General features: G+C 40.9%; 6 protein-coding genes across 24 annotated transcripts; 2 read left to right on the top strand and 4 right to left on the bottom strand.

Annotated features, from left to right (window-relative positions):
- Positions 1 to 428: 428 nt before the first annotated feature.
- On the bottom strand, positions 429 to 10,805 carry GDPD2 (glycerophosphodiester phosphodiesterase domain containing 2). Of its 3 annotated transcripts, none has more exons than XM_043569801.1 (16): positions 10,543 to 10,805; positions 8,823 to 8,936; positions 8,443 to 8,546; positions 8,063 to 8,156; positions 7,825 to 7,884; positions 7,491 to 7,589; positions 7,220 to 7,313; positions 6,928 to 7,073; positions 6,720 to 6,802; positions 6,472 to 6,622; positions 4,260 to 4,481; positions 3,898 to 4,046; positions 1,694 to 1,841; positions 1,468 to 1,550; positions 1,200 to 1,228; positions 429 to 1,109 (listed from the first exon to the last, which is right to left on the bottom strand). In XM_043569801.1, the coding sequence occupies exons 2-16, from the start codon at positions 8,925 to 8,927 to the stop codon at positions 1,057 to 1,059; spliced, it is 1,620 nt and encodes a 539-aa protein (XP_043425736.1). In that variant the 5' UTR covers positions 8,928 to 8,936; positions 10,543 to 10,805; the 3' UTR covers positions 429 to 1,056. The 3 variants fall into 3 exon arrangements, with proteins under 3 accessions (XP_043425736.1, XP_043425735.1, XP_043425738.1); XM_043569800.1 differs by lacking the exon at positions 10,543 to 10,805 and adding an exon at positions 9,146 to 9,223; XM_043569803.1 differs by lacking the exons at positions 8,443 to 8,546; positions 8,823 to 8,936; positions 10,543 to 10,805 and adding an exon at positions 8,574 to 8,592.
- Positions 10,806 to 12,447: 1,642 nt separating this feature from the next.
- Positions 12,448 to 141,527, bottom strand: KIF4A (kinesin family member 4A). Of its 2 annotated transcripts, XM_043571000.1 has the most exons (31): positions 141,497 to 141,527; positions 141,033 to 141,173; positions 140,801 to 140,915; positions 136,721 to 136,911; positions 135,283 to 135,375; positions 131,716 to 131,882; positions 131,382 to 131,476; positions 90,130 to 90,246; positions 89,344 to 89,519; positions 82,667 to 82,728; positions 74,106 to 74,238; positions 72,341 to 72,399; positions 72,129 to 72,234; positions 67,619 to 67,666; positions 66,082 to 66,267; positions 57,972 to 58,075; positions 56,654 to 56,798; positions 55,799 to 55,909; positions 51,304 to 51,387; positions 50,626 to 50,739; positions 30,651 to 30,806; positions 30,430 to 30,530; positions 25,961 to 26,090; positions 24,615 to 24,785; positions 24,125 to 24,232; positions 23,029 to 23,106; positions 22,575 to 22,673; positions 21,856 to 22,038; positions 15,137 to 15,253; positions 13,512 to 13,634; positions 12,448 to 13,239 (listed from the first exon to the last, which is right to left on the bottom strand). In XM_043571000.1, exons 2-31 carry the CDS (start codon positions 141,150 to 141,152, stop codon positions 13,039 to 13,041), a joined length of 3,693 nt encoding a protein of 1,230 aa, XP_043426935.1. In that variant the 5' UTR covers positions 141,153 to 141,173; positions 141,497 to 141,527; the 3' UTR covers positions 12,448 to 13,038. The 2 variants fall into 2 exon arrangements, with proteins under 2 accessions (XP_043426935.1, XP_043426936.1); XM_043571001.1 differs by lacking the exon at positions 141,497 to 141,527 and having other exon boundaries at positions 141,033 to 141,401.
- Positions 141,528 to 141,621: 94 nt separating this feature from the next.
- PDZD11 (PDZ domain containing 11) lies at positions 141,622 to 162,906 on the top strand. Of its 9 annotated transcripts, none has more exons than XM_043571011.1 (8): positions 141,622 to 141,772; positions 142,492 to 142,591; positions 143,041 to 143,124; positions 143,397 to 143,453; positions 143,750 to 143,848; positions 144,363 to 144,423; positions 161,645 to 161,749; positions 162,704 to 162,906. In XM_043571011.1, the coding sequence occupies exons 2-8, from the start codon at positions 142,505 to 142,507 to the stop codon at positions 162,808 to 162,810; spliced, it is 600 nt and encodes a 199-aa protein (XP_043426946.1). In that variant the 5' UTR covers positions 141,622 to 141,772; positions 142,492 to 142,504; the 3' UTR covers positions 162,811 to 162,906. The 9 variants fall into 9 exon arrangements, with proteins under 9 accessions (XP_043426946.1, XP_043426947.1, XP_043426950.1 ...); XM_043571012.1 differs by having other exon boundaries at positions 141,622 to 141,784; XM_043571015.1 differs by lacking the exon at positions 144,363 to 144,423.
- Positions 150,126 to 163,591, bottom strand: ARR3 (arrestin 3). Of its 8 annotated transcripts, none has more exons than XM_043571004.1 (17): positions 163,400 to 163,591; positions 162,415 to 162,452; positions 162,100 to 162,130; positions 161,701 to 161,761; positions 161,457 to 161,501; positions 155,563 to 155,762; positions 155,381 to 155,440; positions 155,133 to 155,200; positions 154,353 to 154,488; positions 154,073 to 154,157; positions 153,739 to 153,811; positions 153,204 to 153,341; positions 151,562 to 151,657; positions 151,286 to 151,309; positions 151,062 to 151,114; positions 150,776 to 150,785; positions 150,126 to 150,294 (listed from the first exon to the last, which is right to left on the bottom strand). In XM_043571004.1, the coding sequence occupies exons 2-17, from the start codon at positions 162,429 to 162,431 to the stop codon at positions 150,198 to 150,200; spliced, it is 1,194 nt and encodes a 397-aa protein (XP_043426939.1). In that variant the 5' UTR covers positions 162,432 to 162,452; positions 163,400 to 163,591; the 3' UTR covers positions 150,126 to 150,197. The 8 variants fall into 8 exon arrangements, with proteins under 8 accessions (XP_043426939.1, XP_043426937.1, XP_043426943.1 ...); XM_043571002.1 differs by lacking the exon at positions 163,400 to 163,591 and adding an exon at positions 162,685 to 162,702; XM_043571008.1 differs by lacking the exon at positions 163,400 to 163,591 and adding an exon at positions 162,685 to 162,702 and having other exon boundaries at positions 151,594 to 151,657.
- Positions 163,592 to 173,269: 9,678 nt separating this feature from the next.
- On the top strand, positions 173,270 to 178,190 carry P2RY4 (pyrimidinergic receptor P2Y4). The gene has a single exon (XM_043570393.1). The coding sequence runs from the start codon at positions 174,673 to 174,675 to the stop codon at positions 176,020 to 176,022; it is 1,350 nt and encodes a 449-aa protein (XP_043426328.1). The 5' UTR covers positions 173,270 to 174,672; the 3' UTR covers positions 176,023 to 178,190.
- Positions 178,191 to 204,019: 25,829 nt separating this feature from the next.
- AWAT1 (acyl-CoA wax alcohol acyltransferase 1) lies at positions 204,020 to 210,314 on the bottom strand. Its single transcript, XM_043570285.1, has 7 exons — positions 210,119 to 210,314; positions 209,061 to 209,168; positions 208,721 to 208,791; positions 207,629 to 207,833; positions 206,773 to 206,944; positions 205,019 to 205,218; positions 204,020 to 204,799 (listed from the first exon to the last, which is right to left on the bottom strand). Exons 1-7 carry the CDS (start codon positions 210,192 to 210,194, stop codon positions 204,645 to 204,647), a joined length of 987 nt encoding a protein of 328 aa, XP_043426220.1. The 5' UTR covers positions 210,195 to 210,314; the 3' UTR covers positions 204,020 to 204,644.
- Between the last annotated feature and the right edge of the window lie 17,084 nt (positions 210,315 to 227,398).

Genomic DNA, 227,398 nt, shown 5'->3' with positions numbered 1-227,398 from the left:
AGCAAACACATTGGGGAACCTGCTCCTCGAGGGGAAGGAGGGCCTGGGAACCAGACCCTGCATGCAACAGCCCACGGAGGCGAGAACTTGTGGAAATCGGACTATACCCTCAGGGTCTCGAGTCAAGGACACAGGTCCCCAACCGGCACGGAAAACAGGTGACATTCTTACGTCATGGTGATGACTGACGCGGCCCTCTTCTTGCGGCAGGTGACCACAAGGTGGAGCTACAACGCAACTCTGCGCAGCGTGCCTTGGCCACCCAGAACATCCCCTGTGACGGCTGCTCTCCCGCTTCCCCTCTTGCAGCAACCCCTCCAGCCCAAGAATCTCTCCGTGATGACCCCTCAATGTCATTCATGTCACAACCGAGGATGGAATGTGCATCCCCCACCAAGCCCCGGCGCGGAAAAGATTAGACTATGACAAAACAGGAGTTAAATTCATTGAATAAGCAGATTGACACCATACAGGAACCAACCTGTCTTGAAGAAAAGGCTGTGCACAGCAAAAAGCCAGTTATAGTCACAGAATTAAATGGCTAGATGGGCTCTTCGGCCCTCAGCGTCTAGGCAGGAAAGCAGCTAAATTGCAGGGGTCAGGGGAGACAGTGAATGGAGTGGGGATTGGTGACTCCATCATCTTAGTTCTCCAGCAAAGGCCATTTTGTCATCTCCTTCAGTCATAGGTCCAAGCTATCCCATCCCTGACACACTTTGTGTCTTCTACTCGAGAACACGCACACACAGGTCTGAAACATTATCTTGGCAACCTCCTTTCCACTTCCTCTGTTAACATTTGCAGAGAAACTTCCTATGAGTCACTGTCTTCCTAACCTAACCTCAGGTCAAAACCCTAAGAGGAGCAGATTCCATGGAAGCTTGCAGCATGCCCACCATCTGTGCAGAGGGCCCTCATGGTTCAAAACCTCCTGTTGACAAAGTTTACCCCACCCCAACCCCACCAACTTTCCATCTCAGCTGCTCTCTCTTCCTTGCTGTTAGCCAATCCAGAGAGGCCTCAGACTCTGGTAGGTGGGGGTCCGGAGCTGGGCATTCACTCCATTATGAAATTGTTGATCCTGGTCAGCAGCACTGCTGTTTCTAAGCCTAGAGCAGGTGGTGGGGAAGACATATAGGGAGTGACCAAAGAGAAGGCTATAGGAGGAGAAAAATGAGGTGAAGGGAGAAAGTTCTTACCAGTTTTCTCTCTTTCCTTCTTACATCTCCTATAGAGAGAAAAAGCTTCCCATTGTGAGTTCAGCCAGCTGCAGGCATGGCCTTTTGATCTCAGGTTCCCCCAAACTGCCTTTCCCAGGTTCAGGCCAATTTGGTGTAAGGAAGGGTCCAAGAATCTCAAAGGAACCAAATCCCAAGCTCCGGGCAGCATGTAGGAGTCTGAATTGGCCCTATCACCGGGACCCTGGGGGGCATGAAGACCCAGAAAGCTGAGGCATGAAGCACTCACCCTTGCAGGAGGAAGGTCCACAGAAGCAGCAGGGTGGAGACACAATTGGTAATGATCCACATCATTAGGTAGGTTTGAGGGGGCTGTGGGAATAGGAAAAGGCTCCTGTCGGTGGCCAGAGTCCCAAAGGTAGTATATGGAGGGAAATGTGTAAGGAATAGAGGAACAGGGTTAAGGAGAGCCAGGGATGGGAGAAAGGGAGGGGTGACAGCCCCAGAGCCCTTACGATAAGCCAGACGGGGTAACGCATTTGCTGTAGCAGCTGGCAGTCGTTGGTGGTGACCGAGTCCACCCCTGCACACCAGAGCAGGGAAAAGAGCCAGGGCTTGTTCACCACAAATAGGTTCACCGACACATTATCCTGGTGTAGTGCCCTGGGGGGGTGGGTGGGAAAGAAATAGGAACATCTAGTATCATGGGGCATGAGGCACAGGAAGCAGCCTTTGTCCGTGCTTGAAGCCGCAGTGTCACTGCCAAGGAACTCTCAGTCCTACTTTTACATAGCATCCCCTGAGCAAAAGTAATTTTCTTTGCATAGCTCAACTTTGTCTCCTGGCGGATTCCACCTACGGATCTGAGCTTTGCCATCTGGGGCTACACGAATGTCTTTCTTCTTTGTCCCATGACAGACCTTCAGAGGTCTGAGAACAGTGACCATGTCCCTGAGTCATCTCCTCTCTAGGCCCGACAGCCCCAGTTCCTTCATCCAGGGCTGGGACCTGGGTTATCATTCCCTTCACCATACAAACCTCTCCTAATCTGATCTTACTTCAGTTGATCAATGTTCCTTTCTTTTTTTAAAAAAAAATTTTTAATGTGTATTTATTTTTGAGAGAGACAGAGACAGAATGCGAGTGGGTTAGGGACAGAGAGAGAGGGAGACACAGAATCCGAAGCAGGCTCCAGGCTCCAAGCTGTCAGCACAGAGCCCGATGCAGGGCTTGAACTCACGAGCTGTGAGATCATGACCTGAGCTGAAGTCAGATGCTCAACTGACTGAGCCACCCAGGTGCCTGTCCCTTTTTTAATTTTTAAAAATTAATTTATTTATTTTGCGCGCGAGAGAGAAAGAGCATGAGTGGAGGAGGGGCACAGAGAGACAGCCAGAGAATTCCAAGCAGGCTCTGTGCCGTCAGCTAGAACTCACAAACCGTGAGATCACGACCTGAGCCAAGATCAAGAGTCAGATGCTCAACCGACTGAGCCACCCAGGCGCCTCTATCAGTGTTCCTTTCATAGTATGGGGGCTTGCATCTGAACATGATATCCCAGGTGGGCTTGGCCCAGATTTGAGTACAGCAAAACTTCCTCCTGCCTTCTGGGCACTGTGGCTGTTTGAAGGCAGCCTGGGGTCAGGTTAGTTTTGGCAATGCCACATGCCATTGATGACTCATTATGAACACTATTCAATCAAAGCTCTGGTTTTTCACACATGTTCATGCTGATGCCAGTCTCCTCTCTTGTCGTTGTGCAATTGAACTTCTTTTGGAGTGCAAATGTAGGTAGGTGTTTACATCTATCCCTGTTGTGCTTTATCCCGGTATATTTGGTCCATCATCTTAGAGTGCTTAGACCTTTCGGGGCCTCGATTTCATTACCACTGTATTCATTACTAATTCATGTCTTTTGAAAACCTGCTCAGCGGTTGAGGTTGACCAGGACAAGTCTAAAGTGAGGGCCAAACCCCATGTCGTGTCTCCCTCCATGGTGACAACTTGGGGAAAGGTCCTTGAAATACTTATGCTAACTGGGCTACCATACAGTGCACTTTTTTTTTTTTTCTATCTGACCACAAGGACATGAGAAGAGACCTTGGCAACTGCATGCTTTACAGTCCATCATGTTTATGGGCTGGGTCAGCCTCTGGGGCCTGGCTCACTTCTGGGACTCTCTTGCTTCTCTCCTCTCGATCCATCCTCCCTTGCACTTACTTCTTTGGTGGAGAATGAAAGCTAAAACTGTTCTTGTGGCCCACAAGGTCCTACACAATTGGGCTCCTGCCTATCTCCCCAGCCTCACCTTTCCCTTGCTTATGGGGCTGCTGTTTCTGCTCTTCTCACAGCTCCTCTCCTCATTAGCTCCTTGTGACCTGTCAGGTCTCAACCCAGGCATCACCCCTTTAGCTATTTTTCCGGATGTGGCCCCTCTCTGGCCCTCACTCCCAACCCTAATTGCTCTACTATATCTCCGCATTTTATTATCTTCATATCACTTATCCAGTATGCATATAATTCGTTCAGTTTATTATCTCTTTCACTAGTATGCTCAAAGCCTGCAACAATAGTGCCTTTCACATAGCAAGTGTTAAATATATTGATAAATATTTGTTGTATGTGTGAATGAATGAATGGCCTTTGCCCTCCCTGAGGTGGCTCTTCCCTACCATTAAGCTTCACGGGGTCCCCTTGGCTCCTTTCCTCTGGCACTCACTTGATATCCAACAGTGGCAGGTCTTGATAGGGGAGGTTGAGAAACTGGGGCCTCTCAGTTCTGTTGCTTCCCTGCTGTCCATATATCTGGCGCATTCTAGGTGCCCGTTGTTGGACCTTAGCCCGATCTTCATCCGGTAGCCAAAGGACCTGTGGTTCAGGGAAGATGGGCATGAAGCTGGGGAAGGCTTGGGGATTCCAGGGGCAGGGCCAGGGGCAGAGAGGTTTGATAACAGAATGGGGTATATGAGTTGAGGTGGGGCCCTGGGGTAGGGGGCAGCCTCAAAATTATCACCGTGGCCTAGGGAAGGCAGGGGTGGGGAGATGGGCAAGAGGGGGCACTTGGGGTCCTGGACATATCACCATGGCTTGGGGCACCCTTGCACTCAGCACAGTCTCCAGTGTCTGGTTCACAAATGTGTCATGGTATGTGTGATTTCGTGGGGGGCGGCGCAAGTCAAACATGATAGAAAGGTTAAGGACTGCAGCTTCCTTCAGCAGCTCTTCCAATGTTGGGACTGTCTGGTTCTCAGCCTCCTTCCGATCAGGGTCAGACAGCCGTTTGGCCCCCCAGAAGGGTTGCCTCTATGAGAACAGGAAAATTATTTCAAGACCAGAAGAAGCCTTTAGGCCATTCCCCCATCCTCACGATCTTCACTCGTTTCCCCCACTTGGCGCCAGGCTTGTGTGCACCCCTGAGCCACAGTCTTTCTTTCTCTAAACTGTGACCCTTTCCAGACCCTCTAACACCTTACTCTGTGACCCTAACCTCCTACCCCCCTGGTTTCCTAACTTCCTCACATTTTCTCTTTGGTCTCACAGAGACCTCTGGGACCTTGGCCCTTTGGTTTCTGCCCAATCCATCAGCCCCTGTCTGCCACATCTACATCCCCTACCCATGGTCCATCTATAGCTCGCATTACTTTTCCATACCACCTTCAACTCCTTTCCTGTCCTGCCCGCCCCACAAATCCTAAACCCTGATTCAATTGTGTAGCAGTCTGCCTCCTCCACCCCTAGAATTGGGGGGCAGAGCACATCATGTGGACTATATAGTCTTTTACCTTCATTGCCACTTAATCATCCTTTTTTTTTTTTTTTTTTTAAAGTAAGCTCTATACCCAAGGCAGGGCTTGAAAGCACAACCTTGAGATCAAGAGTCACATGCTCTATGGACTGAGCCAGCCAGGTGCCCCACTTAATCATCCTTTCACTTGTTCTTGTTTTGCTCCTTCTTCCATTCCTAGTGGCTCTTCCAAACCTCTGCCACTCTCCTCCCTTCCCCTCGTAATCAACAAATGACCTTACCTCCTAACCGCTGACACGGAAAAAGCAAGCTATCTGATACTTATTATAAAGTATTTACTATGTGTCAGGCAGCGTTAGAAGTACTTTATGTGCGTTAATTTATTTAATCCTCCCCAAATCCTACAAAGTAGGTACTATTATTATGCCTATTTTACAGACGAGGAAAGTAAAGCAAGAGAGACTAAGGAATGTTGCCCAGGCTCACATAGCTAGTAGGCAGTGAAGCCAGGACTCAAACCCAGACAACCCTTGGTCTTAATCACTCTGGCATGTCATTGTATATAGAGTTAAATGAAAAGACAATCAAGTTGCAAAAGAATATATGAAGTGATCCTATTTGTGCAAAATGACATGTATGTGTGTATACACATATGGAATATGTACCCAACTGTTAGCAATGATTATCTCAGAGGAGTTTGATTATGGGAGACTTTCAATTTTTACATTATTTCTCTAATGTTTAATTTTTTTATGCGGAACAAGTATTACTTTTATTTTTAAGCAGGCTGTGTACTGGGTGGGGAACCCAATGTGAGACTTGAACTCACGACCCTGAGATCAAGACCTGAGCTGAGATCAAGAGTTGAATGCTTAACTGACTGAGCCACCCAGGCCCCCCGACATGTATTATTTTTAAAGGTAGGAACACAGGAACTGAGAAAATAAAGTATCCTTACGAAATTTTCCGTCACCTACAGAACCAACCGAAGCCTGCACTTCTGGGCCTGACATTCTTTTTTTGGGGGAGGGGGGCGGTTCTGGCATTCAAAGCCCTCTGAAACCAAGCCTCTGCTCCCCTTGCCAGTCTCAGCTCCCACTGCTCCCACAAATTTTATCTCCCAGTTGCACTGAGCCACTTTTTGTTTCCTGAGAACACTTCTTCATACTTCTGGGCTTTACATATGCTCTTCCATCTGACTAGAATTGCTGATCCCTGCTTTGCCCATCTTAAACAGCATTCTCATTTCATGTGCTGCTCAGGCATTCTCTCTTGTGAAACCACTCCTGATCCTCTTCCACACCCACCCTGCCAAATAGTGCCTTTGCTCTCTCTCCTCTCTGTTTACTAAGGATATTGTTATCGCTCTAGGTTTCCTATTCTGATAGCCTGTTGGCTAAGCTCTCTTCTTTCAGCGGAGGGAGTGACTTGAGGGCAGAGCCTCTACACCTATTGCTCAGCACAGGGATCAGAAAATACTTATCAATGAATGAACCCTCCCCTCAGCACCCCCGCAGGTGGTTGCCTCTTTTGTGAGGCTGTCTTCACCTCTAGGAACCAGGTCCCGGCATTGAGCTTCTTCAGTTCAGCACAGGAGAAGTCGCTGCTGTGGGAGGAGGTTCGGGCTGGGAACACTGAGGCCACATCTGTGGTCCTGCTCAGGTGCTCATCATGCATGAGGAAGGGGATCCCGTCAGAGCTGAGGGCACAAGAGGTGTCAGAGGGCTGAGCTCTAGGGCTGATCATCATTTCTCAAGCTCCCTAAGTGTGTCTCTCTGTCCCCTAGTGTCTCTCACCTGACCATCACATCAGTCTCGAACACAGCAGCTCCACATTCGGCTGTTTTCCTCAGTGACATCAGGGTGTTCTCGGGGGCCAGCTGGGAAAGGGAATTGGTAGGGGGGTAGCAGAGAAGGGTGCGAGCCTGGGAACCCATAGTCCTGATTGCTGCAGCCTAGAGGAGCAGACCCTTCCCACCCTACCAGCATTCTACTCAACACTCACCATGGGGGCCCCTCGGTGTCCCACCAGACCAGGCTTGGGGGGTAAGTCTCTGGGTTCCATGATACAGGGTGAGGAGATGCACAGTGGGGCCAGGTAGATGGCCAGGGCAACTCCAAAAAATAGGAGCAGTAGCAGAACCTTGGGACCTGTAGGGAATGAGGGGCAGGCTATGGAGAAAGGGCAATGGGTGAGCTCTGGGGACAGAAAGCAGAGTGTGGGTGCAGTAAAATGGGCAGCAGGAGGCAGAAGCATCGATGGCCAGGGAGGGTATGTTGGGGAGTGGAATTGGCACCTCTTCGATGGATACGGTAGAAGGTATCAGCAACAGGCCAGGCCAGGAGGGTGATGCCAGCAACTGCTCCAATATGAAGGAACGGGGCTGTGGCCTGTGGACAAGAGTTGGTGAAGAGGGTTCTTCTCTCCAGTGCCCCACTCCTTCTCCTAGGACCTGACTTTTGGAGTTCAGAGCTACTTGCAGTCGTGGGGGACCAGGGAGCAAGATACGTCCAGAGGTTGGCCACAGGCCAAGCCTCCCACATAGGCACTGGAGATCAGCCACTCACCTGCAGTGACAGACGTAAGCTACGCCACTCCTGCTGCCATTGGACGTCCAGTCCCACGAGGCCAGCGGCCACAAGAAGCATGATGAGGAGCAGCAGCATCTGGGGGACCAGAGATGAATGGGGTCTTCTTTGTGAGCCTGGGGGTCCCTGGGCTGCCCCCTCTCTCTTTCCCCTGGCTCATCCACGTTCCTTCTTTCACTCAACAAAAATTTACTGGGCTTCAGGTCCTGAGCTTGAGTCCATGGGTAGAATATTGAGGTGCTCAGCAAAATAGCTGGCCAAGCCCTGGGCCCAGTGGTCCCCGTTTCCCGCTCACTCCCACCCGCGCTCTTACCTTGTGGACACTGTGCAGATGCAGAGGCTGGCCGCAGAGCCGCAGGAGCAGGGCCAGGAGCTGGAAGCAGAGGGTGGTGGGAGGTATGAGGTGCCAAGAGGGGTCACGGAGGTGGGCTTCCTGGGTTCCCAGGCTGACACCGTCCCCCTCACCTCCCCTCCCCTCAGTGGCCAGGGGTTGAAGCTGAGCAGGAAGGGAGGACTGAGGTAGGGGTTAGATGGGCTGCTCCCTGACCCACCAATAGCAGGGATGCATATGTGACAAGTAGAGAGATGACCAGCAGAAATGCCAGGGACCAGTCCATCCAGTGTCCCCAGTGTTGGAACAGGAATCTGTGGGAGGGGAGAGAGAGGTGTCTGAGTGGGGGAAGGGGTGTTAATAGTGGCCTGAGGGGAGTTGGGGTGGGTGGGTTCAGAAGGAGGACTAGAAGGGAGTGAGAGGGAAGCCTTTCATGGGGCCAGGGGCTCCAAGGACTGGGGAGACTTCGTGGAGCAATTTTCTAAGGAGGTTGGGTAGCAGGACAGCTGGGCAGGGCCGGGAATGACTGAGCACCCAGGGGTCCCAAGGTGGGGCATAGATTAACATGTATGCAGAGGAAGGGGGGGATCTGTGACACACTCATTGAAGTTGTGCAGGTCATTGAGAAGGATGAGCCCGATGTACAGCCAGCCCAGGGAGAGGAGAAAGGTGAGGAAGAGCAGGCCAAACCAGATACAGTCGCACTGCAAAGGGGCAGGAGAGAAGCTCACAGCCGATCCCCACTTCCAGCTCAGAGTCCCCAATGGATGACAGCTCCATGGGGCTTCCCGCCAGGAGTAGGGCTGCTCTGCTCTGCTCCGCAGGCAGAGAGAAGTTTTCTTCCTGGGGAAAGAAAGTCCCTTCCCACCCCCCACCCCCGCTGCCACCCCCCACCAGCTGCCTCTGAGCACACTTGGCTTCCTTATCCCCTCCAGGCGGCCTCTGCCTCGGACTTCCAGTCCCCCCCATCCCTACTCCACCTTGCTGGTTTGCATCCTCTCTTTGGGGCATTTCCTCCAGTGGCAGCTATACAGGCAGTGGAGGCAGCGGGCCCAGACGGAGCAGCAGCCGGGGGACTCGGCCATGGCGAGGGCCTGGGGGAAGGGATACTGGGCCATCAGGGACCCTAGCAGAAGGCAGATCCCAGCCTCCCTCCCAGTGTATCTGAGGAGCGCGGGGGAGGAGCAGAAGCCTGGACCGCTGCTCGGCAACGGAGTTCATAGGGCTGAAGTCCCAGATTAGATGAGGAGGTGAGCAGAGGGGGATAATCTCTGGGGTCTTTCTTTCCCTTTAATCTGGATACCTGGAAAGTCGATGGGACAACCAGGAGATCGGGCCTCTTTGCAGGCAGGGTGCATACCCAAGCTCTCCAACTCCTCCCCATTTAACAGCATGCATCCAGCTTTGGGGATAGAGTGCTTGCCCAGGGTGGGGACTCAGGAGAAACTGCCCCAGGGTGGGGCAAATTCAATTTAGCAAGTTGAGGCAGATCTGGCCAAGCTTTAGGCAGCCCCAAGGTAGGGAGCCTTCCACCCCAGGAACCAAGAGTAACCTGAAGCAGAGGTTCTAGTTCTGACCTGGGGCTAAGGGAGGCCGGCTAGTTGGCCAGTTGCTATGGATACAGAGATTGCACACACCACAAAACCCCGACTATAAGATTCTCAGTCTCCACCTCCCAGGGGCCAGGGGACACTGCCAATAACAGGAAGACTTGAGGGAAATAGGTTGCCTGGGTCACTCCCAGCCTTCTGAAGGAACCACTCTCCTGCCCGCACACACCTGGAAAATCTAAGCCCTCTGGCCCCAGTCTTGTCCCTTCCAGTCCAGTCATTCTGCCCCCCCCCACCCCCCAGCCAGGAACCAGTCTCCACCTTCCCCCTTTTAGGGGCCCCACCCTCTGAAATCGCTTGGGTGAAGGTACAACAAATACTGGTCAAAGGTGTGTGTGTGTGGGGGTGTGGTTGTGTTGGGGCTGGGGATCATTGGACCTTGTGCTTTTGGGTCAGGCTGAGACCTGGCTGGCTTACTGATCCCTAAACTAGGTTGGGTGTGTGATTGTCATTCTACGTGAGAGGGTGTGCGATTTGTGTCAGCTTTGTATGTCTGTGTGCACTAGTGGCTGTAGGTAGTGGGTTTCAGTGTGTAAAGGAGTCCCTGGATATACCCAAAGTGTGTGTGTTCTGAGGGACATGACCCCTTGTCATCTAGGCTCCCCTAAGGCTGTGGAGTCTTAGAGGGTACACAGTGGTGGGCTCCCTGAAAGGAGGAAGGGTGTGGCTGCTCCTGAAACTGCCCTCCTTATCTCATGCTTGCCCTGGGAAAGGAGAATTAGGGGATAGGGAGTGGAGGGGTAGGGATCGTAGCTGGGGGAAGGAAAACTCTCCCCTCTCTGAGACCCCTCCCAGGAAAAAGCCATCTTAAAGGGAGATCCCTGCTTCTTCCCATCCCGGGACTGGCTTCCAGTAGCCTGCCCCGGGCTCTATCCACACTCCCTGCCTCCCTTAAGGTTCTGCCCCTGTACCCCAGACACTGCCTTCCAGAGTCCCACCTCCCTCCAGGATCTGAGCAGTCTGAAAACCCCAATCAGGGGAGCTGAGCAGGGGCGCTGCTCAATCCCTGAGCCCAGTTCCTGCCAGTGGGAGCCGGTCTCCACCCCACCACCCCCGGCTTATAACCCCCAGCCTTCCCAAGTCCTCACACCTTTTCTCAGCGGCAGCTCCACTCTGCTCTCTGCTCTGCACTGCACTGCTTCCCAGCTCCTCTCCGACTTGTCTGCCTCCTCCCTTTTCCAGTCCTTGGTTCAGCCCCACTGGTCAAACAGGTGGCAGTGTTGCCACCTACAGGAGTATGCGCGGGTTCTCTCCGAAAGCCCTCAGCTGCTCTATGGCCAGTGCCCAGCCGGGGTGGGTCGATGGGAGGGAGGAAGGAGGAGGGGGAGCAGAGCTGCTTCTTTACTCGCTGCCGGTCCGGGGGCTTGGGGTGAGGAATTCTTTTGTGCAGCCTTCCCCATCCCTCTGTCCCTCCTCCTGTTCCCCTCTCAGTCACTGCCGGGGCTTTGTCTGGGCTCGGGGAGGCGAGGGCTGAGGGCACCGGCGGGGGTGGGGTTGGGGGGTGACCACACAACTGCAACTTGGCAGTGAGAAGAGGGGGCCCAGTCAACCCCCTGGGAAGGTGTGTGTGTGTGTGTGTGTGTGTGTGTGTGTAACTCTAGCATTTCCCTCAAGCTCCCTGGGAGAATAGCCTTGATTCATCAGCTTCCCTTTCCTCCGGGGATCCTATTTCTATTTCTGTAAGGTACATCTAGAAGATACAGGGTTTCAAGCTACTTCCTGAACTCTGGGCAGCAGGTTGCCCTGTTTCTGGACCAGGGGTCTCTATGGGCCTTGTGACTCCCGAGAGACACTAGCAGCCCTCCCCTTCCCCCTATCACCCCAGACAGGAGCTGATGATTCAGGATGTAGAGACTTGTGTCATTTCTGTTGTCTTGTCCCCAAGGTATCTAGAGTCTCTTTCCAGGAATCATTTGCAGAGTGTAGTGTGAGGGTCACAAGCTTTTGGAAGATGAATTTTGAAAGATGCTGTTACTATACATACCATCAGCAGGAGAAGGCTGGCTAGCGTGCAATAGTCAGCTTAGTGCTAATGCATGCACAGGACTCGGGTGAGAGGAGGGCTGGGGGACTGGCTTGACTGACCTTCCCTGTTTACCTTTTGGCTAATGCAGTGGCTCAAAGCTTGGGGCACTTGCAGTGTTGGTGGGAAAAAAGTCTTCATTGGGGATAAACTTGCTTACCCTTCCCCCGACACGTACTGGATTTGGAACAGTGAGAAGGAAGACTAGCTCTCTTATGCCAAGAGCTGCCCCCCCTCCGTCTTCCCATTGTATCCAGGGGCGCTAGCTGGCAATGGCAGAGGCTCCTTTGCTCCCCGGTCATTAAAATGCAAAGAGAAGCTGGGCTGCTGGCTGGCAGGACGCCAGAGAGGGCTGCGTGGTCACCTAGTCCTCCTGCAGGCTTCATTTTAGACAGGTTATCCTTCAGTTTCCTTTGCTTGGGGTCTGGTAAATTCTAGAGGAGCCCTGGCTTTCATGTGCCCAGTTCTAGGGGGTGCTTTGGGAGCTTTTAGTTGGGTGGGGGGAGGGGACTGGGATTCGTAAAGCATGGATAGTTAGCCCAGGGCTTGCAAGCTCCTCAAAAGGCTACAAGGGCAGTCAGCAGCCTGTTTGGCATTCCACAGCTGGCCTCGTTTTCGTTTTCGCTAGAAGCAGAGATGGAGAACCCTGATGCATAGTAAGGAGAAAGCAACACCCCCTTTTCCCTTTTCAAAGGAGACAACAAGCAGCCAGTACTGTGGTGTCCTGGGAATGGGCAGCAGTGTGGTCCCACACCAGTGCTATGCCAAGAAATCAGGCTCTAGGGCATTAGGAACAGCTACCACGGTCACCCTAGATTCCCACAAGAAGCTTTGGTGTAAGCTAAATGTGGGTTCAGGTTAGCTGTCACAAGGCAATGAGGCTTGGGTACTTGTACCGATTCTCCTTGATAGCATTCCCGGGGGCTGAGGAGCACAGGTATCTCTCCTTGTAGCACAGAGAATCTTTCCAAATAGTGGCTAGACTAAGATTTATTTATGTACTTAATATTAACATTTTAAAAGATTTCATTTACTTCAGCAACATGGAAGACAACTGAGTGCACTGTTAAAACACCTAAAATCCAGAGATGGTCAGGGCAGGAAATCTCCCAAATAGCGCCTCCATGCCTGATGTGGGATGAAGGATCGGTGCCAAACCTCCAACCTTGGCCAGGCTCTGCCATTAAGCTGAGACAACCCAGAGGTAAGATGGCTTTGGCCTCATCCCCATCAGTGGGGAGGCCTTACCTGCTCACAAATAAGAAACGGCTAGATTGGTACTGAGGATTTGATTCCCAGTGAGTCATCAAGAATGTTAGTTGGTTCTCTCTTCAGCAGGTGGCTTAGCACCTTTCTGGAGAAGAGAGAGCAGTAGTCTGGGGCCAGGGGGCTCGAGAGTGAGGGCCAACATCCAACAAAGACTTCCTCCCTTTTGGTAACAGGCTGTCCCTTTTTTTTCAACAGCAAGAGCCTTGAAATCCAGAGGAGTCATTAAAAAAACTCCTGGCTGCAACCTGAAAGTATCTCCCAAGCCAGACTGGGGAAGAGATGGCAAGTCCAACTTCAGTGGGCTTCTTCTTCAATAGGGGAGCAGCCAGAGAAGAAGCTGGTATTGCTGGCCAGAGCTCGTTTCTTTTTCTTCCCTGGAGCTTTATTTTCTTGGGATTCTGCTACATGTTTCGATTCTGGGAGGCCAAGGGAAGAGGCAGCTGGAGTCGTCTTCTTTAACAGCACCTGCTCCACATCACACATCTCTTTGAGGAGCTAGAAAGGACAGAGACAGGTATGACTAGATCCTGGGTAGGGGCAGAGGCTCAGCTCAGCCTCGCCACTACAAATGCTCAGCACACTGTAGTATGAGGTGTCCCCCAAGATCGGTCTGTCGAAAAGAAAAAGAAAGACTGGCCTATGCACAAGTCCCACTTCCCAGCAAGCTGATCGTACCTCTGCCCCCTTTTCTCCCACTGCACCCTGTCTTAGCTAATGCAGAGAGGAATGCTAATGGAGTTGACAATGCCTGCCTTTAGCCCACCTACCTTGCTGTTGGGAGTGGCACAGACAGGGTTAAAGAAGCTCAATCCTGAGGTAACCTCTGTGGGGTCCTCCAGTTTGAAAGAGCCTTCGGAATCCTGGGTGGGCTCAACAGTGCCCAAACTATCCTGAGAATCAGACAGGCCTATTAGAAATGTGGCTACCAGGGTTACAAAATCAGTCTGCTCCCCTTTAACCAGTGAGGTACCAGCTCTGAGTGCCTCATCTGCCAGTCTAAGCAAGTCTCAGGGAGACCCCTGCTTGGGGTTTCTTGCTAGCAGCCTCTGAAGGCAAAGGACTGGGTAGGATATCACAAAGCAAGGTTGAAAACAAGGCCAAGCCTTAGTCATTTCTTTGATTAATCTTCCACCCTCTATAATATGCAGTACCCTTGTTAGCATGTCTATAGGGTGTTGCCTGTATTGGGTCTTCCTTTCAGAGAAGCAACTAAGGCCAAGAGTGAAAAGTTACTTAGGTAACAAGGAGACTCTGTGGTAGAGCTCAGATTAGAATTATAGCCTGTTGTCATGGAAACAGAATTGGATTGAGAGTCAGGAAGCCTGAGGTCTAATTTTAGCTGTCATGACCAGCTGTGCAATATCAGGTGAGTCACTTAAGCTTATCTCTCTCTGGGTCTTAGTTTCCCTCTCTGTATAATGGGAGCATTGGACTAGATCAGTGGTTTTACAACCAAAATTCTTAAGAGGAAGCCCAATACACAAACAAGTAAAGAGCAAGTTGCTTTGATTGACATGAGGTCAAACCGAACCAGGCCATGGTCCTCGGTTCAAGAAGTACTTCCATGGAGCCACTAGGGTAGACTCCAGAACCCAAATTGAAAAAGCCATGGGAACAGAGATCCCTGCTACTTCTACAATTCTTAGCCTGAACCCCAGCTTGTCACGTTAGTCCTTTAATGACTATCTTCCTTAGAAGTCATTTTAATAGAAGAGCCGGCAGAACCGTTCACATGCAGATGTTCAAGAAATGTATGATGAACGAACGATCATTATATCAAGCTTGCTAGAGTTGTTGTACATCACATAGAGAGCTGTAGGAACAGGCTTTTGCCATGAGCCAGGTAGGTGTAAGGCAATCTTTGTTTCCCTGAGTTTGCTATTCCTGGGAATATAAGGAGGACAGGTACAATTAACTTGGCCCACAACAGTGACTATTTGAAAGACCAAGTTCCTGTGGGTCTTTCCTAGAGCCATGGAATAACTGGTTCCCATGGAGAGGGTCTAAGCAACTAATTTCTCAAGATGTCAGAAGGATTAATTTCCTTCCTGGAAGCTGCCACGTGGCCCTTATAGTTTCAGCTAAGCCTCTGGGCTAGTTTGGTCCTGCATGTCTATGTGCCTGTAGTTGCCTGCTTTCCTATTCCCTGTTTCTGCCTCAGAAACAGCACCACAACTTTACAGCCAAGGCTTGGGGTGGGGAGCTGCATATCTGGAAATCTCCTGGGACAGGCTGTGGTTTCTGAAAGGGGTATGTGAACAGGCTGGCAGCGAGGAAGAAGGACCGAGAAGTGAAATGTCTCTGGTTGCAGAGGGCCAGAGAAGGGGCAGGAGACTCCAGGTTTCACGATGGTGGGAACTGGCGGGATGTCTGAAGGGACGGCTGATCCTACCTTGTCTTGCTGACGGTTCCTACACTTTGTGGGGTCACAGCTGCAGTCCGTGCCGCAGTCCGACTTTTGTCTCCTGCACCCACACTGCTTGTTCCCACACCAGCCCTTGCAGGAACACTGCAAAAATGGGTGTGTAGAAAGAAAGACACATTACCAAAAGAGTTAGAAGACTAATTTAACATGCCTTCCCTTCCTTTGCAAGCCTTTTCAGAAAAAAAAAAAATGGCAAGTACCATTGACTTTACCATGCTTCTATCTCCTCAGTCCCCTCTTCTTTAGTGAAACAATGATCATCAGAACCACGAGAGGTTGTCTAAGAACAAGTCATGGTAGACAGATCCATTTTCTTGTTTTGATACCAGAGGGATACCATGATAACACAGGCTAACTGGCAAAGACGCTCATGACAATTTTATGGTCAAAGCGAAGAACTGCAAGTTGGATGGTAGGAGTGTTAGGTATATTTAAGGACTGAGTATAGTTGCTCGATATCTTTCGATCTACCCAGCTGTACTTGCATCCAACTCACAGTTCTACAGCTTGTTCAGTGTCAGCCTGGGCTATGTCTGCAGCCGTTGAATCAGTCAACGTTTTAATAAATCACCGATGATATGAAATAAAGTCATTTACATTTTATATGGCACTTTACAGTTTTCAGAGTACTTTCATATATATAAATACAGAAACTCATTTGAATCTCATAGCCTGTTGACAAGGTAGGCATGTTTATCGGCTGTAATGACAACACAAAACTGGAAGGGTGATTAATAAGTAAGATATCAGAATCACAATTCAAAAATATTTTGACAGGCTGGAATTATGGGCTGCAAGTAGAAAGAAAAGTTATAACAAGGATAAACATAAGTCTGGCATCTAGGTTCTCTCCACATCAGCCATATAAATATAGATCTGGCTTAAAAGCAGTTGTTGCAAAAAGGGCCTAAGGATGTGAGGTGTCAGGAAGCTCCATAAGTTAACAGTGTGAAATGCCTGTCAAAAAGCAAATGAGTCAGGGGTGCCTGGGTGGTTCAGTTGGTTGACTCTTGATTTCGGCTCAGGCCATGATCCCAGGGTCCTGGTATCGAGCGCCTGCATTGGGCTTTGTGCTGACTGTGGAGACAGCTTGATATTCTTTCTCTCTCTCTCAAATAAAAAAAAAAGCAAATCAGTCACGTAGAAATTTGGAGTTTGGAAATCATGGGGAACAATTGCTTCACTAGACTCAGTATCAGTCAGATCCCATTTGAAATGATGCATCATCTTATATTGGGCATGATCATTTTTTTCAGGTATATCAAAGCACAGACAATAAAAAAATTCACTCATGTTCTTATTCTTCCCTTAATAACTAAAATACAGATATAACTGAAGCCTCCTACCTACCCTTTCTTGATCCCATTCACCTCCCACTCTCCCAGGGGCAAAGTCTCTTGAATTAGGTGTTTATCACTCCCCCACAGGTCTTTGTACCACTATGAGTTTCCATAAAAAAACAAGGAATTATCTTACGTCTTTTAAACTTCATATAAGTGGAATATTACTATATGTTGACATGCATTGCTCCGGTTCCACTCATTTTATTTCTTTTTTTTAATGTTTATTTATTTTTGAGAGACAAAGCATGAGTAAGGGAGAGGCAGAGAGAGAGGGAGACACAGAATCTGAAGTAGGGTTCAGGCTCTGAGCTGTCAGCACAGAGCCCTACGTGGGGCTTGAACTCATGAGCCGTGAGATCACGACCTAAGCCGAAGTTGGACGCTCAACTGACTGAGCTACCAGGCGTCCCCAGTTCCATTCATTTTCATTCTACAAACACACCATGATGTAGTCACACTCTTCATCGTGCCATGAGCACACTTACCAACCAGGCTGCAATAGTAATAGCTGGCATTAATGTATGCCAAGCACTGTTATAAGTGCTTTCTGTGTATTAAACCCATTTAATCAGTAAGTATGTTTCCTTGTGGACATATTCAGGAGTTCCGTGTGGGTATGTGTTTAATAAAGAGGACATTAAGCAAAAAAAGAGGCAGGTGACTAGCATTATAGGAAGCTATGTTATAAGAGAAATGGTGGAAGGAAGGAAGGAAGGATAGTTTGGCTTGGAAGAGACATAGGTGGCAGAGCTCACAGAATGACAGACTGGAGTCAGAAGAGACCTCAGCAACCATCTAGAGCCTGATTTGAAGCCCTTCTCTCATGTCCCTGGTCTAATTATCTGAAGCTCTATTTATCCTGAGATGAGGATAGTTTCTATGTAACTTCTGACCAGAGGATCCAATTCTGCCATGTGGAATGATAAGGGATCAGTTTAACTCCACTTTCACAGCATTCTTGTTCTTATCCTGAATATAATTTCCACTCTCCAGTCCCCCTCTGTTCAGATCCTCTCAAAGCTAAATGGACCTAGTTTCCTCAATGATTCACCACATGACATTGTTTCCAAGAATCCTCACCACCGTGGCTATATGCCAATTTGTCCAAGTTCATCCTTAATTGTGACATCCAGACATGAGCATAACTTTCTTTTTTTTTAAATTTTCTAATGTTTATTTTATTTTTGGGAGACAGAGCATGAGTGGGGGAGGGGCAGAAAGAGAGGGAGACACAGAATCTGAAGCAGGCTCCAGGCTGTCAGCACAGAGCCTGATGCAGGACTCGAATTAATGAACTGTGAGATCATGACCTGAGCTGAAGTCTGACGCCTAAGTGACTGAGCCACCCCAGTGCCCTGAGCATAACTTTCTAAATGTGGTGTGGCCGTTGTGAGGTAGATTGACACAAACAACTCCCTTAATACGGATCCAACAGTCTTGTTAATGAGGTCTAAAAAAAAAAATCACAGTAGCTTTCTTTCTTTTGTCAGATCTTTGTGAATCCAAACTGAGTTTACAGTTAAATTCAAGTCCTTATGTCTCTTTCATATGACAACCATCACCACTGTTCTGTAGTTGTGAAGGTAAAATAAACCATTATAATATCTTTTTTTCCTGATGATCTTACTATATATCTCTTTATAAAATGTGAAAATCAAAAGCGTGATTTTTGATATTTAATAGCTGTATATAGTATTTTGTCATGTGAAAATGTCGACTTACTTAACCAGCCCCCTAATGGTAGACATTAAGATTGTTTTCAAAGAAAGTATTTCCTATTACAAAATCATGTTACCACATATATCCTGCTACATAAACACAATCTAAATCTTCCCACCATTGACAAGGCCCTCCATGATCTGGCCCCTAACTACTCTGGCCTGACCTTGTATTATGCTCTCCCACTTCTCAATACTCTCCAGCTACCCTGGCCTTTTCAGCTGTTCCTTGGTAAACCAAACTCATTCCTGTCTGAGGCTTTTTCCTGCATTTGCTGTTCCCTTTTTTTTTTAAAATTTTTTTTCAACGTTTATTTATTTTTGGGACAGAGAGAGACAGAGCATGAATGGGGGAGGGGCAGAGAGAGAGGGAGACACAGAATCGGAAACAGGCTCCAGGCTCCGAGCCATCAGCCCAGAGCCTGACGCGGGGCTCGAACTCACAGACCGCGAGATCGTGACCTGGCTGAAGTCGGACGCTTAGCCAACTGAGCCACCCAGGTGCCCCGCTTATGGTGCTTTACTAATAATACCTGCATGATATTTGATTCTTCACAAGGTGTTTTTGCATATATTCCTTCTTTTAACTTCTCAGATACCATAAAACACCATATAAAGGTAGTATTACTAAAACTCATTAATTAATTAATTAATTAAAAAAACCATATTTAGGTGTGCCTGGGTGGCGCAGTCGGTTAAGCGTCCGACTTCAGCCAGGTCACGATCTCGCGGTCCGGGAGTTCGAGCCCCGCGTCAGGCTCTGGGCTGATGGCTCAGAGCCTGGAGCCAGTTTCCGATTCTGTGTCTCCCTCTTTCTCTGCCCCTCCCCCGTTCATGCTCTGTCTCTCTCTGTCCCAAAAATAAATAAATGTTGAAAAAAAAATTAAAAAACAAAACCAAAAACAAAAACAAACAAAAAAAACCCCAAAAAACCATATTTATACAACTTTGTTACTTTGACTCAGGATATTAGTGCTGGAAGGGACCTTATACATCATCTACTGTAGTCTAATCCCTTCATTGCATAGATAAGGAATCTGAAGCCTAGGGAGATTAAGTGACCTGTTTTAGGTCATTCAATTAGCCAGTGGCAAACTAAAGACTAGAACCCATGTCTACCTGGCTTTGAACCTATTATTTTTACTATAGCACATGGCCTATCCCTCAGCATCTCCTTAGTACATATAGGAAACATGGCTGAGTGAGGAAGCCTACTTTTTCAGCATTAGCTCTAGACGAGTCCTTAGTTTGGTACCTGCTGCAGTCTCCTTTGAAGCAATCTAGTGCTATAACACCAGGCCATTTCAGCTGGGTAGGAACAATAAATATGACGGCCTTCATGCAAAGCATCAAGGTCTGTAACTAATGTGTCTACACATCTGATCAGAGAGCAGTCATAGCATCCACGTACTTTGAGGTTGCCAAAAGGGAGAAACTAGATTGTATGCCAACTCCTTCCCCTTAATGCCCAGTTATATTTTCTCAAGTTACAAAATCAGGAGAAAAGCCTAGAAAAGAATAGTCTCTCACTGTTTTAGACATAGAATTTATCACTGATAGCAAACACTGACTTGCAATTTTTACCAGACTTCTATATTTCCCTTTTACGCTTGGAGCCACAGTGCCATAATACATAAACTTGTCTACAGCACAAATATACACACATTTGCTTCACATCTGGAAATGCCTTCCCAGGGGTTTTAGGTCCTCTACCATTTGTTTCTGTGTATACTTCTCAACTCTGCTTCCTCTTACTTAGCTGACCCTTGTGTCTACATTCAGCTCATTCAGCCACTTCAGTCATAGTAGAGTCCAAAAACTGTTGAATAAGTGAGTGAAAAGTCAGACATATTCTGCCCCATTTTCTGTAAGTGTCCCAACCCCCTGTCCCTCTATAACTGAGTCTTTCCAATATGCTATTCATTGTGTCAGAAATGGGCTCTCAATTTGGTTCCAAGACTGTGTTTCCCTGTCTTTTTTTAAATTTTTTAATGTTTTTATTTATTTTTGAGACAGAGAGAGACAGAGCATGAGTAGGGGAGAGGCAGAGAAAGAGAGGGAGACACAGAATCTGTAGCAGGCTCCAGGCTCTGAGCTGTCAGCACAGAGCCTGACGCGGGGCTTGAACTCATGGAGTGTGAGATCATGACCTGAGCTGAAGTCAGACGTTCAACTGACTGAGCCACCCAGGCGCCCCTCCCTTTCTGTCTTATACTGCAACAATAGTCATCTCTTTCATGGTATCTTCCTAAGTGGTATCTACTTAATTTGGCTTTATAGTCACTCTTAGGGGGTGCCTGGGTGACTTAGTCGGTTAAGCATAGGACTCTTGATATTGGCTCAGGTCATGGTCTCACGGTTCGTGTCAGCTGTCCTGCTAAAAGCACGGAGCCTGCTTGGGATTGGGTTTCCCTCTCTCTCCCTTTCTCTCTTCCCCTCCCCTGCTCACACATGTGCTCTCTCTCAAAATAAATACATAAACTTTATTTTAAAAAATCCCTCAGTCCATCTCCCTGAGATGAATAGGCTCAGGTTCTATGGTATGCTTCTATTTCTTTGCCTTGTTTTCCCATTAGATTATGAGCTCTCTGAGGCTAAGGATGAGCTCTTAGTCCCACTAAGAGCACATGACATGTTGCATTCTTGATGACTCTTCCCAAATGACTTAATAGATAGTCTATTCCTCATGACTTGCTTCTCTCTGGTGTTGTGGCTTTCTAAGGCTCAGTTCCCTTTGTGGGACTCAATCAGCTGATGAAATCAAGTAACCTTCCAGGAAGCTGGCTAGAGTTAATTTGCGAACTGTTCTCTTTAAGTGGAATGTGGCTACAGGGCACATCTGGGGTAGTGGTGAACTACAGTGCCTGGGAAGTTAATATTTCACAACATGAAACATGTAGGTTTGATAATTATGTAGGACTATCATTGTGGAAGTAAATAAGCATGCCTCAAAGTCAAATTGTTTCTAACTGACCTTAACTTGGTGTGTTTGAGCTTAATTATTAGCCCTTTCTGTAATTCCTATTGGCCCTCAGCCTAGGGAACACAATCACTCTAGTAGACAAGGAAGATGAAGTTCCTACTTAGCTTCTGGTCTGCAACTGTTACTGGTATGACCATGATATGGTAGAAACTGACTGGATTTGGAGTCGGAATATTTGGTTTCAAATCCTGTCATTTGGTTTTATGACCTTAGGCAAGGTCATTTCACTCCTGTGGGTCTCAAATCTATCTGTAAGATGCAAATAATAAATACCTCACTGGATTTTATTTGTGATGATAAAAAGGGAGAACATATATGAGAATGGCTTCTAAACTGTAATAAAAATATGAAGGATTATTATGATCCCTCAATCAGCCTCAATGAAATGGTATGGAACACTACTACCCATTCAGACTTAGTGAGAACCTGAAAATATGAAAACAGCCATCTTGTGCACTCAGGCAACCTTCTCTGCCAGCCCCAGGTTCCATATAGAGCTGGCCTGACAAGGACTCCTCACGGAGCCAAATGCCTTCGAACGGGATTCAGGGGCTCAGGGGCAGGGTATGGGGCCAGCACCTTCCCACTGGCAGTAGAGACTAATGACTAGGACCCCTGACAGAGATGAGAGCTGCCTCCTACCCCTTGGATGTTCTTCTTGGACACCTTAACTAGTTTTGTTGGCTTCCATTCCTCATCATCTCCATCATCATCGTCACCAGCACTGTCCTCAGGCTCATTCACGGAATGCTCTGAATAATATTTTAGATCCTCGATATCCATGCTTTGCTCCAGGAATTTTTCTTTAAAACGAGAAGGTTTGGGCTAAGAAAAAAGGTTTGGAATAATTATTTAATAAAATTTAAAAAGTACATGTAGATCATATCTTCCCAGTAGCCACTGCCAGCTATATTCTCAGAGCTGAGCTTTCAGACTCCCTCAAATATATGCCCTTGGCTTTACCAATCAGAAGAAATTCTGCTTTAGCCTTTGGCCTTGCAGAGTCTTTGAAGGGATAGAAACTGAAGGGATAGAGGCTGAGCAGTCTGAGGGAAGAAAGAGACTCATGATATGATGAGATAAGTATCTCTGGATGGACAGCTGAACACCGCTCTTTTCTCCTGTTTCTCCTCAGTTGTGTTACATAATGCCTGTAAATGGCCCAAAGTCAGCCTTCTGGGGAGGGAGAATGCCTATTTTCCTCGAGATTGTACTGTAGTTTTGTTTGGGACTCCAAGGAAAATTGAGATGCTGGAATTTGGGCTTTTTAACTCTCAACCTCTTCTAAAAGATGAACTTAATTAGCACACTCACCCCCAACCGTGGCCATGTGCAGGTATTACCGGCACTGAGCAGTTTACCTTAGGTGGGATATATTCAAAAGAAGAGTCTGGAGATAGAAGGGTATCTTTAGGAAGATGAGGTTTCTGCCTGCTGGCTACTTGGAGGAGGGTCAGTTTCTGTTCGGGAAGAAAACACATAGTGTATGCTGCAGGGCAGCCACTAGGAATGTTAATGGCTAAAACATAAAGACTCCTAAGATAGCTTAATTTAAACCATAGTAAAGTGAGGCAAGTTAATAGTAAAGTAGGTTGAAGGACTCACTTTAGAAGATCGGCATTAGATTCAGAAAAGAGCAGATTAAAAAATGTGTGTTTATACCATTTTGAAATGCACATGACTGTATTACATGGAAACTTGACACAGACCTCAAAAATAGAGCCAACTCATCATACTCGGGGCTGCTCCCAAGAGCTGACCTCAATTACAATAGGTCTCCCAGGGCTTATTAAAGTGGGTGGGAAGCTGTGTTACCTGCTTGATGATTTCATTCTCTCGGAGAAGCTGCTGATTTTGCTCACACACTTCTCGCATCTTCTCAAGTTCTTCATCCTATTTCCAGATAGTGCAGTGATAGGTGGGGTTATTTTGGGCACTACATGTGGGTTACCAAACAACTCACATAGATGAAAACATACTGCTGCCAAGTCGCTGGCAGCAGATGGTTTTTGCACAGCAGGCATTGGCACCCAGAAAAATGCCTGATTCCCACCAGTTCCTAGGTGTCCTGAATGCCACTTCTATTCCAACACTCCCAAGTCGTCCTGACCACACTCACAGGAACCATGTGCTCTGCCCTAAATGCTTTCCTTATTCTTTTCTGTTTTCTAGCCTTGCATCCCTTATTCATTCACATCAGGATGCTGATTAAGAGACCAAAATGGACAGTTAGCTTTGTTTCTTTCAAGTCGACAGATGCTTTTGTTCACCGTTCTAAACACAGGCTAGGCATTTTATTTGCTACTCTCATAAGCCTACTTAAACTTCCTGGCACTTAAGACAACTAGATTCATGATTCGTGCATACGACCTTAACTAGTTTGGTTATGTCTTCGATGGGAGGTGCCAAGGAAACTCTCGAGACTGGTGGTTCAGGGAAAAAAAAGAAAGATTCTAAGTTGGATAAAATAGTGCTCCAACATGCTACTAAAGGGTGTGGTGTTCCCAGCCTCTGGAAGAGATTCAGACCTCAGGCACTTTACAAACATGTCAGGTCTCAGCTCAAAACAAGCTCAGGAAGAGACAGCTGAATGCCCCTAGGATTCTGTGGGATGATTGAACTTTCTCAACTCTTTTAGGGCTCAGGGCTGAGGCAAAGAACCAGGAGGCCTCAAAGTCTGGTATGGAGTATGTACCGTCATTTCTGTACCGCGAAGGAGGTTATTCTATGTGTGGTTACATTCTAAATACCTCTAAATTGATCAAATAGGGCCAAAAGGCCGCAGAGGTTACTAGGATAAATCTCTTTTCAGTGGTTACTCTCTGCTGAAAGTACAATGGTGTAAATCAGACAGGATTCTCAGCCAGGCTTGTGGATCCCACCTCTGGAGACCTTTGCCTCGTTATCATACCTGACACTTCAGTGTGCTCAGCAGCTGTTGTTCCTTTTCACTGACCGACTCCTCTAGCTGCTTCTCTGCCATTTGGCTTTGCTGCAGTTGGCTGAGCAGGTATAGCACCTAGGGACAAAGGAGTAAGAAAGAGGAAAAAGGAATTCCGGCTTAGTTCAAGCAGGGACCCAGATGACTCCTCTGATTTAGAAGTACGGGTTGCATTTTGTTCTCATGGCCTGAAGTAGTAAGCACGGCCACAATGTTACTCTCAGTCTTAACGCTGGAGGCTAAGAGCCACTGTATGTGTACACTTCGACAAGTAATTTCTCTCAAGTTCCTCGCTTGAAAAACTTGGAAAAGACTACAGGGTCTTTTGAAGGGAACTTCATATCCCCCCTACTATCTTTTTATTAAAAAAATTTTTCTCCCCACTATCTTTTTAAAACTAATAACAAAAAGCAATGACCCTTTGTTTCTCAGTATAGCTTCTTGGCTTGCCAGAGTTTACCTTCTCTTGGTGCTGTTGCTCCACTCTGACCAGCTCTGCCTGTAACTCTGTCTCTATTTCAGCAAAATGATTTCGTTCCTCAAACAGCATCTTCTGCATGTCAGCACAGCTGGCCTTGTTCTGTTTCAGGCTGCTTTCAAGCTTGCTGACCTGTATTTTGGAGGAGACCAGCTGGAAGGGATAAAAGAAGATCAGTTTATTTGGAGAATGGCCACCTTTCCCCATTCATTAGGCAGGAAAATGTCAGCTTTCCTGAAATGGACTGAGAAGAGTTCCTCCATGTCCAAGTCCATTCTTCTTTTTCTATGCCATATGGAATCTCCCACCGAATAGTAACAACGCTACCCAGGCCAAGAGCCCATATTTCTGTTGAGATAGATCTCTTAGAGTTAGAAGCCACTTCTGAGGTCATTTAATCTCTTGCTCTGTCTCCAGGCGAGAATAAACTGAACACAAACAGTATCTGACAACTGCAAGTTCTGATATTTAAGATTTTCTTCCTTCGTCTTAAAGAGAAACCCATAGGACACACCCTTATTGCCAATTATGGCCCATCTCAGAATGTCTGTGTTCACATGTTGGAACTAGTAGACACATTAGCTGGGACTGTTGATCTGGCTCTTCAGGCTAGAGTGACATCCTTTGCTGGCCTAGTTTTATAGTCTCTGCTGGCCCACACTGTGAATGTCATAAATACCACTGTTCATAAGACTAAACAGGATTGCCTTGGTAGGGCAAATATGGTAACCCAATAAAAAAATGTATAAAGGATAACATTGCTCAAACTTCCAGAGTTGGAGTTTGTATGCTTGTCTCAAAGTGAAAATGCCTCAGTCACCAGAGTTGATCAACTTCAGTCCCTCTTGTGGCAATGTAAGATGACACATTATTTTAGGGTCAGTGAGGATGGATTTTCCTTAAGATGGATTCATCTTTACATGTGAAAAGATGATTAGGTTTCCTCTTTTCTAGATTGTATCTTAAACTTTTTGAATATACATGTCATAGGTGTTTCAAAAAGCAGTAAGTATAAGAGCTTATGTTTAATGAGTGGCCTACTATGGCATCCTGATATTTTCCCAATAATAATAGCAGATGTTTAATGAGTACTTTCTACGCGTCAGGCATGACAGGTATCAGTTTGTAAGTCCTATATTTTTCTAAGTGAATGGCTTGTACTTGTCCACACCAGCCTTTACCCATAAAACGGTTTCTCTAATGCTAGTGTCATTGCAGTTTCCAGCATGAAAAGTGGCAATAGCACTATGACAGTATTCCAAGATAACATCTTATTTCAACCTACCAAGACAGACCCCTAATTCTTGGTAGGGAAGAGTGATGCTTACCTCTCCAATTAAATATTTCAGGGCACACTTGGCTTCCAGAATGGTAGTGATACTCTCCCAGCGGTGTTTTGGCCTGTCTTCACTTTCTGCATCCAGCAACTTCTGCTGTAGGTCAGCAATCTGAGCACTCCTTCAGGGAAAGAAACAGTGAGACTCATTGCTAGTATCCCTAACACCAAGGAGAGGGGAAGAGCTCTATGGAGAAACTTCAAATAGTTTTATGGATGGAGGTACCAGTTAAATACCTTTTTTTTCTTATTTTTTAAAATGTTTGTTTATTTTTGAGAGAGAGAGCGAGAGAGAGAGAGCGAGCACAAGTGGGGCAGAGGCAAAGAGAGACAGGGACATAGAATCTGAAGCAGGCTCCAGGCTCTGAGCTGTCAGCACAGAGCCCAATGCGAGGCACGAACCTGAGCTAAAGTCGAGATCATGCATGACCTGAGCTAAAGTCGGACGTTTAGCTGACTGAGCCACTGAGGCGCCCCTCAGTTAAATATCTTTTAAATAATGATTGAGTCATCTGGTTAGGATTTTATACAGTATCTCCATTCTTGATGCAAAGGGAATCCAAGAGACTATCTTGGTTTTATTTCATTAAATACAGGTCGAAATAAATGGGTCATATAGTGGGATTTGGAAATATTTGTATCAGTAGGGCTTTTGTTGTAGTGCACTGACTGTAATGTGACTTTGTCTTGAGGCCGTTTAAGTTCAGACTGTGATATAGTGGCTCAACCATGCAAGAGTAAGAGTCATGTTGGAGACCTCAAGGAAAAACAAAATCTCAAAAGAACAAGCAGGTAAATGTTCTTTGCTGGGACCGAATACCAAATTGATACATATGGCTAATGTTGTGAGAGGTTACCTTGAAGTGCCTGGCACAGGACTGAGAAGTTTCTAAGAAGACTGGATACCATTGACCCTGATTATAACTTACAGATACTTTCAGATCAGGTATGGCCTGAGACCAAGGTTTACACAATAATGCAGTTTCGTTAATAGCTTCCTTCTCAAATTTGCTATGTGTCTGGTGAGAGGTAGTATACCAGCATATGTGTGACGTGCTGCTCTGTAAGGTACTATAAAAGATGGGTACCAAAATAATCTAAGGCGGCAGTTCTCAAATCTTGGAGTTTCAGGACCCCTCTACACTCTTTTTTTTTAAGTATTTATTTTTGAGAGAGAGAGAGAGAGACAGAGAGAGAGAGAGAGAGAGAGACAGAGCACGAGCAGGAGAGGGGCACAGAGAGATGGGGACAGAGTCCAAAGCGGGCTCCAGGCTCTGAGCTGTCAGTACACAGCCCGATGTGGAGCTCGAACCCATGAGCTGTGAGATCATGACCTGAGTTGAAGTCAAATGCCCAACTGACTTAACCACCCAGGTGCCCCAGGACCCCTCTACACTCTTAAGAATGACTGAGGACCTCTGAGAAACTCTGTTTATATACATTATACCTATAGGTATTTACAGTATTGAAAGTAAAAATGAGAAAAAATTAAGTATTTATTAATTCACTTAAGATAACAAAAAGCCATTGTAATATATTTTATGAAAAATATATTTTCTAAAACAAAAAATAATTTGGTGAGAAGAGTGGGATTGTTTTACATTTTTACAAATCTCTGTAATATCTGGCTTCATAGAAGACAGCTGGATTCTCACATCTCCCTCTGCAACCAGTCTTTTGTGATGTGTTCTGGTTGAAATTAACATCTTTATTAATTGTCTTTAATCTGGCCTCTCATAGATATGTAGTTGGACAAAGGAGGAGCATTTTAATAGCCTATTCAGGTAATTGTGGATAGATACTCTTCTTTGTGATTATACTAAAACCCTGCAAGTGGTAGTTCCCTAAAGTTGAAATGTGGAATTGGAAACCATTACTAGTAAACTTTTCTTACTCCCTTATGTTAAAATCCATCGGTCTATCTTGCAATCTCAATGGTTCTTTTACCCTTACAGGCTTCTGTAACATCATCTGGAGAATGTTGAGTGATGCAAAGTCTCCAAATGCGAACACATTTCATGATGTAATATAAAAAAATAAAAAATTGTTAACATCACTACTGGTCTCATCAGAAAAATTATGAAAAACTGTCAAGCTCAATAGTGGCAGACAAAAATTTTCCGAAGTTCTAAGTTTTGCTTGAAAGCTCAAATTCTAACTTTGGTGATAAACACTGCCAGTTGTTTTCCTTGAAGCGACGGGCTCACTCTGTTCACTTTTCAGCAAAGTGTCTGCCAAGTACTGAAGTCTGAATAACCATAGTTTGTCAGTCATTCTTTCAAAGACAACTAATGTTCCATGGAAAAACAATCGTACAAGTGCTTTTCCTCCAGACAACTCTCAGACTTTAGCACAGAGCACAAGTAGTCTGTGTTCTTCCCGTTCTGTCATGCAGAATACTAAATAGATTTGAACTCAAGGGTTGAGATTTAATGAAATTAACAATTTTTACTGCTTTAACAAAGCCATTCTTTTTTTTTTTACTACTTAAAAAAAATGTGGGGCTTGAACTCATGACCCCAGGATCAAGAGTATCATATTCTACCGATTGAGCCAGCCAGGTGCCCCTATCAAAGCCAGTCTTAAGTAAAACTGACTTAAAAATAAAAGCTGAGAGTGTGTGGTGGTGACCGCTAGTACAGATTGGTGCCACTGCTCTAATTCAAGCTAAGGTCTGAGCACTTTTGTCCACTGTTGCTTTGCACGGTCATGGCAAATGTCAATATGGTAAAAATGGCAAATGTCATAATATTATTATGAAAATAGTTCTGATTGCTCAGAGACCCCTAGGGGTTTGTGGGCCACGCTTTGAGAACTCTGGTGTAATATATAGTCCTTTCCTTCAACAAGCTTATGATCAATTTATATCAACAAGACTAATAAATGTAAAAAATTAACAAATATAAAGATGACACATCTGTTGTACCATATGATTGTGTACTGTAAGTTCTGAAGGAGTTTAGAGAAGAGGAGGATTAATGGGAGATGAAGAGTCAGGGAAGGCTTCTTGGAAGAGGTGAGCTAGAACACTTCAGAACTGTCAGTTGGTCATATGGCCTTTCCTGTCTCCTCTGATAATTCTTGTCCCTTAGGTCTTTTAAAATTTAGTTTATGTCTCATCAACTTTAGGAAAATCCCCTTGGATAAACTCACCTCTGTTTCATTACTCTCTACTTGGTACCTGTTTAACATTTAATCATTTAATTATGCACAGTGGTGTGCAGGTAAATGTTTAACAACCAACACTTAAAAAACCAGACCTAATTTGTAGCTTTTGCTAGTTTCTGTAGCATAAATGTGTGGCAAGCTATCAATGGTTTACAACAGTCCTGAAATTTTAACAAATGATTCCAACACACCACTATATCATTATACTATTTCTACTTCAGAGCAAGGAATGCCACCTACTTTCTATATATCCCAACTGCATACATCCAGTGCAACACAAAGCAGACACTCAAATGTTGAGTGATTTATAGATGTATCCAAAGATAAACAGCTAGTGTGTGTTGCTAAAAACAAATTAAATGATCTTTAAGGTCTTCTGGGCAATACAATTCTATTATCGTAAGACATTCTAAAATCTCTGTCAAAGTTTGATTCCTTCTAGATATCATAGATACTTAAAAGATAGTAATAGTAACTAGAGCAGCATAAGTTATGGTATTAGAGCCAGAAAAGGAGAAAAAGAGAACGTTCACTGAGCACTTCTAATATGCCAAGTACTGTGTTATGTACTTTATTTACTAATGTAATTTAATGCTTATGATAACTTTCCTTATATATCTACTTTGCTGATGATATCTAAACTTCTCTTCCTTTTGTACTGTAGCTCTTTTAGTATCAGTTCTTGACTTCCTCTAAAATTTTGTTTTTAGCCAGTTCTGCATTTCAGAGATACTAAGATGTGGTGCATCATAAAGAGCATGTGTTTTGGAATTAGACCAGGTTTCGAATCCCGACTCTGTATAACCTTTAGCACATTTCTTAAGATTTCTGAACTTCTGTTTAGATCTTTATTTAAATTTTATTTGAGAGACAGAGAGAGCGCAAGAGAGCACGCAGGTGGGGGCCATGGGAAAGAGAGAGAATCCCAGGCTCCATGCTCAGCAAGGAGCCCAATGCAGGGCTTGATCCCACAACCCTGGGATCATGACCTGAGCCAAAATCCAGAGTTGGACGTTAACTGACTGAGCCACCCAGGTGCCCCTGTTTAATCGTTAAAGTCAAATGAATAATACCACATAAAATGTAATAATACCTCATAGGGAGGGAATGAGAAAATGTACCCAACATGTCTAGTGAAGTGTGTGGTTCAAAAGAATTGCTATGTTCTCTCATTTCTCTACCATCAGAAAGCCTTTGAAAAACAAGCTTTTGAATCACTGGATTGATAGGTTCTCTTTTGATTCCAGGCATTAATTTTTATAAATTACAATGCCTTAAAGACAGTCCCATTACCTGAGTTCCATTTCAGTCTCTAGGCTTTCAATTTTCTTTGTAATGGAATCCTCGGACTCAGAAACTTGACCACGCAGTTCAGCAAGCGAGAATGTACGCCTCTGTAAAGAACAGTGGGAATGAGGGTGAAGTGCTAAAAGGAAAGTAACCCTCCAAAGCTGTGAGGGTTTCTGGGGAGTGCAGTCTGATTATTGATCATGTATTTCCATAAGGGCACTTACCCGGAGTTTTGGAGGTGGATTCTCCCCAGATTCCTTTTTTTCTTTGAGTTGAGCCACATCCTGAGCCAGGATCTTCCTATCTTCAAGAAGGTCATTTAGATGGCGTTTGGCTTCCTCAGTACTGACCATAACCTCAACTTCATTTCCAAGCCAATTCTAGAAGAGAAATTAGTGATGTTGGGTTAGGAATGAGGAATCACTGGCCCATGGGCTAGATTCAGCTCCAGGCTTAAATTTCACTCAGAACAGAGCCCACATAAGTAGAAGTGAGATTTCCATTCATGCCCACACTCACCAAAAATTGTAATAGCTCTCCAAGAGCCTTAAACAGAAATCTCCCAGAAGGTCACAAGAAAGAGGCTTTCTGCAGAAAATCTTTCTCTAGATATCCTAGTATTTTTATACATCGTCTTTGCCTTCTCCATTTTCTCCTTAACTTTTGTCCTTAACTAGTCCTGATAAGGAATTGAAGTATATTTTGATCATCTGATAAAGAATTGAAGTATATTTTGATCATCTGTTGATTTTAATAAAGATACCCATTCTTGTTTTAAAAATTTTTTAGTTGACACATAATTTTACATTCGTTTCCTATGTACAACATAGTGATTCAGTATCTTTATATGTTATGCTATGCTCACCACAAGTATAGCTACCATCTGTCACCATACAACACTATTACAATATCACTGACTATATTGATGCTGTTCCTTTTATTCCCATGACTTCATCCCATAACTGGAAGCCTGTACCTCCCACTCCCCTTCACCCATTCTGCCCATCCCTCCATCCCTCTTCCCTCTGGCAACCTTCAGTTTGTTTTCTGTTTTTATAGATCTGCTTTTTGTTTGTTTATTTATTTTGTTTTTTTAGATTCCATATGAGTGAAATCATATGGTAATTGTCATTCTTGATCTGCCTTATTTCACTTAGCATAATACCCTAGAGGTATTAGGTTCATCCATGTTGTTGCAAATGGCAAGATCTCACCTTTTTTATGGCTGTGTAATATTCCATTGTGTGTGTGTGTGTGTGTGTGTGTGTGTGTGTGTATGACATCTTCCTTACCCATTCATCTATCAATGGACACTTGGGTTGCTTCCACATCTTGGCTATTGTAAATAACACTGCCATAAACATGGGGTGCAAATATCTTCAAATCAGTGTTTTCATTTTCTTTGGGTAAATACCCAGTAGCAGAATTACTGGATCATATGGTATTTCTATTTTTTAATTTCAGGAACCTCCATACTGTTTTCCACAGTGGCTATACCAATCTACATTCCCACCAACAATGCATGAGGGTTCCTTTTTCTCCACATCCTTGCAAACACGTGTTATTTTTTGTCTTTCTGGTTTTAGCCATTCTGACAGGTGTAAGGTGATATCTCGTTGTGGCTTTCATTTCTCTGATGATTAGTGTGATGTTGAGCATCTTTTAGTGTACCTGTTGGCCATCTGTATGCCTTCTTTGGAAAAATGTCTATTCTGGTCTTCTGTCCATTATGTGATCAGATTGTTTGGATTTTTGGTGTTGACTTGTAGAAGTTCTTTATATATTTTTGATATTAATCCCTTATCAGATATATCATTTGCAAATATCTTCTCCCATTCAGTAGGTTGCTCTTTTGTTTTGTTGTGAATTCGTTTATCAGTTCTAGCAGTTTTTTGGTGGAGTCTTTAGGGTTCCTATAATATAGTATCATGTCATGTGCAAATTGTGACAGTTTTACTTCTTCCTAACTGATTTGGATTCCTTTTATTTCTTTTTGTTGTCTGACTGCTGTGGCTAGGACCTCCAGTACTATTTTGAATAGAAGTGTTGACAGTGAACATCCTTGTCTTGTTCCTGACCTTGGGGAACAGCTCTCGGTTTTTCCCCATTTAGGATGACATTAGCTGTGGGTTTTTCATATATGGCTTTTATCATGTTGAGATATGTACCCTCTAAACCTACTTTGTTGAAGGGTTTTTATAATGAATGGATATTGTACTTGGACAAATGTTTTTCCTACATCTATTGAAATCATCATATGGTTCTTACTCTTTCTCTTATTGATGTGATATATCATGTTGATCGATTTGTTAATATTGAACTACCCTTGCATCCGAGGAATAAATCTCACTTGATCTTGGTGAATGATTCTTAATATATTGTTGGATTCTAGTTGCTGGTATTTTGTTGAGGATCTCTGCATCTATGTTCATCAGAGATACTGGTCTTTAGTTACTCTTTTCTTTGTGATGTCTTTGTCTGGTTTTGTTATCAGGGTAATGTTGGCCTTATAGGATGAATTTGGAAGTTTACCTTTTTCTATTTTTGCAATGGTTTGAGAATAGGTATTAACTCTTCTTTAAATGTTTGGTAGAATTTGCCTCTGAAGCAATCTGGCCCTAGAATTTTGTTTGTTGGGAGTTTTGTTTTTTGTTTTAATATAATTTATTGTCAAGTTGGCTAACATACAGTGTATACAGTGTGCTCTTGGTTTTGGGGGTAGAGTCCTGTCATTTACTGTTTACATACAACACCCAGAGCTCATCTCAACAAGCGCCTGCCTCAATGCCCATCACCCATTTTCCCCTCTCCTCTGCCACCCTCCCCCCGCCCCCAGGAGTTTTTGATTGCCAATCCAATTTTTAAAAATTTCTTTAAATATTTTTATTTTATTTTTGAGAGAGAGACACACACAGTGAGAGCAGGGGAGGGGCAGAGAGAGATACAGACAGAATCTGAAGTAGGCTCCAGGCTCTGAGATGTCAGCGCAGGGTCTGATATGGAGCTTGAACTCACAGACTGCAAGGTCATGACCTAAACCAAAGTCAGATGCCCAACTGACTAAGCCACCAGGCACCCCCCGATCCAATTTCTTTGCTTGTAAGTGGTCTGTTCACACTTTCTATTTCTTCCTGGCACAGTTTTGGCAGTTCATATACTTCTAGGAATTTATCCATTTTTTTTCTAGGTTGTCCAATTTGTTGCCATGTAGTTTTCATAATATGCTCTTAGAATGGTTTGTATTTCTGTGTTGTTGTTTATTTCTCCTCACTCATTTGTGATTTCTATTTTAGTCCTTTCTCTCTTTTTCTTGATAAGTCAGTTGAGAGGTTTATCAATTTCATTGATTTTTTTTTTTTTTGCAAAGAACCAGCTTCTGGTTTCATTGATCTATTCTATTGTTGTTGTTGTTGTTTTACTTTCTATATATAATTCATTTTTGCTCCAATCTTTATTATTCCTTCCTTCTGGTGGTTTTAGGTTTTGTTTGTTGTTCTTTTAGCTCCTTTAGGTATAAGGTTAGGTTGTTTACCTTGGATTTTTCTTGCTTGTTGAGGTAGGCTTATATTGCTATAAGCTTCCCTTTTGGAATCACTTTTGCTGTATTCCAAAGGTTTTGGACATTGTGTTTTCATTTCTATTTGTTTCAATGTACTTTTAAATTTCTTCTTTGATTTCCTGGTTGATGTATTTATTGTTTAGTAGCATGTTATTTAACCTCCATGTAGTTGTGGTCTTTCCAGATATTTTCATGTGGTTGACTTCCAGTTTCATAGCATCGTTGGTCAGAAAAGGTTCATGGTATGACTTCCATCTTCTTGAATTTGCTGAGTTGAGGCTTGTTTTGTGGCCTCATATGTAATCTATTCTGGAAAACGTTTCTCTGTGCACTTGAAAAGACTGTATTCTGCTGTTTTAGGATGGAATATTCTGAATATATCTGTTAAATTCACATGTTCCAGTGTGTCATTCAGAGTCATTTTTCCTTGTTTATTTTCTACTTAGATATCTGTCCATTGGTGTTAAGTGGGGTATTAAAGTCCTATACTATTTTTGTGTTATTATTATTTTGTGTTATTATACTATTATTGATTTGTTCCTTCACGTTTACTAACTGTTTTATGCATTTGGGTGCTCCTGTTCTGGGTGCATATTTACACTTGTTATATAGTCTTGTTGGATTGTGCCCTTTATTATTGTATAGTGTCCTTCTTTGTCTCTTGTAACATTCTTTGTTTTTTTAAATTTTTTTTAATGTTTTTTTACCTTTTGAGAGAGAGAGCGAGCGAGCACAAGAAGGGGAGGGGGAGAGAGGGAGGGAGACACAGAATCCGTAGCAGGCTCTAGGCTCTGAGCTGTCAGCATAGAACCTGACGCGGGGCTCGAACCCATGAACCATGAGATCATGACCTAAGCCGAAGTTGGACGCTTAACCAACTGAGCCACCCAGGTGCCCCCAACATTCTTTGTTTTAAAGTCTATTTTGTTTTATATTAAGTATTGTTCTTCTGGCTTTTTGCCAGATAGATGTTTCTCCATCCCCTCACTTTCAATCTGTAGGTGTCTTTAGGTCTAAAATAGGTCTCTTTTAAGCAGCATATAGATGGGTCTTTTTAAAAATTATCCATTCAGCCACCCTGTGTCTTTTGATTGGAGCATTTAGTCCATTTACATTGAAAGTTATTATTGATAGATATGAATGCATTACCATTTTATTACTTGTTTTATAGTTGTTATTGAACATTTTCTCTGATCTTTTTTTTGTTCTTCTTGCATGGTTTGCTGGGGTTTTTTTGTGATACATTTGGATTTCTTTCTCTTTATTCCTTGCATATTTATTAGTGGTTTTTGATTTGTGGTTACCATGAGGTTTGTATATAACATCTACTTATAGAATTTTATATTAAGTTGATGGTCCTTTAAGTTTGAACTCATTTTTTACTCCTCTCCCTCCTACATTTTGGGTATATGATGTCATATTCTACATATTTTTGTGAGTTTCTTGACTGATTTTTTACAGAAATATTCACTTTTACTGTGTTTGTGTTTCCTACCTTGATACTGTCATTTTTTATCTTTCCATTTCACACAAAGGGTCCCCTTTAATATTTCTTTCTGGTCTGGTTTAATGGTTATGAACACCTTTAGTTTTTGTTCTTCTGTAAAACTCTTTATCTTTCCTATTCTGAATGATAACTTTGCTACATACAGTATTCTTGGCTGCAAATTTCCCCCATTCATCATTTTGAATATATCATGCACTCTTTCAGGCCTGGAAAATTTTTGCTGAAAAATGGGCTGCTAGCCTTATGGGGTTTTCCTTGCATGTTACTGTCTTCTTTGGTCTTGCTGGTTTAAACATTTTTTCTTTATCACTGTATTTGGCAATTTCATTACAATATGTCTTTGTATGGATATCCTTTTGTTGATTTTGTTGGAGGTTTTCTATACCTCCTAGATCTGGATATCTGTTTCCTTCCCCAGATTAGGGAAGTTTTCAGCTATTTCTTTAAAAAAATTTTTTTAATGTTTATTCATTTTTTTTGAAAGACAGACAGCATGAATGGGGGAAGGGCAGAGAGAGATGGAGACACAGAATCTGAAGCAGGTTCCAGGCTCTGAGTTGTCAGCACAGAGCCTGATGCGGGGCTTGAACTCATCAACAGTGAGATCATGACCTAAGCTGATGTTGGACACTTACCTACTGAGCCACCCAGGCAACTCTCAGCTATTTTTTAAATAAATTTTCTGTCCCCTCTTCTTTGTCTTCTTCTGGGACTCCTATAATATGAAGATTATTGTTTGATGGAGTCATTGAGTTCCCTACTTCTATTCTTGTTTTACATAATTCTTTTTTCCTTTTTTTGTTCAGCTTGATTACTTTTCATTTCTCTGTCTTCTAGGTCATTAATTCATTTTTCTGCTTCTTCTAGCCTGCTGTTCATTGCATCAGGTGTGTTTCTAATCTTGTTTGTTGCACACTTCATCTCTGATTGGTTCATTTTTATCTCTGTGTTAAGGGTCTCTCTGATATCTTCCACTCTTTTCCAAAGTCCAGTGAGTATGTCCATGATCATTGCTTTAAATACTCCATCAAGCAAGTTACTTATGTCTGTTTTGCTTAGATCTCCAGCCATGGCCTTGTCCTATTCTGTCATTTGGGACAAATTTATCTGTCTTCTCGTTTTGTCTAAGTCTCTGTGCCTATTTCTCTGTGTTAGAAAAGTCAGCTATATCTCCTGTTCTTGAAGGTAATGGTGTTATGAAGATGTTTTGTTGTCTGTTCCTTGTAGTGTCCCCTTTCTACAGGGCCTGGTGCTTTTGGGAGTGTCTCCAATGTGTACTCTGTGTGCACTGCATCTGTGTCCTGGCTGCTTTATCCTTCTGACAGTTGTCTGCAGAGGCTTTCTTTGTTGGGGGCAGTGTTTGGTCTCTGGCCTGAATCTGGCAATTGTTTACTAGGTATGCTCTGGTCTGCTTGTAAAATGGGACCTATTGCCACTGACACTGAAACTGAGGTTCTGCAAAACTCCCAGGTTGGCAGACACAGTGTGAGCTGGGGTTTGGGACAGTCTTCTGGGGGAGGGGGCTTGCCACACTTGGACTGAGGTGAGCGAGACTGAGAAGGGGGGTTTCACCACAACATGGGTGAGCAGAGCTTCGTGTAAGCAAGTTAGGTAGTAAGTGTTAGTGCTGTGTTCCTGTAGGTGCCTTTGTGTTTATGCTGAGAGATAGCAGAGGGAAATAGTGTCTGCCAGTTTCTTTATTCCCAGAGAGGTCTTTCCATGAACGCTGCCTTTCTGGGCAAATGAGCAAATATCGAAATGAGCAAATACCCACTCCACTGTGTGCTCAGGTGCTCTTCAGATCACCATTTCAATGCTGAATGTCCAGGCATTGTTAGCCTTCCTTCTCTCCAAGAGCAGTACAATGCCTTTCAGGGTCTATCTGAGCTAAGCCCATTGACCTTTAAGACCCCAGGCTTTAAGCTCCACTGGTTGTAAGAACTCACAAAATTTGGCCCCTCTCGCTTTACAAACCAATTGCTATGGGGATTCATTTCCCCCATGTTGAGCTGCTCTGTGTGCTAGTCTGTCTCTCACCCTTCTCTACACTGCAGCTACCTCCCCACTGCAGTGGCCATGATCTTTTTTTCTCCCAAGTCCCATCTTTGCATTTCCTACCTTCTTTGATGTGGCCTCTTCTCTACCTTTAGTTGTGGAGTTTGTTCTGCCAGTCTTAAGGTTGATTTCTGGTCTATTTAGGATGATTTGATAGTTATCTAGTTGTGTTCATGGGATGAGGAGTGTCTAAGATGCTCCTACACTGCCACCATCTTCCCCTTCTCTCCCCTAACTCCACAGCTTTTAACACTTTGATCGTGTGATAGGATCAAGCACAGTCTTCCCTCCTTTTTGTCAGTGTGAACCATGATTTGAGATGTTGTATCATAAACTGGTGAATGAACCACTGAGTTGCCAGAGGGAAGGGGGTTGGAAGGACAGGCAAAATGGGTGAAGAGCAGTGGGAGATACAGGCTTCCAGTTATGGAATGAATAAGTCATGAGAATAAAAGGCACTAGTGCTGGAATTGGTATTAAGGAAATGCTTGCTGACTGAAGGAATCATAACTATACAGATCCCTATATCTTATCTAAGAAAATTTTCAACATTCCTATATTCACGCATCTTTAATGAACTTAAACATAATCAAAGGCCTAGTGACTGAAGAGTGTATCAGAGAGAGACCGTAGAATGTATGTAATAAGGTTATATAATGATTATGAGAATATAATTCTAGATCCAGATTACATTGTAGCTCCTTCTATTCTTTTTTTTCTAAATATAATTTATTGTCAAGTTAGCTAACACACAGTGTATACAGTGTGCTCTTGGTTTCAGGAGTAGATTCCCCCAAGTAGCTCCTTCAATTCTTAGTGATTGGACCTGGAAGCAAGTCCTTTAGTCTCTCTGTGACTCACTTTTCTCATCTGTAAAATGAAGATCATAATCATCCCTATACCTCATAGGGTTGTTTTGAGAATTACATGATTAATATATAAAAAATATTTGACACTTCTTACTACATAATAAGTACTCCATAAATGTTAGCTTTTCTTACCTAAATCAAATAGAGTAATCCAGCATATCTATGGACAAGGCAGTTTGGGAGAAGTCTAGTGATCTCTTTAACTTCAAAATTACTGAAAACAGCTATTTCCTGAGTGCCTGCTATGAGCTAGGTACTGTGACAGAGTTGGGTAAAATTTAGTATCTGCTGCCTTCAGGAATCTTTCCTTCTTGTTTTGAAAGATTTTCCTGGTGAAAGTCCTTGATATTCTAAGATTTTGGTCACACATGCTAATATGTTAGCATCTGTCATAAGAGTTTCTTGTAAAAGTTTCAGTAGTTCAGCATGTGATTACTCAACAAAGAGTTTTTTCTTCTGCACACAGCTATAGCTACTGGTATATTCCTCAAAGATGTCTGCAGGCTTTCCTAAGGTCTCAATTTCAAGTTCGTTTACCTCAGGCAACCACTGATTTGTTTCTATTCCTAAAATTGTGTCATTTCGAGAATATTCATTAAATGGAATCCTATAGTATGTGAACTTTTGAGATTGGCTTTTTTCACTCAGCATGATGCCCTTATGATCCACCCAAGTGTATCAATAGTTTATTCCTTTTTTTTTTTTTTTTTTGCTGAGTAGTGTTCCACTGTATGGATATACTAATTTGTTTATACATTCTCCAGTTGAGAGACATTTGGATTGTAGTTTTTGGTGAATACAAATATAGCTGCTTTAAACACTGTCATATAGGTTTTCATGTGAATGCAAGCTTTCATTTCTAGAGGGTAAATGCCCAGGGATGGGATTGTTGGCTCATATATATACATGTCTAATTTTATAAGAAAGTGACTAGCCATTTTCCGGAGTGGCTATACCATTTTATATTCCCACTAACAATGTATGATAATTCTATTTTCCCAGTATCCTTGCCAGCACTTGGTATTGTCACTATATTTTATTGTAGCCATGCTAATAGGTGTGTAGTGTATCTTATCTGGGCCTTAATTTGCTTTTCCTTAATGGCTAATGATGTTGAAAATATATCTTTTATTATTTTAGAAAGAAAGAGGGAGAGAAAGAGAGAGCGTGAGCAGGGGAGAAGGTCAGAGGGAGACAGAGAGAAAGAAAGAGAGAGAGAGAGAGAGAGAGAGAGAGAGAGAGAGAGAGAGAGCATCTTAAGCAGGCTCCATCCTCAGCATGGAGTCTGACACGGGGCTCAATCCCAGGACCCTGGGATCATGACTTGAGCTGAAATCAAGAGTTGGATGCTCAACCAACTGAGCCACCTAGGTGCCCCTGTTGAATATCTTTTCATGTGCTTATTTGCCATCTGCATATTTTCTTTCATCAAGTATCTGCTCAGGTGTTTTGCCCATTATCTAATTGAGTTATTTGTTTTCTTATTTTTGGGTTTAATAAATCCTTTATGAATTCTGGATATGATTCCTTTGTCAGATATGTAATTTGCAAATATTTTTTCTAGTCTAAGGTGTATTTACTTATTTATTTATTTAAAGTTTATTTATTTATTATGAGAGAGAGAGAGCCCACATGAGTGGCAGAGGGACAGAGGGAAACAGAGAGAGACAGAGAGAAAGAGAGAGAGAGAGAGGGAGAGAGAGAGAGAATCCCAAGTAGGCTCCACACTGCCAATGTGGAGCTCAACGCGGGTCACAAACTATGAGATTATGACCTGAGCTGAAGTCAAGAGTTGGAAGTTTAACTGACTGAGCCACTCAGGCATGTCGCTTATTTTTTTGAACATTGTCTCCCTAGGGTCTTTACCAGAGCAGAAGTTCTTAGTTTTGGTGAAGCCTAATATATTCACTTTTTCTTTATGTATTATGCTTATGATGTCACTGAAATTTTTATCTTATGTTTTCTTGTAGAAGTGTCACAGTTTTAGGTTTTACATGTATGTATGTATGTATGTATGTATGTATGTATGTAGGCTTCATGCCCAGCACAGAGCCCAATGCAGGGCTTGAACTCACGACCCTGAAATCAACACCTGAGCTGAGATTAAGAGTTGGGACACTTAACCAACTGAGCCACTCAGGCACCCTTAGGTTTTACATTTAGATCTATGGTCTACTTTGAGTTCATTTTTGTATAAGGTGCAAGGTTTAGGTTAAAGTGGTTTGTTTGTTTTTGTCTATGGTATCTAATTGCTCCACAACATTTGTTGAAAAATCTCTGCTACTTATTAATTGTGACACCTTGGGAAATCATCTAACCTCTCATGGCCTCACTTTTCTTTCCTCAAAAATGGAGATGATAATAGGACCTAACCTCTAAGGATGAAGTGAGGATTCCAGACTCTATGTATAAACACCTAGCACACAGTAGATAGTAGTAGCCATTATTATTACTTACAGAGTTTCAAATTTTGGTATCTTACATTATGATTTACAAAATTTGATAACATATAATACACTGTCTCTTTTTTTTTTTTTTAATTTTTTTTTCAACGTTTATTTATTTTTGGGACAGAGAGAGACAGAGCATGAACGGGGGAGGGGCAGAGAGAGAGGGAGACACAGAATTGGAAACAGGCTCCAGGCTCTGAGCCATCAGCCCAGAGCCCGACGCGGGGCTCGAACTCATGGACTGCGAGATCGTGACCTGGCTGAAGTCGGACGCTTAACCGACTGCGCCACCCAGACGCCCCTACACTGTCTCTTTTTAATCCCTTCCATGGATGTTGGAGAACATGGATCAGTGCTAAGGTAGATTCTGGCAGATGGGTTCTACTGAGATGATGGCTGAAAGTACTTGTAGTGAGGAAATGACAGCAATTCCCAGTTGGGAGGGGCGCTGAGGCCAAGGCCAGTTCAGTACAAGTCAAAAGTGTGTAGCCAAAAACAGGAAATAAGAAATGAAGTTAGATATTATGGAAATCAGAAAGAATTCAAGAATTTTCTTCTGAATAGGTAAGGGCAAATGGGGTTCTGGACTTTGAGTGTGTATAAAGCAGAATACTGAGATACACTGTTACTGAGTTGTGGCCTCACAGCCTTGTTTAAAGGTCTTGGCCTTGGCTTTTCACTTCAGGATGCTCTTTACTAGCTGTGTGGGGAGTCTTTTGCCTTCTCTTCTCTAAGCGAATTTAGTCCAAGACCGTGTTTTTCTGTGATCTCTCTTACTTTGGTGCCAACAGTGGGGTGATGTGCCAGGTACCCTCTGGGAAGTCTTTCTAAAACATTCTGCTTAGCAGATCTGAAAAGGCTGAAGAACCTTCTCAGGAAGCTGATTGTGCCTGTGGTAGGTCTTGGTCTGGAAGCTGTTTCGAAAGCTCGATACCACTGCCACTTTGTTGATTCCCACTATGCTCTCTGGCACTGCATACCTTGTTGGCTCCCCAGGAACTCTCCTTAGTGTCCCTGAGAAAGAGCTGGAAGCTTCAATGTTTTTGTTTGTTTGTTTGTTTGCTTTTTACTTCCTCTTTGATCTGTGTTCTGAGATCCTACATGAATTAATCTTTTGTGATAGGCATGTGTAAGATACCTTGAAAGAAGTATACTGTTATTAGAAAAGTTATCATCACAATCAGTCAGACCAGAGATTCCTACCAGTCTGGTCAAGTGTGAAGGTTTATGGGCTAGGGGTGGTGTCATTGGAAACTGATAGTGTAATTGAAATTGCTTCTGAGTTGCAAGATCTAGCAAAACAAATATGTTTTATAGCACAGTACTGAGTATCAACTTATTGTGGTGGTTTATGTGTAAGCCTCCAAGATAATAATGGCACCTGGCTTCAGTCAGTCCTTTGCAAGTTTAGAAATCCTTGTGTTGTTTCCTATTTAAATTGATTCTTACAACAAGGATGAGAGAGGCAGTGCAGGGATTATTATTCATATTTTACAGATATGGAAGCTGTCAGGGACTTGGAGCTGCAGGGGGCTGGGATATCATCCATAGTGATCAAAAGCAGAGGCTCTGAGGCAGATTGCCTACTTCTTTTTTGAATTTCTGTATTCTGGTAAAATATATATAACATCAAATTTGTTATTTTGAACACTTGTAAGTATACAATACAGTGGCATTACATTAAAAATGTTGTATAACCATCACCACTGTTTCTAAATTATTTTCATCACCCCAAACAAAAACTCTGTAGCCATTAAACAACTCCCCATTAGACCTCCCCTCAGCCCCTGGTAACCTCTAATCTACTGTCTGTATGAATTTGCCTATTCTAGATACTTCATATAAGTAGAACAATATAATATTTGTCCTTTTTTGGCTGGGTTATTTCACTTAGCATAATGTTTTCAAGGTTCATTCATTTTGTAGCACGTATCAATCACTATGTCATTTCTTCCTATTGCCAAATACAGAATGTTCGTGGTGTATGTGTGTCTATGTGATATATATATATATATATATACACCACATATTGTTTATTCATTCATCTGTTGAGAGGCATTTAGGTTGCTTCTACACATTGACTACTATGAATAGTGCTATTATGAACATTTGTGAACAAGTTTTTGTTTGAATACTTGTTTTCATTCTTTTGGTATATACCTAGAGGTAGATTTGCTGGGTCATGGGGTAATTCCATGTTTAGCTTTTTTTAATGTTTATTTTATTTTTTGAGGGGGGGCAGAGAAAGAGAGAATGAGCACAAGTGAGGGAGGGGCACAGAGAGAGAGGGAGACACAGAATCCGAAGCAGGCTCCAGGCTGTCAGCATAGAACCTCAACTGTGAGAGCTCATAAACTGTGAGATCATGACCTAAGGTGACGTCACACACTTAACTGAATGAGCCACCCAGGCTCCCCTTATATTTAGCTTTCTGAGGAACTTGCAAACTTTTCTACATCAATGGTACCACTTTACATTCCCACAAGCAATATACAAGGGTTCCAACTTCTCCATATCTTCAACACTTGCTACTTATTTTTTTTGTTGTTGTTAAAAACCACATCCTAGTAGGTGTGAAGGGGATATATTATTATAGATTTTATTTTCATTTCTCTAATCACTAAGAATGAGCATCTTTTCATATGTTTATTGGCCATTTCTATATCTTCTTTGGAGAAACGTCTATTCAAGTCTTTTACCCATTTTTAAGTTGAGTTGTTTATCTTTTGTAAAAATGTTTATTTTTGAAAGAGAAAGACAGCATGTGTGTGGAAGCAGTGGAAAGGGCAGAGAGAGAGGGAGAGAGAGAAAACCAAGCAGGCTCCATGCCATCAGTCCAGAGCCTGATGTGGGGCTCGAACCCACAAACCATTAGATCATGACGTGAGCCAAAATCAAGAGTCAGACATTTAACCAAATGAGCCACCCAGTTGCCTCGTTGTTTATCTTTCTGTTGCTGAGCTGTAGGAGTTCTCTATGTTCTGGTTATTAACACTTATCAGATATATGACTTCCAAATATTTTCTCCCATTCTTTTTTTTTAAAGTTTATTTATTTATTTATCTTTCACTTTCTTGATAATGTCCTTTGATGCACAAAAGTTTTTTTGAAAAAAAATTTTTTTAAGTTTATTTATTTTGAGAGACAGAGACAGAGTAGAGGCAGAGACAGAGAAGGAAAGAGAGAATCCCAGGCAGGCTCCATGCTGTCAGTGCGGAGCTTGATGCGGGGCTTGAACTCCCAAACTGTGAGATCATGACCTGAGCCCAAACCAAGAGACAGACGGTTAACTGACTGAGCCACCCAGGTGCCCCCAAAATTTTAAATTTTGATGAAATCAAATTTATCTATTTTTCTTTGTTGCTCATGATTTTGCTATATTTAAGAATTCAATGTCAAGTCCAAGGTCATGTTGCTCATGATTTTGTTATATCTAAGAATTCAATGTCAAGTCCAAGGTCATAAAGATTTACTCCCATGTTTTCCTCTAAGAGTTTTATGCTTTTATCTCTTATTTTAGATTTTATTCACATAGAGTAAATTTTGGATGAGATGTGATGTAAAGGTCCAAATGCATTATTTTGCCTGTGGAAGTACACTTGTCCCAGCCCCATTTGTTGAACAGATTGTTCTTTCTCCATTGAATGGATTTGGCATCTTTGTTAGTTTCTGACTTAAAGTCTATTTTGTGTGTGTGTGTGTGTGTGTGTGTGTGTGTGTGTATGTTTATTCTGTGTGTTAATAGTATATCTACTTCATCTCTCTTTTGGTTACTGTTTGCAAGTAGTCTCTTTTTTATGGCTGAATAATATTCCACTGTATTTATACATATACATATACATATACATATACACATACACATACATAGCAATTTACACATTCAATGCAATCCCTATCAAAATAACACCAACACTGGGGCGCCTGGGTGGCTCAGTCGCTTAAGAGTTCAACTCTTGGATTTGGCTCAGGTCATGATCTCATGGTTTGTGGGTTTGAGCCTGGTGTTGGTCTCTGCACTGACAGTGTGGAGCCTGCTTGGGATTCTTTCTCTCTCCCTTTCTCTTTGCCTCTCCCCTACTTGTGCTCTCTCTCTCTTTCAAAATAAATAAACTTAAAAAAATTAAAAAAGAATAACACCAGCATTCTTCACAGAGCCAGAACAAACAATCCTAAAATTTGTATGAAACCAGAAAAGACCCCAAGTAGCTAAAGTAGTGCTAAAAAAGAAAATCAAAGCTGGAGGCATCACAATTCCAGACTTTAAGTTGTATTACAAAGCTGTAATCATCAAGACAGTATGGTACTGGCACAAAAAACAGACACATAGATCAATGGAACATAACAGAGAACCCAGAAATGGACCCACAAATGTATGGTCAACTAATCCTTGACAAAGCTGGAAAGAACATCCAGTGGAAAAAAGAGTCTCCTCAGCAAATGGTGCTGGGAAAACTGGACAGTGATATGCGGAAGAATGAAACTGGATCACTTTCTTACACCATGCACAAAAAGAAATTCAAAATGGATGAAAGACCTAAATGTGAGACAGGAAACCATCAAAATCCTACAGGAGAACACAGACAGCCACCTCTTTGATCTTGGTCATAGCAACTTCTTATTAGACATGTCTCTGGAGGCAAGGGAAATAAAAGCAAAAATGAACTATTGGGACCTCATTAAGATAAAAAGCTTCTGCACAGTGAAGAAAACAATCAATAAAACTAAAAGAAAACTGATGGAATGGGAGAAGATATTTGCAAATGACATATCGGATAAAGGATTAGTATCAAAAATCTATAAGGAACTTATCAAACTCAACACCCAAAATACAAAGAATCCAGTGAAGAAATGGGCAGAAGACATGAATAGACACTATTCTAAAGAAGACATCCAGATGGGAACACATGAAAAGATGCTTATCATTACTCATCATCAGGGAAATATAAATCAAATCCATAATGAGATACTACCTCACAGTAGTCAGAATGGCTAAAATTCACAACTCAGGAAACAACAGATGTTGGTGAGGATGCTGAGAAAGGGGAATGCTTTTTCACTGTTGGTTGGAATGCAAACTGGTGCAGCCACTCTCGAAAATAGTATGGACAGGGGCGCCTGGGTGGCGCAGTTGGCTAAGCGTCCGACTTCAGCCAGGTCACGATCTCGCGGTCTGTGAGTTCGAGCCCCGCGTCAGGCTCTGGGCTGATGGCTCGGAGCCTGGAGCCTGGTTCCGATTCTGTGTCTCCCTCTCTCTCTGCCCCTCCCCCGTTCATGCTCTGTCTCTCTCTGTCCCAAAAATAAATTAAAAACGTTGAAAAAAAAATTAAAAAAAAAAAAAAAGAAAATAGTATGGAGGTTACTCAAAAAATTAAAAATAGAACTACCATTTAGGTATTTATATAAAGGATACAAAAATGCTGATTCAAAGGGGTACATGCACCCCAATGTTTATAGCAGCACTATCAATAATAGCCAAATTATGGAAAGAGCCGAATATCCATCAACTGATGAATGAATAAAGGAGATATGGTGTATATATATACAATGGAATGCTACTTGGTGATCAAAAGGAATGAAATCTTGCCATTTGCAACAACGTGGATGGAACTAGAGGGTATTATGCTAAGCAAAATAAGTCAGGCAAAAAAAGACAAATATATGATTTTGCTCATATGTGGAATAAAAGAAACACAACAGATGAACATAGGGCAAGGGAAGGAAAAATAAGATAAAAACAGAGAGGGAGGAAAACTATAAGAGACTCTTAAATACAGAGAACAAACTGAGGGTTACTGGAGGGGAGGTGGGTGGTAGGATGGGCTAAATGGTGATGCGCATTAAGGAGGGCACTTGTTGAGATAAGCACTGGGTGTTATATGTAAGTGATGAATCACTGGGTTCTACTCCTGAAACCAATACTATACTGCATGTTAACTAACTTGAATTAAAATAAATTAAAAAAAATAACTTGACAAAATTTATATGCTCTGATAATAAAAACTTACAACAAACTAAGAATACATAAGAACTTCCTCAATCTGATAAAGGGTATCTATGAAAAACTTAAGGTAATGTCATGCTTAATGGTGAAAGACTGAATCCTTTCCCCAAGATCAGGAAAAATAGAATGGTTTCTATTATCAACACTCCTATTCAACATCATCCTGAAGGTCCAAGCTGATGTAATAGGGGAAGTAAGAGAAATAAAAGACATACCGATTAGAAAGGAAGAAATAAAACTGTATTTACAGATGGCATGACTGCCCATGTAGAAAATCCCAAAGAACCTACAAAATAGCTACTAAACTAATAAAGTCAGAAGACAGAAGTTAATATACAAAAATTAATTGTATACCAGCAATGAACAACTGGATAAACAACTTGGAAGTTTCTTATAAAGTTAAACACACACTTAACATATGACCTATAGCAATCCTAGGTATTTACCCAAGTGAAATGTTTATCTATGTTTACACAGAAACCTGTATGTAAATGTTTTTATAGCAGCTTTATTCATAATCACCAAAAACTGGAAAAAATTCTGCAAGATATCCTTTAATAGGTGAACAGATAAACTGTGGGTCACCCATACAATGGAATACAAGTTGGCCAAAAAAAGAAAAAAAAAGGCAGAAACTACTGATATAAGCAATAACATAAATGAGTCTGAAACACGTTATGCTAAGTGAAAGAAGCCATACTGTATGTTTCTATTTATATGACACTGATGCAAAAGGAAAACAATAATAACAGAATACACATCAGTGTTTGCCAAGTGCTAGGGATGTGGGAGGAGCTGACTACAAAGGGGGTGAGGAATTTGGGAGGATAATAGAATTATTCTATACCTTGACTGTGATGGTGGTTATACAACTGTATGTGTCATCAAAACTCTTGGAACTGTACACTAAAAAAGGTAAATCTTACTGTATGTCAGATATGCCTTAATAAAGTTGAAAAAAAATCAATGTCACTTGCCATACTAACAGAATAAAAACAAACAATAAGATCATCTCAATAGGATTCGGAAAAAAATTTTGAATGTATGTTCATGATATAAACTTTCAGGAAACTTGGGATAGACAGGAACTTCTTCAACCTGATAAAGGACATATACAAAAACCTACAGCTAATATCACACTTACTGGTGAATCTTTCCCTAAGATTGTGAACAAAGCAAGGATATCCCTTTTCACCTACTCTATTCAGTATTTTACTGGGGGTTCTAATAAGTACAATATGACAAGGTCAAGTTAAAAAAAAGAGGCGTACAGAGCAGATAAGTAAATAAAACTGTTCCCATTTGCAGATGACATGATTGTCTATGTAGACTCTATAAGCTATAAAGAATCTAAAAAGCTATAAGAACCAACAAATATATGCAAACAATTGTAAATTAAAATTAAAAAACACTTCCAATATCATAAAAATATGAAATACTAAGGAATATACTTGACAAAAGATGTACAACACTCGTATACTGAAAATTAAAACACAACGGAGAGAAATTAAAGTTTTAAATAAATGGAGAGATGCACTGAGTCATAAAACACTTAATATTGGTAAGATGTAAATTCTCCTCAAATTTACGTATAGATTCTGTGCAGTCCTAATCAAACTCCCAGCAGAATTTTTTGTAGAAAATGACAAGCTTATTCTAAAATTTATATGAAAATGCACAGAACCTACTTTTCCCAAAACAATTTTGAAAAAGAATAACAACTTTGGAGAGCTTATACTACCTGATGTCAGAACTTATTATAAAGCTAGTATAATCAAAACATGTTGGTACTGGCATAAAGATAGACATGTACATCAATGGAGTAGAATCTAGAAAATGACTTATGGACAATTGATTTTCACAAAGGTGCCAAGTCAGAATGAATCAATCATAGACTTAAATGTAAAGCTTAAAACTAAATTCTAGAAGATAACTTAGAGGGAAATCTTAGTGACCTTGGTTTGGCAAAGATTTCTCTCTTTTTTAATTGTTTTTAATATTTATTTATTTTTGAGAGAGAGAGCACAAGCAGAGGAGAGGGAGAGAGAGAGAGAGAGAGGGAGACACAGGATCTGAGGCAGGTTCCAGGCTCTGAGCTGTCAGCACAGAGCCCAATGTGGGGCTTGAACTCACGAACCATGAGATTATGACCTGAGCCAAAGTCAGACGCTTAACTGACTGAGCCACCCAGGTGCCCCTGGTTTGGCAAAGATTTCTTAAACAGGACATGAAACCCATTAAACATAAAAGAAAAAAATGTCAATAAATTGGATGGCATCAAAATTATAAAGGCTTGCTCTTCAAAAGACATTGTTAAAAAAGGGAAAGGCAAAAAAAGGGAAAGGCAAGTCACAGACCAGGAGGAAATTTTTAAAAAACATAAAAGTCCTTTGTTGGATGTATCTAGTATATATAAAGAATTTTAACTGAAAAGTGAGAAAAAAGACAACCCAGTGAAAAAATGGGGATGATCTGAACATATATTTCAGAAAACATACATATGGCAAATAAGCACATAAAAAGATGCTCAACATCATTAGTCATAAGGGAAATGAAAACTAAACCCACAATGAGGTACCACTACCCCTTCACTAGACCACCTAAGGTTTAAAAGACTGACCATACTCAATATTGGTGAGAATGTACAGCAACAAGAACACTCATAAATTGCTAGTAGGAAGTTATACCACTTTGGAAAACAATTTGGCAGTTGCTTAAAAGTTAAAATGTACACCTACCATAGGAGACAACCAGCCAGTCCACTCCTAGGTTATCTCCCCAAAAGAAATAAAACATATATCCACACAAAGACTTGTACACAAATGTTCAGTACACTATTTGTAATAGTGAAAAACTGGAAACAACACAAAATGTCCATCAACAGGTGAATGGATAAACATATTGTGGTATAGCCATACAACAGGAGGCCATTCAGCAATAAAAAGGAAAGAGGTATTGATACACACAGCCACATGGATGAACCTTGAAATACTTACACTGAGTGAAACCCAGAAAAAGAAAATATACTGTATGATTCAATTTTTGTAAAATTCTAGAAAATAAAAAACGAGTCTATAGTGACAGCAGATTAATGGTTGCTTGGAGATAGGGAGGTAGAGGGGTGAACTAGGGAGAGGAGAAAGGGTTTACAAAGGGGAACAAAATTAAGTTTTTGTCATGATGGACATTGACATTATCTTGATTGTGGTGAGGATTTCATGAGTGTATATCTGTGTCAAAGCTTACTAAATTGTACATTTTAAATATATACAATTTATTGTGGGCCAATCATACCTCAATGAAAATGTAAAAAAATTAACTGACCTTCAATAGAGGCAGTGATGGAAAGGGTTCTCTACTCTTAATTTTTTTTACCTTTTATTTTTGAGAGACAGAGAGAGAGCACGAGCAGGGGAGGGACATAGAGAGAAAGGAGACACAGAATCCGAAGCAGGCTCCAGGCTCTGAGCTGTCAGCACATAGCCTGACACAGGGCTCGAGCTCACAAACTGTGAGATCATGACTTGAGCTGAAGTCCGATACTTAACTGACTGAGCTACCCAGGTGCCCTAGGGTTCTCTACTCTTGGTCTTTCACATTTGTTCAAAGATATTCAAAGGTATCATTAGGAAATCAGGCTTTCAGGTAGAAGAACTTCATATTTTGAAGTGTTTAATTCTAAACAAAAAGGAAGCTATTTTCCATTTTTTCCTATCCCCAATGTAGACAAGAGAAATGACAGTTCAAGCTGTCCATACCTTCACTCGAGCTGCAGTGCCTTCCATTCCACGGCTCTGAGTCTCTTTCCGCTTATCTGCAACCTCCCGTTGTTTTTGGAGAGCATCCTTGAGACGCTTGTTGGCAGCAGCTGCCTAAATAAAAACAGCTCATAGTAATGTTGAATTGAGGGTTAAAAAAAACCATTTTAATTTCCAGCATATTAGTAAAGAAAAATGAAAAAAATCTTTTAAAAATATTTATTTATTTTGAGAGTGAGCAAGCACAACCGGGGGAGGGGGGGAGGCAGAGAGAGAAGGAGAGACAGAATCCCAAGCAGACAGCGCAGAGCCCAATGCAGGGCTTGAACTAACAAACTGTGAGATCATGACCTGAGTTGTAATGTGTGACCCAAGGTACACATTTCAAAGTACCACAGACTGAAAGTGTCTGGAAATGTCACAAATTACTCTGTATTTCGTTTGGAAAGAAGCAAGCCCAATTGGGGGAAAAATCCTTATCCGAATGGTACCATTTTCTTCAGATTTTTATCTGTGCACAGTTTGTGACATAAAACAGGGATTAAGACTTAGGAATTGCTGGTCAAGATTGATATCCCTGGTTTCTCAGGACACTGGCTCATTTAAGGGATATTACTATGTCAGCATTTAAGCCTGAAGGTGACAGTACACCTGACCTAGCAGATTGGGTTTTCTTACCTCCTCAGTTTTACGTCTGAGCACATTAGACTGTTTCTGGAAGTTTCTTTCAAGTTTGAGCAGTTCATATTGCCTCTTACGGTCCTGAGAAGAAAAAGTCAGACTTTTAATTGCTATTCAGCTAGCTGACATAAAACCTTATAATGTAACTAAAGAGTCTTTCAGTATAACAGTCAGTATGGAAAACAGGATTTAATTTTCCTCAAAAAATTAAAAATAGAACTACCATAAGATCCAGCACAATCTCACTACTGGGTGAGATTTCAAAGGAAATGAAATCAGTATCTTGAAGATATATTTGTATGCTCATATTCATTGCAGCATTATTCATAGTAACCAAGATATGGAAATAACCTAAGTGTTGACAGATGAATGGATAAAGAAAATGTGGTATATGTATACAATGGAATATTATTCAGTCACAAACAAAAAGGAAATCTCACTATTTGCAACAACATGGATGAACCTAAAGGTCATTATGTAATTGAAATAAACCAGACATGAGAAAGATGAATACTGTATGATCTCACTTATATGTGGAATCTAAAAAAAGTCAGACTCATAGAACTAGAGAGTAATGGTGGTTACCAGGAACTGGGGGTGGGGAAAACATGGAAAGGTTGGTCAAAGAGTACAAACTTTTGGTTATAAAATGAGTAAGTTCTGGGGATCTATATATAATAGCGACTATAGTTAATAATACTATATTGTATAATTGAAATCTGCTAAGGAATAGATCTTAAGTGTTCTCTTTACACTGAAAAAAATAGGTAACTATGTGAGGTGATGGATGTGTTGCCAATGGGAAATGTGACATCTTCAAATTTATTCTTCTGAGATTGTTACGACTATGCTGGGTCACCTCCATTTCAATATGAATTTTAGGATCAGCATGTGAATATTTGCAAATAAGTCAGTTGGAATTTTGATTGAGATTATACTGAATCTGAGATCAATCTGGGGAGCATTCCATCTTAAGTATATTAAATCTTCCCATTCATTGGCACAAAAACAGACACATAGACCAATGGAATAGAATAGAAACCCCAGAACTAGACCCACAAACGTATGGCCAACTCATCTTTGACAAAGCAGGAAAGAACATCCAATGGAAAAAAGACAGCCTCTTTAACAAATGGTGCTGGGAGAACTGGACAGCAACATGCAGAAGGTTGAAACTAGACCACTTTCTGACACCATTCACAAAAATAAACTCAAAATGGATAAAGGACCTAAATGTGAGACAGGAAACCGTCAAAACCTTAGAGGAGAAAGCAGGAAAAGACCTCTCTGACCTCAGCCGTAGCAATCTCTTACTCGACACATCCCCAAAGGCAAGGCAATTAAAAGCAAAAGTGAATTACTGGGACCTTATGAAGATAAAAAGCTTCTGCACAGCAAAGGAAACAACCAACAAAACTAAAAGGCAACCAACGGAATGGGAAAAGATATTTGCAAATGACATATCGGACAAAGGGCTAGTATCCAAAATCTATAAAGAGCTCACCAAACTCCACACCCGAAAAACAAATAACCCAGTGAAGAAATGGGCAGAAAACATGAATAGACACTTCTCTAAAGAAGACATCCGGATGGCCAACAGGCACATGAAAAGATGTTCAGCGTCGCTCCTTATCAGGGAAATACAAATCAAAACCACACTCAGGTATCACCTCACGCCAGTCAGAGTGGCCAAAATGAACAAATCAGGAGACTATAGATGCTGGAGAGGATGTGGAGAAACGGGAACCCTCTTGCACTGTTGGTGGGAATGCAAACTGGTGCAGCCGCTCTGGAAAGCAGTGTGGAGGTTCCTCAGAAAATTAAAAATAGACCTACCCTATGACCCAGCAATAGCACTGCTAGGAATTTATCCAAGGGATACAGGAGTACTGATGCATAGGGCCACTTGTACCCCAGTGTTCATAGCAGCACTCTCAACAATAGCCAAATTATGGAAAGAGCCTAAATGTCCATCAACTGATGAATGGATAAAGAAATTGTGGTTTATATACACAATGGAATATTATGTGGCAATGAGAAAAAATGAAATATGGCCTTTTGTAGCAACGTGGATGGAACTGGAGAGTGTGATGCTAAGTGAAATAAGCCATACAGAGAAAGACAGATACCATATGGTTTCACTCTTATGTGGATCCTGAGAAACTGAACAGGAACCCATGGGGGAGGGGAAGGAAAAAAAAAAAAGAGGTTAGAATGGGAGAGAGCCAAAGCATAAGAGACTGTTAAAAACTGAGAACAAACTGAGGGTTGATGGGGGGTGGGAGGGAGGAGAGGGTGGGTGATGGGTATTGAGGAGGGCACCTTTTGGCATGAGCACTGGGTGTTGTATGGAAACCAATTTGTCAATAAATTTCATAAAAAAAAAAAACCTTCCCATTCATGAACATGGGTTATATTTCCATTTATTTTGATATTTAATTAATTCAAAGATGTTTTATAGTTTTTAGTGTATAAGTTTTATACTTGTTAAGTTTATTCCTAAGCATTTTATTCTTATTGATGTTACTATAAATGGAATTATTTTCTTCATTTTCAAATTGGTTTCTAGTGTAAAGAAATACAACCGGCTTTTGTACATTGACGAAATGTACAAATGCATCGAACCTTGCTGAACTCATGTATTAGTTTTACCAGTTTTTGTAGTAGATCTTCTAGCATTTTATACATACAATATGTCATCTGCTAACAGGGAGATTTTTGCTTCTTCCTTTCCAATCTGGATGCCTTTTATATATTTTTCTTGCTTAAGTGCCCTGGCCAGAACCTCCAGGACAATATGGAATAAAAGCAATGAGAGTGGATATTCTTGTCTTGTTCCTGATCTTAGGGGGAAAGTATCCTGTCTTTCCCCATTAAGTATGATGTTAACTGTGGGATTTTCGTAAATGCCCTTCATCAGGTTGAGAAGTTTCCTTTTACTCCTAGTTTCTTGAGTGTTTTTTATTATGAAAGGGTGATGGATTTTGTCAAATATGTTTTCTATGTCTATTGAGATAATCATGTGGTTCTTATTCTTTTTAAAAATTTTTTTTTCAACGTTTATTTATTTTTGGGACAGAGAGAGACAGAGCATGAACGGGGGAAGGGCAGAGAGAGAGGGAGACACAGAATCGGAAACAGGCTCCAGGCCCTGAGCCATCAGCCCAGAGTCTGACGCGGGGCTCGAACTCACGGACCGCGAGATCGTGACCTGGCTGAAGTCGGACGCTTAACCGACTGCGCCACCCAGGCGCCCCTATTCTTTATTTTACTGATATGGTGTAATACATTAATTGATTTTCAGATCTTAAGGAAGGCTTGCATTTTTTCAGATGAACCTTACTTGGTCATGGTGTATCATTCTTTTTATATGTTGCTGGATTCAGTTTGATTTTGGAGATTTTCTCATCTATATTCTACAGTTTTCTTGGGATGTCTTGTTTTGGTGTCAAGGAAATACTCATAGAATGAGGTGGGAAATGTTTCCTTTGCTTCTGTTTTTCGGAATAGTTTCCAAAAATTTGGTATTATTTCCTCTTTAATTTTTTTAATTACAAATTTTTTAATGTTTATTTCTTTTTGAGAGAGAGAGTGAGTGAGCAGGGGAGGGACATAGAGAGAGAGAGACACAGAATCTGAAGCAGGCTCCAGGCTCTGAGCTATCAGTACAGAGCCTAATGCTGAACATTTCTGTTCATCTGCTAGCTTTGGGTTTAGTTTGCTTTTTTTCCCCACTGTCTTAAAGTGGAAGGCTTTTTTTCCCCCAGTGTCTTAAAGTGGAAGTCTAGGTTACTGATTTGAGATATTTCTTTATTTTTTAAAAATGTTTACTTATTTTTTTTTTTTTTTTTTTAAATTTTTTTTTTTCAACGTTTATTTATTTTTGGGACAGAGAGAGACAGAGCATGAACGGGGGAGGGGCAGAGAGAGAGGGAGACACAGAGTCGGAAACAGGCTCCAGGCTCTGAGCCATCAGCCCAGAGCCCGACGCGGGGCTGGAACTCACAGACCGCGAGATCGTGACCTGGCTGAAGTCGGACGCTTAACCGACTGCGCCACCCAGGCGCCCCAAATGTTTACTTATTTTGAGAGTGATAGTGCAAGCAGGGGAGGGGCAGAGGGAGAAGGGGAGAGAGAATCCCAAGCAGGCTCTGCACTGTCAGCACAGGGGCTTGATCTCACAAACCATGAGATCATGACCTGAGCCGAAATTAAGAGACAGACGCTTAACGGACTGAGCCTCCCAGATGCCCCTCACCTTCCCCTTTAGATAAGACATTCTTCTAGGTGAGAGCTCATATAATACTCATCTATTTTCCATGGTATCTAGCAGATAGTACCTTGCATGTAGTAGATGTTTAAGAAATAGCTGCTAAATTCATGAATGTGTCACATTTTTGGAAATAACTAGTTGTTTGAAGAGAGGCTTTAATGCTAGTCAGCCCCGAGAAGGCTTTGTTAGGTAGGCCTTTGAGAAGCTGTAGTTACTTACTCGTTCTTTTAACTGGATTACTTCTTTGTCTTTTTGTTGTTTCCATTGTCTAAACTTCTCAGCATCCTCTTTCATCTGACGCATCAACTGTACCCGCTGGTTTTTCATCACCTGTAAAAACAAAAACCAATACAATTATTAATCATCTGCACTTATTCTAGGCTGATGTGCAGATGGATAGACTAACTATTAAGAAGAGAGAAAACCCAGAGCTAAGCTGAGAAGGCTGCCAACAGATTTTCTGATTAGGCTTGCAATACCCCTTGCTATGCTTGGGTTTCCAAGTATAGACTACACAGATGAACATGTTGAAGAAATTTTTTAAAAATGTACCGACAGCTAAATTCAGCCCTAAATTCATTGTACATAAATGAAATTTCAGGGAAATATCTACTAATCCCCAAGGACAAATCCACCTAGCAATCACTGTATTCTAAAGGTTTCCGTATAAGTGGCCTGTTCACTCCACTTTGCAGATGTCAGAAGTTGAACATTCAATATCTGAAAATATTCTCCAGGTGTCTGTCAGTTTGCAACTAGTTTATGAAATCCTTCTACATAATCATGGAAGGTGGTTAGGATATCACCACAAAAAACTAAGGTATCTTTCTCCTTTGGTTTCAGGGAATCTAACATTAAACTCTGAATGTTAAAGCAGGGTGTCATTGTTCAGACTCTAGATGACTACCAGCACAATGTCCTGTAAAAGGGGCATTTGTGGAGATTCACACACTTGCAGATGATGGCCCTGCCTGCTACTTTCTCACCTGACAATGCCTCCGTAGTATAATTCTAAATGGAACACCTATGTTTGTAAGTTTTAATGAAACAAACCCAAGGATGAGCATTTATTACCCGTATCTCCTGGTTCAGTTTGGAAACGGTATGCTCTGTGGATTCTTTCAGCTTCAGAAGTTTGGACTGTTCATTGAGTTTCTTCTTCAGATCAGCTATTTGACCCTCTAGCTCCTGGAGACGTTTACGGCGGCGCTCACTCAACCTAAAAACAGACACTATAGGAATGAAGACTAGCAGCAGCAAAGCCTGACTTCAAAAGACATAGACTCCCAGGTTCACAATCCTGATATATATAAAATAGGTGACCAGTTGCATAGTCATCTTCAAATAATGAATACGCCCCAAACAACCAAAACTGTCTCAATAATGGGAGCTCAATACCAAGAGTAAAACAATAAATTTTTTGAGGATATAACAATGAAATTGCCTCAATACTTCATTCCCTACTACTAGGTTAAAAGGATGGTTCTTTGAAGATATTTCACTTTAGTTTAGCTGTAAAGGAATAATTTTGGTGATTATTACACTAGTCTGAGATAGAAAGTAAACATTCAGCATAATATTTAAGAAGATGAACTTGAGGGGAGCCTGGGTGGCTCAGTCTGTTAAATGTCCGACTTTGGCTCATGCTCTCATGGCTCGTGAGTTTGAGCCCCACATAGGGCTCTCTGCTGACAGAGTGGAGCCTGCTTCGGATTCTGTGTCTCCGTCTCTCTCTGCCCCTCCCCTGCTCGCACTCTGTCTCTCCCAATCTCTCTCAAAAATAAACATTAAAATTTTTTTTAAAGAACATGAACTTTGGACTCAAAGGAGATATAATAGAGTCACAGACTAAAACATAAGGTAGAATAGCCAATAAGGCAGAGGTCTGAGGAAAAGCAGAATATTCTGGTTATCTGCCTTAGTTTTATTCTTAACTGAGGGATGGCTAGATTGGTTTTTCATTTACTAGCCTGGACATTAATTCTATTCACAAGCTAATTTACAGTCTGTACAGGGACAAAGAAACTGTAGCTGTGTGGTAGGTCTGATAATCTTTCAAAATCCAGCTCAAATGCTAACTTCTTATAAGGTCTTCCTTGATCATGCCAGTCTAAACTGATATCCCCTACCTCTGAACTCTTAAAGCAATTACTGCCTAAGAAATTCATTTAGCTACTAATCTACTAATCATATGCTGTTACGGCATTCTTTCACTATCATCATGAGGTATTGTTGAAAATCTCAATTACTTTTCTTTTGTTTAGATCTTCTTTCCACAATTAGGTATAAATCCTGTGGGGGCAGGAAATGGCTCTTTTACTTCTCTATTTCATTTATAACTTCCTCACACACAGTAGGGACTTGAAATAATATTTATTGGATTTATTCTTACTTGGCTTGGTTGACATCCTTCTTTGTTGTCTGAAGTTCAAGAACCAATTCTTCTTTTTCCTTCTGCAGATTGATGACTTCCAACTCTAGATTTTTTATGTTATCCTAGAAATGTTATGGGTCAGAGAGAAAAAAAGCATTGAAAGGCACGAAAGAAAATTTACTTTAAAAAAAAAAAAGAAGGGCCACCTGGGTGGTTCAGTTGGTTAAGTGTCCAACTTCGGCTCAGGTCATGATCTCATGGTTTGTGAGTTTGAGCCCCACGTGGGGCTCTCTGCTGTCAGTGCAGAGCCAGATTTGGATCCTCTGTCTCCCTCTCTCTCTGCCCCTCCCCCACTTTCTCTCTCAAAAATAAGCAATTAAAAAAATAATAAATGAAAAAAGAAAACATTCCACATCTTAAGGAACTATGTGTTCAATTTTACCACTTCAATTACAAACTAAAAACATCAGTCTGTACTTGATTTAAGGAGATGAAAGTTACACCTAGTGGAAAAAGTATAAACTTGGAATCCAAAAGTTTGAACATTGAGTCCAGCACTTAATATCTAAATGTCTTAACAAAAGTCATTTCCTCTCTTTTTAGCCTTAGTTTCAACGCATAGGAGAGTTCATATAGCAGGCCTGAGATTGCTGTTCTTAAAAAGTATTGCTTGCAAGATTGGCCCTTGGCTCAGGTGTGTGAACTTGGTAGGGTTCTTACCCTTTTGATAAGAATGGCTCATTATGCCAAGAAACAGACTCTTTTTTCAAAGTTTATTTAATTATTTTGAGAGAGGGAGAGAGAATATCCCAAGCAGGCTCCGTACTGTCAGTGTGGAGCCCAACACAGGGCTTGAACCAACAAACTGTGAGATCATGACCTGAGCCGAAATCAAGAGTCCAACTCTTAACCGATTGAGCCACCCAGGTACCCCAACAGACTCTTAACTATAGAGCACAAACTGATGGTTACCAGAGGGGAGGTGGCTGGGGTGAAATGGGTGATGGGGATTAAGGAGTGCCCTTGTGATGAGCACTGGGTGATGTACGGAATTGTTGAATCACTATATTGTACACCTGAAACTAATATGACACTGTATGTTAACTAACTGGAATTAAAATAAAAACTTAAAAAAAACACCTGGACTCCTAGACTCCAGGGAGGTTCCCTGATAGACAACATTTCACACATGTCACAAACCATTGCTGGAGGAATTAAATAATAACTTACTCCACTAGGAGAAGACTCTTGGAAGCTTACATCTGGTTCCCTTCAGACTTTTCCCCATGTGCTTTTTCCTTTTGATGATTTTGTTTTGTATCCTTCTACTGTAATAACTCTTAGCTGTATGACTATATGCCAAGTCCTCTGAATCATCCTGGTGAATCATCAAACCTTGGGGTGGTCTTGGGGACCCTCGAGAGTTTCCCTATCTATGTGAACAATTAACAACACGACTTACCTCACAGGGTTGTTGGGAAGATGAAATAAGATAAAGAAGGGAAGACATTCTATAAATAGTAAAGAGCTACACAAACATTCTTATATTCAGAACTTTCAAACATATATATTCAATACCTTTTGCAGTTCTGCATACATTTAGGAAATGAATTCTAGAAACTGAAGTTTAGTAGTTTCCAAGATTGGGAAAACCCAATAGATTCCTTCCTGTTCTCATAACCAAAAAATTAAAGGACACCGGCTGAATGAGCAGTTGGTAGCCAAGAAGATTATGTGGTGGTCTTAGACCGGTATTGAAACGACACAAAGAGGCAGGTTAGGTGGGGCTGTATCAGAGAAGCTTTCTAAACAGGCAAGAGCTGTTTTCCACAAAATATAATGAACCACGCTAATACCCAACGAAAATCAGTCTCATTGCTTTATAGCTACCCTGCATATTTAAACTGGCAATAATGTGTGTATGTGTGTGTACACTTAGAGAAGTAACACATGAAAACATTCTGGTTAAAATATAATCCAGATAGTACATATAAAGGGTGAGTCCCCTCTACTGCCCTACTCTTCCAAAATGCCAGTCCCCTATCCAGAAGTAACCACTGCTAACAGACTGGTCCAGATTTCCAGACATTCTTCCTAGACATTTGCATATTATATATGTGGAAATTTACATATTCTAGACATTTAAACATATATGTAAATGCCTTAAAATGCATAACTGATAAATATATAAATATATTGTGGCAAATGTCTAGAGTATTTATTTAAATAGATACAAAAATAATATGTGCATATTTGTATGTGTGTCTATTGGAATGTGTTAAAGGTAAGCAGAATTATACTAAAAGTGTGTATTATTCTGTAACTTTTTTTTTAGTCTTTGAAATTTATTTATATCATTGCATAGAGATCTACCTCATTGTTTTGCCATAATGGAATATTCTTGTGCATGCCTTCTGTACATGCATGCAAGGTTTTTCTAGGGTAGGAACAAGTGGAATTACAGAGTCATGGGGGTACACACTTTTAATTTAATTTTTAAAAATTTATTTATTTAGAGAGAGAGAACCAGCGGGGGAGGGGGAGAAAGAGAGGGGAAAATAGGATCCAAAGTGGGTTCCACACTGACAGCAGAGAGCCTGATATGGCGGCTCAAACTCACGAACTGCAAGATCATGACCACAGCTGAAGTCGGATGCTTAACCGACTGAGCCATCTAGGCACCCCCACACTTGTAATTTTAATAGATACTGCTAAGTTGTCCTCTAAAGTGGCAATTCCAATTTCTACTCTTGCTAGCTAGGTAGGAGAGTACTTATTTCCCTGCACTCTTGTCAACATTTGATATTACTACACTTCAAAATTTTTACCAGTTGGATGGGTGAGAAATAGTATCTTTTCATTATATATGCCACATTTAGTCAAAACTGTCTCACTGACTCCACAAAGGGAGTTAATTGAGTCTTGGGTTACTATAACTCATGGCAATCTTCATTAATCAGATGTATACCTCCTCAAATTTTTCTATAGCAATTCTTCAGTGATAGAAAAACTATTTAGAACAAAAAACTACCTTTATTTCTTAGAAAGAGACAGTGATTTACAGGTGATGGAAAGGTACTGTTTACCATAAGAATTTGTTTCCTCTTAACTTTAAGGTTTGGGAGCTCAAGCATATTGGGTTCCAAGGGAAAAAGGGACAAGATATGTTACTACAGCTCTAGCTCATTCCTAGCACCTCCTCATAGAGTTAGAAGTACACTGGGGGATCATATGTCCCCATGTTTCCAGGAGTAAAAGAGTAAAAGAGTAAAAGAGAGGAATAATTTCTCAACCTGACCATTAATCCTTTGTTTACCCTGGAAAAGTCAAAATACATTCAACTTTAAAAAGGTGAGGCACCTGGGTAGCTCAGTGGATTAAGTGTCTGACGCTTGGTTTCAGCTCAGGTCATGATCCCACGGTTCGTGAGATTGAGCCTGGCATCGGGCTCTGGGCTGAACAGCATGGAGCCTGCTTGGAATTCTCTCTCCCTCTCTCGCTGCTCCTTCCCTACTCTCTTTCTCTCAAAATAAATAAATAAACTTAAAAAAAAAAGTAGGAAAGCAACCTAAAAAAGGTTGCATTTTAAGTCCTGCTAACCTGGAAGCTTGAGCTGCATATTTAATTTGCTCCCCCTTGAAATCCCACTAAAATGACCCCCCAAAAGGGTATAAGTTAACAAGGATGAAGGAGCAGTCAAGAAATATAAACAAATATTTAGAAGAGGAAAATAGTTGAGTAGTGGTAACTGATTTAGCAGAGTGGAAAAAGCTAAAATATGACTCCTATAGGACAAATGCCAAGAAGAAACAAGCCAATTTGTACCATAGAACCACAGAGAGGAGCACAGGTTTCCTCTCTGGAGAGGCCAAATCTGAGAGGCTGGATTCACAGACAGCACATACAGCAGAAGGCAGGGATAAGGTATCATACTGCTGAGAGAATTAAATAAAAGTCTGTACATGACTGGACGGACTCCTTCAACTCCCTTATTTTCTCTAGGTTGCCAGAAATAAGGCATACCACTACTCTGTCTACACCACTGCAGAGAGAATGACAAATTTCTTTATTGGAAACTGACCACCCAAGATAAACCCATGCATACACAACTTCCTACCAGCTTTTAGTGTCCCACTGTTAAATATGAATGGGTAGCCAAAGATCACTGGAAATTTGAGGAAAGCTTCTTATATGAAAGAAAAGACCAAACACACTAAAGACAGGAATTTGGAGGACCCAGAGGCAAGGCAGGAAGAAAAAGAAAACCTCAAAAAAATGTAATTTCTATTAGAGATGAGCATTGCATCCAAGAAAAAAAATAGAAGGATATAAAAAATTAGAGGATTAAAAACATCTTAGAAATTATTGGCAAATAGGTGCAGAGGGAAATCACCCATAGAGTGGAATAAAGAGATAAAAAATAGAAAATAGGAGGGAAGAGATAAGAAAAGCAGAGACTATATCTAGGAGATCTAATATCTGACTATGAGGAGTGCAAGAAAAGAGAAATGGGAAAAACAGAAAGGGGGCATTATTAAAGAAATAATATAAGAAACCTTCCCATTAAAGAGAATACAAATTTCTAGTTTGAAAGGACCCACCAAGTACAATAAACAAGAAAAGTCCCATACAAAGGCACATCATTGTGAAATTCATTCACACTTGGCAACAAAGAAAAGGTTCTTAAAGTTTCTAGAGCAGGAGTGGTGGTGGCAGTGGAATACAGATCAAATAAAAAGAATCAGGCATTATAATGAACTTCTCAACAGCAATACTGAAAACAGAAGACAGTGAAGAAAAGCCTGCACATTTCTGAAGAAAAATGATTTCCATTGTAGAATCTAAACCCAACCAACTAACTAACAACAACAGCAACAACAACAACAACAACAACAAAAAGCTATTTTCAGGTATGCAATGGTTTAAAACATTTCTCTTTCATGAACACTGTCTCAGAAAGTTATTGGGGTTGTATTTAACCAACACAAAGGGGTATCCCAAGAATGAGGAAGATACAGAATCTGTTTCAACACAGAGATGAGAAGTGAAGCAGATTCCCAGGATGACAGTCCCAGGTTGCCAGCTGGGCAGCAGGCCTACAGAAAGAAAATCAGGACAGAAGATTCCAGGAGGGTTGTCTTCAAGAAAGAAATGGATTGATAAATTATCTGGTATGTTTGACCATATTAGAAGGAGTTTTATAAGTCTGTAAAGAAGTTTGGAGATAAATTATTGACAGGTACATAGAAGACTAAGTAAATGAAAAAATGAGATTATTAACTCTGGGAAATAGAAAAAGCCAAACAAGAAAGGAAGTGGAATCATATGCTATGTGGATCAGCTGTAAAACATATTTACATAATCATAAAAATTTAAACACTAAATATTCCTTTAATCAAAACTTATGGATTACCATTATGAGAGATAAGAGGTGAGGCGGTGTACATGGGTGGTTTTATAAGAGAGCTTTTTCCTATCTTCCATAGTGGGAAATCAATTGATAACATCTAAAACTTTTTTCACAACTGTACTGAACTTATTATTTTTTATAGATAAAGATTAACATTTTAATCATATTAAGTGGACAGTTCAGTGACATTGTGCAACCATCACCACTCTCCATCTCTAGAACTGCCTCATCCTTTTGAGAGGTACTGCCTACCCATTTAATCAGAATTTCTTGAGACGATTTAATCAGAATTTCTGGAAGCACAGGAAGCTATCCACAAAAGATGTTACATTACAAAATTATTGTGGTTTTAATCAAACCCTGAGTTATTCTAAAATGTAATAGTAACCAGCTATTATTTTCTTTTGTACTCTTGATCCCCTTCACCTATTTCACCCATCTGCCCACCCACTTCCCCTCTGGTAACCACGAGTTTGTTCATTATATTTGAGAGTCTGTGTTTTTGTTTGTCTCTTTTTTGCTTTGATTCCTAAATTGTACATATGAGTGAAATCATATGGTATTTGTCTTTCTCTGACTGACTTATTTCACTTAGCATTACACTTTTTAGATCCATCCATGTTGTTGCAAATGGCAAGATTTCATTCTTTTTTATGGCTGAATAATATTCCATTTGTATATATACCACATCTTCTTTATCCATTCATCTATCAATGGACACTTGGGCTGCTTCCATAATTTGGCTATTGTAAATAATGCCGCAATAAACATAGGGGTGCATATATCTTTTTGAATTAGTGTTTTTGTCTTCTTTGGGTAAGTACCCAGTAGTGGAATTACTGGATTATATGGTAATTCTATTTTTAATCTTTTGAGGAATCTTCACACTGTTTTCCACAGTGGTTGTGCCAGTTTGCATTCCCACCAATAGTGCATTCCTTTTTCTCCATGCCCTTGCCAACACTTGTTTCTTGTGTTTTTAATTTTAGCCATTCTGACAGGTGTTGAGGTGATATTTCATTATGGCTTTGATCTGCAACGTCTAAAATTTTTAAATTAACGTGTTATACTGCCAACTCTTACCTACAAAAAAATGAATGTAAGTGTCAGATGAAACAGCTTAAAGAATGTAAAGTATAAACCTAGGGAACTGGGCAGAAGGTAGTAGGGCAGGAATTGATTCATTTTTCTGATTATTGTACTGTTTGGCTTTTTAAAATGATACATATGCATTTGCCATAAATATTTATTTTTTTTGCATTTGACATAAATAAAAATTAAGTTTTAAAAAAGTTAAACATGACTGTAATAATAAAAAAAGGAAATAAAACCTCTAATGGCAACTCAGTTATTATTTTGGAATACCCTGGGGGAATTCTCTATCCTAAGGAAAAAAAGTGATGAAAATTATTTAGGAGAAACACTTTTCTTGTTTTTACTCTGAAAACTTAGGGGAGCTGGGGGTAGAAGCTGCATGATTTCTATAGGGATTTCTTGATATGAAAATAATGACCCGAGGATGGTAGGATGTAGCTTGATGGGGAAACAATCCACCCTTCCCTCTACCAGCCCTGCTAACATCACTTTGTGGATGGGAAACACTGGGCTACAATGGAAAATAAGGTCTGGTTAACCTTGTGGAATAACCTGAAAGCCAAAGACTTGTCTTTCAGTAAAGATCTGATTATTAATTAGCAAGGGCCAGTTAGAACTACCACTAAGTGCCTGGGTGGCTCAGTCGGTTGAGTGTCCAACTTCAGCTCAGGTCATGATCTCGAGGTTTGTGAGTTCAAGTCCCACATCAGTCCCTCTGTTGTCAGTGTGGAGCCTGCTTTGGAACCTCTGTCTCCCTCTCTCTGCCCCTCCTCCTCTGTACATGTGCATCTGTGCTCTCTCCCTCTCTAAATAAACATTAAGAAAAAATTTAAAAACATAGAACTACCACTAAGAAAAACAGTTTAGTCATTTGCCAAGTCAAGTGATATCCATTATTCCCTCTCTTTAAAAAAAAATTTTTTTTATAGAGAGAAAGAAAGCACAAAAGCAGGGGAGGGGCAGAGAGAGAGAGAGAGAGAGAGAGAGAGAGAGAATCCCAAGTAGGCTCTGTGCTGTCAGTGCAGAGCCCAATGTGGGGCTCGAACTCACAAACTGTGAGATCATGACCTGAGCTGAAATCAAGAGTCAGACACTTAACCGACTGAGCCACCCAGGTACCCCATAAGCCTCTTCCTAATTCACACTATAGCCAAGACCATCTACTAAGAGATGTACCTTTCTCAGAATCTCAGTATTGGTATTAGAACAAAATTTCTCCACAAGTAGAGACCACATTTATTATAACATCATTAAACTATTTATTAAATACCTGTTGCATAAGGTAAGGTGTTAGATTAAATGAAACAAAATTGCAGGTTCCCTATCCTGAATGTATCCTTTTTTTGAAACCAACAATACAATTCCAGTTGTACTATGAACATTATGTTGTCTCAACGTCATCAAAAACAGTATGCCTGGGGCACCTGGGTGGCTTAGTCATTTAAGGTCATGATCTGGTGGTCCATGAATTTGAGCCCCATGTCAGGCTCTGTGCTGACAGCTCAGAGCCTGGAGCCTCCTTCGGATTCTGTCTCCCTCTCTCTCTGCCCTCCACCCGCCCCTGCTCCACTCACACACACAAGTGGCAGACACAAACAAATGCTGCTCTGGTAAATATTTTACCTGGTACTGGAACTGAATGGGCTGCAGTTGGTTGTCATTCTGAGCCATCTTTCTGGCTAGGGCCTCTTTCAGTGCAAGAGCTTTATTCAACTCAACCAGCTCCTTAGACATCTGAGCTTGACGTAGAGCATGCTGAGTAGTGAAAGCATCAGAAGACCTGCTGGTTTCTGGACTGGTTTCCACTTGCTGGAAAAGATCAAAATGATGACTTATAAGAGAAACAAGCAATTAGAGATCCTTAGGCCCTACTTCATCAGGTTGGTCTCATAGCCACTTCTCCATTACTGGTACCCCTGTTATTTTAAAAATATGGCTTCTCGGGGCGCCTGGGTGGCACAGTCGGTTGAGCGTCCGACTTCAGCCAGGTCACGATCTCGTGGTCCGGGAGTTCGAGCCCCGAGTCAGGCTCTGGGCTGATGGCTCAGAGCCTGGAGCCTGCTTCCGATTCTGTGTCTCCCTCTCTCTCTGCCCCTCCCCCGTTCATGCTCTGCCTCTCTCTGTCCCAAAAATAAATAAAAACGTTGAAAAAAAAATTTAAAAAAAATATGGCTTCTCATACATTTGCTTTAAACATCTGAAATGAGTCGAGCCTAGCCTCTTTCCCTGTTGTCACAGCACCTTGTTTCTTACATCTTTTAACTGACTCTTAGAATAAACTGAGTTTCTTGCTCTTTCCTTTATTGATCTAGCTAACATTTCTTACTTTCATCTCATTCTAAGGGATCTTTACAAGAGAAAGAGTTCTGGAAATGGCACTTTAGGAATGGTGGAAATGGAGAAGAGGCTTCATTATCCCTTTATAATCCCGAAAGATTTGGGAACATAATGGTTGCCTTCATAACTGAAAAGGGGGTGTTCACCCATCACTTAAAATAAAAGTAGTTTTAATCCAGAATGAAGGGCACATGCCAGAGGTCACCTGATTTATCTGCCATCTTTCTTTCAGAATACAAAAAATACCGATACATGTTTGTTTTAAGGGCAAAAAGATGTCTCAAGGAAGCCACTGTCTAGCCTTTCATTTTGACTTGGCTCTCTAACCTTTAGCCAACATCTAATACATTTTATCTATTCTTGCAACTTGAACACTCAAAATATTTCCCTTGGTTCTTTTAGCCCCTAACCATCCCATCCACAAGCAAAGTATGATGAGGAAAAAAAGTCTCTTCCATTTCTTCTCTACTACTTTTTTGACTCTGCCATAATTACCTAATTTGTTTTTTTTCCCTCCCTTAACTTGCTAGACAGCTGTTGCAGAATACTAGCATCTAATAAGAAGTCAGCAAACCAGACTGCAAATAAGGAAAATGACATCCTTGAGAAGCCCTGCCATTCATTAGCAGTCATACTATTAGAGATGGAGTCTATCCAACTTCGGGATTTTACACAACTGGCATTTATACTCAAGATGTCTGGATTTCCAAGGTACTCTATGGAGGATGGTAGCAATCAGGGATTCTCTTCCTCAGCTGAGTGATAAATTAACAGGAAATGGCACAGTTAAAGCTCCTAGTTCTACACAAAGCCAATTACTTACAGCTTCTGGTTCTACTGCAGTATCAATGGTTGCAGCAACAGTTTCATCCTGCAATGACAAATGATATTTCAGTTTAGGAAAAGACCCTGAAGTGAAGCTTACTAGTGGATTTTATATTGGTTACTTAATTTTTTTTTTCAAGTATACATAGAGACCATTTAAGGTGCTGGACCCATTTTGTGGCACATAGCTACACCCAAAACCACACATTTCCATTTTCCACCTCTTAAGAGTCTATCCTCATTATAAGGTTGATGGTGTAGTCTATCTAAAAAGAAAAATAGGGTCATGTGGCAATTGACATATTTATTGCTCCTCTCCTGCTCTGCCAGAGATTATTGAGCCAATGAAGCATTAGTCATTCTAACAGGCCAAAGTTTAACCCATTTTATAGACTCTATCCTTTATGTTTTTACCACTAAGTCTACTTCTATAATGTACAGGTCTAGCCAGTTCACATGGACATGCCACCTAAAAAACAGACATATGAAATAAAGGCAACGCAGTAGAAAAGTGAATAGAAGCAAGGGTTATTTTGTATTTTTTTTTTTTTTTACAGTCCGTCAAGGTAGCAAGAGCCTACTCTAGAAGGAAATAAATTCCATACAGGCTGATAACCCAGAAAAATGTGCTCATGAATTCAGACAAATCTCCCTCATATATCTAAGAATGAATCAATCTTATGCAGCTACTGCAGGTAGTGGTTACATGAAGGGAAAGGGCAAGCGCTGATTCCCTTCCAGAGAAGGGCAATTCCTTTTTTGGGCACTGGAATGACAACCATCTAAAAGGGAAACCTAAAACCACTTATTAGGACTAATTTGTTTATAGGCTATCATATGAGCAAGCTCTCTTCTCCCCACTGGAATTTAGGCTTTATTTGGTATTGCAACATATGGATTACCACTTCTGTTTAAGTGATTCCATGAGCCTGGGAAGAAAGGATTTCCAGGAAGTCACATGATTAAAGAGGTCAAAGGTGAAAGAGCTACTAGCTCAACAGCAAGAAAATAATTTAGGGTTAGTACATGGAGTCTCTGCATCAGCCCAGTGAAACCTTACATAGTTGTTGAAACTTGAATCTCATACCTTCAAGGCGAGGAGTGAAGAGGCCCTTAGTAAGTGCTATTTGTAAAGCACTTTCCCTGCCCAGAAATTCCCAATCAGTGAGACTCAAAGAAAATTCAAAGGAAGCTCCAGTGTTCTCACATCCTTTTTCATCATGACTTAGAATACTGGTGATTCTACAAGGACCAGGCATATGAAATCCTTCTTGAAAAACAGAGCACTTCGATATATTATAGGTTGATGGTTACCCTTTCTTCCCTCCCATGTTTTAAATTTCAGTAAACGGACTACTTACAGACCTATCCTAGATGAGTAAAGCCTGTAACGCTGGCTTTTGGAGACATTTTCTACTACCTTCCAGGGGGTCAGGATTGAAGTAAATGGGTTAATCTTTGAAGAAGACGTATTACTGTGGTTTACCTTTTGGCCTAATACAATTTTATAATGCCAAAGGTTAAGCTTTGGTGACATGTTCTACATGAACTTGGTAGGATTCTGCCTTCATAATCCTGAATATAAATATATAATGATGGGATTTATTTCAACCTAAAAGCCTCTTTAGCTCTCATTCTCAGGCTACGATGGAGAACCTCTTGTAAGGTAAAAATACGTGATTTGCTGAAGGTGGCAGTCAGGGGGACAAGGCTAGGGTACGTTGAGCTACATTAACCAGCAATGCCCTTCAATAGGAAGTTTGGGCTTGTAGGCTATAGGCAATCCCATTACCAGGCATGCAAAATGGTTTTTATGGAACTGGTCTTAGAGGAGGGGATAAAAACAACAAAATTTGATTTTGTGGGAACTGAAAGGACTGCATGAATTTCCTCACAGGTGACTGCAGCAAGGTTTGTTTGAATTGTATTTTTAAGGAAGAAATGGTACACTTTAGTGCTTAAAACCCCAGGAGGAATATTTAGGAACAATGGCTGCCTTCATAACTGAAAAAGGGGTGTTCACCTGTCACTTAAAATAAAAATAGTTTTAATCCAGAATGAAGGGCACAAGCACTTACATCTGAAACATTTTGCTTTCACTGTAGTGAGTCTTAATAAAAACCACAGGATACATTGTTGTGTATTTCCAAAAAATACATAGCTGGGAGGGTCTCGAAACAATAGACATGGAAACCTCTGATTCAAGAGTCCAGCAGGAGCCCTTGGGCAAAAGGGTTTACTCTGCCTAACTGTGACAGTGGAGAGCCAGGGACTTTATCAGCTCATGGCAATCTTTAGTACCTTCTGGCTGCATGTGCCAAGTGACTTTCAGTGGCAGACACAGAGATTCTATAGAGTTTCTCTGAGTCAGCCACCACTAGCAATTTCCTCTACAGGCACAGCAGTCACCAGTCATATCACCAGATCCTCACCGCGGATATGCCTTCTCTAACGTTATTAACTTGTTTCCATGGGTTTCCTTCATCTTTCCCATGTGACCCAAAGCCCCAGAAATGAGATGGTGTGAAATCCTCTAAGATTGCTGTGGTGGCCATGAACAACGGTGTCCTGGATCACTCTTTTGTAATCATATAAGCTTCGGTTCCAGTATGGTTCTGCAGCCTAGATTATCTTAATTCTGAGGCAGCTCACACAAGGTTTTCATACATCAGATGTTTCAGCTACATTTAAGTGGAATTATAGATGGTGAAATTTAACCTTGTGATAGCCATTCTCTGGCATGCACTCTATAATTCAGCCACAGTGAGGTCCTTATCACATTCTGAACTTTCAACCATTTTTGCTTTGACATGTACCTTTTTCTCTGTATAGACTATTTTCCCCATTGTCTGTGTGGCAAACTTCTATTCCTTTTTTAGGGCCCATTGTCTTCTGTACTGACTTCCTGAATTTTCTGGGCAGTTAATCACCCCTTCTTTTGTGTTGTCAGTGACTTTTGCTCATATTGGTAATGTAAGAGGATTAAAACAGAAAGAGAGGGTTCCTAATTTTCCTTGCCTCCTTCCCCCTTCTTTGCCATCTCTCCCACTTATGAACCTTAACCAGCGAACAAACTACAAGGGTTGCAAGAACGACTCTTGAAAACAACTGGAGAGCTAGTAGGATGGATTGCACCAATGTTCTTAATTTAAGCCACAGGCATGAAAACTGGAACAGCCTCAAACCAAAAGTTTCACAGCAATTAACAACAAAACTCCTACATGAGCCAAACCACAAGGACACACAGCCCTCCCTTCTCACCTTATAAAACTCCAATTCTGCTTCCACTCAAGGAGTTACCTGGAGTTCAGGTGCTTTTAACGTCCTTTTTGAGTCACTTAAATTATTTTCTTTTGATATTAATACAGTACTTAGCAAGGTTATACAGCTACTGAGTGGCAGAATTGGCTTCAAACTAGGGTGTGTCTGGCTCTGGGGTCCAGGTTCTCAACTGCTGTGGCCTGTTTGTTGGATAAATGAACTGTTCTGTTGGACTGCTCGTGGCAGTTTTGTATAGCACTACTTGTTCTAAAACACTGCTCTCAAGTCTTTTGGGAATTTACTCACTTAACTTGTTGGAACTCATCCTAACCCTTCCTCCCACAATACTGTAGGATATTTTTAAATGGACTCTTTAAGAGTAAAACATAGGTGTAGATGATTTTGTGATACCCTTTTGAAAACTCTAGAAAACACTGGGCAAGACCTGAGATTTTACCACTGTTGTGGTGAAGTTAAAGCCTCTGCCCAAGAGCTAGAAATTACCACCAGTCATTTACAGACATGTCACAGCTTCAGAATGATGAATAAGAGGGTATAGATGGAACAAAACCTACTATAACCCCTTAATCAACCACAGCCCCTTAACATGACTTCAGTTAAAAAAAGAAACGTATATATGCCTAAGGGCTAAGATAGAGAAGGAACACCAAAAATAAAAGAGGTTTTTAGGGTGGTGGGATTGTAAGAATTTTTCTTCCGGGAAAAACAACAAATACCTGCAGCCCAAGCCCACCCACAACTACTGTAACAGTTCTAAAAATAAATAAAAATGGGGACTTACAGAACGATCATTCAAATGAATTTATTACTGGTTATAAAAAAGAACTATGGTATTCCCTGGTTGCTCTAAGCTATCTGTTAGAACCCAGCTTACTTAAGATCAAGGTAAGAGGTACAAGGCCTCTTATTAAGTTAGCCTGCACTGAAAGGACAGCAAATCAATGCCTGCTGCCTGTTTTACCAGGCAATTTTGCACTGCTGTGCTGCTGCTTCCAGTATTGGATTACAGTACTGAAATACTGATGTGCCATTGCATATGTAACCTAGGAGTGTTTTGACTTAACAAATTCAATATTCAGATCATACGCAATGATCCATGACCTCTGTCCTCAAACAGCTCACAATCTAGTTGTTTTGGCCAAAGGCACAAGTTAGATATGTTTATATGCATCAAGAGAAACAAATGAAAGCAATACGTCTATCTACACTGCCCCTACTTGGCTTACCGATAGCTGGGTAATCACTTGCTGCAGGTTACGAATTGTCTCTACATTTTCTTTTAATTCCCGGTCTTCCAAAGCTTCCACTAGCTCTTGAAGATCCACTTTGCAGCTGAAAGTTCAAACAAAGGAACCCAAAGGTTAATCATACTGCAAAGACCAGAACGTCGGTGATTATATACTAAGGTGGTATAGGAAACATTTGGTATGAAACTTACGCTGCATGCTGCCTCAGTTCCTCTAGCTTGGCATTCATTTTTTCATTCGCTTGTTCTGTCTGCAACAGAGACCCAGGAGATCATCAGTGGCAACACCTAACAGCCTCACCTAACTATGCCCTCTCTCCTACTCCAATGGATCAAAACCTAGGTAGAAAGGTTGGCTCCTTTGCTATAATAAGAGGATTTAGTGGGCTTTGGTAATTTAGTGAGAAATGTATTTTTTTTAACAGAGTCATGGAAATTAGCCCTTCAGTCAACATGAGCTACTAAAAACAGCATCTAAGCAGCTGGGTCTTATGCTTGCCATGAAGCTCAGACTATGGTGTGGAGTGTGAAGCCTTAATTCCATACAGAACTTTGCAATTGGGGGAAAAAGCAATACTTCCTGGCATGCTATTCCCTGTTTGCAAAAAACCCACTTAACTTTAAAATGCCTCCTACACTATACTGTTTCCTAGCCCCAGCATAAGGGCATTTAAAACATAAAAGGGTCTCACACTGAATATGAGCTGAGCTTTTTTTCCCAAGTTACACTATCTGATATGGTAGGCTAGTTTTAGTAGGAGAAAGCAAGAAAAAGGGTGAGGCACAAGAACGGTAGCAGAGAAGAAATGGCCGAGGGAGCTACAATTTGGGAAAGGTGATTGATATTTTCCATTTTATTTTAATCACAGTATCTGTAACGTGCTAGATGCTGTGACAGATTTGGGAAGGGCAGGTTATACAGGACAAAAATGTGCTTGTTATGACATTCCAACGGCACATCAAATAAGAAGCTTTCTTGAAGCCATTACGACAGCCTTATAAAGTTCAAATGGGTATGTGGCTAGAGTAACAGGTACTGTCTGTTATGTCAGCCACATTCACATATGTGTGAGACACAGCCTCTAGAGTTACTCCCAAGGCACAGAATACAGCACTGGTGACAGAAAACTGTATATAAAAATCCTCTAGCTCCCATTTTCACCCTTTCCCTAGTAATAGACAATGGATATAGGGTTTGGCCCCCTTTAAAGAATCTTTAAGCAGCTTACACTTCCTTGACTAGAGAGCACACTGATGCATGAAGGTGCATAAATTACAGATGTTCAAGTACATTTTGGTGGAAACTCATTTTCGCTTTTGACAATCATTGTGCTATTAAAGATTGAGTTGTACTTAGACTAGCAGAAAAACATTAGCTACAGAGGCAGCATGCACTGATCCAGGTTACTATCAGACAGGTAGTTGCATACAGAATTGGTGTAATCAGTTACATAGTGATCCACTATTTAGAAATGAATCATATGTAAAAGAATTAACATTAATTTCCCAGCTGTTCTATCTCACCACGGCAGCTGTTAGGACAGAGTATGAAATGTGATGACATTAGAGGAAGGGAGATAGAGAAGAACTAAAATCTTACTGAGGGGACAGTTACTTGGTATTACGGATAAAGATTAAGTAGGACTTAAGGTGACAGGAGGTCCTGGTTCTTTCCTCTCTGGCATTTTAGAACAAATGTACTTTCAAATACGATTCATGTGGATTCTTTGTGATGGATATACAGGTGCTCACCATACAATTCTTTTAACTTTTCTGTATGTTTGATCATAAGCCCATGCATGTAGAGGGCTTAAGAGGGGCTCCATGGGGGACATAGTAAAATTAATCCATTTATTTCCAGATAACTTGTCTCTCATAATGAGAAGCATGTTAAACATTTCAGAAACTAAAGCTAGTAAATGTCCAGATTGCTAGTAGCTTAGTCTTGGGTCCTCACCAAAATGATCCTCTCCAACATCTGGGCTGTCTGACCAGCTGCCTCGCTTAGACCACGACTTAATTTTTCATTTTCCTCTGCCAGGGACTGATTCTTCTCCATCAGGGACTGTAGATTTTCTGATGGTTCCACACTAAAACAAAGAAAGTAACATATTAGAAAAATACCTGTTGATAACACCTATATCAAAGGTAGATAAAAATATACCCCACAGGCCTTTTAGGTGTGGGGGACTGGTTTAAAATTAACCCCCAAAAATCTGGGAAAAAAGTGTGTCCATTCCAATCTACCCTTCCAGTCAGGCAGTATATTGAATGAATAAGAAACATATGCCTGAAATATGTTGAATTAATGATTTGTGGGACGGTAATAATTCAGAACCAGACATGGTTGCAACAGAAATGACTAACTAACCTTTACCCTTGGCTCTTGGTTTAAGATATGTTTGTGCTATGTAGTTAAGAAGTAAAGGCTAACTGCAGCTAAGATAGGTGTTCTCTTTCTTCTTCCCACCCTCATTCCCTCATTAAAGGTTAGGGAAGCAGGGAAGGAAGAGGTATGGGGGAGGTAGAAGTGACACAGCTCAGGGTGAAATTTAACCCCAAGAAAAGTCAACTGCTTATTTACTGAAGTTTAGGGAAATAGCATTTAGGAAGTCAGAAAGTTGATATAATGACCAGCAGCCACTGAGAGCACATTTCACAACCCTCCATAAATAAGTGTTCCCTTCTAAATGCCTGCCTTACTCAAAACCTCTTGTTCATTTGTCTATCAATTTTAAATTGCTTAGAGTGGGTGGTGACAATTGTGTCCATATCAAATAGGCGTGGGTGGGAGGGAACAAAATAGTTTGAAGGAATACATATAGAACCTTTGGGACTTATGCAGATTACTTGATATCATTTCCAGACTAATGGAAAAGACCAACGAGAGGTACAGTTTTTGTTTTTGTGTTTTTGGTAATCTACTGGGATTAATTGTTTAAAAGACTGGAAAATAGGACTGGTGAAAAAAGATCAGAAGAAATATGAAGATTTGAATCTGAAGGAGACTGAGGGGAAAAATGAATAGTTGTCAAGGCTATAATAAAGAGGCAAAAAAAAAAAAAGGACAGGGAACATCTGTTCTCAATCTCAATAAAGGATCGAAAAGGATTTCGGAAATAGATGCCCTCTCACCCAGCTTAAGACCTCAAGGAATTCTCACAGAAAATTTTAGCATGCTTTTCATCAAAAGGTTAATAGCAAGGCCAAACCATAAGGTCTTGTGTTATACTACTGAGAATTTACTAAGACTCTTATGAAAGAATGTTCAATTAAAATGTTGATTATAAAAATAAACTATTGGGGCGCCTGGGTGGCTCAGTTAAACGTCTGACTCTTTTCTTTTCTTTTCTTTTCTTTTTAATGTCTGACTCTTGATCTCAGCTCAGGTCTTAAACTCAGGGTTGTGAGTTCAAGCCCCATACTGGCTCCACGCTGAGCATGAAACTTACTTAAAAAAAATAAAAAATGAAAAAATAAATGGGGGTGCCTGGGTGGCTCAGTTGGTTGAGTGTCTGACTCTTGATTTTGGCTCAGGTCATGATCCCAGGGGTCGTGGGATTGAGCCCTACATCGGGTTCTGTGCTGAGCGTGGAGCCTACTTGGAATTCTATCTCTCTGTCCCTCTCCCCCACTCATGTGCTCTCTCTGAAATATAAACAAACAAACAAACAAACAAATAAATAAAAACTGTTGGTAAATTTAGTGTTATTTTATTTTTTTATTTTTTATTTTATTTTTTTTATTTTTTATTTTTAAAAAAAAAATTTTTTTTTTTTTTACAACGTTTATTCATTTTTGGGACAGAGAGATACAGAGCATGAACGGGCGAGGGGCAGAGAGAGAGGGAGACACAGATTCGGAAACAGGCTCCAGGCTCTGAGCCATCAGCCCAGAGCCTGACGCGGGGCTCGAACTCACGGACCGCAAGATCGTGACCTGGCTGAAATCGGATGCTTAACCGACTGCGCCACCCAGGCGCCCCTTTAGTGTTATTTTAGATTGCTCTGATATTTCCTTATAGTTATTAAGCTGAAAACCTCCATGTTTCATTCATGTAAATTGATAAACTCCAAAGTAATGATACTTTTAACTCCATAGTTTTGCCCTCCTAAAAATTTCCAAGATTTCTTTAAATGGGTGAAAATACAATGGAACACCCATGTTTCCTCTTTCACAGGCTATTTAATTGCCTCTGCTAGGAATTCAAGTTAGCTGAGCATGTGCAAATTGACAAACACAGAAAATCAATGCAAAAGCTTCCATGATACACATTCAATAAGAAAAGAATATAATCCTAGGACAAAAAGCAAAAAACATTTCATGTATATGAACTGTACATTTTGTGAGATCTTTTATGAAATGTTTCTTAAAATATACACATACATTTTTGAGAAAAGAAGTAGCATCTTTATTTTTCTGTAGAACACTGAACAGGTGAGTTCACTATTTGATTCATCAACTGTTTCTTAGAATCTATTCTATTACTTGTGTAGCTGAGACTATATCCTGTAATATATTCTAGGTGGTTGGAAGTGTGGAATAGTTTTATTAGCCTTGTGTTCATTAAACTTGTCTTACATAAAACAGGTCTATGCTAAACCGAAAGGAAAGGAAGATGGGTCAATTGTTTCTAAACTGGTTAAACTAGAATAGGTCTTTAAGAGACCCTTTAAGGGAACCCCACTTTCCTCTGTTTCTTTACTCAACATTCTTAAAACATTATCAGGAAACCAAGACTATATTACCCAAAGATGGAAAATTATAAAGGGTGGTAATCTCTGGGTGATAAAATTATGGCAGTTTTTTTTTTTTTTTTAAATTGAGTTGATTTTAATATAAATGAAATTGTATCTTATTATTCTGTCTTCACAGCACTCATCCTATTTCAGGAAACCATAATTCACCCCTAACTTGTCTGGAAATTAAAGTAATTAATAATAATAATAATATAATTTGATTATCAATGGTACATTATTAAACTAGACATTTTTAAGATCAAAGATGTGTGTCTTCACAGTAAGACTGAGTGATATTTTGAACTTTTTTTTTTTTTTTCTGAAATTTATTGACAAATTGGTTTCCATACAACACCCAGTGCTCATCCCAAAAGGTGCCCTCCTCAATACCCATCACCCACCCTCTCCTCCCTCCCACCCCCCATCAACCCTCAGTTTGTTCTCAGTTTTTTTTTTTTATAAAAATTTTTTTTTTCAACGTTTATTTATTTTGGGGACAGAGAGAGACAGAGCATGAACGGGGGAGGGGCAGAGAGAGAGGGAGACACAGAATCGGAAACAGGCTCCAGGCTCCGAGCCATCAGCCCAGAGCCCGACGCGGGGCTCGAACTCACGGACCGCGAGATCGTGACCTGGCTGAAGTCGGACGCTTAACCGACTGCGCCACCCAGGCGCCCCTGTTCTCAGTTTTTAACAGTCTCTTATGCTTTGGCTCTCTCCCATTCTAACCTCTTTTTTTTTTTTTTTTTCCTTCCCCTCCCCCATGGGTTCCTGTTCGGTTTCTCAGGATCCACATAAGAGTGAGACCATATGGTATCTGTCTTTCTCTGTATGGCTTATTTCACTTAGCATCACACTCTCCAGTTCCATCCACGTTGCTACAAAAGGCCATATTTCATTTTTTCTCATTGCCATGTAATATTCCATTGTGTATATAAACCACAATTTCTTTATCCATTCATCAGTTGATGGACATTTAGGCTCTTTCCATAATTTGGCTATTGTTGAGAGTGCTGCTATGAACATTGGGGTACAAGTGGCCCTATGCATCAGTGCTCCTGTATCCCTTGGATAAATTCCTAGCAGTGCTATTGCTGGGTCATAGGGTAGGTCTATTTTTAATTTTCTGAGGAACCTCCACACTGCTTTCCAGAGCGGCTGCACCAATTTGCATTCCCACCAACAGTGCAAGAGGGTTCCCGTTTCTCCACATCCTCTCCAGCATCTATAGTCTCCTGATTTGTTCATTTTAAAATTATGGCAGTTTTAAGATTTATTCTTTATATTTTTCATTTTAAATGTCCTACAAGAAGCAACATATCAATTTTATAATAAGAAAAAAATGATTAAGAGTTATGGAAAATAAGGATATTAAAAGAAAATAAGCTCACACATACATAAGAATAAACTCCAAATGAAAATACAAAATGCAAAAAATATAATCAACATAGGTACTAGAAGGACACAAATTCCTCTTTAACCCTGCTATAGGGAAAGGCATTCTAATTATGAATCAAAATCCAGAAGCATGAGAATATAAACATCATACCCACTTTGGAAAAGTTTGGCAGTTTCTTAAAAAGTTAAACATATGACCCAGCAATCCTACTTCTAGATATCTACCCAATAATGTCTGTACAAAAACTTGCAGCTAAATGTTCATAACAGCATAATTCATAATAGCCAAAAAGTTGAGGGGCGCCTGGGTGCCTCAGTGGGATAAGCATCTGACTTAGGCTCAGGTCATGATCTTGCGGTTTGTGGGTTTCAGCCCTGCATCTGTTATCAGCAAAGAGCTGTTGTCAGCAAAGAGCTTGCTTCGGATCATCTGTACCCCCCTCCTCTGCCCCTCCCCAACTTGTACCCTCTCTCTGTCTCTCTCAAAATAAATAAACTTTAGGAAAAGTTTTTTTTTTATAGTGGAAAATAGCAAGTGTTTGACAAGGATGTGAAGAAACTGGAACACTCGTGCACTGCTGGTAGGAATGCAAAACGGTATAGCCACTATGTAAAATAGTATGGCAGTCTAATTTAAAAAATCAAAGAAAAGAGTTACTATATGATCCAGCTATTTAGCTTCTGGGTCTACACCCAAAAAGAATTGAAATCAGGGTCTTAAAGCATTCATGGCAGCATATTCACAACAGCCAAAAGGTGGAAGCAACCTGTGTACAATGAAGGATAAACGGATACACAGCATGTGGTATACATACACAATGGGACATTTTTCAGCCTTTAAAAGAAAGGAAATTCTGACACATGCTACAACATGGATGAAACTTGAAGATATTATGCTAAGTGAAAAAATACAATCAAAAAAGGACAAATATTGTATGATTTCACTCATTCTAGGTGCTTCAGATAATTAAATGAAAGTAGAATGGTGATTGCCAGGACTGAAGGGAGAGGGGAAATTGGGGTGTTATTGTTTAACAAGTACAGAGTTTCAGTTGTGCAAGATGGTGGTGATGGTTGTATAAGATTGTGAATGCACTGAATTCCACTGAACTGTATACTTAAAAATGGTTAAAGTCGTGAATTTTATTTTATGTATCTTTTACCACATTTTTTCAAAAAGGGCCAAAGGATCAAAAAAATCTGATAGAAAATGAGACATATGAATAGACAATTCACTAGAAAAAGAGATAAAAGTGGGCCTGAAACATGAAAAAAAGCTGAGATCCACTGATAAAGAAATAAAAATTAAAATGAGATACTGAGATAGTATTTCTCACCTATTGGATTGGCAAAAAATTGAGAAGTACGACAACACATTCTGCTGGTGAGGATATGGGGAAACAAGCCTTGTCACACCCTGCCACTGGGAATGCATACTGGCATAACTCTTTTGGAGGGGAATATGGCAATATCTAACAAAATCACACATGCACTTACCTTTTGTCTCGGCAATCCCACTTCTAGAAATCTACCCTGAAGATAAGTCACTAATAATATGAGAACTGAATAACACAAGGTTATTTGCTGCAGTATGTTTGTAATCACAAGATACTGGAAACAAACCTAAGTGCCCATACATAGGAAAGAGGATGAATTAGTATGTACAATAAGAGAAACATGCAGCTGTATAAAAGAATGAGGAAGGCTTTTATGAACTGATAAGAAATGATTTACAGGCAATACTGAAAAGAGCAAAGCCACATAGACCATCTATGGCATATTACCATTCATATAAGAGGACATGAAAAAAATAAATAGGTATATGCTCATTTGTAGAGGAGAAATATAGGAAAGCTAGACCAGAAACTAAAGACATTGGTTCAATATGGAGGAGGGAGAATAGTGGTAGAAATAAGGGTGCAATGGGAATAGGGTAGCAGGGATGAAGAGGGAATGACATTTCACAAAATATATTGTGGTAAGAAACACGTTAACAAAATTTACCATCATAACCATTTTTTAAGTGTACAGTTCAGTAAAGTATAATCACATTATTGTGCAATGGCTCTCCAGAACTTTCTCATCTTGCAAAACTGAAACTCTATAGTCATTAAACAACTCTGTTCCCACCACCCCCTCAGTCTATTCTTTTACAGTTTTTTGGCATTGCTTTTATTTCTACACTGTTTTTCACCTTTATCTATAAAGCACATAGACCTTTGCCTATGTTTTCTTCTAGTTCTGTTGTGGATTTTTCTTTTTCTTTTTTTTAATTGTGGTAAAAACTTATTGTCTTAACCACTGTTAAGTGTACAGTTGAGTGGTTTAAAGTATATTTACATTGTTGTGAAACAGATCTCCAGAACCTTTTTATCTTGTAAAACTGAAATCCTCTGCCCATTAAACAACTCCCCTTTTGCCTCTCCCCACCCCCAGTCCCGAGTCACTACCATTCTACTTTCTGTTTCTATGAATTTGACTAAGTATCTCATATAAGTGGAATCATACAATATCTGTCTTTTTGTGATTGGCTTATTTCACTTAGTATAATGTCCTCAAGTTTCATTCATGCTGTAACATGTAATAGGATTTCCATCCTTTTTAAGGCTGAATAATATTCCATTATATGTATATGCCACATTTGTTTATCCATTCATCCACTGATGGGACATTTGTGTTTCTTCCACTTCCTGGCTATTGGGAATAGTGCTGCTATGAACATGGGTGTGCAAGTCTCTCTTTAAGACCCTGCTTTCAATTCTTTTGGATATATTACCCAGAAGTGGGATTGCTGGATCATGTGCTATTCTTATTTTTAACTTTTTGAGGAGCCTCCATACTGTTTTTCATGGCAGTTATACCATTTTACAATCCTTCCAACAGTGTACAAAGATTCTAATTTTTTCCACATGCTTGCCAACATTTGTTATTCAGTATTTTTACTACTAGCCATCCTAATGGGTGTATGGTGATATTTCACTGTGGTTTTGATTTGCATTGCTCTGCTCTGAGTATTTCTTCTTTGTATAACTCTGACTCTTAGAGCATGATAATATTTCATATACCCTTTGCATACCTGAAATATAAACTAACAATTAAAACCAACCAAGACGTAGGGGAAACCCAAAATGGAATACAAACAGTAACTGTGGGAAACAGTATCTTGCCTGGATACTCTAAGCCTAAAGACAAAAAGAACTGTACGTAAATGCTGTAATCCAGTTCATAAAAGTGTTTCTCACAGGGGTATGGGCTAGCAATTTTGAAACTACTGTATGTATATCCTGGAATTGAACAAATAAGTAAATAGATTGTAGATAATAAGAGTTGGTGTCTTACTGTTGGAAAAAGGAGTTATAAATAGGAGGAGGAAGAAGGCTAAAATGAACCCTGTAGTGTTGGACTGGAATCAGAGGTATTTGGTATAAAATCTGGCTATTAATATATAGAAAGACAGATATAAAAATGTAGATATGAGTATATGTGTACATTACTAGACATACAGATATTTCCTCTCTACCAGCTGAGAGGGCCTAGAAACAGTGACACCCCAGTAACAACAAGCACACCCAGCACCCAGATTGGGTTTCTAAACACTATTTTCCAATAAAAAAATCAGGGCTCTTTTGAGATATGGTTGATTCTAGAACTGGGGAGAGGAAAATACAAGATGGGTGTGGAACATTCTGTAGAAATGCTTAAAAACTGGAGGGTGAAAAAACAAACAAACTAGAGGGTGTATTGAAGAACATAAAATCACCCTGAAGGAGAGCCTATTGGACAAAACAGGAACAATCTGAGCAATAAAACAAATAACGATAGCATTGGATGTTAGCCCATAGAATAAAATAAATACCTATGATTCTATATGGATATAAATAAGTAATCAAATACATAAATGGGGGAGAATAAACAGCCACAGTAAAATTCCAATTAATAAGTTTCTGAGGCTAGAACTCATCACATCAGGCTGCCTCAAAGCTAACTAGAACGTTTGGCAAGATCCCTACCTTGATGCCAAATGCTACCAGAAACTTTAGTCTATCAGGGTAAAACAACCATCAGAAGAAATGGCCTCTGTTAGAATATACATTTAAAATTTATCTACGACTCTTTTAAAAAAATTTAAAAAAAAGCAGGGGGGGACACCTGGGTGTCTCAGTTGGTTAAGCATCTGACTTTGGTTCATGATTTCATGGTCTGTGAGTTCAAGCCCCACGCCAGGCTCTGTGCTGACAGCTCAGAGTCTGGGGCCTGTTTCAGATTCTATGCCTCCTTCTCTCTCTGTCCCTCCCCCACTCATGCTCTGTCTCTCTCTGCTCTCAAAAATAAATAAACATTAAGAAAAATTAAAAAAATAAAATTAATCTATGGCTCTTACTTTATAGATCCGGGCAGGGTACCTCCATGGGCTTGTAGCAACAAGACCTGTAGCTGTTGTACCTGGGAAAAGCAAAGAAAAATAGTAAGCTAATCACCAGTCAAAAGCTACTTATCCCTTGTCAGCTAAATTACTACAATTAGCCATAGAGTAATTCTACTTAGTGCCTATGAAATCTAAGGCATATTTAGGCCTTACAGAAATCATCAAGGTTGACGATTCAGTGACAAAAGTCCAAACAGCACTATATGAATAGCTAGTACTTAGAACTTGAGTTGTTCCTTTTACCTAAGCATCTCAATGACTTTTACCGAATGTCTATTTTTAAAACATTTTTCTAAGTTGGGGCACCTGGGTGACTCAGTTGGTTAAGCATCCGACTTCAGCTAAGGTCATGATCTCACAGTTTGTGGGTTCGAGACCCGTGTGGGGCTCTGTGCTGACAGCACAGCCTACTTTGGATTCTGTGTCTCCCTCTCTCTCTCTGCCCCTCCCCCCGCTCATACTCTGTCTCTCTCAAAAATAATCATTAAAAAAAATTTTTTTAAAGTTTATTTATTTTTGAAACACAGAGAGAGAGAAAAAGTGAGGGAGGGATAGAGAGAGACACAGATAGACACAGAATCCAAAGCAGGCTCCAGGGTCTGAACTGTCAGCACAGAGCCCGATGTGGGGCTTGAACCCACAAACTGCGAGATCATGACCTGAGCCCAAGTCGGACACTTAACCGACTAAGCCACTGAAGTGCCCCTTGAGCATCTATTTTTTTTAAAGTCAAACTCAGCTCTAGGCCAGGTAATATGAGGAGGATACGAGAATAAACTCCTGTGTTTTATTCTCAAGTTTATAATCTAGTTGACAAAGACAAGCCTATGGCCTGAAATAGTAAGAGACAAAGAAGATAGAAGATGTGAATTCATAAAATACAGTTAAGTAGTTTAGGGCTCTGAGAAGAAGCAAATTAATAAAATTCCAGAACAGTCAAAAGGAGGCTTCTTGGGGCTGGTTCTTAAACCAGAGTGCATGCACATTCATCCTCTCTCATTCCCTCCTACGATGAAAGAGGAGCTGTGCCACCTCTTACAACCAGTCTCCTTGCTTGTGCTTTGGATCCCAAACTCTTCTTGCCTCCTGATGAATCACACTGTTATCCCCTCTCTCTTCTGTATCTTCCACGTCTCCCTTTCTACAGGATCCTTTCTATCAAGATTAAAACATGTTCAAGTCTCTCCAATCTTAAAACAAAACAAAAGCACCCTTCTCAATCCTACTTCCTATCTTTTGTCCTATTTCTCTCCTTCACAAAGTTTGAGAGCATCGTCTATACCTGTTGCCTCCATTTCCTTTTGTTCACCTCTCTCACCTGCTCAACCTATTCAAATGTGATTTCTGCCTACAGCATTCCACTCACAAAACTCTTGCTAAGGTCACCAATGATCTGCAGGTCACTATATCCTATGGGCATTTTTCAGTCTTCATTTTACTTGACTATTTGGTAGCAGTTGGCTTACCAGATACCATACTTTCCTGCTTTTCCTTCTATTCTTCTAACTGATCTTCTAAGGCTCTTTCTTGGCTAATCTTCACACCAAGTGTCCTTTAGATGATAAATCCTCAAAACTCAGTATCAGTCTTCTTGCTTTATACTCTCTCCTTAAAGTCTCATCTCTGACTATGGTTTCAATTACCATCTATGAACAGGGGAATCCCAAATTTTTCTCAAACACAAGTCTTTTTTAATTTAGAGCTTTATATTCAACTATGTACTTAATTAATATTTCCACTTAGTTGTCTGCTATCCCCAAACCTGGTCCTTTTCTAGCGCACTCAAGGTCAGTGAACATGCAGCTTCACATGCCAGAAATTTGGCTGTCGAACCCTCATGCCCTTATCTAAGCCACTGGTCATTTATTTCCATCACTGTCACCATAACCCTAAGTCTAAGCCACTATTTAGCTCTCTCTTGGACCACTGTAGTAACTTCTTTTTAAAAAAATTTTTAGGGGCGCCTGGGTGGCGCAGTCGGTTAGGCGTCCGACTTCAGCCAGGTCACGATCTCGCGGTCCGTGGGTTCGAGCCCCGCGTCAGGCTCTGGGCTGATGGCTCAGAGCCTGGAGCCTGTTTCCGATTCTGTGTCTCCCTCTCTCTCTGCCCCTCCCCCGTTCATGCTCTGTCTCTCTCTGTCCCCAAAATAAATAAACGTTGAAAAAAAAATTAAAAAAAAAAATTTTTAGAGTTTATTTGTTTATTTTGAGAGAGAGACCACGTGTGCAGGGGAGGGGCAGAGAGAGGAGAGGGAGAGAGAATCTCAAGCAGGCTTTGCGCTGCCAGCACAGAGCCAGACACAGGGCTTGAACTCATGAAACTGTGAGATCATGATCTGAGACGAAACCAAGAGCTGGACGCTTAAAAAACTGAGCCACCCAGGCAACCCACACTGTAGTAACTTCTTAAAGTGGTCTCCATGAATCCACTCTTGCTCCACTATAATCCATTTCCACACAGCAGCCAGCTCATCTTTTAAAAACATAAATTATGAATAGTACCACACGACTTAAGATCATTTTTAACACAGTCCGTGAGGTCTTGATGAGGTCTCTGCTTCTTCTTTAGTCTCATACTGGAATACTCTTTCCTGGCTCCCTCCACTTTAGCCACACTGGCAGTCTGTCCGTTCTTCAAGGGCACTATATGCCTTCCTAAATCAGGACCCTTTCAGACTTGGTATATGCCTGGCACTGTTCTAAGTGCTTTCCATGTATTAATTCATCTAACATTCACAAAAACCCTATGAAGCAGGTATAATTATTCCCATTTTATAGATAGGAAAACTGAGGCACAGAGAACTTGCCCAAGGTACATAGCCAGTGAGTTATAAAGCTAGAATTTGAATGTGGGCAGTCTGACTCCAGTGTCAATGCTCTTAACCACTACACTTTGTTACATATGGTTTTTCTTCTCCCTGGATGCCTCTTCCTTGTTTTCTTTCCTTCTTTTCCTACTCAATCCCTGAGATCTCAGCTCATACATTGCTACCTCAGGGAAGCCTTCTCAGCTTAGATGTATAACAGAAGACCCTGTTCCATACGGTCATACTACCCTACATAGCACACTATCTCATTTTATAATGATATGTTGGTATGAATACGTGTTTGGTGTTTGTCTCTCCCACCAGGCAATAAGTTTCATGAAGGCAGAGACTGTGTCTCCTTTGCTCAACAATGTATCCCAACACAATACCTGGCACATAATAGTGTACAATACATATTTATTGTTGGAATGAATGAACAAATGAATGACTAGGAAGAAGAGCATTTTTGGCAATATAAATACACATGAAAGAAAATGGAGGGACAGAACTGAGTACGGTATTTTATAATTGAGATGATACTGTTGACAGGTAAATTACTTGTATTTTGTACAGTCACCCCTGGGAGGAAAGGAGATAGGGGAAGAGAAGGGAAGGGAAGATTCAGACTAACTGAATAGTAGCTATTATCACCAAGGAGGAAGGCCAGAGATGGAGTGAACACTACACAGTTGGGAAATACTAGATTCCCAGTATAAAGAGTACCCTGGAAGGTAAGAAAACTTGACCCCTGCAAGCCTGGGTTGATCCAACTACTCACCTTCTCATCTCCTCTACCAGAGTTACTGAGCTGTTACACAACCAGTTATATTGATACCACCACAAATGCATGCTCCTAGTCAGCTACCTCTTCCATTTCCATGATTTCAAGCCTCTGTGATCTCTTCAGTCCCTCTACCCTATTATCTGGTTGCTTGCTCTTAGAAGATGACCTTGCTTCCAACTACATGTAGAAGTTAAAGGTCATCAGGCTGAAAATCCCTCAATTTTCCTTCTTTTCCCTCTAAATTATTATCACTGTATTCTTCCTATTCTGACTTTGTTTCTTCTAGTCTTGGTGGTAGGTATCCCCTCCATGGTCAAAAGCAAATCCCTCTTTATTTGTGCTCAGGATCTCAACTACTTAGAGATGGCCTTTTAGCAACTAGTCCCTATTCTCAGTTTCAGTCTCTCCCAACTGGTTCTTTCACTTGCTCAAGTCTCTTCCATTTTTTAAAAAATGTTTATTTTATTTATTTTGAGAAAGAGAGAGAGAGAGAGAGAGAGAGAGAGAGAGAGAATATATCCCAAGCAGGCTCCAAGTTCAGCACAAAGCCTAATGCAGGGCTCGATCCCACAAACCATGAGATCATGACCTGAGCGGAGAACAAGAGTCAGATGCTCAACTGACTGAGCCACCCAGGTGCGTCCTGAGCCTCTTTCATGTTTAAAAAAATTTTTTTTTATGTTTATTTTTGAGAGAGAGAGAATGAATGAATAGCAGAGGGGAAGAGAGAGAGGGAGACACAGAATCCAAAGCAGGCGCCAGGCTCTGAGCTGTCAGCACAGAGCCTGACACGGGGCTTGAACCCACGAACTGCAAGACCATGACCTGAGCCAAAGTCAGATGCTTAACCGCCTGAGCCACCCAGGTGCCCTGCTTCTTCCATATTTTTAAAAACAAACAGACCTATATCCTTTGACCCTTGACTACCTAGCTATTGCCTTCTTTCATTTTGCCTTCTTGAAAGAAGAGCCTACCAACTTCCTCCACTTCCTTATCTAGCATTCACTGTCGATCCCACAACAATCTGAACCTCTTCTTACTGAAGTCACCAATAATCTCTTTGTTGATTAAAAAAACCAATGGACCTTTTCAGTATTTATTTTGCTCTACACTTCTTTATAAATTTGTACTTTAAAAAAAAATAACTTTGTACTTTTGATGGTCCTTGAAACTTTCTTCCCTTGTCTTCCATGATACGACTGTTTTTCTTCCTACTTGTTGGCTCTGTCTTAGTCTCTCTTTTTTGTCTTCCCTCTTTTCCCCATTCCTTAAAAACTGCTGTTCCCCCAGTGTTCTGTCTTTGGCTTTCTTCTCTTTGTGGCCATTTACTCATTCAGCAAATATTTAGTGAGTACCTTGAATGTGCCATTTGGTCTCATCCATTCTATAATAATTTCAGATCCCATCTAAATGCTAATGGCTCTTAAATCTGTATCTTCAGTTCAGACCTCTCTACATTAAACCCAAAGGCCAGCTACATTTGAAAAACTCTACTTACATGTCCCCCAAGTTCTTCGAATTCAAAATGCCCCAAACTGAATTCCATCATTTCCACTGTGTGTCTGGGTTCTTTCACACAACATTATTTTTATGAGATTCACCCATGTTTTTCACTGTGATTACAAATAGTTAATTTTATTAATTTTTAAAAATTTTTTCTCACTTTACCCTGTGTTTTCTCCTATATTCCCTGACTCAATGATTGGTACTACCATTTTAATCCGTTGTCCAAGCAAGAAACTTGAGAACAACCTTGATTCTCCCTACTTACTGACCTTTCCACATCAAATTTGTTACCAAGCAAGCTCTAGACATCCTACCTCCTTGGGTTATTTTCTTTCTAATTTGTACCCTTCTCTTTATTTCTTTTTTTTTCAACGTTTATTTATTTTTGGGACAGAGAGAGACAGAGCATGAACGGGGGAGGGGCAGAGAGAGAGGGAGACACAGAATCGGAAACAGGCTCCAGGCTCCGAGCCATCAGCCCAGAGCCCGACGCGGGGCTCGAACTCCCGGACCGCGAGATCGTGACCTGGCTGAAGTCGGACGCTTAACCGACTGCGCCACCCAGGCGCCCCCCTTCTCTTTATTTCTATGGCTACTATCTTTAGTTTAGGCCATAGTTCTCACCTGGGTTATTATAATAGCCTACAGTAGATCTGTGGGGGATATGTTCCAAGACCCCTGGTGGATGCCTGAACCTGCAGATAGTACTGAACTCTATATATACTATGCTTTTTCCTATACATACATACCTATGATAAACTTTCATTTATAAATCATGCAAGTAAGAGACTGACAGTAACTAAAATTAAAATAGACCAATTATAATCATATACTATAATAAAAGTTACGTGACTGTGATCCCCCCCTCTCAAAATATCTTATTGTACTGTCCTTACCCTTTTCCTTGTGATGATATGAGATGATAAAATGTCTACGTGATGAGTGTCTAAGTGAGGTGAATGACATAGGCACTGTGATGTAGTGTTAAGCTACTATTAACCTTCTGACAATACGTGAGAAGGAGAATCACCTGCTTCCAGTCCATGAGTGACCATGAGTAAACTGAAACTGTGGGAAGTGAAATCATGGATAAGGGGGGTACTATTGTAATTTGTTTTCCTACTTCAAGTTATACCTACTTCTAATCTATTTCTGTATACTTGCTAGAGTGATCTCCCTGAAGCACACATATCACCATGTAGCCCACTTACTTTCAATAGCTTCCCATAGCTTTCTGGTTGAATTTCAAATTCTCTAAGCAGTCATGTAAGAACTTTCGGGATCTGACTCTTGCCTACCTCTCTTGCCTTGTCTCCCACTGCTCACTTTTTTATCAGTGAAATCTCCAATGCCACCCCCAGATCTTAAAGATGACAATAAACATGTTAACAGGAATTACTTTAGAATTTTCCCAAAGCAACAGAATGCTTAGCTAACATCTCTAAACTTCTGGTAGAGGAGAAGCTGAGAAACAGAAGCTCTATCATTCCACTCATACACTTAAATTTTTCCCATCAAATTTTAAGTCCCTTTTACCTGTTGCTTCAGATGATTAAGTTCAGCCATCTGGGGATCGATATTAACAACAGGTTTATTCTTGATTTTTCTTGCTCTGTCAGCATAGCGAAGGGTATTTAATGTTTCTTCTAGATTGGAGTCAGCAGGACTCACACAGGCTATCATAAGTGTATGGCTATTACCTCCTAGAGAATCTGAAAAATAACAATAGGAGGAAATAAAATCAAACAAGCAGGATGCAAGGAAAGCTGTCCATTTAGGTGGGTGCCTTCAAACTCAGAGCTCTAAGAAAAAAATTTTTAATAATCTGCAAATTTCCTGTTAGTAAAAATACTAAGATTTTTTGTTGCATAAATGATATAGTTTAGAATCGTATTCCATGTGTCCCCATTCGTAAGACTGTGATTTTGGCAGTTAGTTGGGTTAAAACAACTCAGGCCTAGCACAAGTAAGTTAGGAGCCACTAGTGGAATTAAACATTCTTAGGATGCCCTCTCTAGGTAGGTTTTAATTATTCAGGGAATTCTGCTTATCAAGTACTAATAAACAGTAATCAAGTTCATTTTCGGTTACAAAGTATAAAGTTCAGTTGGCATTCTGTAGATTTCTTGGCTTTCAAACCCATCTATGAAGACACCTTTCCATTATCTTACAAGCCTGCCTACTAATTGGTCTCTTTCTAATTTATCACTTAGATAGCTCTGTATAGGATAGTCCAAAAATCTGTTCACCGATCCTGTCTTTACCTTCTCAGCACTATTACTCTGAGTTACTCTCTTATTTTTAGAGGCACTCTGGGCTTACCTTGAAGCAGTCGAGTCAACTTGGAATCTCTGTATGGCACAAAGCCACCCTTTTTGTCATCTCCAAGAGCACTGATCACATTTCCCAAGCACAGGAGGCCTCGGTTAATATTAATGCCTAGTAGCAGGAAACACAATTTAAATTGCTTGGTAAAGCATTGAACATACACCTACATAAAATAAAAACCCCACAGAAATATTAAATCATCAGTCTTAAGGAGACTTCTTGATCTTCTTCACTTTTCTGAAAACAAAGGTCTAAATGTTGGATATGCACAACTGAATTTGTTGAGACTTGTTGCCCTTTCCCATGGAAACAAAGTAGAAAGACAGATAACTATCACCATGACAACAACAATTTGTATATTTACTTTTTATATCCATTACCACTTTTAATTCTCCAATTAGTGCTGAGAAATTAGATGAACAGCTATTTTTTATCATGTCACTAAATTATATTTACTATCATTCTCACTTTACAGATAAGGAAACTAGATCAGAGTTTCTATGACTTGTCTAAGGTCAAACAGCTGGTGAGTGGTAGGCCTGACATTCCATCTTAGGATTTCGGTTAAGTCCTATGCTTTTTCTTTCACACCACAGAGGAATACATTTTCTCTTGTTGTTTTAAAAAGGGTAAAGATTCGGGGCGCCTGGGTGGCGCAGTCGGTTAAGCGTCCGACTTCAGCCAGGTCACGATCTCGCGGTCCGTGAGTTCGAGCCCCGCGTCGGGCTCTGGGCTGATGGCTCAGAGCCTGGAGCCTGTTTCCGATTCTGTGTCTCCCTCTCTCTCTGCCCCTCCCCCATTCATGCTCTGTCTCTCTCTGTCCCAAAAATAAATAAACGTTGAAAAAAAAATTTTTAAAAAAAAGGGGTAAAGATTCTTTTCCACTTCTTGAATTACAAAGTTTGCTTTTTAAACCCTGTAATAATTTCTGAGGTCCTTCTAAAGCCTCTGACCTTCCCATGATTATGTTTACTGTGAAAAGGCTACATAGTATAGTGGTTAAGTGCACAGGCTTTGGTGTCAGATAGACTTAGGTTCTAATCCTGGCTCTATCACTGACTACCTATATGATTTTGGGTTCTGCTCTAAAATGAGGCACATCTATCTACCTCATTGGGTTGTGGTGGAGAATTAAATGATATACAAAGTGGGGTGCCTGGGTGGCTCAGTCAGGTGAGTGTCCGACTTCGACTCAGGTCATGATCTCATGGTTCGGGGGTTCGAGGCCTGTCTTGGGCTCTCTGCTGTCAGCACAGAGCCTACTTCAGATGCTGTCCCCATCTCTCTGCCTTTATCCCACTCACGCTTTCTCTTTCTCAAAAATAAAAAAAGATAATTATACAAAGTTAAATGATAAATGAATGGTATCATTTTTGTTTAATGCTACTCTACCTTTTTATTTACTCAGCCATACTGTGGACTCCCATACAACCAGAAATAACTATGTATCTACAAGATCTTGAGCTCCAAAACTCCTCTCTGACTGCATTCTACTAGCTTTTCATTTCTTTCATGGGTCCTGCTCTTCACCTTTATTATAGCCACCAATTTACTGACACTTTCTAATACTCCCAGTAGATCATCCTCCCCTGGGCCTTAAACTACGTATTCTGGACACTATGATCGATCATTTCAGTTAGGCTTTCTCAAGCACTCACTAGACCCATGACCTTCTGCCTTCCCATGATGTCAATTCCCAGTCACACATTAAACTAACTGTGGTGTGTGTGTGTGTGTGTGTGTAAGTTACTGTAGGCTGAAATGCTGGAGAAAGTCGCATAACTAAATGGACTAGATCCATTCATTATAAAACACTGCTCTCTGACTTTTGCTGAACACTTCATCAAGCGGCAATCTTTTCTTCCTCATTCCTACTTCACCACAGCAGCTATTCTAAACACTCATCATTTTCAAGACTGTAAATCTACCTTCACTCTATTAGTGGATGATTTCAACAAATACATTGTGGAGATCAAAGTTATCCACAAAGGAAGGTTTTCCCTCTCCTCACCTCACAGTCTTTTCTTTGCTGTTACTGATTCCTTCATCCTTCTCCTTGTTTCAGAGGAGTAAATAACCACCTTTATTTCCCCTTTAGTGTGCTGGTGTCTCTAGTCCCCCCCATTTTCTCTGGGACCTTGAAACCTTTGATCTTCTCTCTCTCTCTTAGATCTTTAATTTATTTTCCCTTTACTAATTCCTTCTTTTCAGTCTCTATACATGCTCAAATCTCCCAAATCTAAAACAAAACCAATCCCTTCAAGCAACCATTCCTGTCTTTTCCTTTTATTGCCAGCTGAAAGGGATACCATTTTTCAGGGCCATTTATCCTACCCAGGATGTGAAGGAGAATCTGCTGAGATTTATCAAAGCTGCTCACCAATACCTGTACTAATCCTTGTATTAGTTCATTCCTTTTTTTTCTTTCCCCTTTGAGCCAAACAGAACACAGTTCCATCTCATTGGCTCATATCCCATCTGGGATGTTAAGGAATAGACTGCTGAGGTTTTTCAAACCTGCTGAGCAAAACTTCCATCTATAGTGTCGTACAAGAACAACAATAAAAAAACCTAGATGAACCCTGAGAAGAATCTATGGCAACTTTGATCTAAGCAAGAATCATTCACTTGGGTATAAAGAGGCTGTTTTTTTTTTCTTTTTCAAATGAGAATTGGGGCTTTGGAATAGAAAGAAGCAAGGGAAATGAATGTCTCTCTAGAAAGAACTGATCACAAAACAGGATCTGATTTTCTGTTAAGAGATTTAAAATGATGAGTTCATGACATGGATGGAGTGTACATCATAAAGACTGGGAAGAACATGTTTGCAGAGGTTTAAATTTCTGATCAATGATGGCTATGGAGAAAAAATGTCCAGATAAAATTATAAAACCAGAAGTTATTCTAAGATTGAGAATAGATCAAGCAAGGAGAGGATCAAGAATACTACTTGACATTTTTGGGTGTTTATTTACTATGGCAACAAACAAATTTTGCTTTTTAGGGGACATCTGGCAATACCTGGAGACATTTTGGTTGTCACAATTTGTGGGGTGGCAGGCAGTGCTACTGGTATCTGGTGGGTAGAGGGCAAGGATGCCACTATCCTACCAAGAGACTGGACAGCCCCCCCCCCAAATGATCTGATCTGAAATGTTAATAGTGCCACAGCTGAGAAACCCTGCTCTACAGGTGAAGAAAATATCTGCAAGCCTAAGGCAGATAACCAAGTAAAATGGGGTGAAAAATGGAAGTAATATAGTACTGATATGGTCTGCCTAGTCAGAGAGAAAGGGAATGATCTGTTACTGCAATGGATCACAAAACTTATAGGAGTAAGTACTGAGAAGGGACAGAGTAGAAGGGAATTTGATTAGGAGACAGAATCTTCACTCAGACTGCCTCTGCCACTTACCAATATGTGTGAGCTTGGATAAGCCACTGAAACTCTCCTTTATTCATAAAATAGGTGTAATACATACCTTACCTCAGGGGACTATGATAAAAATCAAATTTGATCTACAAAGTGCTACCTACATGTTTTTATTAATTGGGTAGACAAACTTGGATTATTTGGATCTCTACTAAATTACATGAGCCTGAAAGTAGACAGCACCTGACAAATTCCTAATCTATTCTGATAACAGTTTCTTCACTCAGAAGATACTGTGAGTGAATAAGGAAATGGCTGCTTTGGCCTTCAAGCTGATACACATGGAAGAACTGATTATAGAAGTAAAATGATGGGAATCTGTTTGCTGGGGACTGAGGGGCACAGTCATACACCAGTATGGTAGATGTTAAGAAAACAGATCCACAAAATTCAGGAAAAAAGACAGCTAACTTTCTGGGAACAGGACGTCTAAAAGAGAAAAAGGATAGAAGGCTTTCACAACATAAAACTGTAATTATCTAGTCACAAATTATTCCAATAAAAAATTTGATGTGGCTTCACAGAGATCAACGTAACAAATAAATTCATATACAAAAAGAACACAGAGCATTATAGGAAGTTTGACCACCAGCATTTCTCTCCTCTCCCTCCTTAAAACACCACTAAAAGGAATTTTAAAAGTACTCACCCACAAGATCACAGAACATAGGAGAGAAATATCAGTATAGAGGAGGTTTCAACATATTTTTAGAGTACACGTAGACAAGCAATAACGGACTTAGCAAGATGGAAGAAGCCTCAATCTAAAGAGCCTTCGGAGGGACAATAATGACGACAGTGACAATAACAGCTAAGTTTATATAGTGTATACCTATTCTAGGTACTTTATACATATTAACTCATTTAATCCTCACAATAGTCCTATGAAGTATGATCATAGTTGTATTGACAGATATGAGAGTTGAGGCACAAAGAGGTTAGGGAAGTTGCCTAAGGTCATGCAGCTAATAAGTGGCAGAGTCAGGACTCAAATAAAGGCAGTCTGGCTCCAAAGTCCATGGCCTTAATCTCTACGCTCTATGAAAATGAGCTGATTTATTCAGAGGCACCAGGTACATTGGAAAGGGGACAGACTTGAGGCTGATAAGAGGGGATAGGTAGAAAAAGCATATAAAGAACTCTGGAACTCTCAAGTCTCTGCCCCAGAATCATGCAACTAATGTGTTCCCCATTCTCCATCATTCCCAGGCTACTTAATGGGATGGTTTTTCTAATACCCACCCATTAAATGTTGATATTCTCTTGAAACTGCCTTAAGCTCTTTGCTTACTATATATATTCTCCCTGGGTTTATACAGCCTAGAGTTCCAATAAATACCGATAAGAATGACTCCCTAATCTGCATCTCCAAACCAGACCTCTTTCCTGTTGTCCAGAGCTGTATTTTAGCTGCTTACTGAATAACCTCCAGTGGGCTGTGCCCATGAGGCATTGCATAAAAATACTGGACAAAACAGAATTCATCTTTCAGTGTAAATCTATTTCACTTCTACCACTGTTCCTTCCCATTTTTTCGCCATCTAACCAGTCATCCAACAAACAGCAAACCTGAGACATCCTGGACTCGTCTCTTTTCTCACCCCACACATCTGAGTCCTTTTCATCGAACACTTAGTGAACAGGCACAATGTTCCAGGCACTGTGCTAGGTATTAGAGATACAAAGATGAATAAGTCACAATCTCCACTCTCAAGGAGTTCATAATCTACAGGGAGAGATGGATGCACAAACAAAAATAATTGCAAATATAACATTAAAGTATACATATAGTCGAAATGGGTTCTCATAAGAGGGAGTGGTAAACTTTACCTGGGAAGGTAACAGACGGCTTCAGAAAAGAATGAAAAATTTGAGCTGAACTGTGAAGGATGACTAGAACAGTGCCAGTGGAGGAGGGAAGAGTAGGAAAGAACAGTGCAAGGGCATTCCAGGCAGAGGAAGTAGCATATGCCAAGGCACATATTTGTGAAGAACTACGGGTAATTCAGTATGAATATAATGCAAGTTATAAGATGGAGAGTGACAAATAATCAGGTTAGAGGGCAGCTCAGGAGAGATCATAAATGCACGACAGATAGGTCGGTCTCAGGTATTTGTATTTCTCACGTAGGGCAGTGGTTTTCAAACTGTGTCCCTCAGACCTTAGGGATACTTTAGGGAACCACAGAGATTCTTCAGAGTTTCTGCAAGGGTCATTTGGGTTTTGTTTTTTTAAATTTTTTACTGTGGTAAGATAGGGGCGCCTGGGTAGCTCAATCAGTTAAGTGTCCGACTTCAGCTCAGGTCATGATCTCACAGTTCGTGGGTTCAAGCCCCACATTGGGCTCTGTGCTGACAGCTCAGAGCCTGGAGCTTACTATGGCAAGACATATGTAACATAAAATTTACCATTGTAACCATTTTTAAGTGTACAGTTCAGTAGCACTAAGTACATTCACACTGTTGTGTAATCATCACCACTACTTACAGTCATTTTAACTATTTTAAAACCTGCCTTTACACAGCTCACTCCAGTGTGCTGTATTTCAAATCTTAACATGCTGAAGTCTACCAGCACATTTTTTTGTGCAGCAAGGTTAATTAATTTTTCTACAGTCTTTGAAAATACCTCTAATATGTGTGCATGTCTTAATGTTTCACAAATGTGTATTTTAAGGCTGTGGCTTTGCATAGACTTTTCCCTGGTCACATACTCGCTCATGGAAAATCGTGCAAGTTATTATACCAGTATAGTACAAGTTTGTACCGAAACACCAGGCAGAGACAATTCTTCAAATTCATGCACTTATCACTGCATCATCGTCAGTTGTATAGTACCAAATGGATGTTCACAATCTACATGCCCACTGATAGATGAATGGATACACAGAATTCGGTGTACACACACACATATACATACAAAGGAATATTATTCAGCCACAAAAAAGATGGAAATCCTGCCTTTCGCAACATGGATGAACCTTGAGAACATTATGCTAAGTGAAATAAGTTTGATGGAGAAAGGCAAGTACTGTATGTTCTCAATTATACATGGAATCTAAACAAGCTGAACTCACAGAAAGAGAGTGGAATGGTGGCTGCCAGAGGCTGAGGAGTGAGAGAAATGGGGAGGTGTTGGTCAAAGAATACAAACTTCCAGCTATTAGATGAATAAGTTCTGGGGATCTCATGTAAAGCATGGTGACTATAATTAACATTACTGTATTGTATACTTGATAGTTGTTAAGAGAGTAAATCCTAAATGCTATCACCAGACACACACACACACACACACACACACACACACACACACACACACGGTAGTTATGTAAGGGGATAGAGGTGTTAACTAACCTTATTATGGTAATCATTTCACAATATATACATGTATCCAATAATCACACTGTATACCTTAAACTTACATATATGTCAATAATATCTCAATAAAAGCTAGAAAAAATGATTAAATGAGAAAGTGCATATGAAATACTTAGCCAATGGCACTAAAAAAAGATAGTTTCAGTGCTTCTTGTAAACTTTGCAAGTATCCTGTTAAAAGCATTTAAAGTTATTACATAACATAAACTAGAAAAGATATTGCTAGTGATACAACTTTGGATTTAAATGTCCTATCATGTGAAACTCCCAGATCAGGTAAATAATTGAGGAGAATCCTGAGGTTGTAATTTGGACTGTTACAAAGTGTTTAGGGGCATAGGGGTGGCTCAGTTGGTTGAGTGTCCCACTCCTGATTTTGGCTCAGGTCATGATCCCAGGGTTGTGGGACCGAGCTCCATGTAGAGCTCTGCACTGAGTGTGGAGCCACCTTAAGATGATCTCTCTCCCTCTCCCTCTGCCCCTCTCCTCTGCTCATGCGTACTCTCTCTCTTTTCAAATTAAAAAAAAAAGTGTTTATAATTCACAGCTACATATGATGAATCAGGATATTCTTGGTAATGTGTCACCAGAATAAATTATAGGAAAAGTTAGATGCAAAACCTTAAATAAGGTTCTGTCATCTAGAATCCCCATCATGTCATATACTAAGAATGAAGAATGTTCACTAGAGCTTACTTTGTAATGGTGAAAGTCTAGAAACAATCTAAATGTTCATCAGTAAGGGAATGGTATAATAAATACAATGGTCTATCTATACAATACATAGACATAAAAAAGAATGTGGTAGAGCTCCACATGGAACAACCTCCAACATATATCCTTCAGTGAAAAAAATAAAGGGTAGACTAGAACAGAGTACATTATACGCCTCTATTTGTATAGAAAGAGAAAATATCTAGAAATGTGGACTAGGGATTTGGGGAAAGAGAAAAAAATGCTTTTTATTATAGTGCATTTAAAAAAGTTTTTCTTTCAAAATAATTATTTAGATTCACAGGAAGTTGCAAAGAAACGTACAGGAAGGTCTTATACATCATTCACCTAGCCTCCCCAATGGTAACATATTGCACAGCTATAGCACAGAATCAAAACCTGAAAATTAACATTGGCACAATCCCCAGAGCTTATTCAGATTTCAGCAGTTTTTACATGTACTCTGTGTGTGTGTGTGTGTGTATGTGTGTGTAGTTCTATGCAATTTTATCACGTGTATAACTTCAAGTAACCAACACCAAAATCAAGATACAGAACTGTCCCATCACCACACAGCTTTCTCGTGCTACCCTTTATATGCACACCTACTCCTTTACTCCCCAATCCCTAGCCCTTGTCAACCATTAATCTGTTCTCCTATTTAATTTTGCTATTTCAAGAATGTTTAAATGGCATCACACAGTATGTAACTTTTTGAGACTGGCCTTTTTTTTCCCCACTCAGCATAACAATAATCCATCCAAGGTGTTAACTGCATCGACAGTCATTCCTTTTTTTTTTTTTTTAATACTTTTTAAAAATGTTTATTAATTTTTGAGAGAGAGAGACAGAGACAGAGCACAATCAGGGGAGGGGCAGAGAGAGAGGGGGAGACCCAGAATCTAAAGCAGGTTCTAGGCTCTGGGCTGTCAGCACAGAGCCCAACGCAGGGCTGGAACTCATGAACCACAAGATCGTGACCTGAGCTGAAGTCGGATGCTTAACTGACTGAGCCATCCAGGTACCCCAGTAATCATTCCTTTTTACTACTGAGTAGTATTACACAGCATGGATGAACTACATTTTTGTTTAACCATTCGCCTGCTGATGGACATTTGGAATCATTTCCAGTTTTTGGTTATTACAAATAGAGCAGTTAAGAACATTCACATACGAATTTTTGTGTGAACATACACTTTCTTTGGGATAAATGTCCAATAGTGCAATTGCTATATTGTTTGATAAGAACATATTATTTCCCTGAGTGTACCTTTCTACATTACCACCAGCAATGTATGAGAGATTCAATTCTTCCACATTCTTGGCAGCATTTGGTATTGTCACTATTTTTTCTTTTAGCTATTATGAGAGGTGTGCAGTAATACCTCATTGTGGTTTTCATTTGTATTTCCTTAATGACTAAGGATGCTGAACACCTTTTCATGCAGTTATTGCCATCTGTATGTCCTCTTTGGCGAAACATCTGTTTGTGTTTTTTGCTTACTTTGTACTTGGATTGTTTTTTTTACTTTTGAGTTTCCAGAGTTCTTCTGAAGTCTGATATATTCTAGATACAAGTCCTTATATATATTCTAGATATAAGTCCTTCATTGTACTTCATTTTTTATTACAGAAAACTCTATGATATGCCCGTTAACATAAAGAAAGAAATTGTGATCATAATAACTATAATGTTCTTCTTGTTTGAAGATTGACTTATACAGTGTTATACATTTGAACTTATAAAATAAATTTACATGAATTTAAAATCTGTTCTTTAATTTATTTCCACTGTTATAATTTGTTGTAAGATTTCACTTAAAGAAGAGTTCCTCTGCTTTAAAAGGAAGGCAGATAAAAACATCTGCTGTAGATGATGGAAACAAATGAAAAGTTTTAAAGAGGGGGTATATGTGATCGAATTTGGATTTGGTAAATATTACTTTGGTCGTCAGTTGGGAGGTCAATTTGGGAGTGAAAAACTGGTGTTTTAAGAAACCATTTAGAGGGTGCCTGGGTGGCTCAGTCAGTTGAGCATCTGACTTCGGCTCAGGTCATGACCTCGCAATCTGTGGGTTTGAGCCCTGTGTCAGGCTCCGTGCTGACATCTCAGAGCCTGGAGCCTGCTTCGGATTCTGTGTCTCCCTCTCTCTCTGCTCCTCCCCACCTCATGCTCTGTCTCTCACTCTCTCTCTCAAAAGTAAATAAACATTAAAAACAGGAAACCTTTTAGGAAGTTATTTTAATAGTTCAGGTGAGAGATCTCTAATGACTGGAACACCAGAAAAGGAGCCTGGGTGGCTCAGTTGGTTAAGCGTCCGACTTCAGCTCAGGTCATGATCTTGCGGTTCATGAGTTTGAGCCCTGCGTCAGGCTCTGTGCTGACAGCTGAGAGTCTGGAGCCTGAATCAGATTCTGTGTCTCCCTCTCTCTCTGCCCCTCCCCTACTCATGCTCTCTCCGTCTCAAAAATGAATAAACATTAAAAAAAATTTTTTAAAGAAAGGTATCTGAGACATAAAAATGACATGACCAAGTAACCTTTTAAATGTGGGAAATGAGAAAGAAAGAGAATGAATACAACATGTGCTCATATTCCGGGGATAAGGCAGATATGTATTCATCCGGCCAACTAACAGTTACTGAACGCCAAATGTGTGCCACGCACAGTGCTTGGCACAGTTAGTGGGAAAATAAGAACTGGTCTTTACCTCCAAGGAACTCAAAGTCTAGTGGGGAAAACTGACAAATAATTACAATGAAAAGGGAGAATGCAGTGAGATGTGGCAGGGTGACAACTGACTGAGAAGGGAAGTAATCTGTATCACGATAAGGTGTTAGGTTATAGGCTTTTAGGTAAATGGATTTGTCAAAACTCAGTATACACTTAAAATTTATGCTTTTTTTTTCAATATATGAAATTTATTGTCAAATTGGTTTCCATACAACACCCAGTGCTTATCCCAAAAGGTGCCCTCCTCAATACCCATCACCCACCCTCCTCTCCCTCCCACCCCCCATCAACCCTCAGTTTGTTCTCAGTTTTTAAGAGTCTCTTATGCTTTGGCTCTCTCCCACTCTAACCTCTTTTTTTTTTCTTTCCCCTCCCCCATGGGTTTCTGTTAAGTTTCTCAGGATCCACATAAGAGTGAAAACATATGGTATCTGTCTTTCTCTGTATGGCTTATTTCACTTAGCATCACACTCTCCAATTCCATCCACGTTGCTACAAAGGGCCATATTTCATTCTTTCTCATTGCCACGTAGTACTCCATTGTGTATATAAACCACAATTTCTTTATCCATTCATCAGTGGATGGACATTTAGGCTCTTTCCATAATTTGGCTATTGTTGAGAGTGTTGCTATAAACATTGGGGTACAAGTGCCCCTATACATCAGTACTCCTGTATCCTTTGGGTAAATTCCTAGCAGTGCTATTGCTGGGTCATAGGGTAGGTCTATTTTTAATTTTCTGAGGAACCTCCACACTGTTTTCCAGAGTGGCTGCACCAGTTTGCATTCCCACCAACAGTGCAAGAGGGTTCCCGTTTCTCCACATCCTCTCCAGCATCTATAGTCTCCTGATTTGTTCATTTTGGCCACTCTGACTGGCGTGAGGTGATATCTGAGTGTGGTTTTGAAAAAAGACAGTCTCTTTAACAAATGGTGCTGGGAGAACTGGACAGCAACATGCAGAAGGTTGAAACTAGACCACTTTCTCACACCATTCACAAAAATAAACTCAAAATGGATAAAGGACCTGAATGTGAGACAGGAAACCATCAAAACCCTAGAGGGGAAAGCAGGAAAAGACCTCTCTGACCTCAGCCGTAGCAATCTCTTACTCGACACATCCCCAAAGGCAAGGGAATTAAAAGCAAAAATGAATTACTGGAACCTTATGAAGATAAAAAGCTTCTGCACAGCCAAGGAAACAACCAACAAAACTAAAAGGCAACCAACAGAATGGGAAAAGATATTTGCAAATGACATATCGGACAAAGGGCTAGTATCCAAAATCTATAAAGAGCTCACCAAACTCCACACCTGAAAAACAAATAACCCAGTGAAGAAATGGGCAGAAAACATGAATAGACACTCCTCTAAAGAAGACATCTGGGGTAGGCGGCAAGATGGCGGCTTAGGAGGACGCTGGGCTCACCGCACGTCCTGCTGATCACTTAGATTCCATCTACACCTGCCTAAATAACCCAGAAAACCGCCAGAGGATTAGCAGAACAGAGTCGCCGGAGCCAAACACAGACGAGAGGCCCACGGAAGAGGGTAGGAAGGGCGGCGAGGCGGTGCGCACTCCACGGACTGGTGGGAGGGAGCCGGGGCGGAGGGGCTGCTCGCCGGCCAAGCAGAGCCCCCGAGTCGGGCTTGCAAAGGCGGAGGGGCCGGGCGGACTGTGTTCCGACAGCAAGCGCGACTTAGCGTCTGGGAGGTCAGAAATTAACAGCTCTGCTCGGAAAGCGGGAAGGCTGGAGGACAAAGGGAGGGAGAGCTGCTGAGCCCCCTGACAACAGAGCTCAGTTTGGTGGGGAACAAAGGCGCTCGCCAGCGCCATTTCCCCCGCCCATCCCCCAGCCGAAATCCCAAAGGGAGCCGGTTCCTGCCAGGGAACTTGCTCGCTCCGCGCAAACACCCAACTCTGCGCTTCTGCGGAGCCAAACCTCCGGCAGCGGAGCTGACTCCCTCCCGCTGCCACAGGGCCCCTCCTGAAGTGGATCACCTAAGGAGAAGCGATCTAAGCCTGCCCCTCCTGCCCCCGAGCACCTTGCCTACCCACCCCAGCTAATACGCCAGATCCCCAGCATCACAAGCCTGGCAGGGTGCAAGTAGCCCAGACGAGCCACACCACCCCACAGTGAATCCCGCCCCTAGGAGAGGGGAAGAGAAGGCACACACCAGTCTGACTGTGGCCCCAGCGGTGGGCTGGGGGCAGACATCAGGTCTGACTGCGGCCCCGCCCACCAACTCCAGGTATACACCACAGCACAGGGGAAGTGCCCTGCAGGTCCTCACCACGCCAGGGACTATCCAAAATGACCAAGCGGAAGAACTCCCCTCAGAAGAATCTCCAGGAAATAACAACAGCTAATGAGCTGATCAAAAAGGATTTAAATAATATAACAGAAAGTGAATTTAGAATAATAGTCATAAAATTAATCGCTGGGCTTGAAAACAGTATACAGGACAGCAGAGAATCTCTTGCTACAGAGATCAAGGGACTAAGGAACAGTCACGAGGAGCTGAAAAACGCTTTAAACGAAATGCATAACAAAATGGAAACCACCACAGCTCGGCTTGAAGAGGCAGAGGAGAGAATAGGTGAACTAGAAGATAAAGTTATGGAAAAAGAGGAAGCTGAGAAAAAGAGAGATAAAAAAATCCAGGAGTATGAGGGGAAAATTAGAGAATTAAGTGATACACTAAAAAGAAATAATATACGCATAATTGGTATCCCAGAGGAGGAAGAGAAAGGGAAAGGTGCTGAAGGGGTACTTGAAGAAATCATAGCTGAGAACTTCCCTGAACTGGGGAAGGAAAAAGGCATTGAAATCCAAGAGGCACAGAGAACTCCCTTCAGACGTAACTTGAATCGATCTTCTGCACGACATATCATAGTGAAACTGGCAAAATACAAGGATAAAGAGAAAATTCTGAAAGCAGCAAGGGGTAAACGTGCCCTCACATATAAAGGGAGACCTATAAGACTCGTGACTGATCTCTCTTTTGAAACTTGGCAGGCCAGAAAGAATTGGCAAGAGATTTTCAGGGTGCTAGACAGAAAAAATATGCAGCCGAGAATCCTTTATCCAGCAAGTCTGTCATTTAGAATAGAAGGAGAGATAAAGGTCTTCCCAAACAAACAAAAACTGAAGGAATTTGTCACCACTAAACCAGCCCTACAAGAGATCCTAAGGGGGACCCTGTGAGACAAAGTCCCAGAGACATCACTATAAGCATAAAACATACAGACATCACAATGACTCTAAACCCGTATCTTTCTATAATAACACTGAATGTAAATGGATTAAATGCGCCAACCAAAAGACATAGGGTATCAGAATGGATAAAAAAACAAGACCCATCTATTTGCTGTCTACAAGAGACTCATTTTAGACCTGAGGACACCTTTAGATTGAGAGTGAGGGGATGGAGAACTATTTATCATGCGACTGGAAGCCAAAAGAAAGCTGGAGTAGCCATACTTATATCAGACAAACTAGACTTTAAATTAAAGGCTGTAACAAGAGATGAAGAAGGACATTATATAATAGTTACAGGGTCTATCCATCAGGAAGAGCTAACAATTATAAATGTCTATGCGCCGAATACCGGAGCCCCCAAATATATAAAACAATTACTCATAAACATAAGCAACCTTATTGATAAGAATGTGGTAATTGCAGGGGACTTTAATACACCACTTACAGAAATGGATAGATCATCTAGACACACGGTCAATAAAGAAACAAGGGCCCTGAATGAGACATTGGATGAGATGGACTTGACAGATATATTTAGAACTCTGCATCCCAAAGCAACAGAATATACTTTCTTCTCGAGTGCACATGGAACATTCTCCAAGATAGATCATATACTGGGTCACAAAACAGCCCTTCATAAGTTTACAAGAATTGAAATTATACCATGCTTACTTTCAGACCACAATGCCATGAAGCTTGAAATCAACCACAGAAAAAAGTCTGGAAAACCTCCAAAAGCATGGAGGTTAAAGAACACCCTACTAACGAATGAGTGGGTCAACCAGGCAATTAGAGAAGAAATTAAAAAATATATGGAAACAAACGAAAATGAAAATACAACAATCCAAACGCTTTGGGACGCAGCAAAGGCAGTCCTGAGAGGAAAATACATTGCAATCCAGGCCTATCTCAAGAAACAAGAAAAATCCCAAATACAAAATCTAACAGCACACCTAAAGGAACTAGAAGCAGAACAGCAAAGGCAGCCTAAGCCCAGCAGAAGAAGAGAAATAATAAAGATCAGAGCAGAAATAAACAATATAGAAACTAAAAAAACTGTAGAGCAGATCAACGAAACCAAGAGTTGGTTTTTTGAAAAAATAAACAAAATTGACAAACCTCTAGCCAGGCTTCTCAAAAAGAAAAGGGAGATGACCCAAATAGATAAAATCATGAATGAAAATGGAATGATTACAACCAATCCCTCAGAGATACAAACAATTATCAGGGAATACTATGAAAACTTATATGCCAACAAATTGGACAACCTGGAAGAAATGGACGAATTCCTGAACACCCACACGCTTCCAAAACTCAATCAGGAGGAAATAGAAAGCTTGAACAGACCCATAACCAGCGAAGAAATTGAATCGGTTATCAAAAATCTCCCAACAAATAAGAGTCCAGGACCAGATGGCTTCCCAGGGGAGTTCTACCAGACGTTTAAAGCAGAGATCATACCTATCCTTCTCAAGCTATTCCAAGAAATAGAAAGGGAAGGAAAACTTCCAGACTCATTCTATGAAGCCAGTATTACTTTGATTCCTAAACCAGACAGAGACCCAGTAAAAAAAAGAGAACTACAGGCCAATATCCCTGATGAATATGGATGCAAAAATTCTCAATAAGATACTAGCAAATCGAATTCAACGGCATATAAAAAGAATTATTCACCATGATCAAGTGGGATTCATTCCTGGGATGCAGGGCTGGTTCAACATTCGCAAATCAATCAACGTGATACATCACATTAACAAAAAAAGAGAGAAGAACCATATGATCCTGTCAATCGATGCAGAAAAGGCCTTCGACAAAATCCAGCACCCTTTCTTAATAAAAACCCTTGAGAAAGTCGGGATAGAAGGAACATACTTAAAGATCATAAAAGCCATTTATGAAAAGCCCACAGCTAACATCATCCTCAACGGGGAAAAACTGAAAGCTTTTTCCCTGAGATCAGGAACACGACAAGGATGCCCACTCTCACCGCTGCTGTTTAACATAGTGCTGGAAGTTCTAGCATCAGCAATCAGACAACAAAAGGAAATCAAAGGCATCAAAATTGGCAAAGATGAAGTCAAGCTTTCGCTTTTTGCAGATGACATGATATTATACATGGAAAATCCGATAGACTCCACCAAAAGTCTGCTAGAACTGATACAGGAATTCAGCAAAGTTGCAGGATACAAAATCAATGTACAGAAATCAGTTGCATTCTTATACACTAACAATGAAGCAACAGAAAGACAAATAAAGAAACTGATCCCATTCACAATTGCACCAAGAAGCATAAAATACCTAGGAATAAATCTAACCAAAGATGTAAAGGATCTGTATGCTGAAAACTATAGAAAGCTTCTGAAGGAAATTGAAGAAGATTTAAAGAAATGGAAAGACATTCCCTGCTCATGGATTGGAAAAATAAATATTGTCAAAATGTCAATACTACCCAAAGCTATCTACACATTCAATGCAATCCCAATCAAAATTGCACCAGCATTCTTCTCAAAACTAGAACAAGCAATCCTAAAATTCATATGGAACCACAAAAGGCCCCGAATAGCCAAAGGAATTTTGAAGAAGAAGACCAAAGCAGGAGGCATCACAATCCCAGACTTTAGCCTCTACTACAAAGCTGTCATCATCAAGACAGCATGGTATTGGCACCAAAACAGACACATAGACCAATGGAATAGAATAGAAACCCCAGAACTAGACCCACAAACGTATGGCCAACTCATCTTTGACAAAGCAGGAAAGAACATCCAATGGAAAAAAGACAGCCTCTTTAACAAATGGTGCTGGGAGAACTGGACAGCAACATGCAGAAGGTTGAAACTAGACCACTTTCTCACACCATTCACAAAAATAAACTCAAAATGGATAAAGGACCTAAATGTGAGACAGGAAACCATCAAAACCTTAGAGGAGAAAGCAGGAAAAGACCTCTCTGACCTCAGCCGTAGCAATCTCTTACTCGACACATCCCCAAAGGCAAGGGAATTAAAAGCAAAAGTGAATTACTGGGACCTTATGAAGATAAAAAGCTTCTGCACAGCAAAGGAAACAACCAACAAAACTAAAAGGCAACCAACGGAATGGGAAAAGATATTCGCAAATGACATATCGGACAAAGGGCTAGTATCCAAAATCTATAAAGAGCTCACCAAACTCCACACCCGAAAAACAAATAACCCAGTGAAGAAATGGGCAGAAAACATGAATAGACACTTCTCTAAAGAAGACATCCGGATGGCCAACAGGCACATGAAAAGATGTTCAGCGTCGCTCCTTATCAGGGAAATACAAATCAAAACCACACTCAGGTATCACCTCATGCCAGTCAGAGTGGCCAAAATGAACAAATCAGGAGACTATAGATGCTGGAGAGGATGTGGAGAAACGGGAACCCTCTTGCACTGTTGGTGGGAATGCAAATTGGTGCAGCCGCTCTGGAAAGCAGTGTGGAGGTTCCTCAGAAAATTAAAAATAGACCTACCCTATGATCCAGCAATAGCACTGCTAGGAATTTATCCAAGGGATACAGGAGCACTGATGCATAGGGCCACTTGTACCCCAATGTTCATAGCAGCACTCTCAACAATAGCCAAATTATGGAAAGAGCCTAAATGTCCATCAACTGATGAATGGATAAAGAAATTGTGGTTTATATACACAATGGAATATTACATGGCAATGAGAAAAAATGAAATATGGCCTTTTGTAGCAACGTGGATGGAACTGGAGAGTGTGATGCTAAGTGAAATAAGCCATACAGAGAAAGACAGATACCATATGGTCTCACTCTTATGTGGATCCTGAGAAACTTATCAGGAACCCATGGGGGAGGGGAAGGAAAAAAAAAAAAAAGAGGTTAGAATGGGAGAGAGCCAAAGCATAAGAGACTGTTAAAAACTGAGAACAAACTGAGGGTTGATGGGGGGTGGGAGGGAGGAGAGGGTGGGTGATGGGTATTGAGGAGGGCACCTTTTGGCATGAGCACTGGGTGTTGTATGGAAACCAATTTGTCAATAAATTTCAGAAAAAAATAAATAAATAAATAATATGCTGAAAAAAAAAAAGAAAAAAAAAAATTTAAAAAAAAATAAAAAATAAAAAAAATAAAAACCTAATATTCAAAAAAAAAAAAAAAAAAAAAAAAAAAAAAAAAAAAAAAAAAAAAGAAGACATCTGGATGGCCAACAGGCACATGAAAAGATGCTCAACGTCGCTCCTTATGCTTTCCATTCTTTCAAATTTTACATTAAAAAATATAAGCAAATATTAAACTCCAGTTAATAACACGTAAGCTTAAGTATTTAGGAGGAAGTGTACTAATGTGTGTGATTTACTTTAAAATGCATTTGAAAAAGAATACTACTTGGCAATGAGAAAGAATGAAATCTGGCCATTTGCAGCAATGTGGATGAAACTGGAGAGTGTCATGCTAAGTGAATTAAGTCAGTCAGAGAAAGATAGATACCATATGTTTTCACTCATGTGGTTCTTGAGAAACTTAACAGAAGAACATGGAGGAGGGGAAGGGGGGAAAAGTTACAGAGAGGGAGGGAGGCAAACCATAAAAGACTCTTAAATACTGAGAGCAAACTGAGGGTTGATGAGGGGCGGGGGAGAGGGCAAAGTGGGTGATGGGCATTGAGGAGGGCACTTATTGGGATGAGCACTGGGTGTTGTATGGAAGCCAATTTGACAATAAATTATATTTAAAAAATAAAAATAAATTTAAAAAAATTAAAAAGAATATGGCTTAATGAGTGGCTAGATATGTCATAAAGCAAATAGACTAAAATGTTAATGGCGGAATCCAGATGCTAGGTTTAGGGCTGTTCTTGTAAAATCTTTTAACTTTGCTGTATCTTTGAAAAATCTCATAATAAAGTGTTAGGAAAAAACACTATGGAGCACCAGCTGATGCTATGCTTCATATTAGAGATTTCACATTTGGGTGACATCTAAATTGTGAATTGAAATATTAATAAGAATTGCCAGTCAGATCAAAAGGGAGCAAGAAACTCAGGTACTCAGTCAGGACCAACTACGTATCAGGCACTATGCCAGGCCCTAAGGATTCAAAGATGAATAAGACACCTTTGCCTGGCTTGCTGTCTACCGGGGGAGTCAGTCATTTTAGGAGACAACCGTATGACAGAGTTGGGTTAGTGTTACTGTAGGAAAGAGGTGACCACGAGATGGCGGGGGGACTGAAGGTGGTCAAAGAAAGTTTCTTCAAGGGGATGAAATCAGAGTTGAGCATTGAAGGGCAAACAAAATTAGCCATGTGAAGACAGAAGGAAGGCATTTCCGGCAGAGGGAGCGTGATGTACAAAGAAGCACAGACAAGAGAGAACTTGGCACACTTAGAATGGCCAAGCAGATTGCAAGGAAGGGGTGAGGACAGGGGAAGCCAGCCAGGTAGGCAGGGCTAGAGCACAAAGGTCATGCCAAGCAGTGTAATACAAAGTAAGGAGCCATGAGGAGAGCTCTAAGCAGGGATATCCAGTTTAGGAAAACATCCTGGCTGCTGATTGGTAGAAGGCTTGCAAGGGTGCCTGAAAAAGATAGGGAAACCAGTTGGAAAGCTTGCTATAAGCTAAGAAATGATGAAGGCTTGAACTAAGGTAGTGGTTGTAGGGTTAGAGAAAAGAAAGTGATTTGAGAGATGAGAAAGTAAGACTGGAAGAACTTGGTGAATGATGGGATTGGGAGAAGGAGCCAGAGTGAAGGAAGAGCATGGCTTGATGCCCTGGTTTCTGGCATGGGTGACTAAGGGCATATTGGTATTATATACTGAAGGTGATGGAAGGGCAGCTTTCACACAAGCAGGGAGGGATGAGGAGTTCAGTTTTAGATATGTGGAATGGGAGGTGTCTGTGGGACATCCGTGAGCTGCCCCACAGGCAACTACATTTAGAGGTTGAAATGTAGATGTAAGATATGGGCTGGAGGTAGAGGTCTGGGATGGGCAGCGTGTAGGTAGGAGTTATAAGCAGCTAAGTGGGTGAGACCACCTACAGTTGTGTGAAGGTGGCAAGGTGATGGGCTTGAACAGTGGGAAGAAAAAGAAAAAAAATCCAGGACAGAACCTGAGCTGGTTCAGGTATGGGTGGGTGGAAGAGGAGCCCGAGAGAGTCCTCAGAAAAGAGGAAGCCCAGGAGAGGGCAGTGTCACACATCCAAGCGAGGAAGGAGACTGTCTAGATAAAGGGGAATTGAGGAGGGAATTGGGATGAGCACTGGGTTTTGTATGGAAACCAATTTGACAATAAATTTCATATTTAAAAAAAAGGTGGGGGCAGGGTGTCAGGCACTGTGGAGTCACCAAGTAGGAGGAGGACTGAAAACAGCCTAATGGATCCAGTTTTTCAGGTCACTGGGTGACCTCAGCACGGACAGTTTCAATGGGATGAGGATGGGGGGGCTGGCAAGCAGAGTGAAAGGTAAAGGGAAGAGAACCGTAGTAGGAGGATGAAGGATTTTGTTTTGTTTTAAAATGGGTAAAACACATCAGTATGCTTCTATGTTGGGGGGAAGCCAGTAGAAAGGGAGAGGTTAAAAACATAGGAGGAAATAGGCGCTTGATGGAGCCAGATTTGCGAGGCAGTGAAGAGGGGAAAAAAAAATCTAGCAGAGAACATACAAGTAAAACAGCACAGAGATCTGAAACGAAATTACTGTTTGGAAATGATGAGTAGACTGCTGTGGTAGGAACCTTGTCGTTTGTAGGCAGGTGGTGGGAGATAAAGCTGGAAAGACATAGGGGCCAGAAACTGACAATGTTGTCCCCTGGTACTAGAGAATCTCAAGGAGACAAAAAATACATTAGAAGATGGAATGGTTACAAGGGCAACATCGAAAAATCTAAGACTTAAATTGGACCTTGAAAACATGGCTATGTTGTAGATAGTTTGATGGGGGAGGAGAGCACGACAGCATTCTGGGAGAGAGGAGATGGCTGTGATGAAAGTGCACAGAAGCCAGAATTAGCCGGGTATGTTGTGAAGGCTGTGTAGCTGGGGTGGCGAGTGTGGGCAGGGGAAGCTGTGAAAGACAGTTGAGCAGGTAGGCTGGTACCAGGGTACATGGGGTCTGGAAGGCCTGGCTATGGTGTTTAGAGTTCATCCTGGAAGCAGTGATGTGCCACTTAGTTTCTAATCAGGGAAAGTACCATGTACAAAGTAGTATTTTTTTTTTTTACAAAGTGGTATTTTAAGGAGGTTAATGTAGGTATGGTATTTAGAATGGAATGCCTCTTTGGAGCCTCCTAGGAGGCTCGTCTCCAGGTGTGTAGGGTGAAGGCAGGGATTTTGCAGAGGCAGAAGGAAGTGGGTGCATCTCTACAATATTACTAAGGAAGAGCTAACAGCAGGCAGTGGGTACTCATTCCTAATCGAGGAGATCATGCTGGGTGCAATAATTAGCATGACAGAATGGGAAAAAGCAAAAGCAAAAGCAAAAGAGAATGAAAAAGAATAGTTCGAGTTAGAAAAAGAACCAGGAGAATGAAGATTTACAAACCAAGAGAAGTTTCAAGAAGGGTGTGTTCAAATGTCAAAGCCACTAAGAGGTCAGGTAAGATGAACACTGGAAAGAACCAATTTGTTTTGGTAATTAAGATATCACTGATGATCTTTTACATAGTGGTTTTAGCAAGGTGGGTAAAGATAGATGACCAGGAGAGGGAATCAGGTTCCTAGATAGACAAAATCAATATTAAAAATAAGTTTTATTTCCATACCAAAAATAAGGTTAGAATATAAAATTTTTAAATATTCTACCTACGCTAGTTACATGAGTTTGTTCAATTCGTGAAAATTCAGCAAGCTATTTGCTTACACGTAATTTCCTGGTTTTATATTATATTTCAATAAAAAAGATTTTATAATATCACTTCTAAACCCACAACTACATGGTCAATCTTCAACAAACAAGAAAGAATATCCAATGGGAAAAGAACAGTCTCTTCAACAAATGCTGTTGGGAAAACTAGACAGCTACACGCAAAAGAATGAAACTAGACCACTTTCTTACTCCATACCCAAAAATAAATTCAGAATGGATTAAATGTGAGGGGCACCTGGATGGCTCAGTTGGTGAAGCATCCAACTCTTTTTTTTTTAATTTTAATGTTTATTTTTGAGAGAGAGACAGAGAAAGAGAGAGAGAGAGACAGAGAGCAGGAGAAGGGCAGAGAGAAAGAGGGAGACACAGAATCCGAAGCAGGCTCCAGGCTCTGAGCTATGAGCTATCAGAACAGAGCCAGACGTGGGGCTCAAACTCACAAACTGTGAGATCATGACCTGAGCCGAAGTTGGACACTCAACCTACTGAGCCACCCAGGTGCCCCTAGCGTCCAACTCTTAATTTCAGCTCAGGTCATGATCTCATGGTTGGTGAGTAATATTAAGCCCTGCATCGAGCTGTGCACTGACAGCATGGAGCCTGCTTGGGATTCTCTCCTCTATTTTCCTCTCTCTCTCTCTCTCTCTCTCTCTCTCTCTCCCCTCCCCTCCCCCCTTCTCATTCTTCTCTCTCTCTCTCAAAATAAATAAATAAACTTTAAAAAAAGACTTAAATGTGAGACTTAAAACCATAAAAATCCTAGAAGAGAGAACAGGCAGTAACCTCTTTGACATTGGCCATAGCAACTTCTTTCTAGATATGTCTCCGGAGGCAAGGGAAACAAAAGTAAAAATAGACTATTGGGACTTCATCAAAATAAAACGCTTTTACACAGTGAAGGAAACAATCAATACAACTAAAAGGCAACCTATGGAATGGGGGAAGATATTTGCAAATGTCATATCCGATAAAGGGCTACTATCCAAATATATATATATATATATATATATATATATATATACACTATATATATACTATATATATACACACATATATATATACACTATATATACTATATATAGTATATATATATACACACACATATATATATACACACATATATATATAGACACACATATATATAGACACACATATATATATACACACATATATATACATACACACACATATATATATATATATATATATACACACACATATATATATATACACACACATATATATATATTTAAAGCTTATTTATTTATTTAGAGAGAAAGAAATCGCAATTGGGGGAGGGGACAGAGAGAGAGAGAGAATCCCAAGCAGGGTCCGTGTTGTCAGCGTGGAGCCCACCACGGGGCCCGATCCTACAACCTTGGGATCATGACCTGAGCCAAAATCAAGAGTTGGAGGCTCAACTGACTGAGCCATCCAGGCACCTTAATATCCAAAATATAGTAAGAACTTATAAAACTCAACATCCATAAAACAATCCAATTAAAAAATGGGCAGAAGACATAAACAGACATTTCTCCAAAGAAGACATATCGATGGCCAACAGACATATGAAATTATGTTCAACATCACTTACCATCAGGGAAATGCAAACCAAAACTACAATGGATTATCACCACACACTTGTCAGAATGGCTAAAATCAACAACATAAGAATACAGGTGTTGGAGAGGATGTGGAGAAAAAGGATCCCTCCTGCACTGTTGGTGGGAATGCAAACTGGTGCAGCCACTCTGGAAAACAGTATGGAGGTCCCTCAAAAAGTTAAAAATAGAACTACCCTAAGATCCAGCAATTGTACTACTGGGTACTTACCCAAAGAATATAAAAACACTAATTCCACCCCTATGTTTATAGGAGCATTATCTAAAATAACCAAATTATGGAAGCAGCCCAAGTTTCCACTGATTGATGAACGAATAAAGAAGTGGTGTATATATATAATGGAATATTATTCAGCGGTCAAAAAGAATGAAATCTTGCCATTTGCAATGACATGGTTGGAGCTAGAGTATTATGCTAAGCAAATAACACAGAGAAAGACAAATACCATATGATTTCACTCATATGTGGAATTTAAGAAACAAATGAGCAAAGGGAAAAAAAGATAGAGACACACCAGGAAACAGATAATTATAGAGAACAAAATAACAGTTACCAGAAGGGAGGGGGGGTCAGGGGTCGGGTTAAATAGGTGATGGGGATTAAGGAGTGCACTCTTGATAAGCAGTGGGTGATGTATGGAATTGTTAAATTGCTATATTGTACAACTTGAACTAATGTTAACTAAATTGAATTAAAATAAAAAACTTAAAAAAATATCTTCTAATACTGTCAAAATATAAATTACCTATAAATAGAACAACAGATACATGGGGCGCCTAGGTGGCTTCAGTTGGTTAGGCGACCACCTTCAACTCAGGTCATGATCTTGTGGTCTGTGAGTTTGAACCACACGTCAGGCTCTGTGCTGACAGTTCGGAGCCTGGAGCCTGCTTAGGATTCTGTGTCTCCCTCTCTGTCCTTCCCCCAATCATGCTCTGTCTCTCTTTCAAAAATAAACATTAAAAAAATTAAATGTTAAAAAAATAACAACAGATGTATAAGACATCTACAGGGAAAACTATTGCCCAATATTAAAGAAGTCCTAAGTAAATGGGGAGATATACTATGGACATAGATTTGGAAGATTTAATTAGACTTAATGAAATAGACTGCCCCGAAACAGACCAAGACATATTTGGGCCTTAGTATATGACAGAAGTCACACTGCTCAGCAGTGGGGAAAGGACGGACTTTTTAATAAATGGTGCTAGGAAAAATGGGTATTTATGTGGAAAAACAAAATTGGATCCTCACACCATACCATGTACAGGAAACAGTTCTAGGTATATTAAAGACTTAAATGTGAAAGGCAAAACTGTGAAGCTTTTATTAAAGAATGTAAAAGAATATTTTCAAGACTGTGCACTACTGAAGGATTTCTTAAACAAGACACAAAATAAAAGGATCATAAGAGAGTGAAAAGACAAGCTAGAGAAGAGGGAGAAGACATTTGCAAAACATGTGAGAGTGGGGAGGTTTGCAATAAATATAACTAAACAGTGGCTAGAATCTACAGCATATAAAAAACTACTTTTTAAAATCAGTAATAAGACAGACACAATAGAAAAACGAGAAAGACAACAGGTATTTTATAGAAAAGAAAATATATGTGGCCAAAAAATATAGAAAAAGGTTATCTGGGGTAGGTGGGTGGCCCAGTCAGTTAATCGTCTGAATCTTGATTTTGGCTCAGGTCATGATCTCTCAGTTTGTGAGTTCAAGCCCTGCATCAGGCTCCATGCTGATGGCGCAGAGCCTGCTCGGGATTCTCTCTTTTCCTATGCCCTTCCCTCTCTCTGTCTCCCTCGCAAAAATAAATAAATAAACATTTAAAGAAAAAGGTGGTTAATCCTTTTAATCATTGAGGTAATGAACATTAAAACCACATGCAGAGTGCCTGGGTGGCTCAGTTGGTTGAGTGTCCGACTTCGGCTCAGGTCATGATCTTGCAGTCTGTGGGTCTGAGCCCCACGTAGGGCTCTGTGCTGACAGCTCAGAGCTTGGGGCCTGCTTCTGATTCTGCCTCCCTATCTCTCTGCTCCTCCCCTGTTCACTCTCTGTCTCTCCCTCTCTCTCAAAAATAAACATTAAAAAAAATAAAAAATAAATAAACCACATGAGATTTCTCACTCCACACTCACTAGATGGGCAAAAATTTTAAAACTCTGACCAGTGTTGGGGAATGTGGAAATACAGGGACGTTCATACACTGAAACACTTTGGAAGACAGTTGAGTATGTACCCTATGATCCAATAATTCTCTTTCTCAGTATATACCCCAGAAAATTCTTTTTTTTTTATTTTTTATTAAAAAAATTTTTTTTTTCAACGTTTATTTATTTTTGGGACAGAGAGAGACAGAGCATGAACGGGGGAGGGGCAGAGAGAGAGGGAGACACAGAATCGGAAACAGGCTCCAGGCTCTGAGCCATCAGCCCAGAGCCCGACGCGGGGCTCGAACTCCCGGACCACGAGATCGTGACCTGGCTGAAGTCGGACGCTTAACCAACTGCGCCACCCAGGCGCCCCCAGAAAATTCTTATACATCTGCATCAAGGTATATAAACAAGAATGTTCATAAGGGTGTTGTTAATAATACCCCCAAACTGGGAACAAATTTACTATCCATCAACAGTAGAAAGAATAAATAGTGGTACAGTCAAACAATGGGGTTCTCTACCAAAATGGAAATAAAGGAACCACAGCTATATGCAACACAGATGAATCTCTCACTCACAATGTTGAATGGAAGATGTAAGACACAAAAGATTACATACAGTATGATTCCAGTTATATAAAGTTAAAAAATAGACAAATCTAAACTATGCTACTTAAGAGATTTATACACAGGTGGCACTACCATCAAGGAAAGCAAGGGAATCACCATCATAAAAGTCAGGAGTGATGACCTCTACATTTTTTTTAATGTTTATTTATTTTTGAGAAGAGAGAGAGAAGGAGAGACAGACAGACAGAGCATGAGCAGGGGACGGGCAGAGACAGAGAGGGAGACACAGAATTCGAAACAGGCTCCAGGCTCTGAGCTGTTAGCACAGAGCCCAACACGGGGCTCGAGCTCGGGAACAGTGAGATCATGACCTGAGCCTAAGTCGGATGCCCAACTGACTAAGCCATCCAGGCACCCCTGGAGTGGTGACCTCTAGAGGGAAGGGAGGAGGTCATGACCTGAGAGGGGTATACACAGGCACTGGAAATGTTTGGTTTTTTCATCCTATGTGATAGTTACATGATTGTTCACTTAATAATTATTAAACTATATACATTATATATGCAATTTTCTTTATGTGTTATATCTCATCAAAAAATGTAACTAAGAGTGAATCACATGTGTTGCTAAGCAGTGTTAACTTTTTTGAGGACTTGGCTCTAAAGGGAAGGAGATAGGGTAGAAGTTACAGGAGGATTCAGGATTGAAGGAGTTTGGGTACATATGTTCACCAAAATATATATACAAGAATATTCATAGCAGCACTATTCATAACAGCCCCAAACTGGAGATTACCCAAATGCTCATCCAGCAGTAGAAAGGATAAATAAACTGTGGCATATTCACCAATGAAATATGTATAGTGATGAAAATGAATGAAGTACAACTACATGCAATAATATGGATTAATCTCAAAAGCACAATGTTGAGTCAGGATTACTAGATTTAGCAAAAGAAAAAAAATACAGAACAACCAGTTAAATTTGAATTTCAGATAAACGATGAATCATTTGTAATATAAGTATGTTCCATGAAAAATGATTCATCGTTTATCTGAAATTCAAATTTAACTAGTTATCCTATATTTTCTCTGGCAACCTTACATTGAATGAAATAAGTCAGGCACAAAGGGTTACTCTGTAGAGAAGATAGAGACTGGAAGTGGGCATAAGTGGTATGCTTATAATATTGTTTTTTGATCACCACTTATGCATCAAGCTGTATAATTAAGATGTGGGCACTTTTCTGTATGTATATTATACTTCAATTGAATGATCTATGCAATCCATCTGTAATTTATTTATAACCTATCTGGCAGGGATCTGAATATGTTTTATAGAGAAAAACTTCACAAGAAATGTACAGCACCCACACTGATTAAAGGGAGAGAAACACTTTGAATGGGTGATTTAAACCAGAATATAAATGGCCTATAAATATAAAAGTATGCTTGACTTCACTAATAACTATAGAAATGAAAATGAGATACCATTTTCACTTATCAAATTGGTAATAATACTTAAAGAAGTTAAAAAACTTGAGAAAACTTAATGATCTCATTTCTTCATGGGAATTTAGTAGTATATTTAAGAAATTTAGATGGATTTTGGGCAGATGGTAGGTTAAAGATATCCCAGGATCCCCTCTATTCCCAAGTCTGATCCATCCACTCTGTTCTTGAGCCAAGTAGGTACTGTAGTCAGCCAAGAGAATGAGGTCACAGGATGGGCCTGAGACCTGATAGTAAGGGGTGATGCAGAGATTTTCATCTGTGGAAGAGATGAGAACTCTGAGCCAAGGGCTTAGGGTCTGATGTAGTAGAGCCAAAGTACAAGGATGGGAACAGGGCTTTTGGTGAAGGGTCGGCCTTCAGGACTCTATGAACTCCTAGGGGACAGTTGATATTGTCTATGGGAGTATACCAGGTTTCTCTGGATGTGAAAATGCTGAAAAGAAACTGAAGAGTTAGGCTGGGTGCTTTCCACCTTGAGACAAGGACAGCACCAGGGAACAAGAGTACAGAGAGACTTCTTCCTGATACCTCGCAGTGGTGTGAGCAGCTTACTGACATGACAACATGCCCACTGCTACAGTGCTGGCTTATGGGCAGAAACCACTGTGCCCTTTCCAGTCACACAGCTGCTGGGACCTAAGACACTTGAGTCCCAATGAGCAGACAAAGGAAAATAACAATCCACATAAGGGGACTCCAAAGCCAAAGAAAGGACAAGCAGAACAGGCCTTTAACAAAACAGGGTTGCTGAAAGAAACAGACACTTGAGCTTAAAAAAGACCTCTCTAGGGGCACCTGGGTGGCTCAGTCAGCATCCGACTTCAGCTCAGGTCTGATCTCACAGTTCATGAGTTCGAGCCCCGCATCAGGCTCTGTGCTTACAGCTCAGAGCCTGGAGCCCATTTTGGATTCTGTGTCTCCCTCTCTCTCTGTCCCTCCCCTGCTTGCACTCTGTCTCTCTCTCTCAAAAATAAGAAATAAAAAAACATTAAAAAAAGATCTCTTTAGGTGATTAAGTACAGCATAAAAAAGACTTTCTTGAACTAAAAGAATTAAATACTATTTACCAAAACCAGTAGCAATTATCATTCCAAATATTAAAATACCAAAACCATTCTAATTTAAATCAGAAACTAGATCCTCCTGAAGAAAGCAACTGTACAAGCCCAGGGTGTATCCTTCAACATCCTTCTTCTTGCTAATAAACAAAAAATAAGAGAGTCTTAGGAATAAATATTGGCAAAGCAATCATTTTCTTTTAACTGATATGATTTTACAGTAATAAAACCCAAGACTCTAGTTTAAAAAACTTAGAACAGAGCTCTATGTATCAGGATGAATGAATCTCACAGACATAACAGTGAGTGAAAACAAAAAAACAAAACACCAGGGACAAAAGAACAAATACATTATCACTATGTATTGTTAAGGGATCTTAGAATAAGGAAATGAATGGATAAGATAAACACCACATTTAGAACGGTAGTTAAATGCACTCCCCATCCCCACCACACCCGTCAGATACAACCTGCCCTAATTCCATACCACTCAATGACACCACTCTGGCAAAGATCACCAAAAACCTCAATGGACAAATCCATCTGTCTCTTCTCAGTCCTCATCTTATGTAACCACTCTGAAACATCTGACACAGGTGACAATATCTCTTTTCTAGAAACTCTTACCTTGGCTTTTAAGCTACTACTTCTCCTGCATCTCTTCAACTGCTTTAAGTGGCTCATTTACTCCTGACTCTTTTTTTTTTTTTTACTTCTCTTAAATATTAGTGCTCCTCACTAATATTTAGTGTTGGCTCTCTTGTTATCTAGTCTTTCTCTACACAACTCTCCCTGGGCAACTTTACCCATGAATTTCAACTATTTATCTCCAGCTCAGATCTTGCTTCTTTTTTTTAAATGTTTTATTTACTTAAGCAATCTCTACACCCAGTGTGGGGATCAAACTTATGACCTGGGGATCAAATTTACCACCCTGAGATCAAAAGTCGCATCCTCTTCTGATTGAGCCAGCCAGGCCCCACCCCCACCCCCACCCCCAGATGTTGCTTCTAAGCTCTAGTTCTGAATTTCCCATTTCCTCCTGGATTTTTCTAATATGCATTTCAAATCTGACATGTCCAAAATCAAATTTATTATCTTTCTCTTTGTAGTCTGCTCTCTACCTATGTCTTCTTTTCTTGCTAATTTCCCTTCAGCTAATGGCATCTCCCACTTGACCTGAGGCCATGATTTTATCATAAACTTCTTTGCCTCATAAATCAAATCTATTGAGTACATTGCCTTCCTCCACCCCCAATAATGCAATATGCAACAAAATTCTGATGGGCCGTATCTACCCTCAGAAAATATCCAAGAGTGGCTAGCAACTTTCTTTGCTCTCAATAGGTAGAAAATTATTCCCTCTAATAGTGGGGAGCTTGGCTTTGGGAATGATATTTTATTAACTAAAGAAAACTTAATTCTGCTAGGACAAGTCACACCCTAAAGCTTCTTCCACCCTCAAAATCTACCTCAAATGTTGACAAGCACCCTAGCAAGCTTCTAGGGTCCTTAGTTCAGCTGGGCTTGTCTATAAATATCAGTAGGGCCCCTATACTCCTTATTAACCACCATCCAGAGCAAGTAAAACACAGGAGATGGAATTGATGATTATTAAGAAGCTACTATATACCAGGAATCACACTGCATGTTTTATATATATGAGTTCACTTAATCCTCACATCCCTGTGGGGGTATGTATATATTCGAATCCTATTTTACAAATGAGGAAAGTGAAGCTTTGAAGCTAAAATGGGTAACCCAGAATGTGTATGCAAAACTCTAATGCAGTTGAGTGAAATTCCTTTGAGAACCCCTAAAAGTCTTTGAAGATGCTGCCAAGTGAGAAGCCACTAACCACCTGTGAGTCTATCACTGGTGGGCTCAAGACTGCAAAATTCTTGAGAGATTGAAAGCAGATGTATAAGACTAGCAGAAGAAAAAAATACATACAGGAGAGAACTGCTGTGAAAGGTGGCACCAACTCTAGGGGTAGTGCAGACTTGAAGGTAGGGGATTCAGCAAAAAAGCTTTGGGACAATAGTCCATGGTAATTGGTTGTGGTACCAGAGTAGGAGCAGACCCCTGGGCTAGCAACCAGCGACACAGCAGGAATAACCAAACACAAACATAAGATATATGTAGGATAAAACCCTCTGTTAAAAGAAAACATCGGGGTGGGGGGTGGGCACCTGGGTGGCTCAGTCGGTTAAGTGTCTGACTTTGGCTCAGGTCATGATCTTGCGGTTATTGAGTTCAAACCCTGCATCGGGCTCCGTGCTGGAGCCTGCTTCGGATTCTGTGTCTCCTGCTCTCTCCGCCTCTTCCCCACTCGTACTCTGTCTCTCAAAAATAAACATTAAAAAAATATATATGTATATAATTGTAATAACATTGTATAGTGACAGATGGTGACTATACTTATGGGCACTGAGTAATGTATAGGATCATCGAATCACTAAGTTGTACACCTGAAACTAATATAACATTGTATGTCAACTACACTTCAATTAAAAAAATAGCTGCAAAAAATGTGTGTGTATACATATATATAATGCATAAAATGCATATATATACATATATCTAATGTATAAAGAAATACAAGGAGAAACTGACAAATCCTTGGTTATATTGTGACAAAATAACTTATTAAGCAAATAACAAGAAAGAACATGAAGGATCTGAATAATATAATTAGAGAGTTTATCTAATAGGCACATATAGAACTACATACCCAACAGAAAACACACTTTTTTCAAATACACATGGAATATCAAGAAAGACCAAACAAGAATCAGGCCAAATTTCAAAAACCAGAAGTCATACACATTTATTGGTCATAATGCAATGTATCAGAAATAAGCAATAATAGGGTACATAGAAACACCTTCTACATAATTCTTAGGTTAAAGGAAAAATGAAAAAGGCAGTATGGTCATCTAACTTAGAAATTAATAGAGGACTATTTCTCAAAATTATAAGACCATATCCAAGTGGTACTTAGAGGAAAATGTATAGTTTTAAATGTATCTTTTTAGAGAACAATTGAAAACAAGTGAACTATGCTACCAAAAGAGAGATAATCAAATGGTATACATAAAAGGAAAAAAAGAAAAAAATCTATCCTGAATGTCACTTAGGCTCTAGATCTAGCTACCAATTCGTAGGAAATATAAAGGAAAGAGAAACATATTAAAACTACATGGGATGCAATCAGCAGAATTCAGACTATGAGAAATTCTGTAAGACAACCCGATTTCTTCAATAAATATTACAGGAAATTGAGGGGTAAGGAGAGATGGAGGTGATACTCACAGATTAAAAGAAACTTAAAAAACCTATCAAGTAAGATCAATGTGTGGACTTTGCTTAGATCTTGATCCAAATAAACAGAATTTTTTTTAATGTTTTATTTTATTTTCGAGAGAGACAGAGACAGAGCGCGAGCAGGGGAGGGCAGAGAGAGAGGAAGACATAGAATCGGAAGCAGGCTCCAGACATTGAGCATGTCTGCACAGAGCCCCACGCAGGGCTTGAACCCACAAACTGTGAGATCACGACCTGAGCCAGAGTTGGATGCTTAACCAACTGAGCCACCCAGGTGGCCCCAAATAAACAGAATTAATGAGACTATTGGAAATTTGAACACTGACAAGATATTTAATGATATTAAGGAATTATTATTAATTTTTAGGTGATTATATTCTTAAAAGTTCTTATTTTTTCAGATACAAACTGAAATTAATAAAAAAATATATCTGGGATTTGCTTCAAAATAATATCAGTGGGAGAAAGTAGTCAGGATACAGGTGAAACAAGACTGGTCATAAATTAGCCATTGTTGGAACTGTAGGACAGGTACATGGGGTATTCATTATACCATGCTGACTTCTCTAAAAGCTTAAAAAAAAAGAAAAAAAAAGAACTAAGCTTTCAACTCAGGGAGCAATACAAAAAATATAACAAACAAAATAAAACAACTGAGGAAGAAGTCATTAATAGAGAGCAAAAAAAAAAAACAGAAAAAGGACAGTTAATTAACAAATTTGTCAAATGTGATAGAAAAAAAGAGAAAATACATAAACAAATGAACTAAAAGGAGAGACATAATTACAGATATAGAGATTAAAACTATAAAGTAAATCCATATGCAAAATTATGCCAATAAATTTGACAATCTAGACGAAGTGAATAGTTTTCTAAGAAAATATAAATGATCAACATTGGCTCCAGATAGAGAAAATCTAATTATTCAAGAAAACTTCAAAGATAATTCCCATGTTATTTAAACTGTACCAGACCACAGAAAAAAAATCAAAAGTTTCCCAACTAATTTTATACAGTTGGCAAAACCTTCAAACCAAAACTGGACAAAAGGAGCACACATATAAAAAAAAGTTACAGGCTACTCTCTCATAGGAACATATATGTAAATGCCCTAAATTGAAAATTAGTACATGAAACCCAGCAATGTACAGGAAGAATAACTTATCATGTTCAATTGGGGACGATTCACTGATAGAAAAGTTATTTTTACAATTCATTCTAACAATAGGTTAAAAGAAGAAAAACTACATGATCATTAATTCCCAATGATAAACTCAATACTCATTTCTTATTTTAAAAATATGTAATTCTTAGCAAACTAGGAACGAAAAGTCACTTCCTTAACTTGACAAAGGATAGCTGCCAGAGCTGTACTGATAATTAAAGGTGAAACACTGGCAATATCCCAGCTAGAGTAAAAAAAATAAAAAAATTAGAATGGCTACTATCACTAGTACTATTCAATTTTGTACTGAAATAAGAAATAAAGTACGTTAGGAAGAGGCCAAAGTGTCTACTTGAAAATAATATGAATACCTACCCAGGAACCCAAGAAACGCAACTGCCAAATAATGAGAAACTAAGAAAGCAATTCAGCAATGTGGTAAGATACAGAATCAAAATTTGAAAATTAATACTTTTCCTAGACAGGATTAAAAAATAAAATAGAAGAAGGGATATTCAAAATAGCAACACAAACTATAATACTCCAGAATATGCCTACCAAGGTAGGTGGTGTAAGAATTATATTAAGAAAACTATAAAAGCTCACTGAAAGACATAAAAGAAGACTTGAATAAAAATGCAGAGATCATGCTGCTGGAGGAGTAGGCACAATTCTCCTCAAGTTAATCTATAAATTGAATTCAGAATTTATGAAATTTGTGAATTTTTCATAGAACTTGGCAGCCTGATTCTAAAACTCATCTGGAAGAGAACATAATCAAACTGGTTCTGATAAAATAACAGTAAGGAGAAACTTGCCCTCCCAGGGATTAAAATACACTATAAACTATATCTATTAAAGGACTTAAGAATAAACAGATATACTAATAGGGCAGAATGGAGTCCAGAAATACACCTACACACATATCTTCAACCCAACATATCAAGATACCAAGTCAAATCAGTGGGTAAAGGGACTTCTTTTTAATAAATGATGCTAGAACAACCAGATATCCATGTGGGGTCAGGGGAATGATCAACCCCTATCTCACTTTATAACCAAAAACTAATTAAAGATAGATTACAAAACTAATGTAAAAGTTAAAACTATAAAGCTTCAAGTAGAAAACATGGGAGATTATCTTCATGACTCTGGGCAGGCAAAGATTTCATGGACAGGACACAAGTTTTTGTGCTAAAAGCTTTTAGAGCTTTTCTAAGCATTAATGAAAAGAAATGAGAAACCGCACTTCACAAAAATTAAAATTTCTGCTCAAAGATATCATTAAAAAGACAGACAAGCCACAGATTATAAAAGAATATTTGTAATATACACTATCTGACATTTGAATCCAAAATATATAAAGAACTCTCACAAATCATCAATAAAACGATGAATAACTCAATTTGTTAAAATGGGTAAAAGACTTGAAGGACACTTCAAAAGATACATAAATAGACAGTAAGTACATGAAAAGAGGCTCAACATTGTCATCTTTGAAATGCAAATTAGAACCATGATGAGATGCCAGTTGACACTCACGCTAATGTTTCTAAGACTGTGATGAACTGGAACTCTCATACGTTGCTGAAATGATACAAACTGTTAGAAATGGTACAAACTATGTTAGAGAACCATTAGGCATTTTCTTATACCGTTAAGCATACATCTACCTCTTCCATTCCTAGGTATTTACCCAAGAGAAATGAAAACATATATTAACAAAAAGACCTGCACATGAATGCTCAAGGCAGCCTTATTCATAATAGCTAACAACTGGGAATGACCCAAATTTCCATCTAAAGGAGAATGGAAAGACAAATAGTGGTATAATTATATAATGGAATACTACTCAGCAACACAGAGGAACACATCATTAATCAAAGCAAGAACATGGACGAATCTCCAAAAAAACCCACAACTAACCACATTATGGTAAATAAAAGCAGCCAGGCAAATAAAAATGATATGATTCCATTAATATGAAGTCTAAGAACATGCAAAATTAATCTATGGTGACAGAAGTCAGAAAGAAAGTGGTTGCTTAAGGTGGAAAATGGGTAGGGTGGGTTGACTGGGAAAGGGTACAAGGGAATGATAGTTACACAAGTGCATACACAACTATCAAAACTCAACAAACTGAACATTTAAAATATGTGCATTTTATTGTATATAAATTTTACCTCAAGAAAAAATTAGGAAAACAAAATTGGGAAAACATGAATGAAAAGATTACAAAGTTAAAAAATGAGACCGAGAAAAATATATGTAATATACATGCAACAAGTCATTAATATCTGGAATATATAAACAACTTCTAAAGTCAACAAGAGAAATATAACCTGAAAGAAGAAAAGTAATCAAAGGGTATGAACAGGCAATTCACAGAAATGGAAAGAGAAATGGCCAATAACATGAAAAAAATGTTCAATTTTTTCAGTCGATACCTCAGTTTCTAGCAATAGCTAGAAACTGGACAACCTAAATGTCATTCAAAACAGGAATAGTTAAATAAACATGGTAGACTTTGAACACTGTAGAATTCTATATAGCAGTTCTAAAAATGAGGCAGATTTATATAGTGATACAAAGAGATTTCAAAGATATCTTATTAAGAGACAAAAGGAAGTTGAAAAATAATATATGCACTATGATAGCATTTGTCTTTAAAAACAACAGGGAAACACCAATTAAAAAACCAGGCAGGTGAAAGTAGTTATTCCTAGATTAGGATTGGGAGGTAGATCAAGGGGGGCTTTTCTCTTCATCTGCGTTGCTTGTGTTTTTATACTAGGAATTTATCCATACATTACTTGTGTAATTCAAACAAAATTAACTTAAAAATACTAAAACCTGTAAAGGCATATAACAAATATATTACTACATGTATATGCACACTTATGTACAGAAAAATATCTGGTGACAATACACACCAAACTTAATAGCCACAGTTTTAAATAAGAGCCTGCTTGAAAACTTAAAAGGAAGATCTGGGGAATGAAGTGTCCACAGGGGGCTTTAAAAAGCTAGGATATATTTCTGGAGATCTAGAAAGCTATGTGCATGCTCAGGAAAGACCTAAAAATGGCAGGAAATACCTAAAAAGACCTTATCTTGTACCCCTGGCTGACTTTGAGGCCCAGTTCAAGAAGTGACTAAGATAGAGTTGTAACAAGTCTGAGTGTTAGGGACAAGCCCCAACATCTAATACAGAGCCCTAGGCAAATGCTGGAAAAGTTATAGTTCAAGGCATTTAAGGAAATCTGAGACCAATCATTGACTAACCACTAACCTTCTGTGACTGTATACTACTGGGAATTACAGAATTAGTCCAAGAAAGTCACTAAATATACTAAAGCAACAAGTTAGGTTTATTCTAGGAAAACAAGATTGGTTTAACATCCAAAAATCATTTAATGCAATAAACCATAACAACAGAATAATGAACAAAATAATATGATCATGCCAATAGATGATGAAAAATCATTTGACAAACTCATGATAAAAACACTCAACAAACTAGATATAGACAGAAATTCCTCATCCAGGTAGGGGCATCTATGAAAAACCCACAGCTGGGGTGCCTGGGTGGCTCAGTCAGTTAAGCGTCCGACTTCAGCTCAGGTTATGATCTTGTGGCTCATGGGTTCAAGCCCTACTCCAGGCTCTGTGCTGACAGCTCAGAACATGGAGCCTGTTTCCGATTCTGTGTCTCCCTCTCTCTCTCTGCCTCTCCCCTGCTCGCGCATGTGCTCGCTCTCTCTCTCTCTCTCAAAAATAAATAAACATTAAAAAAATTATAAAGAGAAAAGAAAAACCCACAGCTAACCTCATACTTAGTAGTAAAAGACTGAGTGCTTTTCCCCTAAAATCAGGAACAAGACAACAATATCCATTCTCACCACTTCTATCCAACATTGTCCTAGAGGTTCTAGCCAGGACAATGAGGCAAGAAAAGGAAATAAAGGCATCCAGACCAGCAAGGAAGAAGTAAAATTATCTCTGTTCACAGATGACATGAACTTGTATATAGAAATCCTAAAGAATCCATTAAAGACCTATTAGAACTAACAAATTCAGCAAGGTTGCAGATACAAGATCACTATACAAAGCTCAATAAACAATTTGAAAATGAAATTCCATTTACAACAGCATTGAAAAGAACAAAATATTTAGGAATAAGTTTAATAAGTGTAAAACTTATACTCTGAAAGTTAAAAAAAGTATTAAAGGATATTTAAGAAGATCTAAATGAATGGAAAGCCATTTGAGGTTTGTGAATTGAAAGACTTAATATTAAGATGGCAATACTTCCTAAATTGATCTACAGATTCAACACAATCCCTATGAAAATCCCAGCTGCCTTCTTTTCAGAAAATGACAAGCTGATCCTAACATTCATATGGAAATGCAAGGGACCCAGAATAGCCAAAACAATCTTGAAAAAGAACAAAGTTGAAGCACTCACACTTCCTGATTTCAAAACTTACTACAAAGTTACAGTAATCAAGATAGTATAGTACTGGCATAAGGATAGACATACAGATCAATGGAATAGAATTGAGATGCCAGTTGTTCTTGACAATGATGCCAAGACAGTTCCATGGGAAAGAATAGTCTTTTCAACAAATGATGCAGGGATACTTGAATATCTACATGCAAAAAGACTGAAGTTTGGACTGCCACTTCACACCATATACAAAAATTAACTCAAAATGGATCAAAGACTTAAATACAGCATCTAAAACCATAAAACTCCTAGAAAAAAACAAGCATAAATCTTTGTGACCTTGGATTAGGCATTTTTTTAAAGATATGACACCAAACACACAACAAGAGAAAAAGTAGATGAATGGATGTCATCAAGTTTTTTTAAACTGTGTGCTTCAAAGGATACCATCAGTAAGTGAAAACATAACCCAGAGAATGGGAGAAAACATTTGCAAAGCATGTATCTGATAAGGGGTTAGTATCCAGAGCATTCATAAACTGATAAGGGCTTAGTATAAAGAACACATATAACTCAACCATAAAGAGATAAATAACCCAATTAAAAAATGGGCTAAGAATCTGAAAGAACATTGTTCTAAAAAGATATATAAATTGCTGATAAGCACATGAAACAATGCTCAACATCATTAGCCATTGAGGAAATGCAAACCAAAACCACAATGAGTTATCACTTCACACGCACTAGGATGGCTACAATTAAAGAAATAATAGGGGCTCCTGGGTGGCTTAGTCGTTTAAGCATCCAACTTCAGCTGAGGTCATGATCTCACAGTTGGTGAGCTCGAGCCCCATGTCTGGTGAGCCCCGCTTCTCTCTCTCTCCCTCTCTCTTCCCCTCCTGGGATTCTGTCTCTCTCCCTCTCTGTTCCTTGATCACTTGCATCCTCTCTCTCTCAAAAATAAAAAATTAAAAAGAATGGGGGGAGAAGTATAAATAAAATAAAAAACAAAAAAATAATAAAAGTAAGAATATGAAAGAATTAGAATCCTATTTTTAGAACTAGAATTAGATTTCTAAAAATAACAATCCTAAGAAAGTTAAAGTGGTATAGTTCCTGTGAAAAACAGTCTGGCAGTTCTTCAAAAAAGTTAAACACAGAGTTATCACATGATCCAGCAATTCCACTCTTAGGTATAGACCCAAGAGAAATGAAAACATACACCCACTTGAGAACTTGTACATCAATGCTCATCCCAGCATTATTCATAAAAAACAAAAGTGGAAACAACCCAAATGTCCATCAGTGGATAAATATATATATGAATATGTATTAATAATTAATAATAGTATTAATATACTCATGTAGTAGAATATTGTTCGGCAATAAAAAGCAATGAAGTAGTGATACATGTTACACAACATGGATGAGCCTTGAAAACATTGTTAATTGAAAGAAGCCAGTCACAAAGACCATATATTGTATGATCATATGTGTATGAAATGTCCTGAATAGGCAAATCTGTAGAGACAGAAAGAAGATTGATCATAAACAGGCAGGGTGGGAGTGGGGGGAGGTTGGGAAAAAATAGGAAATGACTGCTAATGCGTGTGGGTTTTCTTTTTGGGGTGATGAAAATGTTCTAAAACTTACTGTGGTGATGGTTACACAACTTTGTGAATATATAAAAATTACTGAATTGTACAGTTTAAAGGGGTGAATTTTATGGTATATTAATTACATTTTAATTAAAAAAAATAAATTTTAAAAGTTACCATACGACCCAGCTGTTACACACTTTGGTATATACCTAAACGGAAATTAAAACATTTGTCTACACTGGGGCGCCTGGGTAGTTTGGTCAGTTGGATGTCTGACTCTTGATTTTGGCTTGGGTCATGATCCCAGGGTCATGGGATCAAGTCCCATGTTGGGCTCCATGCTGGCATGGAACCTGCTTGGGATTCTCCCTTTCTCTCCTCCTCTCCCGCTCTCCCCCACTCGTGCTCTCTCACTCTCTCTCTAAAAAATTTTAAAAAACAAAAACAAAAAAACCAAAAAAACCCATTTGTCTACACAAAAACTTATACACAGATGCTCAGAGAGCAATATTCAAAATAGCCAAATTGGATGCAACTGATACAAACAAAATGTTGTATATCCATACACCAGAATATGATTCTGCAATAAAAGTGAATGAAGTATGGATGATCCTTAAAAATCTTATGTTAAGTGAAGCAAGCCACTCCCAAAAGACCACATATTCTATGACTATATTTATACGAAATACAGGTTATGGTTGCCTAGGGCTAGAGAAGGGGGTGGGAATGGGGAGTGACTGCTAATTGGTATGGAGTCTCTTTTTGAGGTTGATAATAATGTTCTAAAATTAGATTGTGGTGATGGTTGCACAACTCTGTGAATATACTAAAATCCACCGAAATGTACAGTTTACATGAGTGATTTTTATGGTATGTGAATTAGATCTCAATAAAGCTGTTAAAAAAAACTCAGAACTGTAAACCTAAAAAAAGACAGAGGCAGAAGAACCTTTAAAAATAGTATTAAGAAGGCTAAATCTCACAGTGCAAACACAGAACAAAAAGGGCACTTTCAAATACATTCAGAACAAAAAGCTGAATGAGGAAGAAATAGGTCTCTGCCCTGTGCCAGCAGTATAATAATGATGTATGACAGAGGTAAAATTCCTCAATTACTATTTTTGCTTCTGCATTCTCAGTTCCCCAGAGGGAACTGAAGCCCAATATGAGTAAAGGGGTAGTAAGTGAGAACTGAACTACTTTAACAGGAGTTCAAATATCTTGGGCCAGAGGAATTATTACCAAGAAAAATGAGAGTAATTTCAAATAAGAATGCTGAAGCTATGTCAATGATCTTTGAGGAAGCACAGAGAAAGACATTCCAGAAGACTGGACAGATGCAATTTCAATTTTCAAAAAAAAAAAAAAGAGGTATAAGTTAATTCTATAAATTACAGACCAGTAAGTTTGATGTAAGTCTTCTAGATTATTATGGGACAGAATATTACAGGGATGGCTTGCAAGAACCTACGAATGGAAGAATAAACGCTAGAAGCCAGCTTGAATTCACGAAGTCAATTTAGGCTAATCCTTATTTCTTTTTTTTTTTGAAATTTTTTAGAGAGCACGTGTGAGTGTGGGGAGAGGGACAGAGGAAAAGAGAGAGAATCCCAAGCTAAGTGTAGAGTCCAACAAAGGGCTCAATATCACAACCCTGAGATCATGACCTGAGCCGAAACCAAGAGTCAGATGCTCAACTGACTGAGCCATCTGGGTGCCCCTATTTCTTTTTTGTACTGTTACTGAACTGGTAGCTATGAGAAATATGGCAGACATAGTATACCTGAACTGTGGCAAGGCATTTGGCAAAATCTTTTATGAGATCCTTAGGTACAACATTGAGAAATAGGAGCTGGTTGTTAATTTTTGTTAACTAGATTAATTTTTGTTACCTAGAATAATCATTTGAAAGATCATTCCCAAAGCATGCAGATTACCAGGCCACTATCATGCTAGACAAATGTGTCTTATAGCATACACCACGGGGTTCTTTCAGCCTTAGGAGCTTCATTGTGTATATCCAACAACTTAAATGAATATCTGGAAACCATGCTGATGAGGTTTATAAGTGACAGTGTCTGATAAGGACAGTGAATGCTTCAGATGACAGAATCAGGATACTGATTTTAATCATAAGTAGCTGGGGGGTAAAACAGAACAAAAACTAAAACTTGCCTGGACCAGATGAAATCAAACCCAGGGCCAGATCCAAATCTCATCCCTACATTAGAAAATGAGTGTAAGGGAAAGAAACAATGTTTCACTATTTCTGAAATCAGCCTCAAACTTGAATTGCAGCTACCTTTAGAATACGACCTGAAATACTTCAGTCAAGGCAGCAACAACACAGTAAGAGTACTGCAAATTTTCATCTACAACTGTGGCCTTAATTTCTCTCACCCTCTTTTAGACGGTCCCCTTCAGCCTTGGTTTTCTTCTGTCTTTCTGATCCGGCAAGGTCTACAAGATGCAACTTGGAGCGAAAACTGCTATTCCTGTGATGACAAGAGGACACCAATGAGAACAGTACATGAGCTTGAAGGCAGCTGAGTGTCAAAGCTGACCTGCTGGCTCTCATGTTCTTCCAAGTCAGCTCAAATGGCTCCACTGGTTACCAGGACTCAGAGTACTGATCTCCGAGGAATTGTCAATCAGCCAAAGAAGCAACTTAATACTCAACTTCAGTTGAACTAAGTTAAAAATGTTGACTCTTGAAGCTGTAACTGTAACTTACTTGTCGCTTTTCTTTCTTTGTTCGATGGAGATTGTAAAGATGGCATGAGATCGGGATGACTGGGAGTTCATAGCTGTGGAGGCCACAGTCCTACAGTTGTTACCCTGTTCCAAACAGGAAACGGTATCCAGAGCAACTAAAACAGTCTTCTCGGTGAGTCCCACAATCTAATTCAGAGAAAGAAAAAAATTTCCTTAAGATTCAACTTTATTTACTTATTTTAGATTCTACTTTAAATACTTCATCAGAGATATAGGGATTGGTAGTTTAAAAAAATAATGCTTTTATGTTCCAATAGAACCTCAATAAATAGAACAGTTGTGGTAATGAGGACTGTTTGACTAGCAACTCTGTGATCACTGCAAACCAAGGTCTCTAATCTCCCCTAGGGACTTCCAAAACAAGGGTACCAGACAATACTGGAGCTAGAAGAGATCTCCAGATTTTAGGATAAAGCAATGAATAGGTGCCTTCTGGAGAACCCCCAAGTGAAGGTAAGCTTTGGCCCCAAGAAGGGCAACACAAATAGTTATGGTATTTCTCTTTACTACTTTCTCCATGTGACCCTATGATCCTTCGTATACCTCTGACCTGTTTTATACTTCATTTTCACTAGGGGAAATAGCAGGAAAACAGAGTCCTAGGCTTGGTACATATCCACCCAAGAGAATTTGTACAAGTTAAAATCTCTTGGAGTCTCTGAAGATTGCCCTAGATGATTATAATGTTCCTTCTAGCCCAAATATGCTATTATTTTATTACTCCATGGCTCCCAAATCTACATCTGTGGCCCTAATTTCTAGTCTTTCATTTCAAATTGCCTGCCTCTTACACTTTGAAAACAGTGAATTATAAACCAAACTCATCTTCCTTCCACCAACACTGATTCTCTCCACTACCTCTCCACTTCTATCAGTATCTCTGTTCTCAAAACCTCAGATTCACCTTCAATTCTTTGCCTCCCATTTCTCCCTGTCTCATCTATCACCAGCTCCTAGTCATTTTTCTTTTGCATCCATCACTTCCTTTTCCTTTCCACATCTACTTGCCTAGTCCAGGCGAATCTTACTTCATGCGTGAAGAATAAGGCAAAGTTTCTCCAACTGGCCTTCCTCATCTGTCTTCCTAGTATGTCTCCTTTTCAGTCTACTTCTGTTCAGTCTCCCTAAAATCCTGCTTCCTAAAATGTCACCAAATTACTAAGTTCTGCGCTAAATAATGAGGATCCAAGGAGATTTTTCTTTGAAGTGTATGTATTTATTTTGAGAGAGAGAGAGAAAGAGAGAGCACATGCGCATACATGAGTGGTATAGGGGCAGAGAGAGAGGGAGAGAGAGAATCCCAAGCAGGCTCCGCACTGACAGCAAACCACAAGATCATGACCTGAGCCGAAATCAAGAGTCTGCTGCCCTACCGAGCCACCCAGGTGCTCCCAAGGAGATTTTTAAGACATTCTTAAACTTCAGGAGCTAACATAGCTGGATAGATACACACATAAGACAAAATCTTGGTAAAAGTGGCCATAGCAATCTCATTTATAAACTGTTCACAGGGATGGAACACATGATGCTTTAGCCTGGCTTCATAATCTGGTCCTAACACATCTATTAATTCTCAACTCAAATTCTCTAATCCAGACAGACCGGTGTAGTCTTATTATCCCCAAGAGTATATTTCCTGTTTTCCTGCTTAAGCTACTCCTTGCTACAAGAATACCCTTACTTCTATTCTCTACTTATATTCCATCCATCCCATTTGAAGAGTGTTTACAAACTTGTTCTTACCCACTCTAATTTAAGTCAGATACTCACACTTCTTTGAGAATTTTACCTCAAATAATGCTTGGGATTTAATTCCTGTCTTGTCATGCATATAAAAGATCTTGGAAATGGGCCAAAACCTGGCTCAGTACCAATATTCTTTCTGGCAATAGCACACATTTTGCCCAGGTTTTGTATCCCCACTATCCAAATTGTCTCCCTATATTCCAAATTTTTCAGGCTTTCAAATAAGTCTGACCTTTCAAGCCTTGTTTTAATACCTGGCTAATGACCAGAAAAAAAAAATCATAAGCACAGCTGCTCCTCATGTACCTGTATCCTAAACCTTCAACTTTCCATGCAGGGAAGAGAGGAAGGAAAAGGAGATGGGTAAGATACTATTTTACCAATTTTTCCTAAGTTATATAGACTAATCTACTTCCAGCCTTGGATTCTCCACCCCTGAATACTCAAGCTGGAGCTAGATCCAAGCTGTGCATGTTTTTGATTCTAGCTTCTGGATTTGGTCCACTCCCGTATACTAAACTCCCAACCTTGCCTTGAATTTTCTGTTCAGCTCCTCATCCCACATCTAAACCATATGACAGAAGCCTCTCATGTAAGTGATCTCTTCTTCCTTTGGTACTTATGGATTTTAAATTTTTTATATTATTCACCCTTTTTCCTTTTTAAATATCATCCCACTGCCTAGCACAATGTCTGTTACAGTGCTGTCCCAACAAATTTTCTGTGACCATGGTTATGTTATCTGTGCTGTCCTACAGTAGCCACCAGCCACATATAGCTAGTGGGCACTTGATATGTGGCTGGTGTGATGAAGGGACTCAATTTTAAATTTCATTATATTTTAGTTCATTTAAGTTTAAATAGCCATTCGTGGCTAGTGGTTACTGTACTAAATAAATAGCCTGGTCTTAGAACTCTGTAAATAATAAATATTTAATTGATTGATATTAACATTCCTTCAAGAGGTAACAGGAAGATAACCCTCAGTTTGTTCTCTGTATTTAAGAGTATCTTATGGTTTGCCTCCCTCCCTGTTTTTTTTTTTTTTTAATTTTTTTTCAACGTTTTATTTATTTTTGGGACAGAGAGAGACAGAGCATGAACAGGGGAGGGGGAGAGAGAGAGGGAGACACAGAATCGGAAACAGGCTCTAGGCTCTGAGCCATCAGCCCACCTCCCTCCCTGTTTTTATCTTATTTTATTAGGGGAGTGGGATGGGGGGATTGGGCTAAATGAGTGACAGGTATTAAGGAGGGCACTGGGTGCTATATGTAAATGATGAATCACAAAATTCTATTCCTGAAACCAGTACTGCACAATATATTAAAGAATTTAAATAAAAATGAGAAATAGGTAACAGGAAGATGATAAAACTTCCTTCCCCACAAGAGCTCCCATTTAGGAATTCTAGATTAACAAAGGGAATTAAGATCACACAAAACCCGAAAGACTGAGATGTCAGTAGTCATTTAAAACCACAGTGGCGGGGCGCCTGGGTGGCGCAGTTGGTTAAAGCGTCTGACTTCAGCCAGGTCACAATCTCACGGTCCGTGAGTTCGAGCCCCGCGTCAGGCTCTGGGCTGATGGCTCAGAGCCCGGAGCCTGTTTCCGATTCTGTGTCTCTCTCCCTCTCTGCCCCTCCCCCGTTCATGCTCTGTCTCTCTCTGTTCCAAAAATAAATAAACGTTGAAAAAAAAAAAACACAGTGGCAAATAAAAGAGATGTAAATGTTAGTGGTGGCCAACATTTTTCAGTAACATTAAATGAGAGACAAACACACCTTTATGCCTTCCTTAGGATCTTCCCGTATATTTATTTGAGAGGCTTTCTCACGAGACGGGCATAGAAGATCCAAGATTTCTTCGTTGTAAATCTGGTATTGTTAAAAATAAAGTGGCAAACACAAGATGTTAATAGTGGTAATCTTGGGTGACTTTTAAAATTCTTTGCGACTTCCTGTATTAAAAATATTTTACAACATTTTATTCTTATAATAAAGAAAAGGACTTTAATTCTACATGTAACCATTTGATACTTACAAGAATGAATTCAGATATTAGTTGTAACAAAATTGAGACTGCTCTTAAGACAGTTTCTTGGGAATAGTGGACACAATGAAAAGTTACATGGGTGCCCAAATCCAGTTCTTTGATGGTGGCATGACAGTATCACCTTCCTGATTGTTAAAATGTAAGTAAAGGGTCCTTATTGGAGGGAGGAAATGAAAAGCAAACAGGAGAAGTGGCAACCAATATTTCAACAACCAGAACTCTAAGAACTTAGAACAGTGTTTAGTGGATAGTAAGCACCATATTTGTTTGCTATTATGGCTGTTGCTACTATTTAACATACGAAGTTCTTAAGTAATTTTTACATTTGATTACCTTGACCACAACTGGGTTAATCAAGATATCCAAAAAGGCTAATCTTAATGATGTTTAACTCCCCATCTTCCAACTCCACACCTCCTATATATATTAAGATTCAACTCCAGGATGAAGTATTCACATACAATATATAATTGCATGCTTAAATTATGTAAGTTTAATTATTGCTTATTAAAGATATCACTACTAAGGAACTAACCAACTAGTTTCCCAGAAGCCACAAATTTCTTAAACAAAGGTTTGATGTCATAGGTTAGATATAACTGGCCCATCTACTTGTATAGTGATATTCACTAGAATGAAAACACCACAAGGGTAGGGATTTTAATGTTTTGTTCATTGATATATCTTAAGTAGCTAGAACAGGTCCTGTAACGCAGTAGGTATTTAATAACTATCTGTTGAATAAACACATTCTATTATCACACACACAGCTCAATACTTCACCCACTTTTTATAACATTCTTCCTGAAACTAGAAGCATTATCACTTAGGCTTCAAAATAATAAAGGGAAATCAGATATTCTTCTGCATACTCTACAGGGAATCAGCAGTGGAAGCCAAATTGGAATTAAAGAATTCCTATTATCTTTTTATACGGCAATGCCAACTCCTCTAACAATGATTAAACAGACTCTTCTGACAAGAAAAGAACTGGGTGGGAGCCAGATCCAACTGAGCCAGTAAATTTTCTCTATCAGTTTATTAAAATGTAATTTACTAAAAATGCAATTTACTAATTTGAGTCATGCCGGGAAAAACATGATTTGGATTTTTTTTTTCCACCCAAGTTACATTTGAATTCTATATAATTAAAGATAAATCATTTACCTCCAAGTATGATACTTTCAGAGTAAATTCGATGTCACTCTTTTTATCAATTTCTTTGAAGAGAAATTGTATTACCCTAGGAATAACCCCAACTGTTGGTTCATTCTCTTGCTCTGCAGTGTATGCACCTCCCATTGAATAGGTTTTTCCAGAGCCAGTTTGCCCATAGGCCAGGACGGTTGCATTGTATCCTGGCAAAACAGAAGTCACATACATAGTGGTGTTTAAATATTTTCAACCAATCAATATACTCAACTTCTTTCAGCAATTATTTGCAACAAAATTGAGACTGCTCTCTTAAGACAAGGGTCTCTTAGGACTAGCAGACATACAGAAAACTTAGATGGGTGCCATGATTTTGCATTAGTCCAAATAAGCAAAGAAAAAAAATACCAACTCCAGAATATGTGCCCCTCTTTGTGGCCCTTAAAAGCTAGGAAGTAAAACATTTATTTAGCTAGTTATTTAAATGTTATTTTTGAGAGACAGAGTGAGAGCAAGCGAGCAGGGGAGAGGCAGAGAAAGAGGGGGACAAAATCTGAAGCAGGCTCCAGGCTCTTAGCTGTCAGCACAGAGCCTGATGTGGGGCTTGAACTCATGAACCATGAGATCATGACCTGAACCGAAGTTGGACGCTTAACCGACTGAGCCACCCAAGTACCCCAAAGAAGTAAAACATTTAAAGATATGAATGAGGTAATAAAGGTGGCCCAGTCACTGTCAAAAAGCCATTCAGAGCTTTATAATTCTACTTCTAGCAATTCTAAATTATGGGAATTAAATGAAAGTCTTAGAAGTTGCATAAATAGAAGGAATTCCAACATATATGTTTTTGATTACCAGTCTTCATCTGAAAAGGCAACAACATAGATTTTTTATAACCAATGAAAGCATCCACTCCCTATTTAAACTCTCAGTCCATCTGGACCATATTATCAGGCTTCTTATAGACATGTCATCATTTAAGTATGATTTAATGTGATATATGTTCTTGGCCTTTTTTTTTCTTTTTAAAAGAACTTGTATGTCTAAATGAAGACCGTGATATTCTGAAAGATCATAAGATGTTAAATCAAGATTTCCACTGTAATAAATAGCTAGTGTCAACTGGCACAACTACAGAGCAAAAACATAACATTCCATAATCATCTACAATACCACAGATATGTGTATATAGTAGTAACTGGGGAAACCAAGTTTCAGTACTTTTTCCAAAATATTCAGGGCTCTCTGGTATTGGGAATTCAGAGTAGAAGAGGATGTCACTCAGCTGAGTGAAAAAATATTGGCTTTGCCTTTGCAACTGAGAGCAATGTTAATCAAACATATACATATTAGAATCGCTACCTACTTTATATTGCCTCTAAAGACTATAATTTGATTCTTATAGTTTCCCAAGTTAAGATAAAAGTAGAACTATAGGGCTCTTACTAAACCGTGAAGGTACATTCTGAGGAAGATGACCAGATGATGAAGGGCCTGGGAACCATATTGTTTCTGGAATAACTAAAGGAAAGGAGGGATGGTTAATTAGAAGACTTAGATAGAATCATATAATTGTCTTCCAAATGTGTAAATAGGAAAAAGTTTAACTTTATAGTGAAGAAGCCTCGCAGACAACACTGTAATCAAATGATCAAAATGAACATCAGCAGTAACGAAATAAGTCATCATGTGCTGCTTGATAAGATTCAAAGGAAAGAATACAGCACCACTTCTGTGATATTCCTACTGAAGATATGCAACCTGAATCTAATCATAACATCAGACACACCAAAACTGATAAACAGTTTACAAAATTACTGGCTTGTGATCTTCAAAAAAGACTGGAAAAACTTTAAAATGAAACAGACTATACGGAGGGAGTACAACTATATACAATAAGTGCTTTTAAATGAGATCCTTTTACTCTAGAGGACATTATTGGGACAATTGGTGAAACTTGAAAGAAGTCTGAGGGCTAGATGGTAGCAATACATCTACAATACAGCAATGCTTATTTCATGATTTTGATCTTTATATTGTAGTTATGTAGGAGGAAGCCCTTGATTGTAGCCAATATACATACACATTCAGGGTGCATCAGGTCAACAATTCATCTCAAATGATAGAGGAAAAAAAGTTCTTTATGCTGTTTTTGCAACATTTCTATAAGTTTGAGATTATTGCTTTAATGTTTTTTAAAAAAACTTTAAGTTTATTAATTTATTTTGAGAGAGACAGAGAGAGAGAGAGAGCGCGCGCAGGGGAGGGGCAGAGAGGGAGGGAGACAGAGAATCCCAAGCAGGCTCTGCACTAACAGTGCAGAGCCCAACTCAGGTCTTGAACTCACAAGCCACAAGGTCATGACCTGAGCTGAAATCAAAAGTCCAATGCTTAGCCAACTAAGCCACTCAGGTGTCCCTGATTTAATATTGAAAAAATGTAAAACAGTGTTCAATGTGTCCTGAGCCATAACATCATTTAAAAAAGTGGGGAAAAAAAAAACATGTGAATAGCTGTTGCCTGTAAGAAGGCTTCTATTTACCTAGAGGGATGAACTAACATCACTGGAAATTATAGGGAAGCAAATTTCATCTCAATATAATCTAACCCAATTAGAGTTGTCCAAAATCCAACCAATAGGACCCCCTATTGCAAGTTAGTGAGTTCCCTATCCCTATTTAAAAGAATTTTAAATAGATGGTGTAAGTTCACTTAGAGATATTGCTGGAAAGTATTTTTCTTTGGATACAAAGTAAGACTAGGTGATGTACAAACATGCCTTTCATCTTTAAGGGACTGGTGTGCCATGCTTCTACTTCTACGTAGCTCTCTGCTTTGAATCCTGAATAACCTCTGTACTAAAATAACAATCATTAGGGGTGCCTGGGTGGCTCGGCCGGTTGAGTGTCCTTTTAGCTCAGGTCATGATCTCACCGTTCTTGAGTTTGAGCCCCATAATGGGATTGCTGCTGTCAGCACAGAGCCCACTTCGGATCCTCCATCCCTCTCTCTCTCTGCCTCTCCCCTACTCACTCTCTCTCTCTCTCTCTCTCAAAAATAAACATTAAAAAAAGAATAACAATAATTAGACATCTCTCAGACATTGCTCCCTTCTTTAGAACCCTGCTATGGTCTTCAACAACACTAAAGCCTTAGCTTCTTTAATAAAGATTATTAACTGGTCAGAGTATTCGGGGGCTTTAGAAAATATCCTTCTTCACCTAAGGATTCTACTCATCATTCAAAACCTATCTCAAAGATTTCCTGTGTTGTGAAATTCACCCCTAATCCCCCGGCAATATTAGTGCTATCCTTTAGGTTATCATACCACTTTGAACACAGTGCTACTTCTATAGCAGGATTGAGTCTATTGTGCATTTTTAACTTTTAAAATGTCTTTTCTTAGGAGTGCCTGGGTGGCTCACTCAGTTAAGCGTCCGACTTCCACTCAGGTCATGATCTCACAGTTGGTGAGTTCAAGCCCCACATCAGGCTCTGTGCTGACAGCTCAGAGCCTGGAGCCTGCTTTGGATTCTGTGTGTGTGTGTCTCTCTCTGCCCCTCCCCGACTTGTGCTCTCCCTCAAAATTCAAATGTAAATAAATATTAAAATAAAATAAAGTGTCTTTTCTTAAAGGTAAGTGCAAAAAGGTTAAAATTTTTTATGTATTTAAAATTATGTATGTAGTCATCCACTTCCACTCCTACTCCTGGACTTTGAACTCCTCCAGGGCCTGGAAGCTATATGATCTTTCTCTGAATCCCTCAACAGGCTTTGCAGTACCTGGGCCTTAAGTAGGTTGGCATACCGATCATCTTCAGCACCCATAAAAGAACTTAGAATCTAATGGAGTTCCAGGACAAACAAACAAAAAATGTATATACAAGGCAAAGATGAGCAGAACCACCTACAACAAATACGGTATCAAACTACTTTCAAGCGTACAGACTTTCACAAATGACACTGGGTTAGTTCCTAGGCTGTGGGCTTTTTTAAGGCAGGGCTCATGTTTCATTTGTTCCTACATTTGCAGCACCGAGGCACAGTGCCTGACATAATACACGCTCGAGGAGTAGAAGAATTACATAGCCTCACCTTTAAATACGCCTTTTATGAGTGGTGCTACTGCTGTATTGAAGACTTCTTCCTGTTCAGTAGAGGGGTCAAACACAAAATCGTAGGTAAAGGATTTGTCAGTACCAACCACCACCTAGAGAAGGCAAAGAACAAGGAGTAAGAAAAAAAAAAAAATGAAAGGCAAGACCACGCCCCTCACTGCCATTTGGCCCCAGCTGTTCAGAGGCCAGCCCCGGACTCGCCTACGCACCTGTGGCTCCCCGGGTACGAAGGAAAGGCACATCTGGCAGCCCTCACTAATCTCTTTGGGGACCAGAGGGCGACATCGCAATGCCACTCTTACTGGAATTCCCTTCACCTCTTCCTTCATGATCCTACCGCAGCACCGTCTCTGAGGGGAGAAAAGAAGACACTTGCTGATGAATTTTGGTAGGTCAGGAGGGGTGGGAGTTCCAGTCCTCCTCGGAGGGTGGGATGGATTGGTTACGGAACTCAGCAGAAGCGGCGGCAGCCTCCCCATCCCAGGGGGGATTGCTGCCTCAGGAAAGTCACTGTCCCTCAGACAGGGCAGCCCGTCAGCCCGACACTCTGAAGAGAGCGAAGTGGAGTCTGAAATGAAAAGGAAAGCCCCCGGCGGAGATGACGACAAAGAACCAAAGCCCCACGGTACCAGGAAAGGCAGATCCTGAGCTAAGGTGTGCCCCCTTCACTCACCAAACTAAACGTCCCTTCCCCGATCTCCCACCGCCCTATCTCAGCCGGAGCTTTAACCGCCAAGTTTCAAATCGGTCCCTGAGACGCCAGCCAATCGAAGCACAGACAGCTTGCGAGCACAGCACACACGTCTGCGCGCGCAGGAAGACGCGTTGGGAAGGGGCGGGCCTGCGCGCCGCACCCTGATCCCGCCCTTTGCGACCCATCTGAGCATCCGCTTCCGGCTTCCAGAGTGAATTGGCGGCGAGCGGAGGCTGAAGTCCCAGAGGCCTGCGGGTGGGTGAAGTGGTACGGCATTTGCGCGTCGTGTGCGTGAGACTCAGGCAGGATGCGGGGCGGGGACCTGGGAGGTGGCTGGTGGTGAAGGAAGGCTCGATCTGGGGACCCCCACCATTACTGATCACATGTAGGGAATGTGGGGGCGGTGCCCTGCCCCGAGCCCCTGTGGACAGTTGGAGTCAGCCCTCCCTTGGACTCCGAGAATAGACAGATCTTTTTAGATGCTCCCGATTTCCTGTTCTCTAGAATGAAGATGGTAACATTTATTTGCAGTATTGTTGTGAGAAAGGAGATCATCTCTATGGATTACCTAACCAGTTGCTTGGCATCCAGATCTTAAGCAAAGTTAAAAGTTTTCTTCCATCTTTTTTCTTCCTTCTCTCTCTCAATCTTTATCACCTAGAAGTGGGCTGAGTGCATAGACCAACAGCCTTGGGATGGATTTGAAGCTTTTTTTTTTTTTTAATGTTTATTCGTTTCTGAGAACGAGAGAGAGCACAAGCGGGGGAGGAGCAGAGACAGAGAGAGGGAGACACAGAATCCGAAGCAGGCTCCAGGCTCTGAGCTGTCAGCACAGAGCCCAACGCGGGGCTCGAACTCAAACCATGAGGTCGTGATCTGAGCCAAAGTGGGAAGCTTAATTGACTGAGACACCCAAGTGCCCCTGCTTTTTGAACCGTTTTTATCAGCTTTGAGTCACCCTTCCTTCCATTCAGGGCTTTGCTGGAGATGGACAGCCGGATTCCTTATGATGACTACCCGGTGGTTTTCCTGCCTGCTTATGAGAATCCCCCGGCATGGATTCCTCCTCATGAGGTGGGAATGCTTGAGTAGGGGGTTTATCCCTTTGGGCATGAGATGATATATGAAAGGCAGGATGCTGGGGTTAGAAAAAAGCTCAGTGGAGAGTGAATTCTAGCCTTTGTTGTAGCCAGGGGACCCAGAAGTTGGATTCTGAGCAACTGGGCCCATTGGGGACTTCTTATGTTATTGTCCTGTCACAGTTCATTCACACCAGAGAATTCTGGAAATTCAGAGCCTTAGTTTCTATCTTGTCAAGGTAAAGAGATGGGGAGCTACTGGGCTGTTGACATTTCCCTGTGCTATCCATCTACCCATTTAGACAGTGTTATCTGTTTTACTTCAAACTGAGTCCATGACCACACCTTTTCCTGACTTCAGGGTGATACATTTATATTCAAGATGAAGGTGAGTGTAAAATCTAAGGCTGGTAGTAAGATTTCTGTGGTTGCTATGTCTTGCAGAGGGTATACCACCCAGACTACAACAATGAGTTGACCCAGTTTCTTCCCCGAATCGTCACACTGAAGAAGCCCCCTGGAGCTCAGGTGAGCTTATGGAACAGTTGAGTCTTATTCCAGGCTAGCTCTGTCTGTACCACGCCCAGAAGTTGACAGTGGTTGAGGAGATGGATGGTAAATCTGGTAGGGAGGTAAGGAAACTTTCTAATGGGCAGAAAATCTGAGATACCACTTCCACAACTTCGACTTCTCTCTGAGGACGGAACACGTAAGCCAAGCTATCATGTATAGTTATGCTATTAGATGTTTTTGTGTTTGTGGTCTATATTGAGTCACCTCCCCTTTTTGTGCCCTTACAGTTGGGATTTAATATCCGAGGAGGAAAGGCCTCCCAGCTAGGCATCTTTATCTCCAAGGTATGTGTGCCTGGTAAGCGACCATATTGCTACTTCCCTTTGTTAAAGTTATCAGAATGCAGAATCCTGATGTCCTAAAGCCTGGGAGAAGGATGATTCAGTAGACTTACAGAAGGTGCATAATGGGGACACCCTTTCCCATTTAAAACTTCTCACCCAGCAAACCCTCTGTTTCCCTACACTGTCACACACACAAAAACAATAGCACCTTACATTTGAAGAGCACTTAATTTTAATTACAGCCTTTGAAATGATGTCAACTCAATCTTACATATTCTCTCCTTACCAACAAACAGGTAATTCCTGACTCTGATGCACATCGAGCAGGACTTCAGGAAGGGGACCAAGTCCTAGCTGTGAATGATGTGGATTTCCAAGATATTGAGCACAGCAAGGTGAGCACAGCATTTGTGCTGTGGTGAGGCAAGAAGCCATCCCCAGTAGGAAGGTTGGACAGGATTAGACTGATCTGTAGCTTGATCAGAAGGAAGCTCTGCTGGGGTGCCTGGGTGGCTCAGTCGGTTAAGCATCCGACTTCGGCATGGGTCGTGATATCGTGGTTCGTGAGTTTGAGCCCTTTGTTGGGTTCTGTGCAGACAGTGTGGAGCCTGCTTGGGATTCTTTTCTCTCTCTCTCTCTCTCTCTCTCTCTCTCTCTCTTTCTCTCTCTTTCTCTCTCTCTCTCTCTCTCTCTCTCTCTCTCTTTCTCTCTCTACCCATCTCCTACTCACGCTTTCTCTCTCTTAAAATAAATAAACTTTTAAAAAAGGAAGGAATCTCTGCTGATGAAGTATACTAGGAAGAAGCAGCTATTAGTGACCCAGAAGGTTGGAGTGGCCAACTTTCTCCTGTTATGATACTGTCCTGGGTCATATCTCTTCATTTGTACAAGCTGCTGTGTTCCTTCCAGGCTGTTGAGATCCTGAAGACAGCCCGCGAAATCAGCATGCGTGTCCGCTTCTTTCCTTACAGTAAGTGCCACTCTCTTTTTTACTTACCTGGCAGGGCCCTGGGTAGGAACTCTTTAAATACTGATTACTAAAGGCCCCACAAGTTGGGGAAGGGGACTTGGGAGCTCAGGCCTATAAATAACCTACTCGTTCCTTCCTTTCCTTTCTTCTTTTCCTCAGATTATCATCGCCAAAAAGAGAGGACTGTGCACTAGCGAGTTGCAGCCCATAGCCCTCCACATTGAATCTTCTAGGATAAGCTGACTAGGCCTCAGGGAAGCCTCTTGGGAAACTGTAGTCTTGGCCCCACCCGGCAGAGCAGAGTGGGGAGGATGGGGACACAATGACGCCCTGCCCCAAACCAGCTAGCCATCTGCATTACCCAAACTGTATTGCAGTTTTTGTTCCCTAGTGTTCCAGATAAGCTTCATTCCCTGAAAGAAGGATGATGATACCTAGGTATAGCCTGTGGAGAATCCCGCTACAAAAGGCAACTGACATTTATTGAATACCATGTGCGAGACAATTATGCATAAGTCATATCGTTTTCATTAGCATATAGAAACCAAAAGAAAAAAGAATCTCGGGGGCCTTCCACCCCATCTACCTGGCCATCTCATCCCATCCTTGCACTACCAGTCTCATACACTGTGGAGACTCCGTGGGACTGTTCCCCCTGCCCCATCCTCTGCCAAAAAAAGTAAAAGGCAATGCTGAGGAAATGCTGGTTTGACTTTTGGATGATACTGACCGGGTTTGCAATGCTATTGAGTCCAAAACAAAAGTTCTTCCAAAGAGAGGAAAACCAATGCAAGTAACAGCAACACTATACCTACTTCACAACCATCTCTATCTGGCCAGTCCATTAGGGAGGCCCGGAAACCTTACCTTCAGTGTAACTGAGGAATGGTGTAGGGTTAGGGGTACTGGAGGAAGCAGCGCCCCTTCCCTCATGAGCTTTGGACGTTTCTATGCTGAGGATGGTATTAATGTCATTATCTTCTCCTTCCCCAGATTCTTGGATCTGGTACACAAATGAAGGGGGAGGTTTGGATGCATTGCTTTCAGGGACAGCAGTAAGAAATTGGTTCCCAATTTCCACCTTGTAGGTTGAATGGTACTGTTGACCTCCTTGTCTTCTTTACTCCAGCCCCCAAATAACCTGCCATGTTCTTTGTTGCCAGTCCGTTGTTAGAGATTCCAGGCCACACCTTATGCCGTTTCCGTTGGCATGTTTAAAATACCCATTCAGAACAAAGTTTTCTAATGAGATATGGGGTGAAGTACCCCATAATGAAAGTCCCAAATTTGCCTTGAAAGAAGCCTGAGAAGCTTAATTATGTATTTCCAGGCCCTTCCCTTGGGAGTGATTTTGTTGATCTGAGGTGGAACTTGGAAATCTGAATTTTTAAATCTTCAAATATGGAAACAGTCCTAAATAGTATATCTCTATGAGGAGTTTCTGGCTTGTTCTATAAATCCCATCTCAGCTTTACTATGCGCTATTGTCAAGTAGCAACATTCTAATGAGTAGAACTGAAGGTAGAATTATTAGCTGTCTGCTTCCTCCGAAATCCCACTCCTAGTCTATGCTCCTATTTGCTGTGCTGCCCCCCAGTGGCCATCTGAAAAACTGGAGGCTCAGATACTTGCACAAAGGCGTATTGGCTGAGTGAATCTACTGAATGTTGAGGTCCAAGACTCTCCCTGACTCTCTCTGTGGTGAATGGGTTTTTTTTTTACCGTTTATTTATTTTTGAGAGAAAGAGACAGAGCATGAGTGGGAGAGGGGCAGAGAGAGAAGGAGACACAGAACTGGAAGCAGGCTCCAGGCTCTGAGCTGTCAGCGCAGAGCCCAACATGGGGCTCAAACTCACCAGCGGTGAGAAAATGACCTGAGCTGAAGTCGGACGCTTAACCAACTGAGCCACCCAGGTGCCTCTGTGGTGAACAGGTTTTAAGACAACTCATCTAAGAAGTGTGGTAAACGTGGTAAAAAGTCCCAGCAAGGTGCCATGAGCCTAAGAGGCAAAAAGCCTTCTGCCCTAAATTGATTCTCACTTTGAGATACTTGGAATGGTTCTTTGTTGGTACACTAGCATGATGTAGTTGCATTGTAAAGGTACAGGTATAGTGTGGAGAAGACCTGAGCAATAACAGGCTGAGGCAAAAGGACCAGTCATTTATTGAGGGTGTAGATAAGAAAACAGTGGGGAATGAACTGTATTGGCCTTTGAGGTATCCCAGCTGTTGTAGACCTGCATCCCCTATAGATATCTGAGCAGTAAGAGAAAGTAAGGTGGGGTTCCTGGGCCCTGCAAGAACTTTCCATCCCATAGCTGCAAGAAGCAGTCAAGAAAGAATGATAGCATTTTCAGGGGTTTTGTTTTGTTTTAATTTTATTTTAGAGAAAGAGCATGAGCGGGGGAAATGGGAGAGAGGAAGAGAGAATCTCAAGCAGGCTTCATGCTCAGCGTGGAGCCTGATGTGGGGCTTGATCCCATAACACTGGGATCATGCCCGTAGCTAAAATCAAGAGTAGGACGCTCAACCGACTGAGCCACCAAGGCACCGTTCAGGGTTTGTTGTGCTCCTAAGTTCAGGAATTGTATGAAAGCTTAGTAAGTATCCAGGTATTTAAACTGTAAGTTTGAGGGGCAGGGATGGATTACTGGGAAGCCCAAATGCAATAAATTAATCAAATTAGGCAGAGACTAAGTTATGAAAAGGAGCAATAGATTTTGATGCCTGACTCCATGGAGGGCTCCAGTTGGATTTCAACCACTGAGGTGTGTGTTAAGGTAAGAGTAATGTGACTGGGGTCAAATTTCAACTATTCCCAGGGAAGCTGCTAGGAGACCCAGAAGAGGAATTCTGATCTTAAATCTGTTGCTTGAAGGCAAACCAGGGAGTTACTTTTGGTTAGTCCCATTTTCCCTTAAATAGTCAGGCCTGGCCATCAATTCAGCAAAGGGTTTGCCTTCTCTGCTTTATACTCCCTGTCCCAGCAAAGCTGGGAGAAAGGATACTCCTCTTCCTTCAGTGGAAATGAATTCTAGATAGAAGGGCAGAAGCCATGTGCTAGAATAGCTATGTGTGTGTATGTCAAAGTCCAGGTTCAGAGACAATCCCAGGACTTTGTACTGCATGATGGGAAAATGACCCTTATACCAACCCCAGGATAGGACAAGCCAAGGTTATCCAAAAGAGTAAGCGGGGGGGGGGGGGGGGGGGGGGGGGGGGGGGGGGGGGGGGGGAGGAGGGGTTAGCTAGAGCTAAGAGTGCAACAGAAATATTATAAAGGGAAATGGGTATTACATATTTTACGTTGTTACCAGTTTTGGCACTGGTGTCAAACATCCCATTGAGGTCTCTGGATTTTTCCTTCCCATTGTCTGCAGAGATTTGTCTGGACAAATGAGAACTGATGTAAGGGACCAGATAGCAGTAAGTGGTAACTCAAAGTGGATATGGATAGATCCTTCTGAGGTATAATGATGCCTCCCCAGGACAGGAACCATAGAAGCCTTCAACCCATCATCTTTCTGGTCCCTGAAACTGGTAACTCCTTCCATGTCAATACAGCACAGTAGACCCTCCCCATAGAGATGGAACCCTAGGTGTGCCAGAAGTTGTAGTTATACCTTACCTTTTGTTGTTCAGATCAATGTTAGCCACTAACACGATGATGATGTCATCATCTCTTTCTGTGCATACATCTTGTACCCACTTATGTGTCTCCTTTAAAGCATTGATGTCTACAAGACTGTTGTGGAGAGTTGAAACATTTAGTAAAGGTTTAGAGAGAATAATGTTCTTGCACTTCCACTCTGCTAGTCTTACCTTCCTATTGTTTCCCTCAATCCCTTTTTCAAATAAAACATGCCATAACAATCGTGATGTCCTAGACAGCCACAGCCATAGTCGAACCATGTATGTAGCTAGGAATTTAGGCTTCAAGAGCACTCCTGGCCAGCTGTGTCCCATAGCAGCAGCTGAACCTGCATAAGAAAATGTCTAGAAAGGAAAGACACTTGCTTTTTAAAGGCTAGAACTTAATAAAGGAAAAATAAAAAGAACCAAGGGAACAAGGTCCCTTAAAGGTGGCTGCTATGGCCACAAACCAAGTGGCCTACCATCCTTGCACAGGTCTAATCTCAATATACTGTTTTGATTAAGGAAGACCCTATAGAGCAGCAGATTTAAGGATTCAAAGCCTCTTGGATTTTGTTATAGGTGGAGATTAGATGAAGGCAGAGAAAACAAAGCAGGGTTTGGTAATTTGGGGAAGCTTCATATTTTTCTTCCCCTTAATTTTTTTAAGTTTATTTTTTAAGAGAGATACAGAGCACATGAGTGGGAGAGGGGCAGAGAGAGAATCCCAAGCAAGCTTTGAGCTGTCAGTGCAGAGCTGGACGTGGGCCTCTAACCCATGAAACGAGATCATGACCTGAGCCAAAGTCAAGAGCAGGATGCTTAACTAAGCCACACAGATGCCCCTTGTCTCCCCTTCTTTATCCACAGATAATCTAGGCTGGTGCTACTCTACTGTTATGAATAGGCCTAAGAGGTTGAGGTTAGTGATATGAGAGTAAACATTCACTATTTGTCCTCCCAAGTACTTGATCTTAGACAGGAAATCAATTCAATGATTGCCTGCAAATGAGAATCAGATACTCCACCCCTCTACTTCCAATACCAGGTAGTCTTAGAACCAGAAGTGGAGAATGGCCCTTGAGAAGGTTGTCCTGGCTCAGCTTCTCAGTGCTTACAATAGATAACTGAGAAGATTCCCTAGGTGAACTGGCTGAGGAGTGGGCAAAAATGTATTGTGTGAGGGGCACCTGGGTGGCTCAGTCGGTTAGGCTTCTGACTTCTGCTCAGGTCAGGATCTCACAGTTGGAGCCCCACATCCGGCTCTGTACTGACAGCTCAGACCCTGGAGCCTGCTTGAGACTTTTGTCTCCCTCTCTCCATCCCAACCCCGCTTGCGCTCTCTCTCTGTCTCTAGAAATAAACATTTAAAAATGTATTGAGTGATGCCTTGGTGGTGAGCTCACCTGGCAGGCGCAGTTGAAGCTGTATGTAGTACGTGCCCCGAGTGGGGAGGATGAGCGGTATCCTCCCCACTGTGTGGTAGGTAAGTAGGCCAACCATCACCCTGAGCGAGGAGGAGGAAATTGGTTTCCCTGACTCTCCCCCACGCTCCATACCGTACAGTACCGTCACACCTCCCGATCTCCAAAGCCCAACCAGATACCCCCCTCCCTTCTCTGCTCCCCCAGATTTGTGCAGAGACTGTCTCAGTGGTTTCCAGGAGAAGCCTCTGGCTTCCCTGTGGGCCTCGCCTGCGAGGGTGGTGAGAGAGATCGCACAGAGCTCTCAGTCCAACCGCTGCTCTTTGCCTTAGGCGCTGCCCAGGGCCTGGGAGCATGGCCACGCCCACAGCTCTTGCGGCTCGGGGCTCGGGGAGGAGAGGTCGGTGATCACCAGAGTGAGGTAGTAGGGTGCTGCAGTGGTAGCTCTGGGGTAGGGATGGCCAGGGCCCTGAGGGAGAGTTGAAGGACCCACGGAGGGTGGGTAGCCTTGGCAGAGGAAAGTCGGGGGTCTTTTAGGGGAAAAGCACACGCTACAGAGTAACCTACTCACTGACAGGGGCAGAAAGTGCTGTTCTCTAGTGCCGTTACCCTCCCGGAGAAGGAAATACCAAAGATATCGCCAGGTATGTCTTGGACAAGCTGATTTATTAGAGCGTTACAGTAGGGCTCCCACACAGAGGCACCAGAGCTTGGTGCTCAGCTTCCCTCATCCCCCTCCGCCGCCAAAGCCTCCTGGCTCTCCTCCCCACGGTGCTCCTGACGAGCGAACTCCTCGATGACTATGTCCTCAGAGCTTGCAAAGCAGAAGAATGGAATGGAGGGTTAGGAACAACTTGTTGGGCATCGTCCACGTTTACTCCCTTTTTGTGATCCCTTCCCTGCTTCCCAGCTCAGATCCTCAGCCCCCTCTCCATAGCTAACCACTCCGGCTGGTTTCCCTAAGTTCCCTCCCCACCCACCCTCTAGAGCGCTGGAGGGGAAATAAAAATGGAGGGTCAGAAGGAAGGAAGGGATCGAAGAAGTAAGGGCGAGGGGGTGGGGGAGGAAAAAGAAAAAAGGAAAGGATGAGGGGGGGAAGGACGATTCTGAGAAGAGCAAGGGGTGGAGAGCGTATGAAAAGCACTGAACTATGACACGAAGCTAGACCATATGTTTCCACTGCACAGTATTGAAAGCAACACTCCAGGGAAGCTTTTTAACATTTCCATCGTCATAAAATGGAGGGTGGCAATGGGGAAAGGGGGATGGGGCATCCAGGCCTCACATTACCTTACCTAGCACCCTCTGTAGCAAGCATGGAATGGGGAGAGGAAAACGGAGTTGAAGCTGATGTGGGGTTCTTCAGTAGAGTGAAGAAGTGTTTCTCTTCCCCCTCCTTTTTTAACCCTCTCCTCTCTACCCCCCCCCAACACACACACACACCCTGAAAACCTAGGAACCCAACCTGCCTATTGCTATATAGTCTCTACCCAAACTGCCAGTCCTTGATTCAAGAGATCAGAACTGCTTGGTCCCCAACACTCAGGACCACTGCTCCTATGAGTCCCACCCATCACTCACCATGTGATGGCTTTGGATGCATCAGGATCAGGGGCAGCTCCACACCAACATCGCTGGGAGGATTCCAAGGGAGAGTTATGGATCTCCCCCAAGGCAACTCCCTGAACCTCCCTCCCTCAGTTTTCTGGTCCTGGGATGTCCTCAGACACTCCCTTGGCACTCTTTTAGTCTCCCATTCTTGCCCCCAGGCCCCTCTCCCCATGGCTTCCGATAGCATCTCTTACCTGGTGATCAGGTCGCCTAGGATGCTGAGGGTAGAATGACACCCTAAAATTAGCAGCTGGAAATGAAAGTGGCAACCTAGGTTTACCGGGGGATAAGGGATCAGAAGGCCGACCCAGCCGCAGAATGGGCTTCCAGAAGGGAAGGTGGCTTGCTCACTGAGCTCACAGGTTTGGGAAACTGGTCTGGGGAACAGCTTGATTGGGTCAGTCCACCTGGGAGGAAAACAAAAGTGGCTCCCCAGCCCCTGCCTAGACAGACCCTGACCCCTCACTCACCCTCCACCAGACACCATCAAGTTGACTCTCACTTTGTAGGACACCAGGATCCCCAGCAGCTCCTTGTTCATTCCAGGTTGAAGACTGGAATGAAGACTGGTGGTAGTATTCATTTTTGTGTGTTTGTTAAGCAGGGGGGGCGGTAATTTATTCAGTCCCTCAGTCCCTTCCTGTGCACCTTTTCTAACAGGCCTCCCATGCTCTAATCTCTCCTACTCATGGAAATCACATTTCTGCTCCTTACATCCAGTTTTACCATGTCACCCTCTGCTCAAGAACCAACATCTCTGAATATAACTACTTTCTGCTTGGCTTTCACGACCCTTAACAAACTGGCCCCACTCAGCCTCTTTAACCTTTTCTGCCCTAACTCCCTAACACCTGGGATACAACCTGAGCAGACCCAACCTCTCTCCATACTCAGAACATGCCATGCAGATTCCCACCTTTCTGGCCTTTGCCCATGCTGTGTTCCCAATCTGGAATGCTCTTTCCTTCCTCTGTTGCTATCTAGATCCTGCGCATGCCTTAATATCTAGCTCATTTAGTCTTCTCCGGGAAGCCCACTCCAGCTATGGTGTCTTCTTTTAACTTCTGTTGAATTTCTAATCTGAACCATGTGTGCTATCATTTAACCTTTCGATTGCTTTTGCATTCCTCTTTGTTCCCCATCTAGGCCATAAATTGACTGAAGGCAGAGCATATCTGAAACTTCTTTATATCCTCCCATATTACCTAGCATAGGAATGAGCATGTAACAGGTACTCAGTGAAAGCTCACTGATTGGAAAGTAAGACACAGAAAACTGTATGATATTGAGAAAGTCTCTTCATGGCTCTGGAATACTGATCCTTTATCTATAAAATAATGCTGTTTGGATGATTTCTAAGGGTCGGTCTAGCAATGACAATCTATAGTTATAAGATTGATAAGGCATGGGGCAGGGGATTGATAAGAGGGGCAGGGGATGATGAGCACTTGTCAGATGGTGGCAGATGGCTTTTGGTGGAAGACACATCTAACCCTAGGGCTTCTAAAGGTATAGGGCCAAATGAATAATTGGATAGAATTCTATCAATTCCTATTATATCATTCTCCTTCTTTGGCCCTTTTCCTCCTTCATTTCTCAGCTCCTAGCCTTTTCACTCCATTTCTGTCTTCACTAGAGAGTAGCCACTCTAGAGATCATGGCGCTACAGCCAGATGACACATAGTAGAATCCTTTCCACCTCTGCCACTTATTAGCTGTGCAAGTTTGGACAAGTCCTTTCGTCTCTCTGAGCCTCAGGGTCCTTAAGTGTAAAATAGAATAAGAACACATATCCAGCCTACTTTAATGGGATTCTTACAAAGATATAGTATATATATAAGACTTTTTGAGCTGTGAAATATTAGACAACGCAAAGAATTTTCCTCTCTTTCCTTTCTTGCTGTCTGTGACCTAAGCCTGGCATTGGTCCCTTGGACATTATTTAGCTTATTCTTGGCTCTCAGGCCTGCAGGGATCTCTGAACACTGGCCTAGAGCCACTTAAAAAGAAATAGGTAGACTTCATTGCAGGTGAAACCTCAGAACTGTATACATGGCATGCAGAATGGGTCACAGATAGAAAATGGAGGCTGGTAATTACATTTGAGCTTACATTGTGCTAGAGGCCAGATTAGTATCACCATGCTTGAGTTTGCCATCCAGTGCCAGGCCCTGTTTCTGGCAGTTGGCAGCCAGGAGTGGGGTTACTGTGAAGCTCTTAGAGAAGTTGGAGTTAGCAGCTATAGTCTCCCTTTAAAAGGAGAAGAAGAAAAGAACTTAGACTAGGCTTGCCAATTACATGTACTTTCATACCCAAGAGTATCTTGCACAATTCCACAAACCTACTGGAGTATCCAGGAGAGCTGGCATGCCTGACTGTGCAGAGGGGGAACAATTTGCTCTGGTGGGAAATCCTTATGCCCTTGACCTCTCTCAGCATTTTGATGGTCCTGTTATGGGTATCCTCCCTCTAGTTCTCCTGGGAATCCCTCCCTTTCTCTACATCAGCCCTCATGTTGACCTTCCTCAGTCCTGGGCTCTTACCCTCTTCCTTCTTTCCTGAACCCCCTTCTTTGCTTCCAGTCCCTGACCCTTTTCCCACCAACCCACCCCTTGGCTCTCTGACCCCAGCCCCAGTGCCAGCTCACGTGAACTCCTGAATGAACACGGTCTTGGTGTACTTGTCTAGGGAATACAGGACAACGTCTGTGATCTGGTCAACTGAACAGCCAGGAAAAGCACATGACTATAATCAGTTAGTCATCCTCAAGGTCCCAACTCACCACCCTCAGATGTGACCTTATTCATGGCTACACTATGCATGATGTACTAAGATATGCTTATGGACAAAGATATGTATTTTGATAAGCCTTCATTAAAGGGAAAGTCTAGATAAATTCAGCCTGGATAGGTGAGGCAGGATTTTGGAAAAAGATGTGTGGATTAGGGACCAGGTGCAGAGGGATAGGAAAAGAAACTCACCTGAAATCTTGATTTTTTTGATGACCTTGTTGGTGCAGTTGTTGATAGAAACATTGACAGAGATGGGTTTGCCATGGTAGTGAACCTGGAGCAGGAGAAGAGGCTCATCATGAGGTTGGAGGGAGAACACCCAGATCAAGACCTAGAATTCTGTTTCCTTAGCACTATTGCCACCCTGGCTTCCATCCCTGTCTACCCAAGTAGGAAATCAGTGAAGAATCAGGGTTTCAGAGGGCTTGCAGGGTAGGGGGTAGGAAGTGGGGGGGGGGGGGTCACAAACCTCCCTGTCCATCCAGGCCTGGAGTTGTAGGGGCTGAGATGACAAAAGGAAGTGGCGGACGGTCTGGGCACAGGGACCAGGGCCTGGTTCCAGGGGTGCAAACTGTACTTTTCGAACCACCAGCCGCACAGAGTCTCTGAAGAGAGGCCAAGAGGTCAGCCAGAACATCTCTGGGACTCATAGAGCTCCATGCCAACCCCATGGCCCAGTCCTGGCTTGGGGTTGGGGTGGAGGTGAGGTAAAACCTCCCTCAGAGAATTCCAGTAGACCCTCAGTGTTGACATCTAGACCGTGGGTCAGCAGACTATGGCTCACTGGCCAAATCTGGCCTGTTTTTGTATGGCCCAAGGCTGAGAACGGTGATTACGTTTTTAAATGGTTGAAAAAAAAAATCAAAAGAATGATAATATTTCATGGCATGTGGAAATCATATAAAATTCAAATTTTAGTGTCTATAAATAAAGTATCAGAAGACAGCCCGGCTCATTCATTTACATACTATCTATGGCTGCCTTTCACACTCCAATGGCAGAGTTGAGTAGTTGTAACAGAAACAGAAACCATAGGGCTCAAAAAGCCTAAGCGTTTATTTTTTGGCCCTTTACAGAAAAGTCAGTTTACTGCCCTGGAGCAAAGAAGAGAAGTCAGAGGGGGATCCGAGCTGGACATCTGAGTTGGTGGCGATGGTACTATGGAGGTTAGAAGCTGGGCTGTTTCTGTCCTGAGATCAAGATCTGTTTCCTGGCACAGGCAGGGACTCTGGAGAGGACCAAAGACTACCTCTTGGAGATTTTCTCCTCCAGGTTTTCAGCACAGAAGCTCTTCACTTCAAAGTCAATCCCACAGGCCTGCAAAGGTGAAGGGGCCAAGAGAACTCACTTCTAACACTGCCTATCCTTTCCTCTTGGGTCTATAAGGAAATGCCTGACCCCATCCCTTAGCTGTCCATTTTGCCAGTCTTTTTCATTTGTCCCTCTGTCCTTCATCCTAGCACTGACTATCCCTCTTTCTCAGAACCCAGACCTCACCTTTCCCGCATCTTCGGGACCTGGCTGCAGTGTCACCGAACAGGGCAGGTTAACAACCATCTAGAGGATCAGAAGGAGGTCAGCAAACAGAAGAAATAGGGATCCCCCCACTTTGTTTTCCTTCTGTAGCTTCCTCTCTTAACATTCCCTGGAAACCTTGCCCAGGATTTGGGGGCCAGTACCTGCAGGGTAAAGGGGTAGGCATTGTCCCCCAACTTTTGCAGCAGTCGCTCCTGTAGTACTGTGAGGGGCCCCTGGGTGCTGTTGGGCTCAGGTGGGAACACTTGCTGCACCTGTACATACAGATCTTTGCGGAATGTCAGACCGATCACATCCAAGTCATCATGGCCATAGCGAAAGGCACATGTCAACATGACAAACACTGCAGGCAAAAGAGGAAAAGAGAGTGAACTGTCATGCCCGAGGGAGAAAGGAAGTTCTTAAATGGCTCATAGGAAGACATGGAGAGACAATGTAGTATGATTGAAACCATATGGCCATGAAGAAAAGGATAAATACATTTGACTACAGTAAATTTTCAAACTTCTTTTCATTAAGAGTCTTTATAAATACTGAAACAAGCAAAAGCCTGGGAGAAAATATTTGCAACATATATAACAAACAAAAGTTTAGCATTCCTAACCTGAAACTAATGTAACACTGTGTGTCAACTATACTTCAATAAAAAAGCTTCACATTTGTGATACATAAAGAACTCCCACAAATCAATAATTGAAAAATACCAATATAGGAGTGTGCAAAGAATATGAATAAGCTCTTTGCAGAAGCACAAAATAGAATGGCTGATAAGACAGGAAAACATGTCCAGTCTCATCAGTAATCAGATAAATGCAAACTAAAACCACAATAAGATAACATTTCACACACATAAGACTGTGAAAAAATTTGAAAGTCTGCCAATACGAAGTGTTGGTGAACAAGTAGAGCAACAGGAGTTCATTGCACACTCCTGGTCTGAGTATATATTAGTACAACAACTTTGGAAAACTGGCACTATCCAGTAAAACTCAATCTGATTGTATATTATGACCTAAGAAGAATTTAGAGGAACTCTTGCTCATATTTATGAGGAGATACATATGAGAATGTATTTGCATCAGTATTTGCCATAGCATAAAATCGGAAATAATTTCAATATCTATCAATCAGTCAATGAAAGAATGGGTAATACAGTTATGGTATGTTCCTATAATAGAATGCTAAGCTGAGCTTAAAATAAGTGAACTAGCACTCCATGTATTAACGTGGGTAAGTCTCAAAAACTATTGAGTATATAAAAAAAAGCTAGTTTCAGAATGATATGCATAATCTGATATTGTATATATAAAGTTTAAAAGCATGTAGAGCAATCGAGCAATACCAGAGCTTCTCACAGATACATAACTATTAAGTAGAAGTATAGGAACATCAGAGGAATGATAAACACCAAATGCGAGATAGTGATTCCCGGGGAGGAGGAGAGGAGGGCGGAGGAGAGGAGGAAGGGGAATGGGATTAAGGAAGGACACATGGGAGACCAGATTGTTTCTGTAGTTCTTTTTTAAAGCTAGGTGGTGGGTACAGGGTATTTATTACATAATTCTAGGGTCAGACTATCTGGGCTTGAATATGACTTGTACAAATCCCTCGAGTTCTCTGAGCCTCAGTTATTTCACCTGTCAATAACAGGATTGCACTACAAGCTCTCCATATGTTCTTTAGCCTTCGCAACAATCCTCTGAGGTATTATTATCTCTGCTTTACAGGTAGAGACAATGAGCTCAGAGCCATTAACTGACAGCCCAGGATTTCAACCCAGGCCTTTTGACTCCAATGCCCACGCTTGTGCATGCCCAATCTAACTCATAGGAATTAATGTGAGGAGTTGATGTATGAGAAATCACTTTGGAAATTGTAATTATAGATTTGAATGACGATGATGATCATGGGAATATTGGCAGAAATTGAACAGTTATAAGTGAACTCATGCTTTGCAGCTGATGCCTAAAATTAGGGGAAAATAGCTGCTTCAATGAACTATGAGGGCTTCAATGAAGAGTGGGATGGGGTACAGAGGGCTACCTGTCCAAGGACAGAGTGATAGAGATTGAGGGAAGAAAAGATGTAAAACAGGGGTTTGGAATCTTACTTCTATCAGGAGCCCTGACCCAAAGGAAAGAAAACTACCAACAGCCACACACTAGTAGAAAGCAACTTATTTCAGTATTTTTAAGAGATCAAAATATCTACTGAACAGCCAGATTATCTGCTTCTAAAATTAAGCACAAGGAAAAGGAATCTATATTCAAAAGATACAATGAGGACTGAGAGTAATGATAATGGTAGTGTTTATAAGGACTGGGGCAATGGGCAGTCTCATGTACTGCAGGAGGGAGAGTCAGTTGATAAACAAGTGATTTTGTAAGGCAGTTTGGCAATAGAAATCTTTAAAAATGTCTGAATGCCCTTCAGCCATTGTTTTCTTCTCTAGGCATTTAGTCTAATGAAATGATTGGACCAATACAAAGGACATATATATGTTTGTGTACACACACACACACGAAGTATATATTTTACAGGGTTATTTATAATAGCAAAAAATGTCCAATGATTGAAGGTTGGCTAAATATATTATGGTACCCCCCATGCAATACATTGACATAGGTGAAAAAGAAGATTAGAAAATATTTATAATATAGTCTATTAAATAAAAATATAGCTATTTTTGCACAGAAACTATGAATGAATAGGAGCTAAAATATTATTAGTGATTATCTTTGAGTGACAGGATTGCAGTCTCTTTTTACTTCATCTGTACTTTTTAATTTTTCTACAATGGAGACATACTTAACAATTTTCAAAAGGTATGACAAATTCCCCCCTTGGTTGTCAATTACAGCCAATTAAAGAGGGAGAGAAAGTGGGGCACCTGAGTGGCTCAGTTAAGCGTCTGAGTTCAGCTCAGGTCACGATCTTGCGATTTGTGGGTTCGAGCTCTGCATCAGGCTCTGTGTTGACAGCTCAGAGCCTGAAGCCTGCTTCGGATTCTGTGTCTCCCCCTCTCTCTGCTCCCCTCCACCTTGCACTCTGTTTCACGCTCTCTCTCTCTCTCTCAAAAGTAAATAAACATTAAAAAAATTTTTAAAAAGAGGGAGAGAACGAAAAGGAAAAGGAGAGAAGGAAAAAAGGAAAGGAAAAGACAGAGAAGATGAGAAGGAGAGGAAAAAGAGGTGGCCGGAAGGAAGCATGGGGAGGGAGGAAATGAAGATGAGGAATAAGACAGAAAAAGATCAGGAGGGGTGAGGCAGAAGGTATGTATGTAATAGCCCGAGGTGAGGGCAGTAAGCAGATGAATTGTTATTGGCACATCCCCTTGTTTGCAAGTGGGGAGGGCATCACCGCCCTCATCCTTCCTGGTTCTTCAACAGTTTAGGATCATCCTTTTTTCGTGCTAGAAAATAGCTTGTTTTCATTTTTAAAAATTCAACATCTATTCTAAAGTTACTTATGTTTGGGTTTATTTTACAAATAATACATATTAATTGTGTGAAAATCAGAAACTACAAACAAAAAAATCAAAGCTCTGCCATAATACATTATATTCCAGAGATAACTGCTGTTAATATCTCTTGCACTTGTGGGGTGCCTGGGTGGCTCAGTCAGTAGTGTCTGACTTCTGCTCAGGTCATGATCTCATGGTTTGTGGGTTCAAGCCCCATGTCAGACTCTGCACTGACAGCTCAGAGCCTGGAGCCTGTTTGGATTCTGTGTCTCCTCTATCTGCCCCTCCCCCACTCTTACTCTGCCTGTCTCTCTCTCAAAAATAAAAAAATTAAAAAAATTCTTGTACTTGGTTCCCAAATTTGTTTCTATAATTAAACATAAGGGTACCTTAGCTATTTATGACTTCTTCCTCATTGCCTTTTTGAAATTGAAGTTTTTACCTGAGATCATTGTAGATTCACATGCAGTTGTAAGAAATAACAGAGAGATCCCACATAGATGTTTGATAAACAACATATCTTTCACACAAGCACATATACTGTCCTACCACTGGCCTTTATCACTCAGTAGTACAGTGTAAGCATGTTTTACATCAACAAATGGAACTTGATAGAAAAAAATGTCAGAAAATGTGATGCAAATATGGGGCACCTGGGTGGCTCAGTCAGTTAAGCATCCGACTCTTGATTTAGGCTCAGGTGATGATCTCACAGTTTCGTGGGTTTCAGCATGTCGGGCTCTGTGCTGATTCTGCAGAGCCTGCTTGGGATTCTCTCTCTCTATATTTATCTTTCTGGCCCTCCCCAGCTCGTGCTCTGTCTCTCTCAAAATGAATACATAAACTTAAATTATTAAAAAAAATATGATGCAGATAAAATTATCTTCAAAAAAGTAGAAAAAACATAAAATAGCTAAGGAACAAACTTAAGAAATATACACAACTTCGGGCGCCTGGGTGGCTCAGTCAGTTGGGTTGCGGACTTAGGCTCAGGTCACGATCTCACGGTTTTAGAGTTTGAGCCCCGGGTCAGGCTCTGTGCTGAAAGCTCAGAGCTGGGAGCCTGCTTCGGATTCTGTGTCTCCCTCTCTCTCTGCTCCTCTCCTGCTTGTGCTCTCTCTCTCTCTCTCTCTCTCTCTCTCTCTCAGAAATGAATAAACATTAAAAAAGAGAAATATACACAGCTTAAATGAATAATAATGTAAAACTCTACTAAGGGACATAAAAATGATGCAAATAAAAGGAAAAAACACATCTTATTTCTAGATCAACATGTATTTTTTAAACTAAACATTTCTTCCTGTAGGTTATTCTGAAGATGTGCTAGGAATGTGAAAAATGACTTAGGTTTTAGAAATACAGAGTAATTGAGAGTCTTACACAAGTTGGTTAATTTACTGGTTATTCCCCAGAATTCCTCTGATATTTAAAACTGGCTGAACTGCTTATCCACACTGTTTGTTTGTTTATTATGTTTGTTTATTTTTCAGAGAGAGAAGGAGTGAGGGAGAGGCAGAGAGACAGAGAATCCCTAGCGGCTTTGTCCACACTGTCAGCATTGAGCCCAATGCAGGGGCCAGCGCACACAAACCATGAAATCATGACCTGAGCTGTGCTTACCTGACTGAGCCACCTAGGTGCCCCTATCTCATAATATCTTAAAGGTTATGTTTGAACTAGTATTCATCAATTTGTTCTGAGCCTTTTTCAAGTCAAACCCAATTTTCAATCTAATTGGATCAAAGAGTAAAAATTATTTTAAAAAGAAATGAGAAAATATTTCAATGGAATCTTGATCTATAGTACTGTGGCCATAGTAATGTCTCTTGTTGTTACTTGCTAGAGTTATTGTTTTCTCTGTTTCTTGGGATTTTTTTTAACAGAAAAGATAGGGGGTTTCCTTCCACAGAAGAGGTGGGAAGATAATACCAGAGGTTGCAAAATGGCAATATGAGGGTCATATCCAGCCTAAGAAAAAAAATAACATTTTTTGATCTATCCAGGCCTTTAAAAATCTTTTAGTTAGTTGCCAACATTTGAAAATCAGGAAATTTGCATAAAAATATGGATTTCTGGAATACTGGATATTTCCATAGCCAGTGTATGCCCATGTTCATTTTAACAATGAAGCAATAGTACTGCTGACAATAATAAAGAAAATCAGAAATTTTAGAAAGAAACTATTTTAGGTCCAGCACACATGTCAATTCTGTGTAATTTTGAAAAATAAGATTTTATTTCTGGTTTAGAAATCTATTTCTATTTCTATTTTGAATATTACTTGGGGAAGAGGTACCATCATCTGTTTAGGATTTGGGCCTCTGAAGGTCTTATTCTGAGCTTTATTTCCAGTTCTTTTCCAACAATCAGAAAATTTGGCCACACTGGGCAAAAATCCCCAGTTGTTAGCCCCCACCAGATGAGGCATCCACAGTTCCAACCACTTTTTGGTTTTCTTATACCCCTCTAGTCTACTTGCCCAGTCTACTCACTCAGGTTACTTGTCTGGTGTGTGTGTGACATTTCAGTTGGGGGTCCCTGGCACATACAAAGACCAAAAGAATTTTTACTTACTCTTTCGACCTTTTACGTAATCAGGATCAACCAGGACTACACCATCTGTGTAGAGAAGCAAAAACAGCACCCTGGTCAGGAAAAATCCTTAGACTATGAAACAGAATCAATCTCTGAAATACTTCCTCCCATTTTTCCCTTTAATTGGCCTCATCTTCTGCACGCCCCTCTTTTTGTCTTTCTTTTAGTCCCTGGCTCCCATTCCCCTTCTTCCAAGGATCGTTCCCTTTTTGGACTCACTGACCAATGGGATCCACCATGTCCACATGGTCCACGAAGTCCCGTTTCCCCAGGTAGATGGCAAGCTGTTGTGGAACAACTTTGCATGTTATTCTCTTAGTCATCTTTTTTGTTTGTTTGTTTGTTTTATTTTATTTTTGAGAGACAGAATGCAAGTTGGGGAGGGGCAGAGAGAGAGGGGGACAGAGGATCTGAAGTGAGTGAGCTCTGTGAGCCCGATGCAGAGCCCAAACTCATGAGCTGTGAGATCATGACCTGAGCCAAAGTCAGATGCTCAACCAACTGAGCCACCCAAGCGCCCCCCATAATCATCTTTGAGTGGATTTCCCCCTGAGACCTTGAAGGATGTACCCAACTATCCCTTTTGCCCCCTCATTTCCCCAGCTAGGCCAGGTTCTCTCACCTTCCCATTGGAGCAGGTCTTCTTATACACCCTATAAAAAGAAAATCAGGAAGAAAATAGGGATGGTCATTGGGAGAGAAGGGAAGAGAAGAAGGGAGAGAAAAGAAAGGGAAGTGGGGGAGAAAAAGGGAAATATTCCTAGGATTAGAAGAGGCCCAAGGAACATGAAATGGTGCAAAGGTGGAGGTAATTGGAGTAGAATTCAAGCTATAAGTTGGGGAAAAGTTGGAGCCTCCACTACCCCAAAGGCAAATACTTGGATTTGGGTAGGGGACAAGTCACAGAATCAGAGAATTAGAAGGAGTTCTTACTTACCTTGACATGTTGGCCATGGAGTTGATGTTGAGCCTTTTCTGAGAAGAGGGAAAGAGGAGGAAGGCTCATTCATTTGGTCCCTATTCTTGCCCCACTCTGGGATACCATCCAGACACACCTAGTGTGGTGTAACCTTTCCTCCTTAAATACATGCCTCACCACCATCAAGTGCCCTATATTCTCCCTCCTGCCAAGGTTATTTATTCAGTCATACTCTCACCCATCCCAGACACTGGGGGAAAAAACTATTTTTACAAATTGTTGACTAACCATATTGCCTATTCTCCAGAAGGAGCAAGGCTTCCTGGGATAGCTGGAGCACTCTTGAGCACCTTCATTGAGAAGAAACTTGTCTGGAAGGGGGCTCAAGAGAGGCCTCCATCCAGACAAGTATGAGGAAAACTGGACTGGATGAGGCTGGACATCACCTAACACACAGTAGGTGTCAAGATATGTTTGTTAGATACATGAATAAATGAATGAATGAGTGAATAAAAATGGATTCTGTCTGCTTTTGCTCCTGCAGTGGATTCTGAGCCTGAGTTCACCTCATGGTGGCCTTAACTCTCAGCTAAGAGAGGAGAAAGGTGTGGGAGAGAAGGGGTTGGTGTCCTCATGCTCTTGGCAGAAACTTCCATGGAGGTTGAAAGCCTTCCTTGAATCTGTTCATCACTCTCTTCACCTTTCCCTAATTTTCCCAGTCTTATCCCCATCCACGTCCCCAGGTGCTAGGCCTTGGAGTAGGGACCCTGAGAGAGAGGGAGATGTCTGTCTAGTGCTTCTCTTTGATGCATATTAGGTATGGCCTGAGGGGTGAGCTTAAGGGAGATTCCAGAGGTCTCTCACAGGGTTTTCAGCCCAAGTGCCTGCTAGCTGTGTCAAGAAAGGTGCTCCTCAAGTGCTCCTTGATATATTAATGGGGATGCTAAAGGCAAGGGATATGGGACCTAGTACAGGCTAGAAATAGAGGACTTTGGACTGTTACCTTGGGAAAGAGATGAAGCTCACATCCGTCTCCAGGTCTGGTTGCTATGCTCGCCTCCTCAGCCTCTTATACTTAAGGTCCTTTGAGTTTAGATTGGTGGGGGTCAGCGAAGAAGAATAGAGTTATGGGAGGGGGGCATAAAATACTTCTTTATAAATAGCTCAGGTGCCAAGAATTTGGAAAGCAGATTAAAGACTAAAAGATTAGTGGCTAAAGATTAGCAAGTTCTTGCTGCTGGGACAAGGTGGGGGTAGGTGTTGAATCTGATGGTGTTAAAGTCAGGGGAACTTGCGAAGAAGAACTACAGAGTTTTGGCTTTATGAGGCATTGAACCTGAGGACTGGGATCAAAGGGGAGTCAGAGACATTAAAGGAAAATCATGGTGAGGGATAGAAATAGGAGGACTCAAAGTATAGGCCTTTGTGATTCTGAAAGGAGAGTGTTGTGTCACACACTAGTGTTTCTGTATCTCTTGATCAGTTATTATAGGCCACACAAAAGCCAAAAGTTTGGGAAAGAGTGCCCCTTTCCCAGCCCCACACCACATGGGACTTAGGACTCTTGAAGCATACTGTTCAGAAGCCTTGATTATCCCAGCTTATGTGCACAGCAGGAGTCAATCTCCTGTAAGTGGGGGTGGTGATTGGGGAGGGGAGGTTGAGTGTATTGAGCTGTGTGTGCACATGTTTGTGAGCCTTGAACTTTTCTTGTTGGAGAGGAAGGTATCAAAAGATTCTTGACCCAGGAGCAGGTTCTCCGGAAAGGATGTTGCATGTGGAGGGAATAGGCAATTGACATTTGTATCACCCCCACCTAACATAAACCTTCCCCCTCAGTTTTTGAGTCTCCCCAATCCAACTAAGTCCATGTTATACGCTCTAAGCAGCTTCACTTGCCTCGTATGACCACTCGTGGAATTAGAGATATTTCTGTCCTACAGCTGCCAGGACCCCCATAGTGGCAGCAGCAATAGTAATCTTCCTTTCTTGGCTGTCCTTCTCATAGGGGCCAGGTCCAGGCTTTGTGGACATAGAGAATGTAGAGACAGAACCTCCAAACTCTGGGGATACAGGACCCTACCCTGCCTCCACCTCCCCATAGAGTTGGCTGGTCTTCAGTATCTATCCATAGATGCCAGCCCTCAACCCTCATTCCTCAAGGGATGGCTATGGCTGTGGCTCAGAGGGCTGGGCCTTCCCTACCTCCTTCTCCTTACTGTGGCTGCTGACAGCTGACAGCTGTCCCATATTCCTTTTGTACAGCTAACTATGTTAGCCTTTGCCATTTCTTGCCAGTATATGACCCAGGGGCTTGTATTTTAGTTGCTGTTACTCTGCCCTTCTCAGGGATTTTCAGTTAGAGGCAGAAGCCCAGACTCTGCAGGGACCATAGTGGGACTGAAACTAATGCTGGACATACAGGAGAGTTATGTACTTGCCAAAGTTGGTGTCTGTGGGGAAGGCAAAACTTCAGAATGAATGTACTTTTGGACTAGCCTTCAGCTTATTTTTGTCTCCAGACCCACACTTGAAGCTTTTCCCCTCTTTCAGCTCAGATCCATGGTCCTCTCAGCAGGAAGAGAATAGATCTGGTAGGTCTTTAATTCATTACTATGATTGAACTTAAATCATTATCTCTTTTCTAGGAGTATGTGCATTGCTTGACTGAGGTATAATTTACAAACAGAAAATTACACAAATCTTAATGGCACAGCTTGATATATTTGTATTTACTGTGGTAGGCTAAATTATGGACCCCAAAGGTATACAGTCCTAATCCCTGGAACCTATGAATGTTACCTTATGTGGCAAAAGGGACTTTGCAGGCATGATTAAATTAAGGGTCTTGAGATGATTATTCTGCATCATCTAGGTGGGCCCTAAATTTAACCACTAGTATTTTTAAAGAGGGAAAACTCTGTTTCTGTCTATAGCTTCTCTGTAGCTAGAAGGAGATTGGGCTACCTAAACAAGGCAATATGAGAACTGAAGCAAGATGCTATGTTATTGGCTTTGAAAATGGAGGAAGGGGCCACAGTCAAGGAATGCAGCTCTCGAGGGACAAGGGCATGGATTCAAACCCATAGTCTCTTATGGTCATAAGGTGGCTGTTGCTGTTCAGGTGTAGCCTGGCTGACAACTTGATTTTGGCCCAATGAAACTGATTTTGGATTTCTTACCTCCAGAACTGTAAGAGAGTAAGTACTTTTTTAAGCCACCAAGTCTATGGTAAATTGTTCTACAGCATCAATAGGAAACTAATATACCTGTGTGTACATGCATGTAACCATTACCTGGATCAAGATACATAAAACATTTCCATCTCCCCCCAAAATTCCCTTGTGTCTCTTTACAGTTTGTAGTCTCCAAAAGAATTATCACCAGCTTCATTTTGATCAAGACTATTGCATTTTCTAGTAGGATTTATTCCTGGGCTTCCAAGGTGGTTCAATATTTGCAAATCAACCAACATGATCCACCACATTAAGAAAAGAAAGGATAAGAACCATATGATCCTTTCAATAGATTCAGAAAAAGCATTTGACAAAGTACAACATCCATTCATGTTAAAAAAAAAAAAACCCTCAACAAACTAGGGTTAAAGGAAACATATCTCAGTATAATAAAGGCTATATATGAAAAACCCACAGCTAATATCATCCTCAAAGGGGAAAAACTGAGAGCTTGTCCTCTATGGTTAGGAACAAGACAGGAATGTTCACTCTCACCACTGTTATTTAACATAGTACTGGAATTTCTAGCCACAATCGAAAACACAAAGAAATAAAAAGTATCCAAATTGGCAAGGAAGAAGTCAAACTTTCACTATTTGCAGATGACATGATACTCTATATAGAAAATCCAAAAATTCCACCAAAAAATTGCTAGAACTGATACACAAATTCAGTAAAGTTGCAGAATACACAATCAATGTACAGAAATCTCTTGCATTTCTTTACACCAATAATGAAGCAGCAGAAAGATAAATCAAGAAATCAATCCCATTTACAATTGCACCAAAAACCATGAGATGCCTAGGAATAAATCTAACCAAAGAGATAGAAGATCTGTGCTCTGAAAACTATAAAACACTGATGAAAGAAATTGATGACACAAAGAAATAGAAAAACATCTCATGCTCATGGATTGGAAGAACAAATGTTGCTAAACTGTCTATACTACCCAAAGCAATTTACACATTTAATGCAATCCCTATCAAAATACCACCAGCATATTTCACGGAGCTAGAACAAACAATCCTAAAATTTGTATGGAATCACAGAAGACCCCAAGTAGCCAAAGCAGTCTTGGAAAAGAAAAGCAAAGGTGGAGGCATCATAATTTCAGACTTCAAGTTATATTTCAGAGCTGTAGTAATCAAAACACCATGGTACTGGCATAAAAATAGACACATAGATCAATGGAACAGAATAGAAAACACAGAAATGAACCCACAACTATATGGTCAATTAATCTTCGACAAAGCAGGAATGAATATCCAAAGGGAAAAAGATAGTCTCTTCAACAAATGGTGTTGGGAAAACTGGACAGCAACGTGCAAAAGAATGAAACTGGACCACTTCTTACACCATACACAAAAATAAATTCAAAATGGATGAAAGATTTAAATATGAGGCAGGAAACCATTAAAATCCTAGATGAGAACACAGGCAGTAACCTGTTTGACATTGGCGATAGCAGCTTCTTACTAGATACATCTCCTGAGGCAAGAGAAACAAAAGCAAACATGAACTATTGTGACTTAAGATAAAAGCTTCCACACAATGAAGGAAACAATCAACAAAACTAAAAGGCAACCTGCTAAATGGGAGAAGATGTTTGCAAGTGACATATCTGTTAAGAGCTAGTATCCAAAATCTATAAAGAACTTCTAAAACTCAACACCCGAAAACCAAACAATCCAGTTAAAAAATGGCCAGAAGACATGAATAGACATTTTTCCAAAGAAGACATTTAGATGGCCAACAAACACATAAAAGATCCTCAACATTACTCACCATCAGGGGAATACAAATCAAAATTACAATGATACCTCACACCTGTCAGAATGGCTAAAATTAACACAGGAAACAACAGGTGTTGGCGAGGATGCAGAGAAAGGGGAACCCTCTTAGACTGTTGGTGGGAATGCAAACTGGTGCAGCCACTCTGGAAGACAGTATGGAGATTTCTTAAAAAGTTACAGATAGAACTACTCTAAGATCCAGCAATTGCACAACTTGGCATTTACCCAAAGGATACAAAAACACTAATTTGAAGGGATGTGTGCATACTGATGTTTATAGCAGTATTATCTATAATAGCCAAATTATGGAAAGAGCTGAAATGTCCATCGATTGATAAATGGATAAAGAAATGATGGTATGTATATATGTGTGTATATGTGTGTGTATGAATATTACTCAGCCATATAAAAGAATGAAATCTTGCCATTTGCAAAGATATGGATGGAGCTAGAGTATAATACTAAGCAAAATAAGTCAGAGAAAGACAAATACCATATGATTTCACTCATATATGGAATTTAAGAATCAAAACAAATGAACATGGGAGAAAAAAAAGAAAACCAAGAAACTGACTCTTAACTATAGAGAAAAACTTATGGTTACCATAGGGGAGGTGAGTGGGAGGATGGCTGAAATAAGTGATGGGGATTAAGGAAGGGGTGCACTTGTGATGAGCACTGGGTGTTGTATGTAAGTCTTGAGTCATCATATTGTACACCTGAAACTAATATTACACTGTATGATAACTAACTGGAATTTAAATAAAAATTTGGAAAAAAAGAGTATTTACATTTTCTGAGGAGGCCAGAGTAAGAAGGCAAAGGAATGCATCTTTGATTATAGAATTTCTGGCCCCTATGATAGATTGAGAGGAGAGTTTTTTCAGGTCCTAACCCACCTCACTTGCACACCCCAATGATTTTCCCAACCAGGCCTTCCAATTAGGAAGTGATGATAAGATCTCTGAATGAGAAAGGGATGGTTATTCAGTAAGGGGTTGTAGCAGACAGAATTGTTTGTTGACTCAATAGCCACCTCCCCCTTCTTTCTTGTGGCCAGAATCTCCATTTTCTATGCCAATCATGGTCATTTCATCCCCCCTGCTAGTGACTGGTTTAGTTATAGGCATGATGTAATTCAGGCCACTGAGATGTGAAAGGAAGTGTGCTAGGGAAGTTCTGAGAAAGGTTTCCTGAGTAATAGCAGTAAACACACAGGAAGAGAGGCCTTCCTCTCCTACCATTGAACATTGCCATGTTTGGATACAATGCCTGAAGTGTAACAGCCATCTGGTGACCATGAGGGTTGCTAAACAAACATGCTGAGGGGTTGTAGATCAGAAAGATGGAAAGAATCAGTATTTTTTTTAATGCTTATTTAGTTTTTGAGAGAGAGAGAGAGAGAGAGAGAGAGAGACAGAACATGAGGGGGGAGGGGCAGAGAGAGAGACACACACAGAATCCGAAACAGGCTCCAGGTTCTGAGCTGTCAACACAGAGTCCAATGCGGGGCTTGAACTCACAAACTGTGAGATCATGACCTGAGCTGAAGTCAGATGCTTAATCCACTGAGCCACCTAGTCGCCCCTAGAGTCAGGATTTTTTTAATGACATTGTTGAGCTGTTGAATTAGGCAACTCCAAAGCTGCCCACTCCTGGATTTAGATGCAAGATAATAAATTTCCTCCTTTTAAAATCAGCTGAGTTGGAATTTTCTGTTCTTTCAATTGAAAGTATATACCAGCAGACTTAAATGGGATCTGCACAATGGCAGTGACATTGGGAGAGGATAGAAAGGAAACAGATGAATCAAATGGTAGGAACAGAGACTTCTTGTGCTGTCTTAGGTGCTGGACACAGCGGTACTAGCCTCTACTCTAAAGATTTGTTTAAAAAATGTTTATTCGGGGTGCCTGGGTGGCTTAGTCGGTTAAGCGTCTGACTTCGGCTCAGGTCATAATCTCACAGCTCATGAGTTCAAGCCCTGCATTGGGCTCTGTGCCAACAGCTTAGAGCCTGGAGCCTGCTTTGGATTCTGTGTCCCTCTCTCGTTCTGCCCCTCCCCTGCTCATGCTCTGTCTGTCTCTCCCTTTCTCTCAAGAATAGATAAACATTAAAAATTTTTTTTAAAAGTTTATTCATTTATTTTGGGGGAGAGAGCATGCAAGCAGGAGAGAGGCAGAGAGAAAGGGAGAAAGAGAATCCCAAGCAAGCTCTGTGCTGTCAGCACAGAGTCTGATGTGGGGCTCAATCTCACAAACCTGTGAGACCACGACCTGAGCTAAAACCAAGAGTCTGACACTTAACCAACTGAACCACCCAGGCACCCCTCTTCTCTAAAGCTTTTAATAGCCTTGCTGGAGGTAAAGAACAGACATTTAGAAAGACTAAAAGTGCATACTACAGAAAAGACACCTGGGCAAGGCTAACTTGGGCACAATTATATGGAGCCAGTCATTTTCCCATGATTTTATTAATAACTTTGGATTATTCAGGGTTTCAGATTACAGTTCCTTTCCATCAAGGTTGAGTGACTGTCTTGTCCCACTCCACACTGCACCTTATTATCATTAGGTGACCTCATTATTTCACTTCATAAAGAAAACCCAGGCAACTGGGGTGAACTTTCCAATCTCCCACACCCTCCAAATTCAGCTATGTTTTAATTCCTAATGATAAAGAGGATGATAATTGCCAGACACTGTCTCATTTTCTTCACACAACCAGATAGGTGCTCATAACTTCATTCTACATATGAGGAAATGGAGGTTCAGGAAAACTTACCTACAGTCATATAGCTAGTGGGTGATGGAGCCAGAGTTAAACTCTAGGTCTGACTCCAAAACCTGCATTTTCTCCTGTATTTCACTTACTTTTTCTCCTTCATTTCTTTCCTTCTGTCCTTATTTCCTTCCTCTGTTCCTTCTCCCTCCATCTCCTTCCTTCTTCCTCCCCCACCCTACCCCTACTCAGATGAAAAGATTAGAAACCGTACTTTTCCCTCTTTAGGCCCTAAGGCAACAGGAAACATTGCAGAGAAACTGTCATCAAGGCATGAATATTAGATGTGAGGGGCCAAGAGGAGGAGGACTGGAAAAGACTGGAGGAATAGGGGAACAGAAGGATATCAGTAGGAAAGAAAAAACTTTGCCTGACATACTAAATTCTAGATTATCAATTAGGTACCCAAGTGGGTATGTCCTAGAGCAAACAATATATACAGGGCTTAGATTATAGCTGTGGGAACCATTCAGTTCAACAAAGTATAACTGAATCATTCATTCAATAAACATTTATTACACACCTACTGTGTGGAAGGTATCTGTTTCCTTAACTCTGAATTGGAAGGCAGTTTTATAGACAAGATGTGTAATTTGGAAAAAAAATACCTGGAACATATGGGTTTTTTTTAAAGTTTATTTATTTATTTTGAGATTTTGAGAAGTCAGGGGAGGCAGAGAGAGAATCCCAAGCAGGCTCTGCGCTGTCAGCGTGGAGTACAACTTGGGGTTCAAGCCCATGAACCGTGAGATCAAGAGTTGGATGCTTAACCGACTGAGCCACCCAGGCACCCCTGGAACATACGTTATTATAACTTTACTGGGAAGGCTGTGGGAAAGACAAAGGTAAAACCAGGAGCTTTTCCTCAAGGAGCTCTGGGTCTGATGTGAGGGTGGGAGAATGAGGAGATGGACAAAAATACAAATGAGTATAATTCTATGCAGTTTGTGGTATGTGCCATAATCTCGGTAGAAATCAAATGTGGTATGAGTGTGAGAGAGACATAAATTTTGATTAGAGATCTGCATGCTGTAGTCTTATTGGTCATTATTAATTATTATGCTTTTTTTGAGAGAGGGAGGGCACAAGTGAGTGAAGGGCAGAGAGAGTGAGAGAGAGAGAGAGAGAAAGGGGGCTCATCTAAAACGGGGCTTCAGCTCACCCGATATGGGACTCGAGCTCACGAACTGTGAGATCATGACCTGAGCGGAAGTCATATGCTTAACCGACTGAGCCACCCAGGTGCCCCAATTATTCATAAGTTCTAAGTGAAATCATGAGAGTGGATGTTGAGAGAAAGAGGGAGAGAGGGAGAGAGAAATGGTAGAGGAGAGAAAGGAGAAGAGAAAGAGGGAGAGGAGAAGAGAGAAAAAGCTGTAGGGGAAGGGTCACATATGGAGGAAGGAGGAAAAAAAAGAGCCAGGGAAGAAGTCAGAAGGGACATCCAGAGGACTTAGGAGAATCAGAGTAATGCAAAGTCACAGAAACAAAAGTGAGAGGGAGTGTTAGAAGACTGCAGGTGTAGCCTGCAGCATTTCATAAGGCACAAATCATTCCTTTTGGCCCAGGTGATGTTGGGGGAGGTCTTTTCCTGAAGTAGCCACTGGGCGGCAGCTGTGTCTAGGGACTAGCAGAAACCTAGCTGAGCTAAACCAGCTTGAAGCAGGAAAAGCAGCAAGCTGGCTCAGGTTGGGGCTTCTCTAGTGTAGAGGACGCTGGAGTGACCCCCTGGGTGTATGCCAAGCCTCAAATCACACTTATTCTCCTCTGAAGAGATCAGCTTCATTCCTAGGAGCAAAGTAATAATACAAAATACTGTATGATGAGAAACATTTCATGCTTTATGAAGTGTTTTCACACCTATTGACCCATTGGATATTCAGGAAACCGTAATAAGTTGGTGGCATTATCCCCATTTCACTGGTGAGAAAACTAAGTTACAAAGAGGTGTCCAGCATCACACAACTACTACGTGGAGAAACAAGGATTTGAATTCATGTCAGTCTGGCTCCAAACACCTGGGCCTTTTCCACAATATCACAGCAGTCAGCTGTCCAGGACTCAAGCTATGACTGCTTGTTCCTCCATGCCTCCCTTTTATCTACCCCCACCCTGCCACAGGGCAAAGATCTCCAAGTTTCCCCTATCCAGATTTCTGGGCCTCCAGAAGATCTAGATCCTAGATTCTAGAGCCTCCCTTGCAGGCCTGCCTCCTCCTCTCACTCCCAGAATCCATCTCGGCAACATTCTCAGGACCTGAAGATCAGGTTCAAAGTCCACATTGCTTCCAGTTCCCTTCAGAGTGGATTCTGCTCCAGACTGCACCCCCTCCCCAAGAGCACTCACTACTCACCTCATCTTCTGAGTCCACCAGCCCCGAAGCTTGCCCCTGTGCCTAAGAACCCCATAATCCTGGAACCTTAGCCCCAGGGGTCCCAGATCCAGAGCTCCTGACAAGTTGGCATTCTCAGGCACTTAACCTTCAGACAACTAGGCTTGGTTTCTATACTTTGTTGTATTCAGACCAGGGTCTCCTGGAGTGAGAGAGATGAGAGGTGATGTGTAGGAAGGGGTAGAGCCTGTGAGGGAGGCCTGTCGGCTAGCATCCTTGGAGAGAAGTGAACTGCCTCCTCTCCACCTCCTCTTATGTGTGCAATAGGTGTCTTGAAATTGACAGGCTGAAAAATGAACCCCCAGTCTTTCCCCAAACCTGCTTCTCTCATAGCTTTTCCCATCTCTGTCTACAGTAACTCCATTCCTCCAGTTGCTCAGGTCAGAAATCTTGGAGTCATTCTTGACTCCTCTCTTTCTCTCACACCCCACATCAGTAAATCTTGTCTCTACTTTCAAAATCTAGTCAGAGGGTGCCTGGGTGGCTCAGTCGGTTCACCTGATTTTGGCTCAAGTCATGGTCTCACGGTTTGTGAGTTTGAGCCCCGCATAGGGCTCTGTGCTTACAGAGGAGCCTGTTTGGGATTCTTTCTCTCCTTCTCTCTCTGCCCCTCTCCTGCTTGCATGTGCACACATGCTCTCTGTCTCTCAAAATAAATAAATAAACTTAAAAAAATTCTATATAAATCAGACCCCAACACTTATCTCTTCTAAACCTTCAAATGGCTTCCCATTCACTGAAAGTAAAAGCCCAGTAGCCTTCACAATGGTTTGCAAGAACCTTCATGATCTGGTCCTTGCCACACTCTCCGACCTCATCTCTACATGTCCCCTTCCTCACAACCACCTGGTCTTTATCCAAAGTAGCCCTAATATTTAAAGCAGCAACCTTCTCTATTCCCCATGTCTTTTCTTCTCTATTCCCCTTCCTGCCTTTATTTTTCTCTATAGCAATGATTACAATCTATATATTTTACTTGTTAATTTTATTTTCTTTTCCCTCCCACTAGTATGGGAGTTCCATTACAGTCAGAGTCTTTCTCTGTTTTATTCACTACTAGTGAACTGCCAGTACCTAGATCTGGACCAAGCACACAGTAGGGTCTCGGTAAACATTTGTTTATCGCTTTGCTGGATTATGGGCACTGGCTTTAGAGAGGCAACTAAGCATAGCAATTAAGTACCAGGATGCTAGAGTCTGGTTCAAATCATGACTCTCCCCCTAAGTAGCAGAATACATTCTCCTTGCCTTAGTCTCCTCATCAGCACAATAATAGTACCTCTTTTATAGAGAAGTTGTTGGGCCATCAATAAGTGTAAAGCACTTAGAATAGTGTCTTGCACATGGTAAGTGCTATAGAAGCAGTGTTTATAATTGTATGCACCTGGAGTTAAGATTTATATCAGTAGTATAGATTTTCCCAAATCTTTTCGTGTGTTATCTTGCATTTGCCCACGTTAACATTCATTCATTTCTCATGTTTCTCCTCACTTACACAGATTGATATGATTTCCCTGTAGTTGTAGTCATCTACTGTGGCCTGGCTCTTCATCTATAAACTTGGATGTTTCCTTGTGTACTCCCTCTTATAGTCATTTAGAACCTGTTAAATAGTAATCTTGCTGGGCCCCAGTTTCCCAATCTGTACAGTGAGTGGGTTGGACTAGATAATCTCGATGGGCCTTTCTAGCTCTGACAATCTCCCCGGACAGGATGAAGGACAGGCTCCACCCCCAAACCCGCCCTCTTGGATATGCCCTCTGGCTGCCAAGGGGAAAGGTGACAGAATCAGCTGGGCTCAGCTTCAAGGGGACCAGGTAGGAGACATGCCAAGTTTCTTGGGTGAGGGTGGCGATGGGGTACCTGGGCTGGACCAGGCTGGGGGAAGGTGTCAGAAGTAACTGTTGTGTGGAGACACTGGGAGCAGGGTGAGGGGAAAGGTCATGGCACCATGGGGAGAAATGTTGTAATGGGCTAGGACACAACTTGGGTCTGGGCATCTTCCCACATTGGATCCTGCTAGCCCTCCACCCCTTCAGCTAGCCAAGATCTGGAGGACAGAGTCAGCTGCAGAATGAGAACAACCCAAGCTCACTGCCTGCCCTACGAGGCCCAGCACTGCCTGCTGCCCACCACTCCAGGCTGGACCAAGGGGGCTTGGGCAGAGGCCAGGCTAGCCTGGGTGCACCCAGATGTACTCCTCTTGCTACCCCTAATGCTTCAATCATGGCCCGTCTCGTTCTCTGCTTTCCGGCCTCAGGGCAGAGCTGGGAGGCCAGGAAATCCAGCCACCCTCACTTCTTCCCTTTCTACCTCTAGGGGGACCATGGCCAGTGCAGAGTCCCCTCTGCTCACAACCCTAGTCCCCAGCCCGGATCCTGGTGACAGTGAGGTAGAGCTGAACTGCTGGTTTGATGAGGAGTTCAAGTTCGTCCTGCTGCCTGTGAGCTACACAGTTGTCTTTGTGTTGGGCCTAGGTCTCAATGCCCCGGCCCTCTGGCTCTTCCTCTTTCACCTTCAACCATGGGATGCAACGGTCACCTACATGTTCCACTTGGCCTTATCAGACACTTTGTATGTGCTGTCACTACCCACCCTTGTCTACTATTATGCAGCCCACAACCACTGGCCCTTTGGTACTGGGCTCTGCAAGTTCATCCGCTTTCTCTTCTATTGGAATCTCTACTGCAGTGTCCTTTTCCTCACCTGCATCAGTGTGCACCACTACCTGAGCATCTGCCACCCACTGCGGGCACTCCGCTGGGGCCAGCCTCACTTCGCAGGCCTTCTCTGCCTGGCAGTTTGGTTGGTTGTAGCCGGCTGCCTTGTGCCCAACCTGTTGTTTGTCACAACCAGCCCCAAGGGGGACACCATCCTGTGTCATGACACCACTTGGCCTGAGGAGTTTGACCACTATGTGCACTTCAGTTCAGCAATCATGGGGCTTCTCTTTGGTGTGCCCTGCCTGGTCACTCTTGTCTGCTATGGGCTCATGGCCAGGCGCCTGTATCGGCCCTTGCCAGGGACTGCCCAGTCATCTTCTCATCTGTGCTCTCTCCGCACCATCACTGTGGTGCTGACCGTCTTTGCTGTCTGCTTTGTACCTTTCCACATCACCCGCACTATTTATTACATGTCAAGGCTGCTGGAAGCTGACTGCCGCATGCTGAACATTGTCAATGTGGTCTACAAAGTGACTCGGCCTCTGGCCAGTGCCAACAGCTGCCTGGATCCTGTGCTCTACCTGCTCACTGGGGACAAGTATCACCGTCAACTCCAGCACCTCTGCAGTAGTGGTGGGCCCCAGCCCCGCATGCCTGCCTCCTCCCTGGCGCTGGTGTCCCTGCCTGAGGATAACAGCTGCAGGTGGACATCCACCCACTGGGACAGTGGCTTCCCTACCTCTGGGGCAAATAGACTGTAACACTGGGAGCCAGAAAGTAAGAGGAAAAAGGATGAGTGCAGGGCAGAGGTGAGGGAACTCAATAGTTACACCCAATATGGCTGCTTCTTCCTCTTTTCCAGGTTCTGGAGAGGCCAACACCCTGAGGATTGAGAGGAACTGGGGAAATCATGTGTGACTCTATCTCTCATAAACCCTTTAGCCGCCCTCTCCTTTTTAGCCAAAGACAATAACAGCCACTCTTCTTTCTCTTTGTTTCTGTCTCCTTCCTGTGTCCATTGGTCCCGTCTCTTGATCATACAAGGCTTCCTAAAAATCTCACCCAGTCCTCTTGCCTCCTCCCTTTTCCCACATATATTTGTATAGCATGTGTTCCTTCAACCAGACCAGAGCATTAGACTGAAGAGATGGAGAAGTGGGATAACCTCAGGATTGGTCTGATTTATCTGATGGTGATAGCCAGAATCAGGAGGTGGGGGCGCCAGCATATCACAGATGCCAAGGATGTGACATATGTAGTGCCCACACCCACTTCCTGGTTTCCTCTGAAAGACAGCATAGTCTTGCCTACTGAAGTGCTGAGATAGGGCTCAATCTCAGGCAACCTGCATGTTGGGGTCCCCACATGCAGCTGGAGGCATGGCACTGTTGAACTGGTATATAGCCACGAGGCAGAGAGGGAGCCCTGAGTTTTACCATGGGGTGGGTATCTTGCCTCAAGGGGCAGGGCCCAAGTTGATGACAACCTTTGGAACAGGACCTCCTTTATGATGTTTGCTGAGAGCATATTTGACTGTTATCCTGTACTTAATGAAAAGTACAGAGGATGGCTTAGAAAGAGAGGGGAAGCTCTCATATTTGTGACTGTAACTTCCAGCATGAAGAGGTAGAGCAGGTTTGTGCAGAGTTTGGGGTGGTGGCAGGATTGACGCCCAGAGCTGGCTCTTCACTGGTTTCTCCCCTTTCTCTAGCTCCTGCCCTAGGTGAATAATAAATCTGTCACCAACTCTTTCATATCAGGCTTTAAGGCTTCACTGCCAGGGCAGAGCATGGGGACTAGGACAGCTCCCTTCAGAGTCTCCCATCCAGTTATTCCCCCCTAGCACCATCTTGGTGCTTATGGGCTTACAGGAGTCAGGTGGTGGGTACAGAACTTGGGCAGCTAACCCCCAAACCTCAGGAAGTAAGAGTGTCTAGGCAGCCATTCATAAGAAAGGAGGGCTCACACTTCTAGGCACCCCCACTCTGAAATTGCCTTCTAGCCCACTGGTCCTCTGAGTCTCCAGCCTGACTTTTCTTTTGCCCCACTATTGCTGACCTGTATCGGATCTCTTACTTGTCTAAGGGGTCTCTGTGGAGAGTAAGGCTGAGGCTAGTCTTCAGAAAAAAATGACTTCAATGCCCCTGAGTCTCCCTTTGCATCCTTCCACGTGCTCCCTCTTTCTGCCTGCTACCCATGACTCTTTCCATTAGGAGTAAATGGACTGGCCTTTTCTTTACTAGTTTTGCTGTCTCATGGCCGCTGCCTAGACTGTTACATATCTCGTTTTTCATCTGTACTCTTTCTTTTATTCCTATGACCATACCCTCCTTGCCCATCACCTCTCCTATCCACTGACTCCACCAAGTAAAGCTGCTTTCTCTATCACAACTACCCAGTCTCCTCCATTTCTCCAGTCCATTTAATTCCCATATGTTTTATCAAGACTAACTGCCCAGACTTTGTGGTCTGCTACTTTCAGGCTGTCTTCCCTTATACTCTAGTTAAACACATTTTCACCTTGGGTCACTTTTCTCCTCTCTCCTATACTGGAGGAGATTGCAGATGAAGCCAGTGGCTGTTTTGACCCACTGAAACTTTATGTCTTGGAACTTCATCTAAACCCCCATTTTTGTTAGCCTGCTGAATTCCTAGTGAAAATCCCAGAGCAAGTGTTTCTTGTATTTTCCACCTTCTCAAGGCTCCCAATTTCGTCCTACCCTATGACCTTCTAAGAGTTACCTTGCTTCTAATGAAACTGAGAAGATCTAATACCTTAACTTCTTTCTGCTTCATTCATGATAACTCTACTTTTATATCCATCTTGCCTTTCTTCCTTTCTTCCCTGTAGACCCCACATAAGAGGTGGCTCTCTTACTTTTTCTTTTGTTTATCTGTTTTCATCACTTTTAATCTTTCCATAACTGATTTCATCCCATCTTTTAAAAAACACACACACAACAGGGGCACCTGTGTAGCTCAGTCGGTTGAGTGTCCAACTCTTGGTTTCAGCTCAAGTCATGATCTTGCAATTCATGAGATCAAGGCCCACATCAGGCTTTGTGCTGACAGTGTGGAGCCTGCTTGGGATTCTCTCTCTCTCTCTCTCTCTCTCTCTCTCTCTCTCCCTCTCTCTCTCTAATTAAATACACATTTTTTAAAGACCACACATGACAAAACCCAACCAAACAATAAAGCATTATCACCCATACCCTGACCATGCTGTTTCTTGTAACTAACATTCTACTCATCTTATTCATTTCACTGTCAGATTTCTAGAAAGAGTACCATACATATCATTATAAAGTCACCCCTTAACTCTCTGAACCTGGTTTCCTTCTGTACCTGGAAGAACACAAATTACTTCATAAGCAAGATCTTTAATGATCTCTCCTCTATATTCCTCTTTGACTATCTCTACTTCATTTTATCCTCTTGCATATCCTGTTTAAAAGCTTAATGAAAACAATTAAAAAATTCCACTATGACAACATTAAAGAAAATTTTGAAAGAAAATATTCATCTATACTTCCAAACCCTAGACAATTATTTTCATTTATCTATGTTCCATGCTTTTTCAGTTTGCATAATATATACTTATATTTTATATAAATGTAAGCATAGTGTGCATATATTTTAAAATTTTGCTTTAAAATTTTTTATTTTATTTTATTTTATTTTATTTTTTTATGAAATTTATTGACAAATTGGTTTCCATACAACACCCAGTGCTCATCCCAAAAGGTGCCTTCCTCAATACCCATCACCCACCCTCTCCTCCCTCCCACCCCCCATCAACCCTCAGTTTGTTCTCAGTTTTTAAGTCTCTTATGCTTTGGCTCTCTCCCATTCTAACCTCTTTTTTTTTTCCTTCCCCTCCCCCATGGGTTCCTGTTAAGTTTCTAGGATCCACATAAGAGTGAAACCATATGGTATCTGTCTTTCTCTGTATGGCTTATTTCACTTAGCATCACACTCTCCAGTTCCATCCATGTTGCTACAAAAGGCCATATTTCATTTTTTCTCATTGCCACGTAATATTCCATTGTGTATATAAACCACAATTTCTTTATCCATTCATCAGTTGATGGACATTTAGGCTCTTTCCATAATTTGGCTATTGTTGAGAGTGCTGCTATGAACATTGGGGTACAAGTGGCCCTATGCATCAGTGCTCCTGTATCCCTTGGATAAATTCCTAGCAGTGCTATTGCTGGGTCATAGGGTAGGTCTATTTTTAATTTTCTGAGGAACCTCCACACTGCTTTCCAGAGCGGCTGCACCAGTTTGCATTCCCACCAACAGTGCAAGAGGGTTCCTGTTTCTCCACATCCTCTCCAGCATCTATAGTCTCCTGATTTGTTCATTTTGGCCACTCTGACTGGCGTGAGGTGATACCTGAGTGTGGTTTTGATTTGTATTTCCCTGATAAGGAGCGACGCTGAACATCTTTTCATGTGCCTATTGGCCATCCGGATGTCTTCTTTTTTTTTTTTTTTTTTTCTGAAATTTATTGACAAATTGGTTTCCATACAACACCCAGTGCTCATCCCAAAAGGTGCCCTCCTCAATACCCATCACCCACCCTCTCCTCCCTCCCACCCCCCATCAACCCTCAGTTTGTTCTCAGTTTTTAACAGTCTCTTATGCTTTGGCTCTCTCCCATTCTAACCTCTTTTTTTTTTTTTCCTTCCCCTCCCCCATGGGTTCCTGTTAAGTTTCTCAGGATCCACATAAGAGTGAGACCATATGGTATCTGTCTTTCTCTGTATGGCTTATTTCACTTAGCATCACACTCTCCAGTTCCATCCACGTTGCTACAAAAGGCCATATTTCATTTTTTCTCATTGCCATGTAATATTCCATTGTGTATATAAACCACAATTTCTTTATCCATTCATCAGTTGATGGACATTTAGGCTCTTTCCATAATTTGGCTATTGTTGAGAGTGCTGCTATGAACATTGGGGTACAAGTGGCCCTATGCATCAGTGCTCCTGTATCCCTTGGATAAATTCCTAGCAGTGCTATTGCTGGGTCATAGGGTAGGTCTATTTTTAATTTTCTGAGGAACCTCCACACTGCTTTCCAGAGCGGCTGCACCAATTTGCATTCCCACCAACAGTGCAAGAGGGTTCCCGTTTCTCCACATCCTCTCCAGCATCTATAGTCTCCTGATTTGTTCATTTTGGCCACTCTGACTGGCGTGAGGTGATACCTGAGTGTGGTTTTGATTTGTATTTCCCTGATAAGGAGCGATGTTGAACATCTTTTCATGTGCCTGTTGGCCATCCGGATGTCTTCTTTAGAGAAGTGTCTATTCATGTTTTCTGCCCATTTCTTCACTGGGTTATTTGTTTTTCGGGTGTGGAGTTTGGTGAGCTCTTTATAGATTTTGGATACTAGCCCTTTGTCCGATATGTCATTTGCGAATATCTTTTCCCATTCCGTTGGTTGCCTTTTAGTTTTGTTGGTTGTTTCCTTGGCTGTGCAGAAGCTTTTTATCTTCATAAGGTCCCAGTAATTCACTTTTGCTTTTAATTCCCTTGCCTTTGGGGATGTGTCGAGTAAGAGATTGCTACGGCTGAGGTCAGAGAGGTCTTTTCCTGCTTTCTCCTCTAAGGTTTTGATGGTTTCCTGTCTCACATTTAGGTCCTTTATCCATTTTGAGTTTATTTTTGTGAATGGTGTGAGAAAGTGGTCTAGTTTCAACCTTCTGCATGTTGCTGTCCAGTTCTCCCAGCACCATTTGTTAAAGAGAGTGTCTTTTTTCCATTGGATGTTCTTTCCTGCTTTGTCAAAGATGAGTTGGCCATACGTTTGTGGGTCTAGTTCTGGGGTTTCTATTCTATTCCATTGGTCTATGTGTCTGTTTTGGTGCCAATACCATGCTGTCTTGATGATGACAGCTTTGTAGTAGAGGCTAAAGTCTGGGATTGTGATGCCTCCTGCTTTGGTCTTCTTCTTCAAAATTCCTTTGGCTATTCGGGGCCTTTTGTGGTTCCATATGAATTTTAGGATGGCTTGTTCTAGTTTCGAGAAGAATGCTGGTGCAATTTTGATTGGGATTGCATTGAATGTGTAGATAGCTTTGGGTAGTATTGACATTTTGACAATATTTATTTTTCCAATCCATGAGCAGGGAATGTCTTTCCATTTCTTTAAATCTTCTTCAATTTCCTTCAGAAGCTTTCTATAGTTTTCAGCATACAGATCCTTTACATCTTTGGTTAGATTTATTCCTAGGTATTTTATGCTTCTTGGTGCAATTGTGAATGGGATCAGTTTCTTTATTTGTCTTTCTGTTGCTTCATTGTTAGTGTATAAGAATGCAACTGATTTCTGTACATTGATTTTGTATCCTGCAACTTTGCTGAATTCCTGTATCAGTTCTAGCAGACTTTTGGTGGAGTCTATCGGATTTTCCATGTATAATATCATGTCATCTGCAAAAAGCGAAAGCTTGACTTCATCTTTGCCAATTTGGATGCCTTTGATTTCCTTTTGTTGTCTGATTGCTGATGCTAGAACTTCCAGCACTATGTTAAACAGCAGCGGTGAGAGTGGGCATCCTTGTCGTGTTCCTGATCTCAGGGAAAAAGCTTTCAGTTTTTCTCCGTTGAGGATGATGTTAGCTGTGGGCTTTTCATAAATGGCTTTTATGATCTTTAAGTATGTTCCTTCTATCCCGACTTTCTCAAGGGTTTTTATTAAGAAAGGGTGCTGGATTTTGTCGAAGGCCTTTTCTGCATCGATTGACAGGATCATATGGTTCTTCTCTCTTTTTTTGTTAATGTGATGTATCACGTTGATTGATTTGCGAATGTTGAACCAGCCCTGCATCCCAGGAATGAATCCCACTTGATCATGGTGAATTATTCTTTTTATATGCCGTTGAATTCGATTTGCTAGTATCTTATTGAGAATTTTTGCATCCATATTCATCAGGGATATTGGCCTGTAGTTCTCTTTTTTGACTGGGTCTCTGTCTGGTTTAGGAATCAAAGTAATACTGGCTTCATAGAATGAGTCTGGAAGTTTTCCTTCCCTTTCTATTTCTTGGAATAGCTTGAGAAGGATAGGTATTATCTCTGCTTGAAACGTCTGGTAGAACTCCCCTGGGAAGCCATCTGGTCCTGGACTCTTATTTGTTGGGAGATTTTTGATAACCGATTCAATTTCTTCGCTGGTTATGGGTCTGTTCAAGCTTTCTATTTCCTCCTGATTGAGTTTTGGAAGCGTGTGGGTGTTCAGGAATTCGTCCATTTCTTCCAGGTTGTCCAATTTGTTGGCATATAAGTTTTCATAGTATTCCCTGATAATTGTTTGTATCTCTGAGGGATTGGTTGTAATCATTCCATTTTCATTCATGACTTTATCTATTTGGGTCATCTCCCTTTTCTTTTTGAGAAGCCTGGCTAGAGGTTTGTCAATTTTGTTTATTTTTTCAAAAAACCAACTCTTGGTTTCGTTGATCTGCTCTACAGTTTTTTTAGTTTCTATATTGTTTATTTCTGCTCTGATCTTTATTATTTCTCTTCTTCTGCTGGGCTTAGGCTGCCTTTGCTGTTCTGCTTCTAGTTCCTTTAGGTGTGCTGTGAGATTTTGTATTTGGGATTTTTCTTGTTTCTTGAGATAGGCCTGGATTGCAATGTATTTTCCTCTCAGGACTGCCTTTGCTGCGTCCCAAAGCGTTTGGATTGTTGTATTTTCATTTTCGTTTGTTTCCATATATTTTTTAATTTCTTCTCTAATTGCCTGGTTGACCCACTCATTCGTTAGTAGGGTGTTCTTTAACCTCCATGCTTTTGGAGGTTTTCCAGACTTTTTCCTGTGGTTGATTTCAAGCTTCATGGCATTGTGGTCTGAAAGTAAGCATGGTATAATTTCAATTCTTGTAAACTTATGAAGGGCTGTTTTGTGACCCAGTATATGATCTATCTTGGAGAATGTTCCATGTGCACTCGAGAAGAAAGTATATTCTGTTGCTTTGGGATGCAGAGTTCTAAATATATCTGTCAAGTCCATCTGATCCAATGTCTCATTCAGGGCCCTTGTTTCTTTATTGACCGTGTGTCTAGATGATCTATCCATTTCTGTAAGTGGGGTGTTAAAGTCCCCTGCAATTACCACATTCTTATCAATAAGGTTGCTTATGTTTATGAGTAAATGTTTTATATATTTGGGGGCTCCGGTATTCGGTGCATAGACATTGATAATTGTTAGCTCTTCCTGATGGATAGACCCTGTAACTATTATATAATGTCCTTCTTCATCTCTTGTTACAGCCTTTAATTTAAAGTCTAGTTTGTCTGATATAAGTATGGCTACTCCAGCTTTCTTTTGGCTTCCAGTCGCATGATAAATAGTTCTCCATCCCCTCACTCTCAATCTAAAGGTGTCCTCAGGTCTAAAATGAGTCTCTTGTAGACAGCAAATAGATGGGTCTTGTTTTTTTATCCATTCTGATACCCTATGTCTTTTGGTTGGCGCATTTAATCCATTTACATTCAGTGTTATTATAGAAAGATACGGGTTTAGAGTCATTGTGATGTCTGTATGTTTTATGCTTATAGTGATGTCTCTGGGACTTTGTCTCACAGGGTCCCCCTTAGGATCTCTTGTAGGGCTGGTTTAGTGGTGACAAATTCCTTCAGTTTTTGTTTGTTTGGGAAGACCTTTATCTCTCCTTCTATTCTAAATGACAGACTTGCTGGATAAAGGATTCTCGGCTGCATATTTTTTCTGTCTAGCACCCTGAAAATCTCTTGCCAATTCTTTCTGGCCTGCCAAGTTTCAAAAGAGAGATCAGTCACGAGTCTTATAGGTCTCCCTTTATATGTGAGGGCACGTTTACCCCTTGCTGCTTTCAGAATTTTCTCTTTATCCTTGTATTTTGCCAGTTTCACTATGATATGTCGTGCAGAAGATCGATTCAAGTTACGTCTGAAGGGAGTTCTCTGTGCCTCTTGGATTTCAATGCCTTTTTCCTTCCCCAGTTCAGGGAAGTTCTCAGCTATGATTTCTTCAAGTACCCCTTCAGCACCTTTCCCTCTCTCTTCCTCCTCTGGGATACCAATTATGCGTATATTATTTCTTTTTAGTGTATCACTTAATTCTCTAATTTTCCCCTCATACTCCTGGATTTTTTTATCTCTCTTTTTCTCAGCTTCCTCTTTTTCCATAACTTTATCTTCTAGTTCACCTATTCTCTCCTCTGCCTCTTCAAGCCGAGCTGTGGTGGTTTCCATTTTGTTATGCATTTCGTTTAAAGCGTTTTTCAGCTCCTCGTGACTGTTCCTTAGTCCCTTGATCTCTGTAGCAAGAGATTCTCTGCTGTCCTGTATACTGTTTTCAAGCCCAGCGATTAATTTTATGACTATTATTCTAAATTCACTTTCTGTTATATTATTTAAATCCTTTTTGATCAGCTCATTAGCTGTTGTTATTTCCTGGAGATTCTTCTGAGGGGAGTTCTTACGCTTGGTCATTTTGGATAGTCCCTGGCGTGGTGAGGACCTGCAGGGCACTTCCCCTGTGCTGTGGTGTATACCTGGAGTTGGTGGGCGGGGCCGCAGTCAGACCTGATGTCCTTCCCCAGCCCACCGCTGGGGCCACAGTCAGACTGGTGTGTGCCTTCTCTTCCCCTCTCCTAGGGGCGGGATTCACTGTGGGGTGGTGTGGCTCGTCTGGGCTACTTGCACCCTGCCAGGCTTGTGATGCTGGGGATCTGGCGTATTAGCTGGGGTGGGTAGGCAAGGTGCTCGGGGGCAGGAGGGGCAGGCTTAGATCGCTTCTCCTTAGGTGATCCACTTCAGGAGGGGCCCTGTGGCAGCGGGAGGGAGTCAGCTCCCCTGCCGGAGGTTTGGCTCCGCAGAAGCGCAGAGTTGGGTGTTTGCGTGGAGCGAGCAAGTTCCCTGGCAGGAACCGGCTCCCTTTGGGATTTCGGCTGGGGGATGGGCGGGGGAAATGGCGCTGGCGAGTGCCTTTGTTCCCCACCAAACTGAGCTCTGTTGTCAGGGGGCTCAGCAGCTCTCCCTCCCTTTGTCCTCCAGCCTTCCCGCTTTCTGAGCAGAGCTGTTAATTTCTGACCTCCCAGGCGCTAAGTCGCGCTTGCTGTCGGAACACAGTCCGCCCGGCCCCTCCGCTTTTGCAAGCCCGACTCGGGGGCTCTGCTTGGCCGGCGAGCCGCCCCTCCGCCCCGGCTACCTCCCGCCAGTCCGTGGAGCGCGCACCGCCTCACCGCCCTTCCTACCCTCTTCCGTGGGCCTCTCGTCTGCGTTTGGCTCCGGCGACTCTGTTCTGCTAATCCTCTGGCGGTTTTCTGGGTTATTTAGGCAGGTGTAGATGGAATCTAAGTGATCAGCAGGACGTGCGGTGAGCCCAGCGTCCTCCTAAGCCGCCATCTTGCCGCAACCTCTCCCGGATGTCTTCTTTAGAGAAGTGTCTATTCATGTTTTCTGCCCATTTCTTCACTGGGTTATTTGGTTTTTGGGTGTGGAGTTTGGTGAGCTCTTTATAGATTTTGGATACTAGCCCTTTGTCCGATATGTCATTTGCGAATATCTTTTCCCATTCCGTTGGTTGCCTTTTAGTTTTGTTGGTTGTTTCCTTGGCTGTGCAGAAGCTTTTTATCTTCATAAGGTCCCAGTAATTCACTTTTGCTTTTAATTCCCTTGCCTTTGGGGATGTGTCGAGTAAGAGATTGCTACGGCTGAGGTCAGAGAGGTCTTTTCCTGCTTTCTCCTCTAAGGTTTTGATGGTTTCCTGTCTCACATTTAGGTCCTTTATCCATTTTGAGTTTATTTTTGTGAATGGTGTGAGAAAGTGGTCTAGTTTCAACCTTCTGCATGTTGCTGTCCAGTTCTCCCAGCACCATTTGTTAAAGAGACTGTCTTTTTTCCATTGGATGTTCTTTTCTGCTTTGTCAAAGATTAGTTGGCCATACCTTTGTGGGTCTAGTTCTGGGGTTTCTATTCTATTCCATTGGTCTATGTGTCTGTTTTTGTGCCAATACCATGCTGTCTTGATGATGACAGCTTTGTAGTAGAGGCTAAAGTCTGGGATTGTGATGCCTCCTGCTTTGGTCTTCTTCTTCAAAATTCCTTTGGCTATTCGGGGCCTTTTGTGGTTCCATATGAATTTTAGGATTGCTTGTTCTAGTTTCGAGAAGAATGCTGGTGCAATTTTGATTGGGATTGCATTGAATGTGTAGATAGCTTTGGGTAGTATTGACAAAATTTTTTATTTTAAATACTGTCCTTGTACTACAGTCTTTCATGTTTATCATTTCAATAGCCACATAAAATTACATCCATTAATAGATTGTATTTTATTTGACTATTCCCCTATTATCAGACATTTAGGTGACTTCCAATTTTTCTGTGCTTTGAACATCTTAATGGATATAGCTTTTTTCTTCTTTGCAAGAAGAAAACTTGTAATGTTTCTAGGACAAGTTCTCAGGAGTGGGCTTACCAGATCAAAGAGCATGAATATTTTTATGGATCTTGATTTTCATTCCAATTTTAGTATATGTGCTGCCAAGGTGAGCACTGGATCTTGATTTTCAAAAAGACTGCACAAATTTTCAATGTCACAATGGCATGTGAGTGTTCCATCTCCCTTGCAGCTGTAGCATTGGACTTTATAAGAAATCTTTTTGGATGGCTTAAACATTAAATTGTTAACTTCACCTTTTTTTATTACTCATGGGATAGAACACTTTACATGTGTTTACTATTTGCATTTCCTCTTGTGTGAACTCTCTGTTCATATCCTTCACCAATTGGCATTAATGGTCTTATACACACTTATGATCTTATATATCTAAATGCATTCTTTAACATACATGTTAGGGGTGCCTGGGTGGCTCAGTCAGTTAAGTTTCAGACTTCGGTTCAGGTCATGATCTTGCTGTTCCGAGTTCGAGCCCCCATTCAGGCTCTCTGCTGACAGCTCAGAGCTTGGAGCCTGTTTCAGATTCTCATTCTCTCTCTCTCTCCCCTTCTCCCTCTCATGCTCTCTCTCTCTCTCTCAAAAATAAACATTAAAAAAACTTGAAAAAACATACATGTTAACCTTTTGTCACATTTGATATAAACATTTCTTCCATTTATTATAATTTTTACTTTTAATTTTAGTTCCTTATTTTATCATGTTGCTTTAAATTTCTCTCCTCCCACTTTTACTCATCTTACTACTTCCTCTCCCTTTGCTGGCTTCTCCTCTTTTACTCCCTAAGTAAACAGAGTTTCAAGATCTGTCATAGTCATAGAATTTGGGGACTATTTAATCCATTCCCCCTCCTACCATCTTGACCCTTGATTTTCTGTTGGAGAGAATATATGCACACACGAATACAAGTCAGTTGACTTAGAGTCCTTGAGAATACTTTGGAAATATTCTAGGGCCTAGGTAACCTGTCACCTTACAAAGCAGGGAACAGGCCTAAAGATATGACTTGCCTATTACTTAGTAAATTAGTGGCAGAGCAGGAACTAGGCCTAGCCCCCAAGACCCATGACTCCCAGATCTCCTTCCATTACACCATGCCAACTCAGGTCTAAACTGTCCTTCCTCTCAAGTTTCACCTCTATATATTTAATTGCCTCCTGGACAGTTTCACTCGGATCTTCCATTGTTACTTCCAACCCAAGATGTCAAAAACTAAACTCTCTTGGGTGCCTGGGTGGCTCAGTCGGTTGAGTGTCTGACTTCGGCTCAGGTCATAATCTCAGTTTGTGAGTTCGAGACCCACGTTGGGCTCTGTGCTGACATCTAGGAGCCTGGAGCCTGCTTCAGATTCTATGTCTCCCTCTCTCCTCTGCCCCTAACCCACTCTCATTCTGTCTTTGTCTCTCTCAAAAATAAACATTAAGAAACAAACAAAAACTAAGCTCTCTAAACCAGTTTCCTTATCTGTCTTCACTTCTTTTCATGGCATCATTTTTCCTCAAGTCACCTAGGCTCAAAAATGCTCAGGTAACTTCAATTCTTCTCTTTTTATTTCATGAGATTCTGGCATTTCTTTAGTTATCATGTCAATTGGCCTTCCTTTGTGATCCCAGTACTACCATTCAAATACTGACTCTTGTCACCTTATCCTTAACTGACTGATACAGCCTCCAAACTGGTCTTTCTTACCTCCAGTGTCTTCTCACACAAATGCATCCTATATAATGCATACTGCCAGATTAATCAGCCCTAACACTGCTTTCACAGTTTCACTCTCTTACATAAAACTCTCTCATTGTTCCCTATTGTCTACAAGACAAATTTTAATCCTTTAGTCAGAAATGAAAGAGAGCTTTTTCAGTCTTATTTTCCATTCCTCCCCAATACAAATCTTTCTTCTCCAGCTAATTTGAGCTCCCTATTCTTTCTCCAAATGAGACTTGCACTTTCTCAGCTCTGCACCTTTAGTCTTCCTTTCCCCTGCCCCAGAATGCCCTCCCTTTCTTCTCTCACTGTCCTTTCTTTACCTAGTTTCCAAAGCCAGGATCAAGCTCCACTTCCTCTTTTAGGCTTTCTCTGGTGACTCTTGCCCATAGTGACCTTCCTGGTCACTCCTGCAATAATTACTGTTTATATCAGTCACTTGGCACTTTTATTTTCTTTTGAAATTATACTATTATTGCTACTTGACTCTTTATGTTTGTTTTGCATTCCCTCCTATAAATTCCTTGAGTTGCTGTGATAGAAAGGAAAGAGCATAGGACCGAAAATCAGAAGAGCCAAGTCTGAGCCCTAGTTATGAACGTAGGGCTTAGGTGTGTCACTTGGGTGAGTCATTCAGACTCTTTGAGCCATAATTTCATCACTTGTAAAATGAGGATCATAATCTCAGCTTTAAGTACTTCAGATTGTGGGAAGTCTCTGCAAATCTAGACAGCTAAACAAATATGAATGGTTTTTATTATATCATCTCATTTGTTTAATAAATGGTGCTTCATAAATATTTGCTGAATAGTTACATGTAAGTAATTCAGTTTAATGTTTCTGTTCCTGGGCATATTTCTGTGTTAAGAGGCCACAGGAAACCCAAGAAACCTAAAGACCCGAGGGCACTTTTTTTAAAAAATTTTTTTTTTCAACGTTTATTTATTTTGGGGACAGAGAGAGACAGAGCATGAACGGGGGAGGGGCAGAGAGAGAGGGAGACACAGAATTGGAAACAGGCTCCAGGCTCCAAGCCATCAGCCCAGAGCCCGACGCGGGGCTCGAACTCACAGACCGCGAGATCGTGACCTGGCTGAAGTCGGACGCTTAACCGACTGCGCCACCCAGGCGCCCCTGGAGGGCACTTTTTAAGAACAGTGAAGACAGGGAGGGCATTGGAAAGATATTATAAAGGAAAGTGGGTCTGTCCAGCATCTTCCACATTCTACTAAACTGGCTACTCATTATTTGGACTGCTTATAAGGCGGATCTGAATGTGGAGATGGGAAGAAGATGACACATCAGAGCTTTCACTTTCCTCACATTTTCTACTACATCCCATAATGCCCAACCAGTTAGCCTAATGTTTTTCCTAGGATGCACCTAGGACTCTTTTCTCCTTCACTGATGTGATGAAAGCCAACATTTTGGTGAAGAAGGTAATGAGAAGTAGTAGAGAGAACAAGCAATGTACTCAACCAGAGGTGGCTTTAAATCTTCAATATGCTACTCACTAGTTGCATGATGTCAGACAAGTTGCTTAATCTCTCTGAGCTTCTGTTTCGTCATTGGTAAATTGGGGATAGGAATTACTCATTTAGTAGGGCTGTTGTGAAGTGTCAATGGAGTAATGGATGAAAAAACATCATTTACAGTTCCTGTGGGTAGGAATTCCTTTTCAACAGTTCGCAACTTTAGTGTGGCTGGATGAGGAGCCAAACTTCTAAATATGGATTTGGAGCTGCTTAGAAGTGATAGTTAAGATCATGACAAAGACTGAACCCATGAATGTGAGAAGCAGGAGGCTGAAAACTGATCAGTGAGAGATGACCGTAGCGATGAACTGGGAGGAAACAGATTGAAACGTTGGCATTGCATCAAGGGAGAAGAGAGTTTCAAAAAGAAGGACTTATAAAAGTTATTTTTAAAAAAACTTTTGAATGAAAGAAAAAAAGAAAAATTAAGGAAGTAAGCAACAGTGAATGCATAAGAGAATTCAGAGAAGATGAGACACTCAGAAAGATAATAAATACTTGATTCCTTGCCAACTTGTATACAAGAGATATTAGCCAATGACATTATCTAAAGAGGCCAATCTCAAATAGTTTTTGTAATCAAGATCTGTTTACATGTATTTATACTCCTCCTTCCCTTTTAGTTCCTACATGCCTCTGCCTCTTTCCAAAGATTTCAGAATAACCCACTGAATGAGTTACTTGCCATAACCTACAGAACTTATATTTCTAGTATGAGCTGGGATGGGATTTGTCACCAAAAGGGAATACAGAAATACTTGAGCACAACAAAAGAGTGAATCTGTCTATGAGGGCACCTTGGTGTATGTTTCATTGGCAGAGCTTATGCATTTAGGTCATAAAATGGGAAGAAGACAAATTATCTCTCCTTGAGTCAAAGGGTAAATTATTAAAATGTGAGAACTCTTCAAGACAAGATGAAATCCTTTTTGGGGCTTCCTGGTTATTACAATAAATTTTGTACCACAGTTTGAGGCCTTAGTCATGCTGCTGGATCTACTGATGGGAAGAAGAAACCAGATGTACTTGGAAAACTCAAGAGAAAAATCAACTAATGCTTTCATTGTGATGCTGGCACCTGCTCAATTGGTTTACTTCTCACTGATATTTAACTTACTGCTCATTGTAAACCCCATCCTTTTTACTATACCAACAGCTATTTATCTCCAATGTGAATAAAACATTTATTTTTACATGCTCTGATCTTGCTGGATTTCTTTCAGAGGGTAGTCACTGCTCTGGGTCTTTGAAGACTTAAGCTAGCTTGATTTTATATGTTTCAGTCTTTATTGATGTCTCTAATGCAGTTTCCCAAAGCACATATTCTGGGGGCAGTAATACATGTTACTAAGATTTAAGGGGTGGGGTTAGAATGGAAAGTCCAACATAGTGACATGGGAAGACCTTGAACTCACCTCCTGCCATGGACACAGCAAATCTACACCTACATATAGAGTAATTCCTCCTGAAGAAAAACTGAGAGCTGATTGAATTGCTTTGGCACAATAAAGGATAGAGGGACTACAAAAAGAATAGCAGGAGATATTGGGACACAGTAACAATGTGACCCTCTCTCCCAATGCTGCAAACTGCAGTGAGGAAGGATAGCACTGAGGAATCTGTGCACAGGTTTTCCCACCCTCAGGCACAGAAAAAAAAAAGCCATGGTTTAAAGGGAAACTAAACTGTAAGTGAACTAACACTAGAGCATCCCCTAAATGGCAGGGGAACTGCTGGAACACTATCCAGGGTTGGAAGTGCTGGTGAGCACCATTTTTTACATCCCACCCTCTACCGTGACCCTGCAGATGGGAACGGGGTCTGGACACTCTAGCCAGCCTGCCACCTCAGTGAGCACAGAGCCCCTAGTCCACACCAGCTCCAGTCATTCCCCCAACGTGGCCTCCCCTACTCATGACCACCTGAGCTCCAGTTGTCCCACCCACCTGGCCTCAGTGCAGTGTACACCAAGACACCCCTGTACCCCAGCCATCTCACCTAGGTGGCATGGGTATAAAACTCTCCAGGACACACCAGGTCTGTGCTCACTTCAGCTGCAGCCAACTTGCCAGAGCAGGCCCTTCCTGAAGCACCTTGGGAAAACCTCTCCCACCTGTGTCCACTTCACCTCTGCCTGTCCCACCAGGGTTCCTCCAGTGCAGAGTGCCCCACAATTCCCAGTATGTGCCTATTAACCTGGGGAAAGAAACAGATATCCAGGTCCAGGAAGCAAAGAGAGCCGCAAACAAGATGAACTCAAGCAGGTAAACACCAAAACATATAATTAAAATGTCAAAGATTAGGGGCGCCTGGGTGGCTCAGTTGGTTGAGCATCCGACTTCGGCTCAGGTCATGATCTCACGGTCTGTGAGTTCGAGCCCCGCGTCGGGCTCTGTGCTGACAGCTTGGAGCCTGGAGCCTGCTTCCGATTCTGTGTCTCCCTCTCTCTCTGACCCTCCCCTGTTCATGCTCTGTCTCTCTCTGTCTCAAAAATAAATAAACATTAAAAAAACTTAATAAAAAATGTCAAAGATTAAAGATAAAGAGAGAATCTTAAAAACAGCAAGAGGAAAACAACAAGTTACATACAAGGAAAACCACATGAGGCTATCAGATTATTTTTTCATCAGAAATCTTGCAGGCCAGAAAAGAGTGGCATGATATATTCAAAGTGCTGAAAAAAAAAAAACAAAACACCTACAACCAAGAATACTTTACCTGGCAAGGTTATCATCCAGAATTAGAGGAGAGATAAAGAGTTTCCCAGACAAACAAAATTTAAAGGAGTTCATCACCACTAAACCAGCCTTAAGAGAAGTGTTGAGACTTCTTTAAGTGGGAAAAAAGGTCATAAGTAAAAGTAAGACATTTATAAAAGGAAATAATTTCACTAGTAAAAGCAATCATATAATAAAGGCAGTAAATCAATCACTTATAAAGCTAGTATGAAGGTTAAAAGACAAAAGTAGTGAAATCAATTATATCTAAAAAGTAAGGAGATTCATAAAAGATACAAATTATGGCAGAATATAGATAAAAGGTGAAAGAGGAGAATACAAATGTAGGGCTATTAGTTTGTGTTCAATCCTAAGTGACCATTTACTTAATATCAAAAGTTATATACTTAATATGATATATATGAACCTCATCATAACCACAAACTAAAACCTATAATAGATACACAAAAAATAAAGAGAAAAGAATCCAAACGTAACAGTGAAGAAAGACATCAATCATAAAGGAAGAGAGCAAGAGAAGAAATGAATAGAGATCCACAAAAACAATCAGAAAACAATGAAAAAAATGGCAATAAATACATATCTATCATTAATTACTTTATTTTTAAATAAATGTTTATTTTTGAGAGAGGGCACGAGCGGGATAGGGGTAGAGAGAGAGAGGGGGACAGAGGATCCAATGCATGCTCCACACTGACAGAAGCAAGCCCACTGTGGGGCTTGAATTCATGTACCTCAAGATCATGACCTGAGCTGAAATTAGATCTTTGAGCCACCCAGGTGCCCCTGGACAAAATGACTTTAAAACAAAGACTGCAGTGAGGACAAAGAAGGGCATGGCACAGCGGTAAAGGAATCAGTCCAACAAGAGGATATAACAACTATAAATATCTATACATCTAACATAGGAGCACCTAAAAATATAAAGCAAATATTAACAGACATAAGGAGAGAAATAGCCAGTAATACAATAATAGGGGACTATAACACCACACTTACATCAATGGATAGATCATCCAGAAAGAAAACCAATGAAGAAACAATGTCTTTGAATGATGCATTAGACTAGATGGACTTAACGGATACATAGAGAAAATTCTGTCGATAAATAGCAGAATATACATTCTTTTCAAGTGTACATGGAACATTCTCCAGGATAGATCACATATTAGGCTACAACACAAGTCTTAATAAATTTAAGAGATTGAAATCATATCAAGCATCTTTTCCAAACACAATGGTATGAAACAAGAAATCAACCACAAGAAAAAAAACTTGAGGAAACACAAACACAATGGAGGCTAAACAACATGGAACCAAACAACCAATGGATCAATGAATAAATCAAAGAGGAAATTAAAAAGTTCTTGGAGACAAATGAAATTGGAAACACAATAGTTTAAAATTTAGGGGATGCAGGGGTGCCCAAGTGGCTCAGTCGGTTAAGTATCTGACTTTGGCTCAGGTCATGATCTCGTGTTTCTTGAGTTCAAGCCCCAAGTCAGGCTCTGTGCTGACAGCTCAGAGCCTGGAGCCTGCTTCGAATTCAGTGCCTTCCTCTTTCTCTATCTCTCTCCCTCTCTCTCTCTCTGCCCCTCCCCCACTCATGCTCTGTCTCTCTCAAAAATAAACACTAAAAAAAATTTAAAAAAATAAAATTGGAGGGATGCAGCAAAAGCAGTTCTAACATGGAAATTTATTTATTTATTTTTCTAAGATAGAAGTTTATGGTGATACAGGCCTACCTCAAGAAACAAGAAAAATCTCAAAATAAACAACCTAAACTTACACTTAAAGGAACTAGGAAAAAAAGAACAAACTCTAAAGTTAGCAGAAGGAAAGAAATTATAAATATTAGAGTAAAAGTAGATAAAATAGACTTAAAAATACAATAACAAAACTAGGAGGTGGTTCTTTGAAAGGATAATGAAAATCAATATACATTTAGCCAGATTCATCAAGAAAAAAAAATGACTAAAATAAAATCAGAAATAAAAGAGAAGTACTATTTGTAACGACATGGATGGAGCTAGAGTGTATAATGCTAAGTGAAATAACTCGGTCAGAGAAAGACAAATACTACAAGATTTCATTCATATGTGGAATTTAAGAAACAAAACAGATGAACAAAGGGGAGAGAAAGAGAGGGACAAACCAAGAAACAGACCCTTTTTTAAAATGCTTATTTATTTTTGAGAGAGAGAGAGAGAAAGAAAGAACACAAGCAGGGGAGGGGCAGAGAGAAAGAAACACAGAATCTAAAGCAGGCTTTAGGCTCTGAGCTGTCAGCGCAGAACCCAAGGTAGGGCTTGAACCCACAAACTGTGAGATCATGACCTGAGCTGAAGTCAGATGCTTAACTGACTGAGCCACCCAGGTGCCCCAAAACAAACTTTTAAGTATAGAGAACAAACTGATGGATACCAGAGGGGAGGTGAGTGTGAGGATGGGTTAAATAGGTGATGGGAGTTAAGGAGTGCACTTGCTATGATGTGCACGGGGTGATATGTGGAATTGTTGAATCACTATATTGTACACCTGAAACTAATATAATGTTGTAAGTGAACTAACTGGAATTAAAATTTAAAAATTAAAAAAAAGAAATAAAAGAGAAGTAACAACTGACACCATAGAAATACAAGGATTATAAGAGACTACTATGAAAAATTATATGCCAACAAATTGGACAACCTAGAAGAAATGGAAAAATTTCTAGAAACATACAGTCTTCTAAGAGTGAATCAGGAAGAAATAGAAAATCTGAATAGACTGTTAACTAGTAATGAAATTGAATTGTAATAAAAAAAATTCCCAACTAATAAAATTCCAGGACCAGATGGCTTCACAGGTAAATTCTACCAAAAATTTATGAAAGAGTTAATACCTATCATTCTCAAACTATTCCAAAAAATACAGAGGAAGGAAAACTTCAAAATTCATCCTATGAGGACAGCATTACCCTCATACCCAAACCAGACAATGACACTACACACAAACACACAGAAAAGCCACTAAAAGCCAATAATCCTCATGAACATAGATACAAAACTCTTCAACAAATATTAGCAAACTGAATTCAAAAACATATGAAAAAGATCATTCACCATGATCAAGTGATCTTTATTCCAGTGATGGTTGAATATCCACAAATCAGACAGCATGAAACACCACATTAACAAAATGAACAATAAAAACCATATGATTATATCAGTAGATGCAAAAAAATCATCTGACAAAATTCAATATTCATTCATAATAAAAACTCTCAAAAAAGTGGATTTAGAGGGAACATACTTCAAGATAATAAAGGCCATATATGAAAAACCGACAGCTAACATCATACTCAATGGTAAAATACTGAAAACGTTTCCTCTAAGTTCAGGAACAAGATAAAGATGTCCACTTATTCCACTTTTATTCAATATAGTACTGCAAGTCCTAGCCACAGTAAACGGAGAAAGAAAAGAAATAAAAGGGATTCAAATCAGAAAGGAAGAAGTAAAACTGTCACTATTTGCAGATTACATGGTACCATATATAGAAAATCCAAGACTCCACCAAAAAACTATTAGTACTAAAAAACGAATTCAGCAAGGTTGCAGGATACAAAATGAATATACAAAAATCACTTGCATTTCTATATACTAATAATGAAGTAACATGAAGAGAAATTAAAACAACAACCCCATTTACAATTGCACCGAAGAGAATAAAATACCTAGGAACAAATTTAGCCAAGTAGGTGAAAGACCTGCACTCTGAAAACTATACGACATTGATGAAATAAATTGAAGATGACATAAATGGAAAGATGTGTCATGCACGTGGTTGGAAAAATTAATATTGTTCAAATGTCCATACTATCCAAAGCAATCTACAGGTTCAATGCAATCCCTATCAAAATACCAATAGCATTTTTCCAGAACTAAAACAAATACTCCTAAAATTTGTATGGAACCACAAAAGATCCTGAATAGCCAAAGCAATTTTGAGAAAAAAGAACAAAGCTGGAGGTGTCACAATCCCAGATTTCAAAAAATATTACAAATCTGTAGTAATCAAAACAGTATGTTACTGGCAGAAAAATAAACACATAGATCAAAGGAACAGGATAGAGAGCCCAGAAATAAACCCAAACTTATATGATCAATTAATCTATGACATAGGTGAAAAGACAGTTTCTTCAATAAATGGGAAATTGACAGCTGCATGGAAAAGAATGAAACTGGACCACTTTCTTACACCATGCACAAAATAAACACAAAATGGATTAAAGAACTAAATGTAAGACCTGAAAGCACAAAACTCCTAGAAGAAACATAGGCAGTGATCTGTTGGACAATGGCCTTAGCAACATTTTTCTGTGTCTTTGGAGGCAAGAGAAACAAAAGCAAAAATAAACAAATGGGACTACATCACACTAAAAAGCTTCTGCACAGTGAAAGAAACTCTCAACAAAATGAAAAGGCAACCAAGTGATTGGGAGGAGATATTTGCAAGTTATATAGCCAATAAGGGACTAATATCAAAATATATAAAGAACTTGTAAAACTCAACACCCAAAACAAACAATCCAATTAAGAAATGGACAGAAGACATGAATAAACACTTTTCCAAAGAAGACATTCTGATGGCTAACAGACACATGAAAAGATGCTCAACATCACTCATCATCAGGGAAATGCAAATCAAAACCATAATGAGATATCACCTCACACTTGTCAGAACGGCTAGTATCAAAAAGACAGGAAATGTACACCTGAAACTAATGTAACATTGTATATCAACTATACTGAAATTGGGGAGAAAAAGGACAAGAAATAAGTGTTGGCCAGGATGTGGAGAAAAGGGAACCTTTGTGCACAGTTGGTGGGAATATCAATTGTGCAGCCACTATGGAAAACAGTAGGATGGTTCCTCAAAGAATTAAAAATAGAAATATTATTTGACCCAGTAATTCCACTAGTGGGTATTTACCCAAAGAAAACAAAAACATTAATTAGAAAAGATATATGCACCCTTATGTTTATCGCATTATTTACAATAGCCCAGATATGGAAGCAACCTAAGTGTCCATTGACAGATGAATGAAGATGTGGTCGATATATACAATGGAATATTACTCAGCCATAAACAAGAGTGAAATATTGCCATTTGTGACAACATGGATGGACCTAGAGTATATTATGTTAAGTGAAATAACTCAGAATAAGACAAATACCGTACTATTTTACTATATATAGAGTCTAAAAAAAAAAAGAAGAAATTAGCAAATACAGAGCACAAACTGGTGATTACCAGGAACGAGGGGGATGGGGAATAGGTGAAACAGATGAAGGGGATTAAGAAGTACAAATTTCCAGTTATAAAATAAACACATTACAGGGATGAGAAGCACAGCATAAGGAATGTAGCCAATAATTTTGTATAGTGACAGATGGTAACTATACCTATTGTGGTGAGCATCGTGTAATGTGTGGAATTATTAAATCACTATGTTGTATACCTGAAACTAATATAATATTGTATATCAACTATACTTCAATTAAAAAATAGCTTATTAAGGGGGTGAGTCAAACAATGTTAAGGCAATTTGTTTACTACAGAATTTATTCAGAGCTTTTAACATGATAATGCCTACTGTGAATTTCTAAGAGGAAGGGGTTCTACATTCAATATCCATCAAGCTTGTTGACCAAGAAGTTTTTTTTCGTTTCTTTTTTCTTGACGTACATCTCAAGAACCTATTATGTCATGACACATTTTAGGAGACACTGCTCTAGTAAACAAAATCTAAGATCTTGATCCCATTTCATCAGAGGGCAGGAGTTAGCTTGTGTTTCCTGCTTTCCTAGATATCTTGCTCTCCACCATGGGCAGATACAGAACAAGACAAGAAAAGTACTTTTCTTTTTGCAGGAAATCCCATTGCTTTTCAAATCAGAAGACTTTTCCTCATTCTCCTAATAAAATTTAAAATACTTTCCTTGCAAACCTTTTCCTTTTGAGGTAGAGTGTATCAGTTAGGACCGCATTTGACTGCATGCAACAGAAAGGCTTTATGGTGGTTAAACAAAATAGGTGTTTTTTTTTAACAAAAAATCCAAAGTAGGCAGCCCAAGGGTGGGTCCAGTTGCTCAAGATAATGCTTAAGGCTTTGTGCTTCACAATCTTTGTAGTGTGTGTTTTATGCCTTTATGGTTGTAAAATGGTTGCTCAGTTTCTAAGCACTTTGTGTTCTACACAGGAAGAAAGGGGTAAAAGCATAAGGCAAAGCCTAAAGGATCTAATAAACTAAATTATTTTTCTTTATTAGGAAAACAATGGCCCTTTTAGACTCCCCCTGCCCTCTGTAGATTTCTGCTTAAATCTCATTGTCTAGAGCTATGTCATATGGCCACTCTGAGCTGTGTATTTGGGAAGTTGGGTTTATTGCTGCCCCAAATAAAATTGGGGTTCTCTGAGTAAGGAAGATTGAGATAATGGGTATTGGGTAAGATACTGTCAGTCTGTTACATATTGTTTGGCTTACTTCTGATTTAAAAGCTTGTTTTCCCCTAGTAAAAATTTTTAAATATTTTTATTTATTTTGAAAGAGATAGAGCATGAGCAGGGGAGAGGCAGAGAGAGAGGGAGAGAGAATCCCAAGCAGCCTCTGTGCTGCCAGCACAGAACTCAACTTGGGGTTTGATCTCAGGAACCATGAGATCATGACCTGATCTGAAATCAAGAGTCAGATGCTCAACCAACTGAGCCACCCAGGTGCCTCTCCCCTAGTAAACTTTTGTAACACATTAAACTCCTTTCTAAAAAAGCTCAGTTACAAAACTGATGGACAGTTGATTTCTTTCCATATTTTGGCTATTGCTGATAATGCTGCTATAAACATCTGGGTACATGTATCCCTTCGAATCTGTATTTTTGTATCCTTTGGGTAAATACCTAGTAGTGCAATTATTGGATCATAGGATAGTTCTATTTTTAACTTTTTGAGAAACCTTTATCCTGTTTTCCAGAGTAGCTGCACCAGTTAGCATTCCCACTAACAGTGTAAGAGGGTTACCTTTTCTCCACATCCTTGCCAACATCTGTTGTTTCCTGTGTTGTTAATTTTAGCCATTCTGACTGGTATGGGTGATATCTCACTGTAGTTTTGATTTGTATTTCCCTGATGATGAGTGATGTTGAACATCTTTTCATATGTCTGTTAGCTATCTGTAAAAACTCATTTTGTATTAGTGCAAAAGCACCACATTTGGATCAGAAGATATGGACAAAGAGATCCCCATGGGATACGAAAAGTTTTCTTAGGATTCAGAAAACAACAACCATACAAAAATTTGATAAATTAGACTTCATAAATTTTTTTAATTGCTAGAGACAAATCTCTAGTACAGAAGAATTCCAAATAATTTATTTAGGTTCTCCACCCTCAAGGAAAGGAAGCATAACTCCCCACTCCTTAAGTGTGGGCTGTGTGTGCATAGACTTCTTTCCAAAGAGTGTGGAATGGAAAGAGAGAACAAAGAGTAACTTTATAGTAGTACAGAATGGCAGCTTTATTTATAATTGCCCCAAAATGGAAATAGTTCAGGCACCCATTGACAGAAGAATGGATAAACAGACTGAGGTCCACTTAAACTAGATAGTGATAACAATGAATGGACCACAGATACATACAACAGTATAGATGGATCTCAAAAACATTATGCTATATGAAAAAGCCAGACACAAAGAATTTATACAGTATGATTCCATTTATATGAAAGTCTAGGACAGGAAAAACTAATATATAGGGTGAAAAGTTGCCTGGGCGGTGGCTTAGGGCAAGTATTGATAGGGATGAAGCATGAAGGAACTTTTTGCGTAATGGTAATGTTCTATGTTTTGATAGAGGTTTAGATTATGTACATGTATGTGTTTGTCAAAACCCATAATATGGCACACTTATAATTTGTGCATTAACTGTATGTAAACTTTACCTAAAAAAATAAGACTGTAAACAAATATTAACTCTACCTAATGATATGCATGCTGAAGTATTTTTGGGCAAGGTATACTGCTGTCTGCTACTTTGAAGTGCCTAAAAACAAGATGGATTGATGGATAGATGTGATAAAGAGACCATAGTAAAATATCATTGTATTCATCTTTTATCTTGTCTGCACCCTTGATGGGGTTAGCCATTGAGTAAAGACTGACAAAATTGAGTTCTGTCGTAGAGCCAACAAAAGGCTATGGAAGAATGGAGAAAGGGGTTATTAATTGTGCCTGGTGAAGGCTTCACTGAGAAATTGATATTTGATGTGGGCTTAAAAGATGAATATGTATGTTCACCTCCTGCGAAGTTACTGGCATCCAGAGTGAGGAGCAAAAGTTTAGAGTATTAGAGTATCTCAAAAATATTCAGGGAGGGAGAAGGAGAGATAGGGAGAAAAAGAGATTGCATTGTGGGGTGGAGGCTGAAGGTGAGAAGAAAATATATGGGAGGACTGAAATTTTAAGAAGCAAGTGGCTGATGCTAATAAGAAAGCAAAGGCTTAAACTTGAATCTCTGTGTTTTGTTTGTTTGTTTACTTTTTTAAGGTATAGCCTCACTCTCATGTGTGCCCTTGAGACTCTTTTCTAGAAAAATTCTGCTGTAGTTTGCTCTTCCTGGACAACCCAAACAGATGAGAACCATTCAAATCCAATTCCTCCTTTTATTCAGTTACCTATGGGTCACCCCTTATGAGGTTTTGACCCATTTGGTTAGCCCTAATGGTTCCTACCAAGGCTTCTCCCAATCTGATAGACTCCAAAATCAAATCAGCCACTTTATATTACCAGCAGCCTTCTCTGCCATGCCAAGGTGTCTGAACTTTATCTTGTAGACCAACATTTTCAAGATTGTATTTAGAGAAGCCCTAAATGTTCCATGAGATGGTAATAGGTATTATTTGAAACAAGTGTTCCATTGTTTGGGAATGTTAGATACTCCCTCTTGGATAGTTACAATGCCCATTAGTGTAGTGAAGATTCTGAAAATATTTCAGTAAATACATCTAACTCTGTTTAATCTAGCATCTCCCACAGTTATTTAACCACCTAATAATTTTTTCTGTGCAATATTAATTAACTTTGATGGGACATTAATGGTACCCAGAACATAATTCAGGATATGCTGGGAGAAGCACTGTATGAACAAAAAAGGCTTTTAAGCAGAGGACTAACAAGTCAGTGTTACACATTAGTAAGAGCACTCTGGCACCAGTGTGATGAATGGATTGATTAGAGAGGACTTTAGTAGAAGGAATGGAATTGTCTAGGAATGTTGGTGAGGGCTTTGACTAGGTTGTGACAGTGGAGAAGAGAAGAGAGCATGTTGGATTAATATTAAGGTGGTAAAATTAATAGGACTTGGCAATAAAATGTGAGAATAGGAAGGGGAAGGTGTTTCACCTGCCATTGGGTATGTTGATGTTAAAATGTTTGTTAAAGACTGTTAAGTTGGATATATTGGTTTTGAGGGAAATAACTTATGAGTGAAACTGGGTTAGAAATAGCTATTTCAGACTGAAGAGAATTGGTTGGGACCCCACCAAAACTGAATATTTAAGGATTAAGGAAAGGAAAAAAAGCCTGATCTAAAATTTCCCCTTTTTTTCACTTTATTGGTATATAACTCACATTGTGTAAGTTTAAGGTGTACAACATTTGATACACATATATATTGCAACATGATAACAATAAGGTTAGTTAACACATCCATCACCTCACATAATCATAATTTTTTTTTTGGTGAGAACATTTAAGATCTCCTTTCTTAACAATTTTACAGTATATAATACATTATTAATTATAATCACCATGCTGTACATTAGGTTCCCAGAACTTATTCATCTTATAACTGGAAGTTTGTATTCATTCACCACTATCTCCCCATTTTCCCCATTCTTCAGCCCCTGGAAATCACCATTCAATACACTGTTTTTATGAGTTTGGCTTTTTTTCCCCTACATATAAGTGAGATCATACTGCTTTTGTCTTTTTCTGTTTGACTTACTCCACTTAGTATAATGCTTTCAGGGTCCATGCATGTTGTTGCAAATGGCAGGATTTCCTTCTTTTTTTGATGAATAATATTCCATTATATTCCACATCTTATTTATCCATTCATCTCTCAATGGACACTTAGGCTGTTTCCATGTCTTGGCTATTGTGAATAATGATGCACAGAATATGGGGGTGCAGATATCTCTTCAAGATAATTATTTCACTTCCTATGTATACCCAGATGTAGGATTCCTGAATCACAAGATAGCTCTACTTTTAATTTTTTGAGGACCCTCCATACAATTTTCCACAGTGGCTGCACCAATTTACATTCCCATCAATAGTGCAAGAAGATTCATTTTTCTCCAAATCCTTGCCAACACTTATCTTTTTTCTTTTTGATAGTAGTCATTCTAACAGGTATGAAGTAATACCTCATTGTGGTTTTTATTTACATTTCCTTGATGATTAGTGATGTTGAGCATCTTTTTATGTACCTGTTGGACATTTGGATGTCTCTTCTTTGTAAAAATGTCTATTTAAGTCAGTTGCCCACTTTAAAATCATATTATTTGATTTTTTGATATTAAGTTGTATGGGTTTCTAAATGGTCTTTTAACTTTTGTTCCTTTGATATGTTTTTTTTTTAGTATAGTCGATACTATAATGGAATACTATAATACTATGTTAGTTTCAGATGTGTACCTTTGCTGTGTTTTTAAGTGTGTCTTTTGTTGGTTGCCTTGTGAAGGAAAAGACATCTGTATTTTTATTTACTCTTTCAAAATTCTCAGAATACAGCTTAAAAAAACATTTAAACAGAACTTAGTAAGACTTTAAACTATAAAGTGGATTCCCCAGAGTATACTCTTAGGACGGTAGCAAATACCTTGGGATTATCGTGTTAGAGGACCAACATGAGGACAAGGTGACCTATGTGAAATGCCTCTGCCAAATGAAAAGTAATCCTGAGTAAGTTGCTTTTGATCTATCTGAAAGGCATGCTTGTTAGCTTATTGGTGTGGAGATAAGGTAAGCCTTTATATTTGGAGATAGCCGATTACCACACAAAAACCTGTACATGAATGTTTATAGCAGTGTTATCCATAGTAGGCAAAAAGTGGAAACAACCCAAAACTCCATCAACTGGTGAATGAATAAAAACTGCTGTGTATATGTGCGATGAAATATTATTCAGCTCTAAATAGAGTGAAGTACTGATACATGCTACAACATGGGAGAATCTTAGAAACATGCTAAGAGAAAGAAACCAGTCCTAAAAACCCACATAGTCTATTATTCTCTTTATATGAAACGTCCAGAAATAGCAAATTGGTAGAGATGGAAAGTAGATTAGTGGTTGCCAGGGGCTGGGGGAGATAGGGGAATGGGGAGTGACTGCTAATGTGTACTGGGTTTCTTATTTGGGGTGCTGAAAAAATGTTCTAAAATTAGTGGTAGTGGTTGCACAACTCTGTGAATATACTAAATACCACTGAATTTTACACTTTAAACAGGTTAAATTTATGGTATGCAAAAATTCCCAATGAGAAAATGCATTATGACAAAATAACAACAACAAGAGAGGTGGCTACTCAGGTTGTTTGGCTTTCATTTCAGTCCTTCAGGACCTGAGGGGTTGGGCTCAGGGAGGAAAGCCAGTACGGGGAGAAGTAGGAAGATTGCCTGTGCCTGTGGCTGGACCTGAGGGGCCTCAGGATGCCTCCTTTTGCAGAAATACTAAGTGAAGCTCCTCAGCACAACAACTATAAGGGCTTTGGGGCAAGGAAGGAATACCTAATGTCCTCCCCTACCACACATTGCCTTCCCTTATCTCCTTTTCTCCCCCTTTTGGTGAGTAGCAAATGAGTCTCTTCTCCAAGGCACATGCTCTTGACCATGCAGTCCATTCAGTCACAGGAAAAGCAGCTTTTGGTTCTCTGAACAGCCATACTGGGTCTTATGCTGGTCAAATAGTTTGCACAGGGCATCCATATAGAGTGTGTGGTATTTTTCCACCATTTCCTGGCTTGGTTTTTCTATTTTGGGCAGTGGCAGAGGCTCCCCAACTGCCAAAATAGATGGGAAAAGAGAAGGGGCAAGTGTTAGAATCTTCTGTTTCTTTAACCTCCTTCTCCTTCCCTGGGCAGGATCCTCTCACATGCCAACTTAGCTCCCAGATTCTCCCTCTTTGCTGCCCTTTTCTTTGGTGGGGGGTGGGGTGGGGAGGGCTGAAGCTGAAGTCAAGAAAGAGCTGAGGTGGCCTTGGGGCTGAGAGCAGCACTCACCCACAGTGACGATAGGCAGCGAGTATGGCAGGAGCCCGGTGGAGCCTTGGCAGAAGCCTCGTCCATAGAAGACACAAAAATAGAAACCAAAGATACTGCGGAAGCAGCTCTGGAACTTGTGCATCCAGCTGTCCTTATGGAATAGCACCTGATCATATACCTCAGTTTCTCCAAAAGTGAATGTGGGGACCAGATGAGCCCTGAAGGAAAACCTCAATTTATTTCTCAAACACAGGCTAGGGTGAGAACTGCCCAGGAAGAACATTTGCTCCTGGCCAGACTCCCATCTATATAAAATCCCTGTGACATAACGCATTTCTTCTTGCACTAAACAAGACTCCCATATTTATTTATCTCTTGTCTTGAAACTTTCAAGGCCAGTGAGAATGCTATCTCTGGGCCAGGATCACAAGGGCAAGATATGCGGGTGTAGGGAAGGATGACGGGTTTGGGCAGAGATCCCCAGAAACCCACATCATGTAAAGAAAAGCTTCCAAGAGGTGTCCTGTAGGGAAATATCTGACTCTGTTTCTACTGGTAGGAAGCATAGAGAAGATGATGATGATATTGAACAAATGCATATATATATGATATGCCCCTCACCCACAGGGACTATTCATAAGGTATTCTGCCCTTGAGATTAGAGCAGAGAAAAGTTGTTTTCCTCTCAAGCCATCCAAATCCACCCTGACAGTGCTCTAGATACAGAATCAGGCTCCTTACGTCTTCCTGTGAGAGAAGGGTAAAGAGAGCACTGTCTGTCTTATACAAATCTTTGTGAGTTATTAGTAACAATCTCTCAGCACTCTGATGTATGTTACCTTACTGGTCCCTCACAGCAGAGAATGTGCAGGGCACAGTAGGGGGCTTATTTTCTTTACCTTACAGATCCAGAAGCCCAGGTTCTGAAGGGGAAAGGGCACTCAGGCAGTGAGTGAGTGTCAGGACTTGGACTAGAACCCAGGATTCTTTCCTTCCAGCTTAGAACTCTCTCCCCTACATTATGCTCCAAATTGATGAACAGGCCACTCAGGCAAGGTCCCTAGAAGAACGACTTCCCTTTTCCCTGAGTCTGCAATAGGGCAATTGTCCTTGTGTCCAGTGGGCTGGCCCCTTGACCTGATGGTACACCCCACAGCTCCAGCTTTGGGCACCTGTTCTTTATCTCCTCTCTTTATCCTTAAGTCAGAGTGGCTAATAATTATCCACCACTTACTGTGTGCCAGACACATGTAGGTGTTTTAAGTGGATGACTCCCCACAATAACCCTATGGAGTAGGTACAATTATTAGTAGCCACATTATGAAAAATAAAACACCAAGATTCAGAATGGTTAAGTAACCTGTCTCAGACTGCACAGTAAGTTTTGGAGCCAGGATTTCAAATCAGGCCCCCTGACTTCAGATATTATGCACGTACTCACCATAGTGCTCTGCCCCCTGCACTTACCAATAACAAACGGATGTAGGTATCGATATTGATAAAGATGATGTGGGCATTAGCTGTATTCTAGGAGAGTCCTAGCCAAGCCCTCTGATAATTAATCTGGGTTTCTGATTTGGTTTCCTGAGAATTGGTCCAGCTAGGTCAGAAGGAGGGGATGATGTAAACCTTTTTAAAATTCTATGCCTGTCTCCCCTATGCACTAGTAAGTTCCATGAGGGCAAGACTCAGATCTGATTCATCTTGGCATCACAGAACAGGTCATGCTGCTCAGAGAAAGCCACCCCCACTGCCCTGGGAGAAACACCTACCCATGCTGGAGGGCTGTGCGCACAAATCCCTTGCGCTTCCGGAGGATGAGGGTGGTGGTGTTGGGCACACTTTGTAGGGCCTCTCCCACCCCTCCTACTACGATGCCCACGAGGTTGCCAGTGCCATGGCTTAGCAGGTAGTCAATGGCTGGCTGACTCACAGAGCATACACCTAAAGAGAATCAAGGAGCAGAGAGAGGAGCAAAATAAGGAGAGGGGAAAATGGCTGAGACGGAACATCCTCTGCTTTACTCCTCATTGTGATTGCCCACTGTTCCTATGAGTCCTATGAGGAGAGTCAATGAGATGGGACAAAGGGTGTGGAGAAATGAAGGCTGTGGGAAAACCCAACATGTTTCACTTTGAGGCAATATTTCCACTTCGTAGGAGGCACTGGGTCAAAACTATAGTAGGAAGGTTTCCAGAGGGATAACCAGAAGGACTTTCTGAATCCCAAATGTAATCTTACTCTTTTCTTGTCCTCTATTGCCACTAAATGGCAAAAGTTATTCTTTACTGACCATATACTCTTGTGGCAGGCACTATATTGAAAGCTTTACTTGTATTATCTCATATAGCATCACACCACATCTGAGGTTGGATTATTATCATCAATATCACCTTACAGATGAGGAAACGGAGACCAATAGGGGTACAGTAGCTTACCCAAGACCACACAGTTGGTGGCAAAGCCAGGATTCAAACCCAGACAGTTTAGCTCCTGGACACGCTTTTAACTACTATGCTATGATGGGAGTGGGTGAGATGTGGTTGAGAGGTGGGGGTGGGGCTTAAAAAGGTACATCTCTCAGCAGAGAAATGGGCCAGAAGCTCCAGTAAGTGTGGTCAGAAGTACCTTTGGCCATGAGGTACTCCCTAACAAATGGGATCTTGAAGAACCAAGACAGTGTGGCTAAGTGGGGAGTGATGCCTGGGAAGATCTTCGAGAAGCCTGTGGCCTCAGTGCAGAAATTGCAGAAGGCTCCAAAGGTCAAAAGGCCATGGGGGTGGACTCCCATGAGGTAGTTGTGCTCAGGTGACAGATCTTTTGTCTTCTGGATCTGCAGCCATGGAAAGAAGTGAAATGAGATCACATGAAGAAGCAAGAGTGAAGACACTTCAGGGATCAGGGCACTCTCTAAATCAGAGCTTTTCAACATATAGGTAGGCCATGAGTGGGTTTCATGGGCCAAGATATTGGTCTCCTCAGCCCCTGGAAACCAAGCACGATCTATGGCAGCTAGAACTGCTGAGCCTCTTGCCTACAGCTGCAAGTACCTTCGGCCATTTATCTCAGTGCACTTCATGCATGGTATCATTTTGTCTGAGTGCTGCTGTGTGAAAAAGTCAGAAAGCTCTGCTCTAAAAATTGAGGCAGTGCTTGTTGTCTACTCCAAAGAATGCTCAGAGGATCAGCATAGCAGTATATTTCTAGTATATTTCTAGAACCTCTTCTTGATATTTTCTCTTCCCAGCCCCCTTCCAGTTTCTGCCCAAGTAACTTCTATTGAACTTTGAAATCCCTGCTTGAATATCACCATGTCTGTGAAGCTTTTTCTTACCCCTCATCTGAACTGCTTGTGTACCTTGTACCAAACCATAAATACATGTCTGTCCTCATTAGATGTGAGCACCTTGATGGCAGATTGTATCCTACTCACTTCTCTGTACTCTAGACATGTGGTACAGAGTAGGCTTTCAATCAATATTTGTAAAACTGAACTGTTTTTGCATTTCTGCCTGTGCTATCTGGTAGGTCATGCCAAGGGTGTCCAAAGTATGCTAGGAGAGTAGCAAGTACCCAGTAGCAATGTTGAGTCCTGAAGAATGTCTAGCCTGCATGGAAATTTCTCTGGTATGCTTATTTTCCTTATGGACAACCCTGGTTATTTGGCATAAATGCCCAGTATTTTGGGAACTGTGGGGATGCTTCAGAAAAGACACTTACCGTAATGGGGAAATAGTCCTTGATATGGGTCCAAGCACACCAGTTCCTTACCCAAGCTGAACGCCTTCCACCTGAGAGAGAAATATCAGTAGGTGATGGTGTCTGTCTTGCTAACCCCATCCCTCCTGCTCACCCAGGGTTTTCCTAACAGCATGGAGAGACCATGGCTCTGCTAGACAGGTGGAAAAGGAAGAGACCCCAAGATGGTCCTGGCTGGCCCAGCTCCTGTGGCTCTGAGAACTTGGATAAGAGGCCTGTGGCATGTTGAGTGGGACTCCCTGGTAACAGGTTAGGGTGGAACATTCATAGGCCCTGTGCTTTCTAGGTCCATGAGTCTTACCTTGCTCTGGGGTCTTCCAGTCCAGGAAAAACCAGACAAAGTAAAGCACTGGTAGTGGCCACAAGGATGTAAATAGCAGGTAAATGAAAAATGGCTGCAAGATCCAAACTGATGAGGAAGCAGGTCAGACCAAATTTGTGCTGCTGGCAGAACGTGACCACATGCATCCCCCCATTAAGAACCCTCCAAACTACCCAAGCCCCTGGTCCTGGCCTTCTGCACAGTCCAACTCCTGGCCATCCGGTATCCATGTCTACTTGTTCTTCAGACATTTCCTTTATCGTGTACCAAACACCAGTCCTATTTGTCTACTTCCCTATCATCCCTGTCCACTTGCTTCCTTGCCCACTTACCATTCCTCTACTCCTACTCCCTGCCTGCCACCTGCTTCCCCCACCTCCTGCGCCCATTTCATCCACCATCTTTTCCTTCTTGTCTCCTGTCTCCTTTGCTATCCATTATCCCTGAACTCTTGTTAAACCATCATCCTTCCTTGCCCATATACTACCCATATCTCCCCACACCTTGCCCACTCAGCATCTGCATCCCTCTACTGTTTCCCATTCATCATTCCTGTCCTCTTGCCCATTCACCATTCCTTCCATTATCAGCATCTCCCCACACACTACCACCCCCACTCCCAAGAATGGAAAACTCTATGGTTTAAACACAGGCTATATTCCTCCAAGTCTGTAATTCTAATGCTTTCTCTGTCCCATTACCCATGGTTCCTTATGATCATGGACACATCATATGCCTATTCGTGGGCCTTATTTCCCTTCTCCAGATAGGGTTAAGAATTGGCTAAAATTAGCTGCATCTACTCATATCCATCATGATCCTGTTCTACCCCTCTGCCTGTTCTGTCTCCTGTGGCTCTATGTCTTCCTTCTCCAGGGCACTCGTGGGACTCAAGACTCCTTGGCTTTACTCTGTGGTACCATCTGAGATGATCACAGGTTAGAGGTGAGACTTCCCATGAACATGAAATTCACCCCAGACCTGGCCCTGGCCTCTCACTCTGGCTTCTTGCCGTGAAGTCTTGGATCAGTACTCACACATGGCAAGGTAGCTCAAGGGCCATTGCAGAAGCATCAGACTCTGGAGGTGCTTAGGCTGTTTGAAATAAGGCATGATGCTCAGGAGCCTGAGGAAGACAAAGATCCCAGAACACTCTTCCAGCCAATGGTGCCACCAGCCTCTGGAAGCTCGCTCGATAGGGAATGCATATGACCAGAAGGATTTCTACCTGCCTTCTCCCTTCCTTATCCTGCCCCACACCTACGACCCACTGCAGGGGGCAGGCTTTGGAGTATCAAGGCCTGCCCTATCAGGTTTGAGCCCTGGGCCCTGGCCATTTGCCCTTTGACTCGTTCCTGAGATTATTAAGACATCAGGATGAAGAAAGATAAGAAGGACTGTCATCTAGTCCTAGTGACTCAGAGATCCAGAGAGGGGAAAAACCTTTCACAGGCCACTCGAAGATTATAGAGGTTGTGGTCTCAGAGAGATGGCTGGTGGGAATGGAGCTCTGGGGGGTTGTGGGGTGAGGAGCACCTGGGATTAGGTTTTTGTTGAGATAGACTATTGCCCTGAGGCAGCCTGGCTGGGGATGTCCTCCTTTTTTAACTTTCTATTACAAAAATTTCCAAATATACACAAAACCGGAGAATGCAACAAATTGTTATCTTTGTGTTCATGTTTTTTGATCATCTTCAAGAACTATGAACATTTTGCCATACTTGTTTCATCTATTGCCCCATTCTTTTTTTGCCTTGGGGTATCTTAAAGCAATTCTAAGATATCATGTCATTTCACCCCTAAATACTTCACTATGCATACAAAAATATGAATGTTTTCTTTCAGAGAGATGCCGCTATCACCTTTAACAAATTTCATAAATCTTGAATAATACCTAATATCTGGTCCACATTCAAATATCTTTTTACAGTTGTTTAATTTGAATCAGAATCCAAACAATATTTACTGATTATATTTGAATGTTATGTCTCTTAAGTCTCTCTCTCTGTCTTTAATTTTTCATTGTAAAATAAAACTTAGATACAGAAAACTACCTAAAAAATGTATGGCTTAACAAATTATTATAAGACAAATACCTTGCAGCCACCACTACATCAAAAAACTAAACCCCAGAAGCCTCTCATGTGCCCCATTTCAATCACAACCCTCTTCCTCCTCCCCAAATAACCATTATTCTGGCATTTAGCGTGATCTTTTCTTTGCATTTCTATGGTTTTATTACCCAGACATACTTCCTTAAAGATTATGGCTTCATCTGGCCTATTAAAAAATTGATATGTTCCTTAAATTTTACTTTTTTAAAACTTTTTATTTTGGAAAGTTTTAGATTTATGGGAGAGTTGCAAAGATAGTATGGAGAGTCCCCTATACCCTCCACCCAGCTTCTTTTTATGTTAACATCTTATGTAACCATGGTATTGATATCACAGCTAAGAAATCAATACTGGTACATTACTATTAACTCCAGAATTTATTAGAATTGTGCTAATTTTTTCTACTCATGTCCATTTTCTGTTCCAGGATTCCATTAGGTCTCACATTGCATTTAGTGATCATGTCTCCTTAGACTCCTCCAATCTGTGATAGTTTCTTGGTCTTTCCTTTTATGACCTTAGCATTTTTGAAGAGTTTAAGTCTGTTTTCATATACAGTTTCCCCCTCCATCCCTTTCTTTTCCTGACATTATTTACCTCTTCAAGAACCCACATATGACCTAGAGAATTTCCCGCAGCCTGGACTTTGTTTCCTGCACACTCATGGTGTTCCTCTGTATTTCCTGCAGATTGACATCTGGATTCAAGGACTGGATAAGACATCCAGTTTGAGCCCTTTGGCAAGATCTAAATTTGCTTTTAATACAGAACAATCCTCCTTCCACCCTCTTTTTTCCCCATGCCATTGGACTGTTGAAGACTGTTCTTCCTTAGAGTTAGCTAGTCTTCCAAGCCTCAGCACCAGCTCCCCTAAGCAGGGGTGATGGTGTGGAGCCTTGTCCCTAGGTGAGTCCCAAATACAGGCTAAAATGGGAAGGGGGAAGTGAAGCCTTCATTCCTCTCTCTGACTTCTGTCTCTTACCTTTTTGTAACTTCATGCCCAAAGAAGCAAATTGAGTTGTAGATTTGTTTTTATTTTTGTCTGTTTGTTTTTCACACCTGAAGTCTCTATGCTTCTAAAAGGGGTAGGTACTATATCTAATTTGTCATCTCCTCTGCCCCTAAGGCCCTTAGTGTTGAATGAATGATCAGTATCTTATTTGTGATCAGGATCATTTTTTATGGATAATGAAATCACAGAAGTCCTGTGGAGTAGTATAACCTAGAGACTTGAGTGGGGACCAAGAAGTTGTGCAGAAACAGAAGACAAGGGACACATTACAAAAAGGGAGAGGAAGAATTAGAGAAAGGAAAGACAGTTGCTGACCTTTGCGTCAGTTTGGCAAAAGACATGGAGGGCCTGCCCCACTCCAAGTCTTCCTGCTAATTGGATAGCAGCCTGGCCCTTGAGCAAATGATAGCATTCAGGTATTACAGCATCTCACCCTACACAGGTGTTGACATCCTTATGATTGAGGGTGAGGACTAGCCTCTGGCAATATAGGGGAGATTAGCATTCTGTCTTTCCATAATAGAATTTTCTGAGCCTACAACAACTCCCTCTCCATATTCTCTCATCTTTCTGAATTGTCTTCTCCTAGATTAACTTTTAATAATTTGTGAATTTCCCCTCCATTTCCTCTCATCGCTTCTGAGAAAAAGGAGGTAAGCTGTCGAGAAGACACTCAGGCTACAGAGCTGATCCATACATATATTTTTCCTTTTTAAAAAAAAAAAATTTAACGTTTATTTATTATTGAGAAACAGAGCATGAACATGGGAGGGGAGGACAGAGAGAGACACATATAATCTGAAGCAGGCTCTGAGCTGTCAGCACAGAGCCCGATGCAGGGCTCAAACTCACAAACTGTGAGATCATGACCTGAGCTGAAGTCGGATGCACCCAGGCACCCTCATATATTTTTCCCTTTAGCAGCAAATCCCATCCCTTGCTTTAGTGTTTAAAATTTATGGACTTCCACGTGATAATAGTTGTATTTTTTATATTCATTGATTGAGAGATATGTAATAAACTCAAGCACTATGGGTATACATCATGATAGTATACAATATGACATTTGAAAAAAATGCAAACATTTATTCATTCTATTTTTATAAATGTTTATTTTAATTTATTTTTGAGAGAGAAAGAGACAGGCAGAGAGAGGGAGACAGATAATCCCTAGCAGGCTCGTCAATGCAGAGCCTGATGTGGGGCTTGAACTCATGAACTGCGAGATCAAAAACTGAGCTGAAAACCAGAGTCAGACACTTAACTGACTGAACCATCCAGATACCCCTTATTTATTCGTTCTAGACAATGGTTGGATCATGTGGGAATTTCCAGAACCCTTGTGATAGTTTACTCCCTCCACTCCCCAGAAGTTTGCCACTTACAGGTTGGAAACAGTTGGTATCCGCTTTTTTCAAACTGGAAATTTATTGTTTTTCTTGATTATAAACATAATCCACGCAAATCACAAATGTTTCAGACTACTCAGGAAAGCATAAAGGGAACAAAAGTCACTCACAATCTCATCACCCAGAAATAACCAGTTAATGTTAACATCTTGGTATTTCTGTTTCTTGACTTTTTTTTTTTCTGTAGAAATATAGACATAGTATCACTGTAAAATTGGGGCTTTTTTTTTAATTAAAAAAATTTTTTTTGAGAGAGAGAGAGAGAGAGAGCATGATCAGGGAAGGGGCAGAGAGAGAGGGAGATACAGAATCCGAAGCAGGCTCCAGGCTCTGAGCTGTCAGCCCAGAGCCTGACGTGGGGCTCGAACTCATGAGCCATGAGATCATGACCTGAGCTGAAGTCGGATGCTTAACTGACTGAGCCACCCAGGAGCCCCAAATTTGGGCTCTTTTTTTTTCAATATATGAAATTTATTGTCAAATTGGTTTCCATACAACACCCAGTGCTCATCCCAAAAGGTACCCTCCTCAATACCCATCATCCACCCTCCCCTCCCTCCCACCCCCCCCCCATCAACCCTCAGTTTTTTTCTCAGTTTTTAAGAGTCTCTTATGCTTTGGCTCTCTCCCACTCTAACCTCTTTTTTTTCCCCTTCCCCTCCCCCATGGGTTTCTGTTCAGTTTCTCAGGATCCACATAAGAGTGAAAACATATGGTATCTGTCTTTCTCTGTATGACTTATTTCACTTAGCATCACACTCTCCAGTTCCATCCATGTTGCTACAAAGGGCCATATTTCATTCTTTCTCATTGCCACGTAGTACTCCATTGTGTATATAGACCACAATTTCTTTATCCATTCATCAGTTGATGGACATTTAGGCTCTTTCCACAATTTGGCTATTGTTGAGAGTGCTGCTATAAACATTGGGGTACAAGTGCCCCTATGCATCAGTACTCCTGTATCCCTTGGGTAAATTCCTAGCAGTGCTACTGCTGGGTCATAGGGTAGGTCTATTTTTAATTTTTTGAGGAACCTCCACACTGTTTTCCAGAGTGGCTGCACCAGTTTGCATTCCCACCAACAGTGCAAGAGGGTTCCCGTTTCTCCACATCCTCTCCAGCATCTATAGTCTCCTGATTTGTTCATTTTGGCTACTCTGACTGGCGTGAGGTGATATCTGAGTGTGGTTTTGATTTGTATTTCCCTGATGAGGAGCGACGTTGAGCATCTTTTCATGTGCCTGTTGGCCATCCAGATGTCTTCTTTAGAGAAGTGTCTATTCATGTTTTCTGCAAATTTGGGCTCTTGAGTCCAACATATCTATGTCTGTATTTCAGCTCTGTCATTCAAGTGAACTATGGCAAATTACTTACCTTTTTCCTGCCTAGTTTCCTTATCTGTAAAAACATAATACCTGCTACCTACACCATAGGATGGTTATGAGGATAAAATCATTAATGCAAAGCACTTTGCTCAGTGCCTTGCTCATATATATGGTTATATTTAAAGTTCAGTAAGTGTTAGTTATTATGTATAATTTATTAACCAAACTGGAATCATATTATATACAGTGTGTTGTAACCTGCTTGTTCACCCAGCCATATATCGCGGACATTTTTCATGTCAATTTTCTTCTCTAACATCATACACAGCAATTCATTGTATGGATATGGCATGATTCATTCAAGTAATCTCCTATTATAGAGGAAGCACAAGTCTTCAGACATGCCTTTTCCATTATCTGGTCAGACTTCTAGGTCCTCTAATAATGAAAGGTCACTGATCAGACACCTTCATGTATCTGCAGCTTTTTCAGTGGCACTGCTCATTTTCCTTTCTTCCAATAGTTTTTAGGATTTACTAGTACAGAAAGCGGGATGCTTTCTAGAGCCTCTGTCAACCTGGGAGGTGTCCAGGTAGCCTGGTCAGCAGAATCAGCCTCTCTCTCCAAGGAGATGACTGGGTCTGAAGAGAGGGCTTGGCCCTTTTCTTCAAACAACTCAGGAAACAGGGTTTCATGAAGGCCCCTCCCAAATCCTACTAGACCCAGTGGATCTGCCACTCAGATTTACCTCAGCTCAAGGTCAGGGTATATTTAAATGTAAGCCAAGTCCAGGGCTGTGATGATGTGTGGGGAAATGGAACTTGTAAGCTGGGGATCACTGAAATCAGCCTGTACTCAGGAAAAATGAGGGTAAGAAATCTGTTTTATCAATACCTTGGTTTCTATGCTTTCATACTGTTTTCTTTTATTTTTAAGAAAAGAATTAATCTAGTCTCACCTGAACTAAGGATGAGAGTGACCGCAGTTTCCTAGGCCAACGACTTTCTTGGTATGTGGGTAGTCCTGGTCACCCTGAATTATATTGAAGAAAATGGAGTGATGGCCAAAAGAAATTAGGAAACCTGGGCATGTGAGAACTGGTTGTTAGTAAGCATACTGATCCTCCCTTTTCTTTCTCTTTTTTGTTAATATGACCTCACAGAATTACTCATGATCCTTGGCTAATGACACACTCTTATCATTGTTTTATTATGTCCCTCTTCTCTATCTGTCTATATTTATTGATTCATGTTTTTCTAGTAGGGATTTCCCTCTTGGGCACTGCACATGAGAAGTACTGTCTTGTCTCTGGGTCACAACTCAGCAGCTAATTTGTCTGGTCTTGGCCTTCACTTCCTTTTCAGAGGCCTGAAGATACCTTTTTGATGCCAGAGCTTTGGTAATAGAGTTCTTCTTTCCCTTTTCTTCAGTCCCTGGCCTGGTAAGGATTTATCAGAGCGGTATCAAATCCTTGAGTTCTGCAACCATAGGATGTTGACAGCAAATAGCCAAAGTAGGTCATGGAGAAGGATGGGCAGGCATCAATATTCCCACAAACTAATTCCTGTTCATGTGGGGATCTAGGTATCAAAAACAAGTTGAAGTTCTAAATCTGGGACATCAACTACACGTGGAGGTCAAGGCAAGAATAAACCAAAAGGCAAGTCCATTCCAAAAAGTAACATGGCCAGTAGAAACCATTCAATTCTAGTCCTAGGTCAAAGGTGAGTGGGGATCAGAAGAACAAGTGATCTTGACCTCCCAGTCCAGGTGATGACAACAATCAGACAGGGATCTTGCCATTTCCCTGACTTCTTTGGCATGCTGATCCAGCTTGTCATGCAGTATCACTAGCCAACCACAGCTTATTCCCCAAGTGACATTGGCTGCCTCTGGATATCTGCCTGTTCCTTCTAATCCTGTTTTGCATTCTAAACAATTGCATGAATTCATGCTATATGGTGTGTGCAGAAATAGCTGAGCTGGGGGTGGCAGGGATCAGGGATTTGTTTAGTACAGTGTGATAGCTGCAGAATGAAAACCAAAGTTTGCAAAGAAAGAAACTGTCATATTACAGAACATGGCAAGACAAATGCTAACTGGGAAGCTGCTTCAGTTTTTCGAATGTAATTGGTCTCTGAGCAACTAAATCTATCAGTCTGAAGAGAAATGGTTTATTGACCACAAACTTTCTGGTGTCTATTCACCCTCAAGGGATTCTTTCTAATTCACAAGTCCAGGCACAGGTAACAGCCATTTATCTCAGACATTATATACCCGATACAGTAGTTTACTCCCACTGGCCCCTTGATGTTGCTCAAAGATCTTACTTTCCCACCCTTTTCACCTTTGGTGTCAGAGAGACTACAGGAGGCATAAAGAATCATAAAATTCTTCATCTTATCTTCTGGGAGAAGCTAGCTGGTGTGGCTTGCCTGTTTCAAGGCCCCACCTGTATCTTACAATGTATAGTACAGTTGCCAAATTTACTGTAGCTGCTGGATGTGGGTACTGTGGTTACTGTAGCTGATAGAGGGTCTCCTTCTCCACTGCAGGGTAGTGGTGAATTACAGCAGTTTGTATTGTCCTGAACCTGTTATAAAAAACAAAACTTCAGGTATGGTTTATTCAGCTTAAGGAAATGAGAGAAACGCCTGTCATGTCCCAACACCATGACCTGCTTACATTTAGGAAGCAGGGCGATCTAGGAGGGGCCAAGATCTACAAGCTGAACCACAAATACAAACTCCAATGTCTCTAGGGAACAGAGGTACTAGAAATGAGGGAACAGGGGCGCCTGGGTGGTTCAGAGTTAAACATCCGACTTTGGCTCAGATCATGATCTCACAGTCCGTGGGCTCGAGCCCGGCGTCAGGCTCTGTGCTGACAGCTCAGAGCCTGGAGCTTGCTTTGGATTCTGTGTCTCCCTCTCTCTCTGTCCCTCCCCCACTCACTCTCTCTCTCTCTCAAAAATAAATAAACATTTAAAAAATAAAGAACTTCAGAATTGGTTTGTCCAACTTTTTTTGGTAAAAAAATTCAAACAAATGAAAGTTGAAAGAATAGAATAATACACAGCTGTATATCATCTACCTCTTCAATTCAACAATTGTCAATACTTTGCATATGTATTTTACCTTTCTATGTTTGAATGTATGTGCATATGTGTGTGCATGTGTGTGTTTTCTTTTTCTGACCCATTTTAAAATTAAAAAACAACAATCACTGTACTGTCTAAACAAAACACTACTTCAAACAGATTTGGCACAAAGGCTGCTAATTTGCCACCACTGGGGAAGAACTGGTATGAAGGGCACACATCAAGTGTGGCGTGCCAGGAGGCAGTCCCAGCAGTTCAGTCGACATCAAGAAATCTGACATGAAACAAAGGGTGGACCAACAGAAAGAAGCGTGGGCTTCCAGCTTAATGCTTTTCAGATTTTTTTCTTTGTATTATTGTGAAATATATCACATGTATAAAAGAGTTGAAAGAATAATCACGAGAATGCATGTGTATATACCACCCAGCTAAAGAAATAGTATGCTGTCAGTAGCGTCGAAGGCCCTCACATGCTTCTGCCTAATATTCCCCTCATCTCCTCCCCCCACCATGAAAAACCATTATACTGATGAGTTTGTCTATTATTCTCTTGCTTTTATTGGTAGTTGTGTCCTATATGTATGTATGTGTCCCTAAACAATAAAACATTGTTTAGTTTTGCATGTATATGTATATATATACATATGTGTGTATGTGTATGTGTATAAAATATGATATTCTGCTGTGGCTTGATTGTTTTCACTGAACACTAAGGTTTTGAGATTAATCTTTGTTGATATATGTAGTTCTGTTTTTTTTTTAATTTTTTTTAACGTTTATTTATTTTTGAGACAGAGAGAGACAGAGCATGAACGGGGGAGGGTCAGAGAGAGGGAGACACAGAATCTGAAACAGGCTCCAGCCTCTGAGCTGTCAGCACAGAGCCCGATGCAGGGCTCGAACTCACGGACTGCGAGATCGTGACCTGAGCCGAAGTCAGCCGCTTAACTGACTAAGCCACCCAGGCGTCCCTGTAGTTCTGTTTTTTATATTCTATTGTATGAATATGGATGGATATGCCATGATTTGTTGATCCATGGTCTTATTGATGGACATTTGGGTTGTTTCCAGCTTGTTTTTGTTATTAACCATGCTTCCAGAACATTCTTTTAAAAATTTTTTAATGCTTATTTATTTTTTAAAGAGAGAGACAGAGAGCAAGAGGGGGAGAGGCAGAGAGAAAAGGAGACACAGAATCTGAAGCAGGCTCCAAGCTCTGAGCTGTCAGCACAGAGCCTGATGCGGGGCTCAAACGCATGAACTGTGAGATCATGACCTGAGCCAAAGTTGGACATTTAACTGAGCCACTCCGGCGCCCCAACTTCCAGAATATTCTTATACATGCCTTCTGGTGCTCATGTGTAAAAGTTTCTCTAGGATATATGCCTAGGAGTGGAACTGCTGAATCATAGGTTCTGTGCATATTCAGTTTTACTTGAACTCACTTTTTAATTTTTGCCAGTCAGTTTAGTGTTGAATGCTACCTGGTTGTGGTTTTAACTTGTATTTCCCCAATTATTAAAGAGGTTGAACATCAGTTAGTATATTTATGGGCCATCTTTCTTCTGGAAAATACCTGCTATGTCTCTTACTCATTTTTCTGATGCTTGTTTTTCTTTTACTGCTTTGTAGGAGCTCTTTGACACAGTCCATATACTAATCCTTTGTCAGGTGCTGTGAATGCTAATATACCAATTTGTGCTAAGGTATAGAGGACATAACCTCTGGAGCCAGACTGCCTGGGTTCAAATCCCAGCTCCACTCTTCATTAACTGTGATCTCAGGCAATTAACTTCTCTGTGTCTGTGTCCTTAACCTCTTTTAGCTTCATTTTTCTCATCTGTGGAATACCTAACTCATAGACTTGTGCCAATTACAAGAGTTAATATATGTAAGATATTTACAATGTACTTAGTCTGTAGTAATTAACATATAGATATAAATATAGATATATAGAATGCTCCTCAAGGGTAGGGATTTTTTGTTTGTTTTGATTTGTTCATTAATTTATCCTAAGGACCATTAACAGTACCTGGCACATAGTAGGTGCTCAATAATATTTGTTGAATGAATGATTTTTCTCTTAGTTTGTAGATTGTCTTTTCCCTTTCTTTAGAATTTTTCAAAGTTATTAATTTTAATGTGGTTGAATTTATCAATCCTTTCCTTTAAGGTTTGTACTTTTTGTGTGTTGCTTAATAAATTCTTCCCCACTTTGTGGTTATGAAGATATTTTTCTATATATTTTTCTAAAAATTTAAAAGTTTATTGTTCTTAAAATTTTCATAACTTTGGGGGAAAAGACAGGGATGCAAAACTAGCAGGTTTAGTTACAGAAAACTTACTCTACATGGGGCACCTGGGTGGCTCAGTCGGTTAAGCATCTGACTTCAGATCAGGTCAGGATCTCACGGCTCAGTTTGTGAGTTCAAGCCCTGCATCAGGCTCTGTGTGGACAGCTCAGAGCCTGGAGCTTGCTTTGGATTCTGTGTCTCCTTTTCCCTCTAGCCCTCCCCCGCTCACATTCTGTCTGTCTCTCTGTCTCAAAAATAAACATTAAAAAATTAAAAAAAAAACAAGAAGAAAAGTTACTCCACAGTTTATCTGAATGCATTTCAGTCTGTAAATTGGACTGGGCTAAACCTCTTAGCTCCTCTTCAATCTCCTTCCCTTATGTTTTTAGTCTCTGAGTCTTCCATCTTAGCCTTCCCCTCCTTACTTTGGTTGTCTCTTGGCTTCTCCATTCCTTGAAGTAAAATATTAGTAGAAATACTTAAGAGAAGTCTGTTTTATATATCATTCATTCATTCAAAAAATATTTATTATGTGCCATCTATATTTTAATGCAATGTTCTAAGTACTGGGGTTATAGCAGCAGTGAGCTAGACAAAGTCCCTGTCCTCATGATGCTTATACTCTAGGGAGGGGAGACGACAACAGCAGCAGCAGCAACAAAATATATAGCCAAGTGGTGATACATTCTGTGAAGTACCATAAATCAGAGTAAGGGGGATGGGAAATGGGCTCCCATTTTAGGTAGATTGGTCAGGGAAGGCATGTGGCCCTCTAGGGGAAGAGTCATTCCAGACAGAGCATACAACAACTACAAAATCCCTGAGGCATGAGCATACTTGTTCAAAAAATTTATCCAAGAAACAGCAAGCACATCAGTGTGGCTGGAGTGGAGTTAGCAACAAGTAAAAAAAAAAATATATATATATATATATAGTAGGAAGTAGAGTCAGAGAGGTGGTGGCAGTATTCAGGAAATATTCAGTATTTGAGGAAATAAATAATTTTGGCTCATCAATGACTGCCTGTTGGGTAGAATCAAGGCCTGGAGTGGATTCTTATTATGGTCTCCTAGTCTCTAGTTTATCTTCCCTTCTATAGTACTATCTATTTAATCTTCTGAAAATTCCTTTTGTACTTCTCACTTTCAGGTGCTCTCTGTTGCTTGTAAGATAAAGGCCAAATTACACAGTCTCTACAACCTCACCCATGCTGTTACCTCCACCTTGAACACCCTCCTACTTCTTCTTTGTTCAAGGTGACATGACCAATACTGTCAAGACAAGAAGCCAGTTGTTGTGACTCCCAGTGGTAATAATCAGAGCTTGTTAGAACCAGAATGATTTGTATTAGTTAGAATGTGGTTCAGTGCATGTGACAGAGATCCAAACTAAAATGTAGGCTAAATAAGGTAAATATGTATTTCTCTCTCTTTTGGACACCATAACATGTCTGAACTGCTCTGCAGGTCTACTCAGGGAAGCTGTCAAGGGCCCAGGCCCCTCCCTCCCTCATCTGAGTTGTCTTCATTTACATCATTAAAAATGGCTCATCTCCCTGGACTATTGTAGCAGCCTTTTCATGATCTCCATGCTTTGGTATTTGCCATTTTCAATTCTATTTTTTCACAAGGCAGCAAGAGGAAGTCTTCTAAACTGCAAACCAGATTTTGCCATTCCCCTGTTCAAAACCAATGATGAAGATCTTCCAGTGATGGAGATCTGGAGACACAGATATGGAGTGATTTCCAGGATATATTTAAGTGAAAAAAGAAAGATACAGAATAGGGGTGCCAGAGTGGCTCAGTTGGTTGAGCAACCAACTTCAGCTCAGGTCATGATCTTGCAGTCCATGAGTTCAAACCCTGTGTCGGGCTCGGTGCTGACAGCTCAGAGCCTGGAGCCTGCTTCGGGCTCTGTGTCTCCCTCTCTCTCTGCCCCTCTTCTGTTTGTGCTGTCTCTCTGTCTCAAAAATAAATAAACATTAAAAAATTAAAAAAGAAATATACAGAATAGCATATACAGTAATGTAACCTTTTGTCAAGAAGGAAGGGATACAAATATATCCATATATACAAATATATACATACAAATGTTTCTAATTGTAAGAAGACTGCTAGAAAAAACCCTCAAAATATCAAAAATACTTGCTTGTAGGGAGAGAGAAGGAGCAGGTCAGAGCGGGGTGGAGTTGGAAGTGAGATTTATCAATATACTTCATTATGTGAGCTAATAAATGTGGATGGAATGATAGAAATAGAAAAACATTATTGTACAACCTCTGATGAAATAATTGTGTCCTGAAATGACCGTCATTGACTGCTAAAATCACGGTGTGAAAGGTTGATGTGGAATGTTATGATGAAAAGATTAGGTCATCAGCACACATATTTTGGGTCAATCTTAGAAACACTATAAGGAAGATAACTGCAATGTGCAGCCTTACACCTACCTTTAGAGTATTCTCCCTTCCAAAGGTGAACCTGAATCTAAAGAAGCCTCTGGCTAGCTTCTAGTTTACAGGAAATAGGAGAAATAAAGGAACAAGTTAAAAGACACCATGAGGAGGCTAACAGACTAATCCAGAATATGGGACCTTATATAGGAAAGTTATCTAAGTTTCTTTTTTTAATTTTTTAATGTTTATTTATCTTTGAGAGAGAGAGCATGAGTGTAGAGGGGCAGAGAAAGAAAGGGAGACACAGAATCCAAAGCAGGTTCCAGGCCCTGAGCTGTCAGCACAAAGCCCAACATGGGGCTTGAACTCACAGACTGTGAGATCATGACCTGAGCCAAAGTTGGATGCTTAACTGAGCCATCCAGGTGTCCCAGTGATCTAGTTTCTTTAAAAAATCAATGGTATAAAAAAAGGGGGGGAGTGGAGAGGCAGTGCTGCTCTAGATTAAAATAATTTATTTAAAATAATTTAAAGTCGAGCCCAAATGTCAACTGACTGATGAATGGATAAAGAAGATGTGAGATGTACACACAGACAGACACACACACACACACACACACACACACACACACATACACACAATGGAATATTACTCAGCCATCAACAAGAATGAAATCTTGCCATTTGCAATGATGATGGGGGAAGGAGCTAGAGTGCATTATGCTAAGTGAAGTAAGTCAGTCAGAGAAAGACAAATACCATATGATTTCATTCATATGTGGAATGTAAAAAACAAAACAGATGAACATATGGGAAGGGGAAAAAAAGAAGAGAAAGGAAATAAACCACAAGACACTCTTAACAATAGGGAACAAACTGAGGGTTGCTGGAGGGAGGTGGGTGAGGGATGGGCTAGACGGGGGATGGGTATTAAGGAGGGCAGTTGTTATGATGAGCACGAGCTGTTGTATGTAAGTGATGAACCATTGAATTCTGTTCCTGAAACCAATATTGTACTGTATGTTAACTTACTAAAATTTAAATTAAAAAAGGACTATAGAAAAAACACAATAAATAGGAATTATAAATAAACAAACAAAGAAAATAACTGAGAATATATTTACATCATAAACCAACAGTTAAAAACATTTTGAGGGGCGTCTGGGTGGTTTAGTCAGATCATGATCTCACAATTTCAAACCCATGTGTCAGCCTCCGTGCTGACAGTGCAGAGCCTGCTTGGGATTCTCTCTCTCCCTCTTTCTCTGCCCCTCCCCCACTTGTGCCTTCTCTCTCAAATAAATAAACTTAAAAATTAAAAAAAATATTTTGAAAGCAATGAGAGAAATTTGACTATGAAGCAAGTATTAGATGGTACTAGGGAATTATAGTTAATTCTTTAGGTGTGATAATAACTTTATTGTTACCTAAGAAAATGGTCATTATTTTAGATGTGACCCACATAAAGGTGAAATTTACAACACTTCAGCTAAAAAAAAACCCCTTTGGAATAGATGAAGCAAGCAGCAGTATCTTTTTTTAAATTGATTAACTTATTTGAAATAATCTCTCCACCCCACGTGGGGCTCAAATTTACCACCCCAAGAACCAGAGTTGTAAGCTCCACCAACTGAGCCAGCCAGGAAGTGGCAGTGTCATGACAACTGTTGAATCTAGGTGATAGTTTATAGGTTCACTATTCTTCCCTTCTTTCCCTGTTCATTCCACTCCATCCAGTTACCAGGAAATCTTGCTGTTCTCTGAACCTGCCAACTAGATTTCCTCTCAGGCTTTTGTCCTTACTGGTCCCTCTGCTGGGACTGGTTTTCCTCCAACATTAACAAGACTGGCTGCCTCTGCTTAGTCAGATCTCTATCCAAATAATACCTTTCCAAGGAAGACCTCCTTTACCAGCCTAGGTGAAGTAGGACCCCCTGTCACACACTGATCCCTTATTGGCCTTACTTTTCTTCATGGCACATATCACTGATGGTGTTGCTTGCTTGCTTGTTTTTCTGTCTCCTACAATTAAGATGTAGTCTCTGAGAGGGCAGGGTCTGTTTTATTCAGTGCTACAATGCCAGCATCTAGAACAGTGCCTGTCACATAGTAAGAAATCCATAACCAGTTGTTAAAATATTTACAGAATATTGTTATGATAGCTTGAAAGCACTAGTGATGTGGGACAAATAACAATTTAGGCTGACACATTTGCTGAATTGCTAATCCTCTAGGAACAACCTGTGCCATAATGACCTGTATATGTCATATGGTGTGAGAGATCCTGGGGATAAAAAGTGAGGCATCTCCCAGACTCTGCTTGTCTTCTGGGAGGACTTGTTTGCACAGATGCTTTTGGGCTGTGTCACCTGGCTTACCTCCAGGCGGTTGGGTTTGTCAAGGGGGTGGAGTCCCCCTCCAGCTATTCCTGTAAGCTCTCTGTTTTCTGACTCACCCATTCCTTGTCCTAGGCCATCTCTAAGCTGAGTTTTCTTCCAGTTAATGGGGAAGAGAGAAAAGCTGGTTATTAAAGCTCCACCAGGTCCTGAGATCCAGAGATTAGGCTCTAAAAATATCTTAGTTTTTCCTCAGACATTATGTCTTGAGGCTGTGGTGATTTCTGTTGTGGAGGTCCAAAAATGATGGGTTTCCTACTGTAGTCTTGGACCTGGGGGCAGCAGTGAGTCTGAAGGTCTTTTTCCTCCCCCCCAGCAAGGAACGTTCTCCATCTATTTTCCCTCCAACCCCTCTCCATTGTCCCTCCTGATACTTTCATTATGCAGCCACCAGACATTCGTGAGCTTGGGTCTGTGACATGGGAGGGAAGCCTGTTCCGGGATGCCTGTGCAGAGATTCCAATCAACTCTAAAGCTCAACAAATTTTGACAGACCTTGACTTTGCTGCACACTCAGACAATAGTGTTGTGCCATTGGATTGGGGTCTTTCTTTGTCCTAGAAAGCACCAGGGCCAAGCAAAAATCTTTTAGCCCTCTTATTTGAGTAGCTTCCTGTTGCATCCTAGCTAATACCAGTACTATTCTAATATTTGAATATTTATAATGTTTTTTTTTTAATTTTTTTTCAACGTCTTTAATTTATTTTTGGGAGAGAGACAGAGCATGAACGGGGGAGGGGCAGAGAGAGAGGGAGACACAGAATCGGAAACAGGCTCCAGGCTCCCGAGCCATCAGCCCAGAGCCTGACGCGGGGCTCGAATTCACGGACCGCTAGATCGTGACCTGGCTGAAGTCGGGCGGTTAACCGACTGCGCCACCCAGGCGCCCCATGAATATTTATAATGTTTTTTAACATCAAGTTGTGCTAATTTCTCCACATTACACTTAGTTTTCAAAAATTGCCTTGTTACTTTTTGACTGTTTATTTTTTTGGATGAATTTTAGAATAGCTTTCTTTTTTTAATGTTTATTTTTGAGAGAGAGAGAGAGAGGGAGAGAGAGCGAGTGGGAGAGGGGCAGAGAGGGAGGGACACAGAGAGTCTGAAGCAGGCTCCAGACCCGGGGCTCCATCTCACTGTGAAATCTTGACCTGAGCTGAAGTGGATGCTCAAGTGACTGAGCCTCCCATGTGCCCCTAGAATAGCTTTCTTTGTTTTTAAGTTTATTTATTTATTTTAGAGAGAGAGAGCATGAGCGGGGGAGAGGCAGAGACAGAAGGGTAGAGAGAATCCCAAGCAGACTCCATGCTGTGAGCAAGGAGTCTGATGTGGGCCTGAACCTACGACTGGTGAGATCATGACCTGAGGCAAAACTGAGTTGGATGCTTAACTGACTGAGCCACCCAGGTGCCCCTAGAATAGCTTTCTTAAGTGCTAAACAAAACTATTAGGATTTTAATTGGAAGTGCATTAAACATTCAACCTAATTTGGAAATTTTTTTTGAAATAATGAATAATTAATATCTTCACAATATTGAGTTTTCTCATCCAGGAACATGGTTTGTCTCTCCATTTATTTACACATTCCTTCATATATCTCAATAAGTTTTTGTACATCTTTTTCCTATTTTATTTACTAATTGGTTATTATTAGTATACAAGAAAAATTGATTTTGCATTTATTATTTTGTATTTAGCTACTTGACTGAACTCTCTTACCAATTCTAACAATTTATCAGTTTATTCTCTTGAGTTTTAAAAGTAAATAATCATATTGTTTGCAAATAACTTGTAACCAGTTGGTTCCTGGACCAAGTTCAGGCATTAAACTATCATAAAGTAAACTCATATCTTACTGGTGCAATATAATATGTTGTAATTTGTTTCTGAAAATTCATCTTGCTCTGTAAAAATACCAAAATTGGTAATGAAAATAAATAAAAAGAAAATCCAAATATATGTTTTTTTAAAAATCTCATTAATTATGTAAAACAAAACACTATTAACTATATAAAACAAAACACTAAATAGAAATGCTGCATTATAAATGTTTCTTTTGAGGTGTAATTATTCCTCGTGGGCTGGCCTAAACTGTCCATTGTGACTATGTGAAAACCACTGAATTGTACACTTAAAAGGGTAAATTATATGGTATGTGAATTATATTCCATTTTTTTCAAAAATAAAAATATAAGTCCTTGAAGTTCAGAATGAAGATGTCATATTTTTCTGCTGAATATTCCTTAAGTAAACATCAGCATTCTTTATT

This window comes from Prionailurus bengalensis, chromosome X (genome assembly GCF_016509475.1).
Source record: "Prionailurus bengalensis isolate Pbe53 chromosome X, Fcat_Pben_1.1_paternal_pri, whole genome shotgun sequence".
Taxonomy (NCBI): domain Eukaryota; kingdom Metazoa; phylum Chordata; class Mammalia; order Carnivora; family Felidae; genus Prionailurus; species Prionailurus bengalensis.
Note: the sequence above shows the minus strand (reverse complement) of the source record. Positions and strands in the feature narration are given on the sequence as shown.

What these genes read in the sequence shown, in the direction of transcription:
- ARR3 (XM_043571002.1), bottom strand. An exon ending in TCCATGGCCAACATGTCAAG is followed by an intron (nt 162,131 to 162,414) that starts GTAAGTAAGAAC and finishes TTCTTTTTATAG; the next exon opens with GGTGTATAAGAAGACCTGCT. An exon ending in GTCCCGAAGATGCGGGAAAG is followed by an intron (nt 155,201 to 155,380) that starts GTGAGGTCTGGG and finishes TCACCTTTGCAG; the next exon opens with GCCTGTGGGATTGACTTTGA.
- KIF4A (XM_043571001.1), bottom strand. Translation starts at nt 141,302, where the DNA reads ATGGGGAGGCTGCCGCCGCTTCTGCTGAGTTCCGTAACCAATCCATCC. An exon ending in ATCCACCTCCAAAACTCCGG is followed by an intron (nt 30,531 to 30,650) that starts GTAAGTGCCCTT and finishes TGTTCTTTACAG; the next exon opens with AGGCGTACATTCTCGCTTGC. An exon ending in AGAATGAAATCATCAAGCAG is followed by an intron (nt 22,674 to 23,028) that starts GTAACACAGCTT and finishes CTTCCCGAACAG; the next exon opens with AAACTGACCCTCCTCCAAGT.
- AWAT1 (XM_043570285.1), bottom strand. Translation starts at nt 210,194, where the DNA reads ATGCCTTATTTCAAACAGCCTAAGCACCTCCAGAGTCTGATGCTTCTG. An exon ending in CTTGAGCTACCTTGCCATGT is followed by an intron (nt 209,169 to 210,118) that starts GTGAGTACTGAT and finishes CTTCCTCATCAG; the next exon opens with TTTGGATCTTGCAGCCATTT. An exon ending in GGAGTACCTCATGGCCAAAG is followed by an intron (nt 206,945 to 207,628) that starts GTACTTCTGACC and finishes GATTCTCTTTAG; the next exon opens with GTGTATGCTCTGTGAGTCAG.
- GDPD2 (XM_043569801.1), bottom strand. Translation starts at nt 8,927, where the DNA reads ATGGCCGAGTCCCCCGGCTGCTGCTCCGTCTGGGCCCGCTGCCTCCAC. An exon ending in GACCTGCACAACTTCAATGA is followed by an intron (nt 8,157 to 8,442) that starts GTGTGTCACAGA and finishes CCCCTCCCACAG; the next exon opens with ATTCCTGTTCCAACACTGGG. An exon ending in GTTACCCCGTCTGGCTTATC is followed by an intron (nt 1,551 to 1,693) that starts GTAAGGGCTCTG and finishes CTATTCCCACAG; the next exon opens with CCCCCTCAAACCTACCTAAT.
- PDZD11 (XM_043571011.1), top strand. Translation starts at nt 142,505, where the DNA reads ATGGACAGCCGGATTCCTTATGATGACTACCCGGTGGTTTTCCTGCCT. An exon ending in AAGATATTGAGCACAGCAAG is followed by an intron (nt 143,849 to 144,362) that starts GTGAGCACAGCA and finishes TGTTCCTTCCAG; the next exon opens with GCTGTTGAGATCCTGAAGAC. An exon ending in TGTCCGCTTCTTTCCTTACA is followed by an intron (nt 144,424 to 161,644) that starts GTAAGTGCCACT and finishes TCTTTCTTTTAG; the next exon opens with TCCCTGGCTCCCATTCCCCT.
- P2RY4 (XM_043570393.1), top strand. Translation starts at nt 174,673, where the DNA reads ATGAGAACAACCCAAGCTCACTGCCTGCCCTACGAGGCCCAGCACTGC.